Genomic DNA, 212,892 nt, shown 5'->3' with positions numbered 1-212,892 from the left:
ATAACAAATGTGCTTCCTACCAAGGCTTTCCTGTATCCTTGGCTTGACATTTCAGTCTTTGGATAAGTGCAGTGCCGTTTCAGCTCACTGTGAGGAATAAAAACAGAAACAAATCCTCTCCAGCATCCCCAAGAAGCTGTCGTATTTCTGTAGGAAAATAACTCCAACATTACTTGACGAAACTGAAGAATTATTCAGAGATGTTTGATGTTTTTGATTTACAGATAGCTCTTAAACTTCTTAAACAAGCTCCTAAATGGAAACAGTTTAATGGCTGTATGGACACACATACACACACACACACACACACACACACACACACACACACACCCTCAATAAACAGCCATGTGTAAAATATTGGAAAAATACGTAAATGTGGGTGTAAGCGAGTGTAAACACGCAGCTGCCTCTGCACATAGTTCATAGAAACACAGATTTGCTCCCATGCCCAAACTTTCTCGAGGTTACTTCTCAAACACAAGGTTGTTTCCACATCAGCAGCAAGTCTGAAGGTCTCATTTTACTACAAATACTCTCCAATCTGCTGTTTTCAGTCCTAACCTTGCAAAAATGACTCAGGGTGACACTGTGTGGGAAGGCAAATTATAGCATAGCATTTCATTCGAGACATGCTTATGCTGAAGGACAGTGGGGGAAAAAAACCCAAAAGATCTCCTTTATTTGAATATTTAAGCGTAAGCTAAGGAACTATCACTTGGCCTCTGTGGGCCCCTCTCCTTAAACATGAATTATTCTGCTTGTAAAGATAACTGGATCAACACTCATACGTACTGTGTTGATCTTCTTTGTCAATGTAACTGTATTTGATGATAAAACAAAGATTTGCACATTAAAGCCATATTAGTATGAAAAATGTAAGTCTGCTTTAAAACAGCAGAACAACAAAATAAAAAGACAGTTAAAAGATGAATCTATGACATGTCATAGCCTGGTGATCTAAAATAAAGAGGGTCATTAGCTTTAAAAACAACTGTTCAGTTCAACTTAGTTTTATTAATATGGCACCAAATCACAAGAGTCGCCTCAAGGCGCTTTATTTTGTAAGGAAAGAGAAAACATCCAACAATCTGATGGACCCCCCACCCCCACCCCCACCAGCAAGCACTTGGCAACAGTGGGAAGGAAAAAACCCCTTTTAACAGGAAGAAACCTCCAACAGAACCAGACTCAGGGAGAAAAACAGGACAAAAGACACAGTGTGGAAGAGAGACAGATATTTAAAGGAACTAATGACTGAATGCTGAGTGGTGTATAAAACACACAATGAGTGAAGAACAAAAACACTGATGGTAAGCCCCCAGCAGCATAGGTTCAGAGTCAGCTGATCCAGCCTTAACCATGTGCTTTATTAAAAAGGAAAGTTTGAGCCCACTAAATAAAGTCTTTACGATCCTGCTAAAGGGATAATCTGCATAATGTTTGTTTTAAAACAATCAACCTTGAAATTTTCACCTACCACCAACACAGTATAAAGTTTGTTTGATCCATTTCATTAAAGTGGATAAAACTGAACTCTTGTTAAGAGTACAAAATGAGCACACGTCTCAAAATGTAAAACTACCATAAGAAATATTTGGTGTTTCTAGCCTCACTGTTTCTGCCACAATAATCAAACTACTGAAGGATGATGTGGATAACGTTAATTATCTCGTTCAGATGCAGTGTACTGCTGGGAGAGAAAAAAAGCACCCCCACTGCAGTCACAGCAATAGAATAGCCTAGAGGCAAAGCTCTGGTTGTCATGTTGAGTGTGGCACTGGACCCCAAATGCAGACCAAGGCAGCTAGACAGACTGAAAACTCAAAATGTACTTTTAATAATAACCCAGAGTACAGTTCAAAAGTAGCAGAGTCCAACAGTCAACAATACTCAGGAAGTACAGGGTTAAAACGGCTTAAAACGGGTTAACTAATGCACCCACAAAGGCAGCAGGGGGAAACTCAAGCTACTTATACACAGTGGGGTACACAAAGTAATGACAACAGCTGGGGGGAACAACACAGGCGCCGACAGGACTGTCGAAAGTAAAACTGAGTGCTAAACACACGAGATAAGGGGTTAACAAAATAAAACAGGAAGTAACAAAACGGCAACACCTCACACAGAGATGAAGGCACAACAAGACACAACACAATAACACAAAGCTTGAAACACCATATGAAGGACATACAACTTGATTATTAGAATAAAGCAGTCCACACCACTCACAAGAAGAACAAAACGGAAAAACAGAACCCAAAGCCCCAAAACACACAATATGCTGAGATCATCTGATCATCGTGATAAAGACCCAGCACATCCTGTGTAGTCCACCAAACCAAGCTAATGCCCCCAACACCTCACACAAAACTGCTGAGGAACAACAGACAGATGACCGACGGATCAATGATGCTTCGGACTAACACCAGTTAAAGTGAGCATACACGGGGTCCACCCGGTGCTCACAGTACCCAAAGGATCCACTGCAGACATCCACAGTGCCAGAAATCACAAGACACCTACAGAGGTTTACAGCTGTATTATAGCTGTACCTACCAGAAGTGGGTCTCCTATCAGTGGATGTAACATGGCTCAGGGAATTTAAACTATATTCTGTTCATGTGGACTGTGTCCTAGTAGTTCCAGCTATCTGTGGTCACCTGCAACATACAACTGAGTTTCACTTATTCCAAGGATGACTAGAAGTTATAAATATTATAACTGTAGTTATCAATATTACTTTTACAGTCACACTATATGGGAGAGACTAAAAACAGGATAAGAATCCTTACATTTACAGAAGTATTGCTGCTGACTGTGATGTCAAGCACACAGAGACGCACTCATTTCTCAGATCTTCAGTTTGACTTTGGCAGTGACAAGGGCATCGGGCTATTAGTCCTCGTTTGCACACTGCTTGGACAATTTAGCTACTCAAATAGAGCCCGCTTACTGGAAAACAGCTCCTTAATGAAGAGATGGACCGGTAATATGCCATAAAACTATTCTTTTATTCTTTCCTCGCACCCTCATGAATACACGCTGCCTGTATGCACACAGAGCCACTAAGTACACCTACGCATATGCACTTTTAAACACATACTTAAACACACACACACGGCACGCACACATACCTCAAATGCAAGGGCAGAATGATAATGTGATCTGGAGGAAATGGTGCCAGTTTTGCCACGTAAGTCAAAAAGGTCAAATTGCAAATGTCAGCTTTTTCGCCTTCATTTTAATTATTCTGTCAAGTTCAAAGAGTCTCCATCAGAAAGGAGCTGCACCTGACAAAGGAAGGCCTGAGCTCACAGATAAGCTCAATCTGCGTCTCTTCTTGACACTTTCTTCTCTATACTTAGCCTATCTACTCTCCTCTCGCACACAGCGACTCTCGGAGTAAATTACAATGTATCGCAGCGAGCAGGGTGCCAAAGGGATGGCTTAGCAATTACCAGTGAACTGTGGATGTGAAGTCAATTAATTTCTTCTGCTACTCTTCTAGTTAGCTGATTTTGTAAAAACTCAGCTGATACATGATAAAGTTTCCACCTTTGGTTCTGATAGGCAGATGGTAACAACATATCGATCCACTATTACACATACAGCACTGATAAAATGAGAGTATCCCACTGTCAGTTCTATAGTTTTACATTTCAGGACAAAATCAGCACAGCAGTTCCATCAGGTTGAAGTGAAGACTTTGTGCCACTGCAACACTTTGATTCTTTTCTTTTTCAGCCATTCTGCTGTTTTCTGCTGTGCTTGGGATCATTTTGCTGCTGTGTGACCCAGTTTTGCCCAAACTTTAGCTGTCCCACAGATGGCCTCACATTTGACTCAAGAATACTTTGGTATACAGAGGAGTTCACTAAATAAGGTTCCCAGGTCTTGTGGTTGTAAACAGGCCTGAAATCATGACAAATCATCAGCCCTCCACCACCATTCTTGACATTTGGTTTGAGGTGTTTGTTCTTATGTGTTTGCGTGGTTTTCTCCAAATGTGATGCTGGACATTATATCCAAACATCTCCACCTTGCTCTCTCCTGTCTGAAGCACATTGATCAAAAAGCTCTGTGATTTGTTGCAAACTTAAGCTTATGTTTTTTCCTGGCAACCCTTAAAAACATGCCATGCTTGTTCCGTCTTTTTTGGTTGTACTTTGATGAACTTTAACCTTTAACATGCTAGCCGAGGCCTGTAGAGTCTGAGCTGTAGCTCTTCAGTTTTTTGTTCTTGGTTTTTTGCAGTTTCCCTGAACATTGCATGGGTTCAGGCCGCCTATTTAGGCTTAGGAAGATTAGTAACTGTCTTGAATGTTTTCCTCTTGTGGATCATCTTTCTCACTCCAGGATGATGGAATTGTTTGAGAATGCCCTCATAACCCATCCCAGATTAATGTGTAGCAATAACTGCTTCTCTGAAAGCATTGATGATGTCTTTTCCTCCTTGGCATGAAAGCTCCAGACCGACAAACTGCCAAAGCGTCCGCTGTCATAGGCATAGTCACAATGGCTGATGATTATTTAACCAGCTGCTACTTACCCTCTTAAACTCCACGGAAGAAGTCAGTTTGTCCTCGGTTTTTCACCCTGCTTCTGCATTTTAGCCAAATTTTGGTTAAATAATTAATTACATGTAATATGACATGTTTTTTTAGTACGTTTGAGGTTGTATTGACCTCATTTTAAAACCTGCAAAGGACCAGATCGTGAAAGTGAAAGAGGGTGCACTTTCTTTTTAGCATGATTGTATAACTCTGTGGTAAACAGACTTATTGCAGCCATTTTAAGTATTTGTGTATATTTTGCAGGTATAAAGATTTTGGCCAGAATTATAGAATGAAAAAATTCAAAAGCAACTCCTCTGAAAGGCCAGGGCGATGCTCAAACATTGATGTGTTATGCCGACATCAGCATAACACATCTTATGGAAATCTCATGATAATGACATCTGCAGTGTTTTCATATATCATCTGCGCTGATAAAAGCATTGTTAATATGGAATCTGAATCTTTTTGTGTCACTGTGAAGTCAAATAATGCTGCACTGAAAAAAGAGCTCAAACAAAGAAAGTGTTTATGTTCCCCAAGCACCAAGATATTATTTAAAGTTTGGACACAATGAAACTAAAGCTTTTTCCTAATTTGTGTGACCATGACCTTTAGACCTATGACAGTGAAGCATTATATACTAAAATGGTGTATATCATTATCCCCATATGATTGGAGCAGAATAAATTGAAATCTTTGGCTTTTATAATGTGTAAAAACTTGAGATTTAAAATATATTGTGTGGAAAAACTTTTGCAAAACTTTATGGCATCACTGTGACTTCAAGGCGAGGCATCATATTGAAAAAGTGTGCTGTACAAATCTCTCCATGATATATTGCTCTATAAGAATTTTTTTTTTTCAAGGTTAACTTTGACCTTGGGCACTAACAATGAAGGTCAGTAGTTATGCCCCCAGGGCCTGGTATATTGCTGTAAAGTTTGAAGACATGAAAACTGTGGGTTATATAAAGTTTTTGCTAACTTTCACATTTCATGTGACCTTGACTTTGACTTTGACCCAATGATATCACTGTGGACGCTACACTGCTAACAAACTGAACTGATTACACACTCACTCAGTTTGAGCAGAGTAAAACATACCAAACCACATGAGCTGTAACTGCTGGTTTAACGTCCTTTTCTTATAAAATGTGTCATATTCACACTGTGTTAAAGTATTACATCCCACCTACTGTTAGAAAAGCATATTTTTAGCTCTCTTGAAATGCTGTTTTATTAATGCTTCATGATTATTATTGTACGAACCCGAGGCCTAAATTTTCCTCAGTCTGTGGTCCCACTGCAGCTCATTATGCTCCCTCTCAGTCTTTGTTAGATGCAGGCAGCATCCATGTGCTCAAAATACATTATTTGACACTTTACTGTTTTATTAAGTATTTTTGACATTTTTTTCATTCCCAAGCTGTCAGAGAAAGTTTGTTCTGGAAGGGCAGCTGCTGGGAAAAGAGACAAGGCCACAGGTTTCTTGCTACTTTTTTGTTGTTGTACCTGTCGTGGCATTTTTGTCAGCGGGTCTCTCGGTGCACTACACCGGCATCAGCTTATAATGCGCTCGCTCAGGTGGACTGTCTAGTGTGTCAGTTAGGAGAAGTTTATAATCTACTGAATTAATTCATCATCATCAGCTCATATCATCAAACACGCCGCCCTTTGATTTCATTTTTCTTTTATAATCACACTTCAGTCTGGAGACTGTCTTCACTTGTCTCTTTGCTTTGGTTTCAGTGACAATGAGTTAGTGCTATCACTTGATAAAACACTCGCACACACAATGCGCACACACGAAGACACAAGGTCACAGACACACTCCAACCAGTGAATAACAGCAGGCTCGAGCCGGCCGAGGTGGAGACTGGTCTTGCCATGTGATTCGCCACATACATCAACTCTGTTGAGCAGAAAATTGAAATGGAAATGTGGGCCTTGGAAGAGTGTGGCTCCCATTTACCCCTGGACCAAAGCTAATGATTTGTCATTTCTCTCAGGGACACAAGCTGCTGCCCTCGCTCTCACACGTATACCGCACCAGGGGGCTGAGCCGCCTCACCGGCCTCTACTGTATGTAGTCATGTTTCATTTTATTTCCACATTTGTGCTCCGTGTGTTGTCGAGACGGTTGTTTCCAGTGATGTCCTGGTTTTATATTATAATAGTCTAATTTAAGTAACATTTTTGAACGTCATATCAAATTCATTCATTCATTTTCTGTCACTAGAGAAAAAAAAACCCTCCAAAAACACACGACACTAACAAAGCACATATAGCTGCTGGATACAAGAGCGTATGACTTTTATCTCTGACAAATGTGATAATATTAACATTTATGCAAAGAGCAACATGGTATTTGAGACTCGGCAGATGGATTTTTGCATTATTGAATTCACCTGTCACGACTGTTTGAATCTGTTTTTCGAGCTTTCATCATGTTAGCGGAGTTATGGGTGCGGGGGTTGGGGTGGGGGGCTTGGTGTTTTAAAGCAGCGATGTGTGATTTATTATTGATCCGGTGGCGGTATCTTCTGGGATGCTGATCAGACGTGCAGACAGAAACATCGACTTGAAACACATTTTAAAAGCATTCTCTGTCGACTGTATGCACGCCGTGATTTCTTCGTGCGCGGTTTTACATTTTAAATAAATGAAGATCTCAGAAAAGAGTTTGAAGATTGCTTTATGGTTACCGGTCAGTCACAGTAGTAAAAATAAAACCCGAAAACAGGCCTTTGTGTTTACAGCTAAACTCCTTAAACTGACATAAACTGTGAAACACATTTGCTAATTGGGCGTGTTAAAATTCTCTTTTTAGTGAGAAAACTAAGCTACTTTCATGAAATAGGAGAATACATTTCAAATATTTTACACATTTGAAATGATTGAGAAACAAATGTTTTACCTAAATATACCTGCAGCGACAGCAGGCAGCAGTAAGGGTGCATTTCAGTAATGATGCTGTTTGTTAATCGGCAGATTTGTCAGGTCAAACATGCATCACAGTATATCCACTATGAACAATGCTTTAAAGCATAGGCAACGTGTGCATGAGGCTTTCAGGTAAAGTGTGCATACATCCTGTTTTATACATCCTGCTGATTAATACAGCAGCTGATCCGAGTCAGTCCATGTGGCACCACTGTGAGTTGTGCAGGTAAGTTCATTGTGTTCTGTGGGTATGAAACCAGAATAGCATCCAGACCATAAGTATCTGTCACACAGTTATACATCTCCAGGCTCTGTGCTTTGGTACATTCGTCTGTACTGACAACTTATGTGTGTACTCCACTTTTTATCTGTCTCTATTAGGGACCAACGGACACGTTTACTTATCAAACTTAAATAATAGCTTCCATTAAAAACCACACTTCAAATACCAATAACTGAAGCGCTGTTGAAAGTTCATGTCACATCTTTAATTTGAAGTGTACATGATTATGGTAAACTGGCAGAGCAGATAACTGGGCCTTCTCTTGGCTGAAAAGCTCTTTTCTTGCTTTTGCCACATTTAGGATTACACAATGTGGGAATTTGATGTATTTCTCTGCCTCTGAGTACACAAAATGCTTCTTTGTACTTCTGCATCCACCCTGTTGCTCCTGTCAAAAGCTAAATTATTACTAAATGTCAAAATGCCAGCTCCACTGGCAGCGATACACGCCCAAACCATAACACAGTCTGCTTTCCTTGTTTTCTCTCCATACTTTCTTTCTTCCATCACTTTGATCGAGGTTGATTTTGGTTTCAGTAGCCCATAAAACTTTGTTATGCAACTCTGCAGGGTTTAGTGTTGTGTGTTTTTGCAGAATACAGCCTGATTGCTCTGTTTCCGAGGCTGAGTATAGGCTTGTGATGAATGCTCTGGGTCTTCTTTTCATGACCATCCTGTAGAACATTCCTCACTGATGGATTGCGGTTTTCACTACCACGAAAAAGATTTTCCACTCATGACAAGATTTGTGCTCCTCGGTCCCTGTGGTGCGTTCTTCTTGAGTAAAACTCCTTTTTCGAAATCTACGAACTGTTAATTTGATAAACTACTTCTCATATCCCTCAAAAATAGTTTTGGAACATAACTTATCTTCTTTGCATGTGTGGTCAACTCTAGTCCTGAATCCACACTCACAACTGTGAATATGTTAGAATCTACAGGAAACCTCAGCACCAGTTTAAAAGGACCAGCAGCATTTGTGCAGCAACAAGTGCCCAAATTCTGTTACCAATAAGGTACTCCCACAGGGCTTAAATCTGGGAGTCTCCACCATTTGACCCTAGAACTGAAAAAGCTTCTTGGATGAGACGTGAAACGTCTTCATGCAACTTAAAGAAGTCCAGGCGCTTTTCTTTCCAAGCTCCTTAGACTTCTTTTACCAATAAGAGCTTTGCAGTTTTCAGTAAAGCATCATGACTGATATATACAGTACAGATAGCTATAGATAGATACTCGCTGGCCACTTCATTACATACACCTGTTAAACTCCTCATTGATGCAAATATCTAATTAGTCGTTCACAAACAACTCGATGCATTTAGGCATGTAGACATGGTTAATCTGCTGATAGTACACCGAGCATCAATGGGAAAGAAGTGCGATTTTAAATGTGGTATTGTGTTTGCTGGCTGGTCTGAGTGTTTGGGAAACTGTTTGGGCTTTCTGTACAACCATCTCTGGGGTCTACAGAGATGATTCTTTGAACTGATAAGAAGGCAAAATACCCACTCGTTACAACCAAGCTATGAACAAGACCACACCTGTCAGCGAAGAACACTAAACTGATGCTATAGTTCACTCAGGCTCACCAAAATGACGCCATAGAAGATTGGAAGAAGATTTCTGCTCCGATGGTAGGGTCAGAATTTGGCATAAACATGACAGCGTGAATCCATCCTGCCTTGTATCAGTAGTTCAGACGGCTGCTGATGGTGTAATGGTATAGAAAATATTTAGAAAACGCTTTGGGCCCTTGTATCAACTGATCCCCAACCAGCTGAGTATTGTTGCAGACCATGCCACTATCTTTATAACCACAGTGTATCATCTTCTGATGTCTGCTTCCAGCAGGATATCACGCCATGTCACAAAACACAGATTATCTCAAACTGGCCATCTGTGAAATTAGCATCATGGATGTGCAGGTCAACATGGACCAAAATCACTGAGGAATGTTTCCAGCAACTTGTTGAATCGATGGCATGAAGAGTGTCTGATACTAACACGGTATACAAAATGGCCAGTGAGTACGCGTCGTACTTATTTATATACACACTTGCAGAATTCCATTAAAAAGGCTTTTAAATACGCTGCCCCTGCTTCCTGGAATAATCTGCAGAAGGAGCTGAAATGATCAGAATTAGTTGGAATTAGTTTAAGTCTGTCTTAAAGGAACAAGAGAATAACTCTTTTACTCAGTGTGATTGTTTTTAATGTACTCTTAATTTGATCTGTTATTGTATATTTTACACATGTTGGTATGGGATATTGTATTTGTTTTAAATGTTATATACTTATGTGGTATATGTATTTTGACTTTTGTTGCCATGATGCCAGGTCTCTCTTGGAAATGAGATTTTTAATCTCAATGAGATTTTTACCTGGATAAATAAAGGACTAATAAAATTAAAAGTACAAAGTCTAGAAACAAAATCAACTGACTGAAAAGTGGAAAAATCTCTTTCTTCTGTTACACCCATGTGTATCACATCGACCCTGGTAGCCTTTGAAGGGCTGTCACTGTAAAATGATGCAATGACTCAAAGATCAGTTTTAACTAACTGCAGTTTTGAAGTCAGAGCTTTTAAGATGTAGTATTTTCACTTAGTAACAGTTTAGTCATAGCAAGCACAAGAAGTTAAATACTCCACGCATTCTTCATCCAACACACATGAAACACAGTTTAGACTGTGGAGTTTGTCTCTGTGTCCCAATTTGCTGCAAAGCTAAAGTGATGCTCTCGCATGATTTCACACTCACTCTCTTTCACACACACACACACACACACACACACACACACACACACAGAAATGCGATAAAAAAAGAATCCCAACCATGTGCAAAAGTAAACTAAGAACTCTTTTATTCTTTTTTGTTCACTTTATATATCTATCTTTAGCTGTTAACTCTTTTTTTTTTTTCTACACGAGTCCTTTAAAAGTTTGTCATCATGCTAGGTGCAGCTTCAGTGTTGGTAGTACATGCAAAGTTGTAGTTTTCGTCAGGGAGGGTTTCACACATTGGACAACTGCAGAAGGAGAAGAACAGAGAGCAGTGGCTCTGGAAATCAGTTAACAAACACTGACCGATCTGGAGTCACCAAACAAAAGAAACATAATAATAATAATTATAAGAAATAAATAAAAAAGAACCCCACCAATGGGTGCAGCTGCAGAAGGGTGGGGTGGAGGGGTGCACTGACCATCATTGAGGATTCACAAAGGGTTAAGCAGAAGCAGTTCAGTTCTTGCAGATAGTTTGATCCATCTAATCCATAAATGGGGACTTTTTCTTTTTTAAATATATATATACATATATATCTCTATATATATGTATAGAGAGAGAGATCATGACATCATCTGTTGACATCTTTAGTGCAGTTAAAAATGAAAACAAAATTCAACAAGCAGGCAGTCTTTAGGGGGAAATATCTATATTAAAAAATCTCAGACAGCTTTGCAGTTTAGAATAAACGAAGAACACCAACAGAAAACCGAAGGAGCAGACGGGGAGGAAAACTCGACACACTGTTAGTTTTGGCCTGACGTTACAGGAGATATTATCAGTATTGCTCGAGACTTTGGTCTGGGTCTGTTTGTCGGGGGGGCACTGGATACTTTTTAATGATTTTTTTTAAAGTTGTTTTTAACTTTAACTCTACTCTGGGAGTCCCCGCTTCCTGCTTTTTAAATACTGACTAAAAACAAACAAACAAACAAAAATACCCCAAAAAACAACCAAGTATAAGTGAAAGGTACATACATGACATCACACGTGCCAGCTGGTGGATGCCACTTTGAGCTTAGGCACTTTACAGTGCATATTTTTTTAAAACATGGGTGGCTACAATGGGGATGAAGCATGTTGACCCCGGCAGTGTTAGTGCCATGCTTTTATGGTGCCCAGTGAGTGACACAGAATCACAAATACTTACTTAGCAACAGTAACATCTTCACAATCTCAGCAACAGAGGAGGGATCAAACCATTTTGGGTTTTTTTTGTTCTTGAGGATGAATCGATTGTACAGGTCAGAAGACGTGTTGCCTTTGTTGCTCCTTATTTACACAGAACTAGTATTTTGCAGCAATAATGATCGCAGCTCACAATATACACATGATCACTGATTGACAGCTACAGATGCACTAAAGAAGCCTGACATTTGTATTTCCCACACTTTGAATCGAGCACATCATTTTTGTACAAAGTAAAAGTACATTGTTGTGCGGGTATGCAAAAAACCGGACAGTAAAGGGTCGATGCCACAATGTTAGATATTTGAAAAAGAAAAGGAAAACACTGGGGCAGAAACACACATGGACATCATCATCTTTGGTGAAAATCTGACAGGAATATGCTTAAAGACAACCTGAGCACACACATTAATTGCACACACACCCGCACATAGAAATTTCCCGCAGCTGGAAATAGGAAGTCACCGCGGGAAAACACATCCTCATTTAGAAATTGAAAACATGAGGACATTTATGCACTCGGGGTGTACAGGAGTCGAGTTAATTCACAACATGGAATATGCAGCTAACATGTTTCTTAACTGGGCGTAGAGAGGACGAGGATGAACATGACATCACACTGTGACACATTTTAGCATACGACTTCTGAGTCTTCTCATGCAGGGGTTGCATTTTACTTTGCTGTTCATCTAGGTGATTCCGCACACAATAATGTGGAGGGATTGCATCTAGTGACTTCATATACTATATGTGCTGCTACAGTACATATATACCATGTCATCTGTCAGCCATCATTGTTCCCTGCAACAAAATGACATAATTACAAGATCTGAGAGGTCCGTTAAACTATCGCTATGTGGCATTAGCCCCAGTCCTCAAATGCCTAACGGTGAAAAAAATAATTGTCCCCACCCCCCCCCGATCACAAGAAATCTAGAAAATAGAGACAAAGATTCAAAGCTGCCTGTGGAGGAAGATGCTGGCATTCATTCAACATCATTCGCCAACGGACGCACGGGGCTCCCCATCCTACGTTTTCTGCTCTGCAGGCCTCTAAGTTCAGTTTCCATGCAAAGCCATGGCTTGGATCAAGAAAAAAAATACAACGTGCAGCACCTCCCAAAGCTTCTCCCAAGACCCAGGCGAGGGGTGGGGGGGGCAGTCAACGTGACCCTCACCCCTCCCTCGCATCTGTTCAAGTATGAAATGAGAGTGACATAAAATAACTTAAAAATCATACGCACAGATGAATGAACACGACTTAAAAACAAAGGAAAGAGCGCTACGTCACACCTGCCTTATAAACTCTTTCCAGTCAGTGACTCAAACAGGGCGACAACATTTTGTAACATTTTTATCTTTAATCCAGAGGATAAGAACACGTAGTCTCAGCTAAGGAACGGACCAAATAACACACATTAAACGTTACAACTCTTATGTTTTTCTCAGTACTAGATTTACATCCTGAAGATTTATGCATAATTAAATTAAAATTTGTCATAGTCATTAATTTTAGCAAAGATATATATGTTGTTTTAGGTCCATATACATTGGTTTTAGTCAACAAAGATCCCGTTTCTAGGCTACATTCCGACCTAAATTAGCTACACTCATTGATCAACAAGACAGAACGGTATAATTTCAGCTTCCACATCTACGCCGTAAGAACATGATTTCTCTGGGAAACAAATGGGTGCGAGTTAAACGAAAAAACAAAACATGGATTCCAGTTTTACACAGAAAATAATTCAATGGAACGGAGCGTCCAGTAAAATCAAAGTAAAAAGTTAAATCAAAGACACGAGGCTGATGTCCTCTGAGGAATGAGAATGATGAGTTACGGATGGTTTGTGAAACTGTGCACGTTCATTTCCACAAATACAAAGTGCACGTGCGTGCTGACACATGGGACGGAAGTAAGTGTCTGCTTGTTAATGCGGGGGCTCTCTCGGGCCTGGGTCAGGGAAAGAGGAGGGGGTGGTTAAGGAATCCCTCGACTCCCTCAGGAGCTGAGGGTGAACTGGTCTTGCTCGATGGGCTTTTTGACCCAAGCCCCCAAGCCGGCCTTGTGGAAAGCCTTGATGAGCGCCTGCTTGGCAGAGTGGTACTCTGTGGCCGCCTGCTTTGCTTCGTGGTAGGAGCTGGGCTTCGACACCTTGATCCGCAAAATGGACGACAGCTGAGGACGCAGAGAAAGGAAAGTAAGCACCAGAATAACACGAACAAACCAAAAACAGTGAGGCATTAATCTAAAATTCCAGCACCTACCACACAAAGAAAAAGAAACTTGTTTGCACTCCTTGGAAGTCAGGCTCTGACTACGAACGTGTCTAAACATTAAATTATATTATTGGGAAAGTGGACAAAGTCAAAGAGGGCCAAAAAAGCGTTTTTCTGCCTCATCAGTGGGTGCATGATAGCAGGGAGATGTTCCCACGCACACGCCTCAGCACAGTGCAGCACACTCCACATACACAGTCATGCCAGGAAATGATGTTAATGTTAGAAAAAACGGCTCCTTGACCTGATCCTTTGGACTTGCTGTAGCCACAGACCCACCTTTCATTCTCAACATTTAAGTTGAGTCTGTTTGACACCAAAGTTGACCTTTGCTCTCTGTGCGAGGTCAATGGTGACATCACTCACGTGCAAACAATCAGAACAGGGCTTCCAAGGAATGATCTCAAAGCAGTAGCTTAGCTACGACTCCTGAGATGCCGCACTGAAGTACGTGTCGTTCAGACGTGTACATGACGCTGACTGCAGCTGACCTCAGTCTGTTTACGACTCACTGTCAGAATCACTTATGTAAGAAACTATAGTTATGTCACGTGACTCAGCACGTCTGTGCCAGTAATACAGCGAGGTGCGTGTGAACGTGCGCTCCGGCCTCGCCGTACCTTGGAGTGAAGGCGCACCCAGCGGCTGTAGAGCGCGTGTTTGCAGAGCCGTGAGGCGCGGCCCATGTCGTCCTTGCCCGTGGTTGCGTTGATCACCTCCAGGCCCTGGTCACCCACCGTCCAGTTCACACTGAAGTTTGGTGCCTTGCCTGGCTGCCTGGCTTCAGCATTACTTATACCTGCCATTAAAAACACCCAGAGTCAAAGACCGAGCGAGGCTGCAGGTTAAAACAGAGACGTTTTTATTTATAGGACCTCCGCAGAATGTAAAAATCTTTTTTTAACATTACGTCAATGCCAGAAATGGAATCATTGCACGGCACCGCTCCAGCTATTTCCCACAGCACCCAGACTTTCTATTACCTCATGTGTGGATGTATTAAACAATGAAGGAAGTACCCAAACATGGCAGTCCATCCTTCCAAAGGACAGCTGTTCCCACAGCTACAATATCTCTAAACAGGACAGTTTTTCTTCTTCTCATTTCATTTTGTCTAACTCAGTAGAGACAAACAGTAGAATCCACCTGGGGGGACTGTGAGGACAGAGCTCGCTCTCTTCTAACACACTTCAGGGCTTTGGCCTCCACTGTATCTCAAGCATAAATGGGAGATATATGGATGCCATAAATCCCTGTGTCTTCCTCTGTGTGTGTGTGTGTGTGTGTGTGTGTGTGTGTGCATTAAGCTCCTTGGTTCCATTTGGCAGCACTTGTGGCAGAAGATGATTTAAAGGGGATGAAATCCTCAGCGCTCTAACGCCACAGCACTTTCACCGCTAAAAACTCTCTAAAGCGGAAAAGGTTAATAACCTTCCACCATTATCTTCTTTACTTGCCATTTAGAGAGAAGGAGCAGGGTGAGCTAAACGTACATCCCGGCTGTGTGATATGAAGCCCCGTGTCATCCCCCAGGATCTAAAGGAAATCTCCACAGTGCCACTCATTCCACTTGTTTAATATGGAGTGCCCTATATTCATCACAGTGACCAGTGTAAGCAGTGCTTTAGCAGTGTGGTATTTTCTTGACCTTGAACTTTGCTTTAGGTGTTTGTATCAGCGCACAGCTGGGCAAGAGAGGCACGGCCAGCTGGATGTTTTGGTGGAAAACAGAGCAGCAGTACAACAACGCTGAAAATGTCAAAATTTTAATTAAACACTTGCTCGTGTTTAATGGAGCTCAAGCAGGAAAGTCAGAAAATGACTCTCAGTTTCTTTAGAAATGAATGAATGGATTTTTATTCAGTTTGAAAAATTCAGACTCAGAATATAACACCATCAGGCGGAGGCGGCTGGTGCAGAATAATCACCCACACCTCTAAACATGTCAAACTCTTTAGCTCTGCTGCTCTTTTTTAAACGAGATGTTATGTTACTCTAGCTCATGAAATTAGAGCATCACTGCCTCCTTTCCCACATGAGAGCTAATTTTATTGGTTTGCGTGTGTATTTTTTATTTATTTATTGTGTTGTGGTGTTGCTCCTTCACTTCTGCTTCTCTATACAATCTAACACATGATGACAATCCAATTTCCACAGCAAAGTGTCTTTATCCATTTTATGAGGGACTGATTTCGTTTGGTTATCCATCCACGAGCTGTTTCAGGGCACTGACGAATGATGCTGACAGCATGTTTTTAAATATCTGCGACCTGTGATGTATATTCAGAATCTGTCTCTTTTGGACTTTGTGGTGATGCTACATGTACATGGAGAAGAACAGCAGGTGTGCTTTCCGACACTTTCAAGTTAAATGTTCAGGAAAGAAAATATATGGTCTTCTGCAAAGCTCACCCAATGGGGTTTGATGATTATTATATTGTTACATCTGATGGCAAAACCAGTGAAAGGGTACATGGTAAGTATTTGGATGGATGGATAGATGACAAGATCTGTACCAATCTGTAATGGTGAAGAGAAATCTGAGCGTGAAAGTGAGGCTGACAATTTACCGGTCGATCTACGTTCTAACCCTCAGCTGTGGTCACGAGCTCTGGGTACTGGCAGAAAAACTGAGGTCGCGGACACCAGCAGTGGAAATGGAATAGAAATGGAAATTTCCTTCATTTGGTAGCTGGGCTTTCTCTTAGTGACAGGACTCTGGAGAGATTATATCTCTCGGTTGACTTGGAAACAACTTGGTGTGCCCCACCCCTCAGATGAGGTGGAAGTGATGACTGTCTGGGCCTCTCTGCTTAGACTGCTGCCTCCGGACATGAACGGTCCAAAATAACCGGATTTAAGGATTTCTGGATGGACAAGTTCCTCTTTAATATACACATTGCTAATCTCATTAGTAATCATAAAGTGAAGCTTGGTTTTTACCTTAGAAATAAATCTTACTTTACTAACTTGTAGAAAGTTGTTTTTTTTTCTGTAATTGATTATGATGACATGTTATATATGCATGCGTCCTCCTTCATCCCTACGTTTTATTACAAATGCAAAGTTTCTGACTCACCACTACGTTCTTTATCGTTTGTGGTTTGGCCGTCTGGTATATTTTGCTATATTTTTCTCTATGAAGCCACTCTAGAGCTTCCAGTCTACAGCAGGACCTTTCTTCCAGCTACACTTCTGTTAATGGCTGCGTTTGGATGTCCCTATAGTTCTGACACATCTGGGGAAAGCAACATTTTCTTCCAATGTATCCTATAATAACTTACAGTAAAACATAAACCTAAAGATGCCGTTATCTGTCAGTGATTATAAAAAGGAATGCAGGGAGGAGACTTGTAGATGTTTCTTTTACGTTAGGTGTATTTCAATACTGCGTATTTGTTTTGTATTTGTAGCACTTTTCTATTTTTGTATGGCCAGGTCTCTCTTGTAAAAGAGATTTTGATCTTTTTAGGATTTCCTGGTAAAATAAAGGTGACAATAAAATTTGATGAAAGAACCCTGAGTGCCAGTGAACGGTCTTTGCCTATTATTGTTTATTATTTATTGCTCATTAAACCCATTTGGCAACTGTCAAAATCTGTGATAGCTGTAACTCTGTAACCATAACTGGATTTTTGGCTTTTTTTTCCCTGAAACACAAAAAAAATGCAAGAAAAAGAGTGATGAATGGATTAAACAGTTGAAATCTAGTTAAAGATTCATTTTTTAAAACCAATAAATCTCTCTGTATAAATAAACATCGTCTGTAAGCTGGTGCTGGACACTGGGCATGCTCTCATAGCATTTGCCAAATATATGAGTTACGTAACAATGTTAGTAGCGACTGTGGTTCACTGTCTGAAGTAAGAAACTTGTTTGTGTGTCTTTTGTCTACCTCTGTCTAAAATTAAAGACCCAGTGTTTCAAAAAGAGCCCACTGCTGTCACTGGAAACTGCATTTATGTGGAAAGAAGGAGCGTCTATGACAGCTGCTGCGGCTAAAGGCTTTGTGCAGATGAGTTACTGAAATCGTACTTTAGAATCAGTTTTAGTAACAAGGAAAGAATTTCTCTCTTAGCACATAAACAGAGCGCGATGATGAGTTCAAGGACGTTGAAAAGATGGTGCAGAAGGAAAAACACAAACTTGTAAGAGTTGGCCAAACTTCTGCAAAATGAAACAGCTGGGAATGAACAAATGCAGGGATACCGACGGGTTCGCCCTCATGCAATAAAGAGGATGTGTGCCTTATCACAAAAACACAAAATGACGGTTATTTCACTAACTCCCCTATACGAGGTATTTTGTAGAGGGTACAGCAGCAGGAACTCTCCACATTTCCACCTTTTTTCTCAAAATTAACAATGCATGTTTTTTCTTAATGTGGCCCTAATATTCCTTTATAAGCTTCAAAGCAACTGTAAATAAGCAGGGCTGGAGCTTGGCGAACAAACATTTCCATAATAATTTATGACTTCTTGCAAATGTCTTTACATACAATATTTTAAATGAAAAACAATATTAAGTGGAAAAAGTGGAGCAGAAATGCAAATGGAAAGCAGACTCATCTTTCCTCAAACACAGCATTGTCTTACAAAAAACAACCAAAAGACAAAGACTGCATGCTCTGCATCTAAAAATAGAAAGTTGAAAAGAGAGAGAGGGAGAGAAGAAAACACTCCAGGAGTCCTGGTCTATATGGCCTTTTTAAAAGGTCAAGCCAATGCTGAAAATTTACACAAAATGATAAAGCTATTCAAATTCCACAGGAACTAGGTAAATGTCAGCTCAGATCCAACAAAAGGAGAAAAGCAATAACTGTCTTCCTGTTCCTGTGGGACTGACTGACCAGCGGGGTGAATTAATGTGTTTACTGCTTAGGATTAAAATCTTCCTCTGTGATATTTAGACAGCTGCAGGTCGATTGGCAAAGATTAACACAGTGATCCGCTCAACCCGTGAAATCGTGAACACGATGACTGATCTATAATGGCAGAGATCTGCAGAAGGAAACTTGATGATGCACTTTTCTTACTTTCCCACCTCATCTACATCAAAGGAGGCGAGAGCTCTTACCGCTGAGAAGAGGCCTGTTGAGGGTGAACTGCTGGGGCAGGTCTTCGATATCTGCGATGCGCTGGTACATGGCCCTGGAGAGGTGGTCAGCATGGTAAAGGCTGCCCAGGATGATGCTGGAGAAGTAGATTGGCTCTGTGAAGTAGCTCATCAAGGAGCCCTGGATGCCCACCACGTTCCACCTGCAGAGAGAAAAGCACACGAGCTTCACAACAACTTCAACGTATCACTGAGGCAGTTTTAGGATTTCAGTGTGCAGGCAGGACATCCTCAATAACTGTAAAGCTCACAGGCTGATTGGAATTCACACAAAAACAGAGTTAATACTGCATATTAGTACGTAAACACTGAGTCCTATCTGACGTCCTACTGCTATCTACAGTGTGAGGTATCCAATTCCATTTTCCCCAAACTTCTGTTTATTTCCATGCTGTGCCATTAGCCATCTTTCCCCAGTCACTCTCCTATTTACATGCTCTGTGAAGCAGTGCCTGCCCTCCTCGCAGAAAGACAAATACATAAGAAGACAGAGAGCCAGAGAGAGTTAGAGAAACGAAGGGTGGGTAGATGGAGAAAGAGTCAGTAAAGGTGTGAGGGCTAAGAAAAAGCGAGAGCGAGAAAAATGAAGAAAAATAACAGATATGGGAAATGTTCGAGAAAGGTGGTGCTGAAGGCTGCTAGCATCTTATACAGTGCATTTTATATACTGTCAACAAATCCCATCGAAAGCTCAAAACCCAGCGATGACCTGCTTTCCAGACCGTGCACGTGGCATTCAGCTCCAATCTCACCGAATCCAAAGATATACATCTGTAACATTTGAAATGTTTAATCAAAGAAAAAGGCTCTTTCCACTGACAGGTTACTTATGCTTTCAGTCACTGCTCGGGTAGGTTTGATGAGGTCTAATGCTCCAAAACTATTTGGTAATGTTGAAGCAGCTAAGCAACTGGTTTGGCTTTTTGCCCTCAAAATATTCCTGTTAAGGTTTAAGCACTAAAACTATTTAGATGAATGAAAAGCTCATTTTTAAGACTGAGAAATTCTGCCAGAAAATTTCAATCCAGTACTAAACAACACTGGTGTCCATGTTTCAGTCACACCAGAGGAAAATCAGGGAGGAAACCTCGCTACTAGGAATTTGGTGATTGCCCAGTCACTATATTTAATTAGTTGGTGAACAGTGACTGATAGCAAATAGTTGCATGCAACACCCTCAACCTCTGGACTCGACTGCACAGTGCAACCTGGTGGGAGGCAACCTATCTCCAAACAGAAAGATTGGTGATGGTTTGTAAATAACTGCAAACCATAATCTGTAATCCGATTTTAAACAGAGACAGATTACTAATGCACTGAACCGGTCTGCAGACAGGACTTGTGTGCAACATGTCAGATCCATGAGATTCTGAACGAAAGCTTTTAAGGTGAAATTGTGTATATGTACACGACAGCAGCTTTGCAACAAACGGCAACAGAGTTGAAATTTACACGTATTTATTACAGTTAATCTCTGTAACTGCCAGCTTGACCAAATTCAGTGTCAAACTTATATCACACTGACTGTCTTATCGCCATTTTATTGCTGTCCTGATGCATCAAAGTCACTCTGCAGATGGCTGAGAGTGGTTGCAGACCTGGTCTCAGTTTTCAAAGCAAACATTTCAAAGCTAATGAAAGTTGATTGCACACAGTCACAATAATTTTGTCAACATAATTTTATTTGTGTTGTGCTCTCCAGCAGCAAAAAACACCTTTAATGTATCTTCTAGAGTCCAGTCGAGTTCACTAACAGGATGTTTGTGAGATGAGGCGTAGCAGTAATTACTCCAAATAATATGATAATAAGGGTGGGACCAATACACTGTCTATATTTATACTCAGAACAAAGCATCTATACTGTGATAGTGTTGCAGGAACGCCATCATTATTTCATCATTACATTAGTTACAATGATGTGTCTCGTGATACTTAAGAGGTTTGTGACAACACAGCTACAAGGCACAAAAAACCCTAATAAACAATAATGCATATGAAGTGTTGGTTACAAAAGTGATACTGCAACTTAATTGGACAACTCCATCACTGGTGATGGAGTTCCTGTTGCATTCGCTGATGTTGAGAGAAAAACAGTGAGTATCACTACCCTTTGTCTTTAGGAGAACATTACAAAATGAGGGTTGGCTAGCTCTTCTCATTCTCCCTTTTACTTCAGGCAGACTGTTTGAGAGTCTGTGAAATTACCAACGTGAACCCAAAACAATCAAGAGTAATATGCACACATGCAAAAGACCGCAGGCTACGCAGAGGGTCCATTGTTTCCGTATGCAATATTCTGTGCGCGCGTTTGTGAGAAGGCGTGTGTGGAACGGCGGGAGGGCAAAATAAAATATCTAAATTCACTGTAGCTGCGAGCAGTAAAGCACTCCTTCACACATTCAGCCCAGTCAAACAGCTTTATAATATTCTGTGCCATACACAAACTGCTGCAACACACACACACACGCTGTGTCATCACAGCAACACGGTGACACATATACACCTGTATACCCTCTGAAGGACACACATACACACCGGGTAAAAAGCCACAACAATCAAGCGAGCTCACACATTCTGAGTTATGTTCTGAGAGGCATTCAATTTCATTCCTGTCAAACATCACTGTATTTCTTTATCGCTTTTTTTCCTCCCCCCCAATACCGTGCTTTGTGCGTCTACACACACAGATTGTACCCACTCAAATGAGAACAGGGTCAGAATAGGTCAGAAAGCACACGTGATGAGCTGTTACAGCAATAACAAAAGAAAAGAGGAAAATTGAGGGAACAATTTGCCTTTATGCTAATGAACTCATTCAAAGGACAGACACGAGGCAGAGAATGGCTCGTTCATAATGACGCCGTGTAATCAGAGGAAAATGAGAGGAGCGAAAACAATGTGTAACGAGGGAGCACTGGGGGCACGGGGCAAAGCCTGCCCGTCAGTAGTTGCACTGAACAGCAGCCCTGTTGCTAACTATCACTCACACAGGGACAGAGGCAGGTGGGTGGAGGATTTCTGACACGGCTAATAGTCGTGTCACGAGGAGGTCGCGCGGCAAGTCGTGCATAATAGTTTCTCACAGTGGAAGAAAGATACTCATACCTTAATTGCTTACATGCATTTTTTTCTGCTTCTTGATTTCAGCACTGATCTGTAACTCGTGTCAACTTTAAAGTATTTAGTCAGACTTAAAAATATACAACTTCCACCTTATTTTGCCCTCTACTGACTTGGATCCCTCCACGATGGACCACCACATAAAATCTAAATCACACAGTGAAAGGGCAGCTCACATAGTGCAAACAGCATTTGCCAGTCAGTAGACATGTCCCTCGTCAAATACACACTCAGCATTCAATCACTCGGTCCATTCGGGCAAAATATTATGATCCTGGGCACAGAAAGCGAGAGGAGGAGGGCTCAGGAGAGGAGTTATGGAGAAGTTTCACCGTTCATCACAAGAGAGGCAGAGTGTCGCCTTGAACATGGACACAGACTAAAGACGCTATGATGTGTCTGCAAAGATGGCCCCGGGGGCAGTATATCAATTTAGCTGTCCCTGACACCCCCGAAGGCTTGAAATGGCGTGGTGGATGGACAAAGCAAAGATAAAGCGCTGTACAGTCGATTGTAGCGGTGGAAAATAAAACACATGAAAAGAGTCTCATGGAACAGGCTGACTGAAGCTGAAGCATGACGTGTTGCTTTATGTAGCCTTCGTTAAACTAAAGGTTTCTAATAACACACAGAAAGCAATTCAATCATCATATCGGTCTAAGAATGGGAGAAAACCCAACGGGTAATACAAAGCCTACAGGAGCATGACTCTATTGATACTGACATTTCTGTCAATATGTCCACGATGTATGGAACTGTTTCTATAAATATAATTCATCATCTTTAGTGGAATCACACATACTGTACAACAGGAGACCTGTAGGTATGTACGGACATGCAGAAACATCTGTTTTACATTTCTGATGGTGCTGACTTGAACCTTCAGCTTCCAGCCTCCTCCATGCCAGAAACCAGTGTAATACTACTGATTCATCTTTGCTCTAAAATTTACACAAATAGAAGTTAACATATTTAATTGTGACAAAAAAAAAAACTTCTTTAAAGTGTACTTTGATATTTTGGTTATATTTATATTGTTTTATCTGTTTTATTTGTGAAAGGCTCCTCGATTTGTACTTTGTACTTAGGAACAGAGTTTCTGAATATTTCTAAGGACGACAACTGAACTCAATTTATCCCAAAATACCTCGCAATCTTGTCACTGCAGGACATGGTGAGTAATCGCTCCCCTTGAAGAACACCGTCCCAGGTCTGGATGGTGTTGCTGGACCTTACAGGGATGGTGCCCTCCCCGGACTCGATTTTGGTCCTCAGCTGACCCCGTGCTTTCCGGTTAGGATGTCTGTCTCCTTGGTCTGGGTGGCACATCGCAGCAGAAGCACATAAAGGAAGAGAGGAGTACACGTACAGTATGAGTTTCATTTACTCTTAGTTTTCTGTGGCACTCATTTGATGTTTGGAATGTTAAATCTGTTGGTGATACAGTGAATGTTGGTTTGATCAGGAAACATTAAAGAAAGTGAATGTGTGGGTGAATCTGTTTCTTGGTGTCATTCTACTTTTCTTCAGTTAAAAAGCAGGAAAAATGAGGAAACGCTGTTGAGTGGGAACCTGTTGCAATAGCTCTCTTTTGCTTTGAATTTCTTTTATTTTCATGATTTAATGCAAACTTTTCCTTTATTGAGTCTTGTCAAGTTTTGCAAGCCTACTTGTGGTTTTTTCCACATATTAGACTCTTGTTAATGTATATCTCCACCAGCTGTTTGCACTGATCATCCCATGGCCCACGGTGAGGCCTGAAATCCCAGATGAGCTACCGAGGCAACGACTGGGCTCCAGAACAGTTTCAGCGATGATCATGGGGAATGTGAGGTGTTTGGACAATAAGATGAACAACTTGGTGAGTAGACCCAGGGGAACACTGTGGGTGTAGTCTGATGTGCTTCACGGTCTGCTGTAGTGAGATGTTGCCTCGCTCACACGTCCTGGACCACAGTATGAACATTCCTGGCTCCAGGACTTTTTGGGAGGACAGAGAGATTAATCTGAGCCGTGAAAAGAAACGATGGCACTAGTTGTTACTGACAATTGGTTTAATCCCAGATGTGTTACTGGTGGATCGACTCAGCCATAGCAGGCATTTATAGAAAATATGAATAAATGAATAAATTAAATCTGTTTTTTGTGTGTTAACCTAAAAGTTTTGACATTTTCAGGAACATGAAAAACTTTCCTCCATCAGCTGATGTAGCGCTTATCCAACTGACTGTGGCTGTGATAGGATGTGGATAATTAATGAATTCAAGCCGTCCTCTACACATACAACTGGTTTGTCTAAAACTGGTTAGAGCTCCACTCCCACAGTGACTGATACAGAAAATCTTTACCACAGTTTTTAGATTTACTGAATCACCGTTTTTTGCTTTTTTGCATTTGCTATTTAACCGAGTTCCATCTTTAGTGTAACATTGAACTTTTTAAGCTACTTTCTTCTTCTGTGATTTTAAATGTATTTTATTGAACAAAGTTTTGCATGCTTTTGGCAGCTTTATTCATCCCATCCTTTGGGATGAATAAAGCATTTGCCTGTTTACACTCTTAAAGTGTGAGTCAAGGTTTTGACTTTGGCACTTTTGTCTGTTCTGGTTGTGTTTTTGTGAAAAAAGTTGTCCATAAAACTTCACATGCCAAAAAAATTACTTTCCCCATTTCTATGCTAATATATACAAAAATCTGTTTTGGCTGAAATCTGTTACACCACTGATCCACCGTATGTATTAAATTCAGTGTTTTTGCACTGCAGCTTAAAAAAGCTGCATCCTTGGCATGTACATTAATTTTTTATTCAGCTGTAGAGTTTTTTGTGAGCACTTAATGGTGGACAGACTTTCTAATTGAGAATTCACACATACAATTGTGAAAACTTAAGTATATAATGGACAGTATAGTAAACAGGAGTGATTTTTGGCACAGTCAGTTATTCTACCGGCAGTAAAAACGGCTCCCACCCAGCGTGACCCATTATTTATTATTATGTTATCAAAGTTTTGTGCTGTTCCACCAGCAGGCGCCATCTATTCAGTGACTAATTGAATGTGGCTGTTTTTTATTCAGCCTGCCATGTGCAACGGAAGGCTCTCTGACAGGAGTAAGAGGGAGGTTAATCAGACAGACAGTGTGGGTGTGCTGGGCGGCAGAAAGACTGATAGCAGCAGACAGAGAATGACAAAAAGCTATAATTACTACTGCCTTGTTTAAATGTGTCTGTAATGTGTATTTGGACAGTGGAGTAAAATTCTAATTAATTGAAATGAAGCACGAGAGAAAAACCTACAAATTAAATTAAATTAAAAAAAAACAAAACCTGTTGTCAACACTGAATACTAAGCTGGACGAGACTAAACTAAAAGCACGTGAGAGCCGAGCTGGAGACGTGAGCGCCGCGTACCTTCCACTCCGGCCTCGTGTGGAGAGAAAATCCTGGCATCTCCACAGGGAGAGGTGCTGATGTAGAGGTGGAACTGAACGTTATCCTTTAACCTGTAGCCTCCCTTGTCGCACAGCACAAATATTGATTTGTGGTAGTCCTCCTTGTTGTTGCTATAACCACGGATCAATGAGAAATTGAAACAGAGGCAGACAAATGTCACAAAACCTGTATTTAAAACGGACATTCAAAGTCTAAAAGAACGACAGAGAGCTGCAGGATTTAATTAGATTATCAAAAAAATAAACAAATTGACACCATCCACTGACCTGAGGAAGAACTCCAGCTGAGTGTAGAGGTACCTGATGAGCGAGCGTCGGGCAATTATCTCAGCGTGGCAGTCATTGAGTGCCAGGCCGCGGTCACTCATGTACTCACCGTTGATGCATTTGGTTCCCGTGGAGACACAAATGACCTGTGCTTCCTTCACATCTGTGCCTGTTTGGAGGACAGAGCCGTATTAGGACTCGTGCTCCTAATGCAAACACTATAAATTCTGTTCTTATGCCCTTGAGAACTCACACTGCAAACATCTACACATTAGCTTATAAGTTGTTACTGTAGCAACCACATGATGAGCTTAATTAGGTTTAATGTCCTTGTCACTGTGTTTATGCTATAGGCAAAGTGACGGCATGGAAAGACGTGTAACTGAAGCAGTAATTGGTGGGGAATTGTAGTTTGAGAGTGAGGCAGAAAGGATCGTGTAGTCAGGATAACACGTCAACGTGGTGCGGCATGCGAAAAGCTGAGAATCCCAGCTGTGCATGAAAACGGCAGAGCAGTGATGCAATCACGAACAACTTGGCTTTCCAGTATTTCCAGTGTTTGCTATCTTAACTTCACTGTCTCCAAATATCTCTCAAAACTATGTCTAAAAAATGGGTTAGTTTATCGAACTGTTTCTGACGCATGAAATAAAAAGTGCCCCAAATCCTCATGAAGCCTGTCGAGAAAGAGGGGAACCCCCCTCTGCTGAGCAGCTACGCACCCCTGGGGATGATGCTGAACCTTTCTGTCTTTGGCCTGTGGCAATAACGATGTGTGAACTGCGTTTGATCGACGGTTTCTTGTAAACCTGGTGGAGTTTTTTTTATTAGAAGTTAAATCATTTCTTAATGTGCTACAAGTGACTACTTCTGCACCTGCGCCATTACTAAACCGTAATAATTCAAAGAATGGACACAAGTAAGAAATTCATAGAAAATAAAAAGATGGATACATGAATTTTTTTGCATGTTAATCTTTTGAAATTTGAAGAAACATAAAACATAAAAAATGTTGGACTTGAGCCTGGTTTTCATACCCTGTTTCACAAATTCAGCTATGGGATAAGATTCCCATTTCTTTTGAATCAAGGCTACCAGAATTCAGCCTCTTTTAGCTGTTTTTGCTGTCTGTCACCTTGAGTGAATTATCTACCTAATACAGCTGCTAAACGTTCCGCAGTGTTTCAGGGACTGTGTCTGCTTTCTTCCTGGTACTGAATAACTCATGGACACAGTTTTGTTTCCAGCTGAAAGCAGCTCCCTCCTGCATCTGACAACACTGTTACAAAAGCAGCGAGAGATAAAACAGTAAGACAGCTAAATGACTGTTTTTATTTAGCATATGCCCGACCATCAAACATATACATTAACTGAATACTTTTATTATATCGTTATTATACAGGTGGGGCAATTTGTAATGATTTTTTTCATATCGCTATTGCTAAATATCATGATAACTAAAATCTTTCTCTTAAAGTTCAAGAAGACCATAAATAAAATGAAATTAAAATTAATTAAATGCTCCAAATTAATAACACAGACATTAATATAAAAAAATGAAAATAATTACCCCAATACAGTATAATTTTTTGTATAGATTTAAACCATTTAAAATTGTTGGGATTCAACCCCATAAATAAATAAACAACTACCATTCGGTATATCCTGTCAGTTCAAATTCCAAAAAAGGAAGAACATAAATAAAACTGACATATTCACTCAGCTGCGGTCGGCTTATGCTCTGAGGCAAGAAATAAATAAGCAAATCAAAATTAGAGACTGTGCGAGTGCGGTACTGTCAGGCGGGCAGCGTCTGTTGTAATGCGTGCTGCATGCGTCGGGGACTGTGCAGTCTTGTATTTTGTGTTTTAAAGGACGATTTTGCTTCAGATGGCAAAAACTATTAGCAGTGTTGCCTCGCTTTGTGGAAACTTGTTTTTAAAATAGCAACAAATGGATGTTAAATTTGCATTTTTATGATATTATTAGATTATTAATATGATTCTTAAATAATTTTACTTAACTACATTAAATATTTGAAGTACTGCCTGGCTGGTTGAAGCCTGATACAAAACAGCGGATGTCAAACTTATTAAAGTTGTCACATATGATTAAAAATACATAATCAGGAACACATCATTAGGCTATACAAATATGAATTCTTAACCAGGACCTACCACGCTACACTATTATTCTTTTACTCTAATAGAGCAGCTTCATATGAATCACTGTTCGAAATACTGCCTTTTCATATTTCCATGGCATTTTTGCAGCTCCTCTATTCATCCTGGTCTGAAAGAAGGTATATTGACTCCGCCCTCTTCTCTTTAAGCTAACTTTCATCTGTAAATATAGCTTTTAAACAGCAGGCGGGTGGAGTTTCTGTTCTCACAGCCTGAGGTTGGTGTTTGAGATGACCATATTAGGGATATCGGCTCTAAGTGAGACTGTAAGCGAGCATTTAGAGCACTTAGAAGCCTGAACCTTTTGGCTCACAGCGATTTTTTAAAAACGTGTTTACTGTGAGCATCCAGCATACAGTAAATATGCCTTCAGCTGTATTTGTTGTCAGCTGCTTTTTCTGGGCTTATAACCGCAAAATTCCCTCTGATGATACTTTGAAACAGCCTTTGCTGTGCACAAACGTGCCAATAATCTCTTCCTCCACTCTTACCTGTTGTCATGACGACGCCTGCTAGGACTTTTCGCCGTGCATGCGGGGACGTAAAGTTGTCTGTCAGCTCACTGAACTTATCCACAACCAGGCGAGAGACCGCATCAGCCAGAACCTGGAATTACACACACACACACACACACACACACACACACACACACACACACACACACACACACACACAAAGGCAGACAGAACAACAGGAAGCCATGCACACATGCAGACACACAAACATGAGCTTGTGTCAGATATGTCAGCTTACAAAGCATGTCTGATGTTATCCTCCCCTAGAGCACTGTGTACCTGTCACAGTGTTAGCTTCGGCTTCAAACAGCACTCGGAGTGTTGAAACAGCAACAAGTGAAACTAGGCTGACCCCCTGAGGTATACCTAACCATCTTTCAAGCAACGCTGTTTGAGTTCTGTCTGACAGCTATAATTCACCATCTCCCTCGTGACAGTGAATCACACGGCAAAAAAAAAGAAGAGCAAAGCAAACAAGCAAACCTGAGCAACAGATGCTCGGTGACACCCCACAAAGGTTTAAAAATCGAGTCCAAGTTATGTGAGAACTTCACACGTCTTCTGTTCATGGACTCGGCTCCCCTAGCTGCTCTTTATTCATCGCTAATGTGATTGAAAATGACAACAAGCATGAGGAGAGATGACGGCTGGGTGATCGCAAATTAAGAAAATTAGTCCCAATTTTACTTCCCTGCTACTTCAGAGTCGCCCGCTCATAGCCAGACCATTTGACTTTTTCCGAACGCCAAGGTCATCTATGACTTTTATTCTCTAGGGGTGTAAAAAATACACAACTTTCCGCCGCGTTTCACCAAAACATGTCCAGAATGGTTTGGTAATAAGCTACTGTCTAATATTTTCTTTGTTGCATACTGAATCATTTCTAAAAAAAAATGTAATTATCATTATTTTTTTTGGTTTGGTTGGAGTTTCTATGCAGCGGCAGATGACCCATTATACCATGGCAGATGGAAACAGGCTGCAGAAATTAAATATCAAGCGACAGAGAATTAATAGAGCGATTAGTGGGGGCGCTATCGTTAAAACGGGCTGCTTGCTGAACGAAACAGTTGACATGTGGTGAGCGCGAGTAAAGAAAAGGGAGGAGGCTTTGGGGAGGGGACTGTTGACAGTGTGTCGTGCTGATTAGCTTTGCTGCCTGTGTTATCTCTCTTCACACACTGCCACTCGCCTCTACAGCGGCATCTAAAGGTACCGCCTTCCTTTAGTCTCTGCTAACCTGGTGTGAATGAGATTTTAACGATAACCTCGCAGAACAACAAGAGCTTGACAGGTGGATCGATTCGAACTCAACAAGCTACAGTGGAATGAGTTCACTAGTCAACTTATTTTATTAACAGCCTTTAATTCAACGATCTTTGGCCAATATGTAGTGTTGGAAGAAAAGCTGATTTTTTGAAACTTTACACCTCCATCTGCTTACAAAACCAATCTCAGTTTTGATTAAGTGATTAAACTTATGTCTTTCCTACTTCTGCAATTTTAATTAGCGTTTTAAAGCTACGTATGATTGACCATAACTGACTTAACGAAGACAAATTTGGCCTGATATGGAACTGGATTCCCTCAAAGGCAAGTAATGAAATGGAAAAAGATCTAGGATCAGCTATCGCTCCCTGGAATTAAAAACAGTGCATAATTTTCTGAATTCTTCCAGCAATAAACATGTTCTTATCTGCAATTGCTCAAAATCAAGACTTCATATTGATCACCCCACAATGTAACACATGACCTATGTAAGCATTTAATGGAACAGTACGTGAGGAAGCACAAGTCTATTGTTTATCCTTATGCATTATAAAACAGTCCTGCTTAACTGATACCCACTGGTGCATCTGATATTTTTATGATGAGATATGATAATGCACACATGTTTTTTTAATAATAAGGGTATTAATAACAAGTCTGTTGCAGATATAAATGTATAATGAAGAGCCTAAAGGCATGATGCAATCAGAAAATCCTTAGATGATGTGTTTCTTTGGCTGTTTGAATGCAAAAAAGAAACTTCTTACCTGGGGTAGGTGAAGCTGCAATCCCTCTCTTGGTATGGGTTGCCGAGATGGTGTCTGGTCTAGCTGCATGTTGAACAGTGCAGACAGGGCGGCTTGCGCTGCCCGGGCTTTAGCCAGCTTCTTGTTGCGCCCTGATCCTTCAAATGTCTGTGAATCCACTGTTACTGACATCACAAAATTCTTGGCGTGACTCTCACCGCTCTCTGAGACAAAGTCATATTTGAGACCCGGCCTAAGCTCATTGAGGATCATGACTGGGTTTTTGCCACTGGAGGGCGAGCTGAATGCAGATGGAGGGGGCAATGGGGGCTGGACAAGGGTACTGCCAGGTGGTGTGGGCAGTGGATACTCCCCTAGTGAATTTAGGGAGCTGCTACCGTTGGAGCCCAGATAGAAGGATTCTTCCGGCGCGGCTGGCGTCTCAAAGCCGTTGAAGAGCATGTCGGGGAAGTCAGCTTGATCAGATGTAAAGTCTGTGTTCACTGTCAGCGTTCGGCCCATGGCCAGATGCGCCTCTGAAGCATTGGGGAACTGGACGAAGGAACGCAGCGCTTTCTCAGCTGCGTTTAGCTTAGCCTTCTTCTTTGTTGGGCCCATGCCTTCAAACATCTGTCCATTGACCTCCACGGTCATGACAAACACTGGCGCATGCACCGGGCCTGTCTGAGACAGCAGTTTGTACTGTAGACCTGGTTTGATTTCATTCAGCTGCATCAGGGCGTTCTTGGGCAGGACCGGGCCCGGTGTTTTCTTGCGCTTCTTAGCCCGGAACTTGGAATGCGTGTGGCCATTGTTTCCCTCTTCTAGCGGTCGCTTTCGACTGCCCAGGCCACTGCCATTGGGGAGCTGTTCAGCCACTCCCACCCCGTCTTTGCAGGACACGTTGTCCAGGTTTCGGTTTTCCTTTACGTCGGTGCTGCTTGAACCTGCGGTGCCCAGAAAGAGTAACTTACAACGCCTTCGTTGCAGGATCTTGTAAATGCAAAATTTATAGATTCCTTTATCACTCTTTGGAACTGAACCAATGATTTGTGTTCCTGTGTCAAGTTGCAAGAAGGGCTGAATTTTTAACTACCTCCAAAAAAATTAAGACATACCTATGATATAACTACAAATAGCAGAACAGCGGTACATGTTTTGACCTTGAAAAATGCTCAAAACTGTATCTTTGCCAAATTTCTGAATAAAAGTATTGCTTCATTTTATTTATTTTTTTGATCAAGGAGTCTTTAAATTGGAAATCAAAATGTTACTTTTTTCACAATTAAAGTTTAAGAATGTTACACTAAGAAAAAGGATCTATTTTTCTGGTTTCACAGTGTTGCAGGTCTCAAACATAAAGACACACATACAAGCACACGTATCGATACTCAACAGAAACACACTCACACGCCCACAGACCTTTTTCCTATTAATTTTTAATAGACTGAATTCACATAGAAAAACCACAAATGCTTCCAGTGTTCAGTTTTAAACCACAGCAGTGAGATATACCGTTCTGGGGAACACATATCACTGAATCCAGTTAACAAAGTGGATGGAATATTGGCAAAAATTTTCATTTATAACATCCTTCAGCAAAGGCTTGATAGGTTACTCCTTGCGGTACTCAGGAGAAAGAGAGGCCGCAGTGTGCATGAGTGGGATAGTAGGTTGGGTTGAGGGAGTGCAGGGGGAGTAGTGCAGGGGGAGGAGCTGAGGACCAGGCAAACAGGAGAGTACATCAAAGAGGCAGAAGGAGAAGACTCCACCTACTGCAGGATCCTAAATTCTTGACTGGTGACACGGTGGGAGGTTAAAATGCACTTTATTCCTTTTAGATGAGTTTTTTTTTTTTTTTAAAGAATCACTGTCATATTTAAAATGAGGACAATCTGAATTGAAAAACTGCTTCTAATGAGGTGCCATTCATAAGACCCTGCGCCTCTGAGATCCCCCCCATGGAGCTTGTCAGAGAACACAGTGTTTTAGGTTGCAAAATGACATGCCGGTACCATCTGCATACTGCGACTGACATGTCTCAAGGCCAAAAATTAATATAAATAAATATTCCTAAGATCATGAACACAAAATGCACATCCCTCATTTTATGAGCTGAAAACATGCAATATTGTTGGTTTGTTCATGCATTCTGCAAACTGATCTTCATGTTTGGCAAATTAAAGGAGGTGGGCAACTGTGCACAGCAGTAGCCAAAAAAAACTATAACCTATCAGAATGGAGATGTGAGGCACGGCCTGTGCTGCTGATCTTTAACCACCACAGATACCGCTGCGTTAGCCGAGTGGTTTAGCAACCAGGACATAATATAAACTAAATACATTTTAAAATGTACAGCATGCAGTGCTTGGCTTATTTAGTTTCTTTGCAATTTCTTTGCAAAATCTGATGTTTTCAATGAAAATAATTGCATAAAAGATACAAATGCAAACATTTTATAGTAATAAAACTGGTCTCGTTAGCTGTGTTTCATGGTATAAATGGACCAAAAAGCTACTAAAAAATAAAAAACCCGAAATGAAGAGTCTGGCATGCTGCACACATACAAGTGGCACATAGAAAAATCTAGAGCTTCCTTTCCCCCACTCTGAAATTATTTATTGAATACATACAATTCACTGTATTCATTCTATTCAATTTATAGTATAACTTTTCAGGATAGATGTACACTAACACTCAAGAAGCGATGGAGCAACAGCCATGATGCCATGCGCTGAAATATGGCGCACACATGCAGTTGTGATCATTATCATGCCAGCGTTTGTGTAATCAGCATCCATTAGTTACACAAAGAAAAAAACAGAATCCCATATGCTCGATTCTTTCAGAGCTGAAATCCTCAGCGAGGGCTGCGTGAACCAAATACTGCAGTTTTTTACTGCAGTTTCACTCGAAGAGTAACTTGTTTGTTGAGGTTTTGATTTGGGATGATTCATGTGATTAAAGAATTTCGAGAGCTGCTAAGGTTGTCACATAAAAGCTAGGAATTCTTTCATGCTTTCCTCTGGTGTTCCCTCGGTATTAAAGAAACAGGCTGTGTGAGCTCGGGCCGTTTTATCTTCAAATCCATCTTTTGACTGGCAGTAAAAATGTAAGAAAGGGGCTTCAGAGGCTGTGGGAGACAACAAAGACTGTTTTGCAACTGCTTATTTGACTTAATGGAACAACATAACATACTTCTTTGCAGGGCAGAAACAGCAAGTATGACACCACTGTTCATTAGAATGGGAAGTTAGGGCTCTACAGGGATGGCAGGTACCTTTGAATATGAGCTCAAAATGATTGTAGGTGTGTGGAAACGAACTCTGTCAAGTGTCTCCGTGCTTTCTGAGCCTCGGCTGCCAAGTTCAAACCAAAGTGTCTAATTAAAGTTCAATAAACTGGAGCGGAAAGGATTTTCTAAAGCGAGAGACGGAGTAGAGAGAATCTGAAATGTGGCCTGGAGCACCTCAGATTTAATGATTAGCTGTCCTCTAAAAAGTTTCAGCGGCATTAGCGATATTTATTTGCGCGTGAACGTGTTGCTTTCTGCCTCGGTGAGGATAATTCACAACACGAGTACGAACAGCACTTTGAAAAAAAAATCAGTTTTAATTTTCATCAGTTTTGGTTTGTCCTAGCATGTCAGATGATTTGCTTTAAAAATGTGGACTAGATGCTAGAAAAAACACTCGCTATGTAAGCAACCAAACTGTGTCCACACTGATTACACAGCAGAGGAAGACAGAGGGACGTAAAAGGGAAGACACGCAGGCGGACAGAAAGAAGGGAAACAAAAGTACAAGCAGACATTTAAATGTACCGCACAGACAGGAACACGGACAGACAGACGGACAAATGAGAAAAATCTGAGCCGACTCACTCATATTCTCTTCCTCATCCACATCCATGGCCACGGGTTTGCTCTGACCCGAGAGCAGCCTCGCACCCGCTGCACCTGGGAGATTGGAGGACAGGAAGGTGGACTGCATGAGCACAGACAGGATGACACACGTAAACATATTCAAAGAGCTCGGGCAGCTACGGCCATGATAAATTTCTAGCTTGATGCTTCACCAAACGCACACGCACACAGAGAACCGTGCACACATTTCACTGTGTAAGTAGCCCCTCATGTAGACATATAAATATTCAGAGACTGAGCGACATCAAGGTGAGAGAGGAGGCCAGGGCTGACAGGCCTTAATAGCAGGAGCAGTCTATTGTGACTTTAATATCCCTCCGATTAGACCTCATTTCCTACTGCCTGCTGAGAGATATACAGCTAGTGACATGGCCAAGTCACTCTGCTGCCACATATACACCCACAACTTATCCCAAGGTGGAGAGTGCGATTAAAGCTCCGTTAAGCATTACTTTCACGCTAACATAGAATCAAATGGTTGCATGCAACTGAAATGTTGGCTTATACGGTTATATGGTCGCCTTTTTCTTTTAAACAATTTTCACTAGTTTTCAGTTTGCAGTGATTCACGAGTGTCTGATTCCACCCAGAGAAATCAATGTGTGGACCAACAATAAGCAGACATTTGGAACTACGTCACCTCTCTTCATGCAGAAAGTGAGGAGATTAAACCCACCAAAGGACCAGCTGTCAGGGGCTGGGTCTGTGTTGTTCTTAGCTAAGGTTGTAGTTGAGTTATTTTGTGTTTTTGATTAGTTATGAGATAATGTTAAGTTTCAGTATTATTATTTAGTGTGTCTTAGTTGAGTCTTAGTCTGGTTTATGCTTCTTCTAGGTCTCCATGTTTATGAGTCTTTTCCTGTCTTCTGTGAAGTCTGTCTCGTTATGCCCGTGCCTTCGTCTCCCTTATCTGTTTCCATTTACCTCTCCTTGCGTTTCATGCCTCTCCAGTCTGTCATGTGTTTTATGTCTACATGTTCCATGTTCCATTGTCAAGCTCGTGTTGTTGTGTCTTTGTCTCTCCATGTTTCCCGTGTTATTTTGAAGGGTCTAGTGTTTCCATGTTCAGTGTGTTTAGTTTGACTTCCCCTGTAGCGTCATGTTCATTTGTGTCAGCTGTGTTTCCGCAGGTGTTTCCACTTCCCTCTTTACCCCTCTGTGTATTTAAGTCCTCTGTCTTCCTCTGTTCAGGGTCGGTGCGTCTGTTGTCCTCCCTTCACGTCACGTCAGGTTTCAGGTATTTCGTGATTCTGTTCAGGTCATGTTTCATGTTTTCTCAACATAGTTTCTTGCAAGTTCCGCAGAATCATGCAGAAATAGTTTGCTGCTTTATAAGAAAGCCCTCCGCAAAGCCAGAACATCTTACTATTCATCACTGATTGAAGAAAATAAGAACAACCCCAGGTTTCTCTTCAGCACTGTAGCCAGGCTGACAAAAAGTCAGAGCTCTACTGAGCCAACCATCCCTTTAACGTTAACTAGTAATGACTTCATGAACTTCTTCACAAATAAAATTTTTATCATTAGAGAAAAAATTACCAATAATCATCCCACAGATGTAATATTATCTACAGCTACTCTTAGTACCATCGATGTTAAGTTAGACTCTTTTTCTCCAATTGATCTTTCTGAGTTAACTTCAATAATTAATTCCTCCAAACCATCAACGTGTCTTTTAGACCCCATTCCTACAAAACTGCTCAAAGAAGTCCTGCCATTAATTAATTCTTCGATCTTAAATATGATCAACCTATCTCTAATAATCGGCTATGTACCACAGGCCTTCAAGCTGGCTGTAGTTAAACCTTTACTTAAAAAGCCATCTCTAGACCCAGCTGTCTTAGCTAATTATAGGCCAATCTCCAACCTTCCTTTCATATCAAAAATCCTTGAAAGAGTAGTTGTCAAACAGCTAACAGATCATCTGCAGAGGAATGGCTTATTTGAAGAGTTTCAGTCAGGTTTCAGAGCTCATCACAGCACAGAAACAGCTTTAGTGAAGGTTACAAATGATCTTCTTATGGCCTCTGACAGTGGACTCATCTCTGTGCTTGTCCTGCTAGACCTCAGTGCTGCGTTTGATACTGTTGACCATAATATCCTATTAGAGCGATTAGAACATGCTGTAGGTATTACAGGTACTGCACTGCAGTGGTTTGTATCATATCTATCTAATAGACTCCAGTTTGTACATGTAAATGGAGAGTCCTCTTCAGACACTAAGGTCAATTATGGTGTTCCACAGGGTTCAGTGCTAGGACCAATTCTATTTACATTATACATGCTTCCCCTAGGCAACATCATTAGAAGACATAGCATAAATTTTCACTGCTATGCAGATGACACGCAGCTCTATCTATCCATGAAGCCAGGTAACACACACCAATTAGTTAAACTGCAGGAATGTCTTAAAGACATAAAGACCTGGATGGCCGCTAACTTTCTGCTTCTTAATTCAGATAAAACTGAGGTTATTGTACTCGGCCCTGAAAATCTTAGAAATATGGTATCTAAGCAGATTCTTACTCTGGATGGCATTACCTTGGCCTCCACTAACACTGTGAGAAACCTTGGAGTCATTTTTGACCAGGACATGTCCTTCAATGCACATATTAAACAAATATGTAAGACTGCTTTCTTCCATTTGCGCAACATCTCTAAAATTAGAAATATCCTGTCTCAGAGTGATGCTGAAAAACTAGTTCATGCATTTATTACTTCCAGGCTGGACTACTGTAATTCACTATTATCAGGAAGTCCTAAAAACTCGCTGAGAAGCCTTCAGCTAATCCAAAATGCTGCAGCAAGAGTCCTGACAGGGACTAGAAAGAGAGAGCATATTTCTCCTGTTTTGGCTTCCCTTCATTGGCTTCCTTTTAAATCCAGAATTGATTTCAAAATCCTGCTCCTCACATACAAGGTCTTAAATAATCAGGCCCCATCTTATCTTAATGACCTTGTAGTACCATATCACCCTATTAGAGCACTTCGCTCTTGCACTGCAGGCCTACTTGTTGTTCCTAGAGTATTTAAAAGTAGAATGGGAGGCAGAGCCTTCAGTTTTCAGGCCCCTCTTCTGTGGAACCAGCTTCCAGTTTGGATTCGGGAGACAGACACTATCTCTACTTTCAAGATTAGGCTTAAAACTTTCCTTTTTGCTAAAGCATATAGTTAGGGCTGGACCAGGTGACCCTGAATCCTCCCTTAGTTATGCTGCAATAGACGTAGGCTGCCGGGGATTCCCATGATGCATTGAGTTTTTCCCTTCCAGTCACCTTTCTCACTCACTATGTGTTAATAGACCTCTCTGCATCGAATCATATCTGCTATTAATCTCTGTCTCTCTTCCACAGCATGTCTTTCATCCTGTTTTCCTTCTTTCACCCCAACCGGTCGCAGCAGATGGCCGCCCCTCCCTGAGCCTGGTTCTGCCGGAGGTTTCTTCCTGTTAAAAGGGAGTTTTTCCTTCCCACTGTCGCCAAAGTGCTTGCTCATAGGGGGTCATATGATTGTTGGGTTTTTCTCTGTATTTATTATTGTGCTATCTACTGTACAATATAAAGCGCCTTGAGGCGACTTTTGTTGTGATTTGGCGCTATATAAATAAAATTGAATTGAATTGAAATTTCTTTTGGTCATAGTTATCATAAATTCAGTTCAGTCTCTTCCGTGACACCAATGTTTTTGAGAACAGTAATCTGCATATTTAGCTACTAGCTAACTTCATCCAGTCACTCGACAGGCACAGACAATATCTAAGTAAATCACACGTGTACATCACCTTAACACACAGATATAAAATACAGTTAAATAATTTAGTTTTAAAATTTTGAAATATAAAAAAGACCATAAACAAAAGAAAAAATGAGATGTTGGACAGTTAATGTTGATAAATCTGATTTTTCAAAATCCACCTTTTTACATCACATGAAAAAGAAAAAAGCTGTAAAGGTTGAAGTGAAAGCTAAGCACACGTCCTTCTCCCTGGCAAGACTTTCCAGTTCATCCTGAGGGATCCTGAAGGTGATAGGTGACAGACGGTGATAGAATGAGATGTATATATAACCTCTTCTGTGGGCTTGAGGTCCACTCTGGAACCTCCACGCAGTCGAACGTGGCTGAAAAACCTCCAGAGGGACCAGATGCCAAAAGACCACCTCAGCTGCTTCCCTGTCACAATGGCTGTAAAGCTAACATTTATTATTCTTTTAGATGTTTTTTGGTCTCCATTCGTGAAACAATTTTCTATGCCATCTTCATCAGTTTTTCTGTGAATGTATTCTGTGTTCTGATTGGTGCTAGCAGGGTTTTTCATGCATACAAAAAAGAGGTTTTGGCCTTGCCCCAAAGCAAAATCACCATGACCGTAATAAAAACTGCCCATTTGCATCAGTTTGTTCAAGTGGAAGCTCATTTACTTAAGCATAAAATGTGTTTCTGTGTATTAAATGAATAGAAGTAGAGCAGAACAGAAAACCTATCCCAGCTTTCCAGAAGCAGGTAACACCTTGGACAGGTGGAAATCAGTAATCACTGACTGAATTTAATTTTATCAACCAGATAAATCTGTTTCATAACTACTTCAGCCTCATTGACATATTTTTCATCTGCAAAAATGTCATTTTTAGAAAACTAGGTTGGCTGGAAAGAAAAATACACCACTGGCTATACTGGTAATTACAGAATTAATAGTTGTAGAAAGTTTCAACTGTGTCACTTGACTGCACCATCAATTTCCCCACCAACCACTTGAAAACTCATAGAGCGACAGAAAATATTGCTGAGAGCAGGGCAGACGGGAGCAGGCTGATGAAACAGACTAACAGACTTTGCTAGATGAGAAAAAGAGTTAAAGTGGCAAAGGGGGGAAAAGGCACAGAAGCACAAAGAGACGGAAAGAAAGCAGGAGAAAGATGGCACTATGATATAGAACAGATTGTGCTGATTCTACTCTCTGCCCGCCTCCCATCAGTGCCCCCATTCCTCAGCTAGACACTTTCTTAAGCTAAACTAAATGGGCTAATTAATCTGGCCTAATGGTGGGTGACAGCAAATATGCTAGCACAATTATCACCCTATTAAAGATTCATATTCCAACCCATAATTGAAAATGAAAAGGTGGGGTGAAGGGAGGATGGGTGGGAGTAAGTCCAACCAAGAGGGAGATGAGAGTCATTTTTCTCAGGTAGCAGAAGCCAGGTGTCACGGCCCCCCACATGCTGATGTAGCAAGTGAGAATCACATCGACATGCGAGACCAGTTAGTTACAAGTTTTTACTTCTGCACCGCACCATGCTTTATGATTTTATGATTGCAGACTTTTAATTTTGGGGATTGGGCAATTTGTGGGTAAATGAATTAGAGTCAATTTGTCTAAGTACAAAACCAAATTCCATTCAATTCACTTTGTCAGTCGTATTCCTCCAACACACACTGCTGTGCAGTCTAATTAGCAGGCGATGCTAATGCATCTGTCAGTTTTGATTTTCAGATCAGACCACCCTGGTCATAAATCTTCTAAATATGTCTGTGCTCACGTCTACTCAGTAATGACAGCTTCACAAAAATAATTCATACAGTAAGACTCGACTACAGTCGTCAAAAATAACATTTGTAGATCTGTTAATGTGCCTAAAGTGAATGTGTTACTGGCCTAAGGGAGGAGTTCAACCCAAAACCAAATGTATTTATGTACAGTGGTCCCTCATTTATGGCGGTAGTTACGTTCCAAAAATAACCCGCGATACGTGAAATGCGCGAAGTAGCCAACTTATCTTTTGTACAATTATTATAGCTGCTTTATATAGCAGGGGACCACTGTATTATGTTTTTCTTCTTGTTTACAGTGATATCTACACATTTCCCAGTTTTGAAGATATCAACTTTATCAGAAATAACATGGTACCCAAGGTCTCATCCAAAACCATGCATACTAGGTGATTCTAAGTTAGCCACAGGTCTAAATGCACGTGTTGTACTGACTCACCACCTCATTAAGTTTACCTGTTAAACATGTCCGACGTAGATATTTAAACATGGAAACCTTCTGAAGTTCAAGATTGGCACCAGATTAGGGAAGAAAGGAGACTTCAGTGATTTTGAATTTGGTGGTTGGTGGAGTGTTTCAGAAACTGCTGATCTGCTGGGATTTTCCAATAGAACCAATTACAGAGGAGGCTCTGAAAATATATGAGGATGACACTAACAATAACTAACATCATCTCACAAGTGGTGTATAAGAGCACACTCCTGTCATCTAAGAACAGGAAACTCAAGCTACACTTCACATGGGCTCATCAAAATTGGACAACAGAAGATGGGAAATACATTTTTGGTCTTATGAATCTTGATTTCTGACTGCGATATTTGGATTGTAATTTGGCCCAACCCATGTGGAAGCATGGATCCATCCTGCGTTGTATCGTTTGGTTCAAGCTGCTGGTTCTAACGCCACAGCCCCCCCGGGTATTGTTGCTGACCATGCCCATCTCCTTATGACCACAGAGTACCATCTCTGTGATCTCAAACTGTTTTCCTGAACATGACAATGAGTTCACTGTACTCATCTGACCTCTACCAGATCTCAATCTAATTGTGCACCGTTGGGATGCGGAGGAATTTCACACGGTTCATGGATGTGCAACGGACAGACCTGTAATAAGTGTCCATGTCCTAAGTAATGCAGATGCTTTCTAGTGTGATACACTCTATAATTAACATTATAAATGGCTTGGTAACAACTGTAACTATGCACTTTGCATATGATTTGAATATGACAGACAACAAAGTAGTTTTTACCACTGGAATGTAGCCAAAAAATATGTTTTATAAAATAAAAATTGATTTATATAAATCTTATTTAGTACCAAGGGGATTTAAACTCCATCTAGTATGAGCCAAGAAGGCTGGGAGAATATAAAAATAGGCATTCTTATGGGATTTCAACATTTCTCTTTTAAAGATCAGACATTTTTGGACATTAAAGCCTGCAAAACTAATGTGGACATTTGCATGCATGAGGATTTACAAGACACTGGAAAAGGCAAGGTGTCACGGATTTTGGTATTGACCGTTTTTTAAAACGCACATGACTGAAGTACAAAATTTAAAACGAGCCAAAAGAATCTGAGCTGAGGGCTGCCAACTATCTGGCCTCACGTGCATAAACGTGTGGCCAGATATTGTGTGTCATCAAGTTGTGAGACGGTTCGGTTCCAGGTAATTCTGAGTGGACGCCAAGGGAGGCGGGGAAAAGAGAAAGATGAGAAAGATGAAAAGCCTCAAATTCAATCTGGCATGGCGAGAGGGACTAAGGGGAAATAAGGTGGTTTTGATTTGTCTCTCATCCCTCGCTTGCACTGTGACGGAGCGATAGAGCATCGCCACCGTGGAGGGAGTACCCGCAGTGACCGACTGATGGGAGGAGGCGGGGTGAGGGGGGAGCGGAGCAGGGCGATGGAAAGGTAAAGGTGAGTGAGGAACGCAGGATGAGGGAGATAGAAAATGCAATCCTATTCCAAGTAAAAGAGAATCATTATCTCCTTCAAAACAGAAGGAGATGGAAAGGTCTGCCCTTGGCAGGCCGTGGGGTTCATCCCATTTAAAACAAACTGCCTATGACGGCTTGTGTAGGCAGATTTTCCATCATGATTTGAGGTTTCTAACCAAATCATTTTGTTTGCACGGAAAACTGACTTAATAATTAACAAAAATGCACCGTCTGAAACTGGATCTCTATGCTTTTTATGTAAAACCTATCAAAGAAAATCGGGCACACATGTATTAAGACTTCAAACCCAAATGTGACTGAAAAAGGTTTACTGATATCGAAGCAATGAAGTAGGCATTGTTCCTGGGCCCCTGATACCTCTGAGGATGACAAACATAAAAAGAAGGGGACATGACAACAAGAACAAACGAGTGTGTGGGGCAAGTAGGCATTTATAAATCTCCAGTACAAGAACACGGGGCGCATATTCAACACACTGAATCTGTGATTGTGCTGAATTCTGTCGGCAACTCTCTCCAAGTAAACAACAACATCATGACGCCCTTTAATCATATTATGCTCAAACCTCTGGTAAACACGTGCCCACGAAACTGTAGGCATGCACTTTGTGTACACATGACCTTAGTGCTGTGTCTCAGTGGCAGAATGGGATTAACTGGGATGTTCAGTATCCTTTACTCGTCAAATAATGCCTGCCTTTTCTAGTCTTTGCTGTAACTTATATACCTGACCTTTCACTGCAAATGGTGAGCGAGGGTTTGGGACACAGATCTGCCTCATGAGCAGGGTGGAGAGCGCATACAAGAACTCCGAGTGCCTCTTTAGATTCAAGTCTCGGTATTTGGCATCTTTATTTGGTGGTCAGTCAGCTTTCATTTTTGACGCCAGTGCCATCCAAACCAGGCGTGTCCATCACCCTGAACTATTGCATTTACTAGCTTAGAATTATGCAACTGAGAACATTAAATAGCTTTAAGCTGCCTCGATATGATTTAGGAGCCATTTCATACCTTTCTGTATGTTGTACTGTCCACCCTTGCATGTGGTTTATGAACTGAGCTGACAAGTTTAAAGGGCATTGGTAAGCTCTGCGCTCATCGTCACTATAGTCTACTCAGAATGTTTCTAAACTACATCACTGCCTTTCACAAACCCTCACTCAGTCTAAACCTGTCCATATTTCAGAGGAATACAATCCCACGACTAGTTCATGTTTTCTAAATTATAAAGTGCACGATGCGCCTGCCTTCCATCGCAGATGCTGGCTGTATGAATGCAAAGAAAATATGACAAAAAAACCTTAATGTGTAGCAAAAAAGGACACAAGTTACACTTTGTATCGGTGATGGCATGGCAATTGCCCCACGGATGAAATGATGGTTTCTAATTGGTCCCATGACAACATGACAGCCTCTGATATGGCTCAGTGTAAAGTCAGGTTTCTACTGTCGTCTCAAATGAAAGGTTTGATCTTTCATGTGATCGTACAGAAGCTGGGGAAGGTGCTAGGATTTTCAAAGCCCTTATCTCCTTTTATTCGAGTCCTTCCCCTTTCACTCCAGATATCTAGCTGCACTGTAATTGAAAATAAACTGCTTTTAAGAAAAGGCTACGAGTTCTCTTCATGTCTGTCTTTGAATGTTATCTGACAGTATCGAGAAGTAGCTCGAAAAGCTTTGAACGCAGGCAGAACCAGAAAACTCCAATTGTTATAAAAAATAACATTGCATCTTGCTTTTTTTTGATGGATGAAATTACTTAAAAGCAATTCATTCAGCACTTCATGCCTCCCGTAATTTTTCAGCTTGCAGTGTTGGCAGAAAGCGTCAGTGACACCACCCAGTGCTTTGGCCCAGTGAGACAATCTACTACTGTCAGCCAGACTACATTAACAGCATATTAAAAGACAAAAGCCTCCCCCTTCAAACTTTCAACAGCCTGACATGCTGCTGTGTTGACAAGAGCAAGACAAGCTCTAAAAACAACCCCCCCACTTAACTCCTGTCACCTGCAGTCACAAGAAAAGCATGCATCCTTGCAAAAATACAGCAATGAACCAACTTATCTCCACACTGCTGAAGGCTACCAAGACAAAAAAAGTCCTTAATCCCCAGAATCATACTGGTGCTACATTAATTCTTAGCATTAATGATTTTCTTACTATTTATTAGCTTTATTTTTCATTGGTTTGCCATCTAATGCATGCTGGAATGTGCTTTTTAATAAAAGTATCATCTTTTCAGGGAAATAGATCTGATTATTTTATCACCTGAGTGCACAGTAATTGATATCCAAGCCTAAATCTTTTGCTTGAAAAAACTGATCTAAATCTATCGCTCTCCAGATAGATATAAATCTACTCTTGTCATAATATTATCTTTTGTCTCCCTTTCTAAAATCCAACCTTTAAACCTAAAGGCAGCGCTGCAGTGTGTGACATTATTGCAGTAGTAGAGAAATGAATCCTGTAATGGTGACTGTTCTGGTTATGCGATGATTTTTAAGATTCATGTCCTAAAGATGAAAAGGCGAGGTCAGTCTCATTATTTTTAATGTTGTGGGCTGACCAAACTCCATGCAACTCTGTAAAAACAAAAGCCGTTAAACAGAATTATTCAACAAATTGAAAAGTGTGGCAGAGAACTTTGGTTGTATTGAATGTAGCTTTTCCGAGCTGTAAAGCAAAGTTACGTTAATGTTTAGCACAAGACCTTGGAAATAATTAACCAAAGACGACTTATAAGAAAATCCTCTGAGGGAAAAAAATCACGAAACATATATATAACAAAGCAAAAAACTGACCTTTACAGACTTTGCACTGAAAAGTCTTCAATATAAAAAAAATATTTTTAAAAAAGCTTTTAAACAAGTTTATAAAGATATTTGCTGTAGAGTTATAAATGTGTGCTAGGTCATTTTCAGAGTGTGCAATTCATAAACTGCAGAGAGTCTTTAAACAGAACTGGGAGCTCTGCTTGTCCATAGACTTACACATGCCTGCAAAACGATGGGTTAGTTTGGAGACTCACCTCCAAGAGTCTATTGGAGAAACTACTGACAAAGTTAGTTTTCACTCCATTCTTAACGACTTAAGCAGAAAATAGCCAGTTTTAATGTTTCGTTTATGTAACTTAAACCAGCACAAAACGGCTATTTTCAACCACATGTTTGCTTTCTAACATCACTGCGATCATGAAACAACCACGCTAACAGCTGGCTTGTACCTTACATTAACATTTCTGCTGGTAGTGCACAGGCACAGAAGAAGAAAAACCTTTTCAGGTAAGTAGTTCTCGGGGGAGGACCCCAGTGGGAGGGTATCAGTCGCTGGAATTGTTTGGTCTCAAAGAACATTTAGTCTACAACCTGGTGGGCAGCAGGAATCCAGAGCAGAGTACAAACAAGCAGTGACTAACGATATATATAAAAAACAAAACAAAAACAATATAAACTGTATTAGCATTTCACTCTGCACAATTCTACCTGAGATTAGAACACTGATTTGTATGAACTTACACAGCATAAGTAAGACCTAACCAATATACCGGTGTACATGTTAACATTACTTTAAGGTTACTGTTTTATCTTAAAACTATTCGAGTGAAAAGTATGTATAATAAGCAAAGACATTCTAAATTGCTTATCTTACTGACACCATGACAGCAAACACCTTTGTGACTACCATCATCTGACAGGCTCTCTATGGTACTGTTGTTGGAGTGCCAGGACAGGCGGGGTAATGGACCAATGCTGAAGCTCAGCTGTGAGAGAAGAAGGAAAAATGGGCACTGCCCTTGCTCACTCACTCTAGAAGGAGCCCCCGTAGCGTAGCTAATGCAAAGATGCACCGCTCCAATTTGATTTTGGTATGTTACCTTACTAAAGAAACTACAGAGCAGGATGACTTTTTACTAGCTGTGTTACTATAGTTTAGCTGGTATATATTCCATATGAATTATGTGAATTGTTTGGGTGTGTTTGGGTGTGTCACTGTGGAAAAACTAAAGTCCTGGAAGTTCCCAGGGTAGTCTGAACCACCACCAAGGCGGTGAGTATTTTTGCAGGTGTCTGTCTATCAAGTGAGTGTCAAATTCAATTTGATATATATTCATTTAGGCATGTTGGTGTGGTGGTTAGCACTGTTGCTTCATAACAAGAAGGTCACAGCAAGGGTTTGACTCCATCATCTGGGCCAGAGCCTTTCTGTTGGCAGTACAGTCCAGAGACATGCAGTGTTCTGTGTTAGCCCTGTGTCAGATTGGTGGATGTGTGGGTGTACCCCACTTTCACCCTAGGATAGGATAGGATAGGCTCCACCCCCCCACCCCTCCGGAACCCTGATAAGGATAAGTGGAGGAGAATGGATGGCTCAATGTGTTAATAGACCTCTCTACATTGAATCATACTTGTTATTAATCTCTGTCTCTCTTCCACAGCATGTCTTTATCCTGTCTTCCTTCTCTCACCCCAACCAGTCGCAGCAGATGGCCCCGCCCCTCCCTGAGCCTGGTTCTGCCGGAGGTTTCTTCCTGTTAAAAGGGAGTTTTTCCTTCCCACTGTCGCCAAAGTGCTTGCTCACAGGGGTCATATGACTGTTGGGTTTTTCTCTGTATGTATTATTGTAGGGTCTACCTTACCTGAATTGAATGTTCAATAATCCTTACAGAAAAATCCTTGAAACCACATATACTCCAAAATCAAGCAAAATTTTCATGCAAATCTTCTGATAATCCTCCTAAAATACAGTCAGAACCAACCACATGAGCCCCACAGTAATGACTGTTTACTCAGGAGTAAGAAATCATCTCATTGACGGGCGTTGCTGCTGGTGCGATCCCATCACAAGACGGTCTCTACTCTTTGACATGAACTGAACTGGCAGTACGGCTGCAACTGAAGCTGTTTCCAATGTCGATAAAAAGTGTTGCAAAGCAGTAAAAACAAAATATAACATTTCCTTGTTTTTAAAATCTAATTTCACATGAAAGAAAAGCAGCGAATGTTCACATTTGAGAAAGTGGAGCCAAAGAAAATTCTGCACCTTTGCTAAATCACACCAGCGTTCACTTTGTGATGAAAACAGTTCCTGCTAATGTTTTATAAATCAGAGAATGGATGTTAAACATGAAGCCTGCTGTTTTATAAGGTTATTATCTTTACACTGGTAATACCTCACTGTGAATAAAAAAGCTCAGCTGAATGCCTGCTGTGCAAATATAATGGACTTTTCTTTCTCCAAAATGTTACAAAAATGTTTTAGAGAAAAAAAAACTGATGAAACTACAATAGGAGAGATGAGAGGTGAAAAGGGAGAGAATCAACCTTTTATTGTGTTTCAGACTTTAATATCTGACAGTCTGTCATTTATCATTATGAAGTGCTGATAGTGGGAGTGGAGAAAGGTGGAGAAAACAGAGGGAGAGAGTATCAATATGAATTTTTTATTTGATGGATTTTATGAGGAACTGCATTTCAGAATACAGTCAGAGTGAAGGTTCATGGAGGAGTGAGAGGATTGAAAGAAAGGCCAAGTCAAAAAGGCTAGGCGAGAGATAATGGTATTCCTGCACACAGACTTCTGTTTGCAGCACACTGTAATCTATTCTCCACTACAGCGCGTGCATAAGAAGCTGTAATCCAGAAACAAAGCGCCTCAAATTTTAGCATTCTGCTTGACTTAACAAAGTCGCCCATGCAGTTTCAGTCTTTTGTTTCTTTAAACCTACACATACCTTTTGATTTTTGCCTTTCATACACACACAGTCATTTTTTCTCTGTTTTTCTTTACTGTACACACACAAACACGCATGCAAAGCTCTGAGGCTGGCTGCAGGTGTGGTCATAAATCATCAGAGTGAGCGGCTATGATTCCCCTCAGCACCAGCGAGCAGGGCTGCTGGGCCAGAGAGAAGGCTGCGGTTAAATGGCCGCGCTTGTTTCCTGTGTCCATCAAGGCCAGAAGGACCCACTGTTCAGCCTCTGGGTGCCAACTCATTGCAGAGCGCTGACATCAGTTACACAGAACCACAAAAACATCTTTTGATCAGCAAATCGACGCTCACGTACAGCCGCAGCCAGATGAGAAGAAAGCATAATTCACTAAGACTAAATTACTACACAAAGTTTTCGGATGCAGGATTTTCCCTGCGTGTTTAAAATTTCAGCCTAGGTTTAGTCATCCTCATGTGTGCAATGTTTAGACAAGTTACAAATTAAAATGTAGGCTACATCTAATATTTGTTCAAACTCTAATAACAAGGTCATTTTGAAATTGATGTCTCAAAAAAGTGGACCGGGACCGTGTTTACCGCTGTGTACCACCCACGCTTCCTTTGACGACAGTCTGTAAACATGTGGGAACCTACGAGAGCAGCTCCTGGACATTCATGTGTGATTGAGGATTCTAGCTGCTTCTTTGTTCTATCTTTCATTTCATGGGCCAAATGTTTTCAGTTGGTGAAAGTTGGTCTGGACTGCAGGTAGGCCAGTTTAGGACTCACACTCAATAAGCCATGCTGTTGTAAAAGGTGTAGTATGCGGTTTAAGACTGTCTTGGCAAAAATGTGAGGACTTCTGTGAAGAAGATGTCATCTGGTTGGGGGCATATGTTGCTCTAAAACCTGTATATAGATTTCAACATCGATGGTGCTTTTCCAGATGTGCCAGCTGCCAGGCCCATAGGCACTAATTCACCCTCATACTATCAAAAATTCGGGCGCTTTAAGTGGGCGTTGATAAGTAGCCAGATGGTCCCTCTGTTCTTTAGTCTGGAGGACGCCATGTTTTCCCTCTTCTAATCTTATTTATATTGCACCAAATCACAACAACAGTTGCCTCAAGGCACTTTATACTTGAGGTAAAGACCCTACAATAATCCAGAGAAAACAAACAAAACACCAGCAATCATATGACTGTTGATGGGGATTTTTGAGTTCATAAGTTATATGAGTTTATGAAATTCGCTAATTGTTGGGTTGTACATCTTAAACTCTAAAGCGTCTCTTTAGGGTTTTTATTTAGTCATAGATTTTCTTTTTCTCCGACTGTGTTTAACATGACAAATAAGGACATAAACAGTTGTTCAAACCACAGATGTAAAAGCACAGAACTGGCACAAGATAAAGTGGAGGCTGAGATAGGCACCAACAGCTCCCAACTCCAAGGAAACCAGAAATAAACATCTGCTTGTAATGACTTTATATAGTCTGTTTACAGCTGTGCGGTGGCACACCGTGTTGAGTTTGACACATAATAAAACGAATGCCAGAAAGATTAGAGAACTGTGCTGCAGCCTGGTATAACAGTATCATGGGAATTCAAAGCTATCTTGGTAAATCTTAATTAAGAACATATCTGATATGTGAAGTATTGCTGTTGCTTTGATACAAAGTAATCAAAGGAACAGGAAAAGTAAACGTAAGCGAACATATTATTTAGCTTTATCGCTAGTCATCTGCTAGAGGGATGTCAATTTCCCCGCTGATCATTAAGGGCAACAGTAATCCTCCAAAATGAAAAGAGGCTGAAACAGTAATCACTGAAATGACTGACAAGTGTTTTAGCAATAATAATCAGCTTCATAAGTTGATACAGCAATAATATGTTTTGTTGAATTGATGGATGAAAGTGTAGTAACTGCAAAATCTGTAAATAACCAACAGATTTGTTTAATCTTTTCTTTTTAACTCAAACAGATAAAAACATTTCTAGAGGGCTGCAAAAGAAATATGTGTAAAAAAAAATGGTACGTGGATATATAAAATGATCAAATCCTTACTTACAATCAGGTGTTCGGTGGACTACTGTGATAGACGTAAATATGAAACATCATCAGGTCTACTCCAGTTACTAGTTTTGATTGCTAAAGCAACTTGTTTGCCGGGGGGAATACTTGGAACAAAGGAAAACAAGAGTGTTGTGGTGGTGGTGTGGAAAATGCAGAGAACCAGAAAAAATAGCAGATCGAACAAGACTGAGAGTCCAAAATGAGCAATCGAAGACGAGGGGGAGGAAGAGATGAAAAGAAAAAAAGGGGGGGCAAGTATAGGGAAAGAAAGTGGACAGAGACAAATGGCCATGGGAAATGGCCGGTGCAGGAGAGCCTGCCTACGAGACAGAACCTCTCAGCAGCCTTAACACTGACTGATAGGCCCACCAGGCAGCGCCACCGTGCCTATCCATTCCATTTGTGTCCGATTCTCCTGTTATTCTGAAATCACATTTCAAGCCACATCAGGCCGACCCAACTCACCATCATGTGGTATAAGGTGCTCGCAGCAAATCTGAGACCTTTAAGTTAAATGTGAAAAGCAGGTCACAGAATTAGAAAATTATTCAAAACACATTTTTATAGGCTTTCTGATTTGTAGATAAACAGTGAAGATAGCTCGTTTTTACTCTTAGTGGCATTAAAATGCACTGCTCTGTTTTCCACATCTTTCCTGATTTGTGGTGATATTTCTATATTCTAAAACATGAGAAAGTTTACAAGATCGTAGCGAGACCAGGTAGAACGTACGAGTTGGAGATAGTGGCATTAACAGAAACACAGGAGGTGGAGGTGGTAGAGTGACCAGAGTGGACGGGGTTAGAAACGAGTGCGTCGCACAGACTGCTCAGGTTGGAGACAAAGTTGGAGAAAAGAGGCTGAGATGGTTTAGACGGGTGCAGAGCAGAGCTGGTGGATGTACTGTTAAACATGGAACTACCAGAGTAGGAAGATTCATAGATGTACTGAGGGAGGTCATGTGATTGGTCAAGATGGCAGCAGATGATTCACTGTGGCGACCCCTAAAAGGAGCTGCTCAAATGAGGAGGAGATTCCAAAGCAAACTTATACAATTTTGACTCCTTTTTACTTCTTTATATCTTGAATTTGATGATGCATGTTGCATGTTAACTACCTACCAGATCTAATCTCATATATTATAGTAAACAGGTTCATGAGGTTGAAAACATTTCCACGAATAGATGCAGAAATGAGACTTACAAAATAAATTTAGAGAGGGACAGGAGGAGGAAAGCAGGGATCGTTGTTAACTGTCCAAGTATGCAGTTAGATAAGTGAGTGCTACTGTCGCCATCCCACAATCCCATTACTTTCCCGAATAAGACTTTGGCAGGCTAGTGATTACCTCAAGGAAGAGTGAATGAGGAGGAATCTTAATAGAAATAGGATCGGTTCTCTTTTCCGTACAGCCCGGAGCCTCTCCCGCTTCCTGAGGTGATGTCTCCAGGCACTGACCAGGTAATGCAGCGTAATGGAGTACACGTGTGGGCGCCGGTGGCCTAATGGAGAGGGGTCGCGGGAGAAAGAGGAGTGCCTGTCATGCCGCCTGATTGAAACTGATGGGCCAAGGTATAGGGGCCGCAAGAGTACGGTCACCCAACATGGCCCTGCCTGCCTTATCAGACAGACTTGGACATGAACACACATACATGCACACCTTACTTCAGAGTCCATTATTCAATTTGGCCGTTCTAATGACCAGTGAATTAGGCTGCCAGAAGTGATTTGCCTCCCGAGCCCTGCTGCTGGATGTACATGTTTTCCTCTGCTCTGCATATTAAGAGGCAGTCATTTGGACACTGACGTCCTCTGAGCCTCCACCGATCGGGGAATTTATGCACCTGGATGAGGATAGTAAAAATGGGCTTCATGTTTCCTGCTCAGTTTTTAGACAAGAATCAAATACCCACTTAAAGAATGAGTAATGCTGTCTGGAACAACTGACACAACACGAGTACACAACTCCGAGGTTACAGGATCATAAAACTGCTTTGGTCTCATAATAAACAGCATGGCAAAATTAACCTACGGCTCCTTCAGATCATTAGCGCAACAAATCTTTGCCCCGGCATGTTTTGTTATTACTATTATTACACTGATCATTACTGTATGAATTAGCAGCTCCCCGATGAATTACTCATGATTTTTGGTGGTTATTATTCCATTACCAAGACTGCTTTTAAGTATTTTACAGGGCCCAGTCTTTTTCTAAAGCTACAGTAAACCATCAAAATTCAACATCAGTTGATTCCGTAATTATTTCCTCAGTTACATCCTGACATTTCACAGCACGGGTCAGAAGGATGGTCACTAACTACTATCACTGTATGTGTTTTTTTTTTCTTTCAAAAAACTTAAATTACTGATCTTAGTTCCCACATGAGTTTTGATTTTTAATGTGTCTGAGTGAATCTTTACACACCCACCTAACAGGATAATAATAAAATAACATCATGTTGAGATGGGACTGTTTACCTTTAGCTGTTCAGCTAAGGCTTCACTCACATCGCTCAGTGACCCGCTGACAACCACCCTGACTGGTTGCTGAGTGATTGTTGGTGGTTGCTGGCTGTCGGTAAGGGAAGAGATGTCTATGGTGCTGGACCAAAAACCTCCTTGTGACTGTTTTGGTTGTTGATGTCTGCAGACAAGTTGGCGTCTTCAAAGCAAACTGCAGACAAGTTTTTTGGGGCAGCACCGTACCCCTTTTTGCGATCGCCAGCATCCTTCAGCAACCACTCCCCAATCAGTCTGGGACTACTCTGTGGTTGTCTGCCCTCTAAACCTGTATCTGCTTATGATCGATGATTATCATCGCCAGCACTCTCCATGTTATATTTAAAGATTTACCATAATTTACTTTCTCACAGTGAACTCTGCAGTGTGCCCCTCTCTTCTAAGCAGCATCACAGTGAAAGCAAAAGTGGTGGAAGCTGCATCGACGCAGCCCCGTCACTCTTCGAGGCCGTGGTATGGTGGGTACGTTACCCAAGCGCAGCATTAAATCCCCCCACCCCACCCGTCCCCATCGGGCTGGTCGCCAGCTCTAAACAACTTTTTTGGCAGCAACTCTGGAAGCCAAAGTCCGCCAAAGACACAATAACCGTAAATACCATCATATGGACTCATTGCACACAGTGCTTTTATAGATGGAGTGGTCAACGCGGTAACACATCATGCTCACACCACCAAGAAACTTTCAGTTTGCTTCGTATGTGCACTGGGTGAAAAACTGTCCTGTCAGTCTTTTATAGATTCCTTAGGTCCAGGTATCAGGTTTCATATTAATAAAACTTCTCTACTTTTGCTTTCTTCCATCTTTTCAAGGTTGTTGGGTGGCTGCCTCTCCTCTTTTCACTAGGAGCTGTAAAATCTATTTGACAGCTCTGATTTATGACACAGCATAGGTACCGAGCGCCTGTGGGGAAAGGAGTGTATGTTTGAGTGTGTCTGGAAGTGTGCGAAGGCGTGGGCGTGTGAGCATGCCCGGCACACAGGACCACCACTGCTGTGCTCAATGCTCAAGCACCCAGCAGAGCACACAGGTAGGGGGGGACTCACACGCAGACACAAACGCCCGTGTCTATCTGCTGTATGTCAGAGTTTCTACACTGACATCAGCTGAGAAAGTGTTGATAACATAGATGAGAATTAAACGACTGCCGAAACGGCTAAAATGATTTAAAAAGTTTCTGCGGACAAAGCTCGACAAAAACCAACAACTAAGGCGAGAAAAGTTTTAACAGGAGTTCAAGAACATCTTACAGAGGAGTAAGAACCCACCGGTGGTTCCTTTTTCTTTGCAGCTGTTTACTTCTGAAATTTATCACTTGTTTTCCCTGCTCCAGCCTCTCCATCTCACCCCCTCGCACAAGCCTCTCCTCTGTCCTTCTGCTCTCCTCGCCTGGACGCCCAGGGCGTTCAAACCTAACACCGTTTGTCACATTCAAGGCCGGGTTAGGTGCAATGGGGGATCCTGGAGAGAGCGGTGAATGTGTTTGTGTGTTTATATGAGGACGAGGAGGTCTGGAAATAAATGCAGATTTCTCCTGTCATCTAGCAGTTGAATTTTTACACCGCACGCTCGGTATGGTCAAGCAGGGAGGTAGCACTGACGGACACTCGGGAGGGGACAAGGTTGTAAACCTCTGCTGAATGAAAAAGGTCCTGACAGCTGACAGAGGGAGGGAGAACGTGTTTATACATCCCTAAGAGGATGAGAGAGGTGGGAGGACAGATGTACAGTCCAAGGGCCTTTACAAAAAGCAATATGAACTGCAATGGAGCGCTACATGTGGTACAAATCTAATGTTTAAAATTAAGCACAGCGCGCTATTGCTGGCAAAGATTTCCATATAACACATTTGTTGGCAAAATCGCATTTTCATCACTACGTCTTGTTCCATTACCTCAAAAGAAATTCCTCTACACCTATGACATGGAAGCAGCAGAATAACCAGCTGCAAAAGCAACATTTCACTATCCATATCATTTAAATGAAAGGCGAAGCTGGATCTATACTAATGGAGTTTTTCTGGAAGGTGATGAAGGGAGCCGACACAAATCCGTGCATACATCTCTGGGGCTGTCAAGTGTCTCTGCGCCTGTTAAACACACCTCGGCGTCTTGTGCAGGCTCACTACAATGTCATTCCGCTACAGTCATTAGTAGCATGCTAATCAAAGCTAATTACACTGAGACAGGCAGACACAACTCATTTCTTATCGTGACAGAGTGCTGCTGTGTTTGTGGCGCTAAATGAGGCACCGCTCATAATCAACAGTTTTTTTTATTGTTAGGTAAATGGATGCGACTGTGTTTCCTATCTGAATTCCTCTGCCACCGTTGTCAAATGTTAACCAGTTTGTCAGAGGTTTTTTGCAGGCTGTAAATCAATTCTTTTGTGTGCATATGCAGCTTAGATGAATCTAAAAGGAAATCATTAAGAACGCATGCTTAGTATTTGGATAGTGACTTTTATAAATGGCAGTGAGAGTTACTAATTTTAAAACAACTAGTGTGAAAATAAAGAGATGACGGCGGTAAATGACGGTATAAAAAGCAGGAGAAGAATGTCTTCGTGCAGAGGACGTAAGGTTATCTAAGAGGAAACGAGTCGCGTTGCAGGCAAAGTCTCTTCCACTGCGATGGATAGCAGGCGTCAGGCGGTGCAGATCCCCCCCTCTGCCCCCCTATTCAAGTTGCAAAAGCTCATTTTGGAGATTTTGCTGGCACGGCAGAAAAGGCCTCGGTTCCCCATTTTCCATATTTCATATACGGCCCATTGGAAAGCATCGTCTGCGAGTGTCATGGCTTGGCACATTTATGAGAGATGCATTGAAGAACTTATCACTTGGAAGATATGCTTAAGTTCAGCATTTTGAAAGTCACTGTTCACTGTATTCACTTACAAAGCAAAGGCACATTTACATGGTGAGTGGTAATGCCATAAGTAAATATGAGCCCTACGGTGTACCTGCAGCTGCTGTTTGCATGAAAAATAACCAAGAAATACAACACATCAATACGATATAAAGAACAAACCCTAAGCAGTTAATGCTTTCTGCAGATTTATTTCCACCGCAGACATTTTGAGTTGCGACTGTGGGAAAATCACAGGTGTGTCTGTTAACATTCATTAAAGTCCTCTCGCTGCAGAATTACCAGAATCAGCTGAAATGCCTGTAATTCACACCCACCAGCACTCCGGGCTCATTACTGACTTATTACCTATAGTCTGGATCACACCCACATCCAAACTGAGCCTTCATTTCATCTCAGCTTCTCACCTGTAAAGTTTCCTGACAGCGTCGACACATTTATTGAAAATAAAAAATAAGAATAAAATGACTGTAGATAAAGAACAGCTGCTAACATCCTGAACACCGACTGTCTATGTTTGTTTTATCTTAAAGAGAGCTTCCCCATTTAGTTGATGTTGTCAAAAAACTGTTTCTATTAAAGTGGCAGTAGGTGGTGATACTGCGATACTGATCTACTGTTTTTATCATTTTTGTGCAGGATAAAGATCTGAAAACACAAAGTTCTGCATATTATTTTAAGCTTTTCATTAAATCAGTTTAGAATCAGACTAAACTTATTCCTGACCCCATAGCAAAGCAGTTCTTAGAGAGCTTAATCTCAACTAGGTGCTGTGTTACAAACCTGCGACCACACATATTTCACCAGATGCACCAATGCAGCGTTCACGTCACACAATAAATGTAAACCAGATGCAGACCTTGCTTATTACACTGTAATATTATTGTGTTTTATGCAATACTGTCTAAAAATCACAGTAGAAAACGACACCGGGCGTCATTAGAGCACAAATTAAATTCAATTTCTTTTCTTCTCAACAAAAAAAGTATAGATAGCACCGTGTGCTGAATGCAAGTCGAACCTTTAGAGCGACAGAAGCAGAACGTACGTTTGAAACCGAGCTACAGGCGGATCATTAAGAGAGGTAACAATAGACAACCATGAAGGGGTTTTCTGTAATTTAGACTAAAAAGACTTTTCTCAGTGTGTGCAGACTTTGTATGATAAACACTTTACTTCAGTCTTCAATGAGCTTTGCTGCACTTGTGGGGGGAAAATTACAAGTTTATCCATCTTATTATGTGGCTGAGTCCAGAGAGCTCATGTAAATCCCTACAGTCTACCCACTTACAGTGGAAACTGTATCAGTCATAAACTGTGAGGACTTGTATAAGACCTCCTCAGTAGGGCGTTTTTTTACATTTTTTACAGATAAATAACAAACCTGGCTGATGTAGATAGTGGAGCAGAGCCAGCGTTAAGGTCAAACGCCATCAAGTTCCTGTGTGACGAGTCCAAACGTCTGCGGTGAAAAGGTTTGAGGGTGTAAAAAACCGCCGCACAAGAAGTAGACACAAACTGTATACATGAACCGTATAATGACAGCTGAGCGGTCAGTGCACGTAGGTGTGGTGGGGGCACGTTTTAAACTGCTGCTGAAATGAATGTTTAACTATAGTCTCCTGTTACACTTTTTCTCCAAATAAAAAATGCATTTTTACCAAAACTGGTGATTTAGATGTGATATTTCCTTCAGAGCTGGAGTGTCAGTGTCGATTAGTGTCACAGACACGTGGATACTCATACGGCTGACCCTAATCGGTGCTTGCATTGACAGAAGGAAGCCTTGGTGTGGAAGACAATGATCTACCTAAAACGGATGCTCCACTTCATGGAGGTGCTCCGACGATTCGGCACTCGCTGTCGGGGAAACCGAGCGGAGAGGTTTGCTTGACTCGCTGTCAGATGATTGTCGCCACTGAGCCTATGAGCTCATCTTGGCTAGCATTAGCCGCTAACCCGTGGGACACTCTGAGGAACTCAAGAACTAAGCAACTTATCGAAAGGCTTCCAGTTCAGGGCATTAGAGCTGACTACGAGCGAGCAGGGCAACACTGGCCCAAAGTCCTGCTTAGTCGTCGCTTTCCTCAGTCTGGTGAAAAAAAAGTCCCACTTTCATTTCCGTGGTGATAAGGGAGTGCAAAAGGCGGGAAACAGACCTGTGTAATACTGATGGACGGAGTCACTCTGCGCGAGCGGGGCCCGAGTGTGCAAATCGGAGGCTAAAAATGCAGCATCAGCAGTGGTGGATTTACTTTGGATGAATGGACTTGACTCGGTGAGGGGAGCGGGGCGGGGGTGCGAAGGGCGGTGGGTGTCAAAGCAAGTGGCTGAGACACGGCTAATACCGCCAGTGAGCTGTGGCCACCTAAGTAATTACTACCTTTGCTGTTAGGCTAATCCCCAGAGCAGAGCAGCAAACTCAGGAGAGAAAAGCTTCGGAGCCTCCGGGGCTCCCGTCACTCGACTTCAATTACACAGAGACGCGGACCTGTCTCGCCCAGAGAGAGGGAGAGGGGGAGGATGAGATACAGGGCAGGGAAGAAGCCGCCTATCTGCTTCAAATGCATTTAAATAATTCCTCAGAAATGTTCCGTAAACTACGCAGGGAGGACAAACTCCAATTTCAGATTCAGATTACTCTAAGAAAAAGAAAAAAAAGAAGGAATAATAACAAACAAGAGGACAGTCACATTATGAAACAGCAGAAGACCGATTTCTAATGCGCTTGCTCTCTATAAATGCTGCTCTCTCCTGTCTGTTCATAAAAAGGTAAACACTGAAAATAATAAAAAGCAAAAGAAGAATCTGAATCGTGTTTCTGGGAGCGGGACTGATTTTACTGTTCAGGTATACTTGGGAATTATCAATAGACCAAATTTCTTCCATGCTGACTAATACTTTGTGCAAGCATAGAGTGCATAAATATTTAAAGAAATGTAAAGGTTTGGTTTGTGATATAACACAAAAATGAGAGAAACAGTCACCGCTCTAAAAACACATTTTAAATCTAATCAAGCATCGTGTTTCGTCGGAGCGCGTGAGTTAATAAGGCGTGCTTGATTTTAAAAATTCAACTCCAGAGAAACAGTTTAAGCTTAAACTAAACACACATGCACGGAAACAGAAACAAAGAAAAACTACATTCTGCACCCTGACTGTTTGCAACCGAGAAAGAAGAAGGGATTTCACAGCACTCTGGTGATGTTACTAATTTAAAATATGACAGAAAAGTGAGAGTAAATGATTTATTACTTCAAGTGAACACTTTTTCTCTTCCTGCTGATCTACATAAGCCAGCTCAGCATCAGTCTCAGTCTGGGAACTTCCACTCTGTGGGTTACCTTTGCGTTCGGAGCGTTTCTTGCGCCTCCTCTTGAACCTGCGCCGGATCAGGCAGTAATAGGAGCCCAGACTCTGTGCGCCGTTGGTGAGAAGGGCCATGACTTGGTGCACACTGCTAGAAATTCCACTAAACAGCTGCCTAACTCTGGCTGAGCGCTTCGTTAAAACTGGAGCAAATTAAACTTGAGCTGTGAACTCACACACGTGGTCTACCTGCCCTTCAACCTTCACCCTCGTCCGCTTCACAAGCCGCGCACCGCTGTTTTCGAGCTAATGACATGAAGAACTCCACACACCTGCAGCGTTTCTTTGTTTCTACTTTAGTCCTTCCCTCATATCCAAACTCCCTCTCTCTCTCTCCATCCCTCCCTCCCTTTCCTCCTCGCTGCTTCTCTCCTCTGTTGACTCCATGTCTGCCCTATCAGTAGTCAGAGAGGGGAGGTGATGGAGTAGAGGAGGAGGGGACAAGCTGAGGAGAGAGACTCGTGTTTTCATATGGATGAGAATTAACACACAGACCAGAGGCAAACTCTCTACCTGTGTAATCCCAGCTCAAAGTAACTGACACATCCTACAAGCGACGCCAAAGTCATCCACCGACTTCCTCCACCCGCTTACCAGTTCATCATACCGTAGCTTTCTGTGCTGTGTGACTGTAATAAGAGTCAATGTTTAACTATACTCCCTCTGCAGTGGAAGTAAGAGTGTCGGCTCAATGCATCCCCAGTAAATCCCCCCGTTTCTCTCACACACTCAAACACACATAACACACTCAAACATATGACATTAAAATAAGCTCATATAGAAAAGCTACAACTGCAATTTTAAAATCATCTGTCACTTGTCATCATACCCACCTGTCTCCTTCTTTAAGATTTATGTTTTTTGTATTCCCCTATAACGAGCAAGCTCACCACTTGAGAGGGTGAGAACTGAGAAAGAAGTACTCTGCCTCCCTCTAGTGGCCATCTCTCATAATTGCAGATTTGCTGGGCCCAAACCACTTTTTTTAAGCCACAGAAATCGAGCAACACTTATGATGGGAGCGCAAAGTTATGTTAGCTTTGTTGACAAATGTAATACAAGTCTATACTGGGTACAGACACAGACAAAGAAAGGAAGGAAGGGAAACGGCAAAAACACTTACCTCTGGCTGCCGTGCAGTCTGTGACCGGAAAAATCTGCAGGAGAGACAGAGAATACTTTACTAAACGACGGCGCTGACCAAGAAGTGTCTGCCAAAGCTCTTTTAGAGACAGTGCAACCAAGTTAGTGGCAGACAACAAGAAAATATGCACATGCTGGACTCATTCTCTCAAATTAGCCGTTTCCACATCAGCTCATCTTTCCCCACATTGTTCCAAAAAATTCCTGGATGGTTACCTAGAGCCAGTCTTTGGATGGAACACGGGCTTGGGTGCCTGATCCCATTCATTTAGCTAAAAAACACAATTTTGTCAGTCGCTGGACTGTTTCAAGGCTTCCTGATATTTTATTTGGCAAAAACTATGCCCTTATAAGGAAATGTGATCTCTGTAATTGGTACACAGATCACTTATCTTAGACTGCAGGAACGGTAAGTGGTCAGCTGCGTGGTTTTTTAATACGTTTCTTAAACTGCTGGAGGAGAAAAATCATACTGGTGAAACCAAATAATCTACAAAGCTTAAACCCGCTGATCTCACACGCCGATGTAAAAATGTAAAGACTGACTGCATGAAAACGTCTGAGTGGGTAATCAGATAAGGCAGATCCTGTTACCATTATTCATTCTCTATGCTATTATAAAGGGATAAATAAGCCAAGCACAATAAAGCCTGATCACGTCAATGCTCCAGACAACCTGCTAAATCTGTCAGCCATTAAATTGGCTGCTAATGGCTACAGATAAATGTGGAACGGCATGTGTGTTCTTGACGCTGTTGTCAGTTTTTTTGAATAATTAATAACTACCTTGTGTGATTGTTTATTAACTGGAACGTTAATAAACAATCACCACATTTCCCCCCGTCAATATGTTAATATTTTCTATTAACAGCTTTCATTTTCTTTGGTATGCATGTGTACAGGTGCTTATTAATGCAAATATCTAATCAGCCAATTACACACCAACAACTTAGGCATTTCGGTACGTAGACACGGTCAAGACGTCCTGATGAGGAAAATTTTCAGACTGTTTCAAGCAGATAAGAAGACAACTGTAGCTAAAATAACCACTCATTACAATAAGTATGCAGAAGAGCATCTCTAACCCTTTAGGCTGATGGCCTACAGCAGCAGAAGACCACACCCCCAGCTATGAACAGGAAACTTATCAAAAGATGACAAAAAACCCTGCTTGGTCTGATGAGTCTCGATCTCTGCTACAACAAAAAAGCACAGATCCATCCTGCCTTGTGTCAACAGTTCAGGGTGCTGCTGGTCCTCTTATTATCAACTAAACATCATTTACATGCCACAGCCTACCTGAGTGTTGTTGCTGAGCATGTTCATTCCTTTATAACAAGATCCCCCCCCCCGATGGATGCTTCCAGCCGGATGTCACATGTCACAAAGCTCAAATCATCTCAAGCTGTTTTCTTGAACATGACAGGAGTTCACTGTATTCAAATGTCCTCCACAGTCACCAGATCTCGGGCAAAAAGAGCACCTTTGATATGCGGTGGAATGAGAGAGCCACATCGTGGGTGTGCAGCCAACAAATCTGCAGCAGCTGTGTGATACGGTCATGACAATGTGGAAAAAAATCTGAGGAATTTGACCTGCACCTTTTTGACTCTATGCCACAGAGAATGAATCCAGTTCTGACTGCAAAAGGGGGCCTGAGCCAGTACAAGGGAGGTGCACTTAATGAAGAGTCCAGTTAACATAAAGTATATGACGGCAAAGGCAAAAATGATAAGAAACAATGTAATGTGATATATGTAATGATAAAATGTGATATGTAATGTGTAATGATGGGAGGTACAATGTGATATTAGAGTCCAAATGGTACAGGATGTGTGAGGCTGATACCATGCAGAGTGCTGAGAGCGTTGTAAACAATTTAGGTTATTTGTTCTGTTAAAAAAAAAACCCCAGCAAATCTTTGACATCACTCTATCCAATATATCTGTGAATGGCTAATATCAGCTACTAGTAAAGGCCAACTGAAAGGCTTCATCTGAAACAATGCTACATGATCTACACTGCTCTATGAGTGCTGGGTCATCGCAGACAACGATTAAAAAAAGACATCGCAATTAAGCTTTTATTTTGGTATATTAATGCTCTATGATGTCTACCAAACTAAAAATAACTAAACAAAAATGGAGAGAAATATACACATAACAGGTGAAGGAGGGCGGACGGAAAAAACAATGGATACAGAGAAAACCCAGTGAGTGAGTACATAAAGCAAAGGACGCCAGAGGGAGAGAGAAAAGGTGAGGAGACGAGAAACTCTCCCGCATAAAACATAAAATGAAAATGTAATCCCAAAGTAAGCTCTTTTAACATGGCAGGCTGATTACAGCAGGTGAGACTCTTGTGTCACGGCTCAATATAAAAGCTTAAAACTGATTTATCATTTTTGGGCAGCGGTGGTTTGCAGTGTCAAAGCAGGAAGGCAGCTCGCCTCTCCATGACCTCGGGTACAAAAAAGAGGGTTAATAATATGGATGGATGGATGGATGGATGGATGAATGAGTGGATGGATGGATGGATGAGTGGATGCATGGATGGATGAGTGGATGGATGGATGGATGGATGAATAAGTGGATGGGTGGATGAATGCGTGGATGGATGAGTGGATGGATGGATGAATGAGTGGATGGATGGATGGATGAGTGGATGGATGGATGGATGGATGGATGGATGAGTGGATGGATGGATGAATGAGTGGATGGATGGATAAATGAGTGGATGGATGGATGAGTGGATGGATGGATGAATGAGTGGATAGATGAGTGGATGTATGTATGGATGATGGATGGATAGATGAGTAGACGGATGGATTGATGGATGGATTGATGGATGGGTGGATGGATGGATGAGTGGATGAATGTGTGGATGGATGAGTGGATGGATGGATAAATGAGTGGATGGATAAATGAGTGGATGGATGGGTGGATGGATGGATGAGTGGATGGATGAGTGGATGGATGGATAAATGAGTGGATGGATAAATGAGTGGATGGATGGGTGGATGGATGGATGAGTGGATGGATGGATGAGTGGATGATTGGATAAAGGAGCGAATGGATAGATCGATAGATGCATGAATGAGTGGATGGATGGATGAATGAGTGGATGGATGAGTGGATGGATGTATGGATGATGGATGGATGGATGAGTGGATGGATGGATTGATGGATGGGTGGATGAGTGGATGGATGGATGGATGAGTGAATGAATAGATGGAAGGATGGATGAGTGGATGGATGGGTGGATGGATGGATGAGTGAATGAATAGATGGATGGATAAATGAGTGGATGGATGGATGGATGGATGAGTGAATGAATAGATGGATGGATGGAATATTACCAGGCAGGTAATGACATGCTGACAAACAACAAAGCAGAAAAGTGGGGCCTGGACGAGAAAGACGATGAACGTAAATATACTCCAGACGCAATTTCATTCATGCTTCTGTGTACAAGCCAAGCATAACTCCAGCTGGCCAAGTTTCACCACGACAGGCCCGGCTGCGTGACTGTTTTCTGTTTGTTTTGTTTGTTTTGTTTTTTTGAACGGGAGACCAGTCAGTCCGCTTCCTTCAGTGTTTTCTGTTTACAGCAACTGTGGAAAGAGCTGCAGACAGGCCAGAAGAGACTGCGTGCACGCTCCGCAGAGGCACATGTTGTTCCACAGCAGAGACTTCAACCTCCGCTCTCCCTCTCTCTCTCTATTTCTTGGCATTTGCAGCACATACTGAATGGACAAGGGGAAAGAGGCTGTGGTTAGGCAGCCAGTACTTTGCGGTTTAATTTAAAGGCATTCCAAACTCAAATAACAGCCGAACTCCTGGTGGCCTTTGCCGTGGTTTGACAGAGAAACACGATCATTGACAAAAACAACCTCTTAAACAGTTTTACAGGGACAAAATCCAGGCTACTGTGGTGAACCCATCTGTTGGTTCATGCGTGCACTCACAGAACACTACAAAGCACAAAGCTCTAAAAATAAACTCAATGGGAACCTTTTTTTAAGTTTTGTGTTTTCCCCAAGTCATTCTGAAGCTGTTCATCTAAACGTAAGAGACAGTTCCAGGGATGTAGAGTTCAGTATGAGTGTAGCTGCTTTACTAACTAGCCAACCTGTGCTATTATTAATTTAATTATTCCATAATTAACCACAACAATGACGCTGAAAAAGATCTACACTGTGCAGTGTAATATAACCGAACACCCACTAAGATGGACATCTCAAAAAGGGGTCAAATGGTATGTCAACACACTACATTTACACTGTACGCTCATTGGCATTCATCAGCATGCCTCATTAAAACCTGGAACCAAACCAAAAGCCATCGAGCTAACAAGCTAGTTCAAAGCAAAAGGAAACCAATGAGCTACCCGACTGATCAACATCCGGAGAAAAACAGAAAACACAAACCTCCAAGTGTGGCCCTCAGATGCTGATGAGTTATCTAGAAAAGCTCTGCTTGTTTTTTTCCCCTCATTCTCTGTTTGAAAAAACCTAAAGTTTGCCAATGTGTTTAATCTTTTTGCGCTGAAGCAGTCATCTTACGTCAGTGTGGAGAACCAAGTGAAAACCTAACGCAGAGATTAAAGCGTGTTCTGCGGCGCTTGAATACCTGAATGTGAAGTCAGATGAAAAATGTCCAGGCAGAAGGAGCGCAGTTTCATTGCCTTGTGAGGAAGTCACGCTTCTAAAAGTAACACTCCCTAAACCTCAACCTTGTGAACAGTTTGGCAAGAAGGAGAGAGAGAAGGAGAGAAGGTGTGTGAGAGGATTGTAGTAGACTGAGGAGGTGGGGGGGGTGAGGTTTCTGAGGACGTCCTCTTACTGGAGCCCTTTGATCAATAGAGTTGGGGGCAGAAGGTGCATGGAGAATAACACGGGCGGTTCAATAGGCTTGACAGGGGCGATCAGAAAAATGGCCAAGAGGTAAAAAAGCATTAAGACTCTCGATTGGACAATAATTAAGTCTGAGAGGTTCACCGTGGGGGAAAAAAAGGTTTATGAAAGAGAAACAGAAAATCAGTCGACCGCGTGTGATATGCGGAGTGCGTGACTGTGAACCTCGACTCTCGGTCTTCAGCCAAAAATTAGGTCAATGGCTCAGTAACCACTGGCCACACACACACACACACACACGCACGCACGTGCAAACACACACACACACACACACACACAGTCTAGCCAGGGTCCTGATAAGCCATTAAGCAGCTACCCCTCCTGCTGACCTACCTTTTCTTGCTACTACACACACGCACACACACACACACACATTTTAATTAATGCACTTAATTGAATGTGTGTGTCGTATTGAGATTGATTGTGCGCCTGCCCGTAAAAAATTCATGGGAGATAAAAGCTGGATCACCATGTGCAGTTTTTCTCCACGATGACAGCCTGGAAATGTTTTTGCTTTTCTTATTTGCCCAGCAGAGGGCAGCACTGTGACATGAATGTTATTATGATGCTGTACGTACACAGGGAACATGTACAGAGGGAATAATTGATTCTTTTTCTTTTTTCTTTGCTTTGATGAGCATGCTGGGTGTAAAGTCACCTCAAAGTTTCTGCTTGAACATAAAGAAAACTCAAATCTCTTAATCAATGAGGCCGCCTCTCTTACACCAGCACCTGTCCCAGGTGTCGGTGTGTGGAAGAAGATCAACAACAACTTGAGTTAAAAAAGCACAAGCTGGAGCAGAAGGTGCTGACTAAGACAACACAAATGACACATGCGCAGGGCGACTGCCAGCACTTTAAAAAAGTCGCACAGACACGAAGCCAGCAGCCTGCCCACATGCTTAATGCAGTGAACTTATGTGGGAACATTTTTAACATTTTTTGGTGAAAACTCTGCAAAACTTGGTTTTTTAGTTTAGTTTTTTGTTTTTTTGTTTTATCAGCGTGACTCTAAAAAAAATGCTGCACAGCTCTGAGTTCCATTACTCTGTATTCAGATCCATGTTCTGAGCGCTGTTCTAGGGGGAGGATTCTGTGATGCTCAACAGAAGACGCCTCAGGAGAGCACATGTCAGGCCTGTAAACACTCAGCCAGAATTCACAATGCAAGAAGATGAAGTTGCTATAAGTGTATATTTGGTAGCGTGGGTCTTCAAGCATGGCTTGTTATTGTTTATCAGCTTTTTTACATGAAAAAAAGATACATTTCAAGGACTAGAAATTATATTAATATTACAGTGTGATGTATTTTGGCCACCACAGAGACTGAGCAGTCCATCAAACAGCTGCTAGCATGAGAAGGCTGTGATGGATCATATAACTGAGTTTACACTCGATACTCCTACACTGTGACCAGGTTCTATGTAAAACTACAGTACTGGCAGCATAATACTGCTTACAGTACAGCTGCTGTAATCATAACAGTTTTTACTGTGACTTGTTTTCCTCACCTCACCCCCAACCGGTCATGACTGATAGCTGCCCCTCCCTGAGTCTGGTTCTGCTGGAGGTTTCTTCCTGTTAAAAGGGAGTTTTTTCTTCCCACTGTCGCCAAGTACTCACTAGAGGGTTGTTGGGGTTTTCTCTGCATTATTGTAGGGTCTTTACCTTGCAATTTGACACTATATAAATAAAATGTAAGTAAAAATAAAGTACACTTGAAATATATGACAGGTCACGTGTTTTGTTGTCATTTTACTGTTCTTACTTTAATCTCTACCACAGTTTATAACTGCAAAAATGCACCAGAGTCCTGCAGAGTCTTTAACACCACTTCTCTTGCTGAACAGGTACTTAATCTGCACGAACCCGCCCATGCGCCCTGAATTCAGCTTTTTGTCCTTCCAAAACAATAGCAGGATGTTGGCTTTTGTTTCCACCACTTCTTCCACCGTGTGAATACGGGGAATGCTCCTGTGCTCTACATTTTAACAACCAGAAGATGAATCCTGGCCGGGGGTGGTTAATTAATTTAGGAGTCCCAGTCACGGTGGCGGCTCTTTGCTTGTTAAACCTGAACGCAGTTCTCAGCAAAACAAACAATAAAAAACAAACAAAAATAACAACAACATCAGAAAAACAGCCCATAATAATCCACAGCTAATAAAGAACAAACACTGCTAATGTATTGATTTAAAAATAAACACTTAAATTCCCATCTGTGTTAGACTGCACATATTTCCTCATGTTCCTCTTAAGGAAATAAGAACCTCAACACATAAATTAGATGATTTATGGTTGGACCAAAGCCGGTGTGTCCTTCACTGGTTTCTGAAACTTTGAGCGTTTTTCACATCAGTATCTTGAGGTAAAAAAGAAAACAGATGAAAGCTTGCTCATTGGCTTACGCTTTGTCAATAACAGGTTGACAACCAATTTTTTTTCCAAGAAGTTTAAATTTTTTTAATTCAATGTGACCCAAAATGAGTGACCGAGCCCATAAACTCATCAGGCAGATGTTTACAGTGTTCATGTCAGAGACCAGAGGCCTTTTTGCAACCGCAGCTATCAACATCTGGTGCTCTCAAGATCAAATGCAGGTTTAAGGCACTTCCACACTGGCTTGACTTTTGAGAACCAGAAGCTATGTCCAAGCAACAGAGGCAGAGTCAAATCCAAATAAATTAAACAGTATTAAATTGTGCGATTTAACACAACACTGTACAAACGTTTCACATAAACATCCATTTTATTCATTTGAGGATCCCATCCCACCCTCAATAGGGTGTCTATCCCAAGGCTTCACGAAATCCATCACATTTACAATATCGGATATGTTACTGTACAAAACTGCCTATACGTTTACAGCGATTTGACAGAAGGATCCAAGGAAATGGATGTCAAGTCTGCAGGGGACTCCCTGAACTTTCATGTTTGTTGTGCCCTTCTGATGAGCCTTCACTGAAGCAGATGACAAAGCAGCTGGTAGCTCCATGTGCATCAGAGGAGCCAAATGGCCTCTTCACCTTCGCCAACAGCGCGAGTCACAATGACAAAAAAACTGCATGTATTGTATGGGAAAAATTCAAATTCAGGTAAAAACATGACACGCTGCTGCAAACCACACCACATACAGGTCATTAGCTAGATAGCACCAAGCTTGAGTGAAAACACTGAGCTGTTAGTGAGAGACAAAAATACTGGCAAGATGCGAGCAGAGATGAGCGAGAAGGAGAAGCCAAATGAGAAGGTGGCTGTGTTCGCTAAAATTAGACCCTAATGTGAGGGAATACACATAAAGGAACACACACATCTACCAAGTACCGCACAACAGCTCATGAATTCTCTATAAACAAACCAGATAGCTAAAATAATCTTCTGACTTCAAGCAGCTTCCAGAACTTTAATTACTCACTGGATTAAAAAAAAAATCATTTTATCAGCTCCTATATTTTACTGCTCAGCTCGTGAAACGGGAGTCTGGTTCTTCTCTAAATAAGAAGGCCCGTAAATAGGAATGACTTTATTCTTCCTATGGGAGTTTCCTCTAGTTCCCAAGCCTACCATCAGCTCCCACTACCGGGTGTGGTCCACTGCTTACCCAGGCATCCAATCTCTTTGCCTGGGACACATCCGCTCCACTGCTTGTGGCTTTGGGCTTTTCGTCTGGAGCTCGACCAGCAGTTGCACGTGTGTGTTTGTGTGTGCGGTCGACGTTAGAACGAGGAGAACAATGGGCAGCTCTGTGTTTGCCCTTCTGGCAAGATATATACCTGAAGGGCAAAAGCAACCAGAGTGGGAGAAGGGCAGCAGACTGCAAGCCACGAAGGCGGCTTTCAAAGGGCAGGCTGAGATGACTGTTTATTAGGTGCCGTGCTCCATTTTCTAGGGTGCAAACTAAATATATATATTTCAAAACAAATATACACCGAGGCAGATGTCATTACACACACATCAGAACCTGTGACAAAATGCATCACGTCTCCTCCGACGCCCACGCTCCTCCAGTCTGATTTGGCTTAAACAAGGTGCCCCACCGAATACCAATAAAGCCGAGCTATTTTGATTTCGTTCCACAGTTGTCATGTCGTTTCTCGTGTCAGCTCTGGCTCAGCTGAGCTGCTGCAGGCAACATTATGACAACAATCTCAGGGAAGTCCTAAAAGATTTGCACAGTGCAACAGAAACACACACACACACACACAAATAACAAGTTATGTGTTTGAGCTCCAGATGCAGGTAAGCTGCTTATGACTGTGTTTTGGGAATATTGTAGATAGGTCAGATCACAGCGTCGTGGAAGCCACAGCTCAGATACCCCTGCGTGAACTTGACGCCTACTTTAGTCACGAGATGTCAACGCGAATTATTGGGCAGCGTAGTTCAAACTACTGACGATGAGCAGTGGATCGTTTAACCGATGCTCAAGGATGCTTTAGCTGTAAATTGATGTGATGATAAGCAGTGCACTGGAGACTATCCACGCACACACTCTGCCCCCTCACACACAAAAACACACAAGTTTGTTTCTCACAATCTCCAACAGAACATCTAGTCTGCTTTCTTTCTTCGGTGAACTTTTTTTCCTCACTCGAATCGTCCTCCTTCTCCTCCTCCATTTTCTCCTATGACGAACAAGTTCGCTCTCTCAGCCTATTTATCTCTCTACCCTCCTGCGCGCCATGTTGACAACATAAACTTCCCTTTCCTGTCTTATAGGAAAAAAAACTGGAGGTCACAGAAAAAAGGATGTGTGATTGTCAACCTAATCTGAATTCCAGTAAGACCATCACATCAGCCAGCACTGAAACTCTCGGGCCGACTATATAACACACACTCGCGTACTCACTCACTCCAAGTGTTTTTACTGCACCGCAATGCAGTGTGACATTGAGGATAATGACTGCACTCACACTCACACATGCACACACACATCCCTGCAGAAAAACACCTACAATTACACAAAGAAAAGCCAAGGTGGGCAGGCACGGTCACCCACAGTTTTCATGGAATTTTTAGTCACCACACAGATGAAAAGCCTTGACGGCTCTTTTGTTATCCGCAGTATTTAGTACTTTGTAATTTTCTGATCTTACACCCCTCGTGAAGCAGCTTTGATTTGTTTTCATGGATGGAATGATGGAAACTTGTAACAACAGTACAAGTATTCACATAAAAAAGGGAATAAAAATCTCTTCAAACTAAAGTTTTACTAAAGGTTTGTTACATCAACAAGCAGCATTGAACAACACTGCCAGCTTCGGCTCCATAAAGACAATATTTTTAAAAATAAAGAATTAGATTACATATGTGGTAGTGTGGGAAAATAAAAAAAAATACTGTGTATAAAATAATATGTATACACAGAATCTTATAGCAATAAGTAGCTTAGTTGATGGAGTCAAAGTTTCTCCAATCACAGGATGAAAGAGACCGAAGAGCAGCTGAAGGAAACAGAGCAGCACCGACTGGTTAGCAGCAAGGGGATGAAACAAAATGCTGTATTTATAAAATATATACTGCTCAAAAGGGGCAACACTTAAATCATACAACACATCTTGAAAAATGAAATATTACAGTTGAAGACCAGTTTTACATCATGTTGAATCGCCACATACAAAATCACCCCAAAAAAATCAAAGTAAAAGTTGTTGAAGTGTTGCCTTCATTTTTTTGAAGAGCAGTACTTGGGAAACCGTTTTGTTAAAAACACAACGCTGTCAAACGAAGCTTTAAAGTTTTGATAAATGTAGGCGATTAAAGCTAGCTTAGCTTTAGGGTGCCAATACGGTTAGGGAAAAAAAATGACCTCCAGCCTCCAACCGTCAGAGGGTAAACTATAGAACATGAACAACAATCATTACTTGCACAAGCAAAAGAGAGCAGTCATGTGGGAAAGTTGTTATTTTTAGGGCTCGAACAAACTGACACACAATCAGTCAAAGATCTGACTTATTAATACTGATAAATGACTCTGTGACATTCTGTATTGACTCAGCTTAGTACTCTGAGCTTAACATTTCCAGGATCTGAGCATACAGTTTTTTTTCTTCTAAAAGATGCTGCTTTTTATTGATGCGGGATTTTTGCTCTCCTTTTGCCTATGGACTGGATGCCATCCTGGGAAATGAAGAAAAATATTTGCTGACAGTTACTCTATTATTTTTATCCAACATGCAAACTGTTGCAAGATTTGAACTCGCTAAACTCCTAGCTACTGCCTCACGGAGGAACTTTGTAAGACACGGGGAAACATTGCTGCATCAGGAAAGTTTGAGAACAGCCCCAAAAATAAGCCATAAAAACTCTAACTATCCTTCATCGCCTGCCCTGGTGGGACTGCACACGCATCTCTGTGCGATGGGCTCCTACGCAGGTGTACAAATGAGCGTGTGTTCGTGTATCATAGAGAGCGCCTGTGTGTGTGTTCTCCTCTCTTGGAGTGTCTATCTGGGTCAGCCATCTGGGGAGTTGCCAAGGCCTTGGCGAAGTGGGCAGCTGGCCATCACAGCTGGTTCACAATCTCAAACACACACACACACACACACACACACACACACACACACACACACACACACACAGAGGGAAGTGCAGAGCCACCAGGTAACATCTGCATTGCCACCGCCCAGAGCAAGTATCCAGCACGGCCACCTGATCCCTCATTACCATCTCTGGAACTGAAGAAGTGAGAGGCAGACCTTCACGTCTGTGTGAGCCTACTTCAGGACAAAATGCTTGAGAATCGGTCTGACTGTAATTATCGGGGAATGCGTAAATGCTTGTTTGTGTATGTTTGCATACACTTGCATGATACGCCGACACAGCTTAATCTCACTGGATAGGAATGCGGAGTAGAAGCTAATTAACCACTTCCAAGATGGCGACTAAATCCATCCCGCAGAGCCTCTCCAACCTTCTTTTCTTTCAGCCCTCCTGCTGTACAATGGTAGTTAAGGCTTTCCCACACCGCTTCTATTCACTGGTCGCGGATAGGATTACAACAGAGGTGCTCAAAAAGTAGGCCACGGCATGTTGTGTTCACATTTGCGTGTGTGTGTGTGTGTGTGTGTGTGTGTGTGTGTGTGTGTGTGTGAGTGAGTCTTACATTGCACGGAATGGCATTATAAAATCTGTGTATGTAGTAAAGTAGGTTAGGGTTTTCACCTGGTGAAATGAGAACTGTCAGTGGGCAGACTTGATGGGTGAGACCTTTTTCCTGGAGGACGGCACACACTTAAGATGCAACAATAACATTGAGTTTCCACAGGAAACAAGTTAAAAGCTTCCTTCAGAGGCTTCATCCTGCAACGGGATACGTGTTTATCTGTAAACTTTATTGAATGGACACTCGGATTTCACAATCACAGATTAATCTTTGTCAAGTTACCTCAGGGAAATATTGGTACACAGGGATGGAGATTGCATGAGGGTTTATTTTTCTGCATAGATGCTCCGACTGGTAGCAGCTTTTCCTAGAAAGGGTAAGGAACTGCACACGAGCATTTTATACTCAGAGGAATGAATCAAGTGTAGCAAATCTAACAAGACAGTTTGAGCTGGGTGGTCAATTCGAAAAAAAATTTGCAATTTCTGACGTGCTTCTCAGTCGGTTCTGTTAAGCCCCCAACTGCTGCATGCACCTCTGAAGCAGGACAAAGAAACAAAATTACAAAATAGAGGAATTCTAACTTTACCTTTCTAAAATCAACAATTAGTCACAGAAGAGCAGAAAAGCAACAGCACTACTGTGAATGTAAAGAAGTCCCCTGTAGCGTTGCTGTTGGTCAATATGACAGGCCAGAAACCACAGAGGGCAAGTGAGGCACAGCAGATGTCCCTCTATCACTCTGCCAGGTGTGCCCTCAGCCCCCAACCCCGACTTCCTTGGTTTCCACTCATTGTTTTTTCCTCTTTATGAAAGTCTTCCACTGTCAGCCTGATGAATGACAGTTCAAACAGGGTGTCAGCGCACACTTCTAGTGGTGTACGGTCCTAAATGGGCGAATGCTGAGGCCCCAGCGGAGGCCGTGTGGTTGCCAGTAGCCATGGTAATTCCAAAAATTGAGAGATTTCTTTTTTTAAAAGCAATCTGCAAAATCCTAAGGGCCTGCAGTTTCTTTCAGAGGTTAAAGGCAGTCAAACAAAGAACTGCCGGAACATACTGTGTCTACACAGTGCCATTCTTTCATCAAACAATCCAAAATATTTCAAATTAAAATCCGTTCTTTGAATACAATGTAGCACAGTTTCTGCACTTCTGGTGGACAGACATGCACACATCTATAAATACAAAAACAGCTTTTTTTTCTCTCATTATCATGCCTTTTTTGTTTTTGCTTAGTAGTTGCACTCTGAGAAAGTTATAAAGCCATTATGCAGCAGAACTGCCTCTGACATCTCCTTTCACCGGGTAAAGGCCACGGTTACATAAGGGTTACTATTTTAGTTTGCCAGCCAACATCCCTCTGATGGAAGGACCAAAAGACTCCAGTCAGCGCTGCATCGCTAATGGGTACTCTTTAAACACACTCACACACAAAAAATAGAAAACTGCTGGTAAACAGGAGTTTTATAATCCACATATCTTTGTAATTGATTTTTTTTTTCTTTTTAACCTTGTTGATACAGGCAACAGGGATAAGCATTTATAGTCGTTTTGGCATTTTATTAAGCATGTTATGCTTCTGAAGCTTCAAAAAGAAACAGCCTCAGGTGTAAGTCGTTCTCATCTGTTTTGGTGGACGGCTCTACAGTGGGCTGAAGGACTAATGACTTAATGGGATGCCAAAATGCTGACTAAGCATGGTTTCAATGTCATTTGCTCATTTGGTCACCGAAGGTAAACCGGAGACTGTGATAGTGAGAGAGGAGACAGGGAGGCAGAGAGCTGATGGCAGAGAGAAAATGGTGCTAGAAGCAAATGCAAATGTAAAATGTAGTGTTTTATGGATGCAGAGAGAGAAAGGTCAAGCCAGCGAAAAACAACTCACTGCCATCTATACCTCGAGTGCATTTTCTTTGTTGAAATATGAATGAAATGGAACCTGAAAGCTGCAACTGAACAGGTACCAAAAGCTGAACAGAAGACTTCAAATTAAGACTTAAATCATTTATTACAATCAACTCAGGTTGAAGACCTAAAAAATTGTTTTTATATTGAAACAAAAATCAGCCCCTGCATCGATAACTGACTATAACATTAGAAACTCCTTCTAGACCAAACTTGGCACATACATACATCTTCAGCCCCTAGAGGTTCTGACCCACATCAGATGTTATGATGTTACCCTGTTGCCTAGAAACCACCTAGCAATGGGCTAAAATGACCTGTTTTTAGCATTCATCCACCTTATAAAAGCATCGTATCTACGGGCTATAATCTTTTTTTCCCCCACAACAATAACATCCCAAAACAATATCGACCACTCAGATTTTTTTCTCAATGTGAATTAGTGTATCAAGAACAGACACAAACACCTACTAGTCTGAAAATAAGTAAATAAAAAAAGCTTTATGCACAGTCTCATGTTTCACTGATCAGCTGTTTTGTTTTGCAGCCCTGAGAAATGTGTTGAATTTATTTCTTTTGATTTACCTGCAATATTTACATCTTTATATTTCATCTTGAAGTCATCGTGCTATGTGATGTGTAAAAGAAAATATTCATTTTCTCATAAAATCTTTGCTCTGTGGGAAACTAGAGAAGGTCTCTTAAATATTACTGTTGTGTTTGGTTCTGTATGACTGAACACAGCTGCATCCAGATATTGCAGCTTGGTGAGTTCTTCTTTACTATTTCATGAATAAAACATCACGAATGTGATTCCATTAATTAACTCTTACTATCAGCTACTGAGTAACAGCTGATCCCTTATCTCGTCTTGTGACCGCTTTGGTTACTAGACACGATTAACAATTTATCTCCTCTTAATATCCACCAGGTTGCTGGTAACCCCGCTTGCAAAAAACTCCCACTACTCCCACTGAAACCCTCTCCAAATATCCGCCTCGAAAACTCCATTAAATTTGCAATGGAGAAATTTCCCCGTCTGAAGTGTGGCTCTGGAGATCCGCCCCATTTGCTTCAAATTCTCCTGTCAGGCATGGATGCTTCACTGCCGGCAGGAAAACAACAAATTAGAACTTCAGAGGAAAATGTCTCCTGGACTCACCTCGGCTCACTTTTTGTTTTCCGTCTCCTCTCTGGTCTGCTTTGCAGATCTGGTCTGGCATGTCACGATATTTCGATATTTCACCTCTGCTTTGTTGACATTTGAGCCACTACCCTGCACTGACCGCGGCATTCGCCTTTGAAAGAAGGCATGAAGTCACTACAATAGATGCTTCTGAACAGGAAGACGATACCGAGTATTCATGAAACAATCTGTCTTCGCTGTGTCCACAATCTGCAATAATTTTACATAAGAATTTGCATGCGAGCCATATTCGCTGGATTGACAGAACAATCAATTAGAGCAACTTCCTCAATCACCTCTGTTTAAGCACATCATCACATCACTTATGACAGCGTAATCAATTCAAATCGCCTCTCTCTTGGCATTTGGTGCTCATGTGCGTGTTTGTGTGCGCGCATGCATGTGTGTGTGTGTGTGTGTGTGTGTTATTTCGGGTTACTCGTGGAACAGAGCAGCAGCAGATGTGAGAGGTAATTTGCAGCCCAGAGAGACTCTCTCTCTGGTGTATTACAAAGCATTATGGGTAGATTTGCCATCATTGAACTTGAGTGGACTTCAATGACACAGTGTTCCTTTTCAACTGATACACCCGCACTCACACGTGTGCGTTTCGTTTTTAGCTAGCCCTGACCTTCTAGGTCACATTCAGTGGGCTGCAGAGATTCAACTTTACTGAGGCCAAAAAAGAAAGCCTTGTTTCGCACGCTTTCTTTTGTCTTCGTGCTTTTTAGTTTCACTCTTAATCCCAAATTCTGAATGAAAACTGGTGCAGAGGTTGCACTCCATGTACTGTGTAGGGCCTGTAACAGGCTGGCGCTGGTGTGGTAAAATGCCCCGGGCAGAGTTTATATAACTAGTTTCCTAACATGAACTGGGTTACAGCCACGCTGCGATGATGACACAACAGTAGAGGCAGGAAAACAAGTAAACCTGAATAAGGTGCATAAATGCCCCGAGATCAGCATTCATCACACACCGGAGAAAGAAGCTGTACGGTTGATGCTTGTTATTATAACAGAATGAGAGAAAGCAGGATGTAACAGAGCTGAAAGGAAGTGACATAATGGGACAAACCGGTATCTAAAAGGTTGGCGGCGTCTGAAGCAAGCAGAGGCAAATAGACACAAACAATTGGCAGCAACATTTTTGACATGAACAGACAATGAGGTCATGGGCTGTTTTTGGCCTCTGATAGCACCCAGCGCTGACGACGGTGTTCCCGGGCCGTGATACCGCCGCTCAGGTCTGTTCAGAGGGACTTCAACCTCTGTCCAGCCATTCCCCTATCCCTCAAGGAGACACTAGGGTAATGACGCTCACTCCAGTGTAGCAGGCAAAAAACACACCAGCAGAAGATTGTTTAGGGGAGGGAGGAGAAGTTGTTCCCACCGCTGGAGCGACGTCAAATCAGCCAACGATACATAATGTCATCTGACTGCTTAGAGAAGCACTTAAACATGCCAGCAAATTTCTGTGATTTTACGACATGCAACATTCAAGAGGCAGACATTTTTCTTTCTATCGCATCAATTTTTCATATATTGACTGAGCGGGCACAAATGGACCGGCATCCGACAACACCACAACATCAGCAGCACATCTGAGTGTAGGTTTTAAATTGAGCTACAGAGGTCATACGTTTTTACTGAATATAAGCAGGAAAAGGAGGGAAATGGACGAATGGGCAAACACGTCGCTGAGAAAGGAAGCGAGGGAGTAAAATGTTCTGCAATGCCTTATTTTTGCCAAAGATTCGCATTAATAACATTCTCGTTCAACAACATTACCAGGCATATTTTAAGCTCTCTTTTAAAACCTGCTGGATTCCAGGTAAAACAGTGTCAGCTCTCTTAAAACCCCTGAAATGTTTCCCTAATGTGCAGCACTCCAAGTGCAGAGTGTCACAAGCAAACTGCAGGAGGTAGTTTCAATTAAAGATAAGCCCCCAAAATAAGCAGAGCTGCTCTGAGTAACTAAATAGCTATTCTACTGCATTTGTCTCCGTTTCAGGGAGCTTACTTCGAGTAGCGCTCTTGTTTGAAATCCTGCCAAAACTTTCATGGAACACCACCTCCAGAATGACACTCCTCTCTCGGCAAAACACCACGGGAAAACCAGAACAGCACAACGGGCTTTAGTCAGCTGTAGGCAGCAAATCTAGATGTTGAAAGCTGTGAAAATAATTATGACCGCAAACCTTCTGCTTATCATGAAAACAAATTGATTTTTTTCCCACATATATTTTATTTGTTTGGAGCATTTGCTTTCCTGTAAATAGAAGACCTGCACAGGCGTAGCAGCCCACAACAACCCACCTCCTGCCAACATACACCAGGACGATAATGAGTGACTCATCATTGCTAATTTGCTGTGCTAATTTTATCAGCAAACTTCACAGGCTTGAAGAAACCTTGCTATGGCAGAATGGCTGAACAGCTTGATGCGTTACACAAGCGAGGCTGCAATGTCAAAAGAACCGCCGTGTTCTCCAGTCAAAGTAATGAATGCCATTCAGCTCTGATGAAATCTTCAAAGATGCTTTTTAGGTTTTTCCCTCTCGGTCAGCGTCGTACAGCGTTGATGACGCCTTTGCAAAGGTACGAAGGCGACATCAGTGCCAAACACAGTTATTCTTAATCACAGAAAACTTGTTTGTTGCTGAGGTTTTCTTTGTTATGCATCTGCATCACTATAAACAGATTGACGCACCCAGTGGAACCAGCTGCCTCAACTAAAGCCAGATGCAGACATCAGATCACAGTCCACCGTTATTTCATGACTAAAGCTGCATCACCAAACTCTAAAATATCTACTAGCAAAGCAGGCCAAACGTTCTGTCGCTGACTACAAGAACAAACACAAAACAAACTTCCTGCATCTGAGGAACCGATGTCCTCACAGGAATAGTTAAACCCCTTTACTGTCAGTGCAGTGTGCAAGTAGCTAACAGCAGAAAATGAATGAATGTGGTTAAAGCCTTTGCACTACAGCACATTTCATTTCTGATGAGCCCCCCTGAAACGGTGTTAAACACATAACCGGACACGGAGCTTCTCATTAGCGATCTACATGCTTTACCCACATAACCAACGCTGCTTTGCTGCTTCCTCAGTCAGAGCAGATAGAGATTTTTGACAAAATGACAAAAAATAAGGTGAAAACCTTCCGACTCGTCCTGACAGCAATGTGCAGTGTCTAAACAATCACTTTAAGTTTGTGCTTCAGTTTTCTTGTATTTTCTTTCTGTGCTGTTTAGCACTAATTAGCCAACGTTTATGAATGCAGTCTGCCACCCAAGCTAACAGGTATTCACTCATAAATTAGTGCTCCAAGTTTTATCCATAAGGTGACGTCATCTAGAGCTGCAGAGAAAATTCAGATAGTTCCTAAAATATAAGAAAGATTTTTTAATTTTACAGACAGAATTACAAAATAAGTTGAGTCGAGTGTCATACTCGAGTGACAAAAGGATAAAAAACAACAACATTGTAGCAGCCACAGCAAAAAAAATTTGAACACCAAAAGCACCGGGTGACATCACCTCCACATCCGTCTTTTATACGCTCTGTGAAATAAATATTATAGCGCAACCTTTTTAATAGAAAAGAAAATGTGACCACTAAGCTAACCTCTCTAAATATTTCTATTAACATTAATCTCAAAACAAAATAAAATAATAATTTTCTGACATGTTGGTAACCGACTTGTCCACCAGTATGGCGCTGACCGCAATGTAAGGCGACCAACTGGAGCATTTGAAAATGTGAGTGTGTGCGACAGCAACTCCACGTGTGTTTAGCAGTATGTCAGTTTGGCATAGCTATTCCTCTTATTTCAGTTCTTATATAATGGAGATCATTCCAGAAAAATGTGACAGCCAACTCGGCATGACGCAGTCATGTTGAAAGGGCCGAGTGCCGCAGGGAGAAAACAACATCACTACAGATCACAAATGTTATTCACTCAATGGAGCTAATGAAACAAACACACACACACACACACACACACACACACACACACACACACCAAATGAATCTTTGCAAATTACTGTATCTGAACCACCTTTTGACCTGTAATTTATACACATGCTTGTTTTTAATCAAAGCATGCAGTTTGTGATTATTCAGTTTCAGTAACCAAAGGTAAAAAAATAACCATTATTTGAACTGACTCGACTGCATTTGTTTTATCAGAACAAAAATATGCCCCATTTCAAGGTGTTACAGCTTTGACCTTCACTCTTTTCTAAGTTTTTCCAACAAAGACACTGTAAATGTTCCACAAAATGAAATGTCCCGACCTGGCATTTAAACTAGCTGATTAAAAAAAGAAAGAAAGAACATCAACAAATAACTTCACTGCATGGGAAATCTATTTTCAAACACTAGCATTGCTGAAGTACGCCTTGTTGCCTGTGTGAGGAAAGGAGAGAACGACAGTAAGGGACAGTGAATCATGTGGTTTGAGGCATGGTGTCAACATCACCCACCGAGAGCAATCTGCTGTGGTGTAAGGATGGGGCTTTCTCTGCCAGGATAAATCTTAGTTGGCTAAATCTGAATAAAATGATTTATTTTCTCTTGTATTTTTAATATTTTTAAACCTGAAACAAAATTGTGAAGATCTGACTACAGGCTACGCAGATTAGGCAAACTTACCAAGTAAAAGCTAAAATCATTAGCTTCACTACACTTTGTCGGTGTCTAAAATTAGCTAAATGTCAGCAAATCCTGAGATATTTTTAGCTGTGTGACATTTCAGAAGTCAGTTTGTGGCTTAATGATTCTTCTCCGTGTGTAGGTTACAGTTATAGTAATTTTTTTAAATCATGGCTACTGTTTCAGGTCCAGGTGTGACAGTGGTGCTATTGGGGACCTGTCCCCGTCAGAGAGTCTGTGGGTGGAGGAGCTTGGTTTGTGGATAAGTTGTTAGCGGTTTATTTATGTAATATCAAAAGTGTTTTAACTTTTTAGCGAATATGATTTAAATGCAAACAACAGAACTTATGTATTCCCACATAAAACATCTTGTTTAAGTGCTATTTTCAAATCCCAAGAGCCACAGCTCTTATCTCGGACTTAAATATTCAACAGTGTCTTGAAAAGCTATAGAACAGAGTCGCAGCGTTAAAGCCGGCAGCTATTTATTTCACGGGCTACACAGAAAATGGTCAGTAAATTTACTCAGCTGTGGGTGAGTGTTATTTCTCTCATCTGGCAAACAACAAAAAAAGAAAAGTTGGCTGTTTCCTGCCTATTCTTCTCACCCTCTGTAGATTTTAAGCAGAACCGTGGGAGGACCTCACAAACAAGCAACTGCATTATGTTATCTGATACCAGTTATATCAGAGCGATGCAAATCTGCGATTTAAAATCCTAAAAGACTTGCAGTTTAAAATACAGGCATAATCGCAGTTGTAGTGTTGGCCAAAATAACACTTTTTGACCTTCAATTGAAAGGTTATGATATGATTAAGACTACAACGATAATATTATTGTTTAGATAGCTTATAAGATGCAGACATACAGCTCTTGTGGTGTCACTACAGGACGTCGGCGATACAGCAGGGTTGACTGTATGTCATCGTCATCGTTATCTATCTCAGACCTCGTGTCCATTTATCTACGCTTCCATTATTCCTGGCTACCACTGTTTACTGACTGAGGGGTTTACTATGTTGTGGTAGGGGGTGCGTAGCTTGTTGAAAACCTGGAGTGCACAAAAACAGCTCATGCATGCACGATGTCTGGTGTACACTCCGTCTCTATTAATATTTGAAACCCCGCAGCTCCATCTCTTATCGCTCCGCTTCTCCCCTACCTCTGCTACCCTTAGAGCAGCTTCATACAATCCATCTGGTTTGTACTGACTGCATCCTCAGTGAGGCAGAGGGGGGGTGCGCTGTGATTCATTTTAAGCAGTCTCTGAATCTGGTTGCAAGACGCTTTATGAAGTGCAACTCAGGCAGAATTTATATTCACCAAGTTCATGAATGTCATCCTGCAGCTAGGTATCCCAGGCTATCTGTCTGGCGTACGCTGATTATGGTTAAAACGCCTTTCAAAGCCAGTCAGGTAGTTGAGTCGTCAGTCAGAAAACCAACAATAAAGCAGAGACTTAGAAAAGGTGTGCTTCAACAGTGCCGTCCCGAGCTCCGTGTCAATCACAAACAGATCAAACAACAGAAAGTTGTTCATAATTTCCATTTTGATGTCTTAAGGCTGGGCTTCCCTGCTTTTTTCCTGCACCGATGTTCCTTCTGATGTTCATTAGTGTTTGAACTCACATACTGATCCTCTGGGGACTTCAGGGATAATGAGTCGAGTACAGGGTTTTTCCTGCACGCAAGGATTTTATAGCCTTTTTTAATATTAAAACAGGTTTTAGCCAGAGGCAAACAAAAGCAGCAGCACTGTGACAACAGATATTTTTGAATCGATGACAGTAACATTAAATTAAGCACACTAAACTCTATTGCTTATAAAACTGGTTAAAAACTGAGTTTTCAAGCCATAAATGGAAACAGAGACTCACTGCCACAATCCACTGTTAATTTTTAGGTCTAAGTAAATCCACACATCCACAAATAAACACAAGAATATACATATATACGTGCATCTCTTTAAACCCACAGTACTAATTATAGCTCGCCAATTAATCACTGACAGCTGTAATTATGCTAATTCCGATGTGTAATCTGATCAAGGTGAGGAGGACCAAACAACAGGCTCTCTGTCCTGCCGGACATGCTGGGGAAACTCAGTAATAACAGCAGCAGCAGGAGTGAGTGAAGATTGGTTAAGACCAAAACAATCCGATCTGATAAGCCACCATGCCGATTCGACTCGGTGTGGCGGCTGATTAGCGGGGCAAGCATTAGCATGTGTGTAAATAACCGTCTCTGTCGGCTCGGGGCCACTGTGGCACCTAAATGAGCCTCATTAATTTAAGAATGCATCTTTTCAGGAACGAAACACAAAGTAAAAACAATAGTGGGCCACCCACAGCACCGCAGCAACAACAAGAAGCACCTTTAAGAGCGTAAACCTCCACCAAAGAGGTGAATTTGTGCTTTTTTTTTGTTTTAACTGTTCACTGTCAACCTGACTTTTTGTTTGCCTTAACAACAGGTTGATAAAAAAAGGAGACATAGCATAACTTGCAGATTTCAGTTCATATTTCAGTCTAATGTTAGCTACCAAGCTGATACTGAAATCCCCAAAAAACTGCAGCAGATGTTCTCAAAAACACAAAGATGGCTGTTTGTATGTTAAGTGATGTGTTTCTGATTATGTTTTGTCGGGGATTGTCTATAATCCATCTCACGGTGTCACAGCGGAGGGAAACACGACGCTGGTCATGAAAGTAATCTTTGCTTTCATTTTTTACATCAATTAGATGTCAGTTTGAAAGTGACGAAGTGCTGACCACCACCCTTTGTTTTATCTCTGCAAACGTAATACGATAGTCCCGAGTCTGTCAGCTATGTGGTCTGTGCTTGTGGCGAGTGTGTTTGCTCGTGTTCTGTGATCACATTTGGATTTCTGTGCGCTATTTCCAAACATGTGTCTGCAGATCTGTGCACAGACATCCGAGGAGGGTTTTTCCATTTGAAATGATCTGAGAATTATGCTTAGAATGACAGATAACCAACGCAGACACGGGTGATGGATTTTTATTCCCGTGGGGGCGCTTCCATTAGAAACACTGTACGGTTTTATCTGCGAGTCTGTCGGTAATTATTGTGTAAATTGTCTGTCTGATCAAATGGGCTGATCCGAGGTACACTAATGTGTGATGCTTGCCAAACTGGTGTTGTCTGCACCAAGTCAATTTGTGGATGTATGTGCATATGAACGTCGTAATCTAAAGCAGCTCAATATACAGCTGGTACAAAGAAGCAATCCATATGGTTATATGACACTGAGGATGCATCATTTGCACAATTCTTTAAGATAAAATATGATCTTTGTTTAATTACTTCTTTGTTTTGAGGTTATTCCAGCACATTTTCATCATTTCACTAATGAAATTCTCTAAAAACTGCGACACAAACTGTCCTTTGGTGTCTGCACCCTCACGCACTGGGTTATAGAATAAGACCAGTTCAAGTTCGTCATTTGTCAACAAGCAGAGTTATTGCGTCTTGATGCATGCTCAATCATCCAGGTAAGTAAATCCCCAAAGTTTGATTCTGTTCATCTGGACGTAGCGGTTTCAGAGTGACAAAACGTTTCTCCCTCTGAAAACGCTACGTCCAGATGAACAGAATCAAACTTTGGGGAAGCAGGGTTATTGTTGTGAAGAGATTGGTTTTACACAGACTACAGAAAATATAAAAGGTGGATGCAGCTACCACCCATTAGTTTCCATTTTGAAGCTTCCATATGAGCCCTTTAGGCATCTTGGTGTTTTGTGATGTGATTGTAAGAGTGACGAGTGGATCTTACTGTGAATCTGCACACTAGCTGGCTAACAACTGGTCAATCACAAGTCGTTAGCCAAAATTTATGAAACGGACTTGACATTCTAGTCAATATGACCTGAAATAGAACCTCACCGGTTCAGGGCACAGCACCGCTTTCCCACAGACATGTGAGCACTTACAGTATCTCGTGACACTGACTTGTCTGTTGTTTTGAATGCATGACAATCATGGTGACAATGTAGGATCAAATGAATAAGGCAGCAGTCACACAGGCTGCGCCGCGACCATCTGGCAACCACCGGAAAAAACGTGTATTACCCAAACAGTTGGCAAAAACCTTGTGATCGCTTTAGTCACTTGGATGAGTGACGAAACATTTCTCCCTCTGAAAACAACGTCCAGATGAACAGAATCGACCTTCTGGGATTTGGTCACTAGCATACTGGTGCGGTTGTAGTTTAAAGACTTGTCCACAAACACGATCCAGCGACTCTCTGAGGAGTGGTGAAACTGTAAAAAAGTGCAACATGAATGGGAAGCAGATTCTGTTTGTCTTCAAGGTAAACATTGTGCTTTTTCAAACATGTCGGTGCAGCGCTGAGACACAAGTTTTACTCTGAAGGTGAACCTTCTACAATTCATTTATACATGACAGCTTTTAAAGTTTAGTTACTGCTCAGTTAGCAGTTATAAATACTTGCTAACTACAAGCTAATTACAGGCAAAAGTGGCAAAATGTTAATAACAAAACCAACCAATCTGAGACTTTTGGTGCAGAAACTTCTTTGCAACACATTAGCAACAGCCAGCAACCTCCAGGAACCACTGCAGCCAGTCAGGAAATGCACAATTCTCCCTAGCGACCGGCGGTTGTATCACATGTCCAATATGGCAAATAAATTTTGAGCTGAGTCCTCAAAACATGACATCATGTGAAGAACTTTAATATGACAGGAAGCCCTATTCAGACATGAATGGCTAGATTATAGTCACTCATGTTAGCCTGTACCACTGCGATCGAGTGCATCACACATTGCCCTGGATTTGCTCTTATGTGGTAGAGCCTGACTTTTATAACTGTAACTATTAAGAAATAAATGGGACAATAATGGTTATTTTTTTTGAAGTTATGAGCATGTGTGATAAATTTCAAAATAAATGTCTGAGGTAAAGTTTAAACAGTGAATGGCTGCAGAATTAAAGCACCTTGATGAATCAGATGATTCTTTCTGATACACCTGTATATTATCCATGCGGACGGATCTCTCAAAGGGGTTTTATTACATGCCACAAGCGTATAGTCATACCTACAGTGACTATATTTACAATATGTCAGAACAAAATAATAATACCTACCTAATAATTTATCCGAGAGGTATACAGAGCTGCTGTTAAAGTGAAGATATGTAAACACAATCCCGGCATTGTAGCGATAAAAAGTTCAATCACGGTATAAAGCTCTATCTGGCAGTTTGTGCAGTTTAAAACAGATGTCACTGAAACACTAAGCAGATCGAGTCTGCAGGATTGAATCTACACTATCAGTGACAGCAGCTGCTTATTGTAGATTTGCCTCAATGACTGCACTGTTTTCACATCTGGTCGCTGCTTTCCGGCTTCCAAAATAAATGCGGACTTTGATACCGGACGCTTCGCCGTCGGTCCGGTCAAAGGCGAGGATGGACGGGCAGACAAGTTCAATAACCAGTTACATGCTGGGAAAAAAGAAAACGACAAGCTGATCAACAGGGTGTCGGCAATAAGTGTGAAAAAAAGCAGCTCCGCTCCAGATGCGTTCTTCACATATAAAGACGCGTTAATCAAAGTGATGCGGTGCTCTGAACCGCTCTGGCTGCTGGATCACACATAACAGATGAAGCATCTGAAGTAAGAGGAGCCAAAGAACTGTAACATAATTCTATTAAGAAATAAGGCCATGTTTATTTTATGATACTTTACAATGCTGATGTTGATTTTCACACAGCACACTGTGCTCATCAGCGAAGCATCCTAATCAGCTGCTTTCCAAGAGCAACATCAGAGGGAAATGATTTATGAGGATGAGAATCTGAGATTAGAGGACAGATGATGGAAGGAACTTTGAGGCAGAAGCCAATTTTACACAATCACGTCTCCTCTCTACCAATAAAACTAATACTGTTCCAGCGAGGCTTTCACTTTGACCGAATAACTTGTTCCTTGTGTTTCTCTGGATTTGATTTTTTAGGTAGACACACTTGACAAGCTGCTACGAGTAAAGACATCGGCCCAAAGCGCAGTACTGTGCAAACGTCTTGAGCCTCCACTCATTTCTTTACATTTTGCTTCCAAAGAAACAGATTTTTTTTTTCTCAACGTGAGCTTGAGAAAAAAATAGATTTCTCGTCTTTCTAAAGGTCGAGTAGCCTCTTACAAAATCGCATAATTCATTTTGATTTATTTCACTGAATCCATGAAAAATACCAAAGATGATGCAGTTTAAGAGGCAGCAAAGTGATTCCCAAAGAGCTGAAAATTTGACACTTCCCAGCAGGTTCACAGTGTGTCCGAAAAAATGTTGATGAAACTGGATAAGTGGAGGATAAAAGAAGAAGTCTCAGCCCTAAAAAAACAGCAGATGAACAGTATTTGAAAGTCATGTCCTTAAGAAAAAGGAAAAAATCCAGCAAGGACCTGAGAGTTGCACCTGTACCTTCAGCTGATCCATCTACTGTTCACAGAAACCTCATCAGAAAAGGTATCAGTAAAAGGATGGCTGTCAAGAAGCCGTTCTTAAAGAACAAAAACAGGGAGAAAAGGCTGAAGAATGTCAATATGAAAAGAAGAGAGAGATATTACAGTGAACACACGCAGCCATCTGTAAAGTATGGTGAAAACTCTGACATGGTTTGGGGCTGCATTTCAGCCTGAGGTGCTGGAGATCAACACTGATGAAAATATAAACACAGAAAAGTACCATCAGAGTTTGATCCACCATCTAGTAAGTGTTTGGCAGCAGATTCACTTTTCAGCACAACAATGAAATGCAGTAGAAGGACACCCGGATGGAAAAACACACAGTGGGACACCATCAGTCATGGACTGGCCTCCCCAGAGTCCGGACCTCAGCCGTACTGAAGCAGTGTGTCACCAGAGAACAGAGCAAAAGGCAGAAACATCCAAAGGAGAGCTCTGACTGTCCGTCAGAGAGGCTGCAGGACTCTTCCTGAACACGCTTAACGAAATGAGAGAAAGCTGCCTCAGAGACTCAGACTGTGCTGAAGAATAAAGATGTTCATATCAAATATTGACTTTCAAGCTCGTTAAAATTGTACAAACAGTTTTTGCCAAACAAAAACAAAAACAGACCTGTTTGCAAATGTTTCAATAAACAGCTGCACCTTTTCTCATTTTTCTAGGCAAATATTTAAAATATTTGACTTTTTACATATTAAAAAAGATTTATTGTGGAAACATCGAACTTTGCTTCGATTCCTCAGGAAAAGTTTGACCTGTTTCCTGAGCAACGGAGACCACATCTGCTTTCAGCTTGTTACAGGGTTCCTGTAACTAAAACATGTGGTCATCTAATCTTCTGCATCTGGTCAGCGTTAGAATGGTCAGAAACACGTTGGACAGAAATATATGAGGTGACAGAGGAAGTTGCACAGAGAGATATTGACACAAAGATGCCATGTGACGTGAGACGAGCAGGTGGATGTTGGTTTCGGGAAAACAACAAGCAGTTCTGGAGTTTGGATCGCTTACACTGCAGCCGGCAGACGTGGTGAAGAATCATACTCGTATTTGGAGTCAGTCAAATCTGAATAAACAGAAACAGTTTTCCCATTTTTAGATACAAAGTGACTTACCGGCCTGTTCCCAATTCCCTTCCTGGTACGTGGGTCGTCTAGCCCTCCAAATGTGGGCTGCTGCATTGCTTACACATGTATGAAAACCGTGTACTCATGACACCTATGAAATATGTCTAACCTAGTTCTTTTGGTCGTAAAGATTAAATCATCTGAAGGAGTAACCTCGGCAGCACTGGCACAAAGTCTACAGCTGAGCTACCTTTTCTTCTTAAATCTGGTGCTTTGGTCACTGTGCACATCGCCAACTCGCTGAATAATACTAAAAAAATACAGAAATGCTGTCAAATGCTTATTCACCCCGCAGCGTCACATCACATCGTAGCTGGGTCAGTGTCAGCTATCTCGCCAACGCCGCACTAAATATTCATCAGTATAATGGTGGTGAGGCACAATACTGCTGGCTGTGTTTCCAATCACAGAAACTACGGGAATGTTACTGCCACACACACACACACACACACACACACACACACACACACGGACAATAATGGAAATTAACAGCAGGTCTGGCTTGCATGTCTGTATGGAAAGGGGCTGTTTTTTAATTAGAAGATGTAAGCAAACAAATATGCGCTTGTGTCGCCAAATGTGCATTGTGTGTCTGTATTCGTGTGTGTGATTTGGGGTCGATTCAGAAGCGAATGCTTGTCGAGCCGTGAGGTAGATGTTTGCGGTTTAGGAGAGTCTGCTCAGCGGGAGCAGCAGATGACGAAGCCAGACATATTTGGCCATGATGTTTTATGATTTTCTATACTTTTTTTATGCCACCACCTTCACCCTGGGATAAAGGAAACAGTCCTTAGGAAGTTCTCTGCAGGGTGCCTTCACCTGAGCCCCACGGGGGCAGGCCTCATGTTGTGAACCGCGGCGATCAGAATCTTTTCAAGATGGCCCTCTTCGCTACCTGACAGTTCCTCCTCCCCGGGCACCCAGCACGAAAATGAAGACTATTTAGGAGGCGCACAAGGAGGACGGTAAATGTCTCCTCTTGTCAATAACACAGCCCAGGTCGGAGCTGTCCCTGGCTCTCAGAGATAACATATCTATTCAACTTAAGATATCTTGCTTTAAAGAGGTGCTCAACCATAAAACGGGCAGCAGCAAGAGGCTTATATTGATCAAAACTGGGACAGCAGAGGCCAAGATATCCAAACCTTCAGCTACTAGGTGAAAAGAAAATCCAGACTGTACTGTAAATAAAATATAAAATATATCAAATGAGTGGCTGCATTCTTTCTAATGACCAGCAGGGGCGTTTTAATGCAAAAGTAAACCAATAAGTGTGTTCATTTGTTTTCATTGTGCCAAAAATTAAATAAATCAATAATATTCATATTAATAAATATCAAATAACATTTAAAAATAAAAAACAACAAATAAACATCGACCACTGACATGAGTAGGTGTCATCTTGTTTGCCTAAAGGCCCCAACAGTCAATGATGCTGATGACTTTTTAAAGTTTGTTTTTACTGCACAGCTGCAGACCTTACAGATAACATATACATATATTTGCAAACCTTACAATGAATCTGGCTGACACAGAGGAGCAGGGGTTGTGACATTCAGCTGAAATGAGGGTAAATGGAGGAGATGTAGCAAAGGAATGGGGGAAGAGTGCAGGATCCCCTGGTATTTGAACAATTCTAAAAATAGAAACACTGGAGCAGATACACCGAATGAAAAAAAAACATGAAAAGGGGAAGAGAAACTGTGAATATCCACTGTGTTGTAAAGCGGAATACCAGGAGTGATGTGTGCTGGCATCATGCGCCGATAGAAATGACATCGCTGTTTATGAACTCTGTCTCGTACCGAACACGAAGCCTCTTCATTTCTCACTGACAGGTAATGTTACCCCTCATTTGGCCACCATCACTGGAGGGACTCCAGCTTTGACTGAGTCCTGTAGTCAGCAGATACCACCTTATATATAATACCGAACGTGTCTCGCATGTTTCAAACATATTTCTTTTCTTTTTGTTGACTAGATTGTGTCCATAATAGATGACGAGAGCATAGTGGTACATAACTACAACAAAGCACTGAAAAGCTTCTTAAATACGCCACATTAGTATCCACACACAGAATCCCTGGTTAGCTGTAAATCACAGGTCTGAACTCACCGTTCTGCAGAGAACTCTGTGGGATAGCAGCTATTTACCACACGCTGAACCTGAAGGAGAAAAAAGAAGATTATTAATAAAATGTGTGACATGTCAAAGGTCCTGGACACATTTATGCTGCATCAGTCTCACACATATCTAAACAGCTATTAAAAATACTGAGTCTGAGATATTCCGGTGATGTTGTGTCCAGTTAAAATGAACAGCTCATTTGTCATCGTAGTGTTATGGACTATAGTGTCGCGCACAGAGTGTATTATTTCTTAAAGAGAGCTGACGTGACTTCTTCTGAAGAGATGCTGGAAAATCAGCCCGGAGGAGAAATGAAACAAATCAAGGTCAAGAATCTCTCCAAGCATCCAGCACAGTCACGGATCACCACGAAACTGACCGGCCACCATCCACTGACCCCGCCCCGGGCGGCTCGCTCGACTCTGACCAGCAGCAAGACACAGCACAGCAGCAACGAACAAACAGTGGCAAGAAACACGCAACACATCCGAGGAGACTTGTAAACACGGAGCAGATGCCGAGCCGTTGTCCAGTCGCATTAGTAACTGTTAGAGACAACAACAGGCAGAGTAGACACTAGAAAGGTTAGCATGGACTGAAACTGAATGGCAGGCTTCGAAATGTGTGTGTGTGTGTGTGTGTGTGTGTGTGGCAGGCCCTGCAAACCTGTCCTTCAACAGTGACAAAGAGCGAAAAGAGCAAATGCCACAAAGTTTAAGAGTCAGTAACACATTTAACGCTGACACCGGGAAACGTGCATGAGGAATAACGCTCTCACACAGGTTTCAGTTAAATGCGTGTGTTAAGACTTAAAGTAACACTGTGGCAGTTAATCCATAACCCACTTTATGAAATCACTGTAATATTATATATACTTTACATAGTATATACTTTTGAATAATTATGAACTCTATATGAGTCAAAATTACCGATTACAAATGCAAACCAGCATTTCTCTGTAGCTGGAGCTTCACATTATGAGCATTTGACTTTAATGAAGCAGTTGCAGGTACATCAAAATGTTTGTCACCGACTTCGTGTTATTAATGTGTCCTCAGAACAAGACAGCCGTCATTTTTGCATTTTTTGACAGCAGATCAGTTTGAAATATTGCACAAGTGATGGAAGAAGAAGGAGCAGCCTAAGCTAGCTACTAGTGACAATCTGCACATCAAGCTAAACAACTTTTACTTTGCCTGCACACTGTTTGCAGACTAACACCATGTGCAGGACCAGATAGCAGCTGCTCAGAGACTGATGGGACACACCAATTATTACTTTGTTCCGGTATCTCCCAAACTTCTCTGACCTGACGGAATAAAGCAAATTTGCTGTCACCAGCACTAACTCTGCTTACTTACTGTTAAATCAATAACACCCAACAAACCAGTTACAAAATGAAAAATGAACTATTAACTGTGCATTTAAAAAAGACTAGCTGGGTCTGTATTGTGGACCACATGGTATCTGCTGGGCATATGTGCAACTCTTACTGCTTTCAATGTATGTGTGTCGTACTCAAATCTGTATTCAAGACAGTCGCCGAGATGCATTAAATCTCTCTGAGCTTCCTCAAGGAGCCGTCCTCCTCAAATTACACTCAGTTTCCTCACAGTTAGGTTCTGGGCACCACCACAGAGTTCCTTAATTCAAGGGCCTGAACAGAAGTATAGCATTAGCTGTTTAGGAGCTGCAGCCTTTTTATACAGGCCCTCATTTTCAGAAGCTCAAAAGTAATTGGACAAACTACTTTTATATACTCGGATGAAAATCCTTTGCAGACAATGACTGCCTGAGGTTTAAAACCCATGGAAATCATCAAATGCTGTGTTTCCTCCCCTGAGATGCTCTGCCAGGCCTTTACTGCCACTTTCAGTTGCTGCTTGTTTGCGGGTGTTTTTGTGGGTCTTTGTGCTTTCACTTTTTGTCTTCAGTAACTGAAAAGCCTGCTCTGTTGGGTTGAGATCAGGTGAATGATTTGGTCACTGAAGATTATCCCTTGAGAAACTCCTCAGTTTTGCAGCATTTGGATGAATCTGTGCAGAGACTACAGCCTCATATGTAACGTTTATTTACAAAGGGGCTGACACAGATAAATAATGTTAAATGCCATTAAAACAGTACATAAACAAGGTAAAATTCAGAATAAATTAAACCAGTAAAAGTATCAACAAAAAAGTTTTGAGTCCAGAGAGTTCGCTGTAACGGTAACACCCATCTTTAATCCGTGTACACTTCAGTATTCATCCCGCTGCTTCTATCAGCAGTCACATCATCCATAAACATGTGGTGTCCCGGCTCCGCTGCAGAGCCGTGCACGACCATGCTGTAACATTTCCTTCACCATATTTGATGGATAATGTGTTAGGCTTCGGATCAGGAGCTTTTCCTCCCCACAAACTGCAGAACTTTCTATCTAGGAGAAAACATGTGATCAACAAAAAATATGTCTTACATATTTAATTCTCCATTTCACACACCTCGTGAAATATCGGGTTGACACTCAAGTCCCTGAAGGTCAGTAAAATACATTCTTCTCTATCAGGAAATCAAACACCACACCATTCTATGTGATGCCTATTCAATACACCCTAAAATCAAATACTCCTCGTGCTCTCCATATTTACAAAAACACGTCTAACGTCTATCTGGTCCTCAGGACCCCGTATTGATTTATCGTAAGTAAAGCCGACTGTGACAAATGAATGGCCTCGGCAGAATTTAGTGATCCCAAAACGTCAATACATGAGTAATGTCTGGGACACAGTCGCCTTGCATTGACTAATATTACCCACCATGTACACTCCATCCTTGGTTTCGTGCAATACAAATACAGTAAAATGCGCAGTAAGAAAAACAAACACTGCATATCAAACTGGAGGATCTACGAAGTGTGTGTATAACAGCTTTGGTTTCTTTTTGTTAACACAGTGTAAGATTTGTTACATAAGCTGTGAGTCACCTTGTGTTTCCTCCCTCTTGTGTCTTATGACCAAGTATCACAACAGAGGAGGAGCAGAGGCTACACTAGCCATCGTGCCGCCTAGTCTCTCAGGGGGCGAGTGTATGCTGCCGCTAATTTAGCAGTAGCAAATGCATCAGTTTGAGTTTAAGAATATTCAGCTCCTGCTACTATCTGCTCCGGGGATTCTGCCTTGCCTCCTCCGCTAACTATCATGAGCAGAGGAGGAAAAAAGATGTGAGGCTCGTGGTGACAGCACAGAGAACGCTGCTGGCTCTTGAACTGTGAGAACGTCTGAAATGAAACAATGCTTTAAGAAAGTGAAATCTCAGAGAAATGGAGGGTGATAACTTGAAATGACCCCTTCTCCCCACTAGCAGAAGCAAAGATGTGCAGCTAAGTCTCCAACAAACACGGCTCCTGATTCAGTGTTTTTTCTTTCTTTCTTGCATAGACTCTGCACTCTTAGTGATTACAGCTGTACTTTACACATGAGCAGCCAAAAACAGAGGCAGATGTCACTCGAGATAAACCAAAGACAGGAACCGGTATGCAATTTCATGTTAATGAATCACGAATGACATCAGTAGGTTGCTGATTCCTAAATGCGTTTTACATATCGTACGGCTTAATTTGTGAAACAAACATAAAGGCTTTTCAAGTGCCAACTGCTGTTAATGAAGCCCTCTGTAAGCTAATCCAAACTTTGAACACAGTCCAATTAACCCTGATTCCACACTGAGAAAAAGTTCACTTGCATTTTAACATCGCATTTACCAGAGGGCAAGCCGCTCACATCGGTGCTCAGTGATCTGTTTATTCCTTTCAGTTAGAGACGAGAGAGCCGCTGCCATGCACAAGAAAACTGTAATAATATAATATTAATTCATCAGCGGGTTCACTAGTCATTCTAAAAACATTTGCATTCTCACTTCAGACCAAATTGCAACCTCTGGGGCTGAAAAATGAAGCCAAAGATTAAGTGCCAGAAACTGCAGCTCCTCGAAGCGAATCAATCCCCACAGAGACCCGAGTTCAAATCCCTGACTTGACAGCAGAAATAAACATGTTTGCAGACTGGTACGGAAACTGCTTTGGTTGTCATCACAGTAGGTAACTGAGGGGATGCTTTGCAGTGAAGTTTACAGTTTACGAGCATATTCTGGATTGACATAAATGCCACGTGTGTCTTATGCTTATTAGCCACGTGGACTGATTGGAATTCCAGAAACCGCCAATAAGTCCACGACACCGCTATCTTAGAGCACCAACACATAAAAGCCATTCATGCTTAAGATTGGTTGTTTATGGTATTCCATTGCATTCGCACTCCATTACATAAACCAACTACGGAAAACACCCCACCCGTGCAGCCCTTTCCCATCAGTGTCAGTGAGCAGTTTCGATCATTGATGAGTAACAATGGAAGTTAGGAAACATCTTTTAATTACATAACCTCTCTCATTGACCTCTGTGTGACATTTATTACCCACGATTCAGAAGTACCTGCAACCACGGGGTGGAAGCAGGTCAAAGTGACATAGCGGATGATGCTGTGTAGGTGATAGATGACTGCAGCAAACTTCAGCACGCTTCAGCATCATTATGCAGATGGTGTGACAGCCGACGGTTTTTTGAGGCTGTTTGCTGCCAAAAAGCTTTCACTTTTGAAAGCTGAAGTCAGGGATTAGGATGAAAGTCACATAGGAGGGAAGTGTGTGAGGGAGGAGTGAATGACTCACTCTCAGTTACTCCAAATGCTGCTGCAAAGGTATCTTTGGGGAATTAGCATCTTGTCTCTCCAATGGAGCTGCTCAGCGGACCATCGCAGATGGCTTTAAATGTTAGTTGCTGAGTCCGTGTGAAGGTGGGTGTACGCGGTCAGCAAATCCACCCTGGTTAATAAATTATTTTACGCTACGTGCAGCAGCATAAACCTTTCCACCCTTTGAATTAAAGAGGTGATCAAAGCTGCCCTGCTAATGTCAAAGTATGACATGAAGAAAAAACTGATGCAACACAGGGTTTCATATTTGACACGTCAAGTTGAGTGTCAAAATGAAATGCTTAAGGAACAACAAAGCACAGAGTCGAATCTTCCTTTTACAAAAATGAACTTCATGTCTTCCTAAATACAGAACCAGTGTGTCCAAAGCTCTCCAGTGCCTATCTTATTTCCTTGTCCCGCCCAAGTCTCTGCCCACATCCTTTCTTTTCCCCCAACCCATCTGTTTTTCTTGCTTGCTCAGAGAAAAATGCCTTTTTTGACACCTCTGACAGCTTTGTGCATCTTGCCAGCATTCAAAGCACCAAAACATCTCAGCCTAAACCCCACAAGACGTTACAGCAGGTTCAGTTTCGACTGATTCTCAGCAAAAAGTAGAGAAATAGTAATTAAGCTCAAGTCAAACAAATTCTTTAAATATTACTAATGCAAATAAAGTCAGCATCTGAGCAATTCATTAACTGATAAGGAAGTAAAACAATCACCATAACTGAATCTCATTTCACTTAATCAAAATAAAACAGGCGATCTGTCAACGTAATCCAGCACAGCTAACTGATCTGACCGCTGCATTTCCCCATCTCTGACTCAACCATTTCACCAAGGGGTATACCACAAAATAAATGAGACACTCTTGACATTTCAACAGAGGACAAAAATACAAATACTTCATAAATAATAGTCACCTCATCAAGAGAAATTATGCCTGAGAGCCACTTTTACATAACCCAGCGTGGCACGGCTTACGCACAATGTACTGTAACAATGTGCAGACACACCATCAGTCTGATTAACCCTTTGGCTTATAATGTAAATTATTCAGAGCCACACATTAGAATGGAAGCAACGCGCTGCTGTACTAAAAGAGGTCAGTCTTGTTTGACTGAGCACATTACTTACATTTTGACCTACAGCATCTCCGACAGTGACTGTGCGTGTTTGCATGCATATATGTTTTTACACATATTAGCTGCTCAAGGCATTAACAAGACGTATGTAATTTGCTCTTGGCTCTTCATCTGGACATCAGTAGTTAGTTATGCACAGTGACTTTAGCCCTGTAGTCATTTCAGAGTCTTTAAGCCATAATTGTGTTACACTATAAGCAGTTGGTATGAACACGTAGTAACTCAAATTTAGAATAAAAAAACAAGAGTCCTATAATCTGCCATGGTGTAATACATCCAAATTAATTTGAAGATATCTTTGTGAAGGTGAATATGTGGAATTTTCAGGCAAGGGATAAGATTTCTGGCACCCGGAGCTTTCTGGGTTATTCTGTTGTAGCAGTGTTGGCCAATCATATTGGGGCCTGCTTTGATTGCATGCAGGTAAATCATCCATGTGGACAGTAAAAAAGGGATTGCATCTGCAGAAACGGACTCTCACATCAACTACTGTCTAATAGTGATTTAGCTCTTATTTGCTCTTCAAAATTTATCTGCACTCTTACTAATCTCCAGATGCAAAAGGAAGTCCTGGCCTGGATATGTGCTGACTGTACTGGAAACCCAAACGTACTGTCCCCAAAGGCCAAGTCAGCAGATCAGAGGATGGACTGTTTTAGAAGAAATGAACATAATTTTTTTTTTTTTGCTTTAGGTGCCGCGGTCAGATCAGTCAGGTTAATATAATGACAACATTCAGAAGAAGCCAGCCACTTCAGTGATCACCAGAACCTATGGCCGCAGCATCTTTTTTTACCACTTCAAAGCATCAGTATCACAGGGCTCTTACAGATGGCAAGATAAGCAGCTCCACAACAGCTACAAAGGTCGCAAACAGGGTCACGTGACTCGTAACACCATAGGAACCAGTGCAGGATGAGAAGGGAGAGCTCTGGATCATTAAGAAAAGTTCCCATAGGAAAGTACAACTTTTTCAGCTAGACATCATCCTCAGAATCACCTCTGCTAAGACAGCGATCACGGACTATTCGGTGTGAGGAGGGAAAGGAGTCTGCCTGAGTGAAGAAGGAGTCGCACACAAAGCTTGCAAATGTACCGAAGGACAGTAAGGGCAATCATCCATCATATGGAAGTCAGCTGAAAGGCTTCAGGAGACCATTAACTGCGCATTTCCTAAAGTACCTAGGAATCCCTGGCTTCGGGCTCAGGAAGGTGCTTAAGGCTGTGGCAGATGAGGCAGAAGGAAGGACAGGACACAGAGGTAAATACATGAGCCCTACAGTCTGTAGCAGGGAAACATGCCTAGAACTGTTCCACCACCTTGGGCTGTTCAGAGATGAAACTACTGAAATACATGTTGACGGCTCCTGACTGACTACTGTACATCAGACAGCAAAACCTAGTAACTAGCTAACCTGCAGGGGTTTTTGTTTTGTTTTTTTGTTACTCAGACCAAGTAGTTCCATTTAAGTGCTTGGTACTACAGAGTTTTGACCTCAGTACATAATAATGAAATATTTCCACTATAAAACCTTCAGTTTCCATAAAACTGTGATGACTTTGAAGTTTGGCTGGCGTGTAAGTGCGGTGAACAGACCGCTTTGCTTGACATACAACTTTATGGGGAGTAAAACCACATCAGTCCACTATGCAGTTAAGCTGATGAGAGACAACAGAGACAGTGCTGGTCAGCGGTGAAGCCGAAACCCAAAACATCTTGCAACAGCCTGTTTATGCATCTCTGCCACAAAAATCAACAGCTTCTGTGAGGTCCAGTTTGACTTGGATTCTTACAGACTCCTGCATGCCGGAGCTCTTCCCATCAAGTGCTTTTCAGCTAAATACCACAGCAACACCCCATTACACTCGCTGCTAGTTTAAAACTTTCACTGTGAGATTTAACTCAAATGTGTTCTGACTGGAAGTCAACAAGTTTCTGATTAGCATGGTGTACACCTGGCATACACCACAGATGGGTTGAGTTAGCCAGCATCCTCTGTGGCCTGCAGGGTTTAGCACTCACTCTTCCTGTGCTCGTGCCACATGTAAACACACACAAACAAGGTCCTGACCCAAATCAAGTGCAAATCACACCAGTCACCTGATGGAATTATGACTCTGTCTGGCAATTTGTTAAGTCTACAGGTCAGAAACTTAACATTTATGTAACATTAAGAATGACTTACTGAATCACTAATCTTTTTAAAGTCTTTCCCCCATAAAGAAAACATCTGATGACCTCCCCCAAGTTTTGTCACCTCACTATATATCAGTAAAGACGTGGTTTGGTGACCATTAGAACAGTTCCTGGCTTTTTCCAAAGGCAGGTGCATCAGCAGAGACCACCCTCACTAACTTCAGAAACAAGCCCAAATCTTGTCATTTCGTTCTATAAGCAGGCCTGAAATATGACAGAATATATAATCATACTCCAAGTAGGCTGCAAAGAGTTAAAGCGTGCACAATACCAACATGTAAAATGTTCAAGGCCCGACACCCCTTTGAAGGGCTTTTATTTGGACACATTTTCCTTCAGAGTCATCATTTTTTTCAGAGTACACAACTCCCAGAACATAACATCACTTTGACAACCCATCAAAATGTGTTCACAATGATATGTGGCAGCAGTGGACCGACTACCTCAGGATGGATGCTTGCTGAGTATACTCTGTGCAGAACAGGTGAGCTAACCTAAAAAGATGAAGTCAACAAGATGCTATCCAAAGTGGGGGTGGAAACCGTTCCCCTGAGTTTTCATAAAAAGAAGAGGTATGAGGAGAGACTTATCGTAAGCAGTAAGCGCTCCATGCAGGAGAATGCGGTAAATAAGGCTTGCATAATGCACTCAAGCTGTAAAAGTAATTAGGTGATTCTTCTGAGGCTGTCTCTTTCTTTTCTTTCTGCAATACTTTCTCTCCGAGCACACCTACTGCCTGTTTTTGCACAATTCTACACAAATCCATGAAATGAGGAATATGTTTAAGCAACCGAGTGCAGGAATTATTGATGTCATACAGTGTGAAGATCTGAGTGCATCTATGGCTGTGAACACGACCTCAACACCATGCAGAAATTCTATTTTTACTCCCCCCCAAACATACATCAACCTGAATGAGACGGGAAGTTACCTTCATTGTACTAAATTGCAAATGCACAGCAACAATGTTTTTGTAGATGTTTAACTTCCAGCTTTAGCTGGAATTGAAAGATTTACCAAAGTTATAGGAAAGCACAAATGTCAATAAGCAGGGGGCCTAGTTCGGTGTGGGCTCTCCCATTAAAGGAGACAACTTGATAAGATCTAGACAGAAAATCTGTTGCTGCGATTTAATGGAAAAAAAAACTTTTCATGATGGAAACTATTCCCCAAACAAGATCTGAGTACAGATGTGTAAATTCAAGGAAAACCTAAAGCAAACCCTGTACTATGAAACGGCACGATAGCGACAATCCATTCACCACATCAATCCGACCCTCAATTGGAAAATTCCAGTCAACACTGGTGCGGCACATTCACAACAGAGTGTAAATTAGTGGTTCTCAAACTGGGGTATGGTTCCCCCTGAGGGGATGCACAGCCTATGAAGGGAGGGTATACATGTTAGGGTGAGATGATTCATAAATCAAACAAACCCATTCAGGCACGCAATGCCATCAAGACTTTGGAAAACTGGATTTAGATATAAACTTGTTAATGGATAATAAAACTGTACTCTCCACCTGCTAATACGTGACTATTTTACGTACAGTGGATGGCTTTGGAATGGAGCTGATTATAGCCACTTTAAGTCAAATCTAATTAAACCTTTATTAGAATAAAACCTTCATGTCTAATTGTGGATTTAATTGTTGTAAACCAACTGAATGATTATTCTGATTATGAAATGCTTGTTCACATATTCAGGGCACTGAGAGGAAACTGAATCATCTGCACAGCCTTACAGCATGGAGAATGGTGCCAACTGAACATATGGAAACTAGTAAGAGGGAAAGAACGGGGAGATGTGTTGTGGCCCGGCTATAGTGACGCATGTCTGGGAGACTATTTTGAAACAGCTTCCATTTACAACTCAACCCCACCCTTGCTTTTCCTGCCAGCCACACAGGCCACCCGTTAGTGTCACAGACTCTCTCAACTGGGGTCCTGCACCCAGTCACAACACAACACAGTCTTTGTATTCACAGATTACAACATTTTCCATGCGAGAAAGCCAGATTATAATGTGTGTGTATATAAGCCGCCCATGAGGCAAGCCAAATGTGATAGTAATTAATGATGCATATGCGCTTTGCTGTGCAAAAGTCACTGATTTCTTTATGTTTTGTTAGGAAAATGGGATTTATTCACACGTGTAAACATACATGAAAGAACAGTGTAAAGCAAAAACAGTTAAGTCAATATCTGGTATGACCACCTTTATTCTTCAGCACAGCCTGAACTCTCTGAGGCAGCTTTTATAGAAATTCCTTTAAGAAGTCTTCAGGAATACTTCTGCAGAGTTCTTCAAGAAGCTTCAAAGTTCTTTGGATGTTTTTGCCTTTTGTGCTGTTCTCTGTCAAGGTGATCCCACGCTGTTTCAGTCATGTTGAGGTCCAGGCTCTGAGGAGGCCAGTACACGACTGATAGTGTTTCACTGGGTGTCTTTTACACCACTGTCCACGATGCAGTCAAACCCTGACGGAGCTCCACCGTTCTTGTGTAATTTGGCATATCGCAACCATTTCTCTCCGTTTCCCTTCCTTAAAAATTGCTTCATGACAGACATCCTTCCTCTGAGAGCATTTCTGATGAGGCTTTAGAGAACAATAGATGTATCAGCTACAGGGCCAGATGCATCTCTCAGATCCTGTGGGTCTTTGCTGGATTTTTTCCATTTTTGTTAAGGACACGACATTCAAATACTGTTCATCTACTGTAGACAGTGCTTAGCCCTGACATTTCTTCTTTTGTCCAGTTTCCTTAAAAATTTTAAGGACACACTGCCAGTGTAAAAAACACTGTTTTCTGCCTTACATGCTTTGTTTGTGGGTGCTAGTAGTAAGTGCATAAAGATACAATTTTAAATCAATTGTTTCTGTTAACAGAAAGTGGTCAGGTAAAAGGATTGGGATTGAAAATGGGCAAAAAGGCAGCCAAAGAAAACCTTTAACTTAAAAAAGTACAATATCTTGGAAGGTGATTCAAGACTAGCACAGCACTGTCTGTTAACCCAAAGTAAAAATATGAATCTGCACAGAGATGGAGCTCTGACAGATTTAAGTCGGGGGATGTTTTATGTGTGTCCGTGTCAACTTTCAGACCTCGCCAAGATAATTCTTTTAAAGCAAGTGTAATACTGCGGCTTCTCCGGATCCGTTCGCTTCTTCTCCTCTCATCTTTTCATTTCTCATTCATTTGATGTGCTTCCCTGTAATCTTCCCAGGGCTGTCGACCTCAGAGACACAGAGGACACGCTCAGTCATTCAGCCATAGCTTCTCATTCACGCAGCAGAAAACGCTTTTCTTGTTCAGTGTGCTTAAGTGTTTGCCTCCGTCTCCACGTGTGTGTGTGTGTGTGTGTGTGCATTTTTCAACAGTTTAATTTGGCTGCGTGATATCAGAGTCGCCAGCTGCACAGGGAAAAGTTTCTACATCCAGTCCACTGTGTACTGAATTAGAATTCTGCAACCAAGTGCCATACTCGGCTCTATTTTGTTACCCATGAATGGGAACTCAGTGATTCAGCAATGAGTGCTGGTGATTCAGTCGCTTAAAGGAGAATGTCACCCATTTTAGAAAAATATGTTTCCTTTAGCCTCTCCAGAAACTGCCCGGCTTTTTATTTTTTGGAGCATGTCCAATAACGTCTTACCTCAGATACTTATGCGTCATGCTCCAATTTCAGTGCAACATCAGTCAAAGACGTGACATCAGGAAAACTAACGCCTTACATGAAGGTCTCCACCCCAGGAAGTTAAATGATACCTACTTTTTTTAAACGTCTTTTAAAGTTGTACTTCTATACTGTGTGCACAGACACAATCTCTTCACATCACCGACGTAACGGTTATTTTTAGATTGTTTATTCCAAATTTTGCATCCTTACAACGTCTGAACTGCCAAACGTGTGAAACAAAGCCCCTTCTGTGTGTGTCATTCCCTAGCTGCCGCATTTCTCTGTTTGCTGTCGTTGTTTTGGTTCATGTACCATATGTTCACTTATTTTCATCTCCTAACAAGAAGTGTAGTTGAAAGCAAATAAAATTGGTGGATGTTTGTGTTTGTTTTAAATAATCTGATATTTTTTTAGTAATCTGGAGAAACTCAAGATCCCAGTTTATTTTTGCACCTGTATGTCTGATTATGACATGAAACAGACAAAAGATACCTGAGCTGTTTGTTACCTGACACAACAAACGACAGTTTACATACAAGAAAAGCAGACATGCAATCAATGGTTAAATCTAAAGACTACCAGGGAAGCCTTAGATCAGAGAGGTCAGTGAGTAATTATTCTCCTAGAATAAAAAACTGCTGCAGAGATGCATTAAAAAGAAGGAACTTTACTCCATTACTGCAGCTCTTATGCAAGCAATGTGCATCATAGTATAAAAAGAAATGCTGAGAAAGAGCTTTCCTGTGGCGTAAGAGTGTTTCAGACTCCTTTCCTATTATGGCCACGGGCTTTTATAAATCCTAACATGCGATGATAAAAACCATCACTCCTCCCAGTGCTTTCAAAGTCCACTCAGCCATGTCTGAGATATCACTTGTGACACCCAAATAAACAACGGAGGACGCCCTGTGCCAATCAGTGTAATTGTGGAAATGCCAGGATGGAGTTGTTAAAAAAAATGTAAAAAAAACACCGGCTCGTTTTACATTTTACCAGTAAGATGTGTGGTAACAAATTTAGCTTTAAAAAATCTGAAATTTTTTTTAAAAAACAACAACATTAGAAATACGTAGAAAGGGGAAGGTAAAAGTTGTGGCATAGCGGAGCAAATGAGACTAGTGGCAAGTGACTAATCCCTCAGAGGGGAAATAAACCACCGCAACACAACACATTATTTGTCATTTATGTCCAGCAGTCACACTCAAAGCATACTCCCCAGCTGTGGGATTGTGACAGGGACAACCATTCATCTGGAAGTACACTCCACCAATGTGTAGTGCCTTGAGTGCAAACACATGCATGATAATTAAGTCAATTAATATCAATTAGTGAAACACACTGTACACCCTCGGCTAGGAGACGGTCACGTAGAGAACTTTGATTTGTACCTCAAAGCAGCACTTCTGTTCGTATATTCATTAAAACAACATCAATAAAATGGTCTTTAAGGACATCGTCAAGCTGAAACCGTTTCGATCAAACCGCAGATCTGCATGAGATGAGTCTATAATCTCTGTTTGGGTAAATGAGATCCCTGGGCGACAACTGAAATAAAGCCACATTTGGCTTCCTGTCCTTTCTACCTGAGCCAGTACCTGGTAGGCCAAGTTTGTCTTTCTAATCCAAAGACAAACACCAGACTGAACTTAGCCTAAAATTTAAAACTGATTAAATGAGAACTAAATAACAGCATATTAAAACATTTACTCCAAAAACATCAACAACAGATACAGCTTCTTTCAGCTGCTCCCTTATTTACACTCAGCAGCTGACTGTGTATGCTTGGGTACCTTTATTAATGCAACCCTCAAGGACCTTTCAGGTAAAAGCAAATGTGTAAACCACCAACCACGGAGCCACTAAAAGCTAGAAAATTATTATCATTCAAATCTTTATTTTGTCCACTTCATGACACTTTCAAACACCTGCAGAGCAGGGCATAACTTTCTAAGTAAGAAAAGTCAGAAACTTTACAGAAGAGCTGCTGTTTTATGAGTTTTGATCACAGAAAGTTTTTATTCCAGTTACTGTACTTTGACCACCTTCTTGATTACTCAAAATAAACTTACTCCTGGGACACATTTAAAACATTTGTAAGATTTTCCAATGCATCTGCGCTTAATAACATGACCCTGAATCCTCCCTTGTTGCTGGGGGATTCCCATGATGCACTGGGTGTTTCTTCTTCAGTCACCTTTCTCACTCACTATGTGTTAATAGACCTTACTGCATTAAATCATCCTTGTTATTAACCTCTGTCTCTCTTCCACAGGATGTCTTTGTCCTGTCTCCCTCCCCTCATCCAACCGGTCGCAGCAGATGGCCCCGCCCCTCCCTGAGCCTGGTTCTGCAGGAGGTTTCTTCCTGTTAAAAGGGAGTTTTTCCTTCCCACTGTCGCCAAAGTGCTTGCTCACAGGGGGTCATATGATTGTTGGGTTTTTCTCTGTATGTATTATTGTAGGTTCTACCTTACAATATAAAGCGCCTTGAGGCGACTCCTGTTGTGATTTGGCACTTTATAAATAACATAAAATAAATTAATTGAATTAACATCAGTCTTAGTTTGGTCAGTCAATCGGTCATTCAGCCGTGTTTTTGAACATTTATGAAAAAATCTGACATTAAAAATATTCTGAGCTCGTCTATCAGCAGATGCATCACCCGCGCAGCCCAAAAAACACGCTACAGGGCCTAACTGTATCATTATCCATCACTTCTCACAAAGAATGAAGCACAATCAGTGACACATAAATATAGTCCTGGACTTTTTACATTGGTTGCTCTGGCACAAATAAATAAATAAAAACATTTTTCAACAAGAACTTCATTTTAGTAAATTACTATTCTTCACTACATAACGAAACAGTGACAGTGTTAGATGCAGTGCCTAACGTCTGAAAGGTGGAGGATTTAATGATAAACTATGAAAAGCTATTTTAACACACTGTATGTTGTTAATGTGTTAAACTATAATAACTAGATGCATAAATGGGGGCTCAAAGACAGCCCATTCTGTGTGCCACTTGGATACTGGGATCCAGATGAGCAGCATCAGTAGCTGCCAGCAACTTGCCGAGTGATTTATGGCCTGACCTGGACTTAAAATAAAACAGGTGTTCTTCATATACGAGTGGATCTTCTTCATGTGTTTGCAGTCTCAGTCCCACAACAGGCACAGCCAACCAATCAGCTCTACAAGTCCTCAGCTTGGTTTTAGTGATGCATCCGTTTTGCTTCATTTTTTCCCCATGCGAAAATAAATCAAACCAAGGGTGAAATGGAACAAATTTCCAGACATGTTGACTGATTCAGGCAAAAGCAAATAATCAGTAAGGTCAGAACTCCCCTGGCATCATGTGCCACATCCAGGGAGCAAAAAAGGCTGCTCGTGTCCTAGCAGTGGCAGTGCCAGTCTAGTGACACTGAGCTTCCTGTAAAAGATGCTTCAAGGACAGAAAAAATGGCACTCTCCTGACCAGAGATGCTAGGCCACAACTCTCTGATTCATTGGCTGGCATGCATGTAATCAATTTATAGGGAGTAACCAGCTCACTGATGACTAAGGACATATAACTGTCGCTGAGCAATCAATCAAAAGCTTTTGTCTTGAAGTTTATGATGACTCCACTGAAAGGTTCGTGCCTGACAGTGGTGGCGGGGTGGAGAAGCGCAGGCACAGCTCATTGGCTGACTAACCACGATCCCATTTATCTCAGCAACACAGCAATCAAACATCAGGCTCATAAATCATAAAAGCTGTCATCATTGTCTCTGCTCCTGTTAGCTGTCCGTAGACTGTAAACAAATGGAGAGAAAATTAATATTATAAGAGTCGTTCACTGTGCGCATGAATCAGGCCTCAGCCAGCATCACTGAGAGAAATATTTCACGCAGACATGTTTCAGAGGTCAGGGAAAACTACACGTATGTTAACATGGCGAAGGTCCTGTTACGTGACCAAAACCTGTGTTGACCTTGTCTTAGAAAAACAACACATATTTGTTAATTTCCACAGTTTCATGGCATGGTACTTTGAAGGCACTTAAAAATAAAATGACTAAAATAAAATTATGTACTGTGTAGAATCTGTTTCACTGAGCCTGCTATAAGCTGAGAAGGGAATATGACGTTTTTCACTGCAGCACTCTGTAACTTACTAAACTTTCCATGTTATTGTGTGCATGTTAATAGCTTGGAGAAACTCCTTTAGCAGCAGTTAGCTGAAGTAATCAGATGATGATGACTGGAAGTTGACTTTGACGCGGCGACTCCAACACTGTCATTTCTTTTTCAGCCATTCTGCTGTCGATTCGCTGGTGATCTTTTCCTGCTGCATGACCCTTTTTGGACCAACCAGACAGCCTCACATTTGACTCTAGAATATTTTGGTATACAGAGGAGTTCATGGTCCATTCAATGACTGCAAAGGGCCCGAGATGCTGTGGCTGTAAAACAAGCCTAAACCATAATCTCTCCACCGTTACTCCTTACCGTTGGTTTGAGGTGGTTGGTTTTTGCCAAAGGTGATGCTGTGGATTATGCTCCAGAGACCACTGGCAAAAACATGTGCAGATGATCAGCCAATTACATGCATTTGACTAGCAGCACCTGGCTGCTACTTACACTCTTAACCCCTATGGAAGCAGTAAGGATGCACTTAGTTTTTCATAAACTGGCTTCGACTTTCATAAATAATTACTGACACAGTGTATCATCTGTGTTGCTGTTTATGATCTACCAAGATGATGTTAAAAATTTAGATTTTCCTTTGACTGTAAATACAGCATGTTAAACACATAATAAGTAATAACTAACTAATTCCTAAACACATCAACCTGATGTAGAACCTCCTCGTTTTCCTTCAATCATATTCTTTTCTCTGTTTGTACAAAGGTACATTTAAAATGTCTCATTACACTGAGTAGTATGTGATATACCTTCAGCAGGCTTGTTCCCACATGACCTCTTGTTGTTGTCATTCATTGTATCGTTAGTATCTTGAATACACAAGACATCTATGGCACAATTAGCACTTTTAGTAATGTTGAAAATAAAAGTCCGGGTTTTTCATTGCAGGCTTAATCTCAGACTTAATTCTCAGTAACTATTGGCTGTGTTAATATGTGATGTTTTGCACTTGATTGTATGCTCATCCTCATTTTAAAGTTCCCATAGTTTAAGTTCTCAAACAGTAAACAGCAAAATACAACAATGTGGGTCATAATGTTTCTTAATGAAAGTTTTTTGTTGTTTTTTTAAATATGATGATTATTCTCAGAAATGTATCTTCATTACAAATGTGTGCTTGGCATTGACCAGCAAAGTCTGTCTTCACAATTGCATGAAGTCACGATGCTGAACTAGTGAAGCAGAAACACATGGAGGAGATGGGAAGCACAAGATGATTAAGGCCTGCTGCGGGCACAGGTTAAGCTAGAAAGACATGCCCTTGTCATCTATATGAGGAGTCATCATGCACATAAAAAGGTCTCTGACTCCTCACTTGGTTCAAGTTGAGCAATGAAGACAAGGTCAAAAGGACTGAAAATGGCTTTAGATCGACTGCACCTAAAAATTCAGTTAAAATAACTTGCAGATGCACACTTACAGATCTGAGGCCTCAAGAGTGAGTACACAGTACACCGAGTCAGCACCAAACCTAATAAATGTTAAGAAATTCTGCAGTGAGGTCTAATTTTGTAGGTGGAGAGGATGTGTGCTTGGGCTTGTTGGGTTAAAGAAAAAAAGAATAAATCCTCATGCACAACTGGAAATGTTTCTAGTTAACATTTTATAGGAACACAGTAATGTGCTATTATAGATGCAGTAGCTAAAATATCTCAGATACAAGAGGAATTTGTAGGGAATTCCCCAGATTACTGTACATAAAAATCATATACAGGAAAGACAGCCTCCCATCAGCCGTGACTGACAGCTAAAACACACATTTGATGATGGCTCACATTTTTGCTCTCTCACAGACTTTTCTCTTGACTGTTTTTATTTAGAAGCAGTCAAAGTAAATGATGTTATAAATACATATTCATATCCATCCATTTTTTCAGATTTCTCTTAATCTCACAGAACCAAACTGCAGAAATTATTGAAATGAGCAAACAATGGGCATTGAATAACAGAAAATAGCTCTTTCCTCGTGCACAAACACAAACAACGTGTATGTTTGGCTTTAAATGTTCAAAGTTTTATGGATTATTTGAAGTCTATCCGTAAATCATCAACAATCGCCCAACATGTAAACTTCCGACAGCATGAAACGGCTGCTTCACTTCATTAAATATTTTCCAGAGACATAAGTACATAAAAGCTGTAAGAAGATCAGACAGTTTGGTTTAGATGGCTTTGCAGAAACAGTGTTATGTTCTGTGTGTTATCTAATGTTCACAAGGGTCCAAGTTTCAGCATCAGAGAGCAAACACAACGATGTGTGCAGCACAGACATGAGGCCGCGAGAGCACCAACAACGCAGCCATCCTGTAAGCAGACCTCAAATATCTAGAAAAATGGGCAATGACAACATCTACTTGTCCACAGAGTGTACAGCCGTTTGTATCCGGATGTGCAAAGGAGCATAATCCCAGCTTAACTCATATCAATTTAATCTAATCTCTGAGCTATGGAGATCAGCTTTGACTTGTGGGCAGAATGGAGCTGAAAGGATTTGGACTTTTCACTCATAAAACTTATATTTTTTAAGCTTTAAATCTGAAGACTAACTGAAATAGGCCACGGGCACGCTAAGAGGCCAATTTCAAGTTTTAGTCTTTAAATGAACAAAACATTGCTCAAAACAATCAGCGCGACGACAGGCCGAATCAATACACTGAAGCGAAATGGCGTCTATTCGTCTAAGCCTTCAATAAGTGCAGACATTTCTAAATTAATTAAAAATAGTTTTCCATTTTATCTTTCCTTGCTACTTTAACATCTAATGACAATAAAAACTCTAAAATGTAAAAACATTCCTGAGCCACTCTCACTGTAAATAAGAGCAGATAACATTGAAGCTCTTGACTCAGTCTACGAGCCATGTGCGAGCTGGATGTCAGCTTCAGACTGGTTCCAAAATTCAGAAGGGATTACCTGGCATCCGCCCAGTCAACTCAGGACATTCAGGCTGGGAGGAACTGAAGCCACTGAACAGGGCTATATCCTCTGCTTCCTCAGCAGATCAAATTTCTAATTCTGAGAACAGCAAGGTACTGACCAGTCAGAGTATCGGGAATGTAAACCTGTCAAAATGAGCTGGAGAACTGCTTTACATCTCGTAAACTAAACCTTCCCCTAACACGGTCGAATAATCTGCTTATTTCTCAGGGTGACACACAACTTCACATAGCACCTACAGACAGGTAGCACGCAGCCCCTCCCCTCACTAAAAGCTGAATTAGTTGATGTTCACAACGCTGAAAAACACTTTATTCAGAATTTCGAGAGGTCAGTAAAGCGCCCGTTTCAACAACACTCAAGTATTGAACAGTTACTATAAACAGGGCCTCTGGCGGTCACAAGCGAGTGTACTTTCGTGCTGGTGTCGGTCCCTAGCCTGGATAATTAGGACGCATCAGGAAGCACATCTGACATAATCAAACCTGGGGAATCCATCCGCTGCGGCAACCTCTGTGGAAATAAGGGAGCAGCCAAAAATACTTTTATCCGATAACCACGTTAGCCATCTGCTGAGTTATCAAGGTAGCAGCTAGCAGCTAATAATAAAATGATAACGTCAGTGATTGAGCTAGGCAGCAAACGTCATTAATGCTGCCCGTCTGCAACATTAAAATAGATGATGGTAATTTAACAGGGTTATGTTTCTCTTAAAGACTGAAGCTGAGAAAAGGAGCAACTAGACAGAAATGACAGCAGTCCACTGTAACAGCTGGAGAAAAGTCACCAGAAGCTCAGGACAACCACAGACAAGCTAAAAATATCATTGTCTTTTTTGTTCTTGCCACTACCTGCGGCACATGTTGAGTATTTTCTGGGTGTTTGTGTCAAGCTTGAAACTGGAGCATCATACCAACTCCTTTCTCTAACGTATGGGCTGATGAGAGCAATGTTTACCTTTAATACATGAACTTTTTGTATGGATTTCACAACAGAACAATCTCAGCGCCTCAACATTATTGTCACATTGTTTAATATTTTCCACAAACTAAAAGGAGACTGCACAGTGTCCTTTGCCACACACTGTTCTCTACACTGGAGCACCGGCGGTGTCCGGTGTTAGCTTTTTACTGACTAATCAGTAACAAACATCAGAGCTGATTTTTCCAATCACTGAGTGGCAGTTAATCCAAGCCAGTGTTTGGAAACATCTTAAGAGCTTCTTCGCCTCGGGCAGATTCAAAGTACCAAAGCCAGCTTTGGCGTACGTGTAGCTGGAGCCATAATTTGCAGTTTTTAAAGCCCTGAAAGATGCTGCTCCAATAACAACGCCTGATAATGACCAAAAGTCTCCAATTTTTTACAGACTTTAAAATGCAAGAGGCCTTCTGAATACATGATTTATGTTTTGTGAACCCATCATTTCTTCATACAAGAGATGTTTGTACAATTCTAATGACTTTCAAAGTTAATAATTGCTATGACCACCATAATTCTTCAACACAGCCTGAACTCGAGCGAGGCAGCTTTCTTGGAATTTCTTTAATTAGTCTTCAGGAATAGTTCTCCAGGCTTCTTGAAGGACATTCCAAAGCTCTTCTTTGGATGTTGTTGCCTTTTGTTCTGTTTTCTGTCAAGATGATCCTAGTCTGCCTCACTAAAGGTGAGGTCCAGCTTTGGTTTGTTTTTTTTATCCAGGTTTTACTGCACTGGCAGCGTCTTTGTGATGATTGTTATGCTCAAACTTTTAAGCTGCTGCCAATCAGATGCTTTCCAGATGGTACTGCACGGTGGATATAATTCTGGCAGTACTTCTGCATTCATAATTTCAAATTTGACAAGATCTCCAACAATGCAGACAGAGCCTCCACCATGTTTCTCCACCACCATTCACTGCTGTACCGCTCTCCTGTCCTCCTTCATATAAGAAGAATTGGATGAGGATTTGAATCAGACATCCATCACACTTGTTGCCACTCACTTTCAGTCTAGTTGTGGTGTAATTTGACATATTTGAGCGTCACAGGCAAGAATGGCTTCTTGACAGCCACCCTTCTACTGAGACCATTTCTAATGGATTGAATCAGCTGAAAGTCCAGATGCTTGTCTCAGGTCTGTGTCAGGTTTGTGATAGAATTTAGATTTTTTTCTATTTCTTAAGGATATGACTTTTAGATACCGTTTATCTGCTACAGGCAGTAGGGCTGTTTGATATAACGATATATATCGGATGACGATATAAAAACGTCTATCGTTTCATTTTACGCTATCGTTTGTTTCGTGGTGTCGCAAAATAAACTGTTTACGGCAATATTTTTTCATTATTTTGATGGTCACTGTAGTGGCTATATTAATTTCCTAAAGTTCTCTCTTTCTCTTATATTTAATATAACCACACTACAGACGGACAAGCGCTTGTTTTTATGCCTTGTCGTTAGCAACAACGACGGTAAAACCACCTCGTGTCCGCTTGTTTATTTTCCACATAAACCTTTCACAATAAAGCTCAAGATCCTGTTGAGACTTTTCAAAATAAACTGAATCACGTGAAAGATGCAGAGTATTTACGGATGAGAAGCAAAAAAGAGCCGTCAGGTGCTAAAAAATAAACCTTAGACTCAAACGTTAGAACAGGCTTTTCCCCGCAGCACGCCGTGTAATAAATACTCACAAAGAAAACGGCGGCCGTTACAACCTATGTCTAAAAATGTATCGTTTCATGCATCAGTTAAAACACTCGACTCCAGGTACGCGACGCCCAGCTGGAAACACTTCACGCAAGTCGAGCTGCCCGACATTCACAGAATTTACAGAAAATGTTACATTTTTGTGATTTATATCGTTATCAGACGATAGATGTCTTAATATCGGGATATGAGATTTTGGTCATATCGCACAGCCCTAACAGGCAGTCTTGTTTTTTTGGACTCATGGCTTATCTCTGCATGATGTGTAAAGATTTTTGGCTAATAGCTCGTTTCAAAGAATCTTTTTGGTGCAAAAATACAATTTCATGCCTGTTCTCTTTGGCATTTTTCACAGTCTTTCAACTAAAAACAAACTTTGCTTTTTAAACTTTCAGAGAGTCTGGAAAAAAAATTTGAGGAAAGTCTGGTTAATTGGAAGCAAAATATAAAGTAATAAGGTGTGCTTTTGAATAATAGTATTATTCAAAAGCACACCTTATTACTTTATAATACCGTATTTCAACATGTTTGGTCTGATAACAGTTGCACAACAGCGGGCACATCCAGTCCCAGTCAGAACCATTTGTTGAACAGTCGAGCGAGTTGACTGCAGTCCTACCAAGGTCCATGGGTGTCAAGTGGGCCCATGGCAGTTTTTGAATATATTAATCCAGGCAGGTCCAGTGTTAAATGTGGGAGCACAGCCTGCAAGAAAGGACACTTCCTACTTACAGCAATCACATCCATCCATCAACTTTTTGTAACCCATCCCTGTGGCACATTGCCTTTACCCTTCACCTCCTACCCTGTGGGGAGCATTATATAATGCACACAGTTTTGACTGTGAAGACAAAGACGCTCTGTGGCGTAAGGCATATGCATCAGCAGACCTGATGATATGACAGTGAAGGCTCCAGTTTCGCAAGGTCACACTAGAGGACGAGGAGACAGATTGGAGCGTTACAAACAGAGCAGTGCAAGGGCAACAGGAATAGAGACTGACTGTGAAAGACAGGATAACTAGTTGGAGAAGGGGGATGAATCAACAAAACTGTGCTGTCAGCATCCCCGGGGCCAGCAGGGAGCATTAAGTGAGTTGACGTAGGCCGCTGAGTCTCCCTCCTTTCCTCCTTCCTCCTCTTCTCCCGTCTATTTTTCCCTTTGTCTTTTTCTCTCATCCATATGGCAGATTCCACCTCTTCCCCTCCCCCTGCCCTGCTGAGCACTCTATTGAAATGGCCTCTCACCCACATACAAACCCACGCCTGCTTGCACAAGCTTCCCACATCCCCTGAGCCACGTCTTATTTACGGTTCGATTACGGACGACCGCCCTCCAGGACAAACGTCCTCCTCTGCTGCCTCTCTGCCTTGTACCCAGATGTTGCTCAAATAATTAAGGGAAAACCTGTTTCATCCACCGGGGTCATAACAACATCTGCGGCCGACGCACTGAGAAAGTGCAGCAGCATAATCATCGCAGCACTGGTGCCGGAGAAGAAGAAGAAGAGGAGAAGAATCGAGCCTGATATGCATACGCAACCCGTGGGAAGAGCACATATTTATTTAAAACACACAGAGGCAATTTTTAGAGGTTGATACAAAGACTATATATTAAACAGCATAAACCCTTCTGGGAATAAAAAAAAAGAGATCTGTACAACACAGAAGTTAAGAGCAAAGGGCTCTGCAGCAAATGCACAGGCACACCTCCACAGAACAAGGTAATAAAGTGTGCACCGATGATTGAACCGAACCCCTGGGAGGCACAAAACAGCACTATCCCTGCTACAGAGGTGAGTAATAGGACTGCTACATCTTCCTTCCAAAAACCACTAGCGCTGCCTGCCTGCTGACACATTCCACTGGAGTCTGCAGCACTCTGCTCTGCAGTCTGGAAATCGTGAGGATGCAAAGCTCCTCTGTGGGATAGAAACAGCTCCTTTGTATGAGCTGGTGAATGATCCAGCCTGTCTTAATGTGGCATGTTTTCGATGATTAAGAGGTCTTACCTAACAAACTGTAATTCTACCATTAGGTCAGAAATTCTGTTAGAGTTCACAATAGCAACTTCTACTGATGCAAATGAGCATGTGAGGAGTCGGTATTAGAATTCAGGGTATAATACAATCGAGACGGCCGCCCATCTTTCATTAATTTATCAATACCAACTTAAATACTATAACGTGAGCTCTCTCTGGGAATTGTAGAGCCAAATTGCTCCAGTGACATCTGAACATTTTCACAAACGTGCGAGACGTGAAAGACATCTAAAGCATATTTTCTTTTTTTAAAAATTGGAAACGAAGATTAGAATGACCTGATGGGGATTCAAAAAAACCCACATTAACCAAATATTTCAGTGTCGGTTCCACTTTTTCCCGTTTATTCAAAAATGGCTGATCATTCTTAGCAGTGCTGCCACCTACAGGTGTTACAGACAAAGTTACGAAATAAGTCCAGGTGGACTGAATGATACTTCTAGGGTTAACAAGTCTCTTTATGAAGTCACATATTACAAATTCTCCTTTCAGCTAACACTCAAAAACCTCACAAACTGTACCACACACGAAGATTTGATTCTTTCCTTTGTCACATCCTAATGTACTGTGTACACAGCTGAAAACTCCCATTTAAACACTATTCTAATTCATATTTCTAGAGGTGTCTAGAAAACTGCACAACTTTCTCAGGAAAGTTGAAAATTGGAAACTGTAATGACTTGAACAATGGGTTAAATTCAAAACTTAAAATAATCCTGTATTTCTTGAAGCTGTAAAGACAAAGTCACATTAGCGCGAATGGAACGATGACCGGTCATCAAATCCAAACAAAGACCTCCGTCATGCCCAAAGAAAGGAAACAAGCTGCAACAAAAGCTGCTCGATTCAACACAAAAGCAGAGCTGCCCAAAAAAAGCAAGCACATTCCTTTTCCTTAAAACGAAGCACTTCCCTCTGAAGCGTGGATCTCTCATTAGAGAGCTCTTTGTGTAATCATGCCATGTTTGAAGGCCATGCGCTCCCTAGCTCTAATTCTTTTCACCGCTCCTGCTTTTGTTATGTCTCACAAAGCTCTTTAAGCAGCACAGTAATATTTGTAACCGCAATCGCCCGCTGTGGCTTTGACCATTGCTCACTTGAGTAATGCTTTGTTTATTTTACTACTGTACTCATTGTAAGTGTCTTCAGACAAACAAATCAGGCAACTGCACACATTTAAATGGACGTGCGCAGAGAAGCAGCCATCTGGCCCACTAATCCCAAACAAACCAGCCTTACTGAAAGTGTTGTTCCCAGACTTTCACCACCATTTACACTGCCATTTAAAGGCAGCACTTCTTAGGCATGCGTGCGGGTCACTGTCACTGCCTGAAAGCACTCCACTCTGTTCATTTAGGTCATCAGATTGGGTTACAACACAGCTTTGACTCAAATGGCAGTCATCCTTGTACATTCACTTTGTCTGCAACTGCACTGATACACTTGGAGGCCTTAGAAGCAGGTGATATTAGGAGAATGGGGTTTTTTTTAGAATGAGTCCAGGTTTATCTAAATTGAAATAAAAAAAGCAAAAGAAAGTTGATTTTTCCCCCACAAGCATGTCCTTTGGGAATCTGTTTCAAGAGCCACTTTAGCATTAAAGGGAAAATTATTAGGCATCCAATGGCTGTCAAGCTTGAAGGCCAGTATTTCTTACCACCGCATGACATTAATGAGTACACCATTGACTCCATATTCTCAACTGGTGAGTTTAATTTAATACCCACAAACCCTCTTGAGGACTCTTGAAGAGATTTTCACTTACGAAAAACAAAATCTATGAAAAATGTCCTCAAAGGACGCGCTGGGAGGTTTAATCACATACTGCAATATAAAGGTGTTGATGGAAGTGCGAGACTCTTTCTGCAAGAAAAAAAACCTGATAATGAAAAGTTCAGCTGCACTCAGTGCACGTTTGAAACGTGTAAGATTTGGGAAAGGTGCTAAAAACTTACACCTGCACTGCTAAAGCAAGACATCCTAATTTAGGCACATCTTTCATCATCACTCGGTCTGAGCGAGGAAGCATGTTGGCTTGAGAGAGAACGTCTCAACCCTGGGAATAAAAATGTGTGTGTGTGTGTGTGTGTGTGTCTGCTGCGGTGCATGCAGCGGCCCACAGAGGGTTTAGGCAAGCAAGCAAATGAAAAACTGACAGAAAGAAAAAGTCAAAGTGACACAAGAGGAGCCCCTGAACTAAAAAATAAAACACTAATGATTCACAATTAATACCCATGTTGTATTTGTAATTATCAGCTCCCATAAACCAGCACCACAATGACATACAAAGGGTTATCTCAGTGTGGAAGCGTCTCATCTGACTGCCAGTGATGAATTTCCTACTGACACTTGCCAGATAAGGAGTCAAAGGATGAGAGCCAGAACTGAAGTGACAGCATAGCAGGCCTTCACCCAAAACTACTCAACTGCAAGGGCACCCTGGTCTTACACTGTAGTAACTTTTCACCTTTCATCACAACTGGGTGTGAATTCAGTAATGACACATGACTGCAAACCCTAACTGAAACAGTATTATCATGTTAAAGTCGGTATGTCTTTAAAAAAAATTCATGGTATATGGAAAAATGTGTTTTTTCCCCTCACAAATTTCACTGTTTGGTTCATAAAACTAGTTATCAAAATAATAACTGTGAGCACAGTTTGTGACTCTGCTTAGCACAGGCATGCAGCTAAGCATTAGCGGGACTGATAAGTGCCAGCAGCAAACCAAAGTTGGTCATAAACACACGAGGTTACCATAAATTTGTGCGACATTCAGAGCTTAATAACACATACAGAGCTGACAGACTGTACGGATACCTCACTGAACAGGCAAGCTTAAAACATTCAGACAGGCAAACTGGAGCCATAAGCCATCAACACATAGTCTTTATTTATGCCACAGTCACATTAGGGAAAACAATGGTTGGGGACCACAAAACCAAAACAATTGCGATCGTGTGCAATGAACTTGGGATCATGTTGCCTTCATAAAGGCTGCTTTGTGGCCGGGTCTGTGAGTTGCAGTCAGTCACAGTTGGAGCGTGACTGTATGGAGACCGGTTGCATCTCCAGCGTGCACGCACAAACTCTGGGCAACCTGTGCAATCGTCTTGCAGTCAAAAGTGATCAACTACTTGCAATTGGTTGCAGTGCAGTCAACGTGCAACCACTGATGTTGTCTAGTCACAAGCGAGTTACCATCCTACTAACAGCGAACATGAGTTTTACACCTTGTTTGAAGATTTTTCCTTTATTCGTCCAAGAGAACAGCACATTTGGGGATAAACGCACTAATGAACACACCTCCGGTCGTTTCCGTAACGGTGGGCTAGGAAGCTTTCTCTTGTGACTTTCCTAAATATCAACCAGCTGTCTCTTCAGAAGGTATTTTGTCTCTGCTGCATTTCACTTCTGACAGAACCTGCAGCAGATGGAGAACTTCTTCACGTGCACTACACCGAGCACATCGTGGCAGCAGTCCACAGCAAGGACTTCCATCATCAGCTGTATTCCTGGATGGAGTAGTTGGAGTCTATCCACAGCGTGATTACAATGTCTTTTATTGTCACAAAGTATATACAGATTAAGTTTATATTTTGCCCATACAAATAAAAACTAGTTCTGTGGGAAGCACTGCAGAAGATTTCCCTGTCAGAGAGCCTTTAATGACCCTAAGAGGACTCTTCGCCTTTCCCTCAGCACGATCACAACTCTGACACCAACAATGCTGCCTTGCCTTTCATGCCTTTCATACTGTGAGTGACGGTCAGTCACTCAGGTCCCCACGTCCCCAAGCCTCACTCCTCAGCTGCATTTTTAACCATCCTGGGGAAGAGAGCTGGATGACTGTAAACTACAGCAGTTGTCTTTTAGACATCTCCCTTTAGAAAAAGCTTCATTGCTGAAGTTCAGTTAAACATTTCAAGTTAAAGCACCCAAAAACAGCCAATGTATAGCGTGTGTGACCAGGTCACATGTTTTCACCAAAACACTCAACAACCAGCTACACATGGATACTGGGAATGTTTCAAGTGTGAAACTGAGGAGCAGCAGGAGTGCTGCTTTTTCAACTTCTACACCGAACTGAATGAGAGACAGTGAGGCAGAAGGGTGGTCTCACAGTCACAGCGAGCCTGAACCAAAACTGACAGAAAGCATGAAAACAAAGACTCACAAAGATTGTGCAGATTTGACACAGGAAATGTGCACACGAACAAAAAAGTAAAGAATAGCAACCAAATCTCAGAATTTTACAGTTGGATTATAGAAGTAAGAATTCCAAAATCAAATTTCAACACATATTTCAGTGCAAGTAACACAAAGACGGGATAATACTTAGAAAAGTGTCGGTTTAGCCAATGAATCTTCCACACTGTATTGATTATTCACAGAAAGCTATGCAAAGTCTGAAAATAAGAAAAACTGCTAATTAAAAAGAAAATGTACTTTTTCTAAGGTGACATTAAAATGTTAGAGCAGAGCTGGCAGTGCAAAAGCTGCGAGAAAGAGTTGCCTTAATATTTTGTTAGACTTCTCCAAAACAAAAACTAAAATCTGTCATCGGTACAGGATGTGATGGTTGTAAAGACTTTAAAATCAGCCATGAGTCACAGTTCTCGCCTAACGATTGTCTGCGAGCACTCGTACTCACTGCTCTGGACTATTAATTAGAGGGAAACCTCTCACTATAAGTGCCACAGACGGGGACAGAAAGGATCAGTCTGCGTAGCCAAAAAATTCACAAATATTTTTTAAAGGAAAACGAGACATGACTGTGCAGATTATTCGATCCATCTGCTCAATTTACTTACACACAAACTTTAATTTCTATCTATTTCTTCAAAAAGTGTTATTGAGGAATGAAATTGGCTTAGGAGAGTAACTGGGTTGCAACTTTAGGCACGTAAAGTCAGAGTGGAGAACATTCCACTGTGACGTGCACAGATTTTCCACTGTGAAAAAAACAATGCTGTCGTTATCTGTGGCAAGCACGGGCTGCGTGCTGAATAAACTTCCACCAACTGAAAGACCTGTCATTATTACCCTCAGAATGAAAGAATGTGCATTAGATTAATATCACGGAGCCCACAGCAAGGCTTTTGTGTTTTTCCCCCTAGTGCAGCACGGTGTTACTTCTTGAGTGTTTCCACTGCCCTAAAGAATGCGATGTGTTGCAAATGAATTCAAAGCGAACACTTACAGCAGCACCTCCTAACCAAATACACCAGACACAGCTTGATGACTGATTCTGACAACGCACCACTCCTGCATCACTACAACAGTTTCTTTACAAGCACTGACACAAATTGCCCAGGGCCAGAACAAATCCTGACCTGTTTTATAGAAACAAAGGGATCAAATTAAAATGTTCCCACTGAGTGAGCAGAGTACACAAATATGCCCCCATGGACTGGCAGCACCTGCTATGCTCTGCTCCCAGCAAACCCCCCCGACTCCTTTTCCTCTGAACCGTGTTACGCTCCACTGTAGCATCTCTATCACCTCTACAAACAGCTGACCAGAGAAAGAACCGACATTTTCATCCACTGATCAACATCGCTTGCAGATTTCAAGAAATGCCACCAATGGACGGTTTGCTAACTAAACCTGCTGTCCAATCAAAGTTAAGAAAGCGTAAGCAGGTATGACAGACCTACAAAAAAACTTTTTTCTGATTATTAACAAATGCCGAAGCTTCCATGAGAAAAAACAGATTATTGAATGGATGAACTGGTGCTGTTGCCACAGAGTAATCATTATCACATCGGGCTAATTAGTTACATTTCTGTATTAGAAATGATTGTTACCAGAGTCGTTCTGGATAACCGCCCCGGGCAGTTATTTCAGGCTAACACAGAAGCACAATCCCCAGTAAAAGAGCGAGGTGACTTATCCTTAAGTACATTTGAAAAGCCAGCCAGGACTTAAACAAATGCCAAGCTAAATCATATCATGAAAAAAAGTAAATAAGTACACTGACCTACATATTTACTGTGATAATGATAAACACAAGAGCTGGCAATTAATTCAGCATTCACTGGGAACTACTTGACTATTCAAAACTATTCGAAAACAACCCCCCTGCTTTATCATCCCTACGCCTGATAGCGAGTAATGCGTTCTTATCATATATAACAGTGGCAGTCATACAGTTAGGCACATTTTAGAGCTCACCATTAAATCCAGAAACAGTTGTTTGATTTTTTTAATAACTTAAAAATATTTAAATGTTCAGTATAGATGTTAATTGGTTACTTGATAAATGATATCTTCTGGAATTCTCCCATAGATGTCCAAAACAGGGGTCCACCAGACTGACAACATATTTCCACCCTCAATCGTTCACCTTTTGCCCACCTCTTAAACTTCATAGCCATGCAAAAACACACGGGAGGTGCTAGAAAGACTGTCCTTTCACAAAGGGCATTTAGCCAGAAGGTGTTGTGGTTAATTGAGGAAGTCTGTCTGCCAAAGTTCGACCTCGTCACCCTGAGTCAGTCCGGCACAGACAAAACACTCCACTGCCTGTATGTGCGCATCATTAACTCTTTAAAAAAATGGAGAGCTCCAGTGACGTCCCTGGGACGGCGCACTAAAAGCACTCTATTTTTCATAATAATGCTCCTCCTTTTTTCTATATATAGACATATCACCAAGGGCTCTGCAGAGCTCCAAAGAATACGGAGGAGAAGAAGGAAAAGGAGAAGGTTGATGAATATGAAAAGGACAGGCACAGGGAAGAGAGGGTACTTCATTCATTCACTTATCCAGCTGCAGACTCTCTTAAAGAATTCATTGTCCGTGGGCAGCAGATTTACTCTGATTGTGTCCAAGCAGAAGAGTAGTACTTATAAAACTAGAAAGAAAAAATATGTGTTTTCACAGCTATTCCATGTGCATGCATTATTAATAATCTTAGAATAATCCAGAGTGAATACATGTAGAGCCACATTATGACCCAACCCATGTTTTCTGGGGTGATACACATGACGTGAACCTATGTGCGAATGTCTGTTCTCGTGTATGTGCTCACAAAGCCTGCCCAACACGGTGCAGGAAAAACACATATAACACACTACACTTATCCTGGCAGCTCACTGTGAGGCAACATGTTTTTTTCTTTTTTTTTCCAGCACTCTGGAGATGTGTATGTGATAAAGGTTCACACAGAGGGGGGGTGTCCACTTCACTTCCATCCAGAGTGTGAGCGTCTGGGAAAGCTTTTAAAATAATACGTTTTAACTGGCTTAGGTGACGAGGCTTACAAGTAAAAATGTAAAATACTTGTTATATTTAAAGCTGATTATGATACATGCCATTTGGTTTTAACACATATAACTTGTATTCTTATCCTGCACATAAAGTAAAAGGACAGCAGACAAAAATAAACAATTATACACATTTTTTAGTGATTAAACCCTCTAACAGATTCATTCTGAGCCACCAGGCCACCTAGTAGTACTACTACTACTTGAATACTGCAGAGGTATTGTGTTTGCTACAGTAAATGTGGCATATGTCCACACTGGTTCTTATTCTGCAACTTACAGTTTTGAATAGCACAAGAAACAGAATCAGAATTACTTTTATTGCCAGGTTTGTAAACAAATAAGGAACATTTAAGTTGTCATGGTGCAAGAAAGCCTATATTATAGTATAGTATATATTATATATTATATATATATCTATATCTATATCTATATCTATATATATACACACATACACACACACACACACATCTCTATATAAATATTAAAAATAAAAAAAATAAATACACACAAAAGGAATATATATGAACTACCTACAGATACAGATATAGATAAAAAAAAAATACAATTAGAATTTCAAAACATTTAGATCTCACTTTGGTGGCTGAATAAGGAGACTTATCAAATTTTAAAATTCTTCCAAATATTCACAGAGGCTTAGACTGTAAAGTAACTCAACAAAAACACTAAATAAATCCAATCAATCGCTCAGAGACAGTGACGTCTAAAACTCAAAGGTTTTCAGCTAACTGTGATATACAGTGCTGAGCACATTTATCAGACCACCACCCAGTGCAAGGTTTATGCCACAGCTGCCCTAAATTTACAGCTGTTTATATTTCTGTAATGGTTACTCAACCAGTGTGCACAAGCTCTTTAATCAAAACTGTATTTTTAATGTTAAAATATAATTCTTGTTTTTATCCCTGAAATTTTAAATGTACTGTTTACAAAAAACTGAAAAAGACAAAACAGTACAGCATGTTATTCGTTTTTGATTAAAATGCTAAATTATTTACTTGCATTCCTGAACATGAAATTAGTTTTAGTGGCTGAAAGTTAGCCTCGATTAACTTCTCACTTCAGAGTGAAAACAGTTCATTTTTAGTTTTAAACAAGTTTGACAGACTTGTTTAAATGACAGATGTTCTAATAAATTTGATAAAACCTGTATGTATGAAAGAATCATCTGAGAGGCTCAAACTGGGAAAAGAGGAACGCACCATTTATCAGGACCGACTGATCGCTGCAGCTTTTCACACATGTGAGCCCGTATAGCTTTTTACGTTAATTCATCAAAATACTAAGGTGCTGTTGTTGGTAATGACTAAAAATAACAGCAGCTTTGTTTTCTCTTTATGCTCACAGTGATGCTGGAAACACTTAAATACATTAGCCAGATTAATGAGTCAGGCTGCTAAGCTAAACAAATGATTGTGGACATGAAGCTTCTTTGTAACAAAATAAACCCTTAATAATTTGATACTGTAGACAAATATTTATGATTAACTAAAAATAGAAGCATAACATGATATTGTCAAGTATAAGTACCTAATGAACAATTACAGAGTTAATGAAATAAGTTACCGCTACATCGCAAAGTTGATGCACCTCTGAATGAGAAATACAGCAGCCCCCCTACAGTATCATACACTTTATTTATTCATGTGTTCTCCTGTTGATGAATTAATACTTTCAAAAGGACGCGCAACCTTAAGATAAATTACAAAACTACCAAATAATTCTTCTAAATGTGAAAAACATCACCTGACAGCTTACAGCTTACTCGACTTTGACAAATAAGGAGAAGCTAACGGGAGAAGAATGTTTTTTCTCAAACTGCCTGCAGCGGCCTGCAGGTACAGGCTGAGACAGTGCTCAGCTTCAATCAAAATTATTACATAATAAATTAAAATATAACAGATGCTTTTATTATTATTATCATTATTATTAGTGCATACACAATAGTATGTGAGCTACGTTTTATTTCTAAGGGAATAATAGAGTATGCAAGTCGGGCTGGGCTATATCATACCGTTCATGGTAATACCGGTGTAATTTTGGGCAACGATAGGAAAATGAAATATCGCGATAGAATGTGGGTAAAACGCGCATGCGCAGTGCCTTTGTTTACATACGCACATGGCGGCGACGCAGAATGAGAAGAGCGAAAGTGGATCGTTAAATGAAACGGATGAACCAGAACTGGTTTGTAAAAATGCTGCAACTTCAGTGGTGTGGAACTGGTTTAGCTTTCGTCCGTCAGATACACAACAAAGCACTATTTTTGGTAGCGCATGCTAGCGGGCCGTCGTTATTACCGTGTTGTTTGGAAAATACGGCACACTTAAAATCAATCCTTTGATTTTTCTGAAAATCGACAGTGTCCCTTATAATCCCGTGTGCCTTATGTATGAATTCTGGTTGTGTTTACTGACCTCGAAACGATTTTATGTACACGGCGCTCGAAAATCTGTCAAATGTTTTAGTACGACTTTGCTAAGTTACGAAGCCGCACCGCCTGATGGATTGTCGGAGCATTACGGCTATCGTAGGCAGGAGGCTCGCGGAGTGATACGTACTGTGCTTCAACATAATATCACTGTATTGTGTGTGTATAAGCTCTTTTTAAGTTTTGTGGATATTATACATGGTTATGCTGAGGATATGTCGGCCAATTTCCACTGGAAATGCCTTTTGGTTAAACTGTCAGTGAGGAATTTGCACTGTTACATTTTTATATAACAGCTGCTTGTTTAAGTGAAAATACATTGATGGGGTTTTTTGCACTAATAAAGTTGTGGAGTTGTAAAGTATTTTGTCTAGTGTCAATCATATCGTCAGTTATATCGTTATCGCAAATTTTCAAATGTATATCGTGATAAATATTTTTGGTCATATCGCCCTGCTCTATAAGCAAGCACAGGACACTACACTGGCATTAAAATCCCACAATGCATCACAGTAGAGACTTTCAAGGACAATGAAAGTTTTATATATTTGTTAATTGGTTTTATCAGTGCTTGAGTCCAGGATTCCATAAAAAGTCAGCCCTAACTGGTAAACCATGTCCACACTGACACGTGACTCGTATTTACTCAAACGATGTTGTGTGATAGCACACATACTCAGAATACAACACTTATTATGGGATTGTGAACACACCGTGCATGTGTTTGAGGGATAACTACAGTTACCACAGCAGATTCAGTGACTGCATTGGGTCGTAACTCACGTTCATATTCTGTTAGTAAAAAGGAAAGGAAACTCCACCCCTGCATCTGTGATTTTACACCAGTTCTTCAAAATGAATCGAGTCTGGTTATTTTAATCTGGGATAATGCAAATGTTCCAACTACTCCACTACTTTCCTGGTGTGAGATGCTAAAATCATTGCCTAATGCTGTGTGCTATAATCCAGATGGTTGACAGCTGTGGTGCAAATCATGACTCTTTTCATAAAGGACACAAAATGTAAATTCTCATGCTAACCTGAAAGATCCAAATTACAGACTTTTGCGTCATTTAGAAACCTCTAGCCTAGTAATTGTGCAAAAATGTAAAAAATATCCAAACTCCTTGTTTTGTTTTTCAAACTCTTTAAAGCGGATTTCTCGCTCTGTGTTTAAACAGAGAAACTTTTGTCGGTCTGGGTTACTAAACCTAAATATAGGGTTCCTATTGGTGGAAACAAACTTTTATATCTCTGCTACACACCAGCTTAAAAAAGTAACATTTCCCACAGATCAGATATATAACTATCTATCACTCATCTAAAATGGCCCCATGCAGGAAATCTGGCACAGTGTTGGACAGCTTTAAGCCAACAATGGTAATCCTGCAGGAACACCACTCTGAAAAAGGATGGATAAAAAATCTCTGCACATACTCTCTGTCATACTATTACCACTAATAGCAACACATCAACCTATAAATTAGATTTTTTTTTTTGGCTTGACTTTTCCCTCCTCCTTCTTTAGGAGTGGAGGAAAAATGACCAAACAATTTTTCACACATATACTCAAAACAAAAAGAGACTAGTGAACCTAATACCTGTCAATACTCTGAAGGCTAGCCTGTGGAGCATTTCTGCAGCTGAGTGATCCAGTTAACTATGACGAGCCGCAGACCCGGAGGTCTTCCATGTCCTGCCCTTTGTAGTGCTAACATGCATGTGTGTGTACAGCATTGACTGTAATGTCACATTTACGCTCTGGTGATAACCGTGTCTGGCATGTGCATTAGCCCTTTCTTCTGTTTTCACTGAGAACTCATCTCCAGTGAATGCAGAAAGAGGTTATAAAACGCCTTTGAAAAGGTGCAGGCTCTCCTCGTGTTCGACTGTAGCCATCTGTGCACACTCACAACATACCCAACACCTCACCTTTAAAGGTTACTGTTTTCCCTAACGTGAGACCATTGTACATCATGCATACACAAGTGTCTTGCTTAATGTTTGCTATATGAACAACAGCCATAACCTGTAACTTTCTCTCTTCACAATCTGGTGACAGGGCTGATGGAGCAGCATCGATGTTGCACACTTCAGGCAAGCACATTGTCTCAGCTATACAAACCAAGGTCATGCTGCTTTCTTTGCAAAAACCCTTACCAAGTATCCATATCATGTCATTCTCCAAGATGACAGCTTGTTGTCCTTTCCCTCAGTACACGCTCTTCCATGAGCTAAAGAATCCGACACAAACAAATCCTCCATTTAGGCTTCTGTTTCTGACTGAAAGGTCTAAGATTACTTTGGCACAACTTCTGTGTTTGCGTGGCCTAGTTTAGTAATTTGATGTAGGTCCACAGTGGATTAAGGCATGGAGAAAAAAACACTCTTTGCATCCTCGGTAATGCGTTTACTTTTTAAAAGTGTTGAACTGAAATCGAAAACGACCCAACATTTCACACAGAATTACACTGTACATGTGAAAGCAAGAGGGCATGTGTGAGCATGCATGCGGCAGGAGCTGCACTTGTGCTTTATTTTTATTGCTTAAATAAATAAAACCACATTCTCTGAGACAACGTGCAAATGAGAAAAATCGGTTGCCTCTCCAGCTAGTTTCTTAATGTGTGGATGGATTTCAGCTCCACCGTCGTGACAGTAGTCCCTGTTGTGCTCTGCAGCCTCTGCACCTCTCTATCTGCAGTGGGTTCTGGTTAGAGCACCCAGAGCTCTGCAAAAACACAAAGCAACAACTACCCTATTTTTCGGACCATAAGGGACACCGGACTATAAGGCGCATTAAGTGAAACAAAACAGTCATATAAGTCAAACATTACTCAACTCATTCTTCTTGCACTGAGTCATTAATGTTGAATTCTCTGGCAGCTGCTCTATTCCCATGTTGTTGCAGTATATTAATGACTAACCTGGTATTGTGGATGGATTATCTCAGTTGTTCTCCTGACTGAAGTTTTGGTCCGTTTACAGCATCCTGCCATGTGATTGCATTTGTCCCTAACCATTGGGAACCCTCGCAGTAACTATTATCGAGTGGAAAAAAGTTAGCGTTCATCCTCCAGCTTCACTGTGTTTATATTATGCTAACATAGCTGTGTTGCTAGTGACCACGTGGCACATCATTATATACCAGCTAGTCAAACTTCAGTAACCCTACAAACGTCACTGCTGTTTAGTTTTCTGTCTTCATTTATGTTGGAAGTGATAGCAGAGCTGTACGTTTGAATGTTTCAGAAATCTCTCAGTCAGAACATGCTATATCATGTTTAGGTGGAAGCTAGCGAGCTAACTTCCTGCTAACTTCTAACTCTGTTAAATTTAATAAATCCTGTTTTCATGGATGCCTGGATGTTAAACTTAATTGTTACACCTGGTAAAGCAGCAACGCTGATCATTTTATTTGAAATGAAAGAATTCAGACCGTTTTTAACTCTCAGTGTTCGTTTGCCTTTGGGACCTGAAAGGGACGGAGTTTTGGACCCAGATTACTCCGCCAGGCTCCTGACTACGGTAGCTGTAATGCTCCAACAATCCATCAAGCGGTGCGGCTTCGTAGCTTACCAAAGTCGGACTAAAACATTTTTGACAGATTTTTGAGCGCCGTGCACCACATAAAATTGGTTCGACGTTAGTAAGCACAACCAGAATTCATACACTGTCGATTTTTGAGAAAATTAAAGGATTTTAAGTGCGGAAAATACGGTAGTGTTTCCAGCCACAGTTCAAGATGTTAGCTATGAGTCTCTCCAACCGCTAACCAACACTGACGACTGCCACAACGGCAACCTGACTGCAGGCCTGTAGGAGATACCAATGTGACCATTATAGTCGACACTCTCACTGCATATCCATGTTAGTAGTTGGATAATAATATTCATAAGTTAACTTTACACGGTGAGCAATGGTAGGAATTCAGTAGTCAGCCTGAATTAACGTCTGACAGTCAGGGCTGATGTCTGTTTTTTCTGGGACTATTACATTTCAAAGGAGTGTGACGAATCAAGCGAGGTAAAATCAGAGTGATTATGCCCCAATCAGTGAAACATTGGTAGGTGTGTCATTGTTTCCAAAAGTCTCCATTTCTCTGGAAACATTTGGAGACTATTCATCCAGAAAGCCCTGGAGTTTTCAAAAGATGGTTAGCATTTCCAAAACCCAGTTTTTGGAGTTCTAAAATGCCAGAGTTGTGTGGATGGCAGAAGTTATGCATTTAAAAAACATACTAGTGTGGACATGGCCTGGAGGCAGATTTTTGCTCTGTAAAAAAAAGGAAATACACACTCCTTCACCCAGCATCCATAACCTGTCCCAGCACATTATTCCAACATTAGATAGGAGCGGCTTGTGCAACTTTCCATTCGCTTCCTTTTTACAGTGTAATTAACCAGTCTTGTGGACAGCGAGGCGCATCTTTCCTCATTTGTTAACGAATTATGTTGTTTTTATTGAGTACAACATAAAGTGAGATCACCAACATCTCAATTATCTCTACTTTCAACATGTTTCTGCCCCTCCCTTCCTCTTCTCTGTCATGACAGAGGACTTTCCCCATGGAACGAGCACGTCTAATTTGTAATGTGGTTGGGTCAGCATGTCCTGAGAACGAGTTCTAAAAGAGACCATACAATGACCCATATTCCCAAGTGATGAAGAAATGCTGAAAGCGCATAACACTACAAGGTGACACGGGTGAAAAAGTCTACACCTGCGGGTTTGTTTTTCTTTTTTATGCAAAGTGCACTTTGCATGACGTGCCTTGTACATCAAGGAAAACTGCAAAGCCAACACTTTGTAGTGACAAAGCAGCAGGACAGAACATGAAGTGGGGGTTTGGGGGGTTTTCTGCAAACCCAGCAATGCATCAAAAAGGTTTTTGGTATTTATGCTACAACTTTTCCTATGTATTAGCATTATTATGGAAAAACTTTAAACCATATCTGGTGCTAATTTTAGCTTGAACTAAAAGTTCTACGATGTGACAAGAGGAGAAAGACTTACAGACTGCATTGTTAAACCATCATTATATCTGTGCAACATACCATAGATTAATTTATACCCTTGAACCCGTCATCTCCAGTGTTTCAGTTTGTTATTCAAATTAATTACAGAAACCACAACTACCTAACATTGCAACAAAGATCTTTACACTAATATCAGCCAGTTCATGCCTTCTCTTCTCTACTGTAGGCTCACAGAACAGTCGCCCTTAGCAAACATTATCATATAGAAGCATGTTTTACACAGACTGATTAATTGATCGAACTCTCCCCTTGCGTGCAATTAAGTCAAAAATCGATTGCAATTCTAATTTGAACTGGGCGGGGAACAAATGCATTTCTGACAGCTGCAGTGAAACGTGAAACAGCAAGGTCATCTGTGGCCTCATTATTTTGTAGCAAAGATGTGAAACTGACATGGACTGCATGGTACGCAGGCTGTGTTCATGCTCATGATTTTCAAGCCAAAGAGGACAAAGCGCTTTACAAAGCCTTTCAATCACCCACACATCCACAGACATTACTGTCACTGCAGAATTCGCACAAACCAACAACAGATCCACACATGACCACAGCAGAATTATTAGTGATTTTCTGCCCTGCTACACTGCTGAAACATCGGGGTGCATGACAGCTGGTCAAATAGCTTTAAAATAAGGACCACTGCACCGCAGAAGAGACCATATTACGTAAAGCTTTTGGCAACCTGTCTCAAAAACGATGGTAGATTTTTACAACGTTAGCCATAAATAATGTGGTAACAATAATTTCAAAACAACTCTTTCTTATTATTACATAATAAGTGGTACAGAATTATATAAAACATCTTAGATTGAAGTTTCACTACGTAAAGCACTCATTCAATAAAGTTGTTCCAGTCTAACTGTGCTCCTCTTGTGGCAACAATTAGCAACATTCACTGATTTGTGGAAACATTTTAAGAAAGAAATCACACTTTTCAAACCCAAAACACAAACTGTGATTTGTTTTTAAATGCATTTTTCTATTGATTTCTTTTAAAAGGCTAAAATCAATTTAGCCGTTGACCCCAAAACTGCTTTAGTGTCTGTGCTGGCCAACACCTCTGTCTGATACTGAAATGATGCCACGGTGAATAAAACAAAAAACACTAAGAAAAAATAAAATGACAGAACTCACAACTCTTTTTATTTTACAGAATAAACAGTCTCAGTTTGAACATTTCATCTTATCTTTGTACTACTTTTAATAAACTATCGCGTTTCCATTCTCCTACTATTTACATTTTACATAGCGACCCAGCATTTGTTGGAGATGTGTTTGTAAACCTGTTTTGTACTCATAATTCACTTCTGAAAAGGTAAAAACATAACAATGTGAACTTTTATCTCTGTGGTTACATATTTTTATATGTGTGGCTTTGAGTGTCAATAGAAACATCAATTTTATTTATGCAGCACATTTCCTCACACGTAAACTCAATGTGTTTAACACAGGAGACAAAAACATACAGTGGTCAGTAATGAGTGGGGAGTAAGCCTCGACAAGCTGTACATGAATGCGTGTACATTATTTTTCTGTATGCAGACTATTATCATTCTCAAGTTTATGGCGTGTATCGAGTGATATTCTGTTTAGAAGTTATTACACAGGCTGTTGCATGCAAGCATAAATGCTGTAATTACAGTACAGCTTAATTATTGCATTCAGTTCCATTTTCCAGACTGCAGTCCTGAGAAATTCCTGCACTTTTTTAAAAATGTTGCATTTGTTTGAGCTTGATTTAAATAGTTTCACCATGTCAGGCCAGCAAAACTTGGACTTCTGTACTGTAAATACAGTCAGATAGTCATATCCTTCTGCTCACTCAGAGGCAAACACATCGTTAGTCTCAGCTCAATAGCATATCTTTCTCTTAAAACTCAAAACGAGAAGAAGAATTTTACTCATATTTGGTCAAAACAGGAACGAGACAAAGGTGTTGAGTCTGCAAAGTGTCGCACAAGAGCGCGACGGGCTGACGAGACTGACAGGCTGACGCAACACTCTGAAATACTATCTGCTGTTTACTTTAATCAATAACTAAGTGAGGCAGAAGAAAACAGGATGCCTGGTGTTTTTCAGGAAAAGTGCACAGGACAAAAGATGCAGAGCTTACCAGAAGCTTGATAAGCAGTACCGGGGAAGTCTAGAGCGTTCCACTCCATCAAGAAATGTGTTTGTTTCAAACCGCTCACCAAAAAACCAAAAATATGTGAAAACGATATTTAATCGCACTATGAGGACCCCCCCTCCCCTCCTCGTGTAATTGCAACAGTTATCAGGAGAACAGTTGATGTCCCTGCACACCATTCTTACAGCAAGTCTAGGGTGAAATGTGTTTTTGCAGCACTAACCCAGTCCTGCTGGGGAAGGCAAACATATTCGGGAAGGCATGCAGAGCGGTTCCATTTCATCCAACCTGCGTATTCAAATACTTTGCTTCAAAATAGCCACTCATCATTCAAGCAGGTAGTCCTCTTGCCAGTGGGACAATGCGGCCAAGTTTGGTGTTTGGCAGTGGCTCATTTGGTCTCCGAACATCAGAATTCCTGACACTGTGGCAGGAGCTGAAAAACACCAAAACAGCTTGAACGTAAAGCTCACTTTCAGCACTTTCTCAGCAACGCTGCACTGGGTCCCTGTGGTTTTCTTCAAATGTGTATTCTCGTCAGTGCCCATTAGCCTGCAAATCCTAAGGAAATGCTTTGTTTTTTTTTAGAGCCTTATCCGCATGATGGGCACTGGTGCGTTCACCGGGGTTCGTACGCCAGCGTCCAGAAGGCAGGGAACATATGGATCGCTGACAGAAGCTTGCTATGCCCACACGGGGCTCTGTGAAGGTGATGGGTAGCCGTTCTGTTGCCTCTGGGTTTGCATTACAGGAGCATGAAAGGAGAGCACGCTGACAGCCAGCAACAAATTATTAGTGTGAGCAGCAGCAGCCTCTGTTCTCCTGCTGCTGCTGCTGCTGCTGCTACTGCTGCATGTGTTCACTCATACAGCAGCATGCAGCTTTCCTGCAGCAGAGCTCACACACACTTAGCCATGCGGTCAGCAGCACCCAGTCTGAGCTGTTTTTTACTCAAAACTTGTCACCTCAGCAAAGGGAGCAGTACTGCAGCACTTTTTTGATGAAACATGTAGTAAGGCTTAGTGTAGTGTTGCTGGGAGTATTTGCTAAGGTAGCCCTGACAGGCTTCCGTTTTAGCTGAGTACTGCAGCTGGATTTTGCAAAAAACCTCACTTACTCACTTTAACTCAGCAAATCAGCAAAGTGGCTGTCTCACAGAGCTGCAAACAGATGCCATGTAATTCATTTAAATGAAAACAAGTGTTTGTCAGCAGCATGCTTCTCCTGCATTGCTGTTCTGTGAAATAATCCCACTTGTGCTGCACTGGTAAAAAGGAAATTGTGAGTCATTTAAGCCAGATCTCACAAATCACCACTACTATACCTTTAGGAATGGAAAACATGTCTGCTTTATATGAATGAACATGACCGCAAACCATACACATACTCAGACGGTCTTTGATTGCCGTGGCGACGGTATGAAAACAAGCACGCATGCAAACAACCGTTCGAGGGTCCTCCTGTATCGCCACATGTCAGAATAGCCTCTTACTGCCTTTGCTGACACTTTGTTGACAGTTACAACAGAGTCCACTTAAAGTTTGCATGAAAAATGTGCCTTTGGGGCAAACTCGCAGAACTGCAGACCAAACCTTTTTTCAAACGGCAAAGCGATGTTTATGGAAATTAAAGGTTTATATTTGGTGGTACAAGATAAGTGCAACCCTATAACTCCTAAAAATCAGCAATGTTTTAATTATCCATCTGGCTTTAATCAACTTTAAACAGTGATGCCACGTATATAGCGCAGCTCAAAGTGCAATGAGAATTTCAGCACAAGAAATTTCTAAAAATTCACACCAGAAAGAGACACTGAGACAGCTCTGTATTATTGGCATAATCTCAATGTCATGTGAAGACGTCTAAGGCTTCTTTCACTTGTGAAAACAACATGCACAAAACATGTTACCAAGTTTTGTTTGGAATTATACAATTCAGTAGCCAACTGTGAGCCTTCAGGAGCACCCGGTGGCCTGACTGTACAAGTCAGCTTGACTTTTGTAGAATAACTGAATCTGAAAGGCGCCTCACACTTGCTCCGTCCCGTAAGAATGTATGTCCCAGTATTATCTAAGCACAGGTAGAATATACTAGATACAGGCTGTGTGATGCACTGATCCAGTCTCTCTCAGCACATCATAAGTCTAACTGCCCCTCTGTCAATACTAATTAAGTGGCCTGAAATGAACAATAAGATGAAAAAGACAGGTGGACGAGAGACAAAAAAAAGAAAAATGCTGCTTAAGGTGCAGTGAGGGGATGGGTCAGTCAAAAACATGAGCTATAAAGCAGATGTTTTGGCAGTTTTCTGGTCTGGAGCGTTCAGATGTTATCAGAACGCCACAATCTTTCCAGGAGAGGACGTCCCAGCAAATATGACCCAAATTCAAACTGTGCTATGATGGGCAAAAAACCCAAGAGCTACATCTCAGACTCTACAGTTAATATGTTAAATGTTGAAGTTCATGACAGTACAGTTAGAAAAAGACTAAACAAGCAGAGCTGATTTATAAGGGTTGCCAGGGGAAAGAGTTCATCTCTATAAAAAAGCATGGCAGGATAGCTTAGGTTTGCAAAGTTGCTTCTGAACAAACCACATCCTTTGGATAGATGAGAGCAAAGTGGAGATGTGTGGCCATAATACGCAGCACCATGTTTGGTAATAAACAAACACCTCATACCAACTGCCAAGCACGGTGGTGGAGGGGTCATGATTTGTGCCATTGCTGCCGCAGAACTTGGGCACCTTGCCGTCACTGAATCGACCATAACTTCCCCTTATACCAAAGTATTCTAGAATCAAACATCCGACAGATATCCTCAGATGTCTGAGAAAGCCCAGACCTCAGCCTGGCTGAAGTGCTGTGGCAGGATCTTTAGAGAGCGTCACACAAATGAATGCCCAGAAACTTTTTCATGTTTTGTTCTTTTTCACATGAGTGTAAATGAATTAAATTAAATTATTGTAGCTTTTTTCAGTTTTGTAGATTTTTTGTACACTTTTAATGAACTTTAAAGGTAATAATTTGCACATATGAGCTACTTTTAAGGTCAAATGGCTCACTGTTCTGTGTCTTTGACCTTGTATATGACGGGCATACTCCTGCTGAGGTTTGTCGGATTTTTGGAACCCGGGTCTTCCCCTCCCACATAAACATAAAGCAGGCAAACAAAAAGCTAGTAAACTGTCACTTGTAAATGCAGGTCATGAAATTTAAAAATACATTTTAATATCAGGCTAATAACAGCAATAACATGATTAATTATTGCTGCTGATAACTTATGGTTACACACTTTCTCTCCACATCCCTTCAGTCTTATTAAAAGTAATTCACTTGCAGTAACAGACACACTGTATAAAGTGCATTATTTTGGCAGTAAAGGTTTAGTGTGAAAAAACAAGCAGTCTGTAGGGGGTTTGTGAACAGAGTGGCCTGAGATAAAGTCAAATTCTTGGCCTGAATCCTTATTACAGTCCGCCTCTGATACAGTTATAACACTTTTACACATAAATGACTTGTACAAGACAGAAAGCCTGAAAGGAGGCGGCTTCACCGTGCACTGTGAGTGGATTATGTTGCATGTTTTTCTCGTGGACAGCAGCGAATCTAAAAGCACACCTGCATAACGTAACAGTCCAGCGTGCTGCAGCAGGCACAGGCTTTGTAGTACGGTATCACTGTTAATTGTGCATGATGCAGTCTCCTGAGCAGACCTTCACAGGCACTGACAGGGTAAAGCTGATAACAGCCGTAACAGCAAGGTGAATTTAAAAGGCTTACGCGTTTATTTAAAAGGGGCATATCCTGGCTAATTATTCACGTAATTCTGACCGGTGAGCCCTAACGTCTGCGCTGCTCCGGAGGATTACCAACCTAATATTATATAAACACAACCGGAACCCAAATCACATTAGCATGTTTCATCCACTGCAGACCCAAAATAACACAGAACGGGATACTTACTGATGGCCTCAACGGGAAGCCGTGAATTCAGGATACGTTTAATTCTCGTCCGCCACTTCAAACCCCAAACACAGATGCCTCGTCTTCCTCCGTGTCGTCGCCGCTGTGGAAGAAAAACGAGCACAGGCTGAAGAGAGCGGCTGTACGGTCGCATGTACCGCAGTGTTCACAGCCTGCCGTCGGCCTCCTTCTTCTGCTCCGTGTTTCGCCGCGGCCGGGGAGGGAAACGCTGCATTACTGCCGCTGAGCGGTGCGGAGTCGGTGCAGGTCGGTCAGGGATGTCCTACCCCCCTCAGACGTCCGTGAAGTTACCGTAGCAGTAATTAGCTTCCGCTTGGGATTTTCAAAATAAAACACAAAGGCCCGCAACGAACCCATCTAGAATAAACATGGTGAAAAACACATGAGGAGGAGGTCAAAGACATAACGCCAAGTAACTGTTGATTTTAAAAGCATTTAACATGAGATTTAGTTTGAAATCTAGTTTGCACAAAGCTCCTACAGGGGCGCTTTATGCATATTGTTAAGCAAATTTCTGAAATATTATTTTTATTCTTAGACTAGAGTAAGTCTGCATGTTTCAAAATTCATGACAATTATTATTTACCTAATACTGGACCTTGGTGCAGCAGCCACTTATTTCATTCACTGTCAGATGCAAGCAGTTTTACACATCACACCACGCCCGGCCAAACCCAAAACAATACAACAATATAAATAGATAAATAATAAAGATACTGAAACTTTTAAACACTGTTTTTGTTACCTGTTATATTGACCACTGGCATCTTATATGTGTTTTAGTTTGAAATCTAGTGTAAATAAAGCACTTACAACAGACCAATTATGCAAATTTCCAAGTTCAGATTTCTATTGTTTGACTGTACTGGAGTAAGTTTGCATGTTTCAGTATTCGAGGTTACCTTATACTGGACCTCAACCACTTTCTTCATAAACTGTCAGATACAAGCAGTGTTAGACAGCACTGTACCCCCTCTCAAATATAACACAATAGATAGATAAATAATAAAAGTGATTAAAAATGAAACAATATTCTTATTTATTTATTTATCTAATAAATTCTTGATTTATGAAGTTGTCATAAATAAGCAATAACCCTGAATAGCTATTATTTTCTAAAATTAATAAAAAATTATTGAAATGTGTATTTAGCTGAGTCAAAATCAGCGTCGTTTGGCTCATTACTCATTTACTCATTACCTCATTACTTTAAATTTGTACTGCATCATGTTTCTGCTATATCCTCTTAAAAATGTCCACTTTTATGTCCACTTTAAATGTGCATTTAAAAAAAGAAACATGGTGCAGCTATGTAAGCTATACTATACCAGCAAGCCATTAAAAACACATTCATATTCACGCTGGAGAAGGCACAGCCTCTTCAGGACATAAGGAAGAGTCAAAAGAAAGTGTTAAAAATGGTCACACATGTTATGGTACTCTATTTTGCTGAAAAATTGAAGACAGTTACATCATTGTATTGAAACATGCAAACATGCATGGGAATATAATATATAAGTATAAAAAACAAATAAACAGAGTTTGTGCAATTCTAATGAGCTTCACAGTCAATATTTGCTATGTCCACCTTTCTTCTTCAGTTTATTCTGAACTCTTTTCATCAGCTTTCTGTTAATTTCTTTAAGTAGTCTTCTAGAATTGTTCTTTAGGCCTCTTAAAGGACACTTAAACCTCTTAATTTGTCCTCTCCTTTGTCATTATGATTCCACACACTTCAGAAATGTTGAGCTCATGACTCAAGTTTTCTAACCATGTATCTTTTCACTGCACTGGTATCATGTTTGGGATCCTTGTTGTGCTGAAAAATGAAGCCAATTAAGTGCTTTCCAGATGGTATTGTTTCATGATCCTTGATCTTTGACCCATAGTTCTACGTTTTGGACTGTTACGTTTATGCTTATGTAATATTCCCTGTTTGGTTCCTAGTTTACTTGTTGGTCTTTATTGGTTCTCTGTGTATATTCTTTAATAATTAGAGTCTTAGCTATTTGTTCCAGTTTTTGATTACAGCTTATGAGTTTTGTTCTTAGTTCTAAGTTTCTATCCTTCGGGTTTCTTATTATGTTAATTTCTGTGTGTTTCTTTTTCGTTCTTGATACCTTTGTAATCTGGTTTTCTGTAGGAGTTTTTATATTCATATTTTGATCTATTTTTTATCAAAATATTTTGCTAATATTTAAATCTTGTTTTAGACTAGCATTCCATGTGTCTTTTTAAGTCTCTGTCAGTTACTTCCTGTTTTAATTTGGTAGTCTTTTTCAACATGTGTCTTGTATTTAATTTTATTTCCTTTATTCCATTTCATTCCTTTATTAATTTCAGCATTATGTTTTTACCCTGGTGTATCCCATCTACCTACAGTAGACCTTCTTTTGTCCCCCACATGTGCAGTTTCTACCAACACACGGCATAATATAAAGAAATGACATGTGGCTCAAGACTTGTCCCTGTGCAAAAGTCTTGAGCAGTCTGTTTCAGTGTGAAAGTCAATAAGACTTTCAGCATTAAACCCACACTTCAGCAATTTGCAGATGATCTTTTGTATAAATTTATCCACAAACGTATTTATTTATACAGCACCAAATCATAACAACAGTCGCCTCATAGAGCTGAAAAAAAATCAGAAAGCTAACACAGAGGAAAATAAGTATGGTGAATATGATTCACCTCAAAGAAATAAAGCACAAGTATGAATTTTTAACTAGAAGCATTCTGAATTTAAAATGAAAGTAGCAAAAATTGCTTACAGAAGCTCATAAAGGTTAAGTCAAATTTAGTTACCAGAACAAAACCTGATTTCTTGATAAACACAACTCATTTGCTGTGGTAAATGTTATTTTAATGGGAAGTATTAATCTAACTCCTGGCCGAGTCTCGGGGGAGTAAAGAGTGTCTCTAACTTCCAACAACAGCAACAAAGTAGCTTACAGCACCTGAACCGCTTGACAGCACTAATTTAACATAAAGAAAACAAAACACCAAACTCCAAACAACCTGCACTGCAGAGTTACACAAGGATGGCACGATGAGGTAAGGTGCTCACATGAATGTATTGAAAGCAGATGCAGTGCTGCTTAACTGGAGCACAGAAAGTGTTGAACACAGAAACGAGTCCGAGTCAGAAACTGCTGATGCTGCAAGAATCTGCCTGTTGAGCACATGATTCATTTTACTCACTCATCCTTCACTTGCATTTGCACTGGCTCTGTAATATCCCCTATTATAAGGTTAAAAGCTCAAACAGAATCTAAATGTTCCATATAAAAACCCCATTCAAAATAAACAGGCCGAGGCTAAGTAAAATTTCACTCTGGGCTGGTTTAAATGTTTTTTTTACTTTGAGTTGAAAAATGTGATGCCATCACACAGCGGTGCGTGACCAAGCTGGTGACCAGCATGAGCTGTGTATGCTGCTGAGGCCCATGTTTGTAAAATGCATACACTGTTAAATTCCCAGTGTCAATAATCCAGTCCATTAAACAATAGCAGAATAAGCTGTTTGGCATTGGCAGAGAAGATTTGTGATTTTTTTTTCTTCAACCTACATACTCAGCTCTGCCGCTCAACCCACAAATGCATTTTCCTTATAACTGTGGCACCGTTTAAGGGGGAACAAACAGGCTTCTTGGGAATAAGATATATTGTCAAGAAGCATTGTTACAACAAAGAAATCATTAACCAAACACAAACTTCCTTTCTTTTTGTGCTAAGTTTAAACCTGATTGCTTTCAAGATAGATTCACTCAGTGAATGACCTCTGTCAGTGTAAATATGTGTAAATATGTGCATATTCGGTGATCATTTGGAGTTATACATAATAACGACCTATAATTCTGTGCTGAACAAAGAGGTGTGAACCACTAACATCAGCTAACGGATCCTGTCCACCATAATTTTCTTCCCACTAAAATAAACTTAAAGTGGGCTCTGTGACGTAACGCTAAATTCTCAGACATCAAAATTTCTTAAAAGTCGCGAAGGCAGAACTGTTTCCAGAAAAATGAGTTCCAGTCACCCATATGGAAAAGATATATATAAATCTTATAAAGTTTGTATCTGTCTTGTGTGAAACTTGTATGAAAAACATACAAGAGTGAAAACAGATATAAGATCCCTAGAAAAATTATATCAATGAAACTTGTATGTTTTGGATACTTACTAAAACAATATGTGAAAGTGGCCACTTTCATGAGTAACTCATATAAGCCTTATATGATTCACTATATGAAGTAGGCCACATCTGATGCAAGTCTTTTATAAGTTTTTACTATTTCTTTTCCATATGGGCAAATACATCGGTGTGCACCAGACCGCGTTAAATGATTTGCACGGCTGATTTCTATAACTGATTTCAATCAAAATTCAAATGAATGTTAATAACTGTGGACTAACATGTAACACCTTTGTTGAAATATCCTTCACTGGCTAAGTCAATGAACAGATTATACTTCAGCTGAGCCCAGAACAGCCGTGCATAAACATGAGTGCAATGAAGGCCAAGCGAGCAGCATCAGATTAGGTGTAAAGAGTCTGATAAAATCTGTGGGTTAAGGATTTCAGACAGCCTATGACTTCTTTACAGGAGCCCAATTACATTTTAACCCATGAACATTTACCTCTAAGGGATAAACAGGGAGTTTAATTATCTCTATTATAAAGGAATAGGAATATACTTTTATTTATGTGATAACTCACTAAAGTCTCATTATATAACCCATTTATCTGATAGCTCTAAAACAAAGTCATTAAATGGTGTAATTTTTTTATTCAGAGATAAGAGTGGACAGCAGAGCAGTAACAAACCTAATATTGTGTCAGCAAATGGAGAAAAAAGCGACAAAGTTAAAGTGAACAATGATGAAGTGAAAAATATAAAAAACCAGACAGCAGTTTGCCTTCCAACCCGTCGGAAACAATGCTGAAAAATCTTGCTCCATCTTTCTGGTTCTGTAGAAAACATGTTTTATGACAACTAAAAGAGTTTAGGCAGTTTGCATGTGTGCAGTCTGAGAGCTACCTGTAGTTTTACATTTATTTTAACCATCAAATATACATTTAGTGGAAAAATATTAAAACCTTCTAACTGTTTAAGCTATTATCAACATTTTCTTGCAATCCATCAAACAATTTTCAAGTGAGTTGTATCATTTTTAGTGGTGATTTCAATATGAGAAAAAAACAAAGTCTTCTAATGGTTCAGTAAGTGTTAAATGTAAAAAAGATAAAAACTCAGAGAAGAAAGAAAGCACTGAACTGAAATATGATCCTTCTCTTGTCATGTGTCCCTTCAAACCTGCAGGACCTTATTCAGAGCTGTGGATAAAACTGCTTCATTCTTCTGGTTCACTTTTATAAGACGGTATAATATTAAAGTAGAATGACACTCTGATAGTTCTGCCACATTTAAAAATATTTGTCTTTGTCATGTGCAGTCTCTACAGTAACTAGTCACTGACAAGCATCTGTTAATATTTTAAACTTTAATGAGAAGAGAGGCTGTAAACCTTTATTTAGTGTGAATTTACAGCCCTTCTACACACAGATGCTATATAAGGCAGGTGAACATCAAAAATACTTGTGTTGAAACAGATATGCAGATAAATATTGCTTTATATCTGCTTAGACTATTACACAAATTTTCAGACAACAGAAAATTGGAGTTTTCTTAGACCTTTTTCAAAGCATATGATCTTTAACTGTTCATGATTATAAGACTATCAGTTTCCTTACTAAATAACACAAAAATCACTTAGTTTTTAAAATAACAACAAAAACTTTTTTCTGAATTTTGGTCAGTTTGAAACCGTACATGAGGGGATTCATGACAGGAGGAATGACAAGAAACTCTATTGCTATAAAGTTTTGAAGGACTTGAGGTAAAACCTTTGAACCAAATCGCATACTCATGAAATCGAAAAGCATTATTACAACAAAAGTGTGTAATGAGACGAGATGTGGGACACATGTTTGCATGAACTTTGCCCTGTTTTCTATAGACTTTACACATTTTTGAATGATATACATATAGGACCAAACTATAAAACCACCATGAAGTGCATAAATAATTATTGTAATATTTGCAACTATGCCATTAACTATAGTTTGTGCTGGAAAACAAGCGAGTTGAACAATACTCGAGTTCCCACAGAAGAGTCTGGAAATATACATGCCACATAACTTCAGTCTGGATGTTAGAAAGACATTTACAGCCATAATGCAGAAAGTTGTTGACCAAGAAAAACATGCAAACCTAATGACTCTTTCCTTTGACATGATAGAGTGGTACTTCAGTGGCTGACATATGGCCACATATCTGTCATATGCCATGAGTGCAAGAATCGACAGTTCACTACAGGCAGAAGAATAAACTACCTGAGTCTGAATAAGGCAACCGTAATATGAGATGAGATGAACATCAGAGAGGAGATCCCAGAGAAATCTGGGAAAGAAACCTGCTGTTCCATAAAGTGCATTCATACAAAAGACACAGAGCAGAATATACATTGATTCATGGAGGTTGGTGTCCAAGATAATGATCACAATGAGAGAAACATTGACCAGGCAAATGATGCAGTAACACAACAAACTGAGGAAAAAGAGAACAAACCTGTGACTGATTGTTTCATTGAAACCTGAAAGAAAAAACATTGTTATTACAGAAACATTATTCATTGTGATAGAGAGACCTAAGTGTAGCCTAGTCTCTCACTGTATCCTGTCTCTGTTCTCCTCTCTCCTCTATCTAGTACAGATAACAGCAACATGTGAGCTGGGATTTCAAACCAGCCAATCAATGATCTGGAATGAAAGCTCACAGCTTTGGAAAAATATCAGGGGATTTATTATGTATCACGTACTAAACACATAATAAAACAACACAAATCTGCAGGTTATTGAAAAACTCAAATAAATACTAAACAATTTTAGAGACCAGGTTTGTGTCCGAATGTTTTAAGTATTTAGAATATATGCTTTGGGTAATCCCTGTTATGTTGCAATGTATTAACATAAAACAGAAAATATACCGAGATCAAACCTCAGAACCTTTATGTTCAGATATTTTCAGCATTAGCAATTCTTTCATAAGGATATTGTTAGAATTGTATGTGTATGGGAATTAGACACAATCTGTCCCTGGTGGTGGATCACTGCTTAAATCTCCTTACAGAAACAATTTTAATTAGAATTTTCTGTTAGTGTTATGGTCCTTGGTTGTCTGAAAATACAAGTTAATTATGTTCTAGTTCTTGAGCAGGTTACTTTCCATTGCCTCTGAGTTTGTTTTTATTGTTCTTTATTTCTGGTCTGTTTCTCTCTGTCCCAGTTTCTCTGTTTTGTTTCCCTGGTGTCACTGGTCATTTATCTGTTCTCTGTGTTACACTCCTTTGTCTCCTCAGTCTGTCACATGTCCATGTCTGTTTATCCCCAGTCCCAGTGTCAAGTTCATTTGTTTTAATGAGTATCAGTGTGTTACTTCCTGTTTTATTTTGATAGTCTCCTGTCTCATGTGCTTTATGTTCAGTTTGCTTCCCCTTTCTCGTCAGTCTGATTCCATTCGGCTGTGTTCCCCAGGTGTGTCCACTCTGCCCCATTTTCCATCTGTGTATATAATTGGCGTGTCCAAATTCATGGGCTGCATCCTCCTGAGGCTGCGTTTGTAGGCTGATTACATCACAGCGACGCGACGAAGGCTGTCCAAATTCGTAGACTCCTCCGAATGCAGCCGACAAATGCGTCCTCCTTTTCCCCGAATCTGAAGGATGGGTCAGGTATGTCCTTCGTGGCCCACCATATCCCAGAATTCATAGCGCGGCCCAGCCAATTCCAGTTTTCAACAATGGCGGCCACTACTAAGTTTTTAATATTACTCTTATTAGTCTTTCTGGGTCACAAAATAAACTTTTAACGTATTTTCACGCGAGAATGTAGCTGTGTCAACTTCAAATATCTGCTCGGTTTATCAAGATATCACATATTTGCAAAAGTGCTCTGATGTTTTCGGAGACGTCTGTTACCAAGACTAGACGTGGGACACATGTTTGCATGAACTTTTCCCTGTTTTCTATAGAATTAACACATGTTTGAATGATATACATATAGGACCAAACTATAAAAGCACCATGAGGCAAATACATAGATATCGTAATATATGCAAATATAGCATATATACAGCTTTGACATGATAGAGTGGTAGTTCAGTGGCTGACACATAGTGGATGGCACTGGCCACAACAGATAGCATTGTCTGACAGATGTTGAAAGACCTCAGCCATCTCAGAAAATAGAGAAGACTCTGGCCCTTCCTATAGAGTGCATTGATCCCCTGGATTGAAACATGGGTCACAGGTTTCCTGGTCCTCCTAAAATCCACAATCAATTCCTTGCTCTTTGCCACGTTGAGCTGCAGATGATTCTGCTCGCACCACATGACAAAGGAGTCAACCACAGCCTGGTACTCAGACACTTCACCTACCGCCTACTGGTGATGGCCAGAGGGGCCGATGGTGCGATATGGCAGCCTCGCTTCTGTCAATCTGCCCCAGGGCAGCTGTGGCTACAACTGTAGCTTGCCTCCACCAGTGTGTGAATGTGAGAGTGCTATATAAATGCAATCCATTATTATTATTATTATTATTACTCTGTCTCATCACCCTCACTGATGCATCCAACCAACGCAGAGTCATCAGAAAACTTCTGAAGATGGCAGGTATCTGTGCAGTGGCTGAATTCTGTGGTGTAGAGGCTGAAGAGGAAAGGCGAGAGGACAGTTCGTTGTGGTCCCCCTGTGTTGCCGATCACCTTGTCAGGCACACAATGTTAAACATGCACATTTTGTGGTCTTCCTGTCAGGTAATCAACAATCGAGCCAACAAAAGAAGTATCCACCTGGATCGCTGCCAGCTTATCACCCAGGAGATTTGGCCTGATGGTGTTGAATGTGTTGGAAAAGTCAAAAAACATGACCCTCACACAGTGCTCGCAGATTGGTCCAGATAGGCGTAGACACGACAGGTAGATGATGGCGTCCTCAGCTTCGAGGCGGGGCTGGTAAGCAAACTGAAGGGGATCCAGATGTGGCCTGACTATGGGTCGGAGCTGGTCCAGGATGACATTTTCTATATCGTTTCTTGTGATTGTTCATTCAAAGCATCATCAACCTGAATGTAGGGAATAAAGCTACATTACCTACATACATATGATGAATAAATAAATAAACATGCTAATGACATAATTTCTTAAATATATTACATAGATGTTATAACAGTAGTTTTACTTATAAAGTATAGATTGCATAATTTTAAAATGCAGTAAATGCAGAGCTGCATTCATGAAAACTCTGACATCAAAATATCTTTTATAAAATTTTGGTGAGAGCATGTTCTCTCCTCCTAACAAATTGAAGGTTTCAACAGAAGCAACAAAAACTGAATATTATAGGAAATAATCTGAACGATCAAACTGGCTGTAAATTTTATCCATTTCAAAACAAAAGTTTAAGTTTTTTATATTTTAACGAGTGAAGAGGTTTACAATGAAAGCTATCAAAAGAATCTGAAATTTAATTCAGCTTTATTTATAGAGTGCCAAATCAGAACAGAGTGGTGACTCTCAAAACAGAGTCTGTGAGAACCTAACGAGAATCGATAACTGATATTGGTAATGGAATTGCTAAATTCTTATTAAAACCAAACCCCAGTTTTTGCTTTTCAGCTTTTGGGACACAGACCTTTAAGACTGTTCCCAAACCGCACAGGATGTGGAAAAAAGTACAGGTGTGACTGTGGCATTGTTGTATAAAACGCTTTGAGTGAGAGTAGAAAAGCGGCATATACGAATCAGGCGTTTAGCATTTATCTTCTAGGCCTACCATGTGATCAGCAAGGTATCCGGCTGAGATCAAACCAAATTAATTTCTGTAGTATTTACTTGAAACTCCTAGTTATAGAAAGTGATGGAGATAAAAAAAAAAAAAATAGAATTTTTCTTAATAAATAAATAATAAGAATAAAAAACAGCTTTATTTCAAACCTTTAATGTTCATGTGAATTGTGGTGGGAACAACGAGTCATTTGAAAGAATAAAAAACCCCTATGAAACATTTCGGAGTCTTTGCCAAACGTTATATGTAGCAACGGTTAATGTAAAAATGAAGTAAATAACAAAGAAGACATTTTAATATTGTGTCAAGTCAATGTTGATCCAGTTTTCCAGCAGGGAGTGCTATTTATCTGTTATTAACCACAAGGAGGGCTATTATACCCCTCATGATTTATGGCCCCCTTATCAAAGAATGAGTGATTTAGGAAGTAATAAAGGAAGTGATAAAAGTTCATGTCAGTCATAATTTTTCTGACTATCATAAAATTATGATATTTCATAACTCGTTAGTAATCAATAGTTAAACCGGTGCTTTTGTAACGGTGAGGATGGGGAGAGTTGGAGGCTGCATGCCCTGATGGAAAGGTTTATTACATTTTATTTGCGCCTTATCAAAACATTGGTTACATCTCTGATGCAATCCAGAATTGAAAAACAAACAAACAAACAAAAAACATCTGTTTTTATTTAAAAGTTACTTGTTTTTCAGTCACTGAAAACACATTACACCATCTCCAATTGTTTTAGTGTTTATCACAAATTAATTTTTAACACGAGTCACAATCAATAAAAACTTTTAGTCACAGCACTTTAAGTAGCTTGGAGTGGGACAGGAAATCTTGAAATTTTTATAAAGCTTCATCAGTTAAAAACAAAAAACAAACAAACAAAAAACAAAAAACAAAAAACAAACAAAAAACAAACCAAAAACGGCGGACATCCCCATTTACTAGGGTGGGAGGTGAAGCGTCTTCAGTAAAATTAAATAAAATTAAATAAAATTAAAGAATTCGGGATGCTCCCCCACAAGCTCCTCATGTTTCAGGGCTTGGCTCTCTTCCTGAACTCCTGTCCTCTGGTAATAATAATAATAATAATAATAATAATAATAATACTAATAATACATTTTATTTGAGGGTGCCTTTCTAGAACCCAAGGTCACCTTACAAAGAGAAAAGGACATCAGTAAAACAGTAGATTAAAATAAAAAGTAGATTCTAATAAATTAAAATATTAAAAAACAGCAAAACAAAACCACAAAAAAAACCCCACCAAGATTTGACAGCAAGTAAAATCTGTGTTAAAGCGAGTAAACCAGTTTTAACAAGCAGATTTTGAGTTGTGACTTAAATAAGGGAAGATGCTGAGACTCTCTAACCAAACCAGGGACGCCATGATGGGGTTCGCAGAACAATTGGGTCCGAGTTCACTGACGGGAGAGCAAAATCGAATTGTCTAAAACTATGCATGAACACTCAGGTATCGAAAATCTGCTGGCGTACTGGATGACATCTGTGTTTGGACAATGGAAAGGTGTGGCTATGTCAGTGATGTTTTCTTTGACTGTACTTTTGGGAATACTGGTCATCGCTAGTTGTTGTATCATTCCTTGTGTCAGAGGATTGTTGGTAAAAGTAATGGCGAGGGTTCCTAACCCTGGCTGGGTTGAGGGCATCTACCAGATGAACTTAGAACACATAGAGTGGGCCAGGGAGTGATACAACATGAGGTATGGTGACATTCCTTGATGGAATGTCAAAAGAGGGAATGTTGGGATTTAGAGATTCTTTTATTGCTGCCATATACTCTGCCTTATGATAAATGCATTAATAACATGTTCTACAGTATTATTTTATCAGTAATATTGTTTACAGGGTTCATATTGCATTGAATATGTTTGTCATCACATTCATTCTATTCACAGGTTGAGTTCATTCTATACACAATGCATAACTGTGCTTGTTTAGAGTTGATGTTCTATCCAAGAGGGTTTTAAGCTTCACTGGTGAGAGTGTCCAGGTGATACATGGTGAGGGAAGATGAGAACATAGCAGGTTAATTGCATGCATGCTTACAATACACATAAATCTAGCAACAGGCCTGAGCGAAGGCCCAAGTGTCTTCTGCTTCTTATTTGAGACCTGCGCCAATTCAGTCTACTTAGTGATTGAGGACGAGGGTCCATTATTAGCCCTTAGAGGCCCTGAAGCTTGAAGTTATTACCTTAAAAGGAAGGTGTTATCAAAGAGAGAAGTTATATGTCTGTTTATAGTTATTAGAGATGTACAAGATGTACCCTTGTCTGTAAACAATGACTGGACATAATGTATTTTTGACCTGTATTGACGTGTATGTGGGGGTGTGATCCTCTATGCTATAAAACCAGAACTCAGTGTATTTTTGTCAGAGCAAATAAGCCATATGCTGATGGTTGTTCTCCGTTGTCAATAAACTCATCGTTTGATTGCACTTTTCTGGGCCTCCGTCGTTTGTTGTCTGGTCTACAGTTGATCGATCTCGCTTCAGAATCTATATTTCTTAAGGCTGAAGGAGCAGAGCGACTGAAAGCTCTGTGCCCCATAGTTGTAAGGCGAGCAGAAGGAACAACAAGATGAGTGGCAGATGAAGACCTGAGAGAGCGGGAAACTGTGGTGATATGAAGCAGATCACAGAGATAAGGAGGGCCAAGGTTATGAATACACTTAAATGTGAGAACTAAGATTTTAAAGTTTATCTTGGCGTCTATGGGCAACCAGTGAAGCTGTTGAAGAATTTGGGGTAATATGGTCTCTTAAGGGAGTACGAGTTATGACCCGGGCTGCAGAATTCTGAAGAAGTTGAAGTTTATGGAGGGACTTATTGGGCAGAACAAATAAGAGGGAGTTGCAATAATCGATCCGGGAAGTAATAAGACTTTGGACAAGGATGGCAGCAGCATGGGGGGTAAGGAAGGGATGAAGTCGGTTAATGTTACGTAAGTAAGTAACATTAACCGACTTAATCTGGTAACCATCTCACCTGCCTGCAAGCGTCCACCACAGCCAGTGTGGAAAACTCGGACCTCGCTGGAAGAAGACCCCTGCATTAAACCTTTGCATGAATTAAAGAAAAAATAAACATGAAATAAAGAAATAAACCTTTTCATTAGGTCATTCCATCTTAATCCAAATAAACTGGGAAACAGATTAAAACGTAAATGAAACATCATACATTGTTCTGGAAATCATTTAAGCCCTAATCATTATTAGGATGATAATACAAAGTCAACTTATCACATGTTAAAAAAGAAAGCTGCTCATACTGGATTTCATTGAACCAACAAGTTTTTACCCCTCAGTCCTAAAAGAGAGGAAGAGGAAAAAGAATTAGACGCATGTGGAAAAAATGTACACAAAAACAACATTTAAATAGACCCAAAAAAGACAACTCATTAACAAAGAGAATACCATGAGAACACGAGGATTGGACGAGGCATAGACACAACAACATTAAAACATCAAGAAAGTTAAAGATGACAAATTTTAATGACATGGGTGAAAGCAGGAGAAAATGAAGATTTGGCAGTTAGTGAGTGGAAACAAGGGAAATTACAAACTGGGAATCCTCATCATTCCTGCCACTCAAAACCCGCCATTGTACCAGAGAAGGAATGGTACACGCCCTCCTTTTTTAGCCACTTTTAAAGTTACTTTCACTGGAAACAACATCAGCAAGAAGAGATATATGATAGTGTGTTATTGTAAAATAAAATGACTATGATTTATGTGCAATAAAAAAATATAAAACACACACCAAAGTACACACAGAACTTTTTATTAGTAAGTTACAATGTGATCACATGCACTGCCAAAGACATTTCAAAAATAATGCAATGACATTTCAATTGACGTTTCAGTTAAATGAGTTAAGAATCAAGCAGTGAAGTGAGAAAACATTTGTTCTGTCTACAACAATTAGAAAATGTCTGATTGAACAGAGAAGAAACGTGCACTTTACTGCAAAGCTTCATTTTGTTTTTCTTATTCCATTCAGAGGTGGACTTGCTGTTGTGTTTTGGATCATTGTCTTGCTGCAGAACCCAAGTGCACTTCAGCTTGCGGTGCGAACAGATGGCCGGACATTCTCCTGCAGGATGTTTTGGTAGACTGCAGAATTCATGGTTCAGTTTACCATAGTAAGTCTTCCAGGTCATGAAGCAGCAAAACGGCTCAAGAACATCACACTAACGCCACCACATTTTACTGTTCGTATGATATTCATTTTCTGAAATGTACTTTTATTTTCACACCAGATATAACGGCACACAAACCTGCCAAAAAGTTCTACTTTTGTCTCATAAGTCCTCAGAGGATTTTCCCAGAGGTCTTGGGGACCACATCATGAGCCTTTATGTCTTTTTTAATAAATGTGGTTTTCGTCATGGAACTCTGCCAAGCAAACCATTTTTGCCAAGTCATGAACTCTGACATTAACTGAGGCAAGAGAGGCCTGTAGTTCTTTGGATGTTGTTTTGGGGTCTTTTGTGACCTCTTGGATGAGTCATGCCTGTGCTCTCACAGTACTGGGATGGTTCACCACTGTTTCATGTTTTCAACATTTGTAGATAATGGCTCTCACTGTGGTTCCATAATTTTAGAAATGGCTTTATAACCTTTTCCAGACTCAGAGATCTCAATTACTTTGTTTCTCATTTGTTCACGCATTTCCCTGGATCGTGGCATGATGTCTGGCTTTTTCCGATCTTTTTGCCTACTCCACTTTGTCAGGCAGCTCCTATTTAAGGGATTATTTTTTTGATTGAGAAAATGTGGCACTTTTTCACACAGGACCATGTGGGGTTTTTTTTGTTGTTGTTGTTTTTTTTTTACCTCTTAATAAAAAAACATCTTCATTTAGAAACTGCATTTTGTGATTTCGTGTGTTATTGTCGTCTTAAATTTGTTCGATGTTCTGAAACATTATGTGTGACGAATAGGGATGGGTACCGGTATCGGTTCTGACATAAACAGTAGTAACCAGACCGAAAAGCAGCGCACATTTCGGTGCTTTATTTCGGTGCATTTTTTTCCTGAGATGTGATACACTTTGGATTCTAGCCAATCATTTTACCTTTGCAAGCGTAGTAGGCGGGCCCAGGTACGTACGTTCTTTTAGAGCAGAGCTACAGATTAAAAATGCCCAAGGCGAAGCGGTCAAAGTCTGGCTGTACTTCACAGGAAAAGATGCAAACTCAGCAGCCTGCAACAAGTGCTTTAAGGTGATACTGTGCAAAGGAGGTAACACCTTGAATCTGATGAAACACCTGGCGACGTATAGCATTTTGTTAAAAGCCGAGAAATGCGCCGTATTTGATAGCTTGCTGCGAGACCTCACCGCTCACATCTACTGCGGGTGTGGTGCCTGTTATTGGACCCGGAGTTACAACAACATCAGAGAGGAGATCCCAGAGAAATTGAAATGGTAAATGGCCTGCATTTGTATAGCAGGCCGTCTGTTTGAGTACAGAAACACTGGGGAGGAGTCTGCAGAGGAAGAGGGTTCAAAAAAAGAAACCTGCTGTTCCATAAAGTGCATTCATGCAAAAGACACAGAGCAGAATATACATTGGTTCATGGAGGTTGGTGTCCAAGATGATGATCACAATGAGAGAGACATTGACCAGGCAAATGATGCAGTAACACAACAAACTGAGGAAAAAGAGAACAAACCTGTGACTGATTGTTTCATTGAAACCTGAAAGAAAAAACATTGTTATTACAGAAACATTATTCATTGTGATAGAGAGACCTAAGTGTAGCCTAGTCTCTCACATCTGGTCTCTCTTCTTCACTTTTCTCTATCTAGTTTTGGCTACAGCAACATGTGAGCTGGGATTTCAGACCACTCAACCAATCATCTGGAATGAAAGCTCACAGCTTTGGAAGATCACAGGGGATTTAATATGCTGCGTATAGTAAACATCTCCGTCTGAAATTACAAGTTTGCTCACAAAGAAATGGATAGTGTGTGTTGTTATGACACTTTTAATGGAGAGAAACAGAATATCAACCAAAAAAGGGAAAAAAAACATGTTACATGAAAGTTATAAACTGATTTGCAAGTATTTGTTCCCCAACAACCCAAACAGAATTCCTGCTCCCACACATTGGCTGTGTGCGGCATTGCAGATTACAATCAGTCAATCAATTACAGATACTCCTGATCTCAACTCATTATGTATATAAAGCATACCTGTCCACAGAATCTATTTCTTCACCACTATGTGGAAGACCAAAGATCTGTGAAATTACAGTAGAGACAAGACTGTAGACCTGCAGAAGGTTGGATTAGGCTACAAGAACATAAACAAGAAGCTTGGTGTGAAGGTGACAACCGTTGGTGCTATTTTTCTTAAATGGAAGAAATATAAAATGACCATCAATTGCCCCATGCAACATCTTACCTCATGGGGTGAGGATGATCATAACAAAGGAGGTGGATCAGCCTAAAACTACACAGGAGGATGTTAATGACCTGAAATCAGTTGGAACCACAGTCAAGACCACTGGTAACACCTTTGCCGTAGCGGACTGAAATCTTGCATAAAGCACATGTGCAGGGCTGTTTTAAGTTTGCCAGTGAACACATAAATGACTTTGAGAAGGCTTAGGAGAAAGTGCTGTGGACAGATGAAACCAAAATTGAGCTGTTTGGAATCAACTTGTTTTGCCAGGAAGAGAAAGGTCTACTTTCCCTCCTCCTTCTGATCTTTTTGATAAGTTATAAAGTAAAACAGTAATTTCAATCATTAAATGCTTTCTATTAGATTTTTCTTAAGGCAAGTAAAGGTTTGATGGTAACTGTAATTAACAATATTAATATGAATATGAAGTCTTTAGAAATTCATAAAAATGTCATTTGCTTCAAATGTAACACCACAACAAATATTATTTCAAATTTCGGTTTGAAGCTGTAAATGGGAGGTATGACAAAACACCAAAGGTTAACTTGTAATTACGTAGAAGAAAAGAAAAGCGACATTACTGTAAATAATCAGATGGACAAGGTTGTTCCAAGTCTTTATGACTGGCAATATTTCAAAAGAAAATCAGTGAAGAAAACAGTTCATGGTGAATACAGCTTACTTCAAGGTAATACAGCAAAAATATGGAATTCTTTGTTTAGAATAAGAAAACATGACTTATAGAAACCCACAAGACCTAACAAAGGCACAGCACAGAGCAGAGGTTGGAATGAATAAAGTACAAATACTTTGCTACTTCAGAATTTACAGGTATCTACATCTTTTTACTTTTATTCCCTACATTTTAACACAAATATCTGTCTTTTCCACTCCTTACATTTTAAAACAGACTCGTTGCTTTTGGTTTAACACATTTAATGAATGTTTTTTTCTTTTTTTGCACACTGGACGCTGCAAATGAACCTGAACAGTGATGAAGTAAAATATAAGAAAAACCTTTCAACTAACCAGACTAGCCAAGAGTAATGAAAAGACAGTTGTGGGTTTACATTTGTTTTGACCTTCAAAAATACATTTAGTGCAAAAATCTTGGAAATGAAAATAATCTCAGTGTCAGGGTAGGTGTAGAAAACAGGACTCGTATGCAGGACTCCTTTGGGAGAAGACAGTGGATTTATTTACAGTGCGGTAAAGGTGCAACAGTTCAATATATATAGTGATGGGGTGCCCAGGTGTGGTCTCCTCCTTCTCCTCCTAGCAGTGCTCGTGGCCCTGAAGTGAAAACACACGTAGTGACTCCTTCCAAACAGTAATCCCAAAAGGTGGTCCAGCTCCCGTGATCTCTCTCTCCGTTTCCCTCCTGGTGGCAAACACACAAACACACGCAGAGTAACTAAACAATCCTGAGCTCAACATAAACTGCTACAAAAACCGTCGGCGCCGCTCTACCGTGCTTCACACAATGATCCAGCGCTGACTGACGCTCGATCGCCCTGTTAAGACGGCAGCCCGGGAGATGGCGGATAATTGGTTACAGCTGGTCGGCTCCGATCAACAACAAGTGCGGTCAGTCTCTGCGCGGGAACACTCTCGGGAATGCTCGTCACCGCTCGGAGGTAAACAATCCCGTACGAGAGCGAGAGAGAGAGAGAGAGAGTGGGAGAGAGAGGAAGGGAGCAACATACACACAATAACGCATGGGCAGGCAGCCAAGGCAAGGGCTGTCGGACCATGACAGTACCCCCCCTTTAACGGGAGCCTCCCGGCGACCGACCAAACTTGTCCGGGTAACGCCTGCGGAATTCTCTTACCATAGCGTCATCGAGAATAGCGGATCGCGGCACCCAGCAATGCTCTTCCGGACCATACCCTTCCCAGTCCACCAAGTATTGGAAGCCCCTACCGCGGCGCCTAGCGTCCATAATCCGCGTTATGGAATATGCAGGTGCGCCATCGACAATCCGGGCAGGTGGTGGGGACCCAACAGGCGGGCACAACGAGCTGGTCCAGACTGGTTTCACCTGAGAAACATGAAACACATCATGAATCCGCATATTGCGGGGCAAAGACAACCTCAATGTCACCGGATTGAGGACCGACTGAACAGGGAACGGCCCGATGAAGCGGGGACCCAGCTTTTTGGACTCAGTCCGAAGGGGAATGTACCTGGTCGAGAGCCACACCCTCTGGCCAACCTTGTAAACCGGCGCCTGAGTGCGGCGGCGGTCCGCCAAACGCTTGTTCCGTTCCGCCGTCCTAAGCAAGGCTGCCCTAGTAGCCTTCCAGGCGCGCCGACATCAACGAATATGATGTTGGACAGATGGCACGGCAAGCTCACCCTCCATGACAGACAGGAGCGGAGGTAGATAACCCAGGGAGGCTTCAAAAGGCGACACTCCCGTTGCGGTTGACGTACTGGCGTTGTGGGCATATTCAATCCAGGCCAACTGCTCGCTCCAAGTGGACTGGTGAGACGAGACGACACAGCGTAGCATGGCCTCCAGTTCCTGATTCGCCCTCTCAGCTTGACCATTTGTCTGCGGGTGAAAGCCAGAAGACAAACTGACCTGGGCCCCCAGTTCCGCACAAAACTCCTTCCACACCCGGGAAGTAAACTGGGGCCCTCGGTCCGACACAACGTCTTGGGGAATGCCATGTAAACGGAAAACATGCTGGACAAGGAGTTTAGCAGTTTCCAAAGCAGACGGGAGTTTAGCCAGGGCCACAAAATGGGCTGCCTTGGAAAACCGGTCAACAATGGTAAGTATGACGGTATTACCAGAAGATGGCGGCAAGCCGGTGACAAAGTCCACCGCAATGTGAGACCATGGGCGGCTGGCGACAGCAAGTGGCCGTAACTGACCCGAGGGTGGAGAGCTAGGAACTTTGTTCCGAGCACAGATGGTACATGCAGCGACATACTCCTGGACGTCCTTCGCCAGAGCAGGCCACCAGAACAAGCGTTGTAAGAACTTGATGGTACGGTTCTTACCCGGGTGGCAGGAGAACTTAGCTGCATGCGCCCAATGAATGACCTTGCCACGGACAGCTGTGGGAACATACTGTCGGCCCGCGGGGCCCGAACCGGGATCAGGTTCCAGTCGCTGAGCCTCCCTGATCAACTTCTCAATCTCCCACGTCACCGCACCCACCACACAGCCGGCCGGGATGATAGTCCTCTCTTCCTTCTCCTCCTCCCCTCCCCACTGGAAGCAAACTGGCGCGAGAGGGCATCCGGCTTGGTGTTGCGCGACCCTGGCCTGTACGTGATGACAAGATCAAAACGAGTAAAAAACAAGGCCCACCTGGCTTGCCGGGCGTTGAGGCGTTTGGCCGTCTGCAGATATGACAGATTCTTATGGTCCGTCCAGACCAGCACCGGATGCACACTCCCCTCCAGCCAGTGGCGCCATTCCTCCAAGGCCAACTTGATTGCCAGGAGCTCCCGAACCCCAACATCATAATTACGCTCTGCCTGGGAAAGACGATGGGAGAAGAAGGCGCAGGGATGGAGCCTACCATCCACTCGTTGGGAAAGGACCGCTCCCACTCCAGAATCCGACGCATCCACTTCCACAATGAAGGGTCGAGACAAATCTGCTTGAATGAGAATGGGGGCAGAGGAAAACAACAGTTTCAGTTGCACAAAAGCCTGTTGGGCCTGGGGCGACCACACAAACTGCTGTTTAGGAGAAGTGAGAGTAGTCAACGGCAACACCACAGTGCTAAAGTTACGAATGAACTTACGGTAGAAGTTCGCAAAGCCCAAGAACTTTTGGAGTGCCTTCCGGGTCTTAGGCCCTGGCCACTCCACCACTGCCTTGACCTTAGCAGGATCTGCTCTCAACTGCCCCCGATCAATCACAAACCCCAGAAAAGATACTGTCGAGACGTGAAATTCACACTTCTCACCTTTGACGAACAGGCGATTCTCCAACAGCCGTTGAAGCACCAGTCTGACATGTTCAACATGCTCCTCACGAGTCTTGGAAAAAATGAGAATATCATCCAAGTACACAAAAGCAAAGTGGTTAATGAAATCCCGAAGCACATCATTCACCATAGCCTGAAACACCGCCGGAGCATTGGTAAGACCGAAAGGCATGACCAAATATTCGAAATGGCCTAAGTGCGTGTTGAATGCGGTCTTCCATTCGTCCCCTTCTCGAATACGAACCAAATGATAGGCATTGCGAAGGTCCAGCTTAGTAAAAATGGTGGCTCCCTGGAGCAACTCAAATGCGGACGCTAACAGAGGAAGAGGATATTTGTTCTTGATGGTTATTTTGTTGAGACCACGGAAGTCAATGCAGGGGCAAAGGGATTTGTCCTTTTTTTCAACGAAAAAGAATCCTGCCCCAAGCGGAGAAGTGGATGGTCGAATGATGCCAGCGGAGAGTGAGTCGGTGATATAGCGCTCCATGGACTCGCGCTCAGGCTTGGACAGGCTGTATAGGCGGCTGGTGGGCAGCGTAGCTTCTGGAAGCAAATCAATGCCACAATCATAAGGTCGGTGAGGCGGAAGCGATGAGGCCAAACTCTTGCTGAACACTTTAGCTAGATCCTGATATTCAGCCGGAACAACAGAGAGATCAGGAGTACTGACAGAGTCCTTCGCCACAGTCGGCGTCAGATTGGGAACAGCTGACCGTAAGCACTGCTTGTGACACCACTCACTCCATCCCCCCACACTACCCTGGGCCCAATCTATCTGAGGGTTATGACGTTGAAGCCACGGGTAACCTAACACCAATGGAGTATCAGGCGCCTTAAACAGAAACAAACTTATCTTTTCAACATGATTACCAGAAAGAACCAGCGTGATTTCATGCGTGCGATGTGTGACTTTGGCCAGCACTTCACCATTGAGGGCAGCCACATTTAAAGGAACATGCAGGGAAACGAGCGGGACCCCCAATCTCCTGGCTAAAGTCTCGTCCATAAAGCTCTGTTCCGCGCCTGAATCCACTAATGCATTACAGGAATGAGTTATGGACTGAAAGATAAGCTTGGCGGGGCAGCTGAGGTGGGGTAACACATCTCCTGTCGCACCCATCAGTAACCCCACCGCTACTGATGGGCCGAATCTTTTAGCCGGGACGGGCAAGAGTCTGCAAAGTGCCCTTTCTTTCCACATGCAAAGCACTCACCCATCTGGCGCTTCTTCCTCCACCCCGGCTTGTTGAATCTAGCTCGCCCTAGCTGCATCTGCTCCTCCTCCGTCTCCTCAAGCTCACGCTCCCCTTGACCTCCCCCATCAGAAGAAGTGCTCAGCCAACCACCTGGGCTCCCTGTTGCCCGGCGGGCTCCTTCAGCCCGCCCTCCGTATTCTCGCATGTGGTCATCAAGGCTGATACACAAATTAATCAAAGCGTCCAACGATTTAGGTAATTCTTTGGCGGCCAACTCACGTCTGATTCCTTCATTCAGGCTATTGAGAAACGCCCCCCGAAGTGCTCTTTCCTCCCAGCCAGTTTCCTCAGCCAGGATCCAAAAATCCACAGAAAAATCCGCCACACTCCTTTTGCCCTGTTTCAAAGAAAACAAACGGTGAGCAGCTGCATCCGGATTAGAACTTTTATCAAAAACACTGCGGAACTTGGTCAGAAAGTCAGGATAAGAAACATCAGGGTTGGAGCGCAACACTGCCTGAGCCCACTTCAGGGCTCTCCCAGTCATGAGTTGCACCATGAGGGCAATCTTGGCACCGTCGGTAGCATAGGCGTGAGTCTGTTGGCGAAAACTCAAGTCGCACTGGGTCAAGAAGCCTCTACACTTATCTAAATCCCCGGAAAACTTTTCAGGCACAGGTAAGGTGTGCTCACGCCTGGGTGGAGGTGGGGAGGGAGGAAGAGGGCAGGCGGCCGCAACGCTTAAGGAGGGTAACTGAGGTGAAACATTAGCTGCTGCTGGGCCAGGGGATTGCCACATACCTTTGAGTTCCGTTACTACCTGAAGCAGGGCGCCCTGTTCCTTAGAAATATGCTGAAGCATCTTCTCGTGTCGTTCTAATAGGTCCGCCTGAAGAGATAGCTCCCGTTGTACAGGATCGGAGTCCGCCGAGTCCAATGCTGGCTGGATCATTCTGTCAGGGTAGGTGTAGAAAACAGGACTCGTATGCAGGACTCCTTTGGGAGAAGACAGTGGATTTATTTACAGTGCGGTAAAGGTGCAACAGTTCAATATATATAGTGATGGGGTGCCCAGGTGTGGTCTCCTCCTTCTCCTCCTAGCAGTGCTCGTGGCCCTGAAGTGAAAACACACGTAGTGACTCCTTCCAAACAGTAATCCCAAAAGGTGGTCCAGCTCCCGTGATCTCTCTCTCCGTTTCCCTCCTGGTGGCAAACACACAAACACACGCAGAGTAACTAAACAATCCTGAGCTCAACATAAACTGCTACAAAAACCGTCGGCGCCGCTCTACCGTGCTTCACACAATGATCCAGCGCTGACTGACGCTCGATCGCCCTGTTAAGACGGCAGCCCGGGAGATGGCGGATAATTGGTTACAGCTGGTCGGCTCCGATCAACAACAAGTGCGGTCAGTCTCTGCGCGGGAACACTCTCGGGAATGCTCGTCACCGCTCGGAGGTAAACAATCCCGTACGAGAGCAAGAGAGAGAGAGAGAGAGTGGGAGAGAGAGGAAGGGAGCAACATACACACAATAACGCATGGGCAGGCAGCCAAGGCAAGGGCTGTCGGACCATGACACTCAGATATGCACAAAATATTCCAACTTTCTAACTACTCAGACCAGGGGTGTCAATAAGGCCCGGGAGCCAAATTTGGCCCAGCAAAGTAAGAAAAAACAAGTTACAGACAGCCTTAGAAAACTACACTAACTATAAGTGCTAAACTCAGTAGTGCAATGTGCATATGGCCTGAGTGATGTAACAGTGGGCTATATCACAGTGTTCAGAGTAACAGCCAGCTTGAAGAAACTGTCTTTGCGCGGCTTGTTTTAGTAAACAGCGGTCTGCAGCGCCTCCTCAGTGCAGCAGTTTGAACAGTTTGTGTCCGGGACGTGAACGGTCTGCAGAGATTTCCTAACCCTGGACCTCTACAGGTCCTGGATGGAGGCAAGATCAGCACTGATGATCATCTCTGCAGATCTGATTGCCTGCTGCAGTCTGGCCCAGTGACTGACGTCCACAGTACAGACTAGATGATAGCAATATGGAAGCTGACCAGCATCGCCTGTGGCAGGTTGTAGTTCCTGAGGCAACTCAGGGCCTTCTTCTGGAAAGAGTCTATATGCGAGGGTCACTTCAGATCGAGGGGAAAAGTGGATCCTAGGAATCTGAAGTGATCCACAGTAGGTACTGTATTGTTAAGCATCAGACCAATCAGACTTAAGGATCAGACCAATGATGGTGGCATCATCGGCGAACTTAAGGAGTTTCACAGATGGGACAAGAACAGCAGGGAGAGAACCCACCTGTGGGGGAGGCTGGTGAGGGTAGTTTGTGTGTGGGATGTGGTGCTCCTCACCTGCTGCTGGGAAATGAGCTACCAGAATTTTTTTCTGCAATTTTACAGATTTCTTTTTTACTATTTAACAGATTTCTCATTTCTTTTGACTTAACAAAGTAAAAAAACAAAACTTTGATTTGCACTGTAAATGTGTTAAACTTCAACTTGCAACCATTCAAACTATAGAAAAGCTATTTAACTGTATGAGCATTAAGAAAAAACAAAATGACTTTCATGTTTGATTAAGCAGAAATTCAAAAGCTCCTTCTAGCCAAACTCACACTCATTTGCTAAAACCTCTAACTGTTTCAATAAGTGTTAAAGAAAAAGAAGGTAAAACTGGGAAAACTGCATCATATCCATGTGATTGTGTATCAATTTTATAAGACAGCATAATATCAGAATAGAATCACACTCTGATAGTGCTGCCACATTTAAAACAGTTTGTCTTTTAATCCTTTTCACATGAACGACACAGAACATCATTCCTGCCCGTGGCCATCTCTCTGTACAACTCCTCCATCTAATGAACTGTAAACATTGCAATAGTTACACCCTTTTTGCACACGCTCTTTCTACTTTGTAATATTTTTGTCAATATTCTTGATATGTATTTATAATCACCTCTGTTAATTCTTGATATTTATAATTGATTGATTTGTATATATTAGTGCTATGTCTTAAATTTGTAAAATCTATAACATATTATATTGTTTAAATAGTTTTGTCTGTTACTGTCTTGGAGCAACTGTAACCCTTAATTTCCTTAGAGATTAATAAAGTATTCTGAGTCTGATGTGTAGTTTCCACAGTAACTAGTCACTGACAAGCGCCTGTTTGTATGTTATGATTAGGCAGGCGACCATCAAAAATAAATGTAATGATTCCTAGATATCTAGGAAATGTAAATCATCTGAGAAATGCAGATAAATAATAAAACTTCATATCTGCTCACATCAATAGATATGTTTTTAGAAAAACATGTCAAACAACCGGTCTGACATTTAGCTGTGTTTGAAGCTTTTATCTGATCGACTAAAATGAAAATCACTTTGTTTTTGAAATAACAACACTGTAGATTCTTTTTCGAAGTTTGTTCAGTTTGAAACCGTACATCAGAGGATTCATGATAGGAGGAATGACAAGAAACTCTATTGCTGCAAAGTTTTGAAGGGTCCGAGGCAACTCTTTCGAACCCAGTCGCATATTTATAATGTCCAAAAGCATTATCACAACAAAAGTAAATAATGAGACGAGATGTGGGACACATGTTTGCATGAACTTTGCCCTGTTTTCTATAGACTTTACACATGTTTGAATGATATACATATAGGACCAAACTATAAAAACACCATGAAGGAAATAAATACTTATTGTAATATTTGCAACTATAGCATTGATTGCAGTTTGTGCTGGAAAACAAGCGAGTTGAACAATACTCCAGTTCACACAGAAGAGTCTGGAAATATACGGGCTGCATAACTTCAGTCTGGATGTTAGAAAGACATTTACAGCCAAAATGCAGAAAGTTGTGAACCAAGAAAAACATGCAAACCTAATGACTCTTCACTTTGACATGATAGAGTGGTACTTCAGTGGCTGACATATGGCCACATATCTGTCATATGCCATGACTGCAAGAATCGACAGTTCGCCACAGGCAAAAGAATAAATCACCTGATTCTGAATAAGGCAACCGTAATATGAGATGAGATGAACATCAGAGAGGAGATCCCAGAGAAATCTGGGAAAGAAACCTGCTGTTCCATAAAGTGCATTCATACAAAAGACACAGAGCAGAATATACATTGGTTCATGGAGGTTGGTGTCCAAGATGATGATCACAATGATCAATCATTGTGATTGAGAGACCTAAGTGTAGCCTAGTCTCTCACTGTATCCTGTCTCTGTTCTCCTCTCTCCTCTATCTAGTATAGATAACAGCAACATGTGAGCTGGGATTTCAAACCAGCCAATCAATGATCTGGAATGGAAGCTCACAGCTTTGGAAAAATATCAGGGGATTTAATATGTATCACGTACTAAACACATAATAAAACAAACCTGCAGGTTCTTGAAAAATAAATATTAAATAGTTTTTAAAACTTTATTCAAAAATATGCTTCTTCATGATACTGTTAGGAATTTCTTACATTTATGCCAATTAAACATAACTGTCCAGGGCTTGTTGTGGTTTTGTTCCATTTTTCTTTTGTAGTAAGATGTCCTTGTGAATGTTGCTTTCTCTTTGCCTCTTAGTAACTCTGTGGAAAAAAGAATAGTTTGCACCTGTTACCTGTTACTCTGCCGCCTGCTCACTCTCCACCTTTCCTACTCCACAATGGAACGATTCCATCCCAGGTACCTCTCCAATTTTCTGCAGTGTGATGTAACCTTATCGTTGCACCACGATCACCCCCTTTTCCTCCAGCCCAGAAAAGAGTAAATCAAAGTTTTTTTTGCGTAAAACCATGGTCTCAGAGATCAAAGTGCTGACATTCATACTGGTTGATTTACGTATGGCTTCAAACTCCTCCAGTGCATGATGATACAGGACATCTGATGAAGCCAACAGGACAGGTTGTAAATTCTGAGTTGCTGCAGGAACCACAACCTCTGCTGGGCCTTCTTCTGGATAGAGTCTATATGTGAGGACCACTTCAGATGGCGTGGAAAGGTGGGTCCTAGGAATCTGAAGTGATCCACGGTAAGTAGTCGATTGTTAAGGATAGTGAGGGGGGGATTGGTCTCTCTGAAGGTTCACCGTCATCTCCACAGTCGGCTCCAGGTGGTTCTGACTGCAGCAGAACAGCTGGTCCACCTCCTGTCTGTATGCGGACTCGTCTTCATTGTGGATCAGACCAGTGATTACCAGTTTGCAAATTATGCGAACAGATCCACAGAAGATGCCATCGACGTAGCTCTCAACTCTGTGCTGAGCCACCTGGAGCAGCGGCAAAGCTACGTCCGAATGCTCTTTGTGGGTGTTCTCAGAATCTCATCTCTACTTTTCGCAGATGATGTGGTTCTGTTGGCTTCATCGGGTGATGGCCTCCAGCTCGCTTTGGAACGGTTCGCAGCTGAGTGTGAAGCAGTGGGAATGAGAATCAGCACCTCCAAATCTGAGGCCATGGTCCTCAGCCCCAAAACGGTGGAGTGCCCACTTTGGGTCAGGGACGAGTTCCTGACCCAAGTTTAAGTATCTCGGGGTCTTGTTCACGAGTGATGGGAGACGGGAGCGGGAGATCGACAGACGGATTGCCGCAGTGATGCGGACGCTATACCAGTCTGTTGTGGTGAAGAGAGAGCTGAGTGTAAAAGTGAAGCTCTCAATTTGCCGGTCGATCTACGTCCCTACCCTCACCTATGGTCACGAGCTGTGGGTAGTGACCGAAAGAACGAGATTGCGGATACAAGCGGCAGAAATGGGCTTCCTCTGAAGGGTGGCTGGCCTCTCCCTTAGACGTAGGGTGAGACCTTCAGCCATCCGGAAGTGGCTCAGAGTAGATCCGCTGGGCCTTCACATTGAAAGGAGCCAGTTGAGGTTGTTCGGGCATCCTGGGCACCTCCTGGATGCCTCCTGGGTGAGGTGTTCTGGGCATGTCCTACCGGGAGGAGGCCCCGGGGCAGACCCAGGACACGCTGGAGAGATTTTATCTCTCAGCTGGGCTGGGAACGCCTTGGCGTTCGCCTGGACAAGTTGGAGGAGGTGGCTGGGAAGGGGGAGATCTGGGCTTCTCTGCTAGGGCTGCTGCCCCCTTGACCCGGCCCCGGATAAGCAGATGGATGGATGGATGGATGGATGGATGGATGGATGGATGGATGGATGGATGCTCTTTGTGGATTACAGCTCAGCTTTCTATACAATCATCCCAGATATCCTCTTCACCAAACTGGTCACTCTTGGCCTTGGACTTTCTCACCAACCGGCCCCAGACTGTAAAACTTAGCCCCCATCTCTCCTCCATTCGCGTGCTGAGCACTGGCTCCCCACAAGGCTGTGTGCTGAGCCCCCTCCTGTATTGTCTCTAAACCTAAGACTGCAATTCGACCCAGAACAACAACCTCCTCATCAAGTTTGCTGATGACACCACATTAGTCAGACTTATCTCAAAGGGAGAAGAGGCAGCCTACAGAGAGGAAGTCCTGAAGTTGGCAGCATAGTGTTCAGAGAACAAACTGGCACTGACCACCATGAAAACCAAAGAGATCATTGTCGACTTCAGGTGGCACAGCACTAATTAAGGCCCCTTATACATCAACAGTGAATGGGTGGAGAGGGTCCACACCTTCCTGTTTCTCAGGAAGCACAAACTGGACTCCAACCTGCTGCTGATCTTCTACTGCTCATCATTGACAGCCTACTGACATACTGCATCAAAGTAAGGTACGGCAGCTTACCAGAGGGGAATAGAGTGAAGCTTCACAGTGTAATCAAGGCAGCACAGAAGATCATTGGCTGCCCTCTCCCTCCTTGGTGGATATTTATTCCACCCGCTGCCTCAACAGAGCAACAAACATCATCAAGGGCAGCTCCCACCCAGGTTTTGACCTGTTCGACCTGCTACAGGTGCATCAGCACAAAGACTGACAGACTTAGGAACAGTTCCTTTGCAAAAGCCATGACCACGCTGAACTCACACATGCACCGACGACACAGTTTCACCCCCCAATCCAAGCCTCTCCTCTATACACAGAATATACAAACATCACCACCACCACTGTGCAATATTTATGTCCCCACAGTAAATATAAACTATTTATTTTTTTCCAGTATTTGTATATTTGATATTTTTTGATATTGAACTGCTCATATGTGTACAGCTCACCCACCTTTCTTTTCCCATATGTCTGCACTGGGTAGGAGATGCTCTGAATCTCATTGTACATGTGTATAGTGACAATAAAAGGCGTTCTATTCTATCAGTTTAGAGGGTCAAGAACAGCAGGGAGAGAACACACCTGCTGGGGAGGCCTTTGCTGGTGGTTTGTGTGTGGGATGTGGTGCTCCTCGGCCTCACCTGCTGCTGGGAAATGAGCTACCAGAATTTTTTTTTTTTTCAATTGTACACATTTATTTCTTACTATTTAACAGATTTCTCATTTCTTTTTACTTAATACAGTAAAAAGAAACATTTTGTCATGTAGAAAAACTGATTTGCACTGTAAATGTTCAACTTCAACTTGCAATCCTTCAAACAATAGAAAAGCCATTTAATTGTACAAGTGTTAAGTAAAAACGGACTTTCATGTTTGATTAAGCAGAAATTCTAAAACTGATTCAGTTGCTAAAACCTCTGACTGTTTCAACAAGTGTTAAAGAAAAAGAGGATAAAACTGAGAAAACTACTAAAACTGCTTCACATCCATGTGGTCGTGGATCAGATTTGTGAGACAGCATAATATCAAAATAGACACTCTGATAGTGATGCCACATCTAAAACAGTTTGTCTTTTAATCCGTTTCACATGTGCAGTCTCCACGGTGCCTGTTATTTCCTTGAACAGTAATGAGAAGAAGGACTGTGAAATTTACAGCCTTTCTACATATGAGTGTTTTTTGGTAATTAGGCAGGTGACCATCAAAAATACATTTAGTGCAAAGATATCTACAAAATGTAAATCATCTGGGAAATGCAGATAAATAATAAAATTTCATATCCGCTCACATCAATAGACCTGTTTTCAGACAACTCCAAAAAACCCCCACAAATTTCAGTAAAAATTAAACTTTTTTTGGACTTGTTTTTCAATGGATGTCAGACAACGGGTGTGACACTTAGCTGTGTGTGAAACTATTATCTGATCGAATAAAACAAAAATTAGTTCTTTTAAAAATAACAAGACTATAAATTCTTTTTCGAATTTTGGTCAGTTTGAAACCGTATATTAGAGGATTCATGATAGGAGGAATGACAAGAAACTCTATTGCTATAAAGTTTTGAAGGGTCCGAGGCAACTCTTTCGAATCCAGTCGCATATTTATAACATCAGTAAGTATTGCCACAACAAAAGTAAATAATGAGACGAGATGTGGGACACATGTTTGCATGAACTTTGCCCTGTTTTCTATAGACTTTACACATGTTTGAATGATATACATATAGGACCAAACTATGAAAACACCATGAAGAAAATAAATACTTATTGTAATATTTGCAAATATAGCATTGATTGTTGTTTGTGCTGGAAAACAAGCGAGTTGAACAATACTCCAGTTCACACAGAAGAGTCTGGAAATATACGGGCTGCATAACTTCAGTCTGGATGTTAGAAAGACATTTACAGCCAAAATGCAGAAAGTTGTGAACCAAGAAAAACATGCAAACCTAATGACTCTTCACTTTGACATGATAGAGTGGTACTTCAGTGGCTGACATATGGCCACATATCTGTCATATGCCATGAGTGCAAGAATCGACAGTTCGCCACAGGCAAAAGAATAAATCACCTGATTCTGAATAAGGCAACCGTAATATGAGATGAGATGAACATCAGAGAGGAGATCCCAGAGAAATCTGGGAAAGAAACCTGCTGTTCCATAAAGTGCATTCATACAAAAGACACAGAGCAGAATATACATTGGTTCATGGAGGTTGGTGTCCAAGATGATGATCACAATGAGAGAAACATTGACCAGGCAAATGATGCAGTAACACAACAAACTGAGAAAGAAGAGAACAAACCTGTGACTGATTGTTTCATTGAAACCTGAAAGAAAAAACATTGTTATTACAGAAACATTATTCATTGTGATAGAGAGACCTAAGTGTAGCCTAGTCTCTCACTGTATCCTGTCTCTGTTCTCCTCTCTCCTCTATCTAGTACAGATAACAGCAACATGTGAGCTGGGATTTCAAACCAGCCAATCAATGATCTGGAATGAAAGCTCACAGCTTTGGAAAAATATCAGGGGATTTATTATGTATCACGTACTAAACACATAATAAAACAAACCTGCAGGTTCTTGAAAAATAAATATTAAATAGTTTTTAAAACTTTATTCAACAATATGCTTCTTCATGATACTGTTAGGAATTTCTTACATTTATGCCAATTAAACATAACTGTCCAGGGCTTGTTGTGGTTTTGTTCCATTTTTCTTTTGTAGTAAGATGTCCTTGTGAATGTTGCTTTCTCTTTGCCTCTTAGTAACTCTGTGGAAAAAAGAATAGTTTGCACCTGTTACCTGTTACTCTGCCGCCTGCTCACTCTCCACCTTTCCTACTCCACAATGGAACGATTCCATCCCAGGTACCTCTCCAATTTTCTGCAGTGTGATGTAACCTTATCGTTGCACCACGATCACCCCCTTTTCCTCCAGCCCAGAAAAGAGTAAATCAAAGTTTTTTTTGCGTAAAACCATGGTCTCAGAGATCAAAGTGCTGACATTCATACTGGTTGATTTACGTATGGCTTCAAACTCCTCCAGTGCATGATGATACAGGACATCTGATGAAGCCAACAGGACAGGTTGTAAATTCTGAGTTGTTGCAGGAACCACAACCTCTGCTGGGTCTTCTTCTGGATAGAGTCTATATGTGAGGACCACTTCAGATGGCGTGGAAAGGTGGGTCCTAGGAATCTGAAGTGATCCACGGTAAGTAGTCTATTGTTAAGGACAGTGAGGGGGGGTCTCTCTGAAGGTTCACCGTCATCTCCACAGTCGGCTCCAGGTGGTTCTGACTGCAGCAGAACAGCTGGTCCACCTCCTGTCTGTATGCGGACTCGTCTTCATTGTGGATCAGACCAGTGATTACCAGTTTGCAAATTATGCGAACAGATCCACAGAAGATGCCATCGACGTAGCTCTCAACTCTGTGCTGAGCCACCTGGAGCAGCGGCAAAGCTACGTCCGAATGCTCTTTGTGGGTGTTCTCAGAATCTCATATCTGCTTTCCCCGGATGATGTGGTTCTGTTGGCTTCATCGGGTGATGGCCTCCAGCTCGCTTTGGAACGGTTCGCAGCTGAGTGTGAAGCAGTGGGAATGAGAATCAGCACCTCCAAATCTGAGGCCATGGTCCTCGGCCAGAGAAGGGTGGAGTGCCCACTTCGGGTCAGGGATGAGTTCCTGCCCCAAGTTTAAGTATCTCGGGGTCTTGTTCACGAGTGACGGGAGACGGGAGATCGACAGACGGATTGCCGCAGTGACGCGGACGCTATACCAGTCTGTTGTGGTGAAGAGAGAGCTTTAGTGTAAAAGTGAAGCTCTCAATTTGCCGGTCGATCTACGTCCCTACCCTCACCTATGGTCACGAGCTGTGGGTAGTGACCGAAAGAACGAGATTGCGGATACAAGCGGCAGAAATGGGCTTCCTCTGAAGGGTGGCTGGCCTCTCCCTTAGACGTAGGGTGAGACGTTCAGCCATCCGGAAGTGGCTCAGAGTAGATCCGCTGCGCCTTCACATTGAAAGGAGCCAGTTGAGGTTGTTCGGGCATCCTGGGCGCCTCCTGGGTGCCTCCTGGGTGAGGTGTTCTGGGCATGTCCTACCGGGAGGAGGCCCCGGGGCAGACCCAGGACACGCTGGAGAGATTTTATCTCTCAGCTGGGCTGGGAACGCCTTGGCGTTCGCCTGGACAAGTTGGAGGAGGTGGCTGGGAAGGGGGAGATCTGGGCTTCTCTGTTAGGGCTGCTGCCCCCTTGACCCGGCCCCGGATAAGCAGATGGATGGATGGATGGATGGATGGATGGATGGATGGATGCTCTTTGTGGATTACAGCTCAGCTTTCTATACAATCATCCCAGATATCCTCTTCACCAAACTGGTCACTCTTGGCCTTGGACTTTCTCACCAACCGGCCCCAGACTGTAAGACTTGGCCCCCATCTCTCCTCCATTCGCGTGCTGAGCACTGGCTCCCCACAAGGCTGTGTGCTGAGCCCCCTCCTGTATTGTCTCTAAACCTAAGACTGCAATTCGACCCACAACAACAACCTCCTCATCAAGTTTGCTGATGACACCACATTAGTCAGACTTATCTCAAAGGGAGAAGAGGCAGCCTACAGAGAGGAAGTCCTGAAGTTGGCAGCATAGTGTTCAGAGAACAAACTGGCACTGACCACCATGAAAACCAAAGAGATCATTGTCGACTTCAGGTGGCACAGCACTAATTAAGGCCCCCTATACATCAACAGTGAATGGGTGGAGAGGGTCCACACCTTCCTGTTTCTCAGGAAGCACAAACTGGACTCCAACCTGCTGCTGATCTTCTACTGCTCATCATTGACAGCCTACTGACATACTGCATCAAAGTAAGGTACGGCAGCTGACCAGAGGGGAATAGAGTGAAGCTTCACAGTGTAATCAAGGCAGCACAGAAGATCATTGGCTGCCCTCTCCCTCCTTGGTGGATATTTATTCCACCCGCTGCCTCAACAGAGCAACAAACATCATCAAGGGCAGCTCCCACCCAGGTTTTGACCTGTTCGACCTGCTACAGGTGCATCAGCACAAAGACTGACAGACTTAGGAACAGTTCCTTTGCAAAAGCCATGACCACGCTGAACTCACACATGCACCGACGACACAGTTTCACCCCCCAATCCAAGCCTCTCCTCTATACACAGAATATACAAACACCACCACCACCGTTGTGCAATATTTAATCTATGTCCCCACTGTAAATATACACTATTTATTTTTTTCCAGTATTTGTATATTTGATATTTTTTGATATTGAACTGCTCATATGTATACAGTGCCATAGAACTGTGCACCTCATCCCCCTTTCTTTTCCCACATGTCTGCACTGGGTAGGAGATGCTCTGAATCTCATTGTACATGTGTATAGTGACAATAAAAGGCGTTCTATTCTATCAGTTTAGAGGGTCAAGAACAGCAGGGAGAGAACACACCTGCTGGGGAGGCCTTTGCTGGTGGTTTGTGTGTGGGATGTGGTGCTCCTCGGCCTCACCTGCTGCTGGGAAATGAGCTACCAGAACTTTTTTTTTTCAATTGTACACATTTATTTCTTACTATTTAACAGATTTCTCATTTCTTTTTACTTAATACAGTAAAAAGAAACATTTTGTCATGTAGAAAAACTGATTTGCACTGTAAATGTTCAACTTCAACTTGCAATCCTTCAAACAATAGAAAAGCCATTTAATTGTACAAGTGTTAAGTAAAAACGGACTTTCATGTTTGATTAAGCAGAAATTCTAAAACTGATTCAGTTGCTAAAACCTCTGACTGTTTCAACAAGTGTTAAAGAAAAAGAGGATAAAACTGAGAAAACTACTAAAACTGCTTCACATCCATGTGGTTGCGGATCAGATTTCTAAGACAGCATAATATCAAAATATGACACTCTGATAGTGATGCCACATCTAAAACAGTTTGTCTTTTAATCCGTTTCACATGTGCAGTCTCCACGGTGCCTGTTATTTCCTTGAACAGTAATGAGAAGAAAAACCGTGAAATTTACAGCCTTTCTACATATGAGTGTTTTTTGTTAATTAGGCAGGTGACCATCAAAAACTACATTTAGTGCAAAGATATCTACAAAATGTAAATCATCTGGGAAATGCAGATAAATAATAAAATTTCATATCCGCTCACATCAATAGACCTGTTTTCAGACAACTCCAAAAAACCCCCACAAATTTCAGTAAAAATTAAACCTTTTTTGGACTTGTTTTTCAATGGATGTCAAACAACGGGTGTGACACTTAGCTGTGTGTGAAACTATTATCTGATCGAATAAAACAAAAATTAGTTCTTTTAAAAATAACAAGACTATAAATTCTTTTTCGAATTTTGGTCAGTTTGAAACCGTATATCAGAGGATTCATGATAGGAGGAATGACAAGAAACTCTATTGCTGCAAAGTTTTGAAGGGTCCGAGGCAACTCTTTCGAACCCAGTCGCATATTTATAACATCAGTAAGTATTGCCACAAGAAAAGTAAATAATGAGACGAGATGTGGGACACATGTTTGCATGAACTTTGCCCTGTTTTCTATAGACTTTACACATGTTTGAATGATATACATATAGGACCAAACTATGAAAACACCATGAAGAAAATAAATAATTATTACACTATTTGCAAATATAGCATTGATTGTTGTTTGTGCTGGAAAACAAGCGAGTTGAACAATACTCCAGTTCCCACAGAAGAGTCTGGAAATATACGGGCTGCATAACTTCAGTCTGGATGTTAGAAAGACATTTACAGCCAAAATGCAGAAAGTTGTGAACCAAGAAAAACATGCAAACCTAATGACTCTTCGCTTTGACATGATAGAGTGGTACTTCAGTGGCTGACATATGGCCACATATCTGTCATATGCCATGAGTGCAAGAATCGACAGTTCGCCACAGGCAAAAGAATAAATCACCTGATTCTGAATAAGGCAACCGTAATATGAGATGAGATGAACATCAGAGAGGAGATCCCAGAGAAATCTGGGAAAGAAACCTGCTGTTCCATAAAGTGCATTCATACAAAAGACACAGAGCAGAATATACATTGGTTCATGGAGGTTGGTGTCCAAGATGATGATCACAATGAGAAAAACATTTAGCAGGCAAATGATGCAGTAACACAACAAACTGAGAAAGAAGAGAACAAACCTGTGACTGATTGTTTCATTGAAACCTGAAAGAAAAAACATTGTTATTACAGAAACATTATTCATTGTGATTGAGAGACCTAAGTGTAGCCTAGTCTCTCACTGTATCCTGTCTCTGTTCTCCTCTGTCCTCTATCTAGTACAGATAACAGCAACATGTGAGCTGGGATTTCAAACCAGCCAATCAATGATCTGGAATGAAAGCTCACAGCTTTGGAAAAATATCAGGGGATTTAATATGTATCACGTACTAAACACATAATAAAACAAAACTGCAGGATCTTGAAAAATAAATATTAAATAGTTTTTAAAACTTTATTCAAAAATATGCTTCTTCATGATACTGTTAGGAATTTCTTACATTTATGCCAATTAAACATAACTGTCCAGGGCTTGTTGTGGTTTTCTTCCATTTTTCTTTTGTAGTAAGATGTCCTTGTGAATGTTGCTTTCTCTTTGCCTCTTAGTAACTCTGTGGAAAAAAGAATAGTTTGCACCTGTTACCTGTTACTCTGCCGCCTGCTCACTCTCCACCTTTCCTACTCCACAATGGAACGATTCCATCCCAGGTACCTCTCCAATTTTCTGCAGTGTGATGTAACCTTATCGTTGCACCACGATCACCCCTTTTCCTCCAGCCCAGAAAAGAGTAAATCAAAGTTTTTTTTGCGTAAAACCATGGTCTCAGAGATCAAAGTGCTGACATTCATACTGGTTGATTTACGTATGGCTTCAAACTCCTCCAGTGCATGATGATACAGGACATCTGATGAAGCCAACAGGACAGGTTGTAAATTCTGAGTTGCTGCAGGAACCACAACCTCTGCTGGGCCTTCTTCTGGATAGAGTCTATATGTGAGGACCACTTCAGATGGCGTGGAAAGGTGGGTCCTAGGAATCTGAAGTGATCCACGGTAAGTAGTCTATTGTTAAGGACAGTGAGGGGGGGTCTCTCTGAAGGTTCACCGTCATCTCCACAGTCGGCTCCAGGTGGTTCTGACTGCAGCAGAACAGCTGGTCCACCTCCTGTCTGTATGCGGACTCGTCTTCATTGTGGATCAGACCAGTGATTACCAGTTTGCAAATTATGCGAACAGATCCACAGAAGATGCCATCGACGTAGCTCTCAACTCTGTGCTGAGCCACCTGGAGCAGCGGCAAAGCTACATCCGAATGCTCTCTGTGGGTGGTCTCAGAATCTCATATCTGCTTTCCCCGGATGATGTGGTTCTGTTGGCTTCATCGGGTGATGGCCTCCAGCTCGCTTTGGAACGGTTCGCAGCTGAGTGTGAAGCAGTGGGAATGAGAATCAGCACCTCCAAATCTGAGGCCATGGTCCTCGGCCAGAGAAGGGTGGAGTGCCCACTTCGGGTCAGGAATGAGTTCCTGCCCCAAGTTTAAGTATCTCGGGGTCTTGTTCACGAGTGACGGGAGACGGGAGATCGACAGACGGATTGCCGCAGTGACGCGGACGCTATACCAGTCTGTTGTGGTGAAGAGAGAGCTGAGTGTAAAAGTGAAGCTCTCAATTTGCCGGTCGATCTACGTCCCTACCCTCACCTATGGTCACGAGCTGTGGGTAGTGACCGAAAGAACGAGATTGCGGATACAAGCGGCAGAAATGGGCTTCCTCTGAAGGGTGGCTGGCCTCTCCCTTAGACGTAGGGTGAGACGTTCAGCCATCCGGAAGTGGCTCAGAGTAGATCCGCTGCGCCTTCACATTGAAAGGAGCCAGTTGAGGTTGTTCGGGCATCCTGGGCGCCTCCTGGGTGCCTCCTGGGTGAGGTGTTCTGGGCATGTCCTACTGGGAGGAGGCCCCGGGGCAGACCCAGGACACTCTGGAGAGATTTTATCTCTCAGCTGGGCTGGGAACGCCTTGGCGTTCGCCTGGACAAGTTGGAGGAGGTGGCTGGGAAGGGGGAGATCTGGGCTTCTCTGCTAGGGCTGCTGCCCCCTTGACCCGGCCCCGGATAAGCAGATGGATGGATGGATGGATGGATGGATGGATGGATGCTCTTTGTGGATTACAGCTCAGCTTTCTATACAATCATCCCAGATATCCTCTTCACCAAACTGGTCACTCTTGGTCTTGGACTTTCTCACCAACCGGCCCCAGACTGTAAAACTTGGCCCCCATCTCTCCTCCACTCGCGTGCTGAGCACTGGCTCCCCACAAGGCTGTGTGCTGAGCCCCCTCCTGTATTGTCTCTAAACCTAAGACTGCAATTTGACCCACAACAACAACCTCATCAAGTTTGCTGATGACACCACATTAGTCAGACTTATCTCAAAGGGAGAAGAGGCAGCCTACAGAGAGGAAGTCCTGAAGTTGGCAGCATAGTGTTCAGAGAACAAACTGGCACTGACCACCATGAAAACCAAAGAGATCATTGTCGACTTCAGGTGGCACAGCACTAATTAAGGCCCCCTATACATCAACAGTGAATGGGTGGAGAGGGTCCACACCTTCCTGTTTCTCAGGAAGCACAAAATGGACTCCAACCTGCTGCTGATCTTCTACTGCTCATCATTGACAGCCTACTGACATACTGCATCAAAGTAAGGTACGGCAGCTGACCAGAGGGGAATAGAGTGAAGCTTCACAGTGTAATCAAGGCAGCACAGAAGATCATTGGCTGCCCTCTCCCTCCTTGGTGGATATTTATTCCACCCGCTGCCTCAACAGAGCAACAAACATCATCAAGGGCAGCTCCCACCCAGGTTTTGACCTGTTCGACCTGCTACAGGTGCATCAGCACAAAGACTGACAGACTTAGGAACAGTTCCTTTGCAAAAGCCATGACCACGCTGAACTCACACATGCACCGACGACACAGTTTCACCCCCCAATCCAAGCCTCTCCTCTATACACAGAATATACAAACACCACCACCACCATTGTGCAATATTTAATCTATGTCCCCACTGTAAATATACACTATTTATTTTTTTCCAGTATTTGTATATTTGATATTTTTTGATATTGAACTGCTCATATGTGTACAGCTCACCCCCCTTTCTTTTCCCACATGTCTGCACTGGGTAGGAGATGCTCTGAATCTCATTGTACATGTGTATAGTGACAATAAAAGGCGTTCTATTCTATCAGTTTAGAGGGTCAAGAACAGCAGGGAGAGAACACACCTGCTGGGAGGCCTTTGCTGGTGGTTTGTGTGTGGGATGTGGTGCTCCTCGGCCTCACCTGCTGCTGGGAAATGAGCTACCAGAATTTTTTTTTTTTTCAATTGTACACATTTATTTCTTACTATTTAACAGATTTCTCATTTCTTTTTACTTAATACAGTAAAAAGAAACATTTTGTCATGTAGAAAAACTGATTTGCACTGTAAATGTTCAACTTCAACTTGCAATCCTTCAAACAATAGAAAAGCCATTTAATTGTACAAGTGTTAAGTAAAAACGGACTTTCATGTTTGATTAAGCAGAAATTCTAAAACTGATTCAGTTGCTAAAACCTCTGACTGTTTCAACAAGTGTTAAAGAAAAAGAGGATAAAACTGAGAAAACTACTAAAACTGCTTCACATCCATGTGGTTGCGGATCAGATTTCTAAGACAGCATAATATCAAAATATGACACTCTGATAGTGCTGCCACATCTAGAACAGGTTGTCTTTTAATCCGTTTCACATGTGCAGTCTCCACGGTGCCTGTTATTTCCTTGAACAGTAATGAGAAGAAAAACTGTGAAATTTACAGCCTTTCTACATATGAGTGTTTTTTGGTAATTAGGCAGGTGACCATCAAAATACATTTAGTGCAAAGATATCTACAAAATGTAAATCATCTGGGAAATGCAGATAAATAATAAAATTTCATATCCACTCACATCAATAGACCTGTTTTCAGACAACTCCAAAAAACCCCCACAAATTTCAGTAAAAATTAAACCTTTTTTGGACTTGTTTTTCAATGGATGTCAAACAACGGGTGTGACACTTAGCTGTGTGTGAAACTATTATCTGATCGAATAAAACAAAAATTAGTTCTTTTAAAAATAACAAGACTATAAATTCTTTTTCGAATTTTGGTCAGTTTGAAACCGTATATCAGAGGATTCATGATAGGAGGAATGACAAGAAACTCTATTGCTGCAAAGTTTTGAAGGGTCCGAGGCAACTCTTTCGAACCCAGTCGCATATTTATAACATCAGTAAGTATTGCCACAAGAAAAGTAAATAATGAGACGAGATGTGGGACACATGTTTGCATGAACTTTGCCCTGTTTTCTATAGACTTTACACATGTTTGAATGATATACATATAGGACCAAACTATGAAAACACCATGAAGAAAATAAATAATTATTACACTATTTGCAAATATAGCATTGATTGTTGTTTGTGCTGGAAAACAAGCGAGTTGAACAATACTCCAGTTCCCACAGAAGAGTCTGGAAATATACGGGCTGCATAACTTCAGTCTAGATGTTAGAAAGTTATTCACAACCATAATGCAGAAAGTTGTGAACCAAGAAAAACATGCAAACCTAATGACTCTTTGCTTTGACATGATAGAGTGGTACTTCAGTGGCTGACATATGGCCACATATCTGTCATATGCCATGACTGCAAGAATCGACAGTTCGCCACAGGCAAAAGAATAAATCACCTGATTCTGAATAAGGCAACCGTAATATGAGATGAGATGAACATCAGAGAGGAGATCCCAGAGAAATCTGGGGTAGAAACCTGCTGTTCCATAAAGTGCATTCATACAAAAGACACAGAGCAGAATATACATTGGTTCATGGAGGTTGGTGTCCAAGATGATGATCACAATGAGAGAAACATTGACCAGGCAAATGATGCAGTAACACAACAAACTGAGAAAGAAGAGAACAAACCTGTGACTGATTGTTTCATTGAAACCTGAAAGAAAAAACATTGTTATTACAGAAACATTATTCATTGTGATAGAGAGACCTAAGTGTAGCCTAGTCTCTCACTGTATCCTGTCTCTGTTCTCCTCTCTCCTCTATCTAGTACAGATAACAGCAACATGTGAGCTGGGATTTCAAACCAGCCAATCAATGATCTGGAATGGAAGCTCACAGCTTTGGAAAAATATCAGGGGATTTATTATGTATCACGTACTAAACACATAATAAAACAATCCTGCAGGTTCTTGAAAAATAAATATTAAATAGTTTTTAAAACTTTATTCAAAAATATGCTTCTTCATGATACTGTTAGGAATTTCTTACATTTATGCCAATTAAACATAACTGTCCAGGGCTTGTTGTGGTTTTCTTCCATTTTTCTTTTGTAGTAAGATGTCCTTGTGAATGTTGCTTTCTCTTTGCCTCTTAGTAACTCTGTGGAAAAAAGAATAGTTTGCACCTGTTACCTGTTACTCTGCCGCCTGCTCACTCTCCACCTTTCCTACTCCACAATGGAACGATTCCATCCCAGGTACCTCTCCAATTTTCTGCAGTGTGATGTAACCTTATCGTTGCACCACGATCACCCCCTTTTCCTCCAGCCCAGAAAAGAGTAAATCAAAGTTTTTTTTGCGTAAAACCATGGTCTCAGAGATCAAAGTGCTGACATTCATACTGGTTGATTTACGTATGGCTTCAAACTCCTCCAGTGCATGATGATACAGGACATCTGATGAAACCAACAGGACAGGTTGTAAATTCTGAGTTGCTGCAGGAACCACAACCTCTGCTGGGCCTTCTTCTGGATAGAGTCTATATGTGAGGACCACTTCAGATGGCGTGGAAAGGTGGGTCCTAGGAATCTGAAGTGATCCATGGTAAGTAGTCTATTGTTAAGGACAGTGAGGGGGGGGGTCTCTCTGAAGGTTCACCGTCATCTCCACAGTCGGCTCCAGGTGGTTCTGACTGCAGCAGAACAGCTGGTCCACCTCCTGTCTGTATGCGGACTCGTCTTCATTGTGGATCAGACCAGTGATTACCAGTTTGCAAATTATGCGAACAGATCCACAGAAGATGCCATCGACGTAGCTCTCAACTCTGTGCTGAGCCACCTGGAGCAGCGGCAAAGCTACATCCGAATGCTCTTTGTGGGTGTTCTCAGAATCTCATATCTGCTTTCCCCGGATGATGTGGTTCTGTTGGCTTCATCGGGTGATGGCCTCCAGCTCGCTTTGGAACGGTTCGCAGCTGAGTGTGAAGCAGTGGGAATGAGAATCAGCACCTCCAAATCTGAGGCCATGGTCCTCGGCCAGAGAAGGGTGGAGTGCCCACTTCGGGTCAGGGATGAGTTCCTGCCCCAAGTTTAAGTATCTCGGGGTCTTGTTCACGAGTGACGGGAGACGGGAGATCGACAGACGGATTGCCGCAGTGACGCGGACGCTATACCAGTCTGTTGTGGTGAAGAGAGAGCTGAGTGTAAAAGTGAAGCTCTCAATTTGCCGGTCGATCTACGTCCCTACCCTCACCTATGGTCACGAGCTGTGGGTAGTGACCGAAAGAACGAGATTGCGGATACAAGCGGCAGAAATGGGCTTCCTCTGAAGGGTGGCTGGCCTCTCCCTTAGACGTAGGGTGAGACGTTCAGCCATCCGGAAGTGGCTCAGAGTAGATCCGCTGCGCCTTCACATTGAAAGGAGCCAGTTGAGGTTGTTCGGGCATCCTGGGCGCCTCCTGGGTGCCTCCTGGGTGAGGTGTTCTGGGCATGTCCTACCGGGAGGAGGCCCCGGGACAGACCCAGGACACGCTGGAGAGATTTTATCTCTCAGCTGGGCTGGGAACGCCTTGGCGTTCGCCTGGACAAGTTGGAGGAGGTGGCTGGGAAGGGGGAGATCTGGGCTTCTCTGTTAGGGCTGCTGCCCCCTTGACCCGGCCCCGGATAAGCAGATGGATGGATGGATGGATGGATGGATGGATGGATGGATTGATGGATGGATGGATGCTCTTTGTGGATTACAGCTCAGCTTTCTATACAATCATCCCAGATATCCTCTTCACCAAACTGGTCACTCTTGGCCTTGGACTTTCTCACCAACCGGCCCCAGACTGTAAGACTTGGCCCCCATCTCTCCTCCATTCGCGTGCTGAGCACTGGCTCCCCACAAGGCTGTGTGCTGAGCCCCCTTCTGTATTGTCTCTAAACCTAAGACTGCAATTCGACCCACAACAACAACCTCCTCATCAAGTTTGCTGATGACACCACATTAGTCAGACTTATCTCAAATGGAGAAGAGGCAGCCTACAGAGAGGACGTCCTGAAGTTGGCAGCATATTGTTCAGAGAGCAAACTGGCACTGACCACCATGAAAACCAAAGAGATCATTGTCGACTTCAGGTGGCACAGCACTAATTAAGGCCCCCTATACATCAACAGTGAATGGGTGGAGAGGGTCCACACCTTCCTGTTTCTCAGGAAGCACAAACTGGACTCCAACCTGCTGCTGATCTTCTACTGCTCATCATTGACAGCCTACTGACATACTGCATCAAAGTAAGGTACGGCAGCTGACCAGAGGGGAATAGAGTGAAGCTTCACAGTGTAATCAAGGCAGCACAGAAGATCATTGGCTGCCCTCTCCCTCCTTGGTGGATATTTATTCCACCCGCTGCCTCAACAGAGCAACAAACATCATCAAGGGCAGCTCCCACCCAGGTTTTGACCTGTTCGACCTGCTACAGGTGCATCAGCACAAAGACTGACAGACTTAGGAACAGTTCCTTTGCAAAAGCCATGACCACGCTGAACTCACACATGCACCGACGACACAGTTTCAACCCCCAATCCAAGCCTCTCCTCTATACACAGAATATACAAACACCACCACCACCATTGTGCAATATTTAATCTATGTCCCCACTGTAAATATACACTATTTATTTTTTTCCAGTATTTGTATATTTGATAATTTTTGATATTGAACTGCTCATATGTGTACAGCTCACCCCCCTTTCTTTTCCCACATGTCTGCACTGGGTAGGAGATGCTCTGAATCTCATTGTACATGTGTATAGTGACAATAAAAGGCGTTCTATTCTATCAGTTTAGAGGGTCAAGAACAGCAGGGAGAGAACACACCTGCTGGGGAGGCCTTTGCTGGTGGTTTGTGTGTGGGATGTGGTGCTCCTCGACCTCACCTGCTGCTGGGAAATGAGCTACCAGAACTTTTTTTTCAATTGTACACATTTATTTCTTACTATTTAACAGATTTCTCATTTCTTTTTACTTAATACAGTAAAAAGAAACATTTTGTCATGTAGAAAAACTGATTTGCACTGTAAATGTTCAACTTCAACTTGCAATTGTCACGAGGGAGCAGGGAGGACTCGGCGCAGACTGAAATCACAGGAAACAGGTTTTATTTACACACTCCTGGTGCACTATACGCTGGTGAAGGAGAAGGGGCTAGGGTTCCCAGGGGTACAGGGAAGAATCGGGAAAAGTGTCCTCTCTTACTCCACCCCACTCGGGCAGGGCGGCGCTTGGAAAGGTCCTTTCCTCACGCACGCCACTCTCACTACGGCACTCACGAACAGGCTTGGGTGTCCAGATCTCCAAACCAAGCACGAGAAATCTGTATACAGAGAACAAGAGTTAACACGGGAAACTTTCACGAAGAGAGCTCAAAAACTGGCTGAGGCTAAAGTAGCACTGACGAGCGTTACTCAATAGTCCAGCGGCGAGATGCTCTCAGTCACAGCCTTAAGTAGCGAGAGCAAACAAGGTGAGGAGCCACAGGTGATTGCCTACAGGTGGTGAAGGCCAGGAGCCCACTATGAGCTCCGCCCAGGCAGCGAGTAGAGAGAGAGGGAGAGAAGAGAGGAGAGAGGCAAAAACAACACATGTAGCCGCACAGGGCCAGCCGAGCAGGCACGGGGACCATGACAGCAATCCTTCAAACAATAGAAAAGCCATTTAATTGTACAAGTGTTAAGTAAAAACGGACTTTCATGTTTGATTAAGCAGAAATTCTAAAACTGGTTCAGTTGCTAAAACCTCTGACTGTTTCAACAAGTGTTAAAGAAAAAGAGGATAAAACTGAGAAAACTACTAAAACTGCTTCACATCCATGTGGTTGCGGATCAGATTTCTAAGACAGCATAATATCAAAATAGACACTCTGATAGTGATGCCACATCTAAAACAGGTTGTCTTTTAATCCGTTTCACATGTGCAGTCTCCACGGTGCCTGTTATTTCCTTGAACAGTAATGAGAAGAAAAACTGTGAAATTTACAGCCTTTCTACATATGAGTGTTTTTTGGTAATTAGGCAGGTGACCATCAAAAATACATTTAGTGCAAAGATATCTACAAAATGTAAATCATCTGGGAAATGCAGATAAATAATAAAATTTCATATCTGCTCACATCAATAGACCTGTTTTCAGACAACTCCAAAAAACCCCACAAATTTCAGTAAAAATTAAACTTTTTTTGGACTTGTTTTTCAATGGATGTCAAACAACGGGTGTGACACTTAGCTGTGTGTGAAACTATTATCTGATCGAATAAAACAAAAATTAGTTCTTTTAAAAATAACAAGACTATAAATTCTTTTTCGAATTTTGGTCAGTTTGAAACCGTATATTAGAGGATTCATGATAGGAGGAATGACAAGAAACTCTATTGCTATAAAGTTCTGAAGGGTCCGAGGCAACTCTTTCGAACCCAGTCGCATATTTATAAGATCAGTAAGTATTGCCACAACAAAAGTAAATAATGAGACGAGATGTGGGACACATGTTTGCATGAACTTTGCCCTGTTTTCTATAGACTTTACACATGTTTGAATGATATACATATAGGACCAAACTATGAAAACACCATGAAGAAAATAAATAATTATTGTAATATTTGAAAATATAGCATTGATTGTTGTTTGTGCTGGAAAACAAGCGAGTTGAACAATACTCCAGTTCACACAGAAGAGTCTGGAAATATACGGGCTGCATAACTTCAGTCTAGATGTTAGAAAGTTATTCACAACCATAATGCAGAAAGTTGTGAACCAAGAAAAACATGCAAACCTAATGACTCTTCGCTTTGACATGATAGAGTGGTACTTCAGTGGCTGACATATGGCCACATATCTGTCATATGCCATGACTGCAAGAATCGACAGTTCGCCACAGACAAAAGAATAAATCACCTGATTCTGAATAAGGCAACCGTAATATGAGATGAGATGAACATCAGAGAGGAGATCCCAGAGAAATCTGGGAAAGAAACCTGCTGTTCCATAAAGTGCATTCATACAAAAGACACAGAGCAGAATATACATTGGTTCATGGAAGTTGGTGTCCAAGATGATGATCACAATGAGAGAAACATTGACCAGGCAAATGATGCAGTAACACAACAAACTGAGAAAGAAGAGAACAAACCTGTGACTGACTGTTTCATTGAAACCTGAAAGAAAAAACATTGTTATTACAGAAACATTATTCATTGTGATTGAGAGACCTAAGTGTAGCCTAGTCTCTCACTGTATCCTGTCTCTGTTCTCCTCTCTCCTCTATCTAGTACAGATAACAGCAACATGTGAGCTGGGATTTCAAACCAGCCAATCAATGATCTGGAATGGAAGCTCACAGCTTTGGAAAAATATCAGGGGATTTATTATGTATCACGTACTAAACACATAATAAAACAAACCTGCAGGTTCTTGAAAAATAAATATTAAATAGTTTTTAAAACTTTATTCAAAAATATGCTTCTTCATGATACTGTTAGGAATTTCTTACATTTATGCCAATTAAACATAACTGTCCAGGGCTTGTTGTGGTTTTCTTCCATTTTTCTTTTGTAGTAAGATGTCCTTGTGAATGTTGCTTTCTCTTTGCCTCTTAGTAACTCTGTGGAAAAAAGAATAGTTTGCACCTGTTACCTGTTACTCTGCCGCCTGCTCACTCTCCACCTTTCCTACTCCACAATGGAACGATTCCATCCCAGGTACCTCTCCAATTTTCTGCAGTGTGATGTAACCTTATCGTTGCACCACGATCACCCCCTTTTCCTCCAGCCCAGAAAAGAGTAAATCAAAGTTTTTTTTGCGTAAAACCATGGTCTCAGAGATCAAAGTGCTGACATTCATACTGGTTGATTTACGTATGGCTTCAAACTCCTCCAGTGCATGATGATACAGGACATCTGATGAAGCCAACAGGACAGGTTGTAAATTCTGAGTTGCTGCAGGAACCACAACCTCTGCTGGGCCTTCTTCTGGATAGAGTCTATATGTGAGGACCACTTCAGATGGCGTGGAAAGGTGGGTCCTAGGAATCTGAAGTGATCCACGGTAAGTAATCTATTGTTAAGGACAGTGAGGGGGGGTCTCTCTGAAGGTTCACCGTCATCTCCACAGTCGGCTCCAGGTGGTTCTGACTGCAGCAGAACAGCTGGTCCACCTCCTGTCTGTATGCGGACTCGTCTTCATTGTGGATCAGACCAGTGATTACCAGTTTGCAAATTATGCGAACAGATCCACAGAAGATGCCATCGACGTAGCTCTCAACTCTGTGCTGAGCCACCTGGAGCAGCGGCAAAGCTACATCCGAATGCTCTTTGTGGGTGTTCTCAGAATCTCATATCTGCTTTCCCCGGATGATGTGGTTCTGTTGGCTTCATCGGGTGATGGCCTCCAGCTCGCTTTGGAACGGTTCGCAGCTGAGTGTGAAGCAGTGGGAATGAGAATCAGCACCTCCAAATCTGAGGCCATGGTCCTCGGCCAGAGAAGGGTGGAGTGGCCACTTCGGGTCAGGGATGAGTTCCTGCCCCAAGTTTAAGTATCTCGGGGTCTTGTTCACGAGTGACGGGAGACGGGAGATCGACAGACGGATTGCCGCAGTGACGCGGACGCTATACCAGTCTGTTGTGGTGAAGAGAGAGCTTTAGTGTAAAAGTGAAGCTCTCAATTTGCCGGTCGATCTACGTCCCTACCCTCACCTATGGTCACGAGCTGTGGGTAGTGACCAAAAGAACGAGATTGCGGATACAAGCGGCAGAAATGGGCTTCCTCTGAAGGGTGGCTGGCCTCTCCCTTAGACGTAGGGTGAGACGTTCAGCCATCCGGAAGTGGCTCAGAGTAGATCCGCTGCGCCTTCACATTGAAAGGAGCCAGTTGAGGTTGTTCGGGCATCCTGGGCTCCTCCTGGGTGCCTCCTGGGTGAGGTGTTCTGGGCATGTCCTACCGGGAGGAGGCCCCGGGGCAGACCCAGGACACGCTGGAGAGATTTTATCTCTCAGCTGGGCTGGGAACGCCTTGGCGTTCGCCTGGACAAGTTGGAGGAGGTGGCTGGGAAGGGGGAGATCTGGGCTTCTCTGTTAGGGCTGCTGCCCCCTTGACCCGGCCCCAGATAAGCAGATGGATGGATGGATGGATGGATGGATGGATGGATGGATGGATGGATGGATGCTCTTTGTGGATTACAGCTCAGCTTTCTATACAATCATCCCAGATATCCTCTTCACCAAACTGGTCACTCTTGGTCTTGGACTTTCTCACCAACCGGCCCCAGACTGTAAAACTTGGCCCCCATCTCTCCTCCACTCGCGTGCTGAGCACTGGCTCCCCACAAGGCTGTGTGCTGAGCCCCCTCCTGTATTGTCTCTAAACCTAAGACTGCAATTTGACCCACAACAACAACCTCATCAAGTTTGCTGATGACACCACATTAGTCAGACTTATCTCAAAGGGAGAAGAGGCAGCCTACAGAGAGGAAGTCCTGAAGTTGGCAGCATAGTGTTCAGAGAACAAACTGGCACTGACCACCATGAAAACCAAAGAGATCATTGTCGACTTCAGGTGGCACAGCACTAATTAAGGCCCCCTATACATCAACAGTGAATGGGTGGAGAGGGTCCACACCTTCCTGTTTCTCAGGAAGCACAAACTGGACTCCAGCCTGCTGCTGATCTTCTACTGCTCATCATTGACAGCCTACTGACATACTGCATCAAAGTAAGGTACGGCAGCTGACCAGAGGGGAATAGAGTGAAGCTTCACAGTGTAATCAAGGCAGCACAGAAGATCATTGGCTGCCCTCTCCCTCCTTGGTGGACATTTATTCCACCCGCTGCCTCAACAGAGCAACAAACATCATCAAGGGCAGCTCCCACCCAGGTTTTGACCTGTTCGACCTGCTACAGGTGCATCAGCACAAAGACTGACAGACTTGGGAACAGTTCCTTTGCAAAAGCCATGACCACGCTGAACTCACACATGCACCGTTATAGTAAGTAATAACATGCACGACACAGTTTCACCCCCCCAATTAAAGCCTCTCCTCTACACACAGAATATACAAACACCACCACCACCACTGTGCAATATTTAATTTACGTGCAATAACCCCCACTGTAAATATACACTATTTATTCTTTTCCAATGTTTGTGTATTTGATATTTTTTGATATTGAACTCCTCATATGTATACAGTGCCATAGAACTGTGCACCTCAGCCCCCTTTCTTTTCCCACATGTCTGCACTGGGTAGGAGATGCTCTGAATCTCATTGTACATGTGTATAGTGACAATAAAAGGCGTTCTATTCTATCAGTTTAGAGGTTCAAGAACAGCAGGGAGAGAACACACCTGCTGGGGAGGCCTTTGCTGGTAGTTTGTTTGTGGGATGTGGTGCTCCTCGGCCTCACCTGCTGCTGGGAAATGAGGGTCCAGATTTTTTTTCTGCAATCGTACACATTTATTTCTTACTATTTAACAGATTTCTCATTTCTTTTTACTTAATACAGTAAAAAGAAACATTTTGTCATGTAGAAAAACTGATTTGCACTGTAAATGTTCAACTTCAACTGGCAATCCTTCAAACAATAGAAAAGCCATTTAATTGTACAAGTGTTAAGTAGAAACGGACTTTCATGTTTGATTAAGCAGAAATTCTAAAACTGATTCAGTTGCTAAAACCTCTGACTGTTTCAACAAGTGTTAAAGAAAAAGAGGATAAAACTGAGAAAACTACTAAAACTGCTTCACATCCATGTGGTCGTGGATCAGATTTGTGAGACAGCATAATATCAAAATAGACACTCTGATAGTGCTGCCACATCTAAAACAGTTTGTCTTTTAATCCGTTTCACATGTGCAGTCTCCACGGTGCCTGTTATTTCCTTGAACAGTAATGAGAAGAAAAACTGTGAAATTTACAGCCTTTCTACATATGAGTGTTTTTTGGTAATTAGGCAGGTGACCATCAAAAATACATTTAGTGCAAAGATATCTACAAAATGTAAATCATCTGGGAAATGCAGATAAATAATAAAGTTTCATATCCGCTCACATCAATAGACCTGTTTTCAGACAACTCCAAATAAAACACAAATTTCAGTAAAAAATAAAAACTTTTTTTGGACTTGTTTTTCAAAGATGTCAAACAACGGGTGTGACACTTAGCTGTGTGTGAAACTATTATCTGATCGAATAAAACAAAAATTAGTTCTTTTAAAAAAACCAACACTATAAATTCTTTTTCGAATTTTGGTCAGTTTGAAACCGTATATCAGAGGATTCATGATAGGAGGAATGACAAGAAACTCTATTGCTATAAAGTTTTGAAGGGTCCGAGGCAACTCTTTCGAACCCAGTCGCATATTTATAACATCAGTAAGTATTGCCACAACAAAAGTAAATAATGAGACGAGATGTGGGACACATGTTTGCATGAACTTTGCCCTGTTTTCTATAGACTTTACACATGTTTGAATGATATACATATAGGACCAAACTATGAAAACACCATGAAGACAATAAATAATTATTGCAATATTTGCAGATATAGCATTGATTGTTGTTTGTGCTGGAAAACAAGCGAGTTGAACAATACTCCAGTTCCCACAGAAGAGTCTGGAAATATACGGGCTGCATAACTTTAGTCTGGATGTTAGAAAGTTATTCACGGCCATAATGCAGAAAGTTGTGAACCAAGAAAAACATGCAAACCTAATGACTCTTTGCTTTGACATGATAGAGTGGTACTTCAGTGGCTGACATATCGCCAAAACAAGTTACAGAAAGCCTTAAGTGTAAGTGCTAAACTGATTTTATCACAGTGTTCAGAGTAACAGCCAGCTCGAAGAAACTGTCTTTGTGCAGCTTGTTTTACTAAACAGAGGTCTGCAGCGCCTCCTGAGTGCAGCAGTTTGAACAGTTTGTGTCCTGGATGCGAGCGGTCTGCAGAGATTTCCTAACCCTGGACCTGTACAGGTCCTGGATGGAGGCAAGATCAGCACTGATGATCATCTCTGAAGATCTGATTGCCCGTTGCAGTCTGGCCCAGTGATTGATGTGGACAGGACAGACTAGATCACAGGTGTCGAAGTCCAGGCCTCGAGGGCCGGTGTCCTGCAGGTTTTAGATGTGTCCTTGATCCAACACAGCTGATTTAAATGGCTAAATTACTTCCTCAACATGTCTTGAAATTCTCCAGAAGCCTGGTAATGAACTAGTCATTTGATTCAGGTATGTTGGAACAGGGTGGGATCTAAAACCTGCAGGACACCGGCCCTCGAGGCCTGGAGTTTGACACCCCTGGACTAGATGATGGCAGTGTGAAAGCTGACCAGCAGCTCCTGGACAGGCTGAACTTCCTGAGTTGCCGCAGGAACTACAACCTTTGCTGGACCTTCTTCTGGAAAGAGTTTATATGTGAGGATCACTTCAGATCGTGTGGAAAGGTGGGTCCTAGGAATTTGAAGTGATCCACGGTAGGTACTTACCTGGATGATTGAGAATGCATCAAGACACGGTAGGTACTATATTGTTAAGTATCAGACCAATCAGACCTAAGGATGAGACCAATGATGGTGGCACCATCTACGAACATAAGGTGTTTCACAGATGGGACAAGAACAGCAGGGAGAGAACCCACCTGTGGGGGAGGCTGGTGAGGGGAGTGTGTGTTTGTGTGATGTGGTGTTCCTCGGCTTCTGCTGGGAAATGAGCTACCAGAATTTTTTTCTGCAATTTTACACATTTATTTTTTTAACTATTTAACAGATTTCGCATTATTTTTGACTTAACAAAGTAAAAAAAAGAAAAGAAAACTTTGATCTGCACTGTAAATGTGTTAAACTTCAACTTGCATTCATTCAAACAATAGAAAAGCTATTTAATTGTATGAGTGTTAAGAAAATACACTGTCCATCTATTACACTATAAACATTGCAATAGTTACACCCTTTTTGCACCGCTTTTTCTGCTCTGTAATATTCTTGTCAATAGTCTTGATATGTATTTATAATCACCTCTGTTAATTCTTGATATTTATAATTGATTGATTTGTATATATTAGTGCTATGTCTTAAATTTGTAAAATCTGTAACATATTATATTGTTTAAATAGTTTTGTCTGTTACTGTCTTGGAGCAACTGTAACCCACATAATTTCCTAAGGGATTAATAAAGTATTCTGAGTCTGATGTGTAGTTTCCACAGTAACTAGTCACTGACAAGCGCCTGTTTGTATGTTATATGGTAATTAGGCAGGTGACCATCAAAACTACATGTAGTGATTCCTAGATATCTAAGAAATGTAAATCATCTGAGAAATGCAGATAAATAACAAAATTTCATATCTGCTCACATCAATAGATATGTTTTAAGAAAAACATGTTAAAAGTCAAAAATTTTTTTACTTGTTTTTCAGTGGATGTCAACAGGTCTGATATTTAGCTGTGTTTGAAGCTTTTATCTGATCGAATAAACTGAAAATCACTTTGTTTTTGAAATAACAACACTATAAATTCTTTTCCGAATTTTGTTCAGTTTGAAACCATAAATCAGAGGATTCATGATAGGAGGAATGACAAGAAACTCTATTGCTGCAAAGTTTTGAAGGGTCCGAGGCAACTCTTTCGAACCCAGTCGCATATTTATAATGTCCAAAAGCATTGTCACAACAAAAGTAAATAATGAGACGAGATGTGGGACACATGTTTGCATGAACTTTGCCCTGTTTTCTATAGACTTTACACATGTTTGAATGATATACATATAGGACCAAACTATAAAAACACCATGAAGAAAATAAATACTTAATGTAATATTTGCAACTATAGCACTGATTGTAGTTTGTGCTGGAAAACAAGCGAGTTGAACAATACTCCAGTTCACACAGAAGAGTCTGGAAATATACGGGCTGCATAACTTCAGTCTGGATGTTAGAAAGGTATTCACAGCCACAATGCAGAAAGTTGTGAACCAAGAAAAACATGCAAACCTAATGACTCTTTGCTTTGACATGATAGAGTGGTACTTCAGTGGCTGACATATGGCCACATATCTGTCATATGCCATGAGTACAAGAATCGACAGTTCGCCACAGGCAAAAGAATAAATCAACTGAGTCTGAATAAGGCAACCGTAATATGAGATGAGATGAACATCAGAGAGGAGATCCCAGAGAAATCTGGGGTAGAAACCTGTTGTTCCATAAAGTGCATTCATACAAAAGACACAGAGCAAAATATACATTGGTTCATGGAGGTTGGTGTCCAAGATGATGATCACAATGAGAGAAGCATTTAGCAGGCAAATGATGCAGTAACACAACAAACTGAGAAAGAAGAGAACAAACCTGTGACTGATTGTTTCATTGAAACCTGAAAGAAAAAACATTGTTATTACAGAAACATTATTCATTGTGAATGAGAGACCTAAGTGTAGCCTAGTCTCTCACTGTATCCTGTCTCTGTTCTCCTCTCTCCTCTATCTAGTACAGATAACAGCAACATGTGAGCTGGGATTTCAAACCAGCCAATCAATGATCTGGAATGAAAGCTCACAGCTTTGGAAAAATATCAGGGGATTTAATATGTATCACGTACTAAACACATAATAAAACAAAACTGCAGGATCTTGAAAAATAAATATTAAATAGTTTTTAAAACTTTGTTCAAAAATATGCTTCTTCATGATACTGTTAGGAATTTCTTACATTTATGCCAATTAAACATAACTGTCCAGGGCTTGTTGTGGTTTTGTTCCATTTTTCTTTTGTAGTAAGATGTCCTTGTGAATGTTGCTTTCTCTTTGCCTCTTAGTAACTCTGTGGAAAAAAGAATAGTTTGCACCTGTTACCTGTTACTCTGCCGCCTGCTCACTCTCCACCTTTCCTACTCCACAATGGAACGATTCCATCCCAGGTACCTCTCTAATTTTCTGCAGTGTGATGTAACCTTATCGTTGCACCACGATCACCCCCTTTTCCTCCAGCCCAGAAAAGAGTAAATCAAAGTTTTTTTTGCGTAAAACCATGGTCTCAGAGATCAAAGTGCTGACATTCATACTGGTTGATTTACGTATGGCTTCAAACTCCTCCAGTGCATGATGATACAGGACATCTGATGAAACCAACAGGACAGGTTGTAAATTCTGAGTTGCTGCAGGAACCACAACCTCTGCTGGGTCTTCTTCTGGATAGAGTCTATATGTGAGGACCACTTCAGATGGCGTGTGGAAAGGTGGGTCCTAGGAATCTGAAGTGATCCACGGTAAGTAATCTATTGTTAAGGACAGTGAGGGGGGGTCTCTCTGAAGGTTCACCGTCATCTCCACAGTCGGCTCCAGGTGGTTCTGACTGCAGCAGAACAGCTGGTCCACCTCCTGTCTGTATGCGGACTCGTCTTCATTGTGGATCAGACCAGTGATTATCAGTTTGCAAATTATGCGAACAGATCCAAGGAAGATGCCATCGACGTAGCTCTCAACTCTGTGCTGAGCCACCTGGAGCAGCGGCAAAGCTACGTCCGAATGCTCTTTGTGGGTGTTCTCAGAATCTCATCTCTACTTTTCGCAGATGATGTGGTTCTGTTGGCTTCATCGGGTGATGGCCTCCAGCTCGCTTTGGAACAGTTCGCAGCTGAGTGTGAAGCAGTGGGAATGAGAATCAGCACCTCCAAATCTGAGGCCATGGTCCTCGGCCGGAGAAGGGTGGAGTGCCCACTTCGGGTCAGGGACGAGTTCCTGCCCCAAGTTTAAGTATCTCGGGGTCTTGTTCACGAGTGATGGGAGACGGGAGCGGGAGATCGACAGACGGATTGCCGCAGTGATGCGTACACTATACCAGTCTGTTGTGGTGAAGAGAGAGCTGAGTGTAAAAGTGAAGTTCTCAATTTGCCGGTCGATCTACGTCCCTACCCTCACCTATGGTCACAAGCTGTGGGTAGTGACCGAAAGAACGAGATTGCGGATACAAGCGGCAGAAATGGGCTTCCTCCGAAGGGTGGCTGGCCTCTCCCTTAGACGTAGGGTGAGACGTTCAGCCATCCGGAAGTGGCTCAGAGTAGATCCGCTGCGCCTTCACATTGAAAGGAGCCAGTTGAGGTTGTTCGGGCATCCTGGGCGCCTCCTGGGTGCCTCCTGGGTGAGGTGTTCTGGGCATGTCCTACCGGGAGGAGGCCCCGGGGCAGACCCAGGACACGCTGGAGAGATTTTATCTCTCAGCTGGCCTGGGAACGCCTTGGCGTTCGCCTGGACAAGTTGGAGGAGGTGGCTGGGAAGGGGGAGGTCTGGGCTTCTCTGTTAGGGCTGCTGCCCCCTTGACCTGGCCCCGGATAAGCAGATGGATGGATGGATGGATGGATGGATGGATGGATGGATGGATGCTCTTTGTGGATTACAGCTCAGCTTTCTATACAATCATCCCAGATATCCTCTTCACCAAACTGGTCACTCTTGGCCTTGGACTTTCTCACCAACCGGCCCCAGACTGTAAAACTTGGCCCCCATCTCTCCTCCACTCGCATGCTGAGCACTGGCTCCCCACAAGGCTGTGTGCTGAGCCCCCTCCTGTATTGTCTCTAAACCTAAGACTGCAATTCGACCCACAACAACAACCTCCTCATCAAGTTTGCTGATGACACCACATTAGTCAGACTTATCTCAAAGGGAGAAGAGGCAGCCTACAGAGAGGACGTCCTGAAGTTGGCAGCATAGTGTTCAGAGAGCAAACTGGCACTGACCACCATGAAAACCAAAGAGATCATTGTCGACTTCAGGTGGCACAGCACTGATTAAGGCCCCCTATATATCAACGGTGAGTGGGTGGAGAGGGTCCACACCTTCCTGTTTCTCAGGAAGCACAAACTGGACTCCAACCTGCTGCTGATCTTCTACTGCTCATCATTGACAGCCTACTAACATACTGCATCAAAGTAAGGTACGGCAGCTGACCAGAGGGGAATAGAGTGAAGCTTCACAGTGTAATCAAGGCAGCACAGAAGATCATTGGCTGCCCTCTCCCTCCTTGGTGGACATTTATTCCACCCGCTGCCTCAACAGAGCAACAAACATCATCAAGGGCAGCTCCCACCCAGGTTTTGACCTGTTCGACCTGCTACAGGTGCATCAGCACAAAGACTGACAGACTTAGGAACAGTTCCTTTGCAAAAGCCATGACCACGCTGAACTCACACATGTACCGATGACACAGTTTCACCCCCCAATCCAAGCCTCTCCTCTATACACAGAATATACAAACACCACCACCACCACTGTGCAATATTTATGTCCCCACTGTAAATATACACTATTTATTTTTTTCCAGTATTTGTATATTTGATATTTTTTGATATTGAACTGCTCATATGTGTACAGCTCACCCCCTTTCTTTTCCCACATGTCTGCACTGGGTAGGAGATGCTCTGAATCTCATTGTACATGTGTATAGTGACAATAAAAGGCGTTCTATTCTATCAGTTTAGAGGTTCAAGAACAGCAGGGAGAGAACACACCTGCTGGGGAGGCCTTTGCTGGTGGTTTGTGTGTGGGATGTGGTGCTCCACGGCCTCACCTGCTGCTGGGAAATGAGCTACCAGAATTTTTTTTTTTTCAATTGTACACATTTATTTCTTACTATTTAACAGATTTCTCATTTCTTTTTACTTAATACAGTAAAAAGAAACATTTTGTCATGTAGAAAAACTGATTTGCACTGTAAATGTTCAACTTCAACTTGCAATCCTTCAAACAATAGAAAAGCCATTTAATTGTACAAGTGTTAAGTAAAAACGGACTTTCATGTTTGATTAAGCAGAAATTCTAAAACTGATTCAGTTGCTAAAACCTCTGACTGTTTCAACAAGTGTTAAAGAAAAAGAGGATAAAACTGAGAAAACTACTAAAACTGCTTCACATCCATGTGGTTGTGGATCAGATTTGTGAGACAGCATAATATCAAAATAGACACTCTGATAGTGATGCCACATCTAAAACAGTTTGTCTTTTAATCCGTTTCACATGTGCAGTCTCCACGGTGCCTGTTATTTCCTTGAACAGTAATGAGAAGAAGGACTGTGAAATTTACAGCCTTTCTACATATGAGTGTTTTTTGGTAATTAGGCAGGTGACCATCAAAAATACATTTAGTGCAAAGATATCTACAAAATGTAAATCATCTGGGAAATGCAGATAAATAATAAAATTTCATATCCGCTCACATCAATAGACCTGTTTTCAGACAACTCCAAAAAACCCCACAAATTTCAGTAAAAATAAAACTTTTTTTGGACTTGTTTTTCAATGGATGTCAAACAACGGGTGTGACACTTAGCTGTGTGTGAAACTATTATCTGATTGAAGCAAACAAAAATTAGTTCTTTTAAAAAAAACAACACTATAAATTCTTTTTCGAATTTTGGTCAGTTTGAAACCGTATATCAGAGGATTCATGATAGGAGGAATGACAAGAAACTCTATTGCTATAAAGTTTTGAAGGGTCCGAGGCAACTCTTTCGAACCCAGTCGCATATTTATAACATCAGTAAGTATTGCCACAAGAAAAGTAAATAATGAGACGAGATGTGGGACACATGTTTGCATGAACTTTGCCCTGTTTTCTATAGACTTTACACATGTTTGAATGATATACATATAGGACCAAACTATGAAAACACCATGAAGACAATAAAAAATTATTGCAATATTTGCAGATATAGCATTGATTGTTGTTTGTGCTGGAAAACAAGCGAGTTGAACAATACTCCAGTTCACACAGAAGAGTCTGGAAATATACGGGCTGCATAACTTCAATCTAAATGTTAGAAAGGTATTCACAGCCATAATGCAGAAAGTTGTTGACCAAGAAAAACATGCAAACCTAATGACTCTTTGCTTTGACATGATAGAGTGGTACTTCAGTGGCTGACATATGGCCACATATCTGTCATATGCCATGACTGCAAGAATCGACAGTTCGCCGCAGACAAAAGAATAAATCACCTGATTCTGAATAAGGCAACCGTAATATGAGATGAGATGAACATCAGAGAGGAGATCCCAGAGAAATCTGGGAAAGAAACCTGCTGTTCCATAAAGTGCATTCATACAAAAGACACAGAGCAGAATATACATTGGTTCATGGAGGTTGGTGTCCAAGATGATGGTCACAATGAGAGAAACATTGACCAGGCAAATGATGCAGTAACACAACAAACTGAGAAAGAAGAGAACAAACCTGTGACTGATTGTTTCATTGAAACCTGAAAGAAAAAACATTGTTATTACAGAAACATTATTCATTGTGATAGAGAGACCTAAGTGTAGCCTAGTCTGTCACTGTATCCTGTCTCTGTTCTCCTCTCTCCTCTATCTACTACAGATAACAGCAACATGTGAGCTGGGATTTCAAACCAGCCAATCAATGATCTGGAATGAAAGCTCACAGCTTTGGAAAAATATCCCAGGGGATTTAATATGTATCACGTACTAAACACATAATAAAACAAACCTGCAGGTTCTTGAAAAATAAAAATTAAAAACGCTTTCTTTATGATACTGTTAGGAATTTATGCCAATTAAAGATAATTGCCTAGGGCTTTTTGTGGTTTTCTTCTGTTATTCTTTTGTAGTCCTTCATAGTCCAGCTTGAGCCTACACTCAAGTCAGATCATTGTTGCTTCAGTGATAATGATCAGGCTCTCTGATGCTTGCTGAACTTACGAGTAAGATAGTAAGATGTCCTTGTGAATGTTGCTTCCTCTTTGCCTCTTAGTAACTCTGTTGAAAAAAGAATTGTTTGCACCTGTTACATGTTACTTACCTGTTACTCTGCTGCCTGCTCACTCTCCACCTTTCCTACTCCACGATCATGTCACGGCCCAGCGGCACGAGGTAAATGGGATGGACACAAGTGCAAGATCCAAACCGCAAGCGAGACAGTGAGTGAACAAAAGGGTTTATTTTTTCCCCACAAATTAAACACACAAGCCAAATTTAAACTAAGCCACTACACTACTACACTACTACACACTGTCAAAACTAAGGCATCTAAATGAAAAACTAGGCAGCTCTAGAATACAGCGGGACAGCTGTGGCGGTGGGGAGGTGGAAGCTGGGCCGGGAAAAATACTATGAAGAGACCGGGGCACTGTAATGAGAGGAGAGCACAGTCAGAGGGGTCCAGCAGTCAATCAGCGATCCTCCACAGTTAAACTGAGTCGCCTTACTTGGTTTCAGGTGAAGGGGACAGGTGGGGTGCAAGGCCCAGAGGAGGTCGAGGTACAGGGAGGCAGGCAGGTGAGTGGCAGGCTAGTCGGCAATGCTGCACCAGCAGCTGGTGGCCCAGGTCCAGAAAAGTGGGGACGGCTGAGGCCACTCCAGGAGCCGACTCTGAAGACAGGAAAAAGCAGATAAGTTTTCACATAGGATCTGGACTGAGCAATAACACACCACTGACTAACATGGGGTAGCAGATACTCAGGCGGTGACTGACTGAGTGCGCAGGTCTTATATGCTGCTGGAATAATTGCCCACAGGTGGTCAGCCAGGGAGTAGCAACCAATTACCGCCCAAAGGAGGAGGACCGCTGTTGGAAACCTATAGGGACCCACCCAGACCATGACAGATCACCCCTTTTCCTCCAGCCCAAAAAAAGAGTAAATCAAAGGTTTTTTTTGAAAAACCACGATCTCAGAGATCAAAGTGCTGACATTCATACTGGTTAATTTGCATATGGCTTCAAACTCCTCCAGTGCATGATGATACAGGACATCTGATGAAGCCAACAGGACGAAATCATTTGCAATAAGCAGGGACACAAGTGTCCAAAACCTGCTGAAAATTTGCTGACTGGAGCAAAGAGCTAATCAATAAACCAAAATAATAAAGTGCTGATTATTTGTATTTGAACATGTTTCCTCACAAAATAAATGACAATAGAAAAGTTTCTTGTCAGGGTCCCCAGGACCCTTCATATTCTCTCTCTCTCTCTCGCTCCCCCTCTCTCCCTCTCTCTCTCTCCAGGCTGTCTCTGTGTACTTCCTGTTTACGTTTAAGGTCCATGTCTTGGTGTCAGCATTTTCAGTTTCGTGTCCTCCCCGTCGCGTCAAGTGTAATTGTCTTCAGCTGTGTTCCTTGTGTGCTTCCACTTCCCTCATTACCCTCTGTGTATTTATGTCAGAGTCTCCCTCTGTTCCGTGTTGCGTCATCCCTCATGCTGTGTTCCCTTGTGTGCCTCTCTGTGAAGTTTAGTTTATATTGTAGCGTCCCTCCGACAGAAGACACAGACGATCGGCGTTCCGGTTACCGGTGTTTATTCAGAATAGTAACACGGGCTACTGTGGGCCGTAGCCAACGCCAAAACAACAGGGAAAAAGCGCGCTCTCCAGCAACAAAAACAACCCCCGACTCTCCTCCTTTCTTCCGCCACACACACACATTCTCTAACCCCCGCCCCCCGAACACTCTCAGCCAACCACACACATGCTCTCCTCCAGACTCTCTATCATTGGTAGCTGATCTGATTGACAGGCCAACCGGCCTCTAGACTACTGCACATTCAAGGACACTCAGTAAATCACCATGCTGCGGGTGTGGTCCAACTATGCCATAAGTAACTGGCAATTCTGAACACAAAACACTGATAACACAACAGTCAACTAACTGGTAACCCAGTCCGTTACACTACCACGACCCCTCAAAGTCCCTCGCCCACGAGGGCGGATAAAGTCTCTCAGATGGCCTGGTGGTCTATGGTGCCTCCTTGGGCGAAGGCGCCCGGAGGGAGGTGGGGGAGGGGCCACGTCCGAAGTGGCTGTGGGCCCAGGGCTCACAGGGCTCACAGGGCTCATAGGGCTCACAGTAGGGGCTGTCACAATGGTGGTGGCAGAGTCTGCAGGGGTGGAGTCCAGGTCTGTCTGCGGCCCACCCTGTTGTGCCAGTGAAGTGGCCGCACCCCGATAGGGGGCCAGTCTGTCCCGCTGCAGGACGACCCTCCGTCCCCTTGTAGGCAGTTGTACCCTATACACCACTTCCCCCAGACGTTCCAGAACCTTACAGGGTCCAACCCAGTCACTGTTCAGCTTAGGGCATCTGCCCTTTTTCTCTGGGGGTTGTACACCCAGACCAGTTCCCCCACGTTAAAATGTCGGCCTCTGGAATGGACGTCGTAGTTCCTCTTCTGGCGCGCCCCCGCACTTATCAGTTTCCTCCTAGCAAAGTCATGAGCAGACTCCATGCGATCCTGGAGCCTGGAGCATAGTCAGGACCTGGTTGGTCCCCATCAGCATCGGGGGGTCGGCCCATCATCAACTCCGCTGGAGTCCTGATCTCCCTGGCCAACATCAAGAGGGCAGCGGAGCACAAAGTAGAGTCTTGGACCGCCGAACGATATGCCATGAGGACCAGGGGAACATGACTGTCCCAGTCACATTGGTGTTTAGCCGTCATTAGCGCCAATTGCTCTGCCAGTGTACGGTTAAATCTCTCAACGAGTCCATCACTCTGTGGGTTGTACGGGTCTTATGGGAGCCTAGTTTCTCGCACATGGCCGCGAACACACGGGACTCAAAGTTCCTGCCCTGGTCCATGTGGATTACTTCAGGCACCCCAAATCTGCTGAACATCCCCTCCACCAGAGCATCCACAATTGTCCCGGCCTCTTGGTCAGGTAAACTGTATGCCTCTGTGAAATAATCCATAGCTGTGAGGGAATAGCGGTTTCCCCTTTCTGTGCGGGGAAAAGGACCCAGGATGTCCATCCCCACCCTCTCCATAGGGTACCCTGCTGGAAACTGTTGCAGTTGGGCATGGGATTTGGCTGTGGGTCCCTTCCGTGCTATACAGCTGTCACAGCGGCGGCAAAAGTCCTCTACATCCTGTCTATGTTGGGCCCAATAGAACCCTGCCGGAGGCGGCGGAGTGTTTTGGTGACACCAAAGTGGCCAGACCCTGGGGCCCCATGCACTGCGCGAAGCACCATCTCCTGCAGGGCCCGCGGGACAACCAACTGCCACCTCATCTCACCCGTAGCCAGTTCCTTCCAGCCCCTTTGCAGCACTCCATCGTGCCGCCGCAAGGCATTAAACATGAACCAGAGTCCATTTGTGGCCCGTGACAACATGGCGATTTCCTCCCATTGGGGTTGTCGCTGTTCCTCAATCCACCCAAGCACTGGCTTGATGTCAGCATCCTCCTCCTGTTGATGTCTCCACTCCGTTGCATCCACAGCAACCAGTCTCTGACTGGATGGCCGTTCCTCCACCCCCGTCACAGCACACTTTACATTGGGCCCCAATTGGTCCTCCTCCTGAGCTTCCTTCCTCTCACAGTAGTGGCATCCATCCTGGGCACAGGGTCTGCGGGAAAGCGCATCTGCATTTCTGTGCTGGGCCCCAGGTCTGTGCACAACCTCAAAATCATAAGCCTGCAGCCCCTCAATCCAGCGTGCTAGCTGTCCCTCTGGCTCCTTAAAAGACATGAGCCACTGCAAGGCAGCATGGTCCGTTCTGACTGTAAAGTGGAGGCCCCCGAGGTAGTACTTAAAGTGGCGTATGGCACATACCACTGCGAGCAGCTCCCGCCTTGTGACACAATAGCGGCATTCAGCTTTGTTGAAGGCCCGACTATGGTATGCCACCACTTTCTCCCCGCCGGGTGTCACCTGGGCTAGCACTGCACCAGATCCGACACTGCTGGCATCTATGTCAAGGACAAAGGGCAGAGTGGGGTCAGGCGGAGAGAGCACTGGGGCCCCCAGGGCTTCCTGCAGTGAGGTGAAAGCTACCTGGCAGCCTTCTGTCCACTGGAAGGTCACACCCTTTTGGAGCAGGTGGAACAGTGGCGCGGCTATGCAGGAGAATCCCCTTACAAACCGTCTGTAGTACGACACCAAGCCCAGGAAGCTCTTTAAGTCCTGCACAGATTTTGGGGTGGGCCAGTCCTTCACAGCTTGGATCTTATCATCCATGGTGCCGACCCCCCCGGCCCCCAGTCGGTGGCCCAGGAACGCAACCTCACGTCGCATTAAGCAGCATTTCTTTGGGTTGAGTTTTAGCCCTGCTGTCAATACCCTCTCCAGGACCCGTCTGAGGGCCCCAAGGGCAGCGTGGAAAGAAGCACCATGGACCAAGATGTCGTCCAGGTACACCACGCATTCTCCGCGGGGAATTCCAGTGAGCACCTTATCCATGAGTCTCTAAAACGTGGCAGGGGCATTGCAGAGGCCGAAAGGAAGAACTTTAAATTGCCATAAGCCTCCACTGGTAATAAATGCAGTCTTTGGTCTGGCATCTGGTGCAAGTGGTACCTGCCAGTACCCGCTGCGTAGGTCTAGGGAGGAGAACCATGAGGATCCCGCCACAGTGTCAAGGGTCTCATCTATACGCGGTAGAGGATATGGGTCCTTGTCACCTTATTCAAAGGCCGGAAATCTACGCAGAACCGCCAGTCATCCTTCACTTTCTTTGGAACCATAACAACCGGGGAGGCCCAGGGGCTGGTGGATGGTTCAATGAGTCCAGCACGCTGCATCTCTCGCAGAGCCCTCTCCGCTGCAGCCTGTCTGGCCAGGGGGAGGCGTCTAGGCCTCATCCGAATGGGCTGTGCATCTCCAGTATCGATGTCATGTTGAATGAGGTCAGTGTGGCCCATATCATCCTCTGAGAAGGAGAAGCAGTCCTTGAAGTCCAGCAGCAACTGCCAGAGCAGGCCCTGCTCGCTAGCAGTCAGTTCATCGCAGTTCTTCTCCCACACCCCCCTCACAGCTGAACCTCTCCCGCCCTTGTCCGGCGGTTCCTTAGGGAGAAGGGGAGGGCATGAAGCAGCATGGGGTGCAGTTGAGGTCAGTGTAAGTGGGTCCTCGGGGGCGGCCGGACAACCAGTCAGGTCCGGGTAGGAGTCGGCTGCCAGCTCAGAAAGGGCGTGGGCTGCAGGGTGATCAGGTTGGGGCGGCCGCCTCAACATCCGAACAACACCACCGTCAGGGAACGAGAGCGTCCCCCCCCTTGTGTCAATAACGCAGTCCAGTGCCCTGAGTACATCCAGCCCCAGTATACAGTCTTCCAGGTCTGCAACCCATACAGAGCAGCGGACTGACTTCCTCCCCACACTCAGGGTGAGCAGTGCTTCCCCTAGCATGGGGGCCCGCTCTCCCGTCACAGTCTGCAGCTTCACCATGGTAGGGAGGATGCGATCCCCCCTTCCCACCACATCAGGTCTTAAAACTGTCGCTGAAGACCCGGTATCCACCAGGACTGAGCAGCATAGTCCATTCACAACTAATGGGGCATACCAGCAGCTGCCAACCCAAGTCCTGCCCAACAAAACAAGCTGCTCCACCTGTCCATCCACAGCTCCACAGGGGCGCTGTGCACCCCCGTGGGCCCTGAGCTGGGTTGTTCCTCCCGGAACAGGAGGTCGGGACACAGCCCCAGGGTCCTGCATCGTCCCGGTTATGCAGACCCCATGTCGTTTCCCTGATCCCGGCGGGCGTGGGGACAGTCTCAGGCTAGGTGACCCGGCCGTCCACATCCCCAGCAGACCCTCGGCCCTCTTCTCGGCCTTTGTTCCCCACGTAGCGTGACAGCTCTCATCAGTTGGGTCAATCCCTCTGCCCATGCGCCCGGTGCAGTCCCTCCTGTAGCCCCCATCTGCGGTGGCCTGGTCAGCTCAGTCAGGGGTTTAGCAGCCCCAGCACACAGTAACTCTCTCTCTGTAGCCAGCTCCAGGGCCTCCTGAAGGGATTTAGAGTGAGCTAACAGTGTCTGGATCCGCAGCTCATCTGGAAGCAGGGCCTGGAGGAAGTGGTCACAAGCTAATTCGCCCTGGATGGTGGGGGGCATCTGGGCATAGGTGCGGTGGACCAGCCCCTCAATGTCATTAGCTAGGTCCCTAATGGATTCTCCTGGTCGGCGGCGGCGGCGGCTGCACAGTTCGGAGCGCAGCAGGCTCGGAGCAGAGCAAGAACCAAACCGCCTCTTCAGAGCCCCGACCAAAGCATCATAATCCCCCCTGCCCTCTGGGCTTAAAAGCAACATGCTAGACAGGGCATCGCCAGTAAGGCACATAGCTAGCTGCAGGGATTTTGCTTCAGCAGACCACCCACTAGCCCTGGCCAACAGTTCAAATTGTGCATAAAAAGCTTCCCAGTCAGCCTTGCCATCATACCTGGTGGTCTTCATGGAAGCATGGAAAGTGCCTCTATACGTCGGCATGTCTTTCTCCACACCCCCAGCCGCCGTAGAAGTCCCCAAAGAGCTCCGTCGGCCACCCGAACGGTGAGAGGATGCAAAGCCGGCTTCTCTTGCCATATCCGCGGTCGTTTATCTCACCCGCTCTCTGTGCTCCGCGAACCTCCGTTTCCCGGCGGCGTGTCCGTGAGCTTCTGCTGTAGGTTCTCGCTTGATCTTGGAGTAATCCATCGGAAGCATTCGGCAAAGTCCCGCAAAAATCTCCAGCGTCCACAGCCGATGCCGTGAGTCGGGGCGGCACGAGCGCAGATAACTTCGGAGGCGAAGCTTCACTTTCACTCCTGACACCAGTGTAGCGTCCCTCCGACAGAAGACACAGACGATCGGTGTTCCGGTTACCGGTGTTTATTCAGAATAGTAACACGGGCTACTGTGGGCTGTAGCCAACACCAAAACAACAGGGAAAAAGCGCGCTCTCCAGCAACAAAAACAACCCCCGACTCTCCTCCTTTCTTCCGCCACACACACACATTCTCTAACCCCCGCCCCCCGAACACTCTCAGCCAACCACACACATGCTCTCCTCCAGACTCTCTATCATTGGTAGCTGATCTGATTGACAGGCCAACCGGCCTCTAGACTACTGCACATTCAAGGACACTCAGTAAATCACCATGCTGCGGGTGTGGTCCAACTATGCCATAAGTAACTGGCAATTCTGAACACAAAACACTGATAACACAACAGTCAACAAACTTGTAACCCAGTCCGTTACAATATTTTCCCAGTTTAGTTTAGTTCACCATTAATTGTATCATTTTTCCTGTGTCTATAATAAACTGTCCTTTTGAGTTCCCATTTTTGCCTCTGTGAAGTCTGCGTTTGAGTCCTCATCTCCTGCTTGCACACAGCGCCTCTTGACAGAATGACGCGACCAGACATGGACTCAGCAGGCTCCGCCCGGGAGAGTGATTTGGCCCGCATCTTCAGCCTGTGGGGGCGAGTTTCCCACGCCTCGGACACAAGAACAATGTCTGTTGGAATTAACGCTATCGAGGTGATTCTCCAGAGGAATCACCATCTTTGCGAGCTCTCAGGGTTTTCGAGCTTAACTACCGAACTGTACCGAGCCAGGGAGGCGTTAGCAGCTCGGGAGCTAGTGGAGTCCGTCTGCTCCCGGGATGTTAAGCTTCAACAGTGGATGGAGCTCGCAGCTCGCAGCAGCTTCCACCGCAACAACACACAGAGCTCTCCGCGACGCTGCAGTGTTCGCTACAGCGGAAGGGCAAGTTCACACCGCTGGCGAAAAAGCTCACCTACCACTTCCTGCTCCAACCTTTATTCACCAGCCACTTTCCTCGCAGCTATGTAGTCAGACGATGAGGAGCCGGCCGCCACTTCTCCGTCGTCACCGGTATCCTCCGATATCCCCGCTTCCCCCTCCAGGGGTAAGCGGCGTACACGCCGCTGGCACCCCTCTTCAAGACTGGTTTCCAGCACCTCCGAGCCGCCAAACGCGGTGAGTGAGAGAGACTCTTTTTTTTCACTTACTGAGCCTGGAAATGTTGATGCCATTACATTTGGGACTGTTGGTTCCAGTTCAGAAAGTTTGGGGACTGTTTTTCACGCCAGTGCCAGCTCAGTGGAGTCTAACGACCCTTTTTGTTTTGCTCCTTCCCAACTAGTTGTAGCTACTGGGACTATTAATGTCTCCATGGCAGCTCAGCTAGAGACTCCCCCTCCTGGGGCTAATTTTATGTTACAGAACTGCGTTTGTCCTACTCCCTCTCAGTCTGGAGAATTCAAGAATCAGCCTTTCATATGTGAAAATTTTAGTTTAGTGAATATAAAAGACTGTTTGTCTCCTGCCTCTACTACTCTACTCAACCTCCGGTCCTGTCGTGAAAAGAGACAGTGAATCCAGCGCCCCTTCTGTTGGTAAAAGAACCGTTTCTTTTGAGGCTGTTCACTATGAGGTGAACTCGGCATCTGTTTACTCAGTGTTTTTAAAGTCTAGGTCAGCCAGACTTTAGACTCATATTCTCAAATCTTTGAAAGTGTAAACTGCGAGACAGTTTCCCTGGAGGCCACTTCTACCGGCCCAATGGACTTAAAAGACTCTTTGGGTCCTGTTCCTTCTGAGCTGGGAGTAATACTGTCTGAGACTGTTTATGTTAAGCCAGTGGACCAAAAGGACTGTTTTTCGTCTGCTCATTCCGAGCAGTGCTCCGGTTCTCAGGACGGCTGTGGCTCAGCATTCCCCTGCACCTGTCTCTGATTCTCAGGTGAGGAGGGCTGAGTCCCAGTTGGCCCCCGCTCCGGTTTCCAGGCTGGCGGAGGCCCTGCTGGCCCCTGCACCCGTATCAGCTCCTCGGGTGGGGGCAGCAGTTGCCCAGTCGCTGCCAAAACCTATGCCAACCCCTATGCCAACCCCTGAGGTTAAGCCCATCAGGACCCAGCGGATCTCTGCACCTGTACCTACTCCTCAGGTGGGAGCGGCTGGTGTCCAGCAGGTGCAGCTCTGTCATCAGCAGCTCTGTTCGCACCTGAACCATTAGCGCAGTCTCCTGCAGCAGTGCAGTCTCCTGCAGCAGTGCAGTCTCCTGTTCAGTCCCCCGTAGCAGTGCAGTCTCCTGTAGAAGTTCAGTTTCCTAGTCTGCTACACACTCACCCACCTGGCCAGCTACACATTCAGCCAGTGGTCCCAATAACCTCTGGCCCTGTATCTGCTCCTGCTGGAAGCTCGAGTGAGCCCAACCAGCACTCCGCGGCTCCCACGCTGCCATCTGCCTCATCTGCTGGGGGTTCTGGAGAGCCCGGCCAGCATTTCCTCGTGTTCGCTGGGGGTTCTGAAGAGTCCGGCCAGCACTTCCTCGTCTCCGCTGGAGGGTTCGAGGGGCCTGTTCAGCCGTCTCCTGTGTCCGCTGGAGGGTCCCAGGGGTCCGTTCAGCTGTCTCCTGTCTTCGCTGGAGGGTCTGAGGGATCCATCTGGCCTAAAACATCACTATCTGCAGCTGCCACGCTGCCGTCTAGTCCTGCGGCTGCCACGCTGCCGTCTGGTCCTGCCTTGTCTGCCTCGTCTGGTCCTGTGGTTGCCACGCCACTTCCTCGTCCATGCCTAGCATGGCCGGCTTTTCCACAGTCATCGTGGAAGGCCTCCAGAACGGTTTCCACGTCGTTGCCATCAGCACAGCCGGCCTCCAGAACTGCTTCACCCGAGCCGCCGTTGCCGTCCGCACGGCCGGCCTCCGGACCAACTCTGTCGTCACCGCCGCAGCCTTCCGCGCGGTCAGCCTCCGGACCCGCTATCTCACCTACGCTGGTGCCGGTTTTCATGTGGCCCCTTGAACTGCTAAACTATGGACTCTGGTGCTGTCGACCTCCGGGTCGGCCTCCTGAACTGTGCTGCCATGGACTCCTGTGCTGTTGTTGGCCTCCAGGTTGACCCCCTGAACTGTTTTCTGGACTCTGTTCCCTTTGACTCGTGGGCGACCGTGGAATACCTGTTTTGTTTTGGACTGTTTCCTGGGCCCCAGCGCCTTTCATGGACATTTTCTGTTGGACTATTTTGTGAGCTCCGGTGTTTCTAGTGGCTATTTTGTTTTGGACTTGTGTTCCTTGTTTGCTTCCACTTCCCTCATTACCCTCTGTGTATTTATGTCAGAGTCTCCCTCTGTTCCGTGTCGCGTCATCCCTCATGCTGTGTGTTAGTTGTATCATTTTTCCTGTGTCTATAATAAACTGCCCTTTTGAGTTCCCATTTTTGCCTCTGTGAAGTCTGCGTTTGAGTCCTCATCTCCTGCTTGCACACAGCACCTCCTGACATTTCTAGCTCCTGCCGTTAGCTTAATGACCATTATATAGTACCCAACTTAGGCTCAAAACCATTATGTCTAACTACTCATTAAACTTTAATAAAATGCTTCTAAACCTCAAAAAACAATGATGGATTACGTAAAAAATATCTTAACAGTGTAAAGATTACAAATATATCATGTTTTGATCACCATTACATGAAAACAAGGGGGAAAGAATCACGAGAGTGACTTTCAGTTGCTTGTCTCATGCATTAGTTTAATGCAATGAGGAGAGAATGCAAAAGCCCCCTAATGGAGGATGGAGCCACTACCAATCAATCCCAGAAAAGGCTTACTAGCTGATGTAGAGATCACAGTTCCCATGAATAAAATGACACAACATGAAAAATAATAACTTTTTAACAGTTTTCTTACCTACCATAATGTAAACGTAAATGTGTTTCCACTTCCCTCATTTACATTGTTTTAATGCTTATGTCAGCTAATATGAATTAATATTTTCTGCATATCCTTTTGCTTTTATTTGTGAACCCGTTTTTATTGTCAACCTTTTTAATATGAAATCAGGCCTAGGGGGTATAACAGTAGACTTCCAACCTATCACACTCTCCCCCACTCAAAAAATGTTGTTCTGACATTATATCAATAAACTGCATTTCAGCCTACATTCTCCTATAGTCAGTACATCAACAGTAGAGCGTACCATTTTCCTTGATTCTGTGGGCTTTAACACCTGCTTCACCACAGTCCATGACTTCTGACGTCTTCAAGTCATCAATGAAAAAGTGTCAACTTACATTTGCTGGAGTCCAAATAAACCAATGGGCTGGGTGTAGTATGACTGCAGAGCTGGAAACCATAGGACCAGGCCTGGATAAAGAGGAAGCAGTTGTGGTGCTGGCTGAACACTGTAGCAGGACGGGGTACCCAGTTGGTCGTATCTCATCTGTTTCAACAAATGACTCTTTTGCTGTGGCCGCTGGGGTGTCTCCTCCTCAGGTCCCTCGGGTGCAGCAGGTGGTGGAGCAGGTGGGTCACCGACAGTAGGATACCACCTCACAAGTTGTCTCCACAACAATTCGCCTCCAGAAGGTCTCCAGCAAGGGGCGTTGGTGTTGGTGCAACAGTAGGGGCTGGAGCTGCAAGCTGGGTGTCTCTGTGGGAGATTCTGGTTCTGATGGCTGGGAAACAGAAGTGTGAGGTGATGCATAATGACAGCAGTATTCTTGCATGCCCTCATCATCAGAGTCTTTGCACATTGCACTTTACGAAGTCCTGTGCCAAACTGCAAAGAACAAAACAAAAACAAAGACAGTGCAACACTAGACAGAACAGGATGATACAGACCTCCTGTTCTGTGCAAAATACTGAGTATTGTGCAAAATTAACTTTGCGTGTGTGTGTATGTGTGTGAGTGAGAGAGAGAGAGAGAGAGAATGAGAGAGAGAGATTCTGCAGATAAGTGCTTGTAGTGACGTGTATGAAGGTGTGTGTGAGTCAGGAGTCTGACGGCTCGGGGGAAGAAATTGTGGAAGACCCTAACGTCTTCAACGACCCCAACGACATCAGCATGGAGAAAACACCATCATCATGACTGGACGGATGGAGATGCATTTCCAACAAGCTGCAACTTCACTGTGTGTGAATGGACCTTAGGAAGACTACCTGAGTTTGACATTTGCCATGTTTGGAGTGAAATGGCAATAGGAAGAGACAGTGGGATTACACAGGACAAAGCTGAAGGGAAGAACTGACACTGGACTGCTGCAAGGGGGGAGATGAGACACATGAGGACACATGGAGGAGCACTGTTGTTTAGTGTGGGAAATCAAATTGGGTTAAAGAACCTGGGGAGGAAAAACCAACTGCCTTGAGTGGAGAAGTGTCTTGGAGCACCACAAATTAGGAGTGGTACGCAAAATCACACACACAAACAGAAAATGCATTAATCCTACTAACACATACACACATACAATGAAGCTCATGAAGACCAGACAGCATCTTAAGCATGTGTTTTATCATCTTGTCCGGTTCACTTAGTGGGATGAGAAGTGATATGTAAACCAGTGGACTAGTATTATGTTATGAAAGATGATTGAATTATAGCAGGGGAAAACAGAATGCTGGAGAGAGAGTTTAGAATGAGTGAAACTAATAGATTATTTTGTTTCTTGTTCCTGATGTGTGAGCAGGTTTTTACCATGGCACACACCTGGTTACATGGGAAGAAACTCATTATCTAATAGGACATTAGGGTTGTGTGGTGTGTGTGTGGCTGGTGGATGAGAGTTTGTGGGATTTATCTGGCTGATACATTTTCTTTTGTTGCAAAGTTGAACCTGCCAACTGGTTTTTGTTTGATTTACCCTCCTAAGATGAAGAGCATGCTTCATGACTTAACTAGGCCTTCTTATTTTTTACTTTCACAATGCACTGAGAGTTTTGTTTGGTAATCTCTCTCATTTAAGCAGGCCTGCACGATTAGAACTGAAAGCGCTACTCAACATTTTTTTGCAAAATGAGCTTCTCCACATTACAATGGGCTCTGGAGAAAGCCACTTATTTGGAACATAATCAGATAGTAAGTCCTTATCTAAAAGGATTCAGCGAGTTAGTCCATTCTAAATTCTTACTTTTTCTTTTCTGAAATAACGTCATATTGCTGGCAGTAAATGGTAAATGGCCTGTATTTGTATAGCGCTTTACTTAGTCCCTATGGACCCCAAAGCGCTTTACGCTACATTCAGTCATTCACCCATTCACACACTGGTGATGGCAAGCTACATTGTAGCCACAGCTGCCCTGGGGCGCACTGACAGAGGCTGCCGGACACTGGCGCCACCGAGCCCTCTGACAACCACCAGTAGGCAACGGGTGAAGTGTCTTGCCCAAGGACACAACGACCCAGACTGTCGGAGCCGGGGCTCGAACCGGCAACCTCGATTACAAGACGAACTGCCAACTCTTGAGCCACGATCGCTCCAGTAGAAACTTAATGCGACATGAGAGATTCCACTATCAGCAATAAACATGGGAACTGACTGGACTGACAAAAGCTTGACTGGCTTGACTGACTTTACACCAATACACAAGATTTCACCTACCCCACCCAGATATGACAAAAGGGTGGATGTATATATGTATGTTTTTTACAGGAGCAGAAAGGTGACAGCAACATCCTAGGTTTGGATAACCTTATGGGCCGTGCCTACTTAACCTTTTAATTGCCACTTTCTGTGCCTGTGTGAATTTACCAGCGGTGTGTTATTCATGACCTTGTATTGCCGCATGGCAAGGACCATGCGGCAAAAGAGGGTTTTCCGGGGGAATTTTCATGTTTTAAATTACAGGTGAAGTGACGGAAGGAGATCATCCATAAGATGCAGACTGAGACTGGGAGAAAAGGCTTCAAGAGGACCAGTGAGAAGCAGGGACCATTTCCAGCACAGCTGACAACCCAGAGAGGAGTTAAGGCAGAGGGCTGTACCACTTGGCTTCCTACAAATTGTCATGAGGAGATTTTGAACAACAGTGAAATCCAAAAAAGGTGGAAGAGACCCTACTGTGATGTTGAGGAAGACTACAGGGGTGTACGGCATGCTCTGCCCTTTCAACCTACAGCTGCGTTGGAACAGAAACTTAGGGATGAAGAGAGCATGCCAAGCTCCAAGATCAAAGAACACTGATCAATGGCCATGAGTACCATTCACAGAGAGTTGGGGAATGGCTGCAATCACAGCATTGTAAGATGGCGAAAGATGTACCATCTTGGTACATGGTACCAAGATGTACCATCTTGGTACATCTTTTACTCATGGCCATTGATCAGTGTTCTTTGATCAGTGGGTTTTGGTCAGTGATTGTTGATCAATGGTCATGGGAATTTGCATAATTATGATTAAGGAGCTGACCTCACAGCCCATTGTTCCTTCAGTGGGCTGGTTTCAGTCATTATGCAAATGTACTGTTTATAAGGTTTGGGGAAACCTGCAGTCAGCTGAGACTGAAGAAGTCACTTGGATGAGTGATGAAACGTTTCTCCCACAAAACACTACGTCCAGATGAACAGATTCAACTTTTGGAGATTTACTTTCCTGGATGATTGAGAATGCATCAAGACGTTTTAACCCACTTTGGCAAGGACTGCCTAAAGCTTGTACGTCAGCATGAGCAAACAGCAAGATGGCGGACTACAGGAGCCACCTGAGATTCAGCCTCAGATGCCGACAAAACAGGATTACTCCTAAAAGTCTGCAAATGAGCTCTTCAGTTAAAGGCTTCCGGGCAACAAAAATCCTCCAGAAGGCAAAGCATCAGTTGCTTAATGAACGGGTGAGGCAGACAAATTTTACCATCGACATGCTAAAATCTCAAGAGGAGCAGATCCGACGGAGACTGACTATTTTTTTATCTGAGAATACTCTTAAAAAGGTGTTTGACTTCACTGAGAAGGCTCGTCTAGCACAGCACAAGAAGTCTAAGACCAGGCAACAAAGGAAGTTTGACTTACTTTTTGTACGTCCGAAACCACCGCAAAATACGGAGAGTGTCCTCAGTGGCCAGAAGAGACAAGGATGCGACATGGAGGATGTGGACAAGTGGTTGAAGAATTTGTCTGACAGACAGCTCACCCAAACAGAGAAAAACATCCTTGCTAAAGGGTTGAATTTTGCCGTCACACCGAGACAAATCCCTCTAGTGGAGCTGATCACAGCCACAGAAACAGCAATTCGTAACAACAATATTGCAGAAGTGGAAGCAGAGCAACTACGGACGAAAGTTTCGGCCTGTCTCAGCAACGCAAAGCCCCCAGCATCCAACATCACCATGGAGGAGAGGAAGGCACTCACATCACTTAGTGATGACAACAACATTATCATCCTTCCGGCAGACAAAGGTAGGTGCACAGTATTGCTTAACCAGAAAGACTATCATGAGAAGATTTTGTCACTACTCAGTGATGAAAATACTTATGAGCCCCTGAAACGAGACCCAGGAAGTGGCTACAGGAAGAGGGTCATAGACTGTCTGAAGCAGTTAGAACAAGACAAGGCTATCAACCGGACCTCATACCACAGGCTGTACCCAGGGGAGTCTACACCAAGTCTGTATGGTTTACCGAAAATACATAAGCAGGGTGCACCTTTAAGACCTATTGTCTGCATGATCAACTCGGTCACCTATAACATCTCCAAGTTTCTGGCTTCGATCCTCAACCCGCTGGTGGGCAGCTCTGAACACCACATCCAGAACACCCTGGATTTTGTTGAGAAGGTGAGAGATGTCATTATGGAGGCAGATGAAACCATGGTCTCGTACGACGTTACATCTCTCTTCACTTGCATCCCAGTCATGGAAGCGTTGGAGGTAGTCCGTAAGAGATTACAGGATGACACCAACCTCAGCAACAGGACCACTCTCAGCATCGACCAAGTGTGTTTGCTTTAGGAACTGTGTGCTTCATTCCACCTACTTCACATACAAGGGTCAGTTCTACAGGCAGAAACATGGGTGTGCCATGGGCTCCCCAGTTTCACCCATCGTGGCCAATTTGTACATGGAAGAAGTGGAAAAGAGGGCGTTGCTATCCTACCCTGGAACACCACCAAGCCATTGGTTCCGATATGTGGATGACACCTGGGTGAAAATCAAATCTCAGGACGTACTACATTTCACGGATCACATTAACTCGGTGGACCAACACATCAAATTCACCAGAGAGGATATGAAAAGTGGCAGGTTAGCCTTCTTAGACTGTGAGATTTCCATCAGTAATGGGGGACATCTAAAAGCTGACGTGTACTGTAAACCTATGCATACGGATCAGTATCTAAGGTTTGACTCTCATCATCCACTGGAGCACAAACTGGGTGTCATCAGGACGCTACAACACAGAGCGAACACCATCCCCACTGACACAGCGGCCAGGGAGGCAGAAGAACAGCACATCAAGAAGGCCCTGAGTAAATGTGGTTATCCCAGCTGGATTTTTGTCAAAGCTGGGAAGGCACCTAAAGAAAGCTCCAGCCGATCCAGGAGAGAAGGACAACCGCTGCCCAGGCGAAAACCTGTAGTGATCCCATATGTGTCAGGAGTATCGGAGCAGTTGAGACGCATTTTTTCTAAACACCGGGTCTCTGTGGCTTTTAAACCCCAAAATACGCTGCGCCAAAAACTGGTCCACCCCAAGGATCGGGTCCCCCGACACAAACAGAGTAACATAGTGTACGCTGTTAAGTGCCAGGAGGATTGCCAGGATTTATACATCGGGGAAACCAAACAACCTCTAGCGAAGCGGATGGCACAACACAGAAGAGCAACCTCATCAGGCCAGGACTCTGCAGTTTATTACACCTACAGGCCAGTGGACACTCTTTCAATGATGAGGATGTACACATCCTGGACAGGGAAGAACGCTGGTTTGAGCGCGGAGTCAAGGAGGCCATTTACGTGAAAAGGGAAAGACCATCTCTGAATCGAGGAGGGGGCCTAAGGGTACATCTTTCGCCATCTTACAATGCTGTGATTGCAGCCATTCCCCAACTCTCTGTGAATGGTACTCATGGCCATTGATCAGTGTTCTTTGATCAGTGGGTTTTGGTCAGTGATTGTTGATCAATGGTCATGGGAATTTGCATAATTATGATTAAGGAACTGACCTCACAGCCCATTGTTCCTTCAGTGGGCTGGTTTCAGTCATTATGCAAATGTACTGTTTATAAGGTTTGGGGAAACCTGCAGTCAGCTGAGACTGAAGAAGTCACTTGGATGAGTGACGAAACGTTTCTCCCACAAAACGCTACGTCCAGATGAACAGATTCAACTTTTGAAGATATATGTGGGGACCACTTCAGATAGCGTGGAAAGGTGGGTCCTAGGAATCTGAAGTGATCCACGGTAAGTACTCTATTGTAAGGATAGTGATGGGGGGGTCTCTCCGAAGGTTCACCGTCATCTCCACAGTCGGCTCCAGGTGGTTCTGACTGCAGCAGTGGAACAGCTGGTCCACCTCCTGTCTGTATGTGGATTCGTCTTCATTGTGGATCAGACCAATGATTACCAGTTTGCAAATCATGTGAACAGATCCATAGAAGACACAATCAACGGAGTTCTCCACTCTGCGCTGTAATGGAATTTCTTTCACTTATGTATTAATCACGTTATTGTAATGCCTTGGTGATTTTAACATGTCTGACACTCATACTTAAGACAAATGGTAGGGGGTGTAGTAAGGATGTTGGGGGAAACAGGAACTCCAGAGGACCAGTCTTTTGTCTCTTCAAGGACTCTGGGAGGTAGCAAGGGAGTGTGAACCTTAAGGTGTGAAACAGCTGTACTGCCTTTTGTTCCTGGAGAAGGTATTTAACTGAGAGCCGTGCTAGGCTCAGTGAGACTCTGCTGACCCTGCCCCGTGGTCATGCAGGCTCTCCATCAAGCTTGGTTGTCTGTTCTGTGTGTTTTGATTAAAGAATGTTGGCTACCGCTCACCGCTCATCTGCAGGCTTTATTTAAGTGGAAAACTTCCACAACAGAATGGCGCTGTGAGCAGGGTGGTCCATGTGGTCGCTGAACAACGGTTCCGTGGACGGGCTGATCACCCCTGAGGGAAAAGGGTACCTTTGTCCTACCGGCTGTTGAAGCAAAGGAAATGGAGGAGTCACGGAGCCGCGTGTTTCAGCAACCACCGAGACCATCGACTTTGAGGGGACTCCTGCAGATGGGTGAGTGATAGCTAACTTGTAACAAGTCACGAGAGTTTTGTGTCTGGCCGAGGAGGTGAGCGTGTTGCAGCCTTCGGGGAGCCCAAGAAGGTGTGTTACGACCTTTCAGGGCAAGAGCTCCGAGGGAGTCTTCGTGTAGAATCACGGAGAGTCTTCGTGTAGAATCACGGAGTGACATCCCTAGCGTCTTCTAAAAGATCCTAACTTCTTCAAAGGAGACTGGGGGTGGCGGTGTTCGTTCCTTGGTCCGTAGAAGGCAAGGAACCTCACGGGGGACGCCTCGTGTAGTAGGAAGAGAATCTAGATTCCAGGGGCAGTCAGCGGAGCCGGATTAGCGGCTCGAGAGGCGACTGTGGCAGACGTTCCACCAGGCGGCCAGGGACAAAACTCAGTGTTTGACTGTATGTTAAGAACTGAGTAAATGTGTGGTGTGTAAGATTGCAGAGAATGGTTGTGTGGGAAAAGTTGATGTGTGTGTAAAAAAAACAGTGAAAAATGGGAACAAAAACAAGAAAAGGAAAAAAAAAAAGAGAGGAGTGTAGAAATGTGTGTAAAAGTTGTTTCCAACTAGCGGGAGAGGGTGGTACTGCAGGCCACCAGCTCCCCTAGGGTGGACACACAAGAATTTCGCAGACTTGTTGATGAAAATAAGCAAAAAAAGGAAAATAAGCAAAAAATAGGAAGAGGGTTTGGTGATTTTCAATGTAGAACAACTACAATCTCCCTGGGTTTTTAAGAAAGGGGACTTCAGAACCAGAGAGGGGAGACGTGTTTCTTTAAGCAGTGATAAGAATGATCAAAATGTCTCAGTGTGTCACTTGCAGGTGAAGAGCAGACCCGGATCAATTTTCCACGTGCAGCAGTCGCAAGAAATTATAGGTTAACATCATTAGAAACACTCAAGCCAAGTTTTGGCTGAATTGTTTTACAGCTTAACTTCCATGTGTTTGTCACCCTGAGAACACAAGCTCCAAGAATCTCTCCCTGAAGACAAGAAATGCAGCTCCAGAACAACGAGATGGATATCAGGAGCTCACAGCAGTATCCTGAGCAGTGAAGAAAAGGTCCAGCAGCAGCAGCAGCTGTGCAAGACAGCGACAGCAAGGAGAAAAATGACATCATCATGACTGGATGGATGGATGTGCATTTCCAACGAGCTGCAACTTCACTGTGTGTTAATGGACCTTTGAAAAGACTGTCTGAGTTGGACATTTGCCACTTTTGGAGCAAAATGGCAAGATGAGACAGTGGAAAACACAGGACAAAGCTGAAAGACAACTGACTCTCACTGGACTGCTGCAAGGGGGGAGAGATGAGATGAGACCACAGTGGAAGGAGCAGGGGAGAACATGGCTGTTTTAGTGTGGGAAATGAAATTTGGGTTTAGGAAACTGGGAAGAAAAAACGACTGCCTTGCGTGGAGAATTGAAAAGTGTCTGGAGCACCGCAAAGAGGAGAGGTACACAAAAATTACACAAACAGAAAAATGCATTAATCCTACTAACACAAACACACATGCAATGAAGCTCATGAAGACCAAATAGCATTTTAAGCATGCATTGCTGTTACCATCATCTTGTCCGGTTCACTTAGTGGGTTAAGAAGTGATACATAGACTAGTGAACTAATATTATTTTGGGGAAGGATGATTGAATCATTGCAGGGGTGAACAGAATGCTGCAGGGGGGTCAGATGAGTGGAGACTAATAGATTATTGAGTTTCTTGTTTCTGATGTGTGGGGGAGGTCTTATCATGACACACATCTGGTTACATGGGGGAAAACAAAACTCATTATCTTTTTTTTTTTTTTGTCTGTCCCATTTGGTTCTTTAGCCGTCAGAATTGTTGTCTGAAGACCAACAAGGATACCAAATGGATTTATTTTGCCAAATGGATCATCATGGCATTGCCGTATTGGTCCATTTGATCAAACTTAGTTATTTTTATTTATTTTATTTTCAGTTGTTACAGATGGGACAGACATGACTGGGGGATAGGAAAGGGAGAAAGAAAGAGAGGAAGGAAAAGAAAAACAGAAGGGAAAAGGGACAGTGAGAAAGGGCACTTACAAAGACAAAGAGGGAGAAAAAAAAAAAGAAAAAAAAAAAAAGAAAAAAAAATCTCCTGGATCACCTGTTGAGAGAAAAAGGAGAAGACAAGCAAAAAAAAAAAAACCAAAGCAACATACTACACACAACACCATCACGTTAATCTAGCTAAGTGTGAACAGCAGTAAATACTAAATATTGAAAGTTGTTGTGCAGCACACAGGACAGACAGCGCACAATGTGCTTTGAAGTAGCAGCTAAGAAAGGTGTAGTTTGTCTACGAACAGTGAACACCCGTGTGTACACCTGTGTGGATCAATGCGCTTGTATACAAAAGGTTTCCCCATGTAACGGTCTGCTAGAGGGTGTGGAGGCCCATAGCCCCGTCCCCCAGGGCATGAAGCAGGCATGGAGGAGATCCAGGCTCCAGACCTCCAGAACTCATTATCTAATAGAATATTGTTGTGTGAGGTGTGTGACTGGTGGATGAAAGTTTTGGGGATTTTGCATTTTCCTTTGGTACCACTTTTAACCTACCAGTTAGTTTTGTTTTGATCTATCATTCTGAGAGAGCATGCTTAGACAACTTCTAAAAAGAGGCCTTCATATTTTTTTATTTTTAACAGTGCACTGAGATTTTTGTTTGGCAATTTCCTCTTTTGAAGCAGGCCTGCAAGATCGGGATC

General features: G+C 42.4%; 8 protein-coding genes and 1 pseudogene across 9 annotated transcripts; all 9 read right to left on the bottom strand.

Moving 5' to 3' along the window:
• Positions 1-11,797: 11,797 nt before the first annotated feature.
• On the bottom strand, positions 11,798-134,104 carry adarb1b (adenosine deaminase RNA specific B1b). 2 transcript variants are annotated; one of them, XM_005450432.4, is made up of 12 exons: positions 133,806-134,104; positions 89,335-89,384; positions 59,797-59,830; positions 34,582-34,656; positions 30,720-31,645; positions 28,660-28,774; positions 25,986-26,154; positions 25,678-25,829; positions 23,416-23,584; positions 19,110-19,291; positions 14,654-14,832; positions 11,798-13,932 (listed from the first exon to the last, which is right to left on the bottom strand). In XM_005450432.4, the coding sequence occupies exons 4-12, from the start codon at positions 34,607-34,609 to the stop codon at positions 13,756-13,758; spliced, it is 2,097 nt and encodes a 698-aa protein (XP_005450489.1). In that variant the 5' UTR covers positions 34,610-34,656; positions 59,797-59,830; positions 89,335-89,384; positions 133,806-134,104; the 3' UTR covers positions 11,798-13,755. The 2 variants fall into 2 exon arrangements, with proteins under 2 accessions (XP_005450489.1, XP_003443286.1); XM_003443238.5 differs by lacking the exons at positions 59,797-59,830; positions 89,335-89,384; positions 133,806-134,104 and adding an exon at positions 58,649-58,954.
• A 5,488-nt stretch (positions 134,105-139,592) lies between these two features.
• On the bottom strand, positions 139,593-140,519 carry LOC106098077 (olfactory receptor 52D1-like). The gene has a single exon (XM_019352485.1). It carries the CDS (start codon positions 140,517-140,519, stop codon positions 139,593-139,595), a length of 927 nt encoding a protein of 308 aa, XP_019208030.1.
• Positions 140,520-160,385: 19,866 nt separating this feature from the next.
• Positions 160,386-164,431, bottom strand: LOC109197477 (olfactory receptor 10T2-like; annotated as a pseudogene).
• Positions 164,432-168,334: 3,903 nt separating this feature from the next.
• Positions 168,335-169,324, bottom strand: LOC109197476 (olfactory receptor 10T2-like). Its single transcript, XM_025903616.1, has one exon. It carries the CDS (start codon positions 169,304-169,306, stop codon positions 168,335-168,337), a length of 972 nt encoding a protein of 323 aa, XP_025759401.1. The 5' UTR covers positions 169,307-169,324.
• Positions 169,325-173,199: 3,875 nt separating this feature from the next.
• Positions 173,200-174,189, bottom strand: LOC109197475 (olfactory receptor 10T2-like). The gene has a single exon (XM_025903615.1). The coding sequence runs from the start codon at positions 174,169-174,171 to the stop codon at positions 173,200-173,202; it is 972 nt and encodes a 323-aa protein (XP_025759400.1). The 5' UTR covers positions 174,172-174,189.
• Positions 174,190-178,675: 4,486 nt separating this feature from the next.
• Positions 178,676-179,665, bottom strand: LOC109197474 (olfactory receptor 10T2-like). Its single transcript, XM_019352481.2, has one exon. It carries the CDS (start codon positions 179,645-179,647, stop codon positions 178,676-178,678), a length of 972 nt encoding a protein of 323 aa, XP_019208026.1. The 5' UTR covers positions 179,648-179,665.
• An 808-nt stretch (positions 179,666-180,473) lies between these two features.
• On the bottom strand, positions 180,474-184,206 carry LOC112844095 (olfactory receptor 52K1-like; the record flags this gene model as incomplete). The annotated part of the gene is made up of 2 exons (XM_025903614.1): positions 180,474-180,728; positions 183,670-184,206. Coding segments are annotated over 2 exons (792 nt in total), but the record flags the coding sequence as incomplete, so codon positions are not given.
• A 1,717-nt stretch (positions 184,207-185,923) lies between these two features.
• Positions 185,924-186,853, bottom strand: LOC109197473 (olfactory receptor 5F1-like). Its single transcript, XM_019352480.1, has one exon. It carries the CDS (start codon positions 186,851-186,853, stop codon positions 185,924-185,926), a length of 930 nt encoding a protein of 309 aa, XP_019208025.1.
• Positions 186,854-187,681: 828 nt separating this feature from the next.
• Positions 187,682-191,749, bottom strand: LOC109197472 (olfactory receptor 10T2-like). The gene is made up of 2 exons (XM_019352479.2): positions 190,826-191,749; positions 187,682-187,936 (listed from the first exon to the last, which is right to left on the bottom strand). The coding sequence occupies exons 1-2, from the start codon at positions 191,729-191,731 to the stop codon at positions 187,682-187,684; spliced, it is 1,161 nt and encodes a 386-aa protein (XP_019208024.1). The 5' UTR covers positions 191,732-191,749.
• Between the last annotated feature and the right edge of the window lie 21,143 nt (positions 191,750-212,892).

Source organism: Oreochromis niloticus, linkage group LG16, assembly GCF_001858045.2.
Source record: "Oreochromis niloticus isolate F11D_XX linkage group LG16, O_niloticus_UMD_NMBU, whole genome shotgun sequence".
Taxonomy (NCBI): domain Eukaryota; kingdom Metazoa; phylum Chordata; class Actinopteri; order Cichliformes; family Cichlidae; genus Oreochromis; species Oreochromis niloticus.
Note: the sequence above shows the minus strand (reverse complement) of the source record. Positions and strands in the feature narration are given on the sequence as shown.

Excerpts from the sequence above, each read along its gene's own strand:
- LOC109197475 (XM_025903615.1), bottom strand. The coding sequence starts at position 174,171 with ATGAATAATGTTTCTGTAATAACAATGTTTTTTCTTTCAGGTTTCAAT.
- LOC109197476 (XM_025903616.1), bottom strand. The coding sequence starts at position 169,306 with ATGAATAATGTTTCTGTAATAACAATGTTTTTTCTTTCAGGTTTCAAT.
- adarb1b (XM_003443238.5), bottom strand. The coding sequence starts at position 58,748 with ATGGCCCTTCTCACCAACGGCGCACAGAGTCTGGGCTCCTATTACTGC. Across the intron at positions 26,155-28,659 it reads AGGCGTCGTCATGACAACAG|GCACAGATGTGAAGGAAGCA; the intron begins GTAAGAGTGGAG and ends TCCTCCAAACAG. Across the intron at positions 14,833-19,109 it reads CAACAGGCCTCTTCTCAGCG|GTATAAGTAATGCTGAAGCC; the intron begins GTAAGAGCTCTC and ends TTTTAATGGCAG.
- LOC109197474 (XM_019352481.2), bottom strand. The coding sequence starts at position 179,647 with ATGAATAATGTTTCTGTAATAACAATGTTTTTTCTTTCAGGTTTCAAT.
- LOC109197473 (XM_019352480.1), bottom strand. The coding sequence starts at position 186,853 with ATGAATAATGTTTCTGTAATAACAATGTTTTTTCTTTCAGGTTTCAAT.
- LOC106098077 (XM_019352485.1), bottom strand. The coding sequence starts at position 140,519 with ATGAATAATGTTTCTGTAATAACAATGTTTTTTCTTTCAGGTTTCAAT.
- LOC109197472 (XM_019352479.2), bottom strand. The coding sequence starts at position 191,731 with ATGAATAATGTTTCTGTAATAACAATGTTTTTTCTTTCAGGTTTCAAT. Across the intron at positions 187,937-190,825 it reads TTCGAAAAAGAATTTATAGT|GTGGCTCAGCACAGAGTTGA; the intron begins GTTGTTTTTTTT and ends CCGCTGCTCCAG.